This window comes from Ursus arctos, unplaced genomic scaffold (assembly GCF_023065955.2).
Source record: "Ursus arctos isolate Adak ecotype North America unplaced genomic scaffold, UrsArc2.0 scaffold_6, whole genome shotgun sequence".
Lineage (NCBI taxonomy): Eukaryota > Metazoa > Chordata > Mammalia > Carnivora > Ursidae > Ursus > Ursus arctos.
The window spans coordinates 24,145,514-24,390,661 of record NW_026623078.1 but is presented as its reverse complement, the minus strand read 5'-3'; the positions used below and the strand labels follow the sequence as shown (position 1 = coordinate 24,390,661).

General features: G+C 38.1%; 3 protein-coding genes, 2 long non-coding RNA genes and 1 other non-coding gene across 13 annotated transcripts; 4 read left to right on the top strand and 2 right to left on the bottom strand.

Annotated features, from left to right (window-relative positions):
* The first annotated feature begins 10,200 nt into the window (after positions 1–10,200).
* Positions 10,201–20,133, top strand: TCF24 (transcription factor 24). Of its 2 annotated transcripts, XM_026516391.4 has the most exons (3): positions 10,201–10,469; positions 11,059–11,471; positions 17,747–20,133. In XM_026516391.4, the coding sequence occupies exons 2-3, from the start codon at positions 11,082–11,084 to the stop codon at positions 17,858–17,860; spliced, it is 504 nt and encodes a 167-aa protein (XP_026372176.1). In that variant the 5' UTR covers positions 10,201–10,469; positions 11,059–11,081; the 3' UTR covers positions 17,861–20,133. The 2 variants fall into 2 exon arrangements, with proteins under 2 accessions (XP_026372176.1, XP_044246307.1); XM_044390372.2 differs by lacking the exon at positions 10,201–10,469 and having other exon boundaries at positions 10,960–11,471.
* Positions 20,134–39,132: 18,999 nt separating this feature from the next.
* Positions 39,133–44,328, top strand: LOC113268042 (uncharacterized). Its single transcript, XR_003321005.4, has 4 exons — positions 39,133–39,256; positions 41,507–41,619; positions 41,894–41,951; positions 42,135–44,328. It is a non-coding gene; the product is annotated as an uncharacterized LOC113268042 (long non-coding RNA).
* LOC113268177 (small nucleolar RNA SNORD87) lies at positions 41,724–41,812 on the top strand. The gene has a single exon (XR_003321040.1). It is a non-coding gene; the product is annotated as a small nucleolar RNA SNORD87 (small nucleolar RNA).
* Positions 44,294–74,149, bottom strand: MCMDC2 (minichromosome maintenance domain containing 2). The gene is made up of 14 exons (XM_026516392.4): positions 73,963–74,149; positions 73,738–73,868; positions 73,608–73,667; positions 71,563–71,758; positions 70,805–70,927; positions 70,581–70,685; positions 67,668–67,793; positions 65,861–66,098; positions 60,761–60,966; positions 58,938–59,104; positions 58,258–58,437; positions 54,476–54,618; positions 50,709–50,818; positions 44,294–44,652 (listed from the first exon to the last, which is right to left on the bottom strand). The coding sequence occupies exons 1-14, from the start codon at positions 74,054–74,056 to the stop codon at positions 44,486–44,488; spliced, it is 2,046 nt and encodes a 681-aa protein (XP_026372177.2). The 5' UTR covers positions 74,057–74,149; the 3' UTR covers positions 44,294–44,485.
* Positions 74,150–83,568: 9,419 nt separating this feature from the next.
* On the bottom strand, positions 83,569–214,122 carry SGK3 (serum/glucocorticoid regulated kinase family member 3). Of its 5 annotated transcripts, none has more exons than XM_048216451.2 (17): positions 213,813–214,119; positions 143,052–143,270; positions 137,086–137,169; positions 132,023–132,095; positions 125,423–125,498; positions 119,583–119,670; positions 114,357–114,406; positions 111,826–111,883; positions 105,349–105,432; positions 105,117–105,248; positions 101,390–101,502; positions 101,258–101,294; positions 100,557–100,643; positions 94,912–95,007; positions 92,731–92,886; positions 88,766–88,855; positions 83,569–85,423 (listed from the first exon to the last, which is right to left on the bottom strand). In XM_048216451.2, exons 2-17 carry the CDS (start codon positions 143,127–143,129, stop codon positions 85,253–85,255), a joined length of 1,473 nt encoding a protein of 490 aa, XP_048072408.1. In that variant the 5' UTR covers positions 143,130–143,270; positions 213,813–214,119; the 3' UTR covers positions 83,569–85,252. The 5 variants fall into 5 exon arrangements, with proteins under 5 accessions (XP_048072408.1, XP_026372178.1, XP_057164113.1 ...); XM_026516393.4 differs by lacking the exon at positions 213,813–214,119 and adding an exon at positions 159,887–159,992; XM_057308130.1 differs by lacking the exon at positions 137,086–137,169 and having other exon boundaries at positions 213,813–214,122.
* LOC125281713 (uncharacterized) lies at positions 213,760–239,853 on the top strand. 3 transcript variants are annotated; one of them, XR_008957902.1, is made up of 6 exons: positions 213,760–214,667; positions 215,889–216,042; positions 219,306–219,348; positions 223,936–223,990; positions 226,426–237,716; positions 238,268–239,853. It is a non-coding gene; the product is annotated as an uncharacterized LOC125281713 (long non-coding RNA). The 3 variants fall into 3 exon arrangements; XR_008957903.1 differs by having other exon boundaries at positions 213,794–214,667; positions 226,426–226,917; positions 238,268–239,624; XR_007188850.2 differs by lacking the exons at positions 226,426–237,716; positions 238,268–239,853 and adding an exon at positions 225,286–226,419 and having other exon boundaries at positions 214,303–214,667.
* Positions 239,854–245,148: the final 5,295 nt, after the last annotated feature.

Below are 245,148 nucleotides of genomic sequence, written 5' to 3'. Positions count from 1 at the left end.
TTAAAAGTGATATATGCACTCTTATGTTTATTGCAGGATTATCTACAATAGCCAAATTATCAAAGCAGCCCAAGTGTCCGTTGAAAGATGAATGGATAGATGTGGTGTATATATATACAATGGAATATTATTCAGCCACAAAAAAGAATGAAATCTTGCCATTTGCAACAACATTAATGGAGCTAGAGAGTATAATGCTAAGCAAAATAAGTCAGTCAGAGAAAGACAAATAAATACCGTAATTTAAGAAACAAAACAAACGAGCAAGGGGTGAAAAAAAGAGAGATAAAATAAAAAACAGACTTAACTATAGAGAAAAGACTAATGGTTACCAGAGGGGAGATGGGTAGAGGGATGGGTGAAATAAGTGAAGGGGATTAAAGAATGTACTTATCATGATGAGCACTGAGTAATGTATACAATTGTTGAATCATTACATTATACACCTAATGTACACCTAACATTAATCTAACATCGTATGCTAATTATTTGGAATTAAAATTTAAAAGTTAATAATTTTAATTAAAAAATTTTTAATGTTCTTCGCACAAATTTTTTAAAAGCCATATAGAATGTTACATAGTACAGAAGTATCATTTCATACCTTGCTGTAGTTGCTATTATAATAATCATTAATAATTTAAAATAGAAAGCACTCTAGGCTAGGAGGCAAAGAAGAGGAGGTAAGGGAAAAAAGAGAGGTAATTTTTACTATGCTAAACATTTCAGATATCTATAAACATCATTGCAATTAATCATTATAACCTATGGCAAAGATAATTATTACATCCATTTTGTAGATGAGAAAGCTGAGTTTTAGAAAGGTGAAATAACTTGTCTAAGGTCACAAAGATAGCAGTGATTAATCAAAATTATTTAACTTCATCAAACAGCTTTGGCTTCTAGTGACAACTCTAGCAACGACTGGCTGAATTATGCTTGATAGAAGGACAATGATGTCTCCTCTACTTAGAAATTCACTTCAGATTGGTGGGAATTTAGGGAAATCTGCAGATGTGTAAATATGTGATAATGTAAACAAATAAGTTTCGTAAATAAAAACTACAGAGAAAATGGGATAATATTAAGATAATTTTAAGTATTCTAATAGATTATATGATTTTACTATATTGAAAAATAAACTCTAAGGTCAATTAAAATAAAATTGAAATTGAAAGCTGATTAGCTGCAAGAGAAAATTATCTGAGTTTTCCTCAGGAGTACTTAGTTATTCTCCCTTGACCACTTGTAGATACCCTTCTCTCTCGCCTCCTACATGTTTGCCATTCCCATCCAAACACAATGACTCAGTTCTGAGCCTTTCTGGCATAACATCAGTGACATCTGTAGATACATGTATGTAGCACACACTCACTCCATCCTTCGGTATGTGACCAACAACTTAACACTATGGCTTTACTAAGGCTCTGTTATTACTGCTCAAAAGGAATGGACAGCATGAATTAAAGTCTAGAAGATATGTTATGTATTTTTAAAATCTACAATATACCTTTAGGTCTTTAGAAGAACTAAGATGAACCTTTTAAAGACATCCTGTACAACCAAATACATTATAAGTGAACAGGAATTCTTAGGAAGATAATAACTTTTGTACTTCCTGACCGTTTACATATTTTTGATAGCCTTGTAAATTTGGAGCTCTATATTGGAGATTATGACAAGATTTATAGGAATTATGACTTCAAACTTCAAGGATCTTATGATAAAAAATCTTGTCCTAAATATAGCCACATAGCTATATAACTCAAATTAGGAAACAAAATCAAACACTAACAAAATCCAAAATATATGCATATCTTTTAGCATATACTTCTGTAGTGCTTCTGTGGAAACACTGATTTATTCATTTAATAAATATTTATTAAGCACATTAGATGTACAGAGGACTATGCTAAACACTGGAATTAGAGGTAAATAAAACATTGCCCACTTAAAGGGAAATAACTGCTGGAAAGGGAGGAAGATTTCTCAATAGGGAAATGTGGTGGAATGTTAAGTGCCAAAATAAAGGTATGGACACCCTCCATAAACTATACATAATTAATAATCTACTCTCTGTAGGTTAAACCCTCTGAAAAACTAAAAAACTAAACTCAGAACAGCAGAATGCAAGGGCAGTTAATATTTATATTAATGTTGGTGTACCCATTTTGGCTATGAGAGTTGACCATAACCTTTCCTGGATAGGTTTTTACATATGCAAGTCTGTAATATTTGATCTAGAATATTAAGTTTTTAATTGGTTTTATTGTGGATCTATTTAACTTTAATTCCCTTTCATAAATTATAATTTTGGATAGTCTTATGCTGTCATAGGCCATGTTTACAATTTAGTTATTAGTTTCAAAGCAAAACATTTTAATTCTTTGTATACTACAAGTAACTTTGAAACAATGCATCACAGGTGGGTAAGCCAAAATTAGTCTGATACACAGAGATAGATTCCAGATGGAAATGCATCCACAGAAAGCTCCCAAGAAGATAACCCTAAAATTACTGAAGATATGGGGTAGGTTCTTTCAAATATTTGTGTGATTTCTCTTTTTTGGGAAGATGAAACACCCTGTCAACAACACAGAGGAAGAGAGGCCCTCCAACTGTCTCCTTGTTTTGGGGTCTCAATTCTTCTTGACCAAGCACCCCCCCCCCCGCCACCCAGAAAAAGTTCATTGTTGGTCTGCCCAATAATCACACAGTTGTGGTGGAATAATTAGTTCGAGAAGAGCTGGGAGTCACAGACTAGATATACCCACTGAGGTAGGGCAAGTGACTCAGGACAGTCCCAAAAGCTGCAGGTAAAGATGTCTGGATGAGTAGGGATCATATCAAAGGAGCCTGAGGCCTAGTTGATGATGGGTGGTCCACTAGTGAATAGATGACTATGCCACAGGTATCTAGTGGCAAAAAGGAGGGGCAACAGAGGTAGGCTACTTTCACTACTTCTCCAAACCAAAGGTTCTTAATCTGGTGTCCCTGAAGGAGAAGTTTCATTAGATTCTCAAAGGGGTTTATGATCTAAAACATTAGTTAAAGAGTCACTATTCTAAACCTTGAGTATATATATGCATAATGTAGCTCCATATGAATCAGCTTTAAGTTTCCTGATAAGGAGAAAATTGCTTTTTTAGTTTTAAATAATGGTATTGCTTCAATCATACCAGAAAATAAGTTCATTTATTCATAAAACTAACAGGTACCTGCTATATGCTGGGCAATACTAAATATAAAAACTCAAATGCGATAGTCCTGATCTCAAAGATCTTACAACAAGCTGGTTGGAGAGTCAAATGGGATACAATTACTGTGGAGTGTGATAAATGCTATGAGCATTATAAACCAGATCCTAATACAACCTATAAATTATTTGTTCAAGTTTTTCTCATTTATAATCAATATGATTGCTCTATTGATCTTTCCAATCATATCATAGTAGTCATTACAATATAACGATGGGGGCAACAGCATATTTCATTGAGAAAGTAATCAGAGCCAGTATACATCCTCTAGAATCGATTTCCTTTTTCCTGAACTGCCTGCTGAAGGCCAGATAGGTTTGTTGTGAGACCCTCTTTGCAGAGTCCAGTCAAGGGATGGTGACTTAGCATTCTCTAATGGAGCCCACCTAAAGAAGACCTATGAACAACACTGTTGCATGGTCCTATCCCTGTTCCCTCGAGAGTGGCTTAGGTTAGCTGAGATGGAGGCATTAGGGAGAAAGGGTCCTGTGAGTCTGGAAAATGCTTTATTCAGGGAGAGGAAAAGGACATGGAGTCCAAGCTCATCTTCACTCACCAAAAACAAACAAACAAACAAACAAACAAACAAACAAAAAACACAGAAGCTGCATGAGAGTTTGCTTCACTGCTTATGTCTGTTACCATTACCATCAAAACCTGAGCCACTCTGTCCATAGTACCCTGGTAGATTCTCGAAAGCCTTACATAATTAGCGTCAATTCCACAACAGTGTTCTTCAGTTTCATTTCTTTGACAAGCATCTTGAAAGGTCTTGCTAATATATCATCAAGGTGGAAAGGAAAATGATAAAGAATAGACATAGACTCAGAAAACAGTGTTGGTAAATTCTGTACATTGCCACACACACGTTAGATCAGTTGTGAACTGTGGCACATACTGCGTATTCTGTAGCCCCAAGCAAAGCTCTGATCACTAGGGCTGCACTGACAAAACAGCAAATAAATCATTCTATCCTCATTTGCCTAACTAGGAACACTAAATACAGAGCTAAATGTGTCTCTAACTAGTATGTACTGCGAAGACAGGATGCTCTAAAAGAAGCTGGCAGAAAAGAGAGGTTCCTGTGAGAAGGAAATAAAGAATGTCCTGCTTTTGTCACTGTCAGTGAAGTCAATTATCTTCAATCCCAAGTCTTCAATTTTATAATGTGAAAAAATATTACATAAATATTTGAAAAGTTTTTTATTTCTTCGGGTAACATTTTCCTGAAAACATGCCCAAATATCATTTTGGTATAAAAGATTTAAGTCTTACGAAATGAGAATATTAGTTCTACCGCTCTTTAATAAAAGGTGACCAGTATGGAATTTCATTAAGCTCTTGATATAGATTTTTAGGGTGTGCCTATCGTTAATATTTTACTAATTTAGCATAAAGCTAAGAGATAATGAGAATAAAGTAGAAGGTCACTAAAGTGTTAAAAAAAAACAAAAAACAACCCTCAGGGTGCCTGGGTGGTGCAGTTGGTTAAGCTTCTGACTCTTGATTTTGGCTCAGGTTTTGGTCTCAGGGTCATGATCTCAGGATTCAGAGTCTACTCAAGACTCTCCCTCTTCCTCTGCCCCTCCCACAGCATGTACACATGCGCATGCGCGCTCTCTCTCTCTCGAATAAGTAAATAAATCTTTAAAAAAAACCACCAAACAGAAAGAATAAATTCTAAAAATCTAACAAGTTGACTAAGGCAACGCCTTCCCTTAATTACCTTAAGGGGAGAATGAGCTAGCATCAGCAGACGGGTCCCCTATAGTATACATTTAATGCTCAGAAGTATAAGAGAGCTTAGAGTCTTCTTCCAAAATGATAAAAGTATGTGACTCATATTCCTTTAAGGCTCTACACATTAAGAGCTGTGCCCATATCCTATGTGAACACAGTGAAGCAACATCTGTCCAATGACAGGGGAATGTTTTTCACCTCCTTTATAAATGCGTGCAGTCTGTGCTCGTGTATATTTACACAAGCCTGCTTTCCCTACAGGGAGGAAAAAGTCAGACTCATTGACGTTGTTTTTGACCCTCCAACTGAACTTGATACTGTCGATGTACACTTTAATTAAAGATTAGTTCAAAACTATTTTTTATTTAAAGGCTGATTCTAAACAAATGCCTTCACTGTTCAATTAAAAATAATTTATGGTATTAAAAAGTGTACACATGATTGCTTCTTTCTGTGTTTGTCACAGTAAGTACTTCTGACAGATGTTTCCTCTCTTTTCAAACATGCAAGGAGGTGCTTGAGACTTAGTAATTTTAAAATAGACATTAAATGCATTTACATATTGTAAATAAGATCCACTGAGAATACTGTAGAGCACTGTACCCTGAAGAAAGCAAATTGTTACTTGATTATTTATCTTTCAAGACTAAGCCATGTCCATAGAGTCAATCCATCTCTTTTGTTACTGTAAAAATAACTCTGTAGCTGGGTTAGAATGCCCTTACTTTTAGATACTTTTAAGGAGCCCATAATTCACTGGGAAATGTTCACTGTACATTACTTAAAATATCTACATTAATAAAATATCTACTATCTTTAGTTAGAATATGGAAGTATTAGGTTTCTTTGAGTTAAAAAGTGACTTTAAAAACGGTAAAAATAACTTGCTTTCACTACTGCTAAGGTTATGTTTGAACAGTTGTAACAACAGATCTATGTGCCTCAAGAGTTTTTAAAATTAGGTAATATTTTTAGTTACAAAATTCTGGGATGATCTTATATAAATTCATCTACAAAGCTCTAAATGCCTTTAATTATGCTATGTTAAACCTAACCTCGGTCTAGTTCATTTTATATGCAAAATAAACTTCTATGTATCAGTATGTAGGTATAATATTAAGACTTTGATTTGTAGTCAAGGAACCCTTCTGAAATCAGGACACCCCTCCTTAAAAAAAAAAAAAGCAATCGTGGTAAACAACAAAAGTTTTTTTTGGAACAATCTAAGCTAGGTTTTGTGACTTCTAGTCTCGATTCTGTCAATGGCTTACTCTGTAAACAAGAGTTATGTAAGATCTAATTTTTAAGAATTACGTTATTTCCCATTTTCAAATGTCTACTTTGATACTGGAATATTCACTACCCAAATTTTTAGAAACAGCAAACCCTCTGAGATAAGAATATGATCAGACCTATTTTATAGATGGGGAAAATGAGCATTGGAGAGGCCCAGTCAGAGAGGGGCCCAAAGTCACACAACTGCCATGAGGCAGAGCTGGAACTTGAATTCGGGTCACTGACTCTAAAAGCCAAGCTCCCAACTACTCTGCAAGGGTTCTCAAAAATGCCCTCAAGTATAGGCACGTAAAACAAGTGAGGGAAGCAGGGAGAATGTGATTGAGGTGAACTGGAGAGCACATGTCCCCTAAAGGCACCTGCAGCGACTCTGCTCCAAGACAGTGTAGCCAGGCAGAACTCTCTCAAGTTCTTAAACCTGAGAAATCAGACTAGCTGACAAGCAAGATATCTAGATTAAGAAGTCAATGGATTTTAAAATATTAGCTCAATTTTTCTTGAAAAATATATATTAAAATGGATAAAAAGAAAAAGAATCTGGTAATCCTAGAAAAGATAAGGAACAACTGCAATTCTTGTGCACTGCTGCCGCTTGGGAATAGTCTGACATACTTTTATATAAAGTTAAACACGTACTTACCACATCTAACAGCCCCACTATTCGTCCAAGGTGTTTTTCCAAGTGAAATGAAAACCTATGTGCACACAAAAATCTGTACCTGAACGTTTATAGTGGATTATTCATATCACCAAAACCAAAACAACCCAAAGGTCGGACACTGGGGAATGGGTAAACAAACCGTGGTATATCCACGCAACAGAATACTACTCAGCATTAAAAAGGAATGAACTAGTGATGCACAAAACAGCATGCACAGATCTCAAAGCATTATGCTAAGCTAAAGAAGCCAACTCGAAAGGGTACACACTGTATGATTCTATGACATTCTGGCAAAGGTGAAACTATAGAGACAGAAAACAGATCAGTAGTTGCAAGGCATAGTAGTAGAATGCACAAAGTCACAAGGGAATGGAAGGGCGGGATGATGAAATGTTGCAGATCTTTATTATGGTAGTTTTTATCAAAGCTTGCTGAACTACATACTCAAAAGAATGAATTTTACTATGTACATTATACCTTAACTAAACAATAAGGGAAATAGTTGAAAGATGAAAAAAAGCACCAATTATATAAATTATATAAAACCTATGTTTTATTATGTTACACACACACATATAAAACAGCAATATAGTTTCTTCACTGGTATGTGTGATTATTTTACATTATAAAGATGGTAAGTTAAGGACAAATTGATATGTTTAGAGAAAGATATAATTTTAAGATCTACACCATACTCCACAAAATAAAATCTATAGCACTCTAAAGCCATCTACCTTCTGGAAAACTAGACAAGAACTCCAAAGAATATACTGTACTATGCAAATAGTGTTTCAATTGTTAATAGGGAGTCAGGTTAAAATATACCCCTTATTGCAATAATAGATACAAAAAAATGTTTTGCAAATTATGAAGAACTCTACAAATATTAAATAGAATAGGTACGGTAAAAAGCACAAGGAATTAGGGTCAGTCTGCCTGGCTTGAACCCTATCTCTGCCACTGACTAGCTATGTGACCTTGACAAGTTACTTAATCCCGCTGAGTCTTATTTTCCCAACCATAAAATGTAAAATCCTCAAAGGATTTCTGTAGACTAAATGAGAAAATAAAGTGCTTTTTTGTAAAGCACTTTGCACATATAATTAAATAAGGCACCTGTTACTAATGCATGTAATGTTGACAATTTGAAGATTTTCATCTTCTATTTTTAACTTAACGGCAAATAATGGCTTCTTGCCAGAAGAAGACTACTCTAGAATCATGAAAGGATTCAGAGAGGCTGCTTAGAGTGGCAGCAGGTAAGAGGAGGTGGCCTGCAGTGGTCAGTATCGTTTCATCGGTCTTTTCTTTTGAACCTAACTATCCGTCAACACAGCTTCCATTTTCCAGGCTCTGTTATCAGTGAAGAGCTTCCCTGGTGCCCCCACCTCCACCTCACCTCCTCCACTTAGGAGGAGACTTCAGCAGGCTAGGGTGAGGCACATGAGATGCCAAGGATGCAAAAGTTAGGGAGCCCTAGGCGATTGCCTCACCCTAGCCCAGCCCACCTTCCCTCCGAAATTATTTCCACACTTCTCCCAACGCATAGCTTTTCCACATTCTTCTCTACTCAGGGTGGCGGGAATCTTTCTTTCCACTTCCTTTAAAAAGATTCACACAGTTTGGTGACTAATCATCAGCCTCTACTACTGTTGTATCTTAGAGTCTATATGTTTGCTCCCATTTTGGATAACTTTCATCTTTAAAATATTCCTGTGTTTTTCTCTATTAATACAGGAATCTCTCTTTGAAGGAATCTGAAAGCTTGCTGACAAAAATGTGATATACCTGAACTTCTCCATAACAAAAGTAAAAGAAAATATGTTTGTTAAAAAGAAAAGAATAAATTCAGCCTTAAGTGATCTGAAATGTTTGGGTTTGTTTGTTTTTTTTGTTTTTTTTTTTACTTTTATACTACTAGGCAATACCATCTTTTGTAGTTTGTAGCTCTAGGATATCTCACTATATAGGAAAGACCTTTAAGTTGTTTGATTTGCTTCTTTATGGCATCTGAAACATTGCTTTTCAATTGCTTTATGCCTCATTACATACAATTTATTGAGAAAATAAAGATGTGCTTCCTCATTCATCAAAAGAAAATAATCCTTTTTTGAGCCAATGGTATTTTGGTCCATTCCTTTCTAAAGCGTAAATCTAATTACAGTTATTGAACGGGAACTGAAGATGATATTATCCTGATCCGAAGTGTGGAATGATATCTTAAAATGCAAGTGTCACCATTACTACGTACCACCTAATAGTTCCAATTTAAAAACCTATTGTAAAGAAATCACGTCGCATATACAAGAGCAATTTCATCAGATATTTTAAATTTGATATTGTCTTGACTCCAAAAATTTTTAATGTCCTGCTCTTCGAATTGGGGCATTATTTCAAGGACATACTAACTCCGTTCTAGAAATTATCGTGCGTCCACCGAAACGTCACCTCTGAAGTCCCCGGGTCCAGGACCCGCGGGAGCCACAGGGCCGGGGCCGTCCGTGGCCCAGCGCTTCCCGGGCCGGCTGTGAACAGGCGAAGCGGCGCCGAGCCAGCATTAGCTCTAAAAGAGCCTCGGAGAGAGCCCCTCACAGCACAGCTTGCAGGCCACGCTTCTCGTGGGCCCTCAAGTGCAGGACGACTCAGGCGAGTTCTCTGCAAGGTGGGGGTGGGGGGGTGGAGCCAGGACGAAATTTAGGTCCAAAAAATGAAACAAAGCGGGGCCCCGCGTGTGCGACGGAGGCGACTCGCAACGGTCCGCGCCCCCGGGGGAGAAGCGACCGCGATCCCAGGGCCGTTTACTCTGCTTTGGGGAACTTCAAATATCACCGTAGGCGCCCAGTCTCCGAGCGGCTATAAACTGGTCGTGGAATATCGAGGTGGCGGGACTACTGTTTCAATTAGGGCAGCGTGAAACATTTACCTTGGTGGTAGAATAATAGGTTAGCGCATCGCAGCCGCACACTCCACATTTCGTCAGAAAATTAAAAGTCACGCTCGGCAAAACGGCAGGGTTCCCGCCTCCGCCCCGCGCCTGCCTGGGAGGCGCCGGCGCTCAGCCCGGACCCGTGACAAAAGGCCGGCAGCGAGGCGAGGTAACTCGCGAGGCCGCTCTGCGGACCTTCAACATCGCGGACGCTCGACGTGCTGCGCCTGCAGTCGCGCCTTGGGGCGAACAGGGACGGGGGGCGGGGCCATGGCTACGCCCCGCCCCCTATGGCCCCGCCCCGCCGGACCTTTTGATTAATGACTCTCGGCCCCTGGCAGAGCCCCGCAGGTGGGCGCGGACCTAAGCGGGTCCTGTTGTCCCACCCCTACATCGAGTCTGGTCCACACACGCCTGACCACGGGGGCGCCCGCATAAAAGGCGCGCCCAGCAGGGCCTAGAAGCGGCTGTCGACTTCGGCTGGACGAGGATGGAGTGACCTCTGCGGCCCTGGCCACTCAGATCCAGCTCGACGTTCCTGGCCCGCTCGTGCAGCGGAGCGGAGCCCTGCACGGTCGCTTCAGGAAAGGTGAGGACCTCGGTCCGACCCCAGCCGCGTCGCTTGGTCCCCAGGTTCGTTAGGATAGCGGGTGCCTTAGTCCAAGGTGGAGGTCAGGGGTCCCTTCTCCTCCTGCAGAAATTAGAAGGAGCTCCCACCGTCATCCATCCCTGGCCTCGGGAACTAATGGTGCGAGGGCTGCCCGCGTGGGCACTGAGGACCCTGGCAAGGCCAGGGCTTCCCGCTGCGCCCCGCGAGAAAGACCTGCCCATCTCTCCTGCGGGGCTGGCTCACAACGTTCCAGAAGTGCAGACAAGTTCCGAACCGGAGCTGTGCTTCCGAGATCTTCTTTCCTCGGTAGAGTAGCCCTTTCACTTAATTTGTCAGTGAAAAGTAAAGCCGGCACCACGCCCCTCCTAAGCCCAGGAACTGTCAGGCCCCACAACTTTCCCAAGACGCCGGGAGGTAAACACGCCCCAGTCAAAACGACCTCATCTCTGAGAACGCCCCGAGCCACGTCGATGGCCCGGCCGGGTGTGCAGTTGAAGCTAGAGGCCTGCGCTTCCCCGGGTTAAGCCCGACCCGCGCCGGGCCTCACCGCGCCTTGGGTCCTTTGCAGGGCACGCAGCGCGGAAAGCCGCCATGGACCGCGACGGCCCCGCAGGCAGCCCCCTGATCGCTTGCAACGAGACCGCGCCCCCGGTTGCCGCCACCCGCGACTCGAGCCCGGGCAGGGCCGGGCCAGGACCGGCGGGCCCGGGCGGTAGCGCACGCCCGGGGGGCGGGAGGCCTGCTGCAGCAAACGCTGCGCGGGAGCGAAGCCGCGTGCAGACCCTGCGGCACGCCTTCCTGGAGCTGCAGCGCACGCTGCCGTCGGTGCCGCCGGACACCAAGCTGTCCAAGCTGGACGTGCTGCTGCTGGCCACGACCTACATTGCTCACCTCACCCGCAGCCTGCAGGACGACGCCGAGGCGCCGGCGGACGCCGGGCTGGGCGCCCTGCGCGGCGACGGCTACCTACACCCTGTCAAGGTAGGCAGGCAAGGCTCCCTGCGGAGCTGGGCCAGGAGCAGGGTACCTTAACCCTCCGGGTGGGCCACGGCCTGGGCAGATGCCCGAGCTCTCACTCCTACCTCGGGGTGAGGCCGGGAACAGATCCGGAGAGCGACCTTGGCCCGCAAGGGCACCGGTAGGTAGCGAGGTCCCCACTGCAAAAGGCTACTCCGTAACTGTTCACAGGTAGTGGATTTAAACCCGAAGTGGCTTGGATCGTACGGGTGTCCCACGCCATTTACAGGATGCAGCCTACATGATGCCTTTCCTAGATGAGAAGTTTCTTGGGAGTGCCTGGTGGGCTATTTGGCAAGTTCTAGTGATTTTTAGTACCAGATTTACATTTATGAGCCTTTGAGAGTTTTTAATTTACGTAATTACATTTCCATCGTGTTTTTTATCAGATGGTTGAAAAGTTTCACGATTTAAGGAGTGATGGAATTATCGCCCCTTAAATAATCCAGGAAACCATGTTGAAATTTTTTTGTACAACTGGTAAGTACAAAGTGAGGCCGTTCTGCCATCCTGCGGAGTAAATTTTCAGTCCGTCTTAATAAAGGTTAATTATCATGGATTGATCAGTTACCTAGAATGTTAGAAAAACTGTATTTATGTAATTTTCACAATAGATTGGGGTATGTTAATCAGGCTGATTCAACATTATATTAAAATTCTGTAATGTGCAAAATTAGCTGTTTGAATCCGTTTTGTATAATTTTTACATTACATAGAGGTAAAAGGGTCAGGGTTTTCATTTAGCATGGTGTATATGGTTATGATTTATTACCTATATTGCAGTGTTTAGACTCTGCATTGTCCTTTTCGCCTAGATTTGATTGTTTCAAAATCCAGCATTCATCTGGAAGATAATCCATGCATTATCTTCCCTATATTTTCTAAACCTAAATTTTCAAATTTTTGGTTCTACCATTCTGAAATATTTTGCCACACACAAATGCAAAATCAGGACTTAGCCTTAAGCATATCAGTATTCAATAAATTATTGAATAACCATCAGTGAAACGTAGTAAAGTACGCTCTCGAAGATTAACTGAAAATTCTGTGGTGAGTTTTAACCGTTTACTTTGCAAATATAATCAACATGATGGGAAGCTCAAACTACTTTGAATATAGAAATTTGGACTATCATTTGTTTATAATTATGATAGACCTCATTCTATTCACGTGCTATATAATATAATCTCCACTGAAAAGTCATTCATTATTAATTAGCGGTTTTGCACTACAGTCTGCATTAGATTGATATTCAAATATATCATTAATATTAGATTTCTTTTGGCATTTCCCATATACTCTAAAAAAGTTTAACATTAAGTAGACTTTAATACAGAAAGCATCTGTTAAAGCCTCTGTGGGAGATACAATTCAGATAAGAAATCAAATTGTTTTTACCTTTGTTTCTTATAGTACCTTTTTGAAAAAATACTGTTAATAATTTTCGTGTAACAATAAGCTTAACAGGAGGTTTTTGGTTTTTGTTTATTGTACTTAATTCAGGCACCAAATGTTTTTGTAGTCTTATAACTCTTTTAAGAAAAATTAAATCTCATTTGTCCTCAAATCAATTGTTTTGATTTTAAAAGACAATTCTAGGGATAATGAAACAAGGCCAAGGATTACCTCTTTAAAATGAAATTGATGATGGTTGAACAAGTGAGTAGTCTGTTTTAAAATCATTTACTGAGTGTCTACTATATGCAAAGCACTGTTAGGAGAGTGGATACAATTAAGAGTGACTCAGTCCCTGCCCTAAATGAATATATAATAGAGACAAGACAAAAATAAAATAACAATACTGTAAGGGATAATGTTCTGTGTGCCATAAGAGAGCTATAACCATGTGTTTTTGGAGGTTTGGAGGAAAGAGATTTCATACACGTTAATTGAAACCACCTGTAACACATTATTTTACGGATATTACCAAATGCTTAAATATTGAGTCTATCTTTGATTAATCTAATGCAAAAGAAATAAAAATATTCTGATTGTTTGTACTAATTTTTAGTTAACTAAGGGTGTTGTAACCCTTAGTTAAAAAGTGTTCCAAGGTGACTTTTTTTTCTGCCTTACAACATGGTATTACTATGTCTTAGATGATTAAAGATCTGTTGACAAATATTTCAAGGCCATGATTTTGAGTCATCGGTCCTTATTATCTGCATTGGGATTTAGCATTTGGGGGAATTTACATTAAGAGTATCTCAAATGAAACTGGAAGGTTTAAGTGACTGGGCTACTGGGGCATAGCCTAAAACAGCAGTTTTCATCCCTTTGGGATGTGAGCAATTCGATTAGCACCAGTGTACTAAAGGGCAGTGATCCTCCAAGAGAACAGGGATATATTTCAGATTCTTATATTGGGAGAAAAGCACAGATGACTTTATTAATTGCATTATCCCTGGAGAGTCACTGTTGATAATATACATATACAATAATTTTTAAAATAAACACAAAGTTTTGTTATTTGGGGGTCATTGAACTCCAGAATCCAAGAGTGCATTTTTAAGGTTTTCAGGTTCAGTTTGGTTAATCCTATGAGTTTGTTAGATTGTTCTAAGACTAATGAAACAACATGGTTTTAAATAAACTTTATTAGGTAAAATAGAGGTCAGGATTGTGTTAATCTACACAATGTTAAAACATTCCATTGAAAGGTGAAATGTAAAACTGTCAACTGGCTTTTTTGGCATGATACGGACATGAGCCTAACCAATATTTTATTTGCATGTTATTTCTGACTCTTAAAACTACATATGTACATTAAATTCAGTTGAGTAAAACCATTAGAAGCCTTTGGAAATCAAAGTACAAAGTTCTTAAAATAAAGTTTTATTATTAAGTTCATGAAAAATGAGGCAAAAATTCACATACACATTTTTTAAGTTTATTTTATTTTATTTTTTAGTAATCTCTACACCCACTGTGGGGCTCAAACTCATGACCCTGAGATCAGGAGCCACACACTTCTCCCACTGAGCCAGCTAGGCACCCCAAAAATTCACATATACATTTTTAAGTTTGCTTCATTAATTACTTATGTCCCGCCAAGGAACACATATCTTCATTTGCCTCTACATTTGGTTGCATGATTTAGAGTGATTCTCAATACAGCAGTACCCAGGTAGCACATATCAGAAATACCAGGAAGCATTCAGTGGTATGTTTATTTTATTTGCTTTTAAATATATTTAATTCATATGGAATATTCAAATTACATGCAAATTTTAAGCATGAGATTTTTATGCTCATGAATACGAGGCAAGGATTTAAAAGATTGAGAAACATGGGTTTATAATATGCCAAAATTGTACACTTAAAATTATTTTAGCCCTGCACTATTAACTACAAGTATTAGTCCACTTGGGCTGCAATAACAGAATGCCATAGACTGGAAAGCTTAAAAAACAGAAATTCAGGGGCGCCTGGGTGGCACAGCGGTTAAGCGTCTGCCTTCGGCTCAGGGCGTGATCCCAGCATTCTGGGATCAAGCCCCACATCAGGTTTCTCCACTAGGAGCCTGCTTCTTCCTCTCCCACTCCCCCTGCTTGTGTTCCCTCTCTTGCTGGCTGTCTCTCTCTGTCAAATAAATAAATAAAATCTTAAAAAAAAAACAGAAATTTATTCTCTCACAGTTCTGGAGTTGGAAAGTCTAGGATCCAGGTGCTGGCCAATTGAATTCCTGGTGAGAGTTCTCGCCCTATCTTGCAGTTGGCCAACTTCCCTCTTTCTCAGGAAAAAAGAAGCTGTCTCGTCTTAAAAGACCACTAATCTGGGCGCCTGGGTGGTTCATTTGAGTAAGTGTCTGCCTTCTGCTCGGGTCATGATCCCAGGGTCCTTGGATGGAGTCCCAGGTCCTTGGGCTTGATGCTCTGCTTCTCCCTCTGCCCCTCCCCCCCCCACTCATTCTCTCTCCCTCTCTCTCTCTTTCTCAATCTCTCTTAAATAAACAAAATCTTTAAAAAAGAAAAAAGACCACTAATCCATCATGAGGGACCCCATCCTTTTAGCCGCATTTAGCCTGAACTACCTCTACAAATACCATCACTTTGGGAGTTAGAGCATCAATATATGAATTTGGTGGGGCAGCACGATACAGACATTCAGTCCATAGCACTGTGGCACAAGGTTCTTCAGTATGATGCAGACTCAACCTGATCTAACAATGTCAGCTCCTGACATATCAGAAAGACCCCGGACCAGTTTCTAAAACCCCTCAGGTCATCAACCCATGGCAAAAACCCAAAGACAGGACCATTGATACACCCAGAATGTGTAAGAATGCACCTCTGTGATTTAAAAAAAAAAAACACACCAAAACCTGAAATGGATGTGAAAATAAGTAGCAGAGTGTCAGTGTTATTATTGCATCAAATGTAAAGTACAAGGTTATTTATAGGAAGATTATACAGGAGTAGATCATTTTAAATTCTAAGTAACGTAAATTTTCTATTCTATCTGTGTATGAGTATAGATTTCCAGCCAGAATAATCTGAATTTAGGACTCTAAAATGGACCTGAACTGTATGAGAGCAAATTCACTTATTAGATCTGGAGGCATAAAACTAGGACTTCTGTTGGTTGCTAAGAACAGAAGCTTCCCGGATGATATCAAGTGCCTACTTACTATCCCTTATAGTTACATTTTACATCTGGAATGCCAGGTTCGATGATAGTACTGCACTCAGAAGTACAATCTGACTCTACCTTATACTCAACTTCTGCAAAAAGAGGTCCATTCAGATTTAATTGGTCTGGTGTGTGACTTGGCCATCAGTATTTTTTAAAGCTCCTCATGTGATTTTAATAGGAAGCTTGGGTTAAGAATCTGAAGTTCCTATGGTCTTTACCTTGTTAATAATTGTATCTCTATTTGAGCACCGCAGATGATCCGTCAGGCATTTAAGAACCTTTCATGGTGCTATGTAACCAGCAGTGGGCCTGTAAATGTTCAGTGATAAAAAGAGCCTGCTTCTCACTGCAGCATGTACTCTCTGGAGAGTGTGGGATCCCATTGCTGACTCTGGGAGTTGCACTTTATTAGTCTAAAGACTTCTCTTTATATAAAAGTAGTATTTCCCTGACTAGTATTCCAAGGGCCCTAGAACTAACTGATTATCAGACACCCCCCCCAAAAAAAATTTCTGAAAGCACTTCTTATGTAATATGTTTCTTCATCATCATGTCTATTTGGAAATAAGTTATATTATTTTTGAGATGTTGTCCATTTTTAAGGTGAATTTAGAAAATTCACAACCAGAATACAAAAGTGATAATTACTGAAAGGTTAATGTTGTATGATGCCGCTACATCCAGACATTTATTTTGGATGTTTTATCTACATAACACCAAACATTATAACATTTACAACTTCGAGATACTGCTTTTAGATAGATTAAAAAAAATTTTTTTTTAAGATTTCATTTATCCATCTGACAAGAGTGGAGGAGGGTAGAGGAAGAGGGAGAAGCAGGCTCCTCAGAGAGCAGGGAGCCTGACAGGGGCTTAATCCTAGGATCCTGACCTGAACAGAAGGCAGACACTTAACCGACTGAGCCACCCAGGTGCCCCTAGATTTAAAAAAAAATTTAAGATTTTTTTTATTTATTTGAGAAAGAGAGAACACAGGGGGAGGAGCAGAGGGAGAGGGAAAAGCAGACTGTGCTGAGCACGGAGCCCAACGCAGGGCTCTTTCGCAGGACCCTGTGATCATGGCCTGAGGGGAAACCAAGAGTTGGACGCTTAACCAACTGAGCCACCAGGAGCGCCTAGATAAAATGTGTAAATAGTTGAATTAGTCACTTCTCATTGTAGTTCTGTGACAAGTGGGAACATATAATATTTACCATGTGTAACTTCTTAAAATATCTTTAAAGCAAGGGATCTTGTTTTAGGCTTAGTTTTGTTTTAGATTTAGTTTTAAATTAAAACACTGTTGATAGATATATTTTCCTTCACTTAACTTTATTCATTCTCCATGATTTCTTGAGGTTCTTGTCCACATGAACCCATATTATTTTATACAGTTATAATCAAAGTCTTGGTATATTTTTACTTTGATTGTTAGCATTAATAAACATTTTTTATATTGTTCCTTAGACTTCACAATTACAATTGTTACTAGCTTCATGATATTGCATTTGGTTTGAGGCATTTGGAATTTTTAATATTACTAATACAGACATATCTGTCACAGATACTAACTTCTGGATTCTTGTTTAAATATTCTTTTTCAGAAATGGCCCATGCGATCAAGATTATACATTGGTGCTACTGGTCAGTTTCTGAAGCATTCTGTGTCTGGAGAAAAAGCAAATCATGGCAGCGCTACAACAGACCCACAGCCTTAGGCTTTCCCCTGATGGGTACTGGTAGAAAGTGGTGTCCATTGTTTTTAAATAGTAGGAAATCATTCTATATTTATTACATCAGACATAAGAAACATCATTTCTGAAAGTTTACATATGAATCCACAGTGGGAAGTTCAGATTTATCTTTCTAATCTAAGTAAATGTGGAATGAAATAATCAGTCTTGTATAAAATTCACAGCTTATTTATCCGTTGTGAGAGATAGTCACTACTGTATAGTGCAAGAAAAACTATTGGAAAGAAGAAAGACACCAAAATCAAAGAATCGTGTATGTATCCAAAGAATGCACACATTTTCTGTAGGCTATTACACCCTGAAAAGCTGATATCTATCAATAGTCTTGATAGTTAAAAAAAAAAAAAAGACACCAATATTCCATTTTTGTGAACACCAATTTGTGCTTAAGTTGGTCTGAGAAGCCATTTCGGTCAGAAGGTGTGAGATCATTCGTTCAGTTTTAGCTAACGATGTGTGAAAAGATTGTTGAGGTAATACGAAGTTGCAGTAACTTCTAGAACGAGTTATCTTTCCCTCCTAGGAAACTTGTTTGGAGTATTAGAATAGTTTTCTGTATTGGACAGGGCTTGGCCACCTTCCTAGATGACTATGAAGTATCTTGTTATGTTTCCAAATTGTGGAAGGCGTTGTGAATCCTTGCAGCCCGGTGCGAACAGCCGATGAGTGTCACTGGGCAGCAGCGTTCCTCCCCCTCCTCTCTGGTCCCTCCATGTCCACTCCACCCTCTTCCGGGTCCCGGACTAGACGAGCAGGTGCTACGGCTGCCGCCTTACAGAGAGCCAGCCCCTCACAGTCAGGCTTTGTCTAGGCTCCTTCTCCCCCTTGTCAGTGGCTGTTCACAATCTACCTACTTGGCCATTATAAAATAGAAGAAAACCTGTCTGATTTGGGAATTCTGGCACTGATCTGCACTTGAGGGGGTCTGAGGGCACAGACTGACTACCCTGAGTTCAATCAGGCCAGAGCATATCCCCCGAATCTGCCCCAGTGTGAACGTACAATCGGGAAGGTCCTCTGCAGTGGGCCTTTCCCCCCACACTGCATCCCAGTGCCTAGGGAACAGCTGTTCTGCCTGATTTCGCCCGTTTCCGTTTTCACGGGAGCTTGGGGTCAGAGCCACGAAGCAGAAACGGCTGTCAGGGAACGCACTGAATCTCAGAACAGGTCTCTCGTCATGTCTTGAACTCCCTTTCTTCTCTTTCTCCCCAGTCTTTACTATTCCTCTTTCCAACTGTAAAGTTCATTTCTTTCTCAATAACCTGGAGTGTTAAAGAAGCTGAATTTGATCCAAGATTAGCAAATAGGAAAGTATATTAATGGATTTGGTTGAACCGATTAATATAGCTGTTGAACCATCCTTTTATTTTTCTACTCACTGCAGTTTTCTTCCAGCTTTTGGCAGTGAAATGAGGTAAAAGACCGTTTGAAGGCAAAAACCGTCATTCAGTTGATTCAGCTGAACATGACCATATTTTGTCTCATATCTGATAGCCTGTACTTTTCATTATCTTAATGTGAATACTCCTAGTAATGTGACCAAAGCATGTCTTTAAAAGAAAAGGCATATAATAAAAACTTTCTACATATTAATATGTAGCAAAAATGTTTGTATATTTAAATATTTGTGAATATATTTACCCATTCACATAACACTGAAAGGAATAAAATGTAATATGACATATGAATTCAGCCATTCACTATTATATGTTATTGCCATAAAAAGTGCTATGACTAATCTTTTATCTTAAGGCATGAAATCAGAGTTCTTTAAAGTTACCTGAAACTGAACCTAAAACTACATTTCATAGCAAGAGTTTCAGAAAGATGGTTTTCTTGCTAGTAATAATCTATTTGGCTGTAGTTGTTTAAAGCATTTAACTGGGGGAAAATTTTCAACTTTTGTTGAATTGCCAGACTTTCCTAAATCATCCTGTTAAATAATTAAGCTTTGCCTTTGGCCGTATTACTTTTTATGTCTTCTTGTCCATTTACAGAAAAGAAATGTTTTAATGCCAAAGAAGTATATTTCTGTCATAGGTTTTCATAACATTTCACTAAATTGCTAAATATGTTAAGAGCTTTTGGTAGATTGGAAAATCTCAAAGGAGAAATTGCATATTTTCACCCAAAGTTTCAAAGGAGTATGCTGTTTTAATTCATGGTGCACGGTGAGGATAAAGGTATTACTAAAATAAAGCATTGATGTGGAAAATTAATTTAGTCTGTTAAATTTGCATCTGTCTCTGGGGATATTTAACAAATAGTTCAGGTACTTAAGATACATTTGAAATCTTTCTAGAAGATAGATAACTATTTGGCATTAGTTTCTTCACCATGCTCCCCTTAATGGAGTATATATTAGGACTGGGGAGGGGACGTATATTTGGATCACAGTGCTATACAATCTATAATATAGCAAGGGAAATCCTAAATTTTTGTCATTCCGTTCAGCTCGCAGCAATATGACATACATTTAAATTCCTCTGTAATGAAAATTTTAGAAGATAGGGAAGTGCCTTTTTAGTAGTATAACCAGTTCCAACAGACTTTAAAAGTATTGTTTCCTTTTCTGATTATAAAAATACACTGCAGTTTATTGTATGTCAATTATGCATCAATAATTACATTAAAAGTTTATATATAACCTGTTTTACAAATTAAAACTTAATAATGAAAGGGATTACATAGCAAATAAAAATCCTGCAATGGAAGAGGGTGTTTGGGATATAGAGTAAGGGTGGGTAAATCTATTCACACATTACCTGGTAATAAAGACGGTTTTGCATTTTTATAAGCCTTATTTGGCCCAACTACTTCAATCTGCAGTTATAATATCCTCAACAATTGTTTTCTTATCTATTCATGGACTTTATTTAAACTTAGAAGAAACTGTGCAAAAAGAAAATAAATGCTAATTGACCTTACTGAAATACCCAGTCATTATTTTAGTTGAAATTGCTTATTAGGTTAAATTATTCAATAATTTCTCTTTCTGTCACAGGTCCTCATTTTATTCATGAAAGCAACTAACCAGTTATCAAGAAAAGAGAAAGTATTCAGACTCTAGTAAGATCTCTCTCTCTCTCTCTCTTTTAGTGGGGAGAGGTAGTTCTATATCTATTTCCAGCACATCATTTTTTCTTTTTATTTAAGCCTTGGGGTATCATAGTGCCATTCTGAGGAAATAAGCCAATACAGACAAAACATTTCTGCAGTGGCCTGTGTGATTCCTTTAAAAATCAACACATGAATTGTACTTGGCATAATTATAAGACAAGTTGCTTGTTGGGTCCACATAAAATTGTATTCTTAGCTGGCAGGGAGAAGAAATTATAAATCAAACAGGTTGCTTCTGATCCAAATTTATATATTAGATATCTTACCTTGAGAGGATGGCTTAATCCAAATGCTCTTTCCTAACCAGGTATAGGTTATTGCAGAGTGTATCAATCGTATATTTTACTTGAAAAGATATGAACTTGGGCTCTTCGAGCATTGGCAGATTCTGTTTTAATCTGGTAACAAATTCTTTTTTTAAAAAAAAAAAGGTTTATTTACTTATTTATTTGAGACAGAGAGAGAAAGCACAGGCAGGAGGGGCAGAGGGAGAGGTAGAGAGAGAAAATCCCAAGCAGACTCCCACTGAGCAGGGAGCCCGACATGGGGCTCAATACCAGGACCCTGAGATCATGACCTGAGCTGAAACCAAGAGTCAGATGCTTAACCCACTGCACCACCCAGGTGCCCCAAGTTTTTTTTTTTTTCTTTAAACATTGCTGGAGGATGTGAGGTCTACAGTTTCCCAAATAACTTACAACTAGTAGCGTACTGTTGCTGTCTTCATGGTACACTTTTGATTTTTAGTTTTGTTTTTGTTCTTACTGTAACTTTAAAAAATATCCAAAAGCTAAGATACCCAATTTTTAAAAGGAACATTAGGGAAATATAAAATTGTGTATCTCAAAGAAATTAACATGTACTTCTGTTACATACTGGTAGCAGGATAAGACTGTTTTACTGAAAAAAAAAATGCTCCTTAAATCCTATAGATTTGCTTCCTATAAACTTTGAGTACCGCACAGATGGTACTGCAGTTGGGAATGTGGGACATTAAGTATTCTTGCCTAACTACGTAAACCCGGGAAGGGCTTCCCTTCCTATGTTTATACAAGTCTTAGTTTCAACTCATAAGAGAAACCAGCTCAGTGAAATATACCTCAATCACTCAAACTCTTTCATTATAAATTGTACCATAGCATTCAGCTGTCAGAAGCTTTTAAATTATAAACTGAAGAATAATCTTAACTATTAGGCTTAAAGATTATGTCAATAGTCATTTCCTGTGCCTATGAATGTTACTGAGAAACTCATGCATTCTTGCCTTCTCAGAACCAAGAAGTATGTCCACAGGGAGCTCTGGAGGTGGACTTAAATCACTTGTGTCCACTTTGATGGTCAACGCGAGGTCTAAATAAGAATTGATTTTAAACATTCTTATTTTCCAGTAAGTTCTGAAATCACTCAGTTTAAAAATCTTAAACGTGTGCTATTAGAAAGCATCTCAGTACTTTATGTATATGTGTATATCATGTGAATCATTTTTTTAATTAAGTTGTATTTGAAAAAAAAAAAAAAAGGCCTGTGCAAGACTGTTTCTCTTTTGTGTGCAGCACATCCGTGCCTCTTGCTGATTGTAAGCCCCCATCCTAGAGTCCTCTTGAAACGTAGGCCATAAGGAAGTGGAAAAAGTGGTGTGCAATGGCAGAAAGAGGAGAGTCAAGAGAAGGAAGAAAGGTGGGAAGTGGGAAGCTATTTCCAAATCCTCCTTTCAGAAAGAGGAGGCCAGTTTCACCATGGAGTCGATCAGACTCTAAGAGTACGGTTCTGGAACACACCGGAGAGACTGCCTTCAAAGGACCCGACATCAGGACAAGACCAGAACAAGAAAAAAAGCTGCTGATGCTGGACTACACGTGACTGAGAGGTCCAGAGAGCGGCCACACGAAGTCTCAGGAAGGACTAGCCCCAGGGGGTTCTATTTCCCTCTCTGGCCAGACAGCCAATGCCAGAAGCTGGACAATGTCTAGAGTGATAGTGGTGGTGGGAATGGCTTGATTCAAAACAGAAATTTCTTGTCACTCCAACAGTAACTGCTCTTCTCCCCCTCCCCCAACCGAGGCAAGCCCCACCCAGACTTATGGCCACTCTAGGGACACCCTCATTACATTAGTGCTTCCTGCAAGTCAGACTTGAGGAAGTGAGGAATGGGGAGGCCAGAAGAGGTGAAAAAAGGAATCGATTCTAGATAAAAACCTAAATCCTACTTCTTAATAGGAAGTGAGTTGGGGGACACCTATGTAAGTAAATTTCCTTAGGGCGTGAAGTAGTTTGCTAACAAGAGGGGATCATATTTTATATATATATGATTTTATTTGAGAGCGAGCACGAGCAGGGTGGGGGGCAGAGGGAAAGGAAGAAGCAGACTCCCCGCTGAGCAGGGAGCTCCACTGACTCGATCCCAGGATTATGACCTGAGCCAAAGGCAGATGCTTAACCAACTGAGCAACCCAGGTGCCCTGGGGATCATATATTTTTAAATATGAAACTGATTAAATAGTGTGCAGGCTCCCCTACTCACTGAATTAGGGACCTCTGGTTAAGGGGAGACTCCTCCTAGAACGAAGTCATTATACGCTTGAAGTCACAAAACTGACTCAGAATCCTTAGTAAGATAATAGACCTAAACTTCAAACTTCATTAAAACAGAAAATAAAATCTGAAATTCCTAAAGTGGCCCTCTATGAAAAACAGCCAAGGTTGGAGGCCTCTAAATAGAGGATTTCTCCAAGGGGTAACAGAGGGGTGAGTTAGGCCAGAGGGCAGACAGGGAGAAAGGCAGACACAATTCTCCGATGTCATCCACTGTGGGCAGAGTGAGGAAATGTGGGGCAGCAAGGACATGGAGACAAGGGCTGGCCTTGCCACACTTTTCTAGGCAAAGCCTGGGAGGCTGGAGACTCCTGGCAAAGCCCTGGATTCCACCCAGAGCCACACCTATGCAGAAGGCGGTGAGAGGCGGTGGCTGAGTGAGGATCCGGACAGCTGGCATACTGCAGCCAGGTGCGGAAGGCAGGATGCCAGCAATCAGGGAAATGGCAGAATAGGGGGGCCTCAAAACAGAAGGTTGGAAGCAGGACTCAGGGCCCCAGCAGTAACACCAGCGTGACACCAGGGTAGCAGGCACACTATGGCAGTCAGGTCTAGACCCAGAGGACAGAAAGGCACGGGAGCCTGCAGTCTCTCCCTCCACCTCCTTCAGATACATAACTTCTCCTTGAAGCTAACCAGGGACTGAAGGGGAAGGGCAGGTAAGAAGTCCACAGAGAGGAGAAAACAGCCTCGATAGAGTCCGCTTTTATTTGCACATTTAACTGCCTGTTTGGCAGATGTTTTTTGTCTTCAAGGGTAGGTATTCCAGAACAAGATGAAGTTGGATACAGGACATAAAGCTACATTATTTCCTTCACATTCAAGTCATAGCGTGGACATTTTAACCCACTATACCATTTAGATTAACTATCAGCATTGATAATTTATAACATAATTGTTCAGTTGTGTGGTTTTTTGACCTTATAGTTTAGAACACACCTCAATGAGGGACTATGAGGACACTGAGGACATTCATAGACCTCTGCAAATGGATTAGGAAAATTCAGAGAGTGTGAGAAGCTTGCCCAGGGATGCCCAGCTAGTCAGTGGCAGAGCCAGGATTCAGACTCAAGCTCTGAGAGTCCGGTTCTTACCAGCTCTAGGCTGCCTGCCCTGTTACCTACCTGGATGCTTCAGGCATTCCAGTGTCCTATCCCCAGCCCTGCTGCAAAGCACCCTTCTTTGCTTCAGGGGTCTCACTGTAATAAGCATTTGGCTTAGTGTTTACCCTCAACAAATTTCCTTTGCCTTTTTCTCCTGTTCCCCTCAGCTCATAAAGTTGATGGGAATTGTAGCTGAGGAAATTCACGTAGACAGCAGAGAAGTCAGGAATGTCTTCTCTGGCTGATTAGCTCAATTAGATGGAGGGTTAAAAATGGCAAGGTGAAGCATGACACACATACAGAAAAACAGCAAAACCCAAAAAGCCATAAAGGAAAAAGATGGGTAATTTTGACTATATAAAAATAAACTCATAAAACGAAAGAAAAAATCATAAGACAAAAAGTAAACTGGGGCAGGGGTGGGGGCGTCAGGGGGACACGACATATAAGATAGTCACAGTAGTAACTTCCTTTATATAAAATCAGCTCGGGGCACCTGGGTGGCTCAGTTGGTTAAGCATCTGCCTTCAGCTCAGGTCATGACCCCAGGGTCCTGGGATTGAGACCTGCATTGGGTTCCCTGCTCAGCAGGGAGTCTGCTTCTCCCTCTACCCCTCCCCGCTGCTTGTGCTCTCTCTCATGCTTTCTCTCTCAAATTCTCAAATAAATAAATAAAATCCTTAGGAAAAAAAAGTTCTCATCACAAGAAAAAAAGTTTGTAACTATGGAGGTGATGGATGTTAACTGAATTTACTGTGATATTTTACAACATACACACACACACACACACACACACACACACATATATATATATCAAGCCATTATGTTGTACACCTTAAACAATGTTATATGTCAATTATGTCTCAATAAAACTGGGGGGAAACGGTTAACTGGACTCAGAAGATAAGTGATGATTAATTTTTCTGGCATACTGGAATTAATTTGTTTTAATCAGGCCCTAATGCTTGAGAATGTTTTTTTTCTTTTAAGATTTTACTTATTTATTTGAGAGAGAGCACGCGCGCGTGCACACACACACACACACACACACACACTAGTGGGGGTGGCAGAGAGAGAAGGAGAAGCAGGCTCCCCACTGAGCAGGGAGAATGATACAGGGGTCAATCCCAGAACCCCGGGATCATGACCTGAGCTGAAGGCAGATGTTTAACCAACTGAGCCACCCAGGTGCCCCAAGAATATGTTTTTGATGAAAATAAATCTGTAGTTTTTATCCTCATGCCTTTTTCCCCCTCTCCCAGATAATATTAAACAGAGCAATGGTGGGGGGGGGAATGGCACAAATTTAAAATACCCATTATTGGCGAGGATAAGGAAATGGGGACTGTCACACTGTTGGAGTGTAAGCCCTTTTAAATACAATTGGGCCATATATCTCAATATTTTAAGTGTATACACTCTGATTTAGTAATTGCACATTAAGGGCTTTACCTAAAGATACTTTTATATTCACAAATGTAAGAATAACTACTCCAAGTATTCATCTTTTACTTTGCAATTTGTAGATTTAACAATGCAGTGTTGCCTGCAGTTTTGGCCGTATGTATCCAAGAAACCTATCAGAAACGCAAACCTGAGGATGTAACACACCTGCTGAAATCCTTTGAAACATTCCCTATTATCTAAGGGTGGTATCTAACGCTCTAACTTCGCCTATGAAACCCCTACCTATATCTTGCCCTTACTCCACTTCCTATTTTACACTTTCCATTATAGAACACACACACACACACACACACACACACACACACACACACACACACTGCTATTTCATGCTTCGGTGCCTTTATTTATAAATCATCAGTTGGTCCACAAACATTTTTCATTATTTTTTATTGAAGTATAATAATATACAGTGTCAAGTTAGTTTCAGGTATACATTATAATCATTCAACAGTTTTAAACATTTCTCAGTGCTCATCATAACTGTACTCTTAATCCCCTTTATCTATTTCACCCATCCTCCACCCACCTCCCCTCTGGCAACCACCAGTTTGTTCTCTGAATTTAAGTCTGTTTTTGTTTATTTGTTTGTCTTGTTTGTTTGTTTGGTCATTTGTTTTGTTTCTTAAATGCCACATATGACTAAAGTCATACGGTACTTGTCATTCTGTCTGATTTATTTCACTTAGCATTATACCCTCTGGGGTTGCAAACGGCAAGATCTCATTCTTTTTTATGGATGAGTAATATTCCATTGTAAATATATACCATATCTTTATCCACGCACCGGGGGATGGACACTTGCATTGCTTCCATACTTTGGCTATTGTAAATAATGCTGAAATAAACATGGGGGTGCAGGTTTTTGGATTAGTGTTTTCATTTTCTTTGGATAAATACCCAGTAGTAGAATTAATGGATCATATGGTATTATTTTTAATTTTTTGAGGAAACTCCATATTGTTTTCCATAGTGGCTGCACCAGTTCGCATTCTCTCCAGCACCGCATGAGGGTTCCTTTTTCTCCATATCCCCGTGTTTTAGATTCTATCCATTCTGACCAGTGTAAGGTGATATCTCACTGTGGTTTTGATTTGCATTTCCCTGGTGATCAGTGATGTTGAGCATTTTTTCATGTGTCTACTGGCCATTTACATGTCTTCTTTGGAAAAATGTCTATTCAGGTCCTCTGCCCATTTTTTAAACTATACTATACTATATAACAATATAATACTATATTATTACTATGTGAATATTTTTTTTACACTACAGCACACACTGTTCATTGCTTACTATATCAGTTAGGAATTGCATTCAGTTGCTAATAAAAAAGACCCAACCCCAGGGGCTTAAATAAATTAAGACTTTATTCTCTCACTTAAAAGAAATCCACAGGTAGGCAGTCCAGGTTGGTAAGATGGCTTCGTAAAGTCATCAGGGTCCAAGGCTTCTACTTATTTCGCATTGGTCAGAACTGGGACACAAGTTCACCCCAGGTATAAGGAAGGTATATCAGTGTGGGTTTTGTTGAGGTATCTGCTCCAGCTAGTTTAAAAAGAAAGATGCGGGACACCAGGTGGCTCAGTCAGTTAAGCATCTGACTCTGATTTCAGCTCAGGTCATGATCTCAGGGTCTTGAGATCCAGCCTGTCATCAGGCTCCATGCTCAGCATGGAGCCCGCTTAAGATTCTCTCTCTCTCCCTCTCCCTCCTGCCCTTCCCCCTCATGCACACACATGCACTCTCTCTCTAAAAAATAAAAATAAATAATAAAAGAAAGAATGGGGTGCCTGGGTGGCTCCATCGGTTAAGCATCCAACTCTTGGTTTTGGCTCAGGTCATGATCTCAGAGTCTTGGGATCGAGCCCCACATCTGGCTCCACTCGGCACAGTCTGCTTGATATTCTCTCTCTCTCTCCCCCTTCTGCCCCTCCCCCTGCTCATGCTTACTCTCTTTCTCTCTCAAATAAATAAATAAATACAATCTAGGAAGGAAGGAAGGAAGGAAGGAAGGAAGGAAGGAAGGAAGGAAGGGGAGGAAAGAAAGAAAGAAAGAAAGAAAGAGAAAGAAAGAAAGAAAGAAAGAAAGAAAGAAAGAAAGAAAGAAAGAATGAATTATAGAGCATTAGTGACTTACAGAGTCACCGAGATGAAACAAACTCAGGCTTCACTTATAGGAACAATTTCCAAAATCATTCCACAGAACTGGGCTGCCAGAGCAGCTGATACTTCTGCAATGATCTGGACTCTGCCTGCCAAATGCGAAACTACCCCCACAGTGACTGACTCTAGAAGCACACTGCCTTTGCTGCATATATGTCAGCAAAATGGATGGCTTGTGGCCTGCTTTTCCCATCACATAACTTGATTTAGAACTCAGGTTTTGTACCAATGCATTTGATTGGCAGGACCCAATTCACATCCAGAATCCTAGCTGCAAGTGAGTCTTGGAACATGTAACACTTAGCTTTTCAGCCTCTCAAGTACAGAAACACAAATAGCTATTGAGTGAGCCAGTCTCCAGCATCTACCACAAGAGGCAGGGGAGACAGGCAAACAGACTGGCTTAGCCCTAAGACTAGGCACAAAACACAAATAAAATCAGGGTTTCATTAGCAGGGAAGAGGGCTGGGGTGGCTACACAGACAGCAACAAGAGTGTCTGCCATCAGTACCTGACCCAGTCTTAAGAGATAAGGGAAGACTTTCCTGAAAAGGCAAAGAGGAGGGGCGTCTGGGTGGCTCAGTCAGTTAAGTATCCAACTCCCGATCTCACTCAAGTTTTGATCTCAGGTTCATGAGTTCAAGCCCTGCTTTGGGCTCTACTTAAAAAAAAAAAAAAAAAAAGGAAGAAGAAGAAGGCAAAGAGGACAAGAAGAGTATTCCAGGCACAGGGAAAAGCAAGAATATGCTGCTTTGACAGAAAGCACATGGGGGTGGGAGGAGTGCCTGGGTGGCTCAGTCAGTTAAGCATCTACCTTCAGCTCAGGTCCTGATTCTAGAGTTCTGGGACGGAGTCCCAGGGCAGGCTCCCTGCTTAGCAGGGAGCCTGCTTCTCCCTCTACCTCCACACCCCTGCTTCATGCTCTCTCTCTCAAATAAATAAAATCTTAAGAGGAAGGAAGGAAGGAAGGAAGGAAGGAAGGAAGGAAGGAAGGAAGGAAGGAAGGGAGGGAGGGAGGGAGGGAAGCAGGGAGGGAGAGAGGGAGGAAGGGCCGGCATGGGGAAGGGGGATGAATACTTCACATATATTATCTCATTTCACCCCATAAAAATCATAAGAATGAGTACTATATCATCCCCAATTTGCAAATCAAGGAGGGCCTTAAAAGGTACATTAAAGAATTTGGATTTCAAGGTAGCCAGAAATTCTCCATAGGAATGCAGAGGTATTGGGTGTTAGGGAGCTGCTGGGAAACAGAGAGAAGAACACAGACTTACAAACAATATAACACCACGAATATAATGATAAAGATGGGGAAAAGTTATTTGCAATGCAGGTAACTGTTAATTGACAAAAGATTAGTATCCAGAATATATAAAGAAATCCCATAAATCAATTTTTAAAATTACAAATACTCCAATAAATAATTGGGTGAAGGCTAGGACTTACAGAAGTGAGAACCCAAATGATTAAAAAGCATACAAAAAAAATGAAGGAAAAAAGAAAATATATGTATAGTTATCTTTTCAACCTCATGCCAAATGCAAACTAAAATAACAATAAATACCATTCCACATTTATCAGCTTGGCAAAAATGTTTAAATTCTGAAACAAGTTTTGACAGGGATGTGATACTACCACTTGGTAAACAATTTGACTATATTAAGTATGAAGATGCATTCCTTCTTCAATCTTTCAACCCAGCGATTCAGCTTCTTGGAAATGGTGTTCTGTGAGAACCAACTGTTAATTATTCAAGTATTCAAGTATTATGTAAATCAGTTGTTAGCATCTTGAAATCAACCATGATGGGAAATCTGCAACCACTACAAATCAGGGCTGGGTGTTTTGCTTTGTTTTTAGATCCTGTTTGCCAGAATACCATGTACAGAGAGAAACTCTCATGCATATGCACAAAACAGTGTGGAAGAAACACTCAGAATCTATGCCATGTTTAAGTTTACGGGGTATTAATTTCAGGACATCATTTGCAGTAGATCATCACTACGGTATGAATAACAACATAATTTAACCTTAGTTTGATTTTTTCAATTACTTCCACATTCTCAACTCTCTATGTAATCATTCTTAAACAATTTCTTTAAACAGTAAGAAAAGTGTATCATTTCACAAAACAAGAACTGGAGGGCTCCCTGGCTGGTTAATTTGGTGACTATTCGATGTCTTTAAGTTGCTTGATTTCTTCTCCTTTCTACTTTGCCATTTCCAGCAAGTTCCCCTCATTTAACAAGATGGCTGCAACAATGCCAAGAATTCTTTCACAGATGATATCTAGGGGTAGAAGAGCTATTTCTTCCCATTTGTATCTTTTCATCAAAGAAGAAAACTTTCCCTGAAGTCTCCTAGCAGACTTCTCCTCAGGTCCCACAGGTCAGCTTGAATAATTTCAATAACATTCCATTACATTTAGAATTTGTCAAAGGATTTAAGTAGTTGTTTGCAAGGCTTACTCTTAACATAAAAGTTAAATTTTTCAACAGAAAATGAAAACCCTAGTGTCTCACAATGACAATTAAAGCCACTCATTATTTTAGATCCGGGCAGAAATCGTCAGTAATTTAGGTAATTTTCACCAAAATTATCTCAGTAAAGTTCATGTACTTCAAGGGTTTAAGAATCAACTTTCATTCACATCAGTGCCCTATTTTCTGACAATTTAATGTATTTTTCACAGATTTGGAACTTTAACCTTGACGAGAGGTATAAATGCTATGATTATCTTAATGTCAATATTATGTTTAAAAATAATCTTGCCTGAGGTAAAAGGATCTTATATATAAAAGTCATGCTTTTATGACTAGGGTCATTTACATTTCTCTTGCATTAAGTCTATTTTGACATGCTTACTATTGAGCAAGGGAGAGCACAAGCATGTGGTTATTATAGCCAACTTCCTTCCAGTTCCAACCTCATGTTCTGCTACAAACATCCAGGGGAACTAGGAGGTTCTCCAAATCATTCACTAATATGAAAAAGGACTGAAGGGCAAATGTATTAATTTACTAATGAGATTTACATGTGTAAAGTACAGCCTATAGATGCTGACAGCTTAAGAGAAAATAATATCCTATACGCCCTGAATCCACACATATGTCCATCTATAAAATGTAAACTTTCTAAGGTAATCCTGGCTATACTGTCAAATCAGTGGCTCTTTGTTAAAAAGTTACTTTTGATAAACTGCTATATCAGATTTAAACCATAAATCTTTTCCCTTGAAGTGGTTTTAGTTGTATCTGCAAACTGGCAACATTAATTCAGTTCAGCAACTTGGAGACCAGCAACCCCCAGGGATGCGCTCACTGCTGGAGAATACCAAACACTTTCCATAATGCAGGTCAAGGGTGAAGGAAGGAGTGATGATGAGCTGAAGGGACAAATTTTACAAATGTGTATTTTTGCAGTTGGAAGCAAAAATGTACTATTTTAATAATTATTTTTTAAGTTCAATTATAAAATTGCATACGCACAGTAAAATCCAAACAGTAGAGAATGGTATACAATAAAAAATTAGAATACCACTTTCCCCACAAACCCCAGTTTCACTCCCTAGAGGCATTGCATTGTAAACAGTTGCTTTTATATACCACATTTTGTTTATTCATTCATCCCTCGATGGATATTTGGTTGTTTCTACCTTTTGGCTCTCATAAATAATGCTGCTATGAACATTGGTGTACAAGTATTTGAGTATCTGTTTTCAATTTTGGGGGGTATATACCCTGAAGTGGAATTGCTGGATCACAGGGTAATTCTATGTTTAATTTTTTGAGAAACCACCATACTGTTTTTCCCAGTGGCTGCACTCTTTTACATCCTCACCAGCAATGCACCAGCAATGATATGAGGGTTCCAGTTTCTCCATACCCTTACCAATGTTTGTTTTGTTGTTGTTGTTGTTGTTGTTTTGATAATAGCCATCCTAACAGGTGTGAAGTGTATCTCACTGCAGCTTTGATTTGCATTTTCTGAATAGCTAGTTATATTGAGCATCTTTTTCATGTGGTTATTGGCCACTTGTGTATCTTCTTTGGAGAAATGTCTATTCATGTCCTTTGTCCATTTTTGCACAAAGTTGTTTGATTTTTTTCATTGCTGAGTTTAGGAGTTCTCCATATATTCTGGATGTGTATCCCTTATAGATTTATGCTTTGCAAACATTTTCCTATTCTATGGATTATCTTTTCACTCTCTTGACACTGTCTTTTAAAGCACAAAAGTTTTTTATTTTGGTGAAGTCCAACTTATCTATTTTTCCTTTTGTTGCTTGTGTTTTTGGTGTCATATCCAAGATATTATTCCCAAATCCAAACTGATGAAACTATTCCCCTGTTTTCTTCTAAGAGTTTTATAGTTTTAGCTCTTATATTTAGGACTTTGACTTATTTTGAGTTAATTTGAGAACTTCATTCTTTTGCATGTAGATACTGTTTCCTCAGTACCATTTGTTGAAAAGGTGGTCTTTTCCCCCATTGAATGGTCTTAGCATCCTTGTCAAAAATCAATTGACCATATATGCAAGTGGATAATTTTTAAGCATAATGGGAATTTATTCACATTATTTTGTGTGTGTGGAGTCCAACATGGGGCCTGAATTCAGGACCCTGAGATCAAGACCTAAGCTGAGATCAGAATTGGAGGCTTAACCGACTGCACCATCCAGGCACCCCAAGTTATTCACATTAATCAAGGTCATCTGGCAAGCCTAGTCTCTGCATTGACTTTTTTTTTTTAAGATTTTATTTATTTATTTGACACAGAGAGAGAGAGAGAGTACAAGCAAGGGGAGCAGTAGAGGGAGAGGGAGAAGTAGACTCCCCATTGAGTAAGGAGCCCAATGTGGGGCTCAATCCCAGGATCCTGGGATCATGACCGAGCTGAAGGCAGATGCTTAACCAACTGAGCCACCCAGGCACCCCTCTATATTGACTTTCTTAAGTCCCTTTGAAGGTGACAGACGTGAAAGGGAAAGGGGAATTCTAAATTCCAAAAATCCCTTTACTATAAAGAGCAAAGTTTAAAGGAGTAAACATTAAGTTTTGCCTAGGAAAAGGAATCTCAAGAAATGATTTAAACGATGTTTCCATTAGAGAGGAAGAAGATATACAAAGGCTTCAATAGAAAAAGAGAGAGAAGAAAAAGAAAGGTCAAAAGTCAGGTCTAAGTTCTTTACCTGCCCCCACCCTCAGCGCTGGAGATGGTAAAGTAGGAAAATATATGAGTGTTAGTTTAGAGGTGATGTCTGAGGTAGAAATGTAACTTTGGGCAATATCAGTACATGCTTTTAGAAAAAGAAGTGGGAATGCATACTAGGCAGCCAAAAATTAATAAATAAACAGTATAAAGAGACCGGAACATGTCTGTATGCTGCTGGAATGGTCCATTGGTAAAGGAGAGATAGATGCGGCAGAAGAGAGAGGATACTTAAAGGAGCATCCTTGAGCAGGAGAGAATCAAGAGCCTTTAACAGGAGGGACACATTGGGGAACAATAGGACAGATGGAGAAAGTGGGCACTAATGCAGAGGGTGCCCGTTGGATGATTTCCCAGCTGGTGGCTTCTCTTTGTTCAATGGAGAAGAATGTTCCAGTTATCAATTTACTGTCTTTCATCTCCAGATCTACCCCATATTACCTGCTCTGTGATAATGGACCTGGACCATATAAACATTTCTCTTTTGCCAAACACATAATGCTAAGGTACTGAAGGGAGATTGCAGGAGGAGCTTCTCTTCCTGTTTCTGGTTTTCTCCTCTCAACAGGTTCCTACAGTGCACCGTGGCCAGCACCACGTAGCACCTTCCTGTGGTAGCTCCCCCTAGCGATCCAGAGGGCACCTTACTTCTCTATCATTCACTTAGCCACAAAGTCTGGAGCAGCCTCCACTAACCTGGTCCTTGCTAGGTTCTGCCTCTGCTCAGACCGGGTGGCAGCTTCACTATGTTATTTCCAATTCTTTAAAATTTTCTTTTTCTCTTAACAGACAATCCCTTATTACAGTTAATTCTCTTTTTAAAAAACTTTTTATTTATTCATTTAAGTAACCTCTACACCTAACATGGGCTCAAACTCAGGACCATGAGATCAAGAGTCGCACACTCTTCTGACTGAGCCAGCCAGGCACTCCTATATTTAATTCTTCATATTAAATTTTCCTGTTTAAATTACTTTGTGGTTTCTCTTTATGGTCTCTTAAAGGGTTCTGACTTACCTGATAAGTTATAAGCTAAGAATGTGGGGGAGGGGAAAAGAGGAGATTTGGGGAGAAATGGCTGTAATAGTCTGGAAAAGAGGGCAAAAATAAATTTGCCAGACAAAAGTAGGATTTCCATTCCACTGTTTGGATGTATTGTAGTTCGTTTTACCAGTCTCTGTATATTTAGGTTGTTTAAAACACACACACACACACACACACACACACACACACACACACAACGTGGATGTGGATGAATACTCTTCTAATCTGTCTATCTATGCTTTTGGAGGAGACATCTTTTCCTTTCCTTTCTATTTATTTTTGACTGCTATGACTGCTGACTCCTTGAAAAGACCACCAAAATGACCTATTGGTACAACAAAGTCAAGTTCATTGCTTGTCACAAAACCTTGTAAGGAGGGAAGGATAAGGGAAGTAAGGGAGACTACTGCCTTGACAGGCTTGATAGCATCCTAGAAAGCAGAGGGCAATGGCAGGGTATTTATGAGGTTTTTGAGAGTCTGGATTAGGAAGGGTCTTTTTTTTTCTTTTTAAAGATTATTTGTTTGAGAGAGAGAGAGTGTAGGGGGAAGGGCAGAGGGAGGGAATCTCAAGCAGACTCTCTGCTGAGCACGGTGCCCAATGCAGGGACCCTGAGATCATGAGCTGAGCCAAAATCAAGAGTCAGATGCTCAACCAACTGAACCATCCAGGTGCCCCAGGATGAGTTATTCAATGTTGAGGGGGCTTACTGAGTTTGGGCAAAATTCATGACATAATCTGTATAGACATAGCTCTGAATCTTGGATAGAAACAGTCATTTAATGAGACTGGTGGAGTGATCTGTGTCCGGAAGAGGGCATATTTATTCTCATGAGGAATAACTGAGTTGGTCTATGGTTAGGGAGGGGAAAAAGGACTTTCTAGAAGTTTGAGTTAGGTAAAGTTTCTTAGACATAACAGCCAAAGCTAAATCCCTATTTAAAAAAAAATTAATAAGGGGCACCTGGGTGGCTCAGTCAGTTAAGCATCTGTCTTCAGCTCAGGTCATCATCTTGGGGTCCTGGGATTGAGCCCTGAGTCAGGCTTTCCACTCAGCAGGGAGTCTGCTTCTCCCTCTCACTCTCCCTCTGGGCTCTCTCTCTCTCTCTCAAATAAAATAAATAAAATCTTTTAAAAAAATTAATAAATTGTTTTTCATCAAAATGAAACTTCTGTTTGAATGACACTACTAAAAGAATGAAAACACAAGTTATAGACTGGGATAAAATACTTGTAAATGATATCAGAGAGCAAATAAGCATTTAAAAAGATGCTCAATATTCTTCAGGGAGAGGCAAATTAAAAGCACAATGAAATATCACGAGACACCTATTTGAGTGCCTAAAGCAAAAAGACTGACCATACCAAGTGTTGACAAGAATATGAAACAACTAGAACTCTCAAGCACTGCTGACGGGAATGAAAAATGGTACAACCACTCTGGAAAACAGTTTGGCTGTTTCTTACAACGTTAAACACACACCTACCACACAATGCACTATTCTACTCCTAGGTACTTATCAAGAGAAAAAAAAGCACATGTCCATACAAGACTTATATGAATATTCATAGCAGCTTTATTTCTAATAGCCAAACACTGAAATATCCAAATGTCCATTAATAGGTCTAGGATAAACAAATAGTGGTATATCCATGTATGGGAAAACTATTCAGCACTAAGAAGGAATTAACTCTTGTTAAATACAATGGCATGAATGAATTTCAAAACAATTACGCTGAATGAAAGAAGTCAACAAAAAAAGGGTACAAACTGGGGCGCCTGGGTGGCTTAGTTGGTTAAGCATCTGACTCTTGGTTTCAGCTCAGGTCATGGGATCAAGCACCCCTCCCCTTGGGCTCCATGCTTCACAGGGAGTCTGCCTGAAATTCTCTCTCTCCCTCTCCATCTGCCCTCTCCCCCCACTTGAGTGCAAGCTCTCTCTCTCTCTCTCAAATAAATAAATTAATTTTAAAAATTCTCTCCCATTCTGCCCCTCCCCCTCCTCTAAAAAAAAAGAGTACATACTATATGATTGCATTTAAGCAAATTATAGAAAAATGCAAACTAATCTATAGTGACAGAAAGTAAGTCAGCAGTTGCTTGGGGAAGGAGTTTGAAGATGGGATTTGGGGGGCCTGAAGGAGACATTACAAAGGAACATGAGGAAATGTTTGGGGGTGATGAATATGTTATCTTTCATGGGATATTTCACAGGTATATACATGTCAAAACTTATAATTTTTTCATTTTAAATATGTTTAATTCTTTGTCAATAAAGTTGTGTTAAAGAAAAGCTATTTTTGTTTTTGTGGCAACTTTTGAGGCAGAAGTTGAACTGAAAATTTGAACCCATCCTTCCTCAGAATTCCTGCACCCTCCATCATGACCCTATAATATTATCTTCCTTTGCGGAGTGATGAAAAGAGAGCTCTTGAGGCTTACAGAAATACCCCAAACCTTAAGGTTAAGATTACCTGCTGAGGCAAACACTGTTGATAGCCTTCTTAACAGCCATTCCCCCTTCTCTTTCTTTTCTGCCACAACCTACCTTCTTACATTACAAACTGATAATCTCTGGACATGTAACCCAACCATGGTCAATGGCACCTGAAGGGTATTCTGGGCAAGATTTTCCACCCAGATTAAAAGAGAAAAAATGTCCCTTCTTCCTGCCTTTGGATGTTGTTACAAGAAGATGTGATGTTTATAGCTGTGGGAACCTTTTTGCTACCATGAGGGAAAATCAATAGTCTCAGAGAAGACCACAAACTCTGACAATGTTGCACTGCTGAATTAACCAACCCTAGAGCCAGCTACCTCTGGACTTCCTGCAATGTGGAATAATACACTACCCATTTGTTAAAAGCCATGTAGTTGCACTTCTTGTTAATTGCTGTTGAAAACATAACATTTATTTAATGGATGACATTATTAAGCAATTAAAATAACGAACTTAAAATGATAATCTGAAAATGTTTTAGAACATTTTTTTAGTTTTAGAACACCTAAATTTAGAAGTTTTAAAACACCTAAATTTTAGTTATGGAATTTAACTGTATCCAGTCTGAAGAAAACATATTAAGTCATTAAGGCAGTGGCCCCTTTCATATTCTATCCTCCCAGGTCGAGTATCTCTTGGAAGCAATGCTGATAAAGCCTGGCCACGTGAGCACTGACAGGAGGATAGGAAAACTAGCAACTTGGGAGCTATCCTGTAAGGAACTGTTGTAGAAGTGTTCCTGCTGGTCTCCAGTTCCTTCCCATACGGCCCTAGGCACTGAGAATCTGCCTAAAATGTTGCCCTAGCACCTATAGTTTCAGCCTCCAAACGCACCCTCCTCTGTAACTTTCAGTAATGGTGGCTCCCACACCTGCCCATTCAGCTGTAGGCAAAGGCTTGGTGGAGGTAGCTGTCCAACTTGCAAAATTAGGTGGTAGAAGTAACATCCAGCCAGGAGTCTACGATGGCAGACTAAGGCCCAAAGCCACTACCTGACAGAAGAAACTGCCCAGGTGAGGCCCCAAAGAATTTTAAACCCCTATAAAACATTCAGCAAAAACGTTATATTGAAAGAAATCCTTTGTAGAATTGAGTATAACCACAAATTGTTTTGCAAGGTTTTGATTTTTATACCATATTTCTTTGAGGCAAATATATTTTGTACTGGATTTTGTATGAATTTCTTAGGCTTTCGGTTTTTAAAAAAAAGATGTTGTGTCTTTTACTAATTCAGTTGTTTAATTATATGCTTTCATGTGTATTCTTTCTGACACAAGATCATCAACCTGTCTCCTCCAGCACTAAGCCTAGTGCTTTGCAGCCACGACTTAATATAAAATGACTGAGAGAAACAAGGCGGGGGGGGGGGGGGGGGGGGAACACAACACAAAACACAAAAATCAAAGCAAATTAGAACATGTTCATAAACAAGGCGGGTGACTGCTTTACGAATGCTGTTTTTAAATCCTCTATAATTATTATCGATAAAAACAGCAGCAATACCTGTTGTTATAATATAAGAGAAATATAACCGCTTCCTTTTTTCTGGTAACTGGTTCTTCTATATGAGCGTTGAAAGGGTCGATTCCTGGCACCCTTACGCTAGATTGGGATGTCCAATACCACCAGTTTTTGACGCACTGAACTACGGAAAAGAGTAGAAGACTAAGCAAATATATTGTACTAGGAAGGGGAGACCCTTTCTTTCTGGAGATTTTCCGCTCTCTTCGGTCCGTTACAACTAGGAGATGAAACATTTGCAGACTCAGCGAGAGCTCTCTAGGTGAAGTCCTCATGAGTTCCGAAAGCCTCTACAGAGTTCCAAAAGTCCCCCCCAAGAACTTACGTTGTGGCACTCCACCGCAGGCCAAGACGCCACACCTCCCGGCTGCGCCACACGTTTGGCCACACACTGGGGCCGCAACCCCGAACACCCGCCCTAGCTCTCCGCCAGGGAGCCGCGGTCCAGCGAAAGCCCTGGACCCCGGCAGGGGCGGGGCCAAGGCCCGGAAGAGGCGGGGCCCGGAGCGCCAAACGCCTGGCGAAAGAAGTTGTGCTTCCTTTTCCGCGCGGCCACCGAAGGATGAGGGCTCGTGGCGTACCATCGGCCAAGCGGGCCGGGCGGCAGCGTCTGCGGGCCAGTCGCTGGGCTCTTCGAGGTGGGAGTCGTCTTAGTTCCTCCTGTTTCTGCCGGGAGCCTGATTCCTTGCCGGAACCCATACCCGCCTCGGGCCTTTTGCCCTTGGGTGCCCGCGCCCAGGGCCTCCGACCCTTGCCCGAGCGCAGCCGAGTGGTCCGCAGGGCCGCGAGGTCGGCCTGGGAGGCAGCCTTCCCCTTCCCCTCCCGCAGTTGATGCTCCCGGAGCTTACTTCCAGGTCATTGGCTCAGTCGCATGTTTTGAGTAACTAGCCGCGACTTTTAACCTGACCGTTTTAGTAGACCCTGGTTTCCACTGTTCTAAGCTCAAAAGGTAATAAAGGGCCTTCTCAGATTCAGGTGGTTCCGAGGCGGCCGGTATGGCGGACGCGTTTGGTGCTCCTTAGGCCCTTTTCCGGAGCCCTTTTGTATCCCCAGCAAAGCCTTGTGTGCGGCCTAGACGGTTTTAGGGTCCCCTAAATGGGCTGTGTATTTAACCCTAGTAAGGGAGCATTTTGTAAAAGGGGGAAGGGATTATCTTTAGGATGTTAAGACGGCCTTAACTGTACTTTGTGATTGGCTTTTAAAATTAACAGCAGTTTAGTAACGGTTCTGGTAGGGTTTTAGTAGAGTTAACGTCGCATTCGTGAGTCTTCCTTTGTCAATGTGCTGTAAAGACGTGGTATTGAAGTTGGAGAACAGTACGTACTGTGTAGATCCCCGTCCGCCCTCCCCCCAGGCCATAAATGCCTGCTCTACCCTTAGATGTTTGCGTTTATATAGAGATGGGTATTTCTGGACATAATATGGAAGAAACTGGTCAACAGCTGGGAGACTGGAAAAACATTGCCTGTTCAAAAACAAGTTATTAATGAATACTTCATCGATGAGACTTGGTATAATCTGTGGTTTTTTGTTCCCTCCCCCACATACGTTGCTGTCAACAAGGCAACTGTGCTGGCTAAAAGTAGTTTATATTTGGTATTAGTCATCTTTATTTTGAGGCCTAAGGGACTTGAATCCTATTTTTATTGGTAAATACTGGAATTTTAAAAAATTTTAAAGAATTTACCAACGAAATATTTGGTAAAATATTGATAATGTAGGTAATTCCTGAAACAATAAATACAGAGCCCACCAAACCATTTAAGAACTGATTTTACCACTACAGTGGTGTCTCATTTCTTCCCTGTCCCATTCTCCTGCCTTCCATCCTGAGGTGCCTATCGTCTGCACTTTTGTATCCCCTCTCTTAGCTTTTTGAGCTGAGTGGGGTGGATAGCAGTTTTATTCCAAATATGTGTCCCTGAATATTCTTGTAGGCTTTACACAAATGGGATTATGCATGTAATTGTCAGTAGTTTCCATGAATCTCAGTACACTGATATTTTCCAGTTGGAATTATTCATAACTAATAGTTTGTGTTCCTAATATTGATTATGTGAAATTATTTGCAGACTTGAAAATGATAAATTGTTTTGCAAGGTCCAACATTTGATGTGTCTTCATAAATCATTTCCAGTAGCTGTCTGGTTCAATTATTTATCCTCCTGGGGTGCTGTGGGGATATGTATGATCTGGGGCCTGGCCATTCCCCTTGCACTACCTACGTGTGCTTTCAGGCAACCTGGGACTTAATTCCACAAGACTGTCCAATAATGATGCCCACATAATGTATCTGCTCTAAAACTGTATTAGATTTGCTATTGTGATGCTGTAGTTGGAGGTCTGCACACTTGTTTTTACATATCTGACCTTTAACCTGATTCATATCTCATCCTTGTCAAGCTCTGAGACAGAAAAGCAATGGCTAGGTACTCATTAGGACCATCATGTCTTAAAATCGATACTGCCACAGTAAAGAACATCATATGTGTCCACTATTTTTCCTATTCATGCTAATAAACCCATTTTCAGCTTGGAAAGATGATTTAGGGAATTATTAAGGCTTAAAGAGTCAAAAGTACTAATATGCTCAAATCATTGTAAAGATTTTAAATTTTGGATTTACGTGTTTTGACTACCAAAAAAATAATTAAGCAGAAAGTACTTTGTTCATTAGAGAGGTCTTAAACAACAGGAAATTTTTCCAGTATATGGCCTCAGTGTTAGTAATTTTATTAAAAAGTTAGTTGGGAGTCAGAAGGGTTGCAAATACTATGTTTATGGTTCCTGATAAGAAGGAAAAAATCTTACTGGACCATTCCTGCAGATAAGATGCCAAACAAACAGATGCAAGTACAAATGAGAACTCAAAATATTTTAATTTCCAGGTGCATCAAAGCCTATGAGGTGAAGATGAATGAAAGGCATCCTGAGGTTTTCCAGAAACTGCTCACAGGATGGCTGTGATAAAATCACTAGGAGCACAACTGCATGTAATGAGGTACCAAAAGTTAATGTTAATTGTGTGCTTTTTTATGTATTTGTGGTACTGTTCATGAAGAGCGGTCCCAAAAATGTTTACTACGTTTTTGACATAGGTTAAAAACTGGCACAATGATGACTTAAATTACTTTTTGCCGTTTACCCAGCTGAGTGTTTCTTTGAAGAAATAATTTTAAGACTGAGATGCCAGTAACCTATACTGCTTATGTGAATTACTCAGGTATAATGCAGCTTTCTATTAAAATGGGTGAAACGTTCTTTTCCCCATATAGGTAGCTGCAGATGAATATTCAAGTCCAAAACTATCATGGTTGAAATTCATTACCTAAAGTAAGTAATTATGATTTGTCAAGTATCACAGCTATTGATAATTTAAAAGTATCTGAAACTCCAAAGGGCTAGGACCATTTTCTGTTAAAATTGCCTCTGTGTGTCAGGAGTATGATTTCTTTTTGATTTTTGATTATGGAATGATTTTCACTGTTGGTTTCTGATTTTTTTTTTTTCTTCTAGAGGCATGCAATTGGAAGGAAAAATGAATTGGTCAAGAAGATATGAATTGGAACAGATGATGAAAATTAGTATTTTATTTAACATAGATCACCCCACAATAAGTTTAATGCAGAAAAACACATGTTTGAGTACTTGTAATTGCTGGACAATAAAGTCTATTATCTTTAAAATATATCAAATGTTTAAACAGCTCCATTTTTATAATCACTAGTAGGACTTGTTTTTAACATACTTTATGGATAGTATGTTCTTGTCAATAACCAGCTCATTTGTGGACTGATTCCCTTTGAGAAGGCAGTCAGCTGGGGAGACATTCTAGTACCTCTAGTTCTCCTGCCCTTTCTTGCCTTAGGGGATTTCAGCAAACTAGATAACCATGGAGGTTTCCCCTTCAAGACCTGCTATTATACCTAAAAAAACAAGTATTTGGAATCTCCTAAACACCTTAATGAATTATGTCTTAGAAGTAAAGATTTCATATGTGACCTACAGAGTTTGTTTAAAATTTAAATCTCTTTTTTTTAAAGATTTTATTTATTTATTTGACAGAGACAGAGACAGCCAGCGAGAGAGGGAACACAAGCAGGGGGAGTGGGAGAGGAAGAAGCAGGCTCATAGCGGAGGAGCCTGATGTGGGGCTCGATCCCAGAACGCCGGGATCACGCCCTGAGCCGAAGGCAGACGCTTAACCGCTGTGCCACCCAGGCGCCCCTAAAATTTAAATCTCATTTTATTCTTTGTTTTTACCTTTGAATAGAAAAGTAATCCTGGGGCGCCTAGGTGGTGCAGTTAGTTGGGCATCTGACTCTTGTTTCCTTCTTGGGTTGTGAGATCAAGCCCAGCATCGGGCTCTGCACTGAGCGTGAAGTATGCTTAGGTTTCTCTCCTCTCCTTCTGTTCTCCCTCCCTCGCTTGCTCTCATGAATAAATCTTAAATAATAATTAAAAAAATTTAAAAAACATCAATTGCTCTGGAAAAAAAGTAATTCTGATCCTAGTACAAATAATGTTACATTAAGGAAAATAGTGACTGGACAGTCCTGTCTGTCCAGGACTTGAGGATTTACAAGAATTCTAAAACTAGGGGCCGCCTGGGAGGCTCAGTCTGTTAAGTGTCTGCCTTTGGCTCAGGTCATGATTTCAGGGTCCTAGAATTGAGTCCCACATTGGGTCTCCACTCAACAGGGAGTCTGCTTCTCCCTCTCCTTCTGTGCTCTCAAATAAAATCTTTAAAAAAAAAAAAAATCTAAAACTGAATTACTAACTGGATACTTAGGTAAATCTTGTTTTTCCCCTATTGAGGCCCACAGTATATAATTACCTGCCTTTATCCAGGTTATAATTTCAATATGGCAAGTCAAACAGTACAAAACCTGTATAGCAACAAAGACGACACAAAATAAGGTCTTAACTAGAATTACAGAACTGTAATATGTAAATTGTTTTTTAAAAACTAGCTTTGCTTTCTGAACACAAGTGTTGGACTAGTGAATATTCACTATTTTTTAATGATCTGTCAAAGGTCCATAGAGAGACCTGTCCATCTTCATGGTTAAGAAGGAAGCTCCATGAGGTACCAGTTTTTTTAAAGAATCAGCATGGTAGTATCTGGGTGAATGAGGTGGCAATTTTGTGATGACATTTTCCTTTTAGTGAGATTGAATGTAGAATTTCTCTTAAACCTTTGAAAAATGAAAAGGATTTGGGGATATTACAAGTTAAATATATTTTCTCAGGGTCTTACTTTCCCCACCCCAACCCACCCCCTACCCCACCTTTCAGAGTAGATCTTTTCCCTCCAAAAACAGACTGGGTTTGCAAATTGCTTTCTTTGCCTTTTGGTACCTTTGCTGTAACCAATTAGTTTTAAATCAATTCTTGATTCTTGATTTGGATTTAAATTAATTTTTTCATTTAACCTGGCTTAAAAAATGGGAAATCCAAGCTTTCCCTTATTCCATAATTAGAGCTTCCAAAATGATATAATGGATATAACAATATGTAATAAAGTATGAAATCTTAAATTTGAGGCTTCTGTTTATAGAAATTGCTGTTGTTTAATTCATTTGTCAGGTTCACAGGTGCAAGAAAAATGGTTTAAAATGATTTATTTGTAGGTAAATGTTTTCATTTAAAGTGTTGTGCCATCTTGTGACAAGTAGAGGGAACTACATAAAAGTGATCTTTTTTTTCACATTGCTTAGTTTGTAAATTTTTCATATTGAAACCGTATTTCATACATTTAAGATAGCTTTCTAATGTACTACTGTTCATAGTATTATCTGAAGCATTACTCTAAAAATCACACTTTTCCGCTGCTAAATATGAAGAAAACACTGTCCTCAGATTGGCTATTCATCGCTAGTGAAAATAGCTGTCCCAGGTCCATATGTGGCAATAAACTGTTGGAGCTGCTGTTGGCACTGAGTTAAATAGATATCCCTTTGCTCTAAATATTCTTCATCATACAATTCAAATGGAAATACTGCATTTGGAGCAACACAAAATACAGTGGCCCCTAAGTAAAGAAGGAAAAAAAAGTGTTAATGAGAATTCCTTAAAATGCTAAATATGAAATCACATTTTCAACAAAATAGTATGTTTTAAAATTAAGTTCTGACCTATTTAATAGACTATTTCAATAATCATTTAAAGCTGACCTGTTTTTGAGACTTATGAGACAGTTTCAGCACATGGACAAACAGCCCTAAGAAGAAATATATAGATTACATTTTAAAGTTTAGAAACTACAAAAATTTGTTTTCTGTTGACACAGTCATTACAGTTTTGAACCTGAATAGTGATGTGAAGAGGTAGAAGAAGTAGGGAGAGAAAGTATTAGAAGGTAGGGAAACACTTTGATAAAGGTTAAGTGGATGATTGAGGATAAAGACATTGTTTTTCAATTATTTAAAAGCACTGACATAAAGGCAGATATAAGCTTATGGAATAGAATATAAAGCCTGAAAATAACCCCTCAAATACATGGTTAAATGATTTTTTTTATAAGGGTGCCAAGACCAATGGGGAAACTACAGTTTCCAAAAAACTGGTACTGGAAAAACAATATCCATATAAAAAAGAATGAAGTGGGTCCCTTACCTTATACCAGACACCTAAGCATAAGTACTAAAACAAAAACAAAAAATTGGGGAAATGCTTCATGACACTGGATTTGGCAGTGATTTCTAGAATATAACATTACAAGCACAGGCAATAAGAAGAAACAGGTAAATTAGACAACTTCAAACTAAAAAACTTGTGCATCAAACATTAGAGTCAACAGAGTGAAAAGGCAACCCACGGGATGGGAGAAAGTATTTGGGAATCATATCTGATAGGGGGCCTCCAACTCAACAAGAAAACAACCCAATTCAAAAATGGGCAAAAGAAAAACAGACGTTCCTCCAAAGAAGATATACAAGTAGCCAACAGGCAACATGAAAAGATGGTCAACATCAGTAATCATTAGGAAAATGCTGAGATACTGCCTCACACCAATAAGGATGGCTCTTAACAAAAACAAAAAACAAATGTTGACAAGGTTGTGAAGAAAAGCAAATGTTGGCAAAGTCCTTGTGCACTGTTGGTGGGAATGTAAAATGATACAACCCCTATGGAAAACTGTATGGCATTTTATCCAAAAAATTACTATATGATCCAGTGATTTCATTTATGGGTTTATACCCAAAAGAATTGAAAGCAAGGTCTCAAAGAGATTTAAGTGTATACTCATGTTAATAGCCTTATTCATAATAGCCAAAGGTGGAAGCAATCTAAGGTCCGTTGGATGAATGGATAAAGAAAGGGGTGTGTGTGTGTGTGTTGTGCGCGTGTGTGTGCATGTACATACATACAATAGAGTATTCACTCTTGAACAAGAAAGAAATTCTGCATGCTACAACATGGATAAACCTTGACATTATACTAAGTGAAGTAAGCAGGACAAAATAGGACAAACAGAGGATTCCATTTATATAAGGTACATAGAGAAGTCAAATTTATAATAATAGAAAGAATGGTGTTTGCCAGGGCCCGGGGGAAGGGGAGATTGGGTAGTTACTGTTTAATGGGTACAGAGTTTCAGTTTGGGAAAATGAAAAGATTATAGAGATGGATGGTGGCAACAATGTGAATGTACTTAACACCACTGAATTATACATTTAAAAATGGTTAAGATAGTAAATGTTATATATATTTTACCACAATTTAAAAGAAAAAAAAAACTTCGGCTATTACTGTAGGAGTGAAGCTGTTTTCATTGTTGAGTCACTGAATGAGTACCTACACTATGACTGCCCAGGTGTACAGATGCTAGTCAAACAGACAGTGCCTCTCTTCCTAGAGCTGTCATCAGTAAACACTTACGTAGCCTCAGACTTCTGTGACTACTCCCTTTACTACTCCCTTTATCTTAGCTGAATCTTTGCTGTCCCTTGAGAACACTGCTTTCTTCCCTGTGGCTCTCTCAGGTGAAGCTGCTTTTTCTCAAAACACCTCATACCTTAGTATCACAAGACAGAGACAGTGCCTAACTTGCTGCCCCTTTGCAGCTACCAGACCATTCTCACCCCTGCCTTCCTCTGAATAAAACTCTTTCTTCTAATGCCCGGTGCCACCTGGGCTTACACTTTCCCTTCCATGGTAAAGTCATCACCCAGTTTTCAGCACATGGCTCACAATCTTCCTCTCTTCCCTAATATCTTGCCATTCAGCAACTTCCATGTGAATTACTCGTTTAACTCCAGACCCCCTGTCTTGACCTTTCCCCCTCTACTTCCACTATGCATAGGAAAGTCACAGGAAACTGGTATCACCAAAACTTACTTCAACACCATTAGTTCAAATGTCCCCCTTCCCTACACTACCTCTCGTACTTCCAGCTACCAGGTCTTTTATCTCCAAGGCCTCTAATCAGCTTCCTTCAATTCACTTCCCTCCTTTAACCTATTTAAGAATCTCTCCTAAGCCAGGCCCCCAACTCCCTTGCCCCTCTGCAACACTCTGTCACACTCGCCTATCAAAACCTCAACTCTGCATGAACCCAACCATTTGCTCTATGCCTGCACTCAGGCTGCTAAGCAGAAAATCACCTAATTGGCATTTCTTGGTTCACTTTAAATGAATCACAGAAACCTCAACTGGATGGGCACTTGCACTGCCAGACAACCCTGCTGGGTTTGTCTAGAACAACTGTTCTTCTGTCCACCACAATGAGATGATTATATTCCAATCTTCTCTCCTTAACTGTTTTGTTTTTAGCTGATGACCTTGTACAGAGTATGTGAACAAATCTACAGGCCTGATTCTGTATCCATTTGTCTTCTCTCCTATAAAATGAACTGATTTTTCTATTAGAGGCCAATACCTTCACATGTGCTCTAGATCCCATACTCTCTCACATTTTTAAGGATTTTACTACTTTGATCTTCCCCCGATTCTACAGCATCATTAGTTTACTCTCTATTGCACATCATAGATCTATTTATTCTTTAAAAAAAAAAAAAAATCCTGGGTTGCCTGGGTGGCTCAGTCGGTTAAGCATCTGCCTTCGACTCAGGTCATGATCCCAATATCCTGGGATCAGAGTCCTGCATCTGGCTCCCTGCTCAGCAGGTAGTCTGCTTCTCCCTCTCCCTCTGCTGCTGCTGCTGTCTCTCTGTCGAATAAATAAATAAAATCTTTAAAAAAAAATTGTTTCTTGGACCACACATTCTTCTCCAGCTAATACCCTATTTTTCTTCCTCATCTTTATAGTCAAACATCTCAAAGTTGTCGATGTGTGCTATTTCCATATCCTCACTTCTTATCCCACCCAAATCTCACTCCACTGGGGTGGCTCTGATCAACATATCCCCTAGATAGCCAAATCTAATCTTCTATAACTACACGTGAGTTTCCTTCTACATTTTAGCTGCTACTTCTCAGTCTCCTTTGTTAGTTCCTCCTCCTCAACCCCATTGGAATTCTTCAAGGGCAGTCCTTGGAGTTCTTAGTATAGTCTCTGTCTAGGTGATTTCAGGTGATTTCATCCATTCCATGGCTATGAGTACCATCTCCGTGCTGATGGTTCCCAAATTAAATTTCTGAATTAGAACTCTCATCTAAACTCCAGATTCTTGTATCTGTCTATTGGTATCTCTGAAGGATGCCTCAAACTTCTATCACTTGTTTTTCTCCCAACCCTTTTTCTCTTTTTTTCCTAGCCTTGGCAAAGAGCACTATGATCCACTCATTGCTCAAGGCAGAAGGTTCGGATTTTTCCTTAATTCTTCCCTCTGCCCTCTGTCCCAGCTTCTAAATCTAGTTCATGAGTACAACCTATTGGTTTTTGTATCTAAGAAAAATGTCCCTGAGTAGGGATCAATTTCCTGCTATGTTCTTCCCCCCTTTTTTGTTTTCAATGTCCTACTATGTTTAAAGTAACATTTAAGGAGGTCTTAACATTGTTTTTTGCTTAAGATTTAAAAATCCGGAGCCCCTGGGTGGCTCAGTTGCTCAAGCATCTGCCTTTGGCTCAGGTCATGATCTCAGGGGTCCTGGGGTCAAGCCCCAAGTCTCCCTCTCCCTCTGCCTGTTGCCCTCCCCCCTGCCCTGGTTTGTGCTTGCTCTCTCTCTCTCTCTCCTGCTCTCTGTCTCTCTCTCCCAAATAAATACACAAAATCAATATACCTAACAAATTCATTATGAAAACAAAAAGTAACTAAAGAAAAAAATTTTCACAGGTTTATTTTCCTCAGCAAATGCTTTCTTAAATGCTTCAAGAAAGTCTTGACAAAATGGTTACCAAGTGAAAATTGCCATATTCTAATACAGGAGTCCTTAATATTATTATACCATAGTTTTTAAGTTCAAAGACACACATTTTTGTCTTCTTATTGGAATTTAGTTGTGTCTTTTTTAGGATTTTTTATTTGAGAGAGAGAGCAGATGGAGAGGGGAGGAGCAGAGGGAGAAGGAGAAGCAGACTTCCCACTGAGTGGGGAACCTGATGCGGGGCTCTATCCCAGGACTCTAGGATCATGACCTGAGCCGAAGACAGCCGCTTAATCGACTGAGCCACCCAGGCACTCCTCTAGTTGTGTCTTAACAATTTTGATGGCATACCATAGTAAAATTGGCAGCAATTTTTTGTTACAGTACATTAAAAAAATGTGTTAGTTTTTATCAAGAATGCTTTTAAGTACAGAGTAAGAATATTGTAAAAGATAGGGACACCTGCCTGGCTCCGTCAGTAGAGCACGGACTCCTGATCTCGGGGTTGTAAGTTTGAGACCCAAGCTGGGTGTAGAAATTACTTATTAAAAAAAAAAAATTAAAAAAAAGAAAATAAATGATAAAGCAAATTAAAAATAAAAATATTTTTATATCATTCCTCTTATTTAGTATTGGTTGGTTAACCAATGTTTTTCTCTTTTAGTACATTAAATTAATTCAGGATAATTAACTTTTCCTGGGGACCATGAACCTATAAGACCTACTTCATAAAACTTATCATTCATTTCTCTAAGCAAAAAGGTGTAAAGCACATACACATAAAAAATTTTATAGAATTTAGAGATTCACAAGCCCCTAGAACTTTCTAAGTATTCATGAATCCCAGGTTAAGAATGCTCGACTTAGATAAGTATACAACAAAGTTCTAATGTTCTAATGAATCTTTGCAAAGTTATGAGCATATAAATTGAATTTAAGGCAAATTTAAGCACTGAACATATACACACAGGAAAGCCAGTGTTAACACATTCTTTAAGTCCCAAGGCTGGAACCAAAGTTTGGTTTCAAGGATGGTAATATTTTATCAAATTAATGTCTCATTCAATGCAATAAAGACCTTTGTGAGAATAACTCTCTTTACTCTTACCATAAGAGCTCTTTTATGTTTTTTATTAGCAAAACCATAAGCTCAAATTCATTTCAAATAATTAAATGCTATAGTCACAGGATTATTATAGCTAGCAATTCAGTAAGGTGGTGATGCCAGATGATCACATTTTCTTTGGCTATGTGCCTAACTCCATTGAGGGGGACTGCTTAACAATTGAACGTTGTACGTTATTTAAAAAGGAAGATGAATTTAAAATCACTTCATGTGTTGTATTAAGCACATGGTTTTTCAGAATTCTGTAAGTGTTGCAAAAGTTTAAATATCCAAGCAATCATGCACAACAAGGAACTTAATAGATGATACTACCTATAAACAATTAGTAAGTGTTCAAATTCAAACAGGCCTTACCTGATAAAAATTTATTATTCTTTAAAATAATATTCAAAATATATATAACATTTCATTTTAACAGACTAAGAATATTTAGGGGTGGCTCAGTTGTTAAGCATCTGCCTTGGGCTCAGGTCATGATCCCAGCATTCTGAGATCAAGCCCCGCATCGGGCTCCCTGCTCAGCAGGAAGCCTGCTTCTCCCTCTCCCACTCCCCCTGCTTGTGTTCCCTCTCTGGCTGCCTCTCTCTCTGTCAAATAAATAAATAACATCTTTAACAACAACAACAAAAAGAAACACTAAGAATATTTAAACATAATTATTCATAGTGACCATTAACAAATTAATAGATTACCATATTTCAGTGTGAGAGATGTTTCAAATAATAAGACTGCAATTAGTGCATCTTCTTTAAGCACTTTATTCCTTAAGTTCAGTCGAGCATGGGCTTCAGCTAGGGAAACTCTGAAAAAGAACACTGATGCTAATCAAAATATGTTGATATTATAAAGATAATATATACTTTGGCAGGAACAAACCAAGACATATGTGTACATAAGCCATACCTTAAAGACCAGCATATTTTTACTTTAAAAAATTTAGTTTCTTTTCCAAGCATGTTTTTCCTACCAAGTTCAACAGCCTATTCCAGAACAAGCAAATATCTTCACTTGTTATCAAAGGCTTGGTTTCCACCCCGGCTTATCTTTATTTTTATTATTCTACACCCTCTTCCCCAAGTTCTGTTCAGATAAATACACAGTTGGGAAAATTAACCTAACTAAATATCTCTTACAGATATCTTTGATGTTTTCTTCCAGTTCTTTATCTATTTAAAGTCCTCATAGAATCTTGAAATTTTAGTTTTGGAAGAGACCTTAAAGTTCAGACTCCCAACAGATAATTGCATTTTCTCTACAATATCCCAGGCCACTTATTTTCCAGTCTCCTTTGAACTTTTCTTAGGGCTCACTAGGAATCCAGTTTTTATTTTTTTATTTTAAACTAATCTTTGATTACCTAAAAAATCTCCCTCAAGCTCTCATTAGGCATAGGTAATGTGTTTGAATGATTGCTGAACTTGGAAATCAGAAAACCTGGGCTAAGTCTTTAGAATTTACTAGCTGTGTGACTTCCTATAGATCATATACTTCCTGGGATTTTTTTTATTTTTGAAGCAGGTATAAAATGGGGACAATAATAATTCAAGCGTCTGCCTTGGGCTCAGGTCACGATCCCAGCATGCTGGGATCTAGCCCAGCATCGGGCTCCGATTATGATTTCAAATAAAGCATTTGTAAGTTTTGGGACTCACCCACAAAGATTATATAAATTTAAGCTGAAATTGGTTTCACTGAAATTTCTACCCACTGGTCCCTGGTTCTGTTTTCTGCGATTATAAAAGAAGCCTGATACTTCTTAAATATGACAGCTCTTCAAATATTCAAAGACAACCTTCCTAGTTGCCCTATGTTTTCTTTTCTCTGAGATAAAATATTCCTAGCTCTTTTAATATGTCATAAGACATAATTTTCAGGCCCTTCACCATTCTGGCTACTTTCCTCATGATCAGATTTGGTTAATATTCCTTTTTAGTACAGTACGAAAGGGGTGATTTAACCAGCAATGTAGAGATAAGGCAGAACTAGCATCTTTTTACTCTAGATACTATATTCTACTAATACAACCTGAATTCACAGTATTATTAACAGCCATATTACACTGTTTACCCATATTAAACATAAAAAGAATGAAATCTCCAGTCTTTTCATATTAAGACATCAACCTTTTCTTATCCATTCATACTTAGTTAGACCAAGATCATCATTTGAGTCTATGGAGATCTCTCCAGAGATGTTTATTTTCAAATTTGACTATCATGTTTCTAATGCCCTCACCTAAACTTCCTTTAAAAATGTCGACCGCAACAGAATATGTAAAAAGCCTTTCAGGGAAAGAGAAGAGAGTATTATTCCGCTCTACTCTAGAAAAGCAAGGATGGTGTTATTAAGTACCTGTCTATAGAAGCAGGAGAAACATTTAAAATTTATGACTCTTCTGAGTTCATTTACTTTGCTATTTCATAAACTCCATCTCCACCTCTAGTGTTTATTTCTACAGTTGGAAGAAGTAGAGTTATCACATTAAATTTAATTCTGCTTTATTTTTGGATCAATATAGTCAAATGTAAACCGAGGCTATATGAGTTTAAATAAATATCTTTTTGCTACAGAGGGGAAAAAATGAGAAAATAGGATTTTCAAGGCTTTGAGTATTGATTTGAGAATTTTATTTTATTATTTTAAAAAAAAATTTTTTTTCAGTAGGCTCCATGCCCAGTGGGGCTTGAACTCATGATCCCAAGATCAAGAGTTGCATGGTTCACGAACTGAGCCAGCCAGGCATCCCTAATTTGAGTATTTTAAATATTCCTTTAGAAAATGGAAAACGTTACAAAATTCTGTTCACCATTTTAAAACATCACAGTTGATTTCTATCTTCTCTTATCTTCAGCAATTTTTTTAGCTCTATGAAGATAAATATACAGCTAAGAAAGTTAACCAAACATATTTATCTCTTGTAGACCTATATCTGACATTTCCTGCCAGTCCTTCACTTATTTTATATTGCAGTTATAACAAGATATTTATTTATTTAATAGATTATTTTACTCTTGGTCCTACTTCATGATTTGTTTGAAATTACACATTAATTTATATCAAATGAAGTAATGGTTTATCAATAGGGGACTGTTTAAATTGTGGTACAGCCACACTGGAATACAGTAAAACTATAATGCAGCTATTAAAACAGAAAAAGGTAACTCCTTCTGGTCTGATAGTATTATAATATAATATGTAAACCATGCATGATTCCATTTGGGCAAAAGGAAAATATCTATTCATATGAATATACAGATATTTATATTTAGATCTTTCTCAACTTGCAGTGGGTTTACATCCCAATAAACCCACTGTAAACTGAATATATCATAAGTCAAAAATGCACTTAATACGCCTAACATACCAAACATAGCTTACCCTAGTCTACCTTAAACATGCTGAAAATACTTATGTTAGCCTACAGTTGGGCAAAGTCATCTAAACAAAGCCAATTTTATAATGAAGTATTGACTATCTCACATAATTTATTGCATACTGCACTGAAAGTGAACCACAGAATGGCTGCATGGATATAGAGTGGTTGTCTGTGTACCAGTTGTCTACTCTTTTAATCTTGTGGCTGACTGGGAGCTACAGCCCCCTGCTGCGGCCCAGTAGGAGAGAGTATCCTACTGTATATGTTAGCCGGAAAAAAGACAGAAATTCAAAATTCAAAGTATGATTCCTACTAAATGGGTACATTTTCACACCATTATGAAGTTGAAAAATCGTAAGTAGAACCATCCTAAGTCGGGGACCGTCTATACATATACTATGCTTAAGTAACATATTCGTCTAAAAATATATAACATTCTCAAATAAAGTATGTATTTAACATACATCATATATTTAAATTACATATGTTGTACACACTAGTATTTGAATGGATAATTTTTGGAAGAATACACAAAAACTGTTAACAGTGATTATCCCTCTAGAGAGTGGGACAGCAATGGGTAGGTTAGCTGGACACCTCACTCATCATTTTGGACTTTTCTTTTACTGTGTCCATACTTTACTTTTACAATAAAAATTAGTTTTTTAAAATAACTTTTCAAGGAACAATAATAGATGAGTCTATTAAGGGATTTTAAAGTACAGGGAACAATGTACTTAAGAGTTTTTTCTAGGTTCAACTAAAAAATACTTGGAATGTAAAAAAGCCACATTTAAAAAAATAATCATTTGCATTTGAAGTCAGTGCACTTTACTTAGACGCATTTCATACAGAGGTTCCAATAAAAAAATAATTTCATGAAAACAAGTATTGGAGGTTCAAATGATGTAACAATATAACAAAAGGAATTGTATCACCTTAAAATCTTTTGGAATAAGGTAAATTATAAACCAACCAACTAGCAATCAAAGAAAGAAAGAAACAAGTGAAACATAAATAAGTTAATTAAACACATCATTTAAAAGTCAATACTGGCTTTAAAATTTTAGATTGAATACCTACAAGTATTTTAATGCAGATGATGACAGTTTTGATCCACTTACAGAATCTGTTCTGATTCTTCGACTAGCTAGATAATAGCCATGAATCATTCTTTCTGCCTCCAAACTGAATTCTACATTCAAATTCTTTGCAAAAGCCAGCAGCTAAATTAAAAGTGTGAAAAATTTAAGAAAGCCAAACTTTAAAAACCAGAAATTCAAACTTTATTATAAAATCTACATTACAAAAATCCAAAGTTCGCATATTTCATTTACATCACAGTTGATTAAATATCTAGGGCCATCCCAAAGTCACTGAGCACTTTAAATCATAGTCATATACTTGTAAATATTGTTAAAGTTTAGCCAGAATAATCTCTTCCTCCCTCTTAATGCAGAATGTTCTGTGCAATGTATTTATTTATTTATTATTTATTTATTTATTTAATTTGACAGAGACAGCCAGCAAGAGAGGGAACACAAGCAGGGGGAGTGGGAGAGGAAGAAGCAGGCTCCTAGAAGAGGAGCCTGATGTGGGGCTCGATCCCAGAACACTGGGATCATGCCCTGAGCTGAAGGCAGACCCTTAATGACTGAGCCACCCAGGCACCCCTGTACAATGTATTTAAATGAGTATCAAGTCTTTGCTTCCAGTGGAATAAAGGCTTACTAGGTCCTTTCGGTGGAAGCAGAGGCTATCCCCAGCAGCTTATTTCCCTTTGAATAGCTTTAATTCTTCGACAATTTACTTCCTTAAAACTTTCTCTCATGGGCCCTAGAGCTACCGGCCCCCCTTCCTTTCCTTCCTTTTAAAGAACACAGCTGAACACTAGCAATGTGGGAGGCACTGTGTTAACCAGTATGAAGGTGGGCCTTGGAGACTGAGTAAGACTTCTGGAGAGAGGAGCGCCTGGGTGGCTCAGTCGTTGGGCGTCTGCCTTCGGCTCAGGGTGTGATCCTGGTGTTATAGGATCTAGCCCCACATCGGGCTCCTCTGCTGGGAGCCTGCTTCTTCCTCTCCCACTCCCCCTGCTTGTGTTCCCTCTCTCGCTGGCTGTCTCTCTCTCTGTCAAAAAAAAAAAAAAAAAAAAGACTTCTGGAGAGAACAAGCCTTCAACACAATGATTAGCACCATCTTCTCTGAGCGTTGTGTTTTCATTGATTCCCCGCCCCTTAAATCCTTAATCTGTGACATCATTTCCAGACTTTTCACCATCCTGTTTGTTTTCTGCTTTTTCAACTCAGAATCAAAAGGAAAATTTAATCGTAATAAGGTTGATGTTAACTATAATATATTTTAGATACAACTTTTTAAAGGATCTGGATATGTCCTGTATTAGATATGTTCTGTCTTCTTTATGCTCCTTACACTCCACAGTTCCCTCTAGACCTTCAGAACTCGATAATAATATTATTAATAATATCAGTAGCTATCTCTATGTTTTACCCTATGGAGTCACAGTAATGTGCCACCTGTCTCCCCCTTCAGGAAAGGATTTGCTCCCAGCTCCTGGGAGTGCTGTCAGCATTGGCCTCCAGGTGTCACCTCTTTAGGCAATGCCTCAGGACAGCCCACACCTAATAACTGAGGTAGAAGTGGGGCAAGGGTTATAAAAAAAAGTCTGTCTATTTCTGTCCAAAGCAAAACAATTCTGGTGGGACTCTTTAACTCCAAAGCTCATTGTAGAGCTATCTTTGGGCCTGCCATACAGCTTGACTCCTTTCTCTGCCCAATCCTGCATCCTTCCCCCTCCCACAGGTATTAACAGAAGAGCTAGAAGAACACTCCTGAATAAACAATGCACACTAAACTCATCTTGGCCAGTCTCCTGAAGAGCCCAGGCTGTGACACACTCCATCCAATCGGTTTCGTGTAATGGACAGATCTATCTTCTGAAGAAATCACTTTCACTGTTTCACAAGCCTAATAAATAGAGTCCAACTGTTCTCTACAGTCTGATGAATCAACTAACATTTTTTTGCCTGGATTTCAAAGCTTGTTGTAAATTTGCCAAATCCTAATCCCTACGACTCTAATTTTTTCTCCAGTCAGCTAAGTCTTCTCATAGTTTTCCATGTATATTCATTTCTACTTTTGTCTTTGCTCCTACTTTCATTCCCATTTAGAATGTCCATCCTTCCTGTCATCTAAATCTTACCTTTACGTAAGGCTCAACTAAAGTCTCACTGCCTTGAAGTCTTCCCAACTCTTGCATTCTACTCGACATCTTCCTTCCTAAATTCCTAAAATACTTAGAGTTAGCACCACCCAGCTTAGCACTTTAATTGTTCCTTAATGGTTTCTTGTATCTTGTTTTTATCTCAATTAAATGATAAATTATTTAAAGAAGATTTTTCTGTGGAAATATAAAGGAGAAGAAGTAGGCTCATATATATAAAGTATTCAGTAAATAATTAATAAATCCCAAGGGCTTTTTTTTGTTTGTTTTTCAGAGAAAAACTGGGCAAAAATTTCTCTGGGTCATTAGTGTATATATTTAGTACCCTAATTCCTATAGTCTATATATTTAGTACCCTAATTCCTAAAGACTAACCACTTTTTTCTTATATATTAAAACAAACAGGAGTGTCTGGGTGGCTCAGTCAGTTAAGCATCTGACTCTTGATTTCAGCTCAGGTCATGATCTCAGAGTTGTCAGATCGAGTCCCATGTTGGGCTCTGTGTTGGTGATGGAGCCTGCTCAGGATTCTCTCTCTTGGGGCTTCTGGGTGACTCAGTTGGTTAAGCATCCACCTTTGGCTTAGGTCATGATCTCAGGGTCCTGGGATCAAGCCCCACATCAGGCTCTCTGCTCAGCGGGGAGCCTGCTTCTCCCTCTCCCTCTGCCTGCTGCTCCCCCTGCTTGTTTTCTCTCTTTCTCTCTGTCAAATAAATAAAATCTTTTTAAAAATCTTAAAAAAAAAAAAAAAAGGATTCCCTCTCCCTCTGCCCCACCACAAATATAAATAAATAAGTAAATAAATAAAGATACCTAATTTATCATAAATATTCTTTTTCTGTTCTAAGCTATATGAATAAACAATGCTCATAATTCAGTTTTAAGTCCACCTCACTTTTCCTTTTACCCATGCAATCTGCCTACAAGGAAGGCAGGTATGAAAAAACATTTTTAATGACTCACTGATTCCCATTCCCAGTATTCCCTGCCCTTTATCTATCCTGTCTAGGTACTTTAACTCTACTGCACATAGATTTCTAAATAGTTAATATTAAAAGGGTGTCACTTGTAAATACTTGTGTACCTTTAATAGCTATAAAAATCATTACTAATTTACATCATCTACTCTCAGGTTCTCTGAGCATGCTGCACATGTTTTCATGCCAGGACAATGAAATGGGTTAGTGAGTCATGACAGGTATTCTCTAAAGTCAGAACTCTGAAGGCAGTAAATCCCTTTGAATAGTCTGTAAAATGTAAATAACTGTATTTCCCTTTGAATAGTCTGTAAAATGTAAATAACTGTATACCTATACAGCTTCTCATCATAATTTTCCATAGAAATAGCCTACTGGTTTTCTTCTTCTTGAGATTTTTTTAAAGCTATTTGGACAGAGGTGCAAAGAATTAACTCAACATTTTAATATTTATGTCCTTATACAGTTTTTTATTTAATTATAATCCTAAATATTTTCTATACAATGTCTTTAAAATATTTAAAAAGCTGAAAGGGACTTGGAATAAAAGAAATCTAAATAAAGAAAACTGAGTGCTCAAGTGAGTTCTATTTCAGTTGAGAAACATTAGCACAAGTATGCTTGGTACTCATTTTCTCTATCTGTACCTTTTCAAAATCATCAGTTGTGAACTTCTTAGAAGCTACATAAAGCTGCCCTTCAGGATCAATGGCTTTCTTTAAAGTATGCTGCACAGTAGAAAGAAGTGGGTGGCAAGGAGATGATTCATTGCAGTTAATCAATAATCCAAATGCCTCTAGGAGATTAGCTGGAATCAAACTGCAATCCTACATTAAATGAAAATGTAAAAGACAAACATTAAACTCTGGCATTTCCGCAAACACTTTAGAAATAATTATAAATTAAGCATTGTTTGTGATTATTTAAATTGTTAACATATATTATTATATTTTATTCTATTAAATTATATAACTATTTTTATTTTTATTATTTTTTATTACTAATTATTATTTAAAGTGATTCCTGAGTAGCACGGGAACTTAATATGATCAATTTTTTGAATGTTCTTTATTATTTTCTTACACATTATTCATTAAAGCCTACTCTACTGCCTATTCAAATAATAATTTGTAGTAAACAGGCACCTGCTTTGCATGACTAAAAAAATGAAAATTTTCAAACAATTGCATCATTATTTAGTTCTAGGACCTGATTAAAGATAGCAGTGGGTTAATAACAAAACATTAAGAACAACAAAAACATTGAGATTAAAATCTGTGATTAAATTCCCTGAACATTCTAAAAATAAAATATACATATACTTTACCATCTGACCAATTAGAGTGTTGGTTTTCTGCATATTTTTCCTTGAAGATGAATCCATATCAACAAAAGACCAAAAACTGCACTGAACTGGAAAAGTCATTTGTTGATTAACATCGTCCCCAAACTTCTTTCCTGGGATGTATACTGTGATACTTCTGCTTTCCACAACTAAGTCAAAAGACATTACTCATTAATTATTTAGGTTCATTTTGGTCTATATATCTACAAATTAGTAATAAATATTATTATACAGAATTTTACTCTCTAAATGTTGGACAGTAAAGACACAAGTAAATTTGGTTGTTTTGCAAGATATAGCTAAATTAGAGGATCTGCCATAAAATGAATAAGACAAGAAAAATATTTGAATGTTTATGTGTCCCATGACTTAATGAGTACAACAGGCTAAAGCATGTAGCTGGAATTATGGTCAGTGTCTGGGTGGAATAGGCAGAGGGTTAAGAGACTAGTCATGTAGGTCATGCTTACAAGAGGGGCTGAAATTAAGCAATGTTCTTTTATGCGGAAAAAAAGAAAGCAGGACATGTATGTAAGAGTGAAAGAGGGTAAAACTGAGAGAAAATATAAACTACAATGACCAGGGGAAAATATATCTCAAATCTAACATGCTGAAAACCAAATTCATCATTATTCCTCTTCAAATGACTCTATGCGCATTACTCACAATTAGGGGTATCACCATCCAACTACTTAAAACCCAAATAAAAAATGTAGAAGCAACATAATCTCTTCTCTAACCTTTCTTTACCCCTTATAACCATTCAATCTATGGATTTAATCAGATTCCTAGGATTCTATCTTCCAAATATTTCTCAAATTAGTCTTCTCTTCATTCATAATAACAAGAGTCTTTTGTTTATATTTATCTTTCTCTTGGGTCATAAGGTAAATATACATTTTTAACTCTACAGAAACCGCTAGAGCAGTTTTCAAAATGGTTGTACATGTTATACTCTCATCAACAATACATAGGAATTCCAGTTTTTCTACATCCTTAGTAACATTTGTTGTCAATCTTTTTAATTTTTGCCATTCTAGTAGCCAGGGCCAGCTACTTAATATGTGGGCCCAGTGTAAACTAAAAATCTGGGTTCCTTAATCAAACAGAGGGAGAAGCAGGCTTCCCGCTGAGCAAGGAGCCAGATGCAGAACTTGATACCAGGACCCTGCCATCATGACCTGAGCCAAAAGCAGCCACTTAACTGACCAAGCCACCCAGGCGTCCCTGGATATACAGTTTCTATTAGGGATTATGAAAAGTTCTGGAAATGGAGATTGGTAATGATTACATAACATTGCAAATGTGCTTAGTGCCACTGAATTGTACACTTAAAAATGGTTAAAATCGTAAATTTTATGTTATGTGTATTTCACCATAGAGGGGAATTCCTTCAACTTGGAAAAGAACATCTACAAAAAAAACCTACAGCTAACATCATATTTAATGGTGACAAACTCAAAACTTTCTTGCTAAGATGAGGAACAAGACAAGGATGTCTCTTTTTACCACTGTTTTTCAGCATCAGAGTGGAAGTCCTAGCTAAAACAATAAGACAAGAAAAGAAATCTGGGCCAATACAAACTCACATGTTAGCACAACTGACAGCAAAAGCTAAAACAGTCCATTTGTATATTAAACTCCTCTCTTTTTATTAATAAAGGTAAAATGAGAAGTGTCACTTAATATAATTTCTCAATTCCTAAAATGTGTACAATACAATCTTAACTGTTAAGTGACTGCTTGACACTGATGAGACTATAAGTTAAACAGGTAAAAATTAATTAGAAAAAAATACTGTTTACCTGATTGAAGCTGTTCTAGTTTATCTTTTTTGTGTGAAGCCAAGTCTCCTATAAAGCAGATACCACCTTTAGCTAGCAAAGCACTGCCAGCTTGAATGCTAACTGCTCCAGTTCCATACTTATTCCTGGATAGAGTAGGAAAAATTTCAGTAGAGACCGGATGACGTATACCACGGGGCACAAGGTTTATGCTAAAATTCAAAAGCCTAGGAAAAAATAAATTACTCATTACTATTATTCAATGTTTGATTTTCAGAAGTGATAATGTATAACAGCTACACAATTAAATTTGAGTCAATGTTTAATGAACAATTTTTTTTTTAGATTTTACTTTTAAGTAATCTCTACACCTAACATGGGGCTCAGACTCACAACCCCGAGATCAAGAGGTGCATGCTCTACTAACTGAGCCAGCCAGGTACCCCTAATGAGCACCTTTTCTAGGGATAAAAACATGAGACATGGTCCTTAACTTGGAAAGCTCAGAGCCTAGAAAGAGAGACATAAACAAAAAATTAAACACAATGTGTTTTCATGAGAACATCCACAGCAGAGTATTATTTCTTCCTGGAAGGAAGTCAGAGAAAGCTACAGAGAGATGACATTTGAACTGGGCCTTCCTCTTTATGGATTGCTTTCTTTTGTTTATTCAGAATTTCCACATTTAGGCTTGCCAGTAGCCCATAATGACAATCCCTGTTGCCTATGTATCATGGTAACTCTTGATACATCTTTCTGTTTTCTGATCTCTTTGCCAATTACCTCAGCCTCTTCATTTTTCAAATTTAAATTCTAAGAAAGGATTATGATTGTCTTAGCTTTCAAAACCTTCCCACAGAAATCATAGCTTGAGGGTGCAATCAACTATGATGAGCTGACATAGACATGCAGTGTAAAAAAGGATGAAGCAGTATTCTTTAAATATGGATAGGTAGATGTTATAAAATTTCTAGTGTATATGTCACTCCAAGGAATTTGGATGTTAGTTTGAAGATATATAAAATGGGGGAATGAGATTTAGAAAGAAACTTTTGCAAGCCTATAAAGCAGTGGTTTTCAACCCTACCTCACATTAAAATCACCTAGGGAGATTTTCAAAATTCCAATGTCAAGCCCCACCCCAAACCATTCTAGGGGTGAGCCAAAGTCATAAATATTTTTTTTAAATAGTTTTTATTTTGTTATATTAGTCACCATACAGTACATCCCCAGTTTTTGATGCAATGTTCCATGATTCATTATTTGCATATAACACCCAGTGCACCATGCAATATGTGCCCTCCTTAATACCCATCACCGGCCTATCCCAATCCCCCACCCCCCTCCCCTCTGAAGCCCTCAGTTTGTTTCCCAGAGTCCACAGTCTCTCAAGGTTCATTCCCCCTTCTGTTTACCCCCCCTTCATTCTTCCCTTCCTTCTCCTACCGATCTTCTCAGCCATCAGAAAGAACGATTATACAACATTTGCAGCAACATGGACGGGACTGGAGGAGATTATGCTCAAGTAGAGAAAGACAAAGTCATAAATTTTTTTTTTTAAACTCTCCCAAGTGGGGCGCCTGGGTGACTCAGTTGGTTAAGCATCCGACTCTTGATCTTGGCTCGGGTCTTGATCTCAGGGTCATGGGTTCAAGCCCCGTGATGGGCTCCAGGCATGGAGCCTACTTAAAAAAGAAAAAAAAAAATTCTCCCAGGTAATTCTAATATGCAGGAAGGCCAAGAACCTAGTTATATAGAACAATGGGCCTACACTTGTCTGTCTACACACTGGAATCCAATGAGAAATTTTTAAAAATAGTGATACAAGGGGGCGCTTGGGTGGCTCAGTCACTTAAGCATCTGCCTTTGGCTCAGGTCATGATCCCGGGGTCCTGGGATTGAGCCCCACATAGGGCTCCCTGTTCAGCTGGGAACCTGCTTCTCCCTCTCCCTCTGTCACTCCCCCTGCTTGTGCTCTCTCTGTCAAATAAATAAATAAAATCTGAAAAAAAATAGTGATACAAGGTCACATAATGTAAGGTCAAAATACAAAAATCAATTATATTTCTATATATTCACAGCTAACATTTGAAAAATAAAATTAATAAAACATCATTTTTAATAATGTCAATATTTTCAAATACTTAGAAATCACTCTAGCAAAACATATGCATGACCCTTACAAAATATTGCTGAGAGAAATTAAGGAAGATTTAAATAAATGGAGATAAACACCATATTAATGGATCAAAAGACTCAATATTGTTAAGATATAAATTCTCCCTAAAATTGATTTATAATTTAAATGCAGTTCCAAGAAAAATCTTTAATGGCCTTTTCTGGGAGGGGGGTGAGAGACTGGTATTAACATATGGATTCTAGACTTTATAAGAAAATGCAGGATTCTAAACTTCATAAGAAAATGCAAAGGACCTAAAATACTGAAATCTTGAAAAAGAATAAAGTTGCACCACTTGATTCAAAACTTAACATAGAGTTACAATAATAAAAAATGTATGGGGCGCCTGGGTGGCACAGCAGTTAAGCGTCTGCCTTCGGCTCAGGGCGTGATCCTGGCGTTATGGGATCGAGCCCCACATCAGGCTCCTCTGCTATGAGCCTGCTTCTTCCTCTCCCACTCCCCCTGCTTGTGTTCCCTCTCTCGCTGGCTGTCTCTATCTCTGTTGAATAAATAAATAAAATCTTTAAAAAAAAATGTATGGTATTACATAATTATGGACAAATAGGTCAAAATAATAGAAAAGAGTTCAAACAGATTTATGCCCACTTCAATTTTATACCTAGTTTATACCCAGTTCAACTGATTTTCAACAATGGTGTCAAAATAATTCAATGAGGAAAGGAAAGTCTTTTCAACAAATGGCAAGGAAAAACTATAAATGCATATGAAAAAACATTAACCTTGACTCCTACCTCACACCATATACAAAAATTAACTTATGATGGATAACAGACCTAATATAAAAGCTAGAACTATAATGCTTCTAGGAGAAAATATAAAAGAATATCTTATGACCTTACTGTAGGCAAAGATTTCTTAAACAGAACGGAGAAAATACAAAACTTAAAAAAAAAAAAAGCAATAAATTTAATTTCATCAAAACAAAAAAGTCTGCTGATCAAAGACATTTTTAAGAAAAAAAGTACTAGCCTTAGACTGAAAGAAAAATTTCATGGTACATATATGTGAGAAACGACATATATCTAGAACAACCCCTCTTAAAAGTGGGCAAAGAACTTGAACTGACACTTCATAAAAGAAGATATATGAGCAGCCAATAAACACATATAAAAGAGCTCAGATCAGTAGTCATCAGGGAAATGCAAATTACAACCATAATGTGATACCATTTCACGTGCACCAGAACGGCTAAACTGAGAAAGACTGACAACATTAGATGTTGGTGATGATAGAAACAATTGGAATCTTATGCTGTTGGTAGGACTGTAAAAGGGTATAACCACTCTTGCAAAGTGTTTGGCAGTTTCTTATAAAGTTAAATATATATCTACCTAATGACATAGCAATTCTACTCCTAGGTATTTATCCAAGATAATGAAAACACAAGTCCACAAAAAGACCTGTATAGGACTGTTTACAGCAGCTTCATTTATAATAGTCAAAACATGCAAAACCCAATGTCCATCACTAGGAGAACGGATAAACAAATTTTGGTACATTCATATAATGGAATATTGCTCATCAATAAAAATAATGAACTACTGACATACACAACTGGGTCAATCTCCAAAACACGTAGGGTAAAAAAGACTAGGCCCAAAATTATATGCATTGTATGATTCTATTTTTATGAAGTTCAAGAACAGGAAAATTAACCTGCAGGGACGGAAATCACCTATGGAGATAGGAACTAAGTGAAGGAACTTTCTGAGGTGATGGAAATGTTCTATATCTTATTGTGGTGGTGGCTATCACAATGTATGCACTTGTCAAAACTTATTGCAGTATATACTTAAGATCTGATTATTTCACTATATATAAATTTTAACTAACAAAACAATCCTCCCAAATCTCTCATACCACTCCAAACACCACAGGAAAAGCCAGAGTTTAATGACAAACAGGAAAAGAGACAAAGGCCTTAATTTACAAGAGATACCACAAAACATTTGGAAATAAACAACTTAATAGAAAAGTGGACAATAGTCAAGAAGGTTCATAGAAAAATAATAAAAGTGTTTAACAAACTCTAAATGATGCTAAAACTTACTTCTAATTAAAGAAATGCAAATTAAAATAAAACCATTTTCCACCCATCAGATGGCTAAATTTAAAAGTCTGATAATACCCAGTGTTGGTAAGGCTGTGAGGAAACAAATACTCCCATGCTCACCAGTGGAATATTAAATTGGTGCAATCTGCAGCAGTTAGTACCACATTTACATTGCAATTTAATTTTAATTTAATTTTAGCAAAACATCGTCTGTCCAATTAAGTTAAATTTGCATTTTTAAAATTTTAAATTCACTCTATAAATTTGTTTTTGCTTTACATATGCATCCAAGGTATTAATATAAGAAGTTTATCCCTAGCTTTTGAACATTTAAGTAATTTTAAAAATGGTACTTGCTAGTGGGGAGCCCCAAAATGCTGAGTAGAAGCTTATTCCAAAGTTAGGGTGACAGCCCCAAAACAGTAATTTTGGCACTTTTCACAAACTTATTTGGATACAGTGCATCAGTATTATTTGAACGGAATCTTGGAGAAAAATAAGACAATGGCTTGTTGGCTCTTGGGGGGAAGATTATTTTATAATGAAAGCAAAGTACAAAAGCAGAGTACTGAACTAGGGAACAAGGGAAAAGGATGCCTGTGAAGGATGCATATATTTGTAAAGGTCTGAGTAGGGAAATTGGTTGAAATTTTGAGTGGTTAGATTCTCAAAATATTGAAAGCAAATATCCAATTTATCAATTCCTGTTTTCAAAGTTTTGAACTTCATTAATAAAAGTTTATTTAAATATTTATACTACCCAGATTAATTCTAAATATTTTTCTTGTAATAATGTTTATGGAAAGGATTTATGCAAATCTGTGACCAATTTATAATTTGAAAACATTCATATCACATATTTTACCTGTCTACAAGCAGAGTATCACTTGTTATAATTAAAATATCCAGGCAATCTTTCAGTTCCTTGTTACGGTCACTTGTCTGTACTAGACTCATCAGCAAACAGAGCTTGAGCAAATTGTAAGTCCCAGGAGGAACAATTTGTGATGCAAAGATATTGGCAAGGATTGCTGTAAATTTCCAGCATGAGCTGGAAGTCAAAGAGAGAAGATATCTGAAATTGTCGCTAATTCCTGAGGGAACTGAAAGTAAATATTAACACATATATTAAAAAGGGTTTTAAAACAAGAAAATTACATTATAGATCTCTAATTCCATTTATCTAAAATATTATCAAACTGTAGTTCTTCTAGTAATGCCATATTCAAATTCTTATAATATTAAACTATTTATATGATATGATATGATATGATATTGTATTATCTTGAATTATGATTAGAGGTCACTCTGGTCTCTCAATTTTATCCCAGGGAATATAATAAAAGGAAGCAGTTACCCCATGTGTCCACATAGACTGGCTGTGGGGGGCAAGCAAATCCCTCATTCTCTTCCTTTTAAGACCTATATGAAAAAAGCCAGATCAGGGAACTCCTGTATTGCAGTGTTTGCTTCTATATTTCTATGTTTAAAATAATACGACCTTTAGTGAGGGCTAAACAGCAGAATGGGAAATATTTGAATGATGCTGGTAAAGGGAAGATTTACTCTCTACTACTTTGAAAGCACTGTATTGTACTATACCGTAACACTCTAGATCTTCTCCACTCCCTCACTCTATTCAGCTCCTCAAAGAAATGAGTGATTTAATCCAACTGATCATTGGGAGGAATAGCTCTGCATGCATAACCCAGTCTCTTTCTCCTTTCTCTTGGGCTGCCATCATAGAGCAATGATTTCTTCTATTCATCCATGCCCATGGACCAAGGGAGAAGCATGAGAAAGCACACTTTTTCACCTACATATAAGTCATGTCCTGCTACCAAATCAATAAATCTGGAAACACTTCACAGCAAAAAATATTTAAAATATCATTAAAATATCTATTATTTTAAGAAGCTTTTCACTTCAAGACAAGCAGAGGTATCTAAAATCTACTTGCATTTAAATTCAGCTTGGGCCTCTATTATTGCAGATGGTTATCTAGTGATTCCAAAAAAAATCTAACTCTATTCAAGATTTTACTAATCCTTCCAACTTTAATTATTTGTGTGCCAAGTTAAGAGTAGGTCTGCTCTCTACTTTTACTTAATGCTTATTTATGTTTGAGTTGATAAAGGAAATTACCAGTAACAAAGGTATATTTTGGCCCCCATCTGCCTTTCTCTTTTGTCATTTCTTGATTGGTTCAGAACTCGGATGAGGGAAAGGAAGCTATTGTATTGGGTTCTTTTTCTCAGACCACAAGCTACTTAACATTGCTTTAGTTAGAAAACAAAAGGTTGGGTAGAAAAACCTTTTGATGAATCTCTAACTTTTGGCATCTGGACACAATTTTCTCATTGCTAATTATGAAAAAATCAAGATAAAGTTTAGGCAAAATAGAAGTCCTTCCTGTGGGCAAGGTTCTACATTACCACATTTTATTTCTTTCATAGCATTTATTATCTGAAATTGTCTTGTTGATTAGTTTACAGGTTCACTGACTACCATATAATTTAAAAGTAGGAACCTTGATTGTCCTGACTGTAACTATATACCTAGTGCTTAGAAGAGTGCCCAACAATACTTATTACCTGAGCAAATACTTATTTCCTGAAAACATGGACTTCAATTTAAATATTGTTAATATACAATACTAACAATTGCCTTACCTTTTGGATTGCAAGAAATGATACTGTTTGCCTCTATACAGACGGCAGTTTGTGAAGTTTTTACACAGGTTGGAATTCCAATAATTTTATACTCATTTCCTATATTCATTTTACTCACTGATTCATCTAAGATGAATTAACACAAAAGAAAATACGTATTCACTAAATGAAACTTGTACATGATCCTATAGTTCAAAGATTAGAACTAGTAACAATTTAGTAGTTGAGTTAGCTGCAAAGCATTTACTTTTGTTTAGTATAATACCTACATAGAGTAACACCAATAATGTAAATTGAGGCAATTTTATTTCTGATAAATTCTTATATTTATAGGCAACGATAAATTAATTTCAAGAAGCACGAGACACAGCAACAAGACAGTCTCCTCTAATACAATTAAAGGAAAAACAGGATCATTCTATTTAAGGTGAAACATCTTTGCATTAAATGATAAAAAATGTTAATAAAAATGACCTTATAAATAATAATTTGAGAAGAAAATAATTTTAAATGATATTATTCACTACCTACAATATAGGCAAGGTATTTTTACATATATCATCTAACTGAAAACTGTTCAATATTGTTATTCCTGCTTTGTACATGAAGAAACTGAGAGGTTAAGTAAATTGTACGAGACTAAACAGTACATAGCAGAACTGAAATTCACATCTAGATCTGGCTATCTCCAAAGTCTACCTTCTTGCACTATACTGGGTTTCCCTTCTCACATCTACAGATTGGGCAAAGCTTTTGCACAAATTCAAAACTGGTTAATTGATTGTTTTAAGTAGACTCCATGCCTAGGATGGAGCCCAATGCGGGTCTTGAGCCCATGACCCCAAGATCAAGACCTGAGCTGAAATCAAGAGTCAGATGCCTAACCAACTAAGCCACCCAGGCATCCCTCAAAATTTATTTTAAAAACATACACTAAAAATCTTGATCCTTCATTACACAGAAGTTGGTTGGTTATAAAGCTATGAAAGAAAGGCTTAAAAGGAGGAACAGGATTAGCATCTCCCCATGAAGAAGATCAAAATGTGATCTTCTCCATCATTTTTTTCTTCTCTCTCGCTCTTACTTCTCTCCCTTTTTTTTTTTTTAAGATTTTATTTATTTCTTTGTCAGAGAGAGAGCATGCAAAAGCAGGGAGAGCGACAGACAGAGGGAGAAGCAGGCTCCTCACTGAGCAAGGAGTCCGATGCAGAACTCCATCCCAGACCCTGGGATCATGACCTCAGCCGAAGGCAGATACTTAACCGGCTGAGCCACCCAGGTGTCCCTCCTTTTTTTTTTTAATTTTAATTTTATTTATTATTTTTTTATTTTTATTTTTATTTTTTTTGGCTCCACAGAGCATATTGGTGTACCCTGTAGACTGGAAGGGAAGAATCAGGCTTGAGAATTGAGAAAATAAAAAACTACAAACCAACCAATCAATCAAACAAACAATAACAACAAAAAACAACTAACTGAAGGATACAAAATGAATTATGAGGGTAAAATAAAAGCAAATAGTTTTTCAACTGTTCCATGGAACCATAGAGTTTGGTAGATGTATGTATCTTGAGGTCAAGGAAAGGTCAAGAAAAAGGTAAGGAGGCAGGGAAGCCTGGTTATCTCTTCTAATGTCAATCCCAAAAGGCCTGTTTTTTTATTAATTTAATCTTTAAAAATTCATTTAGGTTCTATGTACGAGTTTATTTGAAGAAAGGGTTTTCTACCAAACTATAAGTTGGATAGCCACTTATATTTCTATATTGTATGATATGTAGTATATAATAGAATTAAGTCTCTGAGGCTGGACGGCCTGAATTTGAATCATGGCTGTGCCACATACTGGCTATGTGACTTTGGACAAGTTATTTCTCTGTGCCTCAGTTTCCAAACTGTAAAACTGAGATAACAATAGAACTAAACTGATGGGGTTGCGACTAAATGAGTTAATATATGTAAGAGTGCCTGGCACACAGTAACTGCTATATAAAAATGACCTATTATCATCTGTGCTTACATGCCTGCCTCATCCTTGTCAGGCCATGGTGGAAACAGTTCTTGTTTAAATTTCTACTTCCTTAACTCTTGAGTTTCCTCTACATGGTTGACATCCAAGTTCTCTCTTTCCAAACAGTTTAAATCCTCCAATTTCAGCCCAAGAAAAGAGGCTGAGCCCCACCCTCATTTTTACAGTTCTGGCTTTTCAATGAAGACTCACCCTTCCCTGGGTGATTAATACCGATAATGATTTTCTCTGTGGAAGACTCTGTGTACTCCCAGGTCTTTACTCATGCAGTTCTCAACAGTTAATCGTATGTCACACCTCATTCATTTTTTAAACAAATATTTATTGAGGTTTTACTATGTGCAGTAAAAAAACCAAGTCCTTACCTTCATGAAGTTTACATTATAAAATAACCCCAGGGGTGCCCTAATGGTTCAGTCGGTTAGGTGGCTGACTCCTGGTTTCCACTCAGGTCATGACCTCCTGGTCAGGGAGACTGAGCTCCATATCAGTCTCCTCGCTCAGTGGGGAGTCAGCTTCCCCTCTGCCCCTGCTCGCAAACTCTCTCTCTCAAATAAATAAATAAATCTTTAAAAAATAAATTAACTAACCCCAATGTTTACATAAGACACAACCTAAAATGATGGGAGATCATTACCATAAAAAACTGTGTCCCTGAAACTCACCACAGTGCTTGGGACATAGCAGGTGCTAATATCTTTTTAAGTGAATAATGTGTGACTCAATGAATAACTGATACATTAGCTAAATATGACTCTTGAAAACACTCAAAACAAGACCTATGATTCTTAAATTACAGAAGTACCATTTATAATACATAGCTATAAACAAGTCAATTACATATTTTTTACAGTTATTTGCTTTAAGTTCACACAAAACTTACTTACCTCTTAGAAAAATTGTAAGAGATTGAAACCTAAATGGCTGGTTGTTAGAATATCCTTGAAAAGCATGAAATGCCTTTGCTGTGATTATTTCAACGATCTGTTTATCTTAAGGCAAATAGCAAAAATGAATTAGTTATTTGAAAATACGTTCAATTTAATTTCCACATTAAGATATCAAATAGTATTTTAAAATTTGTAATTCCAAAATATAAATGCATTTTTACCACCAAGTACTCTAAATTTTCTGTCTTCTTGAAGTGAAGATGAACACAGATCACACAAAAAGTCATTTCTTACTGTTGCAGATTCTGTAGCACCAGGCACATGCACTCTTATATACTGAAATCCTGAAAGAAAAACAGCAAGCTAAATTTGTTTTTGGATTTAGCTATCCATTTTCAATCCTTTAAAATTATTCTAGTTCAAAGTATAATTAATTCAGTTTTGCACGTGGTTTCAGAGCAGTTCAATTAACATTTATTGCATGGCTATTTCTTGCCAGGCACTATGCTAAGGCACTGGTGATATGGATACTTAAACACAGTTTCAAAAGGCAGCAATAAGAAACAGAGAATTTCAATATGTGGTATTCATTTAGAGTGTTCACAGAGAAGAGAGGAATGACATCCAACCCAATGAGAAGCAGGGATGAATGGAAAAGATGTCCTGAGAAGGACTGTACTGAAGTTAAGCTAAAGGTTTGAGAGAGTACATTACAGGGAGAGGAAACAGCATGAACAGTCATGAAACAATGTATGAGAACAAATACTTCAGCAATCCAAGAGCACTTGTTACATTGTGGGAGAGAGAAAGGAAAGAAAAGAATGCACCTCAGGATTATGCAAAGTAAACTTGTAAACATGAAACACCAAGTTTTATTCCATTCTTTCTACTCTATGAATGTTTCACAACTAATGGTAAACACGATTTAGGATTAAACAATAAATTGCTTGATGTTTTGATTTTACATTTTTATATCTACCTTTTGAAAGAGGGCATGCTTCATCTGAACAAAGAAATCTTGCGCCTTGTGTATACTTGGTTACAGTTGTCATTGCAATCACAATTCCTTGCATCATATAAAATCTTTGAGATGCATAATCAAGGGGAAACTCACAAAGATCAAGACTATAACTTCGCAGAGGAGGCAAATGTGTTAACTTCAGCACTATATTAATCTAATAAGAATGTAAAAATAGTATTAATAAAAATTGTAGATCCAATGGGACTTGCATTACACTATACTAAGTGTATTTGTGGAGTAAATCAAGTAAATAATTTGTTAGTGTTATCAGGAGTCAAAATTTAAGCATAAGAAAAAAGATTTAAATATAAAATTAAAGATGCAAACCCTTAAATCTCACATTTTAATTGAAAATATTGTTATGAACTCGTAATTTTTCCTTAAAACCACAATTTCCTGGCTATATCCACTGAAAAGACTTACAAAACAATGAGAATCCAATAGCAATGAACCCTTCCAGTGCCCAGATTGTGATCTCTTAAGTATAATTTCTCACCAAAAGGAAACAAGGCTGCTTAAGGGAAATGGCTGACGGCAGGTGTGGGGCAAAAAATATACCAGATGGACTTTGTCTACCTCTTTGTGCCAGAAACCAAGGGAGCTACAAAAAACTAAAACATGGGATGTGTCAAAAGGACATAAACACAAACTTTAAGGGACTCCCAATGGACAAAAGGTACAACAATATACATCAAAAAGAATGACAGATTCATTGAAATATATCGGATATGTTTTTAAATTCATGAGTTCCTCATAATAAAAAAAAAAAAAGGAAAAACAAAACCATAAAAATTATTGGTCATCATTGGAGGCTCCTAGATTTCAACTCATTATTCTCTGAAAATTAATGAATGGAAAAAACCCACCATTTATTCTGCCTTTCAGGTACAAATTGTATTTCAGGGTAACCAAATAGTTGATGACAGAAAATTTCTGTTATAGAATAATTTCAGCTAATAAATTCAGAAAGGTTGCTGAAATTAGAAAAATCACAATTTTACAACTTCTAATGAAATAATGGATTCTAGGTAATGGTCATCAGTGGCTGCAAAAACTATTAGTTGAAAGTTGATGGAGAGTGTATATTGAAGAGATCAGACTGACATTACCCGAACCCACTGATCAATGTGGCATCACTAAAGTGGAAAACTGTGTATTTCTCCTAATGTAGTGCAATATGAAATACATGACAATAAGTATGAAGTATTCTTGTCAAAATGAGTTGAATCTGAATTTAAGTAAGTTTTTAGAGCCAATTTCTATTTCCCAGAAATATGGGGTATGGAAGAATAAGTTAAATACCATAAGAACATAATCAGACAAATCTAGATTATGAAACGTCGTACAGGACAATTAACTAGTTTCTTCGAAAACTCAGTGGTATAAAAAGCAAGAGGAAGGAAATTGCTCTAGAATAAAAGAGGTTTAATGAGATACAATAACCAATTATAATGTATAGACCTTGTCTTGATCCTGATTTGGACAAATCAATTGTGAGACACTCTTGAGAGCCTAAATGGGTACATTTAAAAATGGACTGGATATTAGATGATACCAAAAATTGTTATTTTGTAATGGGTCATAATGGCATTGTGGTTATATAAGAGAAATATCCATAACTTTTAGAGGTTGATACTAAAGGATGTAGCGGTGATATTAGAATGTCTGGGATTTGCCTTAAAATATTTTGGTAAAAAATGGATCATGCAGGTATGGCAAATATTGTAAACTATTAAATCTGAATGATAGACATATGGAGGTTCACTGTATTATTCTCTTTATTTTGGGGTTGGTTTGGAATGTCTTATTATAAAAATGTTCAATGTTATAAGTGATAACACAGGAAGTAAAGATATGTATTTAAGGTATTCTATCAAACTGAAAAAAATGTAACATTGTATCTTTTTTAATCAACAAAAATATGAATATAAAAATATTTATTTACAAGTAATCTTCAAAGTTTTTCACCTTAGTTTTCTTTGTTAAATTTAACTAAAACTTACTTGAGTTTCAGTCTGTAATTGTCCAATTAATGACAGAGTCTTAACAGCAGTAAAACAGACCTGTGATTTCAAACAAACAAAGTTACCAAAAATTCCACATGGCATAAAATTATTTCTTTCTTTAACTTACTGATTGAAAAACTTGAGCAGCTTTTAAAGGCTCATGTAAAATGTGATTTCCAAGTTCAGCATCCAATTCAACAATATCAGAGGGATTTATTAAAATATTGAATCGATAGACAGCATAACTTTGTTTTGAATCTGTAAAAATACACAAATATAAAAATGAGGATAGTTACATGTAGGAATTTATTGTAAAGTTTCTAAAATATAAAGTCACCTTTGCTGAACATACCATTGTAGTACTTGCAATCATCTATAAACTTTTGGAGGCCTCCACTTCTGTCAAGATAGATAAGGGCTGCCTCTTTCATTTTTAGATTTGACATTTTCTCCTAGTTGATGATTCTTCTCTATTACTAACTGATTAAACCACAGTTATTGGTAAAGACTACAGTTGGTGAAATGCACAGAAAAGATGAGAATACCTAGAAATAAAATAAATTAGAATTTACACTTCACGGTCTCTCATAAAACCTTACAAACTGTTCAACTTAAAATTGAGAATGAAACGAAATGAGGTAAAATCTCCAACTTAAAAAAATTCCTACCCAAAAGGAAACAAAACTTTGTGTTTTTTGCCAAATAACATTTTTTATCAACAGTAGGTCATCAGATTTTCCACAAGACTGCAAATTTAGGAACAGGACCCTCAACTGTTTATGACAGAGTAAGTGTTCCCAAAAAATGTTTGTTGAAATAAATATTAGATGATGAGGTCCCCCTGCAGGGGTTGTTTAAAAAAATGGAAGTGGTAAAAGTTGTTTCAAAAAATCTAAGTAAAGTGTAGTTAACCTAAAAAATCCGAGAACTTAGTTCTAGACCCAGCATTTCCTAGTTGCTATGGGGCAATCACCTGACCTCTCTTGGTTCAGGATCTTCATCTGTAGAAAATGAAGGAGTTGTATTAGATGATAAGGCCTCTTTTGGCTTTAAATCTTCTCTTAGTGACCAACATGAAACATTAACCCTTGGTAATGAGAATGGATTATGTAAAATTCATTTAAAGACAGCAAACAGTAATTGGAAACAATATATACCAATAATTGTATTAGGTGTTAGGGATAAAATGATTAAGATTAGATCCTTTCTTCAAGGAGTTGCCAATTTAGAGAAGTCAGAAATAATGACCATCACATTCATTATCAAATATTTATTGGGCATTTACTACTTATTGGATACCAGACTGTCCTAGACACTGGGGAAACAAAGATGAGTAAAATACTACTGTTCACAAAGAATACAGTGAGGGATAAGAGATACGTAAAAAAATGTAAAATTTACTTGCTATTTATTAATGTACTAAGGCACACAAAAGGAACAAGATATATTAAATAGTTCACCAAATGACTTCATCCTTGTGTTGGGGTCATAATATTTTCTATTGTTTTAGGACATTTTGACTTAATACAATGGGTCATTGAGAAAAAGCAATGAATTCTGGTTCAAAGGTGGTATTTGATAAAGATTCAATAATTGGAGGAGATGTAAAGACAGGGGGATTTTTCCAAAGATAAGGGTAACCCCTTGTTACCCCCATTTTCAGACCTATACTATTGAATCCATGTCCTTACTACTCAGCATTTCAGCTACTTTCCAAATAAAAATAATTGAGACTGTCCTTTTTGCTATTATACAGGGGGGAAAGTTCAGAGTTTCTCAGTGGTCTTAGGTACAATGATCTTAAAGTGTATGTTGTGTTCGGGACATTACATCTGTGCTTCATTTGAGCGTAAGGTTTCCGGGGCTGAATGAAGTGTGGCTGTTGGTAATGAAATGGTTGGGTGAGTCCTAATCAGATTATTAAAGTGTTTGAAGTCCATGACGATTATATAGGCAAAGAGAAGCCATCAAAGTTTTTAACAGGGAAGAATATGGTCAGATTTTTATGTTGGTATTCAATGCCTGTTGCCAGTGTGAATGATGGGTTGGATAGGGAAAAAGTTAATAATCAGTTTCTAGCTACTGAAATAGTCCTAAAAGATGTATGGCCCAATCCAGGGCATTAGGAATGAAATGAAGTAGAGGAGATGGATTCTAGACTTTGAGAGATTTCATGCTGGACATGGTAGCCAGCCTGTGAGTGTTTTCAGGATGGGTGCGGGTGGATGATGCTGCTCTAATGGAAATATGGAACCCCGGAGAAGAGAAGGAAAATAGTGCAAAGTTCATTTGAATTACCATAACCCTGACAGGCTCTTGGGAGGACACCCAGATATGCATAAGCACTAGGGCCACGTAAATCACCGCCTGGAGTCCAGCAGCTTAAAAAAAAAAAGGCAGGAGATGAAGCTCCAGCGTCCCTGTGTAAAGCAGAGGTCTTGGGAGTAGATTCACTTCTGAAAGGGGAAAGTGGAGAAACGACATGGAAGCCTGTGGAAAAGCATTAAATAAGAGAACGGGGATAAAATTCTACAAGTGTTCCCGTACTCTAAAGAACTCAAGTGTTGGTCACTTGTGACAGGCGTGAGTCGCGTCTCCCCGCCCTGTCGCGTCAGCAAAAAACACCTCACAAACGAAGCGGATAAAAGCGAATCTGACCTCACACCCTGGGATCCAGGACTTCTCCCACCGCATCCGCAGCCTCTGCTACCAGGAGCGCCGACCCAATAGCGCATAACACTCAATCTTCACCCACCGAGCCCCGCCAGGCGAACGCTCCCTTGAGACGAACACCCAGCGAGACCCTAGGACGCCTGCGCGCACCTCGCGGACGTTGGTGGCGCGGGGGCTGCCGGGACCCAGCCCCCACCTCTCATCAGGGTGGGGACCCAGACCCTTCCTCCACCCTCTTTAATTAAAACACTGTTGCACCCCCGTAAGGCAAAGTTGAGGGAGAAAGACAGATACAAACCGTTGCTTTTTGTTGTTTTCACAGGCCAAGGGTGCCCATGGTTTTTTTTGTTTTGGTTTGGTTTTTTTGTTTTGGTTTTTAATTTACTGAAAACTCTCCTGCTGGGAATGAAAAATGGTGTAATCAATTTGGAAAACAATCTGGAACTACCTCAGAGGTGGAGTTATACTATATGATCCAACAAGTCCATGCCACACATTAGCTAATATACATAGATAATGAAAGGATTTAAAACATACGTTCACACGAAAACGTATACACGAATATTCATAGCCAAAAAGTGGAAACAGCTGATAAATGGAAAAATACAATGTGGTATGTCCCTACAATGGAATGTTAGTTGGCCTTAAAAAGGAATGGTGTACTAATACATGCTTCCACATGGATGAGCCTTGAAAACACTATACAGAGTGAAAGAAGCCAGACATAAAAGGCCAAATACTGTATGATTCCATTTATAGGAAATGCCTAGAATAGGAAAATCTGTACAGAAAGAAGGTAGATTAGTAGTTGCTTAGACTTGAGGGGAAATGGAGAATGACTGGTAATGGGTATAGGGTTTCTTTCTTTCTTTCTTTTTCTTTTTTTAGTTGTAGTAAAATATACACAACATAAAATAAAATGAAACTCTGTACCCATTAAACAATAACTCCCCTTACCCCCATCCCTGCGCCCTTCTATCAGACCCGACAACCACCATTCCACTTTCTGTCTCCATGAACTTAACTATGCTAGGAACCTCATGTAAGTGGAATCATACAATACTTACTTTTGACTGGCTTATTTCACTTAGCAAAATGTCTTCAAGGTTCATCCCTGTTGTAGCATGCCAGAATTTCCTTTCTTTTCAAGACTAAATAATCTTCCGTTGTATGTGTGGATATCTCATTTTGCTTATCCGTCCATGTAAGATTTCTTTTTGAGGTAATGAAAATGTTCTCAAATAGATTGTGGTGATAGTTGCACAACTCTGAATAAAAGTGAATTGGACACTTTATTTATTTATTTGTTTGTTTGTTTGTTTGTTTTTAGAGAAGAAGGGAAGGGGGAAGGGGCAGAGAGAGAATCTTAAGCAGGCTCCATGCCCAGCACAGAGCCTGATGCGGGACTCGATCTCACAACCCTGAGATCTCAACCTAACCTGAAATCAAGAGTCAGATACTTAACTGACTGAGCCACCCAGGCGCCCAATTGTACACTTTAAATGGATAAATTGTATGGTATTTGAGTTAAATCTCAATAAAACTGTTACCAGAAAATCAAATTCAAAATTTGTGCTGACTCCTCCCCCCTTATTATTAGTTGGTATAGTTATCAGTCCTACTGTATTGCATGGTTTGGGGAGGACCCAGGGGATGTAGGGTTAGACCACTTTCCATGGAAAAGTAATTGAAACCATTCTTTTTAACATTTACTAAGGTGACAAAACACCTCAGAGTTTGTTTCTCTTGGGGAATATAATCTTTGTTAGTGATGAGGTGATGAAAATGCTTTGCTGGAGTAGAAATCAACTTGTAACAGCAAAGGATGTTAAAACTGTCTTGTACAACATTTCTGTGGTTGTGAATACTATTTTAGATGGGAAGAACTAGGCTATGGTCTGGTGATGGGCCTTATATTTTAAAGTAGAATCAGTTGGGGCATCTGGGTAGCACAGTTGGTTAAGTGTCTGACTCAGTTTTGGCTCAGGTCATGATCTCAGGGTCATGAGATGGAGCTCCATGTCCGGCTTTGTGCTCAGCATGGAGTCTGCTTGAGATTCTCTCTCCCTCTGCCCCTCCTGCTTGTGCTTGCACGTGCTCTCTCTTGCAAATAAATAAATAAATAAATAAATAAATAAATAAATATAAAGTAGAATCAATTCACAAAACGGTACTCATATATTTTAAAGTCTTGATTAACCAGTTAACCATAACAATTCATTTCTATGACAAAGTAAAAATGGAGTTTTGTATCAATCAAGTCCAGTAAAACCTAATAGGTTTTTATGTATTTAATACAGTCTTTAAAATATGTTAGACATAAGAAGAGGTCCCTGCGTGGCTCAGTCGGTTAAGCATCTGACTCTTGATTTTGGCCGAAGGTCATGATCTCAGGATTGTGAGATTGAGCCCGCTTCAGGCTCTGTGCTGGGCATGGAGCCTGCTTAAGATTCTCTCTCTCCTTCTGCGCCTCCACCTACTACCCCATTCCTTCTCTAACAAAAAAAAAAAAAAAAGAAAAGAAAGAAAGAAAGAAAGAAAGAAAGAAAGAAAGAAAGAAAGAAAGAAAAAAGAAAAAAAAAAAGAAAAAAAACAAACCCACGTACACACATATTTATATTAGATAAAAGAATGGGATTTAAAACCTTAAGTATTCAGTGCATTACTGCACATTGCAAACTCTCTGAAAATGATAGTGATATCTAGAGTAAAAATTTCATTGCTTCTTATTGCTACATTGCTGTAAATACTGTGTTATTATAGAATATCACTGAACATCATAAATAAATTTTCAGTGGTAGGTTGAGAATTAAAAACTTCCTGATAGATTGAAAATTTTAAGTAGATATCCAATGTGTAAAACTGGTACATTAAGGAAAAAGCAACATTTATTTTTAGGTATATTCACATGGAATTTTGTTAGGCAGATTTATAAAAATGAATAATTTTTAACTGATGGGTCATCGTAACTTTTTAACTCAGAGATGGTGATGTAGACTGGACGGTTTTACCCAAATCAAAATCCCTTTCCCTTCCATTCTCATTACTTCTCCCATTTTTTTTGTCTTTCAACAACTACACAGGGCTTTCTGTCACAATTTTTCCCCCTAAGATTTAAAAAGTTTTAGAGCAGTTTTAGATTCACAACAAAATTGAGCAGAAGTAAAAGAGAGTTCCTAGGGACGCCTGGCTGATTCAGTGGTTGGAACAGGCAACTCTTGATCTCGGGGTTGTGGGTTCAAGCCCCATGTTGGGTGTAGAGATTACTTAAAAACAAAATATTTTTTATAAAAGGGGGGGCATGCCTGGGTGGCTCAGTTGGTTGAGCGTCTGACTCTTGGTTTCAGCTCAGGTCATGATCTCAGGCTCCTGGGATCGAGCCCCACATCAGGCTCTGTGCTCAGCACTGAGTCTGCTTGAGATTCTCTCTCCACCTCCCTCCACCTCTTCCCCTCCCCTGCTTGCTCTCTCTCTCAAATAAATAAAATCTTAAAAAAAAAGAAGGCAAGGAGAATTGTACCCCTTGCCTCCACCCACGCATGGCCTTTTCCATTGTCAACATCCCTCACTAAAGTGGTACATTTGTTGGGCCATTGTAATGGGTGTGTAGTGGTATCTCATTATTGTTTTAATTTGCATTTCCCTGATGACATATGATGTGGAGCATCTTTTCATATGCTTGTCATCTGTATATCTTCTTTGGTCAGACGTATGTTAAGGCTGTTGGCCCATTTTTAAAAAAATATATTTATTTGAGAGCAAGAGAGAGAGCATGCAAGAGGGGGGAGGGGCAGAGGGAGAGAGAGAAAGAATCCTCAAGCAGACTCCCTGCTGAGCATGGAGCCCCACACTGGGCTGGATCCCAGGACCCTGAGATCATGATCTGAGCTGAAATCAAAAGTCAGCTGCTTAACCCACTAACTTATTGTTGACTTTTAAGAGTTCTTTGTATATGTATGTATGTGTATATATATATATACACATATATAAATAATATTTTATTTTAATTAATTTAACAAATTAATTTATTTAAATTTATTTTAATTTTAATTTAATTTAATTTTTAATTTATTTAAATAAGAATATTTTATTTTTAAGTACTCTGCTTGAGCTCTGGGAGGTCAATTTCACAAAATTGTGTTGACCCCTATGCCTGGCTCCCCCTGGACTTTTTAAATCCTAATTGTCTCCACTTAGCCTCTGGCAATTTGTTAATGTAGTTCAGGTTTTCCAACTCCTGTATTGACTCCTGCAGTGGTTGAGTCTCCGCTCCAGTAAGTTGCAACTTTATATTCACCTGCCTCTCCAATGTTGGGGGTAGCAATTTGCCCCGTGTCCTCCCTTTTCTTCTGTATCCAAGAAGTGTGTTTGATGATTCAGTGTTCAGCTTTTTACTTGGCAACTTCTAAGCTCCTTAGAGGCCACACAGGAAAATGGAAGTCCCTGTCATGCATTCTTGTGCATGGCTCAGGTTGGGCTATTTGCACCTCTTCACCTTCAGTTTTTCTTTGGCTGCAAACTCCTGAATTCTTTCATATGTAATGTGGTAAAATGGCTCAAATACTTCAAGATGGTAGTATTATGGATTATCTAAAATTCATTTTTTGTTATATATAGCTTTGTCTTTCAATATTTTTCACTGAGGTATAATTTATATAGAGCAAAATGCACCGCTCATAAGTGTTAAAGTCATATGAATTCTGACAAATACAAAGCTTTTTTTTTTTTTTTATTAGAGAGAGCCCGCAAGTGGGTGGAGGGGCAGAGGGAGAGGTAGAGAATCTCAAGCAGACTCCCTGCTGAGTACAGAGCCTGAAGTGGGTTTGATCCCACAACCCTGAGATCACAACCTGAGCTGAAATCAAGTCAGACATTTAAACAACTGAGCCACCCAGATGCCCCCAAAGCTATGCTTTTGATATCTAATTGAGGCATATAGCTAGGGTTATCTTTCTAAAGTAAGTGTTAATGTTCAACATCAATGCATCATTAACAGAGTAGGCTATAATTTCTGTATTATTGTTACTATTATTGAGGCACAAGAGAAAAATTCAACAAAGCAAGGCTGTATTAACTACTATCTGGAAAGAACTGAAAAAGTCCAATATACTGAGATCAAATTAGATTCTTTGGTAAGTCTGTTTTATTGCATATAAGCCTTCTGGATTTCATGAGTTAACTAATAAAACATAAAAACACTTAAATATTGATAACTCATTCTAGACTTTCCCACAGAAACTCAACTAAAATTGAAGTGTGAATCTCTGCTCCTTAATAACATGAAATACTGAAAATATGTTAGAAGGAAAAGGATAAATCTATGAGATATAGTCCTGCAGAAGAGAACTTTCAGTAAAAACTTCCAGCTCACATTTGAACACAAGATTTGTAAAATCACCAAACATGTCTGGTTCTTCCAGTAAGAAGGGTTATGGAGAGTGATGTGATTTTTTTTGTTTTACGTTATTAAGATCCATACGGTGTTCATTTTCAGCACAACATGTAAAAATAACTTTTTGTTTGTAGAATCCTTTGGTTGGCTACTTCACTGCTATAAATATCACTCTTACACTTCTCTGTAGGCTTTTTCTGTGTAATACTGCTTTAAATTATTCTCTACTATCTTGACTTTGGGTAAATTATTAAAAAGATACACTTTAAAACACCTATACTTCTTGCTAACTTAATTACCTCTGTAAAAATGGGCATAATGTAAGGGAATAATAAAATAAGAAATATTTTTGCATAGGGGTCTTTTTAACTATTAAGGAATGTGTTTAAAGGATTACAAATGAATGATTATGCAATATTGGTAAGACACCAAAAATGCTAAAGATGTAAAAAGTCCCAATTGGAATGCTTTCAGGGAAGTTAGAGAGCAATTTCTCTTAATAGTAGGTGAGTAAAGAAGAACTAAAATGGCAGAGCGGAAACCCAATATTTTTACAGCAGTGAATCCTTTTGGCCATCTGAACAAAGCCATGTAGCACTCCTTGTCCCAAGTAGATTTCATTTATACGCAAAACTTGGCATATTATTTCAAGGTACTCAAGCCATCTGAAACTCGTCTATCTACTTTTAGGGTTTTATAATAAAAGAACAGTCACCTTGGGATATGGAATAACCTGTAAAAATCAACGAAAGTAAAAACGGACCCTAAAGGCAAGTGTCAGAAAATCCCACTTTGACCTAACTTTCAAACTACATAACCGAGGAATTAAGTTATGAATTTCAATATGCTTTATTGAAAACGTCATTCTAATATCAACAAAAATTTTCCTATAATACTCACTCCCACTTTTCATACAGTGTATGATGTACAAAAGAATGACTCATAAAACATCTATGTAAAGTTTTGTAATATTATGCCTGTGGATAATTACTAGTTACAGGTATGCTAAAAGACACTGGTAATGGTGTTTTTCTAGTGATCAAATTTTACAGTAATAAATATTTCAAATATTTAAACCACCCTTTAAATGTTCACCTTTGCTAAAATTATATCCAAACACTGTTTGTTGGCTCTCTCTGTAAATATCTTAAGTTCAAAAATTATTTTGGCATATAAAGATTTTGAACAGAGAACCCATTTCCAGTCTCTACATCATCTAGCACCTCTCCCCAGGTGTGCCAAAAACTTGTCAATTTCAGTGTGTACTATGATGTAACAATGGCTGGGAACCTCTTCACTGTACCATATGCAATAAAATAAGAGGTATGGATAACATGAAGAATGTTAGGGATTCTTCAATTAGACCTTTGAATTTATTTTGGCAATAGCCATGAAATGGTTCAACTACTCAAAGGGCACACATTTTTTTTCTAAGACTTAGCATGCTATGAGAGAAAAAATAAAACTTGAAACTTGGAAGACATTTATTCCCTGAATGTTAAATATGTCAGCGTATGATAATCTAGATAATCTAATTTTTTAAAAAGATTTTATTTATTTATTTATTTATTTATTTGACAGAGAGAGAGACAGCCAGCGAGAGAGGGAACACAAGCAGGGGGAGTGGGAGAAGAAGCAGGCTCCCAACAGAGCAGGGAGCCCAATGCGGGGCTCGATCCCAGGACTCTGGGATCACGCCCTGAGCCGAAGGCAGACGTTTAACGACTGAGCCACCCAGGCGCCCCTAGATAATCTAATTTTTATGTGTGTCCAAACAGGTAAAGTTTTATACTTTTACCCCTCACATATAAAATAATTCCCTTTTGTAATGACTTTTATAAACCATCACCAATTTAATTTAAAATAATGACAGGAATTAGATGCTCATTATTCTTTTTGCTAGTTTTATTTTACTGTAAGATTTGTATTTCTTATGATCCAATAAACATCAGCATAATATTTTAAATTTGTTCTCAAAAATAAACAATATTGCACTTCAATTTTTGGCAGTTTAATTAAGGAGTGGCTGAGTAAAAAAAAAATCATACAGGAAGCTACAGTTTTTATCTTGCTTTATAATAAGCAAAGAACTTTGTGTAAAAGCAGAACTTACAGTAGTGCCAAATAAACCAAATATTTACAGTGTTGCTATTAAAGTCTTACCTCTAAAGGAAGATTCAGTGTATTGGATGCAAATATTATTAATCTAACAAAAGCACACTCCCCTCCCCACATTTTGCTGAACATTTTTAAGCCAAAGGGTATTGGTGTGAAATGCTTTTGTGATTTCTTTCTCAAGAGAAAATACATGGAAAGAATGCTTGTTCCTGGAACATATAAACTTGGTCCCTAAACTTTCACAATGTTTCCTACATGACTTGAAAAATCTCTACTCTAAGAAGCAGAATTCCAAGATAAGCATTCTTTTTTAGTTTTTCTGTATTCTCTTTTATAATGACAAGTACGCAGTTAGTTTGTTTTTAGTATGATTTTAAGGTCAGTTTCCTGTACTTTTTCTAAGACAAAAAAGATACTGACATTGCATCTGCCTGGATTATTTTTAAGTTTTGCTACATTGTAGTGAAATATATATTTATACTGACCAAGAATTTGCTATTCTATTTTTTTAATTCCCAATTAGGTAAAAACTCTAGAAGGCTCAATATTTTTCACTCATTAACCAGTTAGAAAGACAGTCTTGAACAGCTGCCTGCAAAAGCAAATACTGAGATTTAGGCCTACTTAACAACATAAAGACCAGAAAGAACATAAATAGAATGTATTTGTAATATAAATACATGACACAGAGACATTCATTTTTGGCACCACCTAAAAAAAATCCAGTAGTATTTTATTACCCTTCAGATCTTTGGGAATATTTTAAACTTTCTAACTTAGTTGCTAAGCCTTTACTTTTCTTCCAGAGAAAAAATAATTCACAAATTTGAACTGGTATTTCAAAAGCAATGGATATCCTTTTGTTATTTCTTAATTTGATCTGCGGAATGAACACTTATTCAAAGTGTTAACTCACAGCCCATGTGTTTACTATGCTTTTACATTTTAATCCTACCAAGAACTGATTATGTCAAACAATGACTTATCATGGAAAGATGTGGTTTCTTCTTAAACAACCACATACCAATTGCATAGTTCTGATCTGAGAACAAAGGTCAAAGTAGAGAGTTACAAAGGCATTATGTATGTTAACCGAACTGAAATAGGCTGTCGAAAAATAGTCTGTCTTGGGTAGATGTTAGTGTAAACTCAGTGGGGATAAACAGTCATTAGCAAAAAGTTTTCTTTAAAAATAGGTTAATGCTGAGAACAATAGCTTTTAAAATTTGTTTAAAAATAAGCTTAATAAACAATAATACAAATTTTAATTCAAAACTTAGCTCTTTGAAATGCCCTATTTTCTTGCATACAGCAGAAAATACATTTTTCATAGTTTTTAACATTACATGTAAAAATGAGGCACTAGTTAAACATATTTGAATATATTCACACAAAAAGGAGTTTCAGTCTCATCTGTAGGCTTATATTTTGCTCAATGGGTTTCTGGATGGCAAACTGTTCACAAAAATAAATCTTCTGACGGAGGTGCGTAAGAGAAACCAACGAACGCATCATCTGCCTCCAGTACACTGGCGTTCACTATAGAATAGTCAGAAGACACGCACACAGAATATGGAACTGTTTCTTCTGTAAATGCGGCATCAAAGTTCCTGATATCATCTGGTCCTGCCTAAAACATCAAAAGTACATTATTATTCACCTTAGCTTGTTTTTCACCTAATTTAGTCTTTCATTAAAACCGCTTCATGAATTTATATATTTATTCCTGGCAAGTTTAGATGTCTTCCAACTTTACCATTTCTTTGAAACAATTTCTGCATTTCCTTTCCAGAGTTCACTCTTTAGGTGAGGTTATCTGTCCTTCTAGCAAAGTTCTTGTTGGAAGTGGGGGGAGACAAGGGTGAGGAAGGCTGGCATAACAGAGTTATGTTAATTTGAACCTCAGGCCTTACGACTGACCCCCTTTCTCTCTACCCAGCACCACGCCTAAGTTTAGAAGAGGAGTCCAGGTAGGTTTTCAGGATGGCACTTTTCACTTGAGCTTCCATAAAATGCTTGCCCATCCAGTTTCTGTACTCTGGGTAGGTGAAGCCTTTTGATGAGAGAATGAAGGGGCTGTAAATAAAACCGTGCTACAGAGGCCATTAAGCATTTGGCTGGGACACCGCGGCTGTAGAAGCCTAAAGAAGCTGGGAAGCTGGGAAGTAAAGCGGGGCAGCTGCTCGATGGCAGGGGTTCTTCATCTTCCTTTACAAATCTGACACAAGCTAACGGACTCTCCCCTCCCCATGTATTTGCAGATCAAAACTGAGAGACAAATTCAGGTGACTCACTCCTAGAACTCATCCCTGAGCCTCTAGGTTATCTCTGCTCTAAGGCGGAGGGAATCCTTAGCATGTCTAGGTCCCTGAGTGCAACCGAGGTGAAGAGACAAAGATCCAGGGCAGATATTCTAGGTCAAGGATACAGCTAGCCTGGTAGGTCTACAAACAGCAGGGCACAGACAAGAGAAACCCAGAATGCTAGATCCCTCAATACGAGAAATTCCTCCAGAGAGGAAGAAAAATGCTACAAGTTGTATTTATGTACATCTAAAAAACGTCAAATTCTTACATGTAACCCCAGAAGGATGAGCTCTGGAATAAGACTAAGGTTTGAATTCTGGCTATGAAATTTGCTAGCTCTAATTTTTTATATAAACTACCCTATCTCTGTTTGTTTCCACTTCTGAAAGTAAGAATACTACCACCTACCTATTAAGGTTGTTGTGAGGATCTGATGTGGTAATACATAAAATTCCCAGGACCTGACATGTAGAAGGTGCTCAGTAAATGATGGCAAATGTTCTTTTTCTTAACTTTGTAGATATTTTATGAATGCCCTTATGGCTTGTGCTAGTACTGACAGGGATAATACTGTATTGCTTACGTTAAGAATGAGGGAGGGCTCTGTTATTTAACCTTTCTGCGCCTAAGTTAACTCATCTGTATTATATGGAAAATAGCAGTACTATTTCATAGAATTGCTGTCAGGGCTAAATAAAAAGGATGCAAATACTGAGAATAGAGTATGAGAACATTTACGTTATCATACTCTAACTTTCTGATCTTTGTTAATCTGTTAAGTGGAAAATGGTAACCTGTTACAGTTTGTCAGTGAGTTTGGACACCTTTTCATATATTTAAAAGCCATCTGTATTTATTTTTCTGTAACTGCATATTTTGTGCCTTTTGTTTATGTTTTTACTGGTTATTGGTCTTTTTTCTCACTGACTTGTAAGAATGCTTTATGTGTTAAAGAAATCTTCCCCAGTTTGTTATTTGCAGTGTTTTTTCCTTCTTTCTTACTACGTAGACATTTCTAAATTTAATGTGTCCAAATTTACCAATGTCTTCTGTGGCTTCTCGATTGTGGATCTTGCTTTAAAAAATTTAATTAATTAGTCAAAAAAAAGCGGAGATCCAATGGAGGTACTGACTCTGAAGTCAACCTTATTTCCATTTCCAGTACTGCGTAGGAGTACCTAACTCTTTAATGTGCCTGATGACATATTTGTTTGAGGATAACTTAGTTCAGTAAGACTTTCAATATAAAAAGAAAAATAAAATAATTCTTAAAGGTCCTAGATTCTTACTGCAAACTCTAGAAATTGGGGACAGAAATTGTCCTTAATGGAGTCACTTCTGGATAAGCTATATAAAATAAGGCAATCTACAAATATTGTTATGTTAATAGGTGTACAATGTCACACCTATTAAATATTACTAGTCATAAGCTATGCACTGAAACAAACCTTTAACAAAATGAGTAGACTAGATAATACTTTCCTGAAGTGATTTCCTTATTCTGCACTAATTTACTAAAAAAGTATGTCATGAATTCCACAACACCAAAACACTTTAAATAAAAGAAAAAAAAATTCACCTATGATCCCACAACCCCAAATCAATCTTGGTTTATATTATATTCTCTTTTATGCTTTATATGTTATTTTTACTGCTATTATAATACGTCACAAAAATTGCCACATTTTTTATTTGATAGTACAAGGATTGTCATGTTTTTATTTAACATTGTAAGGATCTTCTAAGTGCCTGCTCATTTTTACATTTATTATTATTACCATTCACTTAATAAGAAAAGGCAATCGAGCATAAGAAAGCATAGACAGAACAGTTATTTTGAAATGAGGCACAGACTTGAATCCTTGCTCTGCAACTTTTTAATCCAGCAATGTGGCATCTCTGACTTTCCATTTCTTCATTTATAAAACATGTATGATAAGAAGGACAGTAATAGTAGTAACTTGGTAGCACGAGGAATAAATTACATATTATAATCCATAAAAGTATATGCCTATAGATAAAGCTATCAATAGTTAGTTACATCATTATTGGCCTACTGATAATTATTAAAAATGTCCCTATTGTTCTGTATTTATTTCCCCAAATTTTCAGCATTGCTAATACTGTAAACAGTTCTTCAATGAAGCTTTCCTCTTTAAAAAGAAAAATCTTTAGGTAAAATGTTTCCATTAGTTGGTTTAACAAGTCAAGCTAACATGAACATTTTATTTTCCAAAAAGGTATCTAACAATTTACATTACCATTAATAATGTTTGCCTGTGCCTGGTTTTGTATCAATCTAGAAAAAAATGTGCATTAATGTTACTTAAAATGTTTGTTGATTTATAGGCATGAGACACCTCAGCTACTTTAATTTGCATCTTTTTTTAATCTAATAAGCTCATCCCTTTCTTATACATGCTTCAAAGAAACACTTCATAATTACTATGTTAAGAGATACTTTAACCAATGTAATAGAACTATAATTTTACTGGTCATCTTGAAGTTATCAGTGTCCTAGACAACCCCAAGAGACGTATTTTTCAAATATTGGTACTGATTCAATTTCATTCACATTAGATTTCTGAGATCTCCTGCTAAAATTATGATGAGCTACAGTTCTACACTTCACTATTTTAGAAAATGAGATTTGGATATATACTTACCACATTAGGATTAAATGGGGGTGGAATCCTCTTTTGCACAAGATCAGTCCAGCTGAGTGATTCAAAAAAAGGATGATTCTGAATTTCAAGCTACAATGTTAAAGAAACACACACATTTTTTTACTAATGTTGAAAAATATAATCAAGCACTCACTGAAAAATTATATGAAGCCAAACCATTACCACACTTTGTCCCTCAATAATTCTTTTAGGTACATGTTTATGGTATTTATGTGACAAAACAGTGCAGTAGAGAGACTACCAGAGCAGACACGAAAGACAGTTACTCAGAATGACCAACTTAAGTTACATCATCTTCACAGTCATAGTTTCTTTGTAGGTAAAATGGAGTTAACATTTCTATCCTAGATACTTCACAGGCTATTTTAAGGACTAGTGGAAAATATGGAAATAAAAGAAGTATGAAAATAATAAGGCACAAGGCGCCTGGGTGGCACAGTCGGTTAAGCGTCCAACCCCTGGTTTTGGCTCAGGTTGTGACCTCAGGATTGTGGAATCAAGCCCTGTGTTGGGCTCTGGCATTCAGCATGGAGTCTGCTTAAGACTCTCTCTGCCCCTCCCCATCATGGTCTCTCTCAAATAAATAAATCTTAAAAAAGAAAAGAAAAGAAAAGAAAAGAAAAGAAAAGAAAAGAAAAGAAAAGAAAAAAGCTCTGCATAGGCACAGAGAATTGTAATTACTGTCTGAATGGGAGAGGTAAAATCAAACTAATGAGTTATTGCACCGAAAAAAATTCTATTCTGGATATTATCAAAAGCTGGCACATTACTGATTCCAGTTATTTTCCCTGCAAGGTGACAGAAGAGTGTATAAAGCAGGATCCAACCTAGTTTGGTGGGCTTAAAAAGACTTTTTGGAGATGAAGTGATGTTTGATCAGAAGTTTGAAAGATGAGTAAAAATTAGTCATCTAAAAAATGAGGGGCAGAACATTCCAGACAGAATACGAAGGTCCTGACATGGCGAAGAGGTTAGTTTGATCAAGAAAATGAGTCAAATTATTGTTGCAGTACAGGGAAGGATTGGGACTGTCACACAAGGTGAAGTCTAAGAGGTAAACGGGCCATGTCATATTGGGTCAACACTAAGAATTTTGGATTTTATTCTAGGATTATGAGACGTCATGAGGGAGTTTTAGGAATGTCACAAATATGGGGGATTTTTGGTTTGTTTTTTAAGACCACTCTGCCTGTAATAGGGAAATGGACTGGAAAGCCTTGAGCAGATTAAGGAAAAATAGCTATTGTTGTGGCCAAACACAAGCTGAAAATGGTAAGGGCGCCTGGCTGGCTCAGTGGGTGGAACGTGCAACTCTTGAACTTAGGCTTGTAGGTTTGGGCCGCAAGCTGGATGTCGAGATTCCCTAAAAACAAAACCTTAAAAAAAAAAAAAAAAAGTGGGGGGCGCCTGGGTGGCACAGCGGTTAAGCATCTGCCTTTGGCTCAGGGCGTGATCCCAGCGTTATGGGATCGAGCCCCACATCAGGCTCCTCCGCTATGAGCCTGCTTCTTCCTCTCCCACTCCCCCTGCTTGTGTTCCCTCTCTCACTGGCTGTCTCTATCTCTGTCAAATAAATAAATAAAATCTTTAAAAAAAAAAAGTGGAAGATGATAGAAAAAGAGTAGTCACACTGGGGGCTGAAAAGTGTGTGGGTGTGGGAAAGATTTAGGAGGCAAATACAACAGGATGTGGCTGTCTGTTGGATATGGAAGTAAGGAAGAAAGAGGAGTCAAGAATGACTCAGATTTCTGAACTGAGGCACACAAAAGAAAAATGGCAGAAGTTCAATTTTGAACATGCTATGTTTGAGGTTCCCTCCAGAAATCCAAAGGGTTGTGTTGATAGGCAGGTATCCTATGAGTCCCAAGTTCAGAAGAGAGGGCTGGACTGGAGTTATAAACATGTAAGATGAAGACATACAGATAACCAAAGCCACTGGGCTAACTGAGACTATCCAGGAAGACAGCACAGAAGAAGAAAAGAGGGTTTAGGACAACCACAAGGAACCACAACACTTAACCATCAGGTTGAAGAAAGGAGTTTACACAGGAAATCATGGAAGAGGACCTGGAAATACAGAAAGGAAAGCATGAGATGACTGTGGGACGTTGCGAAGCCTATGGAACAAGAGTGTTGGAAGTTTATTTTTATTTTTTTTAAAGATTTTATTTATTTGTCAGAGAGAGAGAGAGGATAAGCAGGGGGAGCGGCAGGCAGAGGGAGAGGCAGACTCCCTGCTGAGCAAGGAGCCCAATGCAGGACTCAATTCCAGGACCCTGGGATCATGACCTGAGCCGAACGCAGATGCTTAACTGACTGAGCCCCCCAGGTGCCCATGATTCGGCAATTTTTAGTAGCTGTTTTTGGTAAACTGAGAAAGGAGAAGAGACTGGGAAAGAAAAAATGAGTATAGAAACTTTTAACCAGTTTGGCTGTGAAGGGAAAAAGTATTACCTGGCAGGACAGCATGGTTGAGGGGTTTTAGTTTAAGAAGCAAGAGACTTGCTAATGTTTAATTATTGATTGGAAGGACCCCTAACAAAAGGAAGTAGTTATCTGTGCAGAAAAAAAGCACGTACATGGTTCCCTATGAGGAGTGAGGATCCAGTGCAGAGGTGGAAACTGGCCTTTTCCACTACATTAGGAAGAAGGAAACAACAGTGAGCGGGTGCATGTAGGTCTGCAAATCTGACAGCGAGGCTGAGGTTGTTCGGCTCTGCTGATTCTGTTTTCCCTATAAAATAGGAGGCGAGGCCATCTGGCTAAAAGTGAAGAAGAAGAAAAGGAGTCTGGAAGTTTGGAGAACGTCTGAAACGGTTAGTACAGAGAGGAGAAGCAGCTAGAGAAACACAGGAGCATCACCAGGCAGCCATGAAGCACAGAGATTAGTGACCACGACTTTGCAAGTGCTTCCAATGTGCCCAGTGCTGCAAACTTCTTCAGCATTATTCAGCAGCCCAGAAGACAACTGGACTCAGCCAGGGTTGGGATTTCTGCCAGTGAAATGCATAAAAGGACCAAGGAGCAAGAAGGTGTGAAGTATTAACAAGACCGAATGAAACAATGGACTATGGAATGAATCCAAGCCAGACGCAAAACAGCTGACAGAGCAACCTACTGAACTGGGGAGTGTGGGAGGGGAACAGCAGTGCAGACAAGTTTGTTATTCACAGCTCAAGTTCACTACTGATAAACAGCCCCCAAAAATTTGTGAGAAATTTAAATGAATTTAAAAGTTCATGTTCCTCAGTAGTTCATGAATTTACTGACATGCGAACGTAACACCAGTAGCTACACAAGCCATTTAATTACCCTGATTTTTTTTAAAGATTTTTTTATTTTTAAGTAATCGCTACACCCAACGTGGGGCTCAAACCTACAACCCCGAGATCAAGAGTTGCAGCTCCATTGACTGAGCCAGCCAGGCACCCCTAATTACCCTGATTTTTTAAAAAACCAAACAACCTGAAAATTCTATAATTACCTCAGGGAGGTGTCACCAAATTCTCAGAAGAAAAAAGTTATTAAATGTTAGTTCAAGGCAAAAGGCATTACCTCATGCAGACATGAGGCACTCAATAAATTCTTGTTAAGTAAAATGATTTAAAAGTTTAGGTAACCAAAAAAGGCATGCCACACATTTTTTTTAAAAAGAAGGGAGGAAAATTCTTATAAATGAAAATCAAATAAATAATAGGGTGTGAAAGCAGGATGTGAGGGACGGGTGAAGAGGACAGGGTCAAACTGTTACAAAGATCAAATGAAAAACCACCTATGCATAGTGCTTCAAACCCTATAAACACTCGGTGAGAACTGCTGGGACAAGCATGCTTCTTTTCCATGGTGCTATTTAAGAGCTATATTCGTCCCAGTAAATGCCACATAAAGTAAGGATTTATCTTCAAATCTTAAATTAAAGCGGGTACTGGGAAGGATGTACATACAAAGTCTTCTTTGGCACCAAGTCGATTTTGCCTGTCTTTTTCTAGGAGTTCTTCCAGAATGGACCAGGCTGTGAGGCTCACTCCTGGCCTCAAACTTAGGGGCTTGTGAAGAATATTGTCATACATTTCAGCAACATCTCGGCAATAAAAAGGAGGCTGGGGGTGGGGGTGAGAAAAAGGAAAATAAAGTTAGTGTTAATTAAGCTATGCCGAAATGGGGTTAAAAGAATTGCATTTGGCCTTGCTTTACGGGGATCAGTCTGGGTCGGGACAGTTCTAGAAATGCACAGGCCTTGTGGGCACGTGTACATCTGCAGTGTGGTCTCCAAGGGGAAGAGGGTTTAAAACTCAGCACCATGTGGATGGAGCCCAATATGCGTTCACCAAATGTTCAAGAACACCTTGCAGACAGGTGTAAACTGTAAAACTTGTAATAGTATCTGTTTTAGCAAAAACCGCCAAACCTCATTAGAAGCATAAGGAAAGAATTACTACACACAGAGATGCAACACAGATCAAATATTAAATAATTTCTTGAGATTTGGGAATAAATGAATTAAAACTGAGATTTCCAGTCGAGATGGAGACCTGAAGATTGTGCTCCTTAAGTACTTATGGTAATGACGGCGTTGTGGGTGGGCTCCGCAGAATTACAATCTTATTGCTGCTAAAGCCTAAAGACCTGTACAGCTTCAACATGAGGATTAGCCAGTTAATTGTCGACTTTTAAACTAAAAATAATTTTTAAAGTTAAGGCAGTTATATAGCTTGTCACTTTCTTTTTTACAGGAAAGAAAAACGTTTTTACTTTTTAAAATTGAACTTTATTTTTAAATAGTTAATGTGTCATTAGTGAAGTATATGCTTCAAATGTTCCCTTTTCAATCAACAGCATTTTATATACAATGACAGTATTTTCCACTTTCATAGACCTCCAAAGAAATTTAAAGAATTCAGAAGTATCAGGACAGCAGAGACCCAGCATTTAAAGAAAGGAAGGCATATCAGGTATTCCAAGTCACTAGCATAACCACAACACTAAATCTTTTAATAAGCAAGGGCAAAGAAGAGACAGTGTTGGTTGTCATAGGAATCTATGATTCAAAGTCAGCAACATAAGATAAATGCCCTAACATGCTCCTGTGTTGGATTTCACTGAGAGCTCCCCAGTTTTCGGCGGGGGGGAACCCCCACACAAAACAAAAAAAAAACAAGCCCCAGCTCAGGTCTCTGCTGATGGTAGTATTTAGCTTAGTGGGGCAGCAGCATGGGTGATAAGCACACAGTCCCCAGCATGGGGATGCTGGACACTCATGGGATCACAAAAGGACTCTAGAAACTACTCTAAACACCTCAGAGTGTAAAGAAAAATATGTACTGTTCCAATAAGAATATGTAAACTAACCAAAGTGCCTAAACTGCTTGCTTTTGGTTGGAATGATATGTATTTTTTAAGTTTATTTTTTTAGTAACTTTCTACCCAACTTTCTACTCAACGAACTCAAGACCCCGAGATCAAGAATCACATTCCCCTCCAACTGATCCAGCCAGGCACTCCTGGTTGGAATATTAATTAATGTAGTAAAACAACTTTACACACGTTAATCAGAAGCACTGGTTGGCCTTATGTGTCTTCAATTAATAAAAACTGGGGTAAATGATTTCATAGTGAACATCTTTTTCAATAAAATCAAGACATGTTTGCGGTAAAGGGAATAGAGGGGGTTCCCAACAGCAGAAAAGGAGAGCACCAGTGTATTAATCCTATAAAAATAAAATAGAAGGCAAAACCAAAAAGATATGATCTTCTAATAAATACAAAAATCTTTTTCTTCCATCTTTTTGAAACTGGGCAAAATGATGACAGGGTAAACTGTATGAAAGTGAGTAATATTAATGTTATAGCTAGTGTCTATTTCTAAAAAATGCAAGTGGGATGAGAATACCTGATTAGTATAAGTAGTGATTACTATGACACAGAAATAATTACGTTAAAAGACCAGTAACAAAGGAAAAGTTTTCCCTTTTGTATATATCTCCAATGTGATTATGGATTCATTTAACCAGGTTACTACTACTCAATCGGTGTTACCTAGGAGTCCTTGGGATTATTAAAAATGAGAGACAACTCAGAGTAATGAAAATATATTGGAATAATAACAAAAGAGCAGAAATACATACCAATCCGTACAGCATTTCATACAGAACAGCACCAAGGCACCACCAATCTACAGTATTGTCATAGGGCTGTTTTCGGATTACTTCAGGAGCAAGGTACTATGGAAAACATTAAATATTAGAGCAACTCATAAACAACACATGCTAAATTTAGGAATAATTAAGAAATTTAAACAAATTTAAGATGTTACTGTGATTTTTAGTTGGTAGGGTATGCTCATCCTACACCAGTGGTTCTCAGGCCTTCAGAATCATGTGGCACATTTTTCAAAATACACATATTCAAGCACTTCCCCCCACAAACTGTGATGCAATTAGGGCAAGCGGAAGAGGACAACAAATACCGAAATCTGTAATACTATTTAAACTAGGTATTGGGTTGGGGGAGCAGGGAGAGTTTTTCACAAGATTAATTTATTTTAGAAATTCCTCTGGTCATTACTCATAATTGTTTCTCTTGAAGAAAGAATTTTTAATGTGGCAATTATAATCCATTTTTCCCTTCAGTTAAAGATAAAAGAATGTGAACTGCATTGTTATTAGGAATTATAATAGTAACTACTATTAATTACTATAGTAATTACTGTAATTACTATATAATTCTCTAACATATTATTTAGAAAAGTTATGTAAGCTATTAGATAGCTATGCACATTTTACTTGTAAAACATTTAAACATCATAATTTCACACATATAAAATGGTGAATCTGAATTTAAGATTCTAATATATATATTTTCTCTTCCTATATGAAAAAAGGAAATAATTTCCTCTTAGGTTTTTTATTTTTTTTTAAAGATTTTATTTATTTATTCGACAGAGATAGAGACAGCCAGCGAGAGAGGGAACACAAGCAGGGGTAGTGGGAGAGGAAGAAGCAGGCTTATAGCGGAGGAGCCTGATGTGGGGCTCGATCCCATAACGCCCGGATCACGCCCTGAGCTGAAAGCAGACGCTTAACTGCTGTGCCACCCAGGCGCCCCTGTTTTTTTTTTTAATGTGATCCAAAGAAACAGCAAAATATATTAAAAGGGTTTAGTAATTTCTGATTACATTTAGATTTAGATGACCAAAACAAACCTTGTGTTTCCTCTCTAAAAACTAGAGGACTTAAAGATTTTGATAACTATACAATCAATATACATCCGAGATAGTCCAAGATGGCAGCGCAGGAATAGGAGACCTTGGTTTCTTCTGGCCCTAGAAATTCAGCTAGACAGCTATCAAATCACTCTGAACACCTGAGAACTCAACTGGAGATCTAAGAATAGCTGCAACTCTACATATAGAAAAGCGACCACTTTCTGCAAGGTAGAGGTGCGGAGAAGTGAATCCGAGGGGATATATGGGAAGATAAACCACAGGTGGAGGGAGCCTCCGTCAGCCAGCACCTGAAAGTGATATACCAGCTGAGCACAAAATCAGAACTTCTAGAAGTCTACTCCGGAGAAGGACGTCCCTGCCTGAAAGGTGCTCAGGTGGCAAAACGGGGCGGAATCCTAGGTGGTACAGCGTGGTCTGAGGATCCCCAGGGTTACAGGAAGACCGGGGGTGCCTGAGTGGGGCAGAGCTCCCAGGCATCGGAGTGGGAAGCCAGCAGCAGTCAGCGAGCCCAGGAATAGGCTCGCAGCTCAGGGTTGCCATATACCACAAACCCAGGCACAGATGGGGAAGCCCAGCAAAAGGTGGAATGTCTGCGAGACCCCCTCCCATTTCCCCTGGAGGAGCGGCACGGGTGCAAGTCCCAGCAGTTTGCAGAGTTTGGAGACTCAAAACCTAGCCGCATGCCTGAGATAGAAATGCTGGGTCACAGGCTGGGTGAGCAAGGAGTGCAGCCAGAGACCAGGGAGACAGGAGTAACTGACTGGTTTTCCCTGAAGGTGCACTGAGGAGCGGGGCCCCTAGCTTTTGGTTCCGGGGCGGAGACTGGGAGGCTGCCATTTTCATTCTCATCCTCTAAAGCGGCCTGGAAAGCCTTCAGGGAACAAAAGCTACTTGGAGCAATCTGGAGCAGATTACTTAGTTTGGGCCCCTGGCAAGCTAAGTGCAATTCTGCCCAAAGACACTTGAGAATCACTGCGACAGGCCCCTCCCCCAGATCGGCAAGAACATCCATCTAAGACCAAGTTTACCCATCACAGAACTGCAAAACTCCAGCGCTATGGGAAAAGAGTATATATAGAATTCATGTTTTTTTTTTAAAACCACAATTCTTTAGTCTTTCAATTTTAATTTTTTTCTCTTTCCGTTTTCAACCAATTTCTTATTTTATCAACTTTAAAAATCTTTTTTAATTTGCATTTTTATACTTACATTCTACCCTTTTTGTATTTAATTTTTTTGTATGTACACACACACACATAAATATATATATTGCTTTCTTTACAATTTTGTGATGCAGTTTCTTCTAACAGACCAAAATACACCCAGAATCTAGTATATTGCTCTGTTCTCTTCACTTTTCTGATCATATTCTCTTTCTTCTTCTTTTTTTTGTTAAAGTCTTCTTAAATTTTCATCTTTACAATTATATTCTACCCTTTCAATGTATTTAATTTTATTTTTGTGTGTGTATATATGTATATATATATAACTTTTTCTTTCTTTACAATTTTGGGATGTAGTTTCTTCTAACAAACAGACCAAAATATACTCAGGATCCAGTGTATTGCTCTGTTCTGTTCACTTGGCTGATTATTTTCTGTCTCTTTTTTTAAATTTAAATTTCTTTTTGGTTCAGTTTCAGGTCTCTTCTGATTTGTTTAGTGTATATTTCTCTGGGGTCGTTGTTGCCATTTTAGTATTTTGTTCTCTTGTTCATCTATTCTTCTCTGGACAGAGCGACAAGATGGAAAAACTCACCTCTACAAAGAGAACAAGAGGCAGTACTCACTGACTTAATCAGTATGGATATAAGTAAGATGTCGGAACTAGAGTTCAAAATAACGATTCTTAAGATACTAGCTGGGCTGGAAAAAGCTGGAAGACACTAGAGAATCCCATTCTGGAGAAATAAAAGAACTAAAATCTAATCAAGTGAACATAAAAAAGGCTATTAATGAGATGCAATAAAAAATGGAGGCTCTAAATAGGATAAATGAGGCAGAAGAGAAAATTAGTGATATAGAAGACAAAATGATGGAGAATAAAGAAGCTGAGAAAAAGAGAGATAAACTACTGGATCAGAAGGAGAGAATCCAAGACATAAGTAATACCATAAAGTGAAATAATATTAGAATAATTGGGATCGCAGAAGAAAAGGAAAGAGAGGGAGGGGGCAGAAAGTATATTGGAGCAAATTATAGCAGAGAACTTCCCTAATCTGGGGAAGGAAGCAGGCATTCAAGTCCATGAGGCACAGACAAGCCCCCTCAAAATCAATAAAAATAGGTGAATACATCGACATATAATAGTGAAACTTGCAAATGTCAGAGACAAAGAGAAAATCCTGAAAGCAGCTTGGGACAAGAGGTCCATAACCTACAAGGGTAGAAACATTAGACTGGCAGCAGACCTATCCACAGACACCTGGCAGGCCAGAAAGGACTGGCATGATATATTCATGGTACTAAATGAGAAAAATATGCAGCCAAGAATGCTTTATCTAGCAAGGCTGTCATTCAAAACAGGAGAGATAAAGAGCTTCCAGGACAAAAAGAAACCAGAATTTGTGATCACTAAACCAGCCCTGCAAGAAATATTAAAAGGGATCCTTTAAGCAGAGAGAGAGCCCAAAAGTAAAACAAACCAGAAAGGAACAGAGACAATATATAGAAACAGTGACTTTACAGGTAATACAATGGCACTAAATTCACATCTTTCAATAGTTACTCTGAATGACCAGAGGATCATAGTGGACGGGAGGGAAAAATAAAACAAGATGAAATCAGAGACGGAGACAAACCATAAGAAACTCTTAATCATAGGAAACAAACAGGGTTGCTGGAGGGGAGAGGGCTGAAGGGATGGGGTGGCGGACATTTAGGAGGGCATGTGATGTAATGAGCACCGGGTATTATATAAGACTGATGAATCACTGACCTCTACCTCTGAAACTAATAATTCATTATAGGTTAATTAATTGAATTTAAATAAAAACTAAAATTTTAAAATTTAAAAAATAAAATCAACTTAAAGGAGATATAATTTACATAAAAATGCATCCATATTCAAAAAACTCAATTTACATTCAGAAAAAAATGTTTCTTCATACACAAACCAAACCAGAATGGTTACAAATATATATAAAAGCTAGGGTTGATTAGAGAAGGGAAGGAGAAAAAAACATTTCAAAGTATTTTTACTTCATTTTTTTTTTTAGCTTTTCTGATCTTGATTAAAAGTCTCATGAGAGCCATTTTCTCACATATTTCATCATATTTGCAATTACTCTACAAAAAAGATGAAATACTACCTGGCTTCTAAGATCACTATAAATACATTAAAATTAGGATAGTTTAAAATAAACTAAACGTGTGTGTGTGTGTGTGTGTGTGTGTGTGTAGTAAGAATAACAAGGCTTTAAGATAATTGTAAGGATTATTATTATTGTCTCAAATGGAAGGATACATTTTCTGCTAGCTAACATGATGAGAGGATGAGATGCTCTGATTAATTCTGACTTGTGGTTTTCTTTTTTTTTAAAGATTTTATTTATTTATTTGATAGCGAGAGAGAGAGAGAGAGAGCACGCACAAGCAGGGGGAGAGGCAGACGGAGAGGGAGAAGCAGGCTCCCCGCTGAGTAGGTAGGCCAATTTGGGACTCGATCCCAGGACCCCAGGACCAGAACCTGAGCTGAAGGCATATGCTTAACCGACTGAAACACCTAAGCGCCCTGACTTGTGTTTTTTTTTTCCTCCATATCCACTGCTTTACTTTCTTCTGTTAAACACATGGTTAATTTTACTGTAAAATATTTTTATTATAAGAAAAAGAGAAAACAGAAACTAGTATAGCTGCCACTAATTATAGGCAATGTCAATATTTTGCCATATTTGCTTTAGCTTATTAAAAAAAAAGCTTTATTTAGATTTTCACATATGATGCAATTTACTCATTTTAAAGTGTGTAATTCAATGGCTATTGGTATATTTGGAGTGGTGTAAACATTACCACAATTTTAGCACATTTTTCATCGCTGATTAGTGATTTTTTTTAAAGCATCAAAAATCTAATCAAATGCTTTAAAAAGCCTAAGGTAAACTTTTAACATTAAAAACAAATAAGCAAATGGGGGGATGGGGTAATTGGGTGATGGGCATTAAAGAGGGCGCTTGATGTAATGAGTATTGGGTGTTACATACAACTGATGAATCACTAAATTCTACCCCTGAAACTAATAATACACTATATGTTAACTAACTTGAATTTAAATAAAATCTAAAAAAACAAAAATAAAAACAAATAAACATAATTTATATCTTTGTTGGGTTATCTGTGATAGCTTACAATCACAATTAAAAATACTATCAATAAACTTTAAATGTTTTGAAGGGATGATTACTAGATATATACAAGCGGCTAAAAGCTTTCTGAAATGAGAGTTTTATTCTACTTTTCTGATTTCAAATATTGTACGGGCACTTTGTGATTCATTTTTGCATTTTACACATGATTATATAAACAACAACTGAAACATATTTCTTACCTCTGGTGTCCCACAAAATGTTGTTGTTGTGTCAGATATAGCAATTCCTTCTTTACAAAGTCCAAAATCTGTTAAGACAACATGTCCCTGACAAACAGAGGGGCAGTAAGATAAAACAATGCATGGGCATAAACTGACAATTTTAAAAACCATTTCACTTTGAAATAATTATAGAGCCACAGGAAATTGCAAAAATAGTACACAGAGTTTCGTGTACCCCTCACCCAGCTTCTCCCAATGCTGATAGCTTATGTAACTGTAGTGAAATATCAAAATCAGGAAACGGACATTGGTAGAATACTGTTAACCAGACTGCCAGTTTTATTCAGTCTTCGTTATTATTATTATTACTTTTTGACACATATGCACTTGGGTGTGTGTGTACGTATGTGTGGTTCTATGCAATAGAGATGTGCGGATCTATGTAACTACCGCCTCAATCAAGACAGAAAACTATCCATCACCCCAAAGGAACTAAAGAACTCACTCATGCTACCCCTTTATCTTTGTACTCCCCTATGCCACTGTCCCTGTCACCTTGCAACCACTCATCTGTTTTCTATCTCTACAGTTCTGTCATTTGGAGAATGTTATGTAAATGGAATGAGGCCATGTGAGGAACCTTTGAGGTTGCCTTTTTTCCACCAAGCATAACAACAATAAAATTGAGAATTGGTAGATTTTTAGAAGATAATACTTACTACTGAATCCAAAAGAATATTTTCTGGTTTCAAGTCTCTATTAAATTAAAAGGAAAGAAAAGCAAAACTGAGTATTAACTGAAATAAAGTAATAAAACAAGACGTTTTTACAAGAAATACATTAAAATGTACCTGTATACTATTTTGATGGAGTGCAAGTAACCCAATGCACTGGCAATTTCAGCAGCATAAAACCTAGCTCTGTGTTCAGGAAAGGACCGTTCTCTCTGTAAGTGGAAAAACAGCTGTAAAATGAAAAAAGAAATGGGTATTAAGATCACGCACATAAAGTGAAATAAATATATCCTATAAATAAAAAAATAGGATTTCTGTTATTCTGAACATGAGATAAAAACTCACCAAAGCACAGAACTGTGACTCTCCCCTGTGTCCCCCTCCTCACAAGCATTCTCTCTTCACCCACACATCTTTCTTTACCCTTGCTAACTTTAACTTGCTCATCTGTCAGTCACTCCTCAGTCCTCAATGTGGCAGTGTCCTCACCATGCTGGAAAAGATTATCAACCCAGACCAATGATCTGGATATCTCCATGGAGTCAATAAGGTCTCTCACTAGGCTTTTTTTGACTGTGGTTTCATTTTGGGAAAAAAAAACAAAACACAACACTATTCAGAGATTGGAAACAAGTGGCTGGCAGACCAAATATAACCCACAGATATAATGTGTTTGAGCCAAATACTGTTTTTAGAAAAATCTAAATTAACTGGTAACATTTAAAAATGGAGAAATTTTTTTGGTAAGAATTCAGGTTTGGTTTCTTCCGGGGGGTGGGGGGGGGAAGCAGCTCTGCAACATTAAGCCTAAACGCCAGTGCGGTAGCAAATGGGTGGCGCTGAGCAGCAGCTGGACTCTCCAGTTCATTCCTTTTACTTCTGAAATCGTATTTTATTTCTTACTATCTGTCCTTTACTCATTAGGTTCCCTGCCTGGGCGAAGTTTGCTGTAGGTTCTTACTCTAAGTTCCCTGGTTCTAAAACTGGTCTTGCCTTAGGGCTCCTTGTTCCTTGGAGAGCTCCATATCCGCTCCTTTCTGGCCCCTGACACTGCAGGGATGGCAAAGTTTCTGTCCTCAGTTTCTCTGCTGTTATTCTTTCTCTGGATACCCTATCCACGTAACCTGATCCATCCAGATTTCAAACACCTCTATGTCGATGCCTTTCATGTGGACATACCCCACCTACACCTCTGCTTGGAGCTTCTCCTGCAAAGACTTGCTGCCTGCTGCTCTTTCTTGAATATTTCACAAGCCAACAAATTCAACTTGTCTAGAACAGAGCCCCCGTCTTCTTTTACAGATTTACTGCTACTGCTGCTGTAGTCTATCCTTTAATGACATCACTTTCTACCCAGCCCTCTGAGCCCTAACAAGGTACAGTGAGAAGAGTCAGGTTTTCAAGCTGATCAGAGTTGGATTTAAGTCCTAGTTCTTCTCTTTTTGTGTGCAATTCATTTAACTTCTCTGACTTAAAAAAATTGTCCCCCAATTTTTGTTAACCTCTTCTGAAAGGTTATGGTGAAGATCAGTTATAATAGATCCTGAGAGAGGAGGGACGTGGAGGCTGGCCTGGGATTCCTCTAGACTGCTCCTTTACCCTTAGCCTCTATATCTAACTATTGAATACATTCTTCTGTTTTTATCTTTTTTTTTTTTAAAGATTTTATTTATTTATTCGACAGAGATAGAGACAGCCAGCGAGACAGGGAACACAGTCAGGGGGAGTGGGAGAGGAAGAAGCAGGCTCATAGCGGAGGAGCCTGATGTGGGGCTCGATCCCATAATGCCGGGATCATGCCCTGAGCCGAAGGCAGACGCTTAACCTCTGTGCCACCCAGGCGCCCCCTTTATTGCTCTTCTAACTACCGCCCCATTCAACTCCTCCTCCACCAACCCCAACATTCTATTCTTTTTATTCCCCATTATCTTAGCCAAGTCTATCTTTTAGAATACAAATCTACATCTTTCCACCTTTGCCACTCAGTGTATGAGTGATAACTGTGTAAAAAGGGGTCAGAAGCAAGGTCCTAAAACAAGATGAAGAAACCATGGACAAAAGCAGGAAGCTTGCAACAGGATCTCATCTGCAGCTAATGCCTTGCAGGACATTTCAAAGTCACAAATTGGTACTCAGGTCCAGGTTAAATCCAAGACCTGACACTTACTAGAAAACATGGTGACATTGAGAAAGTTATTTAACTTCTCTGAGCCTTAGTTTCCTTATCTATAAAATAGGTATAAGAGTATTTATCTCAAAGAGTTATAATGATTAATTGAAATAATGCAGGTAAAATAATTACAAAGTGCCAGGCCCTCAATAAATTCTCATTATGTTAGCACTCATATACAGACAAAATAAAATGGAAACCTTCAAATCTTCAGCCTTCAAAGTTTTGCCTCTACACTGAGGAGGCACATGGCATTTTTGTTATAGATGTAGGGGGTTGGGCTTTTTTAAAAAGATTTTATTTATTTATTTGACAGAGAGAGAGACAGCCAGTGAGACAGGGAATACAAGCAGTGGGAGTAGGAGAGGAAGAAGTAGGCTCCCAGCAGAGGAGCCCGATGCAGGGCTTGATCCCAGGACCCTGGGATCAAACCCTGAGCCAAAGGCAGACTTCCAACGACTGAGCCACCCAGGCACCCCAGATGTAGGGGGTTGTATAATGATTACTTTAATGATCTTCCCCCAAAATGATCTAAGTGTGTCTGATCATCTTTCAGGTTTGCAGAGTAGACATTAGTCTTCCTTCTAATTCCTTTATTCTATAGTTAGGTATACCATATTAAGGCTGAAATAATTATCTTCCTCTCTTTCTGATCTGGGACTAGGGGATGAAAGATCCCTTTGTAAAGATAGGACACAATCTGTGAGAATAATTTTTAGAGACATTCACAGGTCAGAGACCAAGCAAATTAGAAAGATATAAGGATTGAGAAACAGAAGAACAAGGGGTAGTCTGCTGCCTAAATCCTGGAATCACATTCCCTGAGTTCAATTCCTACCTCTAATACTTACTAACCACATGCCTCGAGCAAGTTACCTAGCTTCTCTGTGCCTCAGTTTCTTTATCTTATATAAGGGGATTGTTGTGAAGATAAAATAGTACATATAAAGAGTCAGAGTGCTGGGCACATAAGTATACTTGATGCATGTTAGCTATTACTGTAATTATTATCACGACTGTAGCGTTTTCCAAAATGTATTTCAATATCCCTCTGATTCAGAGTTTTAGGGAATATTATTAACAGATTTGGTTCAAATAAAAAGGGACTGCATGCTAAGAAAATATTTTCAAAGAAATCTTGGCTTTGTTTAAGGCAGAACTCAAAATCTTTAACATGCTGAAACATATTGTGAATCACCAAGAAACATACTGTTAATTGCCAATGGGACAGAACATGAAACGCTTTCTAAACTGACTTCACCACAGAACTCTTTATTAGAGGATCACCTCGTCTGATTATAGTTTGCATGTTTTAGAAAATGACAGGCTAGAGTAATCTTTATATGCAGCTGTGAAGACAATAATTATCTAAATACAAATCATGTTTTATTCTAACGTTTCAGTATATTATTCTTGCTATAATACTATCCGTGAAGTCTGTAGCTTCACACCAAGCTTCCCTTATGAATCTTCCCACCTACACACCATAAGCTGCTTAAGAGCTTTGTTTACAATTCTCTACAGCTTGCTCTGTGCTTATTAGCCAGCATCTTGAATCTAATAGCTGTTAATGCTGGCCTATCCTTCCAAAAACCGGTAAGTAAAGAAAAACTGTGACTTTATTCTAATTTTTCTAAACATTATCAACATTAGAAAACTAATCATAAAACTCACCTCCCCTCCGTTAACAAAATCCAGAACAAAATAAAGCTTTTCAGTTGTTTGGAAAGAATAATGTAATCCAACCAAAAATGGATGTTTCACATTTTTCAAAAGCACATTACGTTCAGCCATGATATGTTTTTGCTGTAAAAAAAAGTAAAGGATCAACTTGTATTATATACCAGAAAACAATTCTGTTAATTGAGAAAATGGATTTAGGAGAAACAATGCTATTTTATTTTACCTCTTTTCTGTTGAGAACTATTTTTTTCTGTAACACTTTGACAGCATAAAATTTTCCATCCAGTTTCCGTTTTGCAAGAAGAACCTGTTGTAAAGATTGTGCTATTAGAAATTTCAATATTTTGATAGAAATAATTCACTCATCAATAAATTCATACTTAAATTATGTACAAAGGAAGTCTAAAAGGGACTTAGATGATGTTTTAGTTTTGAAAACTGAAAACTACTGAATTTGTTTTTATTCGACTTCTCCTTAGACATTTTAATAAAACAGTAACAAAAAAGGAATGTTAATCATTTGAATAGCCAGGTACCATTTCTTTGTCACTTAATGTGACGATGTTTGAGATTTTTACCAAATTTAAGTCCCGAAATCTACAGTGCTTGAGATCCTTAAGTATGAGGTGTGTGTGCTCGCACGCCAGCCCTGAGTCCGAGAAAGTGTCCTTAGAAAATACTGAGGCTATCAACTTTGTGGATAGATTAAAAAAACGGAGAACAAAATGGTTTCTATGTGATGAAATGCATTTTTGTTTTAACATTTAGGTTTCTCTTATAAGTTTTAAATTCAGAAGCATTCAGAGGAAGAAGCACCATGTGTAGCTGAGTTTCTACAATGGGCTGGGCTGTATGCACTTTCATGGATCTGAAGAAATTTAGACTCTCTTGCCCCAGAAAAAAAGTAGACATACTTAGGGTTTTGCAAATAACTTCAAGGGATTCAAGATGTCCAACAAGTGGTGTAACTATTAAATGATGCATTCCAAAGCGTTCTGAGATGAGCCGACACGGCAACTAGTGACACCGCGGGCCTTGTGTTCTAGTATATGCATCGTCTTCCTCGCTACAACTTAAAACCCCAGTCTAATCATGAGAAAAATATCAAATTCCAATCAAGGGACATCTTACAATATACCTAATTAGTACTTCTCAAAACCATCAAGGTCCTCAAAAACAAGGAAAGTCTGAGAAGCCGTCACAGCTAAGAGAAGCTTAAGGAGACAACACAACTAAATGTAATGTGGTCTTATGGATGAGATCCTAGAACAAAAAAAGGACATCGGGTAAAAAGTAAGGAAATCTGAATAAACAATGGACTTTGTATCAATGCTGGCTCATTAACTGGAACACGTGTACCAGGTAATGTAAGATATTAACCACAGGGACACTGGGTGTGGAGTGGAGGATAGTTTGGGAATTCTCTGAACTTCTTGTATTTTTCTCTTTACTCAATTTTTCTGTAAATCTAAACTGTTCTAAAAAAAGAAAGCCTATTAATTAGAAAAAAAAGTTTGTTTTTAATCAAGATGGAGTCAAAACATCTTCAGGGTAAAAATGTCCTGGGCTCAACTGTTGGCATTTTCCCCATTTTCCATTCTTTTGTTACAATATTTGACTCTATAGAACATCTTTCCTTCTTACATTTTTCCTTTTCTCAACACCTCCCACCTGCCTGGCCTTTCCTGCTCTAGTCTGATTGGTTCATCTTCCAAAACATTATGAGAAAATAATTCAAATGTGGCAATTAGGAAGTACCAGTTTCCTTAAAGTAAGCATTTTTCAATAGATTGGTAGATTTGGAGAACAGACCAGATGGTTAAGAAACAAACAGGCAAAAGGAAAATGGAATCAAGACCCCTCAATGGAGAAGAGTGTAGAATAAATGTTTTAGATTGCCATTATTTATTTTAGTCTATCATATTTTTTTTCTATTTTTCTTTCTTTTTTTTTTTTTTTTAAGATTTTTATTTATTTATTTGACAGAGGGAGACAGCCAGCGAGAGAGGGAACACAAGCAGGGGGAGTGGGAGAGGAAGAAGCAGGCTCCTAGCGGAGGAGCCTGATGTGGGGCTCGATCCCAGAGCACCGGGATCACGCCCTGAGCAGAAGGCAGATGCTTAACAACTGCGCCACCCAGGTGCCCCTTCTATTTTTCAAACACATTCTGGATTTGCATTTGTTTTACTTTTCCATCTTTTTTGGTGTATTCTGCTTTTGTTTTACTGTATTTTATTAGTTTCTAACCATTTTGCAAGATTTTTAATTTTTATTAAATATATATATAGAATAACTCACAAATCATTACAGCTCAGTAAATTACTACAAAATGAACACACATTAACTACTATCCAGGTCAAAAAATTAAACATTCGTGGATAGTTTTGGGTTCATTTCTGGGTTTTCTATTCTGTTCCATTGATCTACGTGTCTATTTTTGTATTTACCCAAAGAATACAAAAAAACTAATTCGAAGGGATACATGCACTCTGTAAGGCAGCATTATCTACAATAGTCAAATTATGGAAAACCCCCAAACTTCCATCGACAGATGAATGGAAAAAGAAGATGTGGTATTTATATATATTGGAATATTACTCAGCCATTACAAGAATGAAATCTTGCCATTTGCAATGACATGATGGAGTTAGTATTATGCCAAATGAAGTAAGTCAGTCAGAGAAAGACAAATACCATATTATCTCATTCATATGTGGAATTTAAGGAACAAAACAAAGATCATAGGGGAAAAAAAGAGAGAGGCAAACCAAGGAACAGACTCTTAACTACAGAGAACAAACTGATGGTTATCACAGGGGAGGTGGGTGGGGGGACAGGTTAATTGGGTGACAGGGTTTAAGGAGGGCACTTGTGTTGAGCACCAGGTGTTATATGTAAGTGTTGAATCACTAAATTGTACACCTGAAACTGATATTACACTGGATGTTAACTGGAAATTAAATAAAAATTTCAAAAAATAAAAAAAAATAAAAAAAATAAAACATTATCAGTAGCCTGAAGCCCCCTTGTATCCTATTTCAGAAACTACTTATCCCTGTCTTCCTCAACTATCTCAATTTGTAATAACACAGCTTTTGTCTTTTTTTAAATTTTATGTAATTAGAATCATATAAAGTTGTCTCTAACTTCTTTCACTCGTAATATGCATTCATGTTGTGCCCCATAGCATAACTTTTGTATTTTTATTGTTGTATAGAATAATGCATTATACAATTTAAAAAATTTAATTCCAGCATAGCTAAATACAATGTTCTATTAGTTTCAGGTGTATAATACAGTAATTCAACAATTCTGTACACTACTCAGTGCTCATTATGGTAAGTATACTTTTTTTTTTTTTTTAAATAATAAGTGCACTCTTAATCACCTTCACCTACTTCACCCATCCCCCCACCCACTTCCCCTCTGGTAACCATCAGTTTATGCTCTACAGTTAAGAGTCTGTTCCTTGGTTTCTCTTTTTTCCCTTTTTTCATTTGTTTTGTTTCTTAAATTCACACATGAATGAAATCATATGGTATTTATCTCTCTCTGACCAACTTATTCCACTTAGCATTATACTCTTTAGATTCACCCATTTTGTTGTACATGGCAAGATTTCACTCTTTTTTACAGCTCAGTAATATTCCACTGTATGTATACACTACATCATCTCTATCCATTCATCAGCTGATGGACACTTGGGTTGTTTTCATATCCTGGTTATTGTAAATAATGCTGTTATGAATAGAGGGGGACATATATCTTTTTGAATTAGTGTTTTCCTATTCTTTGGGTAAATACCTAATAGAATTACTGGATCATATGGTAGTTCTGTTTTTAGTTTTTTGAGGAAACTCCATAACGTTTTCCATAGTGGCTATACCAGTTTGCATTCCTACCAACTGTGCACAAGGGTTCCTCCTTCTCCAAATCCTTATGAACACTTTTTGATTTTAGCCATTCTGACAGGCAGGAGGTGATAGCGCACTGTGGTTTTGATTTGTATCTCCCTGATGATGATGTTGAGCATCTTTTCACGTGTCTGTTGGCCATGCGTATGTCCTCTTTGGAGAATAGTTTATTCATGTCTTCTGCCCCTCTTCTAATTGGATTACTTGGGTTTTCTGGTGTTGAGTTGTATAAGTTCTTTATCTATTTTGGATACTAACCCTGTATCAACTGTATCATTTGCAAATACCTTCTCCCATTCAGTAGGACTTTCTATTTTGATGTAGTCTCAATAGTTTATTTTTGGTTTTGTTTCCCTTGCCTCAGGAGACATATCTAGAAGAATGTCAGAGAAATTACTGCCTGTGTGCTCTCCTAGGATTTTTATGGTTTCAAGTCTCACATTTAGGTCTTAATCTATTTTGAGTTTATTTTTGTGTATGGTCTAAGAACATGGTCCAGTCTCATTCTTTTGCATGTAGCTATCCAGTTTTCCCAACGCCATTTGTTGAACAGACTTTGTCCCATTGCATATTCTTAACACTCCTTTGTTGAAGATTAATTGACCATATAATTGTGGGTTTATTTCTGGACTCTCTATTCTGTTCCATTGATTTATGTGTATTTTTGTGCCACTACCATCTTGACATCCGGATTGTGATACCTCCAGTTTTGTTTTACTTTTTCAAGATTACTTTGGCTATTATTCAGGGTCTTTTGTGGTTCCATATAAATTTTAGGATTATTCGATTAGTTCTGTGAAAAACTACATTACACAGTTTAATCCACTCTTTAATTAACAGACATTTAGATTGTTTATGAATAACATTTAGACTGCCATGAATATTCTAGCATATGCCTTGCTTAGTGCATATGTGCATGCATTTCTGTTGGATATATAGCTAGAAGTAGAACCGATGTGTCACACAGATAATGGCATATGTTTAGCTTCAATAATCAACACGAGTTTTCAACTGCATAAAAAATGAAATACACAGGAATAAATCTAATTAAAGATGTATAAAAACTCTATATAAAACACTATAAAACAGTATTGAGAAAAGTTAAAGATGAACTAAATTAAGAAATGGATATACCATGGTCATGGATTAGAAGACTCAATGTAAAAATAACAATTTTCCCCAAATTGACCTACATATTAAATGCAATCCCAATCAAAATTCAGCAGAACTTTGTGGAAATTGGCATGCTAATTCTAAAACTTAAAAAGATATGCAAAGGGCTAAGACTCTTGAAGAATAAGAAGGAAGGACCTGTTTTGCTGGCTATCAAGCTACACAGTCTAATAGACTAATGGAACAATATATAATATCTTCAAACAGAAATATTAAACCTAAAATCCAGAAGCAGATCCATGCAAATATGGACACTAGATAAATAATGAAGGTCACCCTGCAGATGAGTGGGGAAAGAACTGTCCTTTCAATAAATTGTGTGGGATCCGTTGGATATCAATAGGGGGGGAAAAGAACTGTGACCCTACAACTTCATGCTATATCCAAGAACCAATTCCTGATAGACTCTAGATCTAAATATGAAGTTTCCAGAAGACAATGCTTTTTGTTTTTAATGACAGACTATCTCTAACATCCCAACAGACTGTGAACACTCTGAGTGCAGTATCCCTTTCCAACTTTCTATTGCTGTACTAGCACAACGTCCATCATGTAGCGGGTGGTCAATATGTATGTGCTGAATTAACACACATGGATTTAATTGTATGGTTACAGTTTCTGGTATCCAGGGAACTCAGAAAACAAACTAGAGATACCCAAAGCTCAGCATGTAGGAAACTATAATTAAACACATGCATATTTATTTTCACTGCAGACTGAAGTGTAATGCAAAAAAGCACTTAAATATATCTAATGATTCTGGTAACTCCATCTATGATGCTTCTGGCCTTAAAGCGGATTCTCTTTCCTTAGTATGGCCACACTGTCAAGTTGTGTGATTCATCTGATGCTCACTGTATGAGGAACAGCAGGGTTTTCACACATCCCTTTTCTTCCCCAACTGTTACTTTTTCACAGTTGCTCATTTTTGTCTTTCCAGCTTCCGCTTAAACAGCACCTCTTTAAAGAAGCCATCCTTGACCAACCCATCTGAGTAGGAATTTTTCCCCGCTTGCCTATTGTCCTCTATCACTTCACTCTATTCTGTATTTACATCACAGTCCCCATTACTGCTTTTCATTATTTACTGACTGCATTTTTTTTTTAAGATTTTATTTATTTATTTGACAGAGAGAGACAGCCAGCGAGACAGTAAGCACAAGCAGGGGGCGTGGGAGAGGGAGAAGCAGGCTCCCGGGGAGAAGCCTGATGTGGGGCTCGATCCCAGAACGCCGGGATCACGCCCTGAGCCGAAGGCAGACGCTTAACGACTGCACCACCCAGGCGCCCCATGACTGCATGTTTTTAACTGGCTATTTCCTCTACTAGGCTGCAAGCATCACAAAGGTATCAACTATGTCAGTTTTGTTCAATACTCTCTAACTACCAGAACCCAGCATACTGCCTGGCACAAGAAGCGCTCAACAAATACTTGAACAACTGAATTTTATGTTAAAGCTTGAATAAACGCCTTAGCTCCCTAAGTATTTTGAAGGTAGAGAAAGCATTGTAACTCCATGTGCTGCATACCAACAAGTCCTGTGGCCCGGAACATATAAAGCATGCATCCCTTAAGTACTTATTTACTGAATGGCAGAATAAAACACTCTCACCTTGCCAAAGCTGCCTTTTCCAATAACTTTCAGGAAGTCAAAGTCTGTTGGTTTAGCACTGAAAAAATGAACAATAAGAATTAGCTTCCTAGAAATTGGGAAGATATTAACTTTTAAACATTTCTTAGCACCTCACTCTTTACTAAGAAAATGCTGGGCACAAAACATTTTAGCATGAAGACTCCAGCTTTCACACTGGTAGTAGTTCATCATGAATATAAAATAGGTAAAAATGAATAGTAGTAAATATTTACTTGCTGATAAGACATTTTACAACTTTACTGAAGCCTTGTTAAGTTCTGCTTAAGACGGATTTCAATAACAGTCTCTTTGGGAGAAAAGGATATATCTATATCTGTATATAGTTTTGAAGTCAATTTTATTTAATTTCCATAAACCTCACCAATGTTATTAATGAGGACACTGAGTAACTATATAAATTAGTAATATATTCCAAGGACTACCTCATCTGGCATTTCTTCGGACATGTAATATCACTTACTGTACATTACAGATAAAAGACCTCTCTGCTTATTCTCATAGATGGTAATGCAGAAAATCCAGTAGAGAAACCAGAAGGAATACTAATTTTGTCCTTTTATTTATATTAACCTGTTGGGTGAAAACAACACGGTTGTAGGTAGGCAAAAGCACATGGCAGCAGAAAATGGAACCTAAGCAGCCAGAAGAGCTTTTTCCCTTCAACAAGGTCTGAATCCTAAGTTGGACTAGGGAGAGGAGAATGACTCCATTTAGACTTAAAATCTCCTTTAGTTTTTTTTGAAGATCTTATTTATTTATCTATTTGAGAAAGAGCACGAGCAGGAGGGAGAGAGGGAGAGAGAGGGAGAAGCAGACTCCCCGCTGAGCGGGGAGCTCGATACGGGGCTTGATCCCAGAACCCTGAGAGCATGACCTAGGGGCAAAGACAGACGCTTAAATCTACTGAGCCATCTAGGTGCCCCTAGATTTTAAATTTCCTTTAATTCATTACTGAGATAAATGGTCAATTCAAACATGAGAGTAACACCAGGTCTAGGTTAAATAATAACAGTTAAAGATTAGGGAGATAAATACTTAACTAAATTCAGGTATCTTTCTTCTTCGAGACTCTGCTCTTTGGACTATTTTGTTCTTGAATGTTATGCTGATACACCGAAATAATCTCTTTTAAACAATCATAATAGCAAAAAATCATGCAAATTCCTCAAACATAGTAAATAGGCGGAGACAATACCCAAGTCCCCGCTGTTAACTGTTGGTGACAAATCCTAACCGAAAGTGAGTTTCTGTTTCTGTGCTGCCTGACCAACTCTGTGTTTGACAACAGAAAAGCATGCTCAAAACCAAACCTCCCCTTCCAGCTACCACTCCACTTCTTTGCTTTCCTTTGCAGTAAAACTCCTCAAGTAAGAGATCTAAGTTCTTTGTCTATTCCTGCTAGCCTCTCCTCTAGTTCTCTCTTGAACTCTTTCCTAGCAGGGTTTGTACCCAACACACCACTGAAATGGATCGCAAAGGTCACCGATGACTTATCAAGTCCGGTGGTCAATTCTCAACACCTACCTGCTTTACCAGCAACATTAATAGAGTGAATTACTACCCCCTTTGACACACTTTCTTCACCTGATTGTGTGTGACATCACATTCCCAGTTTTTCTACCTTACTGCAATGCTGAAGGACCCAGTCTTCGGGCCATTTCTTATCTGTCTTTACTCACAAAGTGGACCAAAAGGGTGAGGAAAACATAATGTCCTGAGATAAAAGAGACACTACTTCAGAATGAATCTAATGAATGTGAAGAATAATTACAAGTAAGGACAGCAACACTATACTCTTTCTCCAAACCACAGCAGATATCGCTCATCTGTCAGGCCACTCCTCCAACTGAGCCAAGAAGTGGCCCTGGAATCCTTTGTATTCAGGGGTCTAGGCATTCACTTCTAGTGAACTGCTGGAGTTGACGTTCAAGATGAAGCCTGTATTTGCCATTCCTGCTGTTTTTCAAGATGTTTTCCCTGTGCTCAAACTAAATATGGGACTATGGGAGGAACTGGTTAAAGCAAGTTTAACAGCCTTTAATATGCTAATGTCCTTCAGGACTCATCCGGAACAAGCTGGCTGACACCAGGGTTGCACCAATAACACTGAGCACCAGTGAGAGTATCCATTAGACCTGCATGGATACATTTGTCAGAGTACCTCCCAGGACTTAAGATCTGAGAAATACGGTCTACTGGTTTTGCACACACACAAACAACCCCCCCCCCAGAAAAATAACAACAGCAAAACAGCAGAACCCAATTATACTTTGTGGATTTAAAAACTCCTCAGAACTCTATTAAAGCAATGCAAAGCTAGAGCAGTAAAATAGGCAAGCATATGTTAGTATTATATTCACTTTAACTATGGTTATTATATTTTACAGGGTTCTAGTTAAACTGGTCCAAATTAAACTGGTATATATCTACACATTCACAAAAAAAGGTCTTCCTAGAATTCAGTTAGAGGATGTTTGAAACAGACTTACTGAGGATTTCCAGATGGTCCCAGGTTGATGTTCTGTGAGGTAGAGTGTAGCTATTGGGATGGGGAAAAAAAGCAGTAACACTCTTATTGGAGCTTCAAAGGTTATCAGTCAATGAATGTTTCTGAGAAATAAAATATACAAAACTCTACCATAGATCCTGGATGTATTGCCATGTTACATAAGAAGCCTGAAGTCCTAATTCTTAATAAATGCAGTAACTTATTTGGAAACACACAATCATATAAACATTTTTATGATAAAATATCAAGAGCAGTTGTAAGGAAAAAAATAATGCAGAAATAAAGCTCAAAGTTGTCAGATGAATGAAGTACACTGGGGAAAGCTCCTTGGACAAGTTGGGTGTAGAAACCCCAATTTATGAAGGGTCATTTCTACATTTAAAAAGCTGGTTATAAAATGGCTGTTTTTTCAAATTTTCGAATAATTGCTTATTAATTTTATGATATGGAAATGATAATATGATGATGATGACGACTGCTAATACTGGATTGAATTATAGGAGACAGACTTATTTCTAAATCAAATACATGTAGACAAGAGTGCTTTTCTTTCTAATTCCAGCACCGTAGTCAAATAAAAATTTTAGATAGCCTTTTCTCTTTACAATAATACAGTAAATTTGATCCCTAGTATTCATTTAGAAGCAAATCTTTACTTACCTACTATGCCATAAAGCAATTTAACTAAAAAAAGATTCTAGCTCACTAATAATTAGCTAGAAATTTAATTCCAAATCCCGTAAGATTAATCTAGTGATCTTGTTAACACTTTTAGCACTTTTTATAAAGCCAACTGTAAGTGAATTCTGCTTCACATTAAATCCCCTTTGAAATTCTTTATGCATACAGAGAATTAAGTTATAGATATCCCAAACATGTATACTTTTACCACAGCCCTATATAATTATCCTTCATATAAGTTATAGATATAAGCTTTAAAAATTTTTTCTCTTTAAATCAATCAGAACCAAAAAATTTTACCTAAGCAATTTCATATTAGAGACATATATCATGTAGATTTCCACTTAAATTCATTTGAAACTTATAGACAATCTCTAGAATGCAAACTACTTTTAAAAATAAAGGGCAAAATTTCCTAAGCATAACAACACATTTCTTATAAAAGAACAATATTGACACCAGCTTATTATAAAATGAAATTTCCTATCAATATCTGTACATGAAAAATCTTCATGTAATACATTTTCAGCCCTCAGAAGACAGAAATACAGAGAACCATACAATCTAGCACAAGACAAAAAAAAAAAAACAAAAAAACTATCTATCTATCTATATATATATAAAAAATCTGGTTCATGAAATAAGATTCATCTGTTGAGCCATAATTTTAACATGGAAGAATCTTTTCTATTTATATATGATAGTGTTCCAGATAATCTGATAACATAATACCAACTAAGTTAAATTTTGATACATTAATTCTTTTAATCAATGTGCAGAAAACTGATGGATCACTTTTTTCTTTTTTTTAAAGATTTATTTATTTCAGAGAGAGAGGGAGAGAGAGCTCATGGGTGAGCAGGGGGAGGGGCAGAGGGAGAGAATCTTCAAGCAGACTCCCCACTGAGCGTGGAGCCCCATGCAGGACAATCCCACAACCCAAGAGATCATGACCTGAGCCAAAACCAAGAGCCAGTCGCTCAACTGACTGCGCCAAGCAGGCCCCCCCAAAACTGGATCACTTTTCCATTCAATTAACTTTCCTTATATAGATGAGGGAAGAGGATTCAATAAGCATGGATTAAACAATAAGACAACCTGTGCCCTGAATCACACTACTATGTAGGAAGATTTCATTACATAGCAATGATTTTCCTAATAGAGCACATTTCTACAATGATAATGGAAAGTATTGGGAAATATAATCAGGTAACTTTTTACTCTACCTACTATTTTTAAAGATTATACTAAGCCAAGGATGAGATAGAATTTATTAACAGTGAACACTAACCAAAAGCAGAAGTTTCTTGACTTCTTTTGCCCTCTATTTTTCTCTCACTAAATAAGGGGAAAGATCCAGATGCCCTGAGAGATATTTTCTGGCTATTAATTTAGTTATCCACTTTGAAGTCCTTAATAAATAGCTACAGCAGGGTTCCTGGGCGGCTCAGTCGGTTAAGCATCCCACTCGTGATTTCGACTCAGGTCATGATCTCATGGGCTTGAGATTGAGCGGCTGGTTGGGCTCTGCGCTCAGCAGGGAGTCTGCTTGAGATTCTCTTTTCCTTTTCTGAAGAGATTCTTTTTATCCATATTTCAAAACTGCATGAGATCCTAGTCCAAGTTTCGGATTTTATGGATGAAAAAAGAGAAAGGAAATAAAATTCAGATCTGAGGCCAAAAGTGCCAGAGAACAGGAACCAGAACTCGGGAAGGTCTCTTTAGTCTGGTTCTTTCTTCAAAACCAGCTGTCTCCTATAGTAAGGCAAGACATTTTCCAAATGGCCTAAACCTATATACTCTCAACATGATTGCCAAGCAAAACATGGAAAATCAGAGTTGCATACATTTTATGCTTTAAAATATTTTTTAATAGCTTCATCTTTTTCAATTAAAAATATATACTCATAATTGGAAAATATGGAAGGTATCAGGAAGAAAATGCTTTCAAAAATCTATAACCTTATTAACAGATGATTTTGCAAATATCATAGTAATTTCATATAGTCTTTACATAACTTTAAAAAAACAGACTGGAATCATACTGTGAGAATACAAATATAAAATTTTATGGCCTGATTTCAGGTAACAGTATGTCAAAACTTAAAATATTATCTTAAAAAATGTTTTCAAAATGTACAATATATGGGGACAAACACTATTTGATTGATGAATATTTAAATTGATTCTAATTTTTCACATAAACTGTACTAAAATGAGTATCTTTTTTTTCTGTGTGAAGAATTATTTCATTTGCATCAACTCCTACTAAATAAGTTGAATATTTTCATGTTTGGTACACATTGCCAAATTGCTTTCCAAAAGAGTTGCATAAAATTATAACAATGCCAGGAAAGCCTGAGGGTGCCTACTGTGCTCTACCCTTATTGGTCCTGAAATATTTTATTTAACTTTACATTTTTGTTAATTTGGCAGAGAAAAAAAATCTCTATTGTACAAATTTCACTTGCTACTGGCGCTGAGGTTGAACATTCCCCCATGTATCTGTTTCCTAACAGTATTTCTTCATGTCCCTTTCTCTTAATCTACTTGGGTCTTAAATATCCTTCTTTCCAAAAATCCATTTGTATGACATTTTTACATAAATATTTCCCTTATGACTTATTTATCACAACTACTCTCCCAGTTTGTTTCTCTTTTGACAAGTTGCAGAGATATAAAATTAAAATATCCTTTTATGTTGTCCTAGGACCAACCATGTCACAAATGGAAAAGATAAAACAGTTCTCTTAACTGAAAACCCTCTTGTGGGATCAGAGATGGAGAATTACTACTTTACAGTAGTCACAAAAAAAGAATATGTCTATTTTCCAAATGAAGATTTTAGCTGTGCAACAGTAACATTCTGATTCATATTATCTTTTTTTTTTTTTAAAGATTTTTTATTTATTTATTTGACAGAGAGACAGCCAGCAAGAGAGAGAGACAGCCAGAGAGAGAGGGAACACAAGCAGGGGGAGTGGGAGAGGAAGAAGCAGGCTCCTAGTGGAGGAGCCCGATGTGGGGCTCGATCCCAGAGCACCGGGATCACGCCCTGAGCGGAAGGCAGATGCTTAACGACTGCGCCATCCAGGCGCCTGATTCATATTATCTTCTAATCATAAGAACAGAACCATGACAAAATAAGATAAAGACAAAAACGCGCTTCAACCCGACACCTCTGATTTTCACGTATACATTAAGCAAACATAGTTTTCATCACTTTTTAATTTTAAAGGTATTACCATATTTATATATACTTTTTCATTATAATTTTAATTGCTAAATAATAATTCTCTGGGTTAAGTTTTGTAATTTACCTTTCTCACATCACTTTCTAAAGTCAATGTTGAAAACATCTTTATAATAGGCCACAGCTTATTCCATTTATTTATTTGTTATCACAATTGATTTAAAAAAAATTAAGAATACCCTACCCTTGATTTGGAACACATACTGATTATGTGCATGTGCCTACGGGAAGAAAACTTAGTTGATGCCAACTGGCACGTGTGTATTGACTGTTCTGCATATAAAAACTTGGCAATGTAGAGGAAGAAGTATTCAATTAATATTCTGGTTGAAAGGCCTTTTCTGCTGGTGGAAATTCAAAACAACGGTTTAAGTATGTTAATGATTATGAAGATACATAATGATAAAAAGTTAAGATGTAAAGTGAAGAGAGAATACAAAATTGTATATACTGTATGATTAAAATTAGGTAACTAAAAATCCTTACATATTAGGAGAAGGTTAGAAAGAAAACCACTAAATATTAAAAATTACTGGTCTGGTTAGTGATAAGAAAGTAATACATCTATTTTTTATTTTTTTAAAGATTTTTTTTATTATTATTTATGTATTCGACAGAGATAGAGACAGCCAGCGAGAGAGGGAACACAAGCAGGGGGAGTGGGAGAGGAAGAAGCAGGCTCATGACGGAAGAGCCTGATGTGGGGCTCGATCCCAGAACTCCGGGATCACGCCCTGAGCCGAAGGCAGACGCTTAACCGCTGTGCCACCCAGGCGCCCCTATTTTTTCTTTTTTTTTAAAAAAATCATTTGTTTGTTTATTTATTTGACAGAAAGAGAGTGAGCACAAGAAGGGGGAGCGGCAGGCAGAGGGAGAGGGAGAAGCAGGCTTCCCATCGAGCAGGGAGCCCGACGCGGAGCTTGATCCCAGGACCCTGGGATCATGACTTGAGCAGAAGGCAGACACTTAACTGACTGAGTCACCCAGGCACCCTACATCTATTTTCAAACTTTCTACTAGCTAAACTTTCTACTACTCTTCTTACTAAACATGCATTACTTTTCTTTATCATAAAAGTCCTCATTTTATAAATTTTATGAGAAATACTAATCAGTAAGAGGTGTAAACATTTTTTATGTACTCTAGAGAGTAGAAAATTTACAATGGATGAAATTACATAATTTTAAGTAAATGTTGTCATAAAGTTGCCAGTAATTTCATCTTTGGGGAATGGTATTTTTTCTGTTAAAAAAACACAATCCCTCTTACTACCTTCTGAGTACTTCTTTCATCCTCATCTTCGGATGGATCTGACTGATGTTTTGGACTGTCCATTTGAAGGAATGCTCTGACATCTGGACTAAAAACAAAAATTAACTTCATTATGACTTTGAAAACATTTCTATAGCTCTTCTCCCTTTTAAAATGAAAATAACCATAGTAGTGTTTACAGTATGAAAGCCAATATAATCCATCAATATTATTATAAAAGGAACAAGCTGATTAATTTTTTTAAAAAATAGGGAATCCAACAGACAAATGGTCAAAGATATAAACAAGGCAGTTCATAAAGAAAAAAACCCAAATGGTAAGGAAGATGTCTAGCTTAACTAATAATCAAAGAAATACAAATTAAAACATTAATGAGATACCACTTTATGTCCATTAACTGGCAAAAATTAGAAAGACAGATAATATCAGAAGTTGGTAGGGATTTGGGAAAGAGTCACCCTCATGCATTGCTAGTAAGACTGTGAAATGAGGCAACTTTTCTGGAAAGGAATTTGGCAATACTTGGTGAAACTGTGTCTGCATTTTTCCTGGGCCCAGAAATTCCAGTTCTAGGAATAAACCACAAAAAAAAAAAAAAAAAAAAATCATGTGCAGGTTCAGTGAAAGACAGCTAGGATACTCATTTTAACTTTCTCTCTAATGGTGAGTCAGAAGCAAAATAGGCATCTACCACTGGAGAAATTAGTAAGCAAGCTACGGTCACTGCCCACAGAGAAGTCCACTCAAGCGTCAGAAACAAGGTAGCACAGTGTCATTTTGTATACATATTAAATATTCACAGACATGAAGCAATACCTGACAAACAAATTCCAAAGACATAACAAATATATGAAAGTGGGTATCAACAGGAGGGATGAAGAGATGGGTATGAAGATCAAACATGAAGAGAAAAAATGAGACTAAAATACAAGAGGGGCTTAATATACTAATGAACTGACAGGATTGCATTCATGACACCCCTGAGGGGATGACTTCATCTCTGCATCTGATGTACCTCTTCCTCCAATTGTCCTTAATGATTAAATAAAATATACATTCATTGTAGGAAATTCAGAAAGATGAAAAATAATTTTTAAAAACAGTAGGGCTGGTGAGAATGTATACAGCCAGTATGGGAAACAGTTTGGCAGTTCTTCAAGAAGTTAAACATAGAATTTCCATATGACTAAGCAATCCCATTCCTAGGTATGTACCCAAGAAAAATAAAAACCTATTCACACAAAAACTCACAAATGTTCACAGCAGCATTATTCACAATAGCCAAAAAGTAGAAACAATCAAATGTCTATCAGCTAATGGACAAACAATATGTAGCGTTTCTACACAAAGGAATATTTTCAGTTGTAAAAAGGAATGAAGTATTGACACAGGATACTCCATGGATGAACCTCAAAAACATTAGGCTGAAAAAAAAAAAAAAGACAAAAAAGGTCATATATTATATGATTCCATTTATATGAAATGTCCAGAACAGGCAAACCCATAGCGACAGAAAAGCAGATTAGTGGTTGCCAAGGGTTGGGGGAAAGGAGAAATTTCAAAAGTACAGTCAACCCTTGAAAAACATGGGGGTTAGGGACACCAACGCCCCATGCAGTTGAAAATCCATGTGTAACTTTTGATTTCCCCAAACTTTAACTACTAACAGCCCGCTGTTGACCCAAAGCTTTACCAGTAACATCAACGGCTCATTAACACTTACTTTGTGTTACGTGTATTACATACTGTATTCTTACAATAAAATAACCTAAAGAAAATGTTATTAAGAAAATCATAAGGAATAGAAAATACATTTACAGTATGTCCTGTATTTATCCAAAAATAATCCAGGCGTTAAGTGGGCTGCACAGTTCAAACCCATGTTGTTCAAGGGTCAACTGTAGTCTCTTTGGAGCGATGTTGTTAGATTAGCCTGAGGCAACAGAATTGGATAGTTGGATGGTTGTACAGCAATGTGATTATATTAACTAGCACTGTATTGTATACTTTAAAAATAGTTAAAATGGTGAATTTATGTGAATTTTATCTCAATAAAAAATTTTTTTAAGGTGAGGGTGAGGATCTTCAATCTTATCACACAGAGGCAACTATTACTAATCTTGGTGTTATTTTATTTATTTTAATTTAATTTCTGCACTGTTAAGACGATCCTGCATTTAAAATATTTTGATTTGTTCTTCACCTAAAAATTACATCATAAACATTTCCCCATGTTGTTAAAAACTCCTTGTAAAGAGTCACTTTTGATAGATGTGTGATCTTGTATAATAACGCACTAAATGTTACTCAATGATTCTTTAGGATATATATAGATGGCCTCCAACTTTTTACTATACAACTTCCACTGCTATAAATGACATTGCAATTGATAATCTTTGTGTATAACAGCAGAACTGCATTTAGGATTTTCACTACAGATTTTTAAAAGTAAACTTATTTGATCTGACTTATAAACCATTTTCAGGCTTTAAATACAGTTTGGTAAGCTGATTTCCAGAGACATTATACTAATTTATTCTGTCCCAGCAGTATATGAACATCCTGAAGACTCTCTCCAGCTCTGATTAGCATTAAATATTAGTTTATATTACCATCTCTAATAATTCAGTAAGTGAAAAATAGTAATTTAAAGAAAAGGCACTCAACTTTATTAGTAATTAGTGAAATACAAATTAAAACAATAGTAAGATACCACAACCGACTCACCTGAATGGCTAAAATTGAAGAGACTAACAATACTAAGTGTTGGTGAGGTGAGCAGTGTGATCTCAGACATGGATAGTGGAAGTATTATCTGGTAAAATCACTTTGGAAAACATTTTTAACATTATCCCCTAAGGTTAAACATATAATACCCTACAACCCAGAAGTTCTACTCCAAATATATCAGAAACGTTTGCACATGTGCATGAAAAGATATGTTAATGGCAACATTATTCATAACAAAATAAAAATAACTCAAATGTGCATCAGCAGTAAAATGGATAAACTGGAGTATATTCATACAATGGGATATTATACAGCTCTGGAAATCAACAAATTATAGTTATGTCCAACAACATAAATGATTCTCATATGGTTGAAAACAAGCCAGACAGAGAATGTATTATAAAATACAACAACGGCACCTTAGATCTATCCTGCTAAAAATCAGGAGAATCGTTACCTTTGGGAAGGAGGGAAGGAATAGATTGAGAGGAGGCATGTGAGGGGTTTCAGGTATGCTGGTAATGTTCTATTTCTTGGCAGGGGTGGCAACTCAGATGTGTTCACTTTCTCATAGTTCATTAAGCTGTATAATCATGATTTGTGCTCTTTTCTGTAAGTGTTATACTGCAATAAAGCTAAAATAAGGTATTTTTACTCTCATTTCCATTTCTTAAATAGATAAGGAAATATTCAGTTTCTCTGGTAATTAATCCACCACTTGTATCTCCTCTTTTATAAATCGTTAATATGCTTTGTCCATTTCTTCTTGTGTCTTATGTGCATACTATCTGTATGAGCTCTTTCTATATTAAGTATATTTTATCTATTGTCCTTTACTATAGGAAGCTTATTCTACATTTTTAGTTTTTAATTTCACTTGTGATTTCTGGGGTTCAAAAGTTTTTATTAAGTCAAATTTGTCATTGTTTTACTTTACAATACATCATGCACTGCCAATATGCTCGTAAAACACTTTTTTTAATCTAGAAATCAGAGATATAAATATTAACCTATCTTATTCCAGTTTTTTTTTTTTTTTTTTTAAAGATTTTATTTATTTATGTGACAGAGAGACAGCCAGCGAGAGAGGGATACACAGCAGGGGGAGTGGGAGAGGAAGAAGCAGGCTCATAGCGGAGGAGCCCGATGTGGGACTCGATCCCAGTACGCCGGGATCACGCCCTGAGCCGAAGGCAGACGCTTTAACGACTGCGCTACCCAGGCGCCCCTTTATTCCAGTTTTTAAATAATTTTAAAAATAAATTTTAATAAAATTGTTTTAAAAGCAAGTAAAGGTATTTTTTAAAAATATTTTATCTTAAGTAATCTCTACACCCAACATGGGGCTCGAACTCACAACCGCAAGATCAAGAGTCGCATGCTCCACTGACTGAGCCAGCCAGGCACACAATTAAGAAAAGGAATTTTTAAAGTGCATTTCCCTAACACAGGAGTTAAAATGTACACAGTAGGTGTTCAAGATACACTGGATGATTGGCTTCTCTTCCTGCTCTCTTAAATCTGTGCTATATTATAGTTTGATATATAAATTAAAAGCGTGAAAATTAACAAGGCTCTGTTAACACCAAGATGAGATCCAGAAAATACGAAATGTCACTTTTTATTAAAAAGAAAATGTCAGTGAAAAATTAAGTTTGAAAAAACTCTTAGCTATCTATTTTTGGAATTCTATAAATGTCCTCTACCTTGAATGGAATGGGGGCAGTTATAGGGTGTTTATGTACATAAAAATCCATTAGGTTGTATACTTAAGAACTGTGTATTTTATGGTATAATGCTAAAATGAAAATAATCAAATTGCTTTTAGTTGACTTTTAATACCAAATATAACCTCTTTGAAATGTTATACTTCCAGATCCAGAATGAATATTTAGAATTTAATATACAGTGGTAGACGTTCTCAGTAACACTTCAACATGCCAGGAGAAATAATCACCAGCAACAACATTTGTTCTATATTCATTCCATGTGAGGCCCTGTTAAAGAAGACAAATTCGACCTCTCGTTGCATGAACTATATTTCAAACAAGACACCGATCTGACAATCTGAAGTAATCTCAAGTGCACACAGCAAAAATTAACAGTTAGGGGGTGGATCTAAGCTGAAGACCCAGAAATGAAAACACATCTCAAACCACAGATCTACCTGTATGTTCCTAGGTATTTTCAATATGACCCACCCTTCTGGTTTATTAACATGATTAGTTAATATAGGCCAGGAAAGCCCCTTCATGTTAAGTGGCTGAAAGCAATGCTGTGTGGAGAAGGCCTGGAGACCCTGTCTGGGTCGACAGAATACCGCACCAAGTGGAACAGGGTAGTGGCGTGTGTGCATGACCCTTGCCATCTCCTTCAGCCTCATCTCCTTTCTGAAAACCTACTCTGTATTCTAGTCACCGTGACATGTAAACACTTAAGTGTTTTGAACATGTCAGGCTTTTTGTAGATTCTGTGACATGTACTGTCCCTTTTGTCTGGATGTCCTCCCTACCTTTTCTTGAATGGCTCCATATCCTTTAAATCCCAGGAAGCCTTGCCTGACTTCCTCCCAAAGAAAGCTGGCCACGTTTTTCTCTGTTATCTTCTAGCACCTCCATCATAAAACTTTAATTCCTTGTTTATATGTCTGTTTCTCCCACTAGACAGGGAGCCTGTGCCTCTGGAAGGTTCTCTTTACATTACCAATGCATACAGCAGGTACTTAATAAGTGCTTTTAAAAAAAGTTTTTATTTAAATTCCAGTTAGTTAACATATAGTGTAATATTAGATTCAGGTGTACAACATGGTGATTTAACAAATGTTTTTTTGAATATAATTAGAAAAATGTCTTAACTGTGTACTATGCAAAGTTCTTTCAAGTTTAATCTATAAAACTGATACAAGTACAAAAGGCAGAAAGAAAATATCTAGGACCTTGAGTCGATGAGGGAAAAGGAGATTAAGGACACCAGGGGAAAACTGTCTGAGGATTTTACAAACATATACAGCACAATATTCCACAGAATGTATAAAATCTAGATCAGTGGCTTATTTAGTATTTTTATATTTGGTTTCAGCACCTCTTCAAAACACAATGAAAATTACTTACTGGTTGTAAAGTTCTGGATACCTAACTAAGTTCTGAATGAATTCATTCAGTCCTGCTCTTCTTTGTTTAATAAAATCTGTTAAGAGAGACATAAACTATTAGGATTATTTATGTCAGACTATGTAATTATCATCAATCCAGTTTTATAAGAATAGACAACCAAAAGATAGTGAATTTTGATCAGTTATTTCTTAATTCATGTTTCTTGATAAACAATAAGAAACGCTTGGAAATATATATTTTTAAATCTACACATACAATGATTATAAAATTAAAATCAAGCAGAAAACGTATCTCCCAGAAGAAAACTCTCCAAAGAAATGCCCATTTTAGGTTCTAAACAGACTCACTATAAAACCTGGAGAAGGGCTTTCCTTTGTCCAACTCCTCAAGTACTACCAGGTAATGAATACAAATTAACACTATGACACTGGTGATGGAAATTGCACTCATTTTTAAAAAGTAACAAGAATTACTGGAAATCCTTGCAACTGGTTAATTGAGTATCACCAAAACCTGGCTGCTAAAAATTCCCCCTGCTAAACATCCCTTGAAAAATACGATGGAACAATTTCCTAAAGAACAACTGTCCAGCAGCTTCAAAATGTTTTGACTGATAATTAAGGATCATGCATCAGCAGGTTAGCAATACAGGTTAAGCACAAAAGTTTACTGGAATTAAAAAACTTTATTCAAGCATCTTATCTCTGCTACTTACTACTAGTTAACTGAACGTGAACCTCTCTAAGATTTAAATCCTTACTTGTAAAATGAGGGTAATAACATTTATACCTCATAATGCTGGTACAGGATTAAGTGAGACAATGCATGTAAGTTTACAGTAGAATGCCTGGTAGAGAAAAAGCATAATCTTTACTACTATTTTTGTTATTGTTGTTGTTATTTGTTGTTGTGGCTTTAAAATCTATCATCCTAAACCCTAATTCTTAAGAAAAGATACTCTAAAAATGGAAAAAAACAGGACATTTGAGAAAATGTCTCAATGAGTGAATGTCTCAATAAAAATCTATAAACAATATTCAACTCGAGTTTTGGTTTAGGTAAAATGATTTCTACTCAATAAAGGTTTTAATGTGCAATGTTTGTCACCAAAATCATGGGTTGTTTCTAGGCACATAGGTTTATTTCCATTTCTTAAATGTAAGGTATGGCTATAAAAGAACAAATATAAATTAGATCTGGTCTATCAGATCCAGATGCACTTAGTACTTTTTCCTGTTCAACTGTGAGTTTCTTGAAGAATTTCAGGAAGATACCTTATAAAACTCTTCCAAGGGCATTCCTTGTATTCATCACACCGTAAAAGCATAGGTGAGGTTTACATTAGAAACTACACTTGAAACATAGTTATTTTTCAGGAACTGAACTTAGTAACACAGGAGAGAAAACTAAAATGAATGACTACATGTGACATATTTAGAGAAAAGCTAATGATTACAGAGATGCAGTTCTAACCTGTTCTGTGGATGGATACTTACTAAAGGTACATTTTACATTGGGAGATCAATTTTGAGAGTAAGTTCCTTTCTTTAGTGAGCTACAGCCCATGCTGCAGAAGTGCTACTAGACCTTCCATTTCATTGCTGACTTTGAACAGTTTTTGAAAGCCCTATGGAAAGCCCAACATAAGAAGAGAAAGTCGGTAATGAGAAAAGAAGCCCTATAGTAGTCAGAGTTTAGAGGAAATTACAAGCTTAATTTTTAGATCAACATTAAGCATGCAAATGTCTTTAAAAATTCCAGGTAAGACTAAAATGGATACGAACCCATTATTGGGTAAGTCCCAAGAATTTATATAAAGTTGATAAACTATCTTTAAGCATTATACTTAGAGATAAATCTATCTATCTATCTATCTGGGCTTGTGCATGGAGGGTAGGGGAGGGTGGAAGGGGAAAAGGGAGAGAGAGAATCCCAAGCAGGTTCCCACAACCCTGATGATTATGACCTGAGGCGAAATCAAGAGTTAGACACTTAACCAACTGAGGCACCCAGGAGCTCCTGGAGAGATATATTTTAAAAAATCTCTCCAATTAAGAACTTATGTGAATTTATCTGTTGTAATTCAAAAGAAATTTCAATTAGAGACTGAAAAGAAATCAATGCTTAAACAATAAAATGAGAGCTTTAGTCTCCAGAGTGCATATGAAAATGACCTATACAGATTTCTCTGTCATTTAACTGCTTCAAGAAAAATCAACCAAGAGGACACAATTTCTAATGCTGTGGGACAGGGGAAAAAAAAATCACCAAACTCTGATGTAAGGCGGTCTTGGGTTTTAATCCTAATACTGCTACTGGTGGCCAGAGTGCCTAATTATATTCACCATCAAAGGATATTTGGAGCCTCTAGGGACCATAGAGATTTTTTTTTTTTTTAAGTACTAACCCACATCTTTCAGGTTAGGAAATAAGGTTAAGATTTTTGTAATGTTCCAAACAAGTGATTTTAAATTTTAAAATAATATGTACATAAAAAGATCGTGAATTTTGTTTTTAAAGGTACCATGCATAAATCAGACAACAGAGTAAAGTGAAAAGAGAAACAAACCTGGATGAATGTAATTCTGCTATATATTAGCTGTGTGATTGGTCTTTGCTACATCTCTATTTTCCTCATGCATGAAACAGAGGTAAAAGAGCTACTTTACAGTTAGGAGCTCAAATAATAGCACAGTTATTATCATTACTACTGCTACTATTATCACTTTATTATATTATTACTATAAATATTATATAATTAGATACTACTATTATAACAGTAGCAGCATTTTTAAAAACCGCATACTACAGGGAAGGAACACTGGAATCAGAGTCTAAGATGTAACTGAACCTCACTTCTGCCACTGCCTAGTTTTCTAACCACAGACTCCTCCCTTCTTTAATCGTCAAGTAGGGGACAGAATTAGATGATCCGTAAGCTCTCTTTCTAGCTATATATATAACATTTTGTGACACTCAAAACAGAAGTCCTCCAAAAAAGACGACGAAGAGAAAAAGAGTAAGACTGGCTAAAAAAATTAATGCACCTAATTCAGAATCCTCAACTATTTGAAAATTTAAGTTCTAAGAGAAGTGATTTTTAAAATCTTTAACCTAATATTTATTAAGTAGCCTTCCCAAAATAAGTGACTGGTTGAAAATAGCATGCATGCATTCATTTGTTCATTTGTTCACTAATCACCTGTTAGACACTCTGCCCTGTACAAGGCACTGGAAATACGAAAATGTTTAATTAAGACACGGTACCTATCCTCAAGAAGCTCAGATGCTAGTGGAAGACAAATGTAAACAAATCACGACACTTGGGCACACCAAAGGAACTAACAGAATTCACAAGCTGCTATGAGCAGAGATGAGGCTCCCCAACCCTGACCAAGCACTTAAGAAAAATTTCCTGAGGCATTGGTACCTACATCAAGTCTTATGAAGAACTAGATGGGTACAATGTCCTGACTTCAAAAGAACTCAAAGACTAGAATAATAATGGAGAGTTGTCTTTTTATTTTGTACAAACCTATTTCTCTTCAATCAGTAAGGGTTAAAAGTGAGAAATAAAAGTGGTTTCTACATAAGCTGTTGAAGAATTATGCCTTTAAAAAATATTTTACCATTAGCCCTTAACACAAGTGTAATGAAAGGAACTTAACTGATGTTAATTGATGTTTTTGTGAATGGATAAATAAAATACTGAGCAAACAGTTATATAGTCAACATTCATAGTCTGTCAATTTCATATGCCCTGTCTCTTATTGGACTCACACAGATTTTTTTACTTTGTACACTTATTTTTCAATAGGTAAGATGAAATAAACTTTTTTTTTTAACTTCAAAAAAACAGTTTATATACTGACCTCAGGATCCTATTAGCAAAAGGCTTGATATTAAACCATTCAGAATATAAAAAGTATAGCTATCTCTGTGCCCTCTACACAAAGATCCTTAAATTCAAAATGGAATTTTACCTTTGAAAAGTACAGGTAGAAATAACCTTTAAAACCTAAGTTCAGATATGTAAAACTTATCTTCGAGAGGTTGGCAACCACCAGAATCAAGAAGTGAAAACAAGAAAATGGAGAAATCCTCTTAAACTACGACATAAGAATGCAGAGATGTCTTTATCTCTTTGTCTTCTTCCCATGATGAGATGAAATGATTCTGTCATTAGGTTCAACTAAGGGCTCTCCAGAACTCTAGCCTGAGTTCAAGTCTCTATTATCAATAACACAGTTCGATTCCTCGCAGATGTCTTTCTGCCACTTCACAGTAATTCATTCTCTCATTCACCCACGCCTGACACCTCACTTATCTCTCATTCTCTTCTCTAGGTCTCCTTTACCTAAGCAATCACCAAGATTTCTTATAGATTTTTCCTTACAGATTTTTCCTGCATATTGCTCCATTTGTAGCCCTTTTCCACCCCAGTCCTTTTCTGATTCTCTAATGTGAGGTCTATCGGAATATTCCCTTACGCTGTGTTCTAGTCTCCATCCTGTCTCTTCTCTCTGCTGTGCCTACCGTGTATGGCACACTGTCGGTTTCACACAGTGTTTCATAGTCACTTTACCCACATAACTCTAGGACCCACATGTTGCCCATGGTGATGTTTTTCAACCTGTGCTCCACAGACACACTTCACTGCTATACCAACAAGCAGCTCCATTTTTATCTGCTCTACACATGATATTTTCTGCAGAAGATTTCATTGGGAAAAGAGCATTCTGCAGCTGAAAACAAAATGAGTACAAAGGCACTGGCCTGTAGAATCAATTCTGCAGAATGTCCAATCTGGCTTTGCTGTGGCAACTTAGTCTTCTCCTGCTTCTCTCTCTCTCTTTTTTATCTGCTTCTCTTTATTAATGAATTCACGTATTCAACTAATATTTACTGAAAACCCAAGATCTACCAGGCACTATACATCAATAAAAAAGACAAATACCAATGTTCATAAAATCTACAGCCAGATGAGACAGACTGCCAATGACAGTGAAGTATACTAAACTGTCTCAAGGGAAAAAAATTCTATACATAATAGGGGAAGTGAGAACCCTCTCCAATCCTGAGGTTCATAGAGTGTAACAGAATGAAGAGCCTCCAGTTGAGAGGCTATATGGGATGATCCAGCAGCCTCAAGGAAAAAACCTAAGTTTAATTAAAGCAAGAATGTAAAAGAAATATGAAAAAGATGGAGGATAAAGAGGACTTTGTTAATCATGAACAGAATTTCACAGGGCACAGTGAAAAGGTTTGAGGGAAAGAAATGATAGAAGGGTAAGTTGCAGAGAAGCTGTACAGTCAGGATAAGTGATGTGAGAACTTATCTCTTGAGTAGAGACCCAAGAGAGCAGACATGTAAGGCATCATAGGTTTAATGGGTTATAAGGCTACAGGAAATTAGTTACAGAGGTTGAGACCAAGGATGACAATAGACAGCACTTTAGCTCATCAGGATTCACCTGTGGCATAGACAGATGGCTTTTCTAATTTGCATAAGGAGATTATCTGGTGGATAAGGAGACTTCTGCCTCTCTGTATGCAGCCATTTGTGACCTGGACTGATATTATGGATTCAAGTGGAAAAAGTTCCAGGCTTGAGACTTCAGACATATAGCTTCACACTCCTGACAGCCTATGTGTCATGAGGCTCCCTAAGGCTGAACAATAGGACATTTTCTTAGTATCCCATTCAGAGTCTTGCAGGGTGCCGTGTATACAGTATATATTTCAGAAATATTCTGGATGTAACAAAAAATGTCCTTTGTGGTTAGGAAAGTACCCCAAATTATCCTTAATGACCGATAAATTTACCTGAAGCCAGACTTCTTGAATTTAACTTCCAAATCTGACACTTACTAGCTATGACCCTGGGTAAATTAATTAACCAAAATGTGCCTCAGTTTTTTTATCTATAAAACGGTGATGACAATAAGAATACCCGCCTCGGTGCGCCTGGGTGGCTTAGTCGTTAAGCATCTGCCTTCAGCTAAGATCATGATCCCAGGGTCCTGGGATCAAGCCCCACGTCAGGCTCCTCCTCGGCGGGAAGCCTGCTTCTCTCTCTCCCACTCCCCCTGCTTGTGTTCCCTCTCTCGCTGTCCCTCTCTGTCAAATAAATACATAAAATCTTAAAAAAAAAAAAAAATACCTGCCTCAAAAGGTTTTTGTGAGGACTGAATGAATTAAAACATGCGAAGCGTTTAAAACAATGCCTGAAGTGGGGGGGGGGGGGGGCGCCTGGGTGGCTCAGTCCGTTAAGCGTGGCTCAGGTCACAACTGCAGGGTCCTGGGATGGAGACCCGTAATGGGCTGTCTGCTCAGTGTGGAGTCTGCTTCTCCCTCTCCAGCTACCCCTGCCTGTGCTCGCTCGCTCTCTTTGTCAAATATGTAAATAAAATCTTTTAAAAAACCCAAAACAATGCGTGGTACACAGAGAGCCCCTTCCTGAGGCATTATGTTGGAAGAACATGAGATCAATTAGCTTTGTGAAGCCCTGTACTACTATACAGCACAATGAGTTCGTTAACTACTTCCTCAAACTTCAACTATCACTTATGGCTGGTCTATGAAGGTATTGCTTACCTGGATCAAAATTATCACCAAATATTCTCTTGGCAGGAATCTTCAGGGCCATAGCAGGAAACTGTTTCTTTAACTAGAATTTTAAAAAATAACATTATATGAACTTGATTTTCTAAATCTTCTAGTTATACACGTACCAAAACAAATTATAATATGATTTTCGAGAAAATCCATCATAAGGCATACTTTGAAGGATATCATGATCAAATATACAAAATTAAACTACACCAATAAAATAACATTTGTTTGATTAATCATCCTATTTTGTCCCAATAGAACACCTGGTATCTTTGTGACCCTGGATAAGTCACTTAACATATTTGTGCTTCAGTTTTCTTGTAAAATGGAGATGATTTTAGTGCTTAGACAAGAATCTGGAGTATAAGCTTTGAATACATGTTACTCACCATTTATTACCTCAAGAGAAGTTGTGATCTTTTTCTTTCTCTATGAACAGATTGATAATTGTTTTCTAAGAAAGCAGGTGAATTTTGTTTTCAAAATTCAAAATTCTCTGCTCTAGCCTACCCTTATTAATATTTTAATACATTTGTTTATCAGATTTGCTTATCCCTAGACAAACAACTTGGCCCTGAAGACATTACATTAAATTTGGGGCAGGCAGTAAAGTCATAAAAATCGGTTAATGCTTATTTTTATTATAAGCTTGATGTCAAAAAACCACACACACGCACACTATATCCACCTATCAAAATGTCAGGAAATACAAAGAATAGAAGAATGTATTAATCACTCTACACCACAAGTATGTGGTCAGCAAAATCCAGACTGAAAAATCTATAGACAAATGACCCTGCTTTTTCAACTAAAACTGTGAAGGCAAGAAAAGAGAGGTGAAGGGGGAGACTTCCTAATATAAAGACAGTTCACAGATTTATCAACCAGTCCTATAAACACTGACTGAATATTGGATATTAAAATGTTATTGTTAATTATTTTCAGATGTGAAACCAGTACTGTGTGCGTACGTGCATTTTTAATGAACTTCTATCTTTTTAGAGATGTATACTAAAATATTTACAGATGAAATGATACGAAGTCTAAAGTTTGCTTCAAAATTACAGTGGGCTGGCTAGGGAGAGAGACGGAACAAGAACGGCCATGTATCTGAAACTGTGGCAGCTGCCTGGTACATTATATTATTTTCTGTGTTGGTACTCTTCTCTCTACTTGTGTATGTGTCAACAACTACAATCAAAAAATTTTAAATGCAGACTACACTCATAAAAAATACATTTCTATGGACAAATGTTTACAGATTGGGTATTTTAGTTTTTTTCTTTTACTCTAAAAGGAACACAGGGAAAGAATTTGTGTTTTCAAACTTAGGGAAATCCAGGCCAGGTTTAACCTCACTTCTGTGGTTTCAAAGAACACAACTTATACTATTTCCCTGTTTTTTACTTTGCCCCTCACCACAGGAGGCAGAACTGGGAGTTAACAGAAAAAGAGGCAGACAGAGAAAATGGAGGAATAAGAAAAGATGAAAAAAGGAAGAGAAATACAGGAAAAATGAGGGAGAAGAATAATAAAAACTCAACTATATATTAAGGAAAAATTTCTGCAAAAAGCTTAAGATGGGTGTTTGACGGAAAAAGAGAATGAAAGTGACTTCAAGATACTCAAATTTTACTTTATAGACTTAAAGATACTCAAATATTAACACCCTAACCTAATTAATCTCTAGCTATTTATTTATTTATTTATTTATTTATTTATTTATTTGAGAGAGCATGTGCACGAGTGGACAGGGGAGGGAGGGAAAGGGATAGAGGGAGAAGGAGAAGCAGACTCCCTGCTCAGCAGGGAGCCCGATGTGGGGCTCAATCCCAGGACCCTGGGATCATGACCTGAGCTGAAGGCAGATGCTTAACCAACTGAGCCACCCAGGTGCCCCTAATCTCTAGCTATTTAAATCATGAAACCATCATGACATGAGGACGGCTCTTCACTCATGCAAGATTTCCACACTGCTGAGTTTTTAGGTGACATCCCCTACATTCCTCTTTCTTATAAACAGTTCTACAGAAGGCAACACTTTTAGGAGGTAAATCTGGCTCATATAATCTTTTAAGCAAAATACAGAAAGAAATCTCAGATTTTCAGTTATTAGTAGTTCACTGAGAAAAATTTGATCTTATTTCTCTAAGAAGTTCATATACTATCTGTATGTGCATATGTTTGTTACAGTACCATCATGATAGCTACAGTCAAATCTGTACAATCCTCAAAAAATGCTGATCATTTATATAACGGCATCCAAGAATCTCAAATAGAGCTGGCAATTCAACCTCACCCAGCCTCCAATATAAACTATTTTTTTTCAATATAAACTTTTTTTTTTAATCACTCAACATTATAGGGGTCCTGGGTGGCTCAGTCAGTTAAGCATCCCTCTTGATCAAGCTCAGGTCTTGATCTTGGGGTCATGAGTTTCAGCCTGCTCCACACTGGGTGTGGAGCCTACTTAAAAATAAATAAGTAAATAAATAAAATAAATAAAAATCATTCAACATTACAGAAGATATCCTCATGTACAAATTCTTTTTTTTTTAAGCATTCTTTTTTTTTTTTTTTTTAAGATTTTATTTATTTATTTGACAGAGATAGAGACAGCCAGCGAGAGAGGGAACACAAGCAGGGGGAGTGGGAGAGGAAGAAGCAGGCTCACAGCGGAAGAGCCTGATGTGGGGCTCGATCCCATAACGCCGGGATCACGCCCTGAGCTGAAGGCAGACGCTTAACCGCTGTGCCACCCAGGCGCCCCTCATGTACAAATTCTTTTTGGCTATTATTTTTCTCAAAAGTGTGATTTCACTTACAGTCAATAAAAGACTGTCTCAATACCATTTGATTAAGCAATTTAAATACATATATTACGTTCAGTTACATAAGCATAAAAAAATTTAAAAACAGAAGAAAACACAGTAAAAGTACTACAGTTATCTCTGAGTAGCAACATAGTAGGGGTGATTTTTAAGTTTAAATACTTTCTTCCTCCATATTCCAGATTTTCTAGGATATATATTAATGTTACATAGGAAATTACGCCATTTAAAATACTTAAGTACTATTTTAAAAGTTCAATTTTAACTAGCAAAGCATTTGAATATTATTTGAAGGAAAAACAGACACAATGAAATGCTAAATAGAGATGAATCAGAAGGGGTGCCTCAGTGGCTCAGTCAGTTAAGTGTCTGCCGTTGGCTCAGGTCATGATCCCAGGGTCCTGGGATCGAGCCCCAAGTCAGGCTCCCTGCTCGGCAGGGAGTCTGCTTCTCACTCTGCCCCTCACCAGCTAGTGCTCTCTCTCTCAAGTAAATAAATAAAATCTTAAAAAAAAAAAAATGAATCAGAAGCCTTACTTTCACGACTTAACAAAACATGGAATGTTGTACAGCTAGACATTGGATTCATTCTGGCCCACTTAGAAGTAATTTACCTCTTAACTGAGATTTGCTTAACTTCCTCCATATTTAAAGTATCTCACAAATGTAAGTCACAGACTTACATATCTGTTTAACCCTATTTTTAAAATCAAGAGACAGAGTTAAGAAAATTGAAGAAAATTACCTTCTTATTTTAAATATGAAACAATTTTTTCTTTTTTTTTTTTAATATTTTATTTATTTGACAGAGAGAGAGGGAACACAGGCAGGGGGAGTGGGAGAGGAAGAAGCAAGCTCCCAGCAGAGGAGCCTGACGTGGGGCTCGATCCCATAATGCCGGGATCACGCCCTGAGCCAAAGGCAGACACTTAACAACTGCACCACCCAGGCGCCCCTGAAACAATTTTTTTCTGAAGGATGCCTGGTAACCTACCATTTATTAAATAATGATGTAAGGAGATTCCTATTTATTATTAGGGCAGAAAAAATTTAAATTTCGGATTTGAAGCATAATTGCTTTTTTTCTTAACTGAAGCAAAGCTTAGAATCCAGAGCTGTTTTAATAATCCGAGGTCTATAATGATCAACACAGGTGGTGTTCTTTGACCTCCTAGGTATGTATGACTAATACCTACACAACAATGGACAATGATACACAAACAGCAGTCTCTGCATAGATCTGGCCTGATGTGTTACAACGACCATGGTGCTCTTGCTTCCTACTTTAGAGAGTATTTGTAATTGCAAACACTGGATTAAAGATAATATTTAATATCTGAATTCTGAATATATAAAAAATAGGTTTTACTAATTTAAACAAATAATGATGCCTTAAATATCACCCCCACTCGCCAGTAACTCTGAGAACTTACAAAAGTCCATATTCATTTTAGTTGTACTGGCTACTTAAAATCTGGAACCGAAGACTTATCTCTAGCTAAAAATGAAACTACAGAAGGAAGGTAAGCTCATGACAAAGTTTCAGACCTAAATCTAGTTGCTGGGCAATTTAACCAGAAATAACATGATGATTAACAACTATTAGAGAGGCAGTGGAAAGAATTTATTTCTAATATTCTGACATTAAATGTATTTTAAGCCGCGCCATCTAGCTTTTATAATATCTTCAAGAGTTTACTTGGAAATTCTCAACAATCCTCTCTCCACCCTTTTTTGTAGGATGCTTCTGAAGAATCTCTTACCCTTTTCTACTTGTCTATTTGAGTAGGAGTATTATTTAATCACTCAAAGAAATCTCTCTTGGGGTGCCTGGGTGGCTCAGTCGGTTAAGCGTCTGCCTTCAGCTCAGGTAACAGTCTCAGGGTCCTGGGATCAAGCCCCACATCAGGTTCCCTGCTCAGTGGGGAACCTGCTTCTCCTTTTCCCTCTGCCCCTCCCCCTGCTCGTGCATGTTCTCTATCTCAAATAAACAAATAAAATCTTAAAAAAACAAACCTCTCTTATTTGCAAGTTTTCTTAGGTATTATATTCTATTATATATATATTTAAGTTCTATTTAGGTAGTCTCTATGCTTAATATGGGGCTTGAACTCACAACCCTAAGATCAAGACTGTGCTCTTCCGTTTGGGCCAGCCAGGCATCCTCAGGTGTTTTGTGTTAAATAAAAATCCTGCAGACTGACATTTACTTACAGTATTGTAAAGCTTATCAAACTCTGCGTATCTCCTGAAGACAAACCACTCACTCCTGCCCATTGAGACCAGAACTTTATAAACCTGTGGAAATAAAAAATAGCATAACAAAACTTGACTGCAAAAAACATTCATTAGCTATTTAATAGGTGAATAACCTGTTTTTATACTCATGGAACTGATATTAGACATTCATGTTTATCCATGATTCTCTAAAATACACAAGTATACTGGCTAAAAGACTCACTTCGTCTTCTTGAAAGGAGATATTTTATTTTATTTATTTTTAGGAGATATTTTATTTTTAAAATGTTATGAAATATTTCTATAATTTTTGAGAGAATAACACAGTGAACACCTGTGAACTCATTCAAATGTTGTGAATTCTAACATTTTGCCATTCTTGTTTCAGACTTTTCCCCCCCAAGATTACAACATTATAGATTCAACTGATGCTATTTTCTACTCTTCTTCCCCAGCACTAACCATTATAAAGACTCAATTATTAGTTCTTCACCTTCCAGGTCATCTTGTACATAGTACTTCTCAAACTAGGAATTTATCCTCAGACTTCCTACTACCATCTTACAGGTGTTTAATAATTTTCATATATACATAACTTCATATAACCAGAGTCAACAACCCTATGAAGAACAACCACTACAATCCTTAGTATATGTATGAGGAAATGATGGCCCAAAAAGTTTAATAACTTGCCAAATTCACAGACTTATGAGACTAAAATTTAAATCTTCTAACCCTTCATGTACCAGAACCAGTATCAAATCATCAACAATTATAATACAGAATTAATTCTCATAATTCATCCCAACCCATACTCTCAGAGTATAATTCAACATAGTAATGTAGAGAGAATGGTTTGGGACCCCAAAGATCTGTGCCATTTCTTTTTTTCTTTTTTAAAGATTTATTTATTTATTTGAGAGGGAGAGAAGCACGAGGGGTGGGGAAGGGCAAAAGGAGATGGAGAATCTTAAGCAGACTCCACACTGAGTGAGAAGCCCGACACAGGGCTCAATCCCAGAACCCTGAGATCATGACCTGCGCTGAAACCAAGAGTCGGACGCTTAACCAACTGCGCCACCCAGGAGCCCCGTGTGTCATTTCTAAAGAGAAAAATAGCAAGAATCCAGGTGTTTGAGGAAAAGCTCACTATGTATGACTTGGATTATGAATTATAGAGATAGGAATTACTTTGGGGTTTACAATACAGTTGTCTGCAGTCTGGTTTATTTTAGAACATGGGCATACAAACTGTATAAACTATAAACTATCCTTTCTCATAAAAGATTGAAAGCTACATTCACAAGTTAATAGTTAGATAATACTGAGAAGAGCACCTCTCTGATACTGCATGTGATTAGAACATGAATTCGGGGGCATAGTGAGAAGGCTCCCAGAATGCAAAGTCACGTATCTCTGTGAGAGAGAGGATAAGGTCTCACCGGAAGGTGAAACAAAGTCCTTGGTATCAGTCATCTGAGTTAAGTGATGAATTACTCAGACTGAGAGAAAAAGAGTACCCAGGCACCCTACATGAGCGACATGGGGTGGTGGGGGGTAACATGGCTCTTCTGGTCTTAACCAAGCAGGCATCAAGTTGTCTTAGAGGAAGCTACTGGATATAAGATACCAGATTTGTTTGTAAGATTATACTGCTCACAAGGAGAGAACGTGGAAGTAGAGTATAAAGAACCTGGTCAAGGGGCCAGAGAAGCTACACCGTTTCCAAGACTAGATTACAGATTTAATTCATAGAGCATTCAGGATCAGATAGGACTGCTACCAAAGGATCAGAAACTTAGTTTTAGATGACTGCAAGCTTCTTGAATTAGTTATGCTGGCTTCCTAGTGTGGTAAGGTGGCTTCCCATGGTTACCCAAGGACAGCCAAGACTAGAACCCACAGTTAGGTTCCAGGCTGAAACAGCTCTGCTTCAGATAAAGCCCCATGAAGTTACCAGTCTGTGGTATGACTTATGAACAAGGGCCTTTTTTTTTTTTTAAATATTTTATTTATTTATTTGAGAGAAAGAGAAAGCCTGACTCAGGGCTCCATTCCAAGACCCGAGGATCATGACCTGAGCCACCGAGGCACCCTGAACAAGGGCCTATTAAGTAAGTTCTCATAAAACACCAATAGGTAACAACAAACTCTTCAAAAAAAAAAAAACAAAACAAAACACTTTCATTTGCAAAAGAAGCACAAGAATTCACAGAAAGCAGTACAATACTTATTACAATATAAAATTATTTGGTTTTTTTAAAAAAATATTTCCTTATTGCCTGTCTTGTCCCACCAGAACATAAGTTCCTTGAGAGCAAGGGCTGTATCATTCTTGCTACCTACCATATCCCCAGTGCCTAGAACAGCACCTCGCATGACAGAAACTCAATGACAATTTGTTGAATGGGTAAATGAAAGTATAATTTAGACTTGGTTTAAGTTAAGACATCCTAGAAGGCAATGCATTTCTGTTACAAGCTTCACAGTATAGAGCTATATAAAAGACATGAGAACTAGAGTATAAACATATTATCAAGTAGCAAATAACACAATATCTATTTTTGTTCCCAAGTATGGCACAGGCATCTGGGACCTGCTGAAGCTCGACACAGAGTCTGTGTTGGCTGAGGTAGGGTCTATCTGTGTTGACTAGAACTGAGGTTCTTGAGGACTGCCCTGTAGTGGTCAGCAACTAACATGTGAACTTAGTATCACTCAACATCAATTCAACAAATACTTCTTAAATATCCATCTCTATTCTGGGTACTATTGATAAAGCAACAGTGAGGAAAGTTCTTTTGATTTCAAAGGATCTTGCATTCTAGTCTAGTCATGAATAAACACAAAATGTGTCTGGTAGTGATAACTGCTATTAAAAAATTAAATAGGGTAGAGGAACCTGGGTGGCTCAGTTGGGTAAGCATCTGACTTTTGATCTCAGCTCAGGTCTTGATCTCAGGGTTGTGAGTTCAAGCCCTGCACTGGATTCCATGCTGGGTGTGGAGCCTACATTAAAAAAGGGGTGGTACGCCTGGGTGGCTCAGTTGGTTAAGCATCTGACTCTTGATTTCGGCTCAGGTCATGATCTCAGGGTTGTGAGACTGAGCCCCGTGCTGGGCTCTGCACTGGGTGTGGAGCCTGATTAAGATTCTTTCTCTCCCTCTTCCTCTGTCCCTCGCCACCCCCCTCCCAAAAAATTAAATAGGGTAAGCAGGACAGAGAGTGAAAGGAGTAGGGTGGGGTGTGAAGGTGCTATTTTCATAGGGTGGTCAGAAAAAGCCTCTCTACAAAAGCAACATTTGATAACATGAAGCAAGGAAATGAACAAAGTGATCTGGAGGAGGCCTTCGAGAACGCAGGGGACAGCTCTGGGAACAGGTGAGTAAGAGTGATGCTACAGGGGGCGCCTGGGCGGTCGGTCGTTAAGCGTCTGCCTTTGGCTCAGGGCGTGATCCCAGTGTTCTGGGATCGAGCCCCACATCAGGCTTCTCTGCTAGGAGCCTGCTTCTTCCCCTCCCACTCCCCCTGCTTGTGTTTCCTCTCTTGCTGGCTGTCTCTCTCTGTCAAATAAATAAATAAAATCTTAAAAAAAAAGAGTGATGCTACAGGCTTCCCTGAACCTTTTACAGAAGGCATGAAACTACCTCTACCACGAAAAGTAAATGGACACTGAAATAACCCATTGCCTATATTTGCTATATATGACCCTCCATCAAACTTGGCAGGAGGTTATGCCCTTGAAGGAAAGAATGTTCAAGGGTTAAAAAAAAAAATAGGAGAGGGAAGGAAAAAAACCTTCACACACTCCACTATTTTACTGAGGTACTGACCTCTTACTAACCATCCATGTGATGTTTCTAAGACTTGCTTATAAGATTGTGGAATAAATGAACAATGCTTAAGCTACTGCTATAACACTGAGCAGAGGCAAATGGCCAGACACACACTGCAGCCTCTCCTCTGGGCTTTGGTACAGAGTGTGGAGGTGCGTTTATTAAGAAAGGGAGAACCGAGGAGAGAAGGACAGAAGCTTTTTCCAGTTCCTTGTCTGGGACTTAGGGAGAAAAGTGTCGTTGGGGGCTCCAGCCCCCTGGATCTCTCTCTCTGACAAATAAATAAAATCTTAAAAACAAAACAAAAAAAACACGCCTGGGTGGCTCAGTTGGTTAAGCGTCTGCCTTTGGCTCAGGTCATGAGCCCAAGGTCCTAGGATCAAGTCCTGCATCAGGCTCCTTGCTCAGCATGGAGCCTGCTTTTTCCTCTGCCTGCCACTCCCCCTGCTTGTTCTCTCTCTCTCTGACAAATAAATAAATAAAATCTTAAAAAAAAAAAAAGAAGAGAAGAGAAGAAAAAAGAAAAGAAAGCATGACTGGAGTGGTCAGACCAAAGGGTTTAGTTTAACTCCCCACTTTTCCCATATGACATGAACTCTGAGTTGAAAGTCTTCTGTCATGGGATGCACCTGGCAGGAGCAAGGTGATCCCCAGGTCAGAGGCAGGGGTAGACCACTTGAGCCAAGAGCAGTGAAAGGAATGGCAGAGCCTCAGTGGGGTCTACAGCTATCAAGAGCCAAGGGGAAGCTGAGTCAGCAGTGAGTCATCACCAGTCTGGCTAAACCAACAAAGAATAGATCACAAATCAGTTGATCGACTGCAGATGCCAGCAATGGATGCCAACAAAATGTCCAGGGCTAGATCAGGTCAACCACAGCTGGCTGTTTGCCAGACCAGTCACTCTACACCCGGAACAGCAAAGATCTAGAGGGCTGACAAGAATGCAAGAACCTTCAGCAGGCTACCATGAGGTCAGTCACTGACTCAACAAATACCATGAAAGGGGACACCTCTCTACTCATAAACCATGATGTCAAGTTGGAGAAGTGTGTGTTCAAATAGGAGAAGGAGAGTAGAATGAAGACAGCCTGAGCATTTTAACTTAAAAGAACTGCTTAAATTTTTTTTAAAGATTTTATTTATTTATGTGACAGAGAGACAGCCAGCGAGAGAGGGAACACAAGCAGGGGGAGTGGGAGAGGAAGAAGCAGGCTCCCAGTGGAGGAGCCCAATGTGGGACTCGATCCCGGAACGCCGGGATCACGCCCTGAGCCGAAGGCAGACGCTTAATGACTGCACTACCCAGGCGCCCCAGAACTGCTTAAATTTTAGCTCAAACTAGGTGTTAAACAGAATTGAGTTAAATGAATTTCTTCATACTACTCAGCAGATGGGGGCTTACAAGGAAGAGCAGATCAGTGATAGACAAGATAAATGATATTGTTTTAGGGGGAGGAGGGCAGGAGATCTCTGAATATATACACAAACAGGATTACTGGAACTAAATACAGTATGTTTCATTACACTAATTAGAGAAATGGCTACTCTCACTGATACAATGATTCAGCAAGCATTCATTGTGCTTATTCTTTATAGTTCTATAGCAGATACTATGGTGATAAAAAAAAAATAAAATTAGAAATGGACTTTGCCTTTCAGGTAAAAAAGAGATAAAATACTGGGTTAAACATTTCAAACACTGAGCTAGAAAATGATTAATGTCATAAGAAAGATGCTGTGGAAATTGCTAGACAGGGGTTCTTAACATGGGACCATGACTTCTGGAGTCCATTAACCTCCTGACAACACATGCAAAATATGTGCATGTTTGTAGATCATCGTGTCTGCACATTATCTGGTGAGAGGATCTATCAGAGTTTCATAAGCTTCTCCCAGGGGATAGGTAAACAGGCAAAAATCTGAAAAGGAAACTGTAATTTGCTAGAGTACAAAGGGAAGACTGTGGAGGATATATCATTTGAAAGGTAAGATCTAGATATGTAGAAACATGGGGAGGACATTCCAGGTTAAGGAAGAACAAAAACAGAAGCAGAAATATTCTCTATATTCATTTTTTTCTCCATAGGCTTTATATTACATACTTACAGTAAACCTCTTCTTTTTCTCTCTGTGTTCATCAGAGCTGGGAATGCTTACACTTGGGCAGCTTTCCTTGTAGTCCATGTTATAATCCCTTTGAGTTTATTGCCTCAAAAGGACACCAAAAAATGAGTCCGAAGAAATGGTCAGCAAAGGACAAACACAGTTATAGCTAATCCAAAACATAAAACCTCTTGAGGTAATATTCAAATTCCATCATGCAACCTTAATCAACAGGGGAAAAACAAAAAAAACAAAAAAGCACGGATTAGCAAAATAATTTAAAAATAAAATGATTTGTCATTATTCACAGGACCCATTTTACACCTATTCTGGCAGGAATTTATATTTGATAGAAGTCACAGCCCAGGTTAGGGATATAGTTTCTCTTATGCCCCATCAACAGCTCAACCACAATCAAACATGTGCATTCCACCTGCCTTCTTTACTACTAAGAAATTCTAGGAGTTACAGTTCAGGTGGACTGAGGGCACCTTCCATCTAAAAAGGCTCTATTTTGTTAGATTTCAAGCAGGGTTTTTCAAAAGGTGTTTTCCATTTTTTTAAAGTTTATTTATTTAAGTAATCTCTACACCTAAGCTGGGGCTCAAACTCACGGCCCTGAGATTAAGAGTCACAGGCTTTTCCGACTGAGCAGGCCAGGCACCCCCAAGGTGTGTTTTTCAGACTTCTTGCATCAAGATGAGAAGGTGAAGCTTGCTTCAGATTAGGATCCTCTATAGTAACTATTTACTCCTGTTTTACATGTGAGGCAACTGAGACATTAAATAAATTGCCATCCAGGAAGTGAACCCAGGCTGTGTGGCTCCAGTCTTGACTCTTAACCACTGTGCTGTGCTGCATTTTAACAACTGTGGATAGTTCTTACGCATTATGCACTGGGCCCCCGGTCAGAGATATTACACTCTTCATATAGAACAATACAATTATGTTAATATTATCATTCCACCCGAGGACAAAGGGCTTGAGATGTCAAACTGATGCCACTTTTGCTACACACGGCAGCCCATACTCTCCACTGATACCAAATAATATCCTTTAAAGAGTTAGTTTGCCAGTTTTCCTGGTGACTAATTTTAGGAAATTACTCTGACAGATCCAATAATTGTAAATAAATTATATCGAAGTAATGATTTCAAATATCTATCTATAGGCATTGAATATTCAGGTATGGTGAGTTTTAACTGATTATAAGGGTGCTTCCTTTGAGATGATTCAAAACCCACTTTGCTGGATTTGATGCTGGAAATGCAGTTAAGAAGGAATTAGTTATCGGAAAACATAGACATGTAACTGGCCCCTTCCTAAGCTCAGAGTGCCCTATAAAAGCAGCTAGCTTCTTCAGCTCGCCCATTAGACCAGAGTGCCACCTGACCAAAGTCTTGCCCTGCAGTCCCAGAGCTCTATTGTTAATGAATAAGAGCAGGTGGAACGTTAGCTCTTCTGAGGCAGATTAACCTTGCCTAGGAGCCCCAGACCCATATCAGCCCATTCTCCATCCGTAGCAGAAGTGACAAGAGGGTGGAAGTTACAGTGCTATACTTTCCACACCGATCCCTTGAGAATGTGGGACTCAGGGGGTGGTGGGCCCTGCTGGTACCGCGTTATGTACAAGCTTGAATGTCTGTCTGTGCCTTACTGTGCACGGTCCACAGGAGCAGAACTAGAGGAGAGTATCATGTCTCAGGTCTTCCCTCTGGAAGGGACAATGAAGTATGACATTAAGTGGCATCGGGAATAGACGAGGGGGAAAGAGCTGGGAAGCAGGATAAGTTGTTTCATACAAGGTACCATGTATAGTAGGCAAATAAGTATAGAGCCCAGCACTTAGGGGGATGCCTATTCTCCTCACAACCTATTCCTATCACCCCTCATTGCACCCTAATGAGAGCTCCCACAAGAACCCAGGAAGAAGTTCAAAGCCAACTCTGGGAAGAGACTGCCTTTATACTGAAAAATTTGCAGAATCTCAGAAATTTTTACCAGCAGGAGTCTGGGGTGCATATATGGGAGTACATTCAAAGGATATTAGACCAAGGAGGACTAAATAGGAGATTACTGTGATCCTATACATGGCCGCAAGCGTATCCCAACAATCCTTCTCCAGACCTTCCCTGAGAGAGACCTGCAGCCATTCACAACGGTGACCGCCCACTGGGGAAAGAGAAATGTATAGTCCTTCCAAGGGTTACTAGATACTAGGTCTAAACTGACACTAATCCCTGAAGATCCAAAACATGGCCACCAGTCACAGCACCTATCTCATTCCAGAAAAGAGATGAGTGATGAAGTTAACCCTGGTATCTCATGGTGGGTATAATGGGACCACAGGCCCATCCTGTGGCTATTTCCCTAGTCCTAAAATTTTTGTGCAAATGGATATACTTAGTAACTGGCCAAGTCCTCACATTGGTTCCTGTCCTATGTCATAAAAGTCATATGGAAGAAAGGGCCATGAAGAAACCTTTGGAACTCTTCCCCTTTCCCCACTACGAAGGTAAATCGAAAGCTGTACCACATCCATGGGAGAAGAAATCAGTACTACTATCAAAAACACTGAAGGATACAGAGGCGTTGATTCCTATTATATCTCCTTTTAACTTGCCTGGTTACCTGGACCAAAGCCAGAAAGATCCTGGAACATAACAACAGATGGAGAGGCCAATCACGGCTGCACTTCTAAGTGTGGTATTTCTTGCTGGAGAAAATGAGCATAACCTCTGGTATCTGGCAGATAACTACTGACCTGGCAGATGCTTTCTTTTCTATCATCATCAGTAAGAACAATACGATGCAATTTGCCACCAAGTGCCAGAAACAGCAGTGCACCTTCAATGTTTTACCTGAGGGCTATTTCTGCACTGCCATAATACAGGCGGGCAGGACGTCGGTTATCTCAATACCCCACAGATCACCACACGGGACCATCACATGGACGGCATTATGTTCACTGGATCAGGTGAACAAGAAGTAGCAAGCACTCAGGATGCCTTCGTAAGACACATGTACAAACCAGAAGATGAAGGATAAAACGCATGGAAGTTAAGGATGTACCACACAGATGGTTTCTATGGTTCCAGAGGTCTGAGGCAGGATATTCCATCTAAAATAAAATTGCTACACTTGGCACTATGTTCACTAAGAAAGACGTAACACAACTGTGAGCTTCATATTTGGATATGCTGCTATGGCTTATATACTGGGTAACCCATGAGGCTGCCGGTTTTTACTGGGGCCTGATTCAAGAGAAGGTTCTTCAGCAATAAAAGCTGCCCTAACTCTTGGGGCTATGCCTTAGCACACCCACTAGTACTACAAATGACATGGCAGACGGGGATGGGGTAAGGAGCAAGCATCAGGAGAAGAATAAGAGTTATAGACTCCTTAGGGTACTGTCAGTAAGTTTTGTCCATTTGGTTCCTGGCTTGCTACTGAGCTCAGGTAAAGATTACATACCCGCCCATGGGAAACCAAGGGACTATGTAATAAGAACAGCCTGTTATGAACAGTATTATCTGACCGACTGATTCGTAAAACTGGACTATACAAAAGCATTCTACCTGGTATGTTAAAAGCAAGACTGGGCCTGAATAGGTCTGGAAGGCACAAGTAAACCTCAGGAATACCTGGTACTTGTAGAATCTTCCTCGTGACCTCTCTCACCACACGCTTGTGGAGAGGATCCTACGACCAGTTGGCAGAGGAGGGAAAAGACATGCTCATTTATCAATGGACATGCATGGTACTCTAGCCCCAACCAGAAATGAGACAATGTAGCTCTTTTCAGGGGTGGTCCTGACAGAGTGGTGAAGGGAACTCCTCCCATAGGGCACAATTCTGAGCAGTGTATATGGTGTCAGGAGAAATGAATGCCCAAGATATATATGTTGACTCATGGCCAACTCGCTGGCCATAAAATCTTTAAAAAAAAAATAAATAAAGTGGAGAGTATATTCTCTTATGTTGTACTTTCATCTTTTTTTTTTAAGATTTTATTTATTTATTCGACAGAGATAGAGACAGCCAGCGAGAGAGGGAACATAAGCAGGGGGAGTGGGAGAGGAAGAAGCAGGCTCATAGGGGAGGAGCCTGATGTGGGGCTCGATTCCATAACGCCAGGATCACGCCCTGAGCCGAAGGCAGATGCTTAACCGCTGTGCCACCCAGGCGCCCCTTTCATCTTCTTTTTAATAAAAATTTTTAAAAGTTTAAAAAGGAGGAGAGGTTTGCAGATGTATGTGGATGAACTTTTCAATACAGCACAGAATGTAAAAAATATCTGTGTTCTACATAAAAGCCCACTGTAGACAGGCTGTTAGTAATCAGGTGACCAATCAAGATGAATGGTCCTAGGGATGTCAGTCAGCCGTTTTCCCAATCACCTGTTGCTTGCTCAATGGACCTGTTGGTAATCAGGTGACCAAGCAAGATGACCGGTCCTACGGATCTCAGTCAGCCTTTTTCCCAATCACCCACTGCTTGCTCAATGGACCCATGACAAAGTAGACAAGGCAGTTTTTCTTTGTTCTAATTCCTTTGACAATCTATGGGTTACTTGTAAGGAGTGGAAGTTGGCTGTGAAAGTTAACATTATTTTAACTGGTTAGACGACTGAGTAGCAGAAAGTTGTTGAAGGTATTTACCAAACTCAGATCTAAGACTTCCGGAAATTCATGAGCATCCTGAGAGAATCAATCTATTAGACCTCAAAGAGAAGCTGGACTTACTTTCCACAGTGACCTGGCCTGAACTTCATGGGATTAGAAATTCTGAAGAAGTGCAGAAATAGCTGAGAAAATGAAATCACTCTTTCGGAAGCAATTTACTCATTTTGGTGCTATGAATCATTGCTTACACTTCTTTGCTTGCTTTTTTTTTTTAGCTTTTATTTATTCACTTGAGAGAGAGTGAAAGAGAACACAAGCAGGGGGAGAGGCAGAGGGAGAGGGAGAAGCAGACTCCCCACTGAGCCAGGAGCCAGACATGGTGCTCTATCCCAGGACCTGGAGATCATGACCTGAACGAAGGCTCAACCATCTGAGCCACCCAGGCCCCCTTTTTGCTTGCTTTTGATGCTTAAACATGGAAGGTTCCTGAATAATCAAATACCTGTCATATCAGTGTCGCTCACTGTCATATCAGTGTCACTCAGTTTCTGAAGTACTCATGTTCAATCTTCGGGCAATGTCTGTGTTTGTATGGCTCCCTGAGGGTACACTTCATTTTGTTGACATGGAGACCCATTATCAACAATATAAACCTAGTATCAGAACTGCAATGGTCCCTGACTCAATGCACCCTCAATTCTCAAAAAGACTGAACTGGCTAACAGTGATATTCTCCCTGATTTCATCAACAAGGACTGACTAACCCTGGGCTAAAAACTATGTTTTTATGTGATGAAATCTGGCTCAACTACCTTCTTGAGTCACATTTAATTTATTCATAAAATTGAGTAACTTTTGCCATTTGAACATAAAAATAATCATAAAAATTAAAGGCATATAGAAAAGCACATAGAAAAATATCCATCATCTTAGCACACAACAGACATGTACAGTCAATATTTTTTGCATGTATTTCATTCTTTTCTATGTATCTATAAACATATATAGGTGTGAGAATATGTCTGTATTATGAGTATGTGTGTGCTTCTGTGTTAAAATGATGGAACATATTGTTTTACAAACTTATACTTTAAACTTTATAATGTATTTTAATACCAATAACAACAGTGATAATTATTATTACTGTGTGCCAGGCACTGGGCTTATATTTAATCATCACAGTAACCCTAGGAGATACTACTGTCACTCTCCTTTTACATCTGAGCAAACAGACACCGAATCAGGCTAAGTAACTGCTTGAAGTCATTGAAGCAAGTAGTTGGTGGAATCAGAACTTGGAGTGATGTGGGATGCCTGAGTGTCTCAGTCTGCTAAGCGTCTGCCTTTGGCTCGGGTTGTGATCTCAGGGTCCTGGGTTTGAGCCCCACATTGGGCTCCCTGCTCAGCGGAGAGCCTGCTTCTCCCTCTCCCTCTGCTGCTCCCCCTGCTTGTGCGCTGTCTCTGTCAAATAAATAAATAAAATCTTAAAAAAAAAAAAAAAAAGAACTTGTAGTGCTGTCTCATTCCAGAACCTGTGATTTAACATGACACTATACCCCTTTCCTTCTAAAGACAACCTCAGGTTTGGTGGAGGAATGCTTTCACCAAGAAACAGTCTAGTCCTGCCAAACTGAAAGCTAAGCCTATCCCCTAGCCATGTGTGGTTTATGAGGCCATCCAATCTAGTAAGAGAGTGGTCACTGTCCCAGTGAAGTGACTGATCTGGATTTCCAGGAGGAAACTTGGATGTCATTATACAGTGTGGGGAGGACAATTACGCCTGAATTGAGGGATTCAGTGGGGCCCGTCTAACAGTACTGGTCAATGGGGAACTGGCAACTCAATGAAGATGGGACTACTACAGACTTGGATCCTGTGGGAATGAAGGTTTGGGGTCCTCCACCAGTAAACAACTTTGACAAGCTAAGGTGTTGGAAGAGAATAGGGGAACATAAAATAGGTACCAGTTATCAACCTGAGGCAAAAGACTAGCTACAGATGCCAAGACTATAGCAGTTTTGTTTTATTTTAGTTTTCTTCTCTGTTCCCTTCTGTGAACGCTGGCAGTGGTTCCAGGTGGGAGTATGAATGCACTGAATAGTGACTGTCAGTGACTGACTGTGTTTCCCCTGAGTTAGGAACATAAGTATTATGCCCAAAGCACAAGACGGAGTACTAAGGGACAGGAAGGGGAAGACTCTGCTGGATATCCTCTGTGTCTTTTCAGATTCATCTCCACCCTGCTCCACGCCCTGGGATGCTGACCTCTACAGTCTGCACCCTATAGGCTCCCTTGCCCTCTAGCTGCTGGTTGATTTCATCCCTCTGGCATGATGTGGGCTGGGAAAAAGGGGATCAGGACGTGTATTTGCTCATCTTGCTCCCTCCTGAGCAGGCTGCCGTTCGGTAGCTACTGTAAAAAAAAAACTCCTGAGAGGCGATCTTGTGTCCTGTGACTACAACTCTTATGGGGACAAAATGCTACAATTCTCCACCTCAGTCCTTGGACAAGATTAAATGATCTGAACCCTACTTTCCTAATCTGGAAAATGAGGCTGGCAACACCTATTTCATATAGTTGTTTTAAGCATTTGAGATAAGTAAAAGACCCAGCTCTGTATAAGTAGTCAATAAACTGGATCTAATACACAGCTATTTGTTTCAAATTACTTTTTATTCCTTAGTTCAACAAATACTTATTAAGCATTCATTATGCATTAAGCAATAGAAAGACAAAGATAAGAGAAAATCCTATCTGCAAAGAACTTATCTCATGGGGAAGAATGATATGCAATATAAAAATTTCAAGAGTTCACTAAGTGGGATGTTACATGTATGCATGGTACACCACGAGAGCACAGACAGGGGTCACAGATGAAGACTGTCATATATTCTCAGCCTAACTAAAAATAAAGCCAGGCAGATATGGGAGCAGAACTTTGAAAGCACACCCGTCTGCTTGAATTTTCTCTGGAAAAAGGGAGCTAAAATCATATGTTGGAAATGAAGATGCTGCCGTGGAGAAAAACAATGAGATTAAATCACTTGCTCCCCTCCCAATAATAATAATTATTATTATAATAAATTGAAGAAAGGAAGAAATCACTTGCCCAAGTTACTATCCAATTAATGGGTTAGTATTTTAAGTCCAAATTTGACTACCTCCAAAATCTATATGTACTTGTTTGCTATACCACACTGTCTCACTTTAAATAAGGTCTTCTTTCCTTCAAGCTAAATCAATCCAGTAACCTAACAATATTTAAGATTTAGTGGCTAAGCTTATTATAAGCCAGACTGTGGCTTCTCGCCAAAGCTTTACTGACAGGAAAACCAAGGAGAAACTGAAGCATAAAAGGAGAAGTAATCTGCCCCAGGTGATGGCATCAGGTTTTGAACCCAGGTGGTCTGACTTCAGAACTTGTACCCCTTATACCACACTGCCTCTACAACATATATATGCTCTAAAGAGTCCTCTGGAAATCAATGAAGGCTCATAAATTTATTCTTAAGTGGTCAGGAGTGAAACTATGAAAAAGCAACCCTGCTATTACTATATATTTAATGTTTATTTTGTGAAACTGAAGCAATTAAAATTCTGCAAAATCATCTTATGGCCAGGCAGGGAAATAAAACAGAGAGAAGAGGACTGATAAAAGAACCCCAGAATTAAAAACGAATAGAAAAAAAGCTATGTTGTTCATGTGGGAATAAAACTTGGAATTTTGGGGGAGGTTCATAGGTATATTAGGCTTTTCAAAAGAAGAACGGGGTGGGGAGCACCTGGCTGGCTCAGCCAGTGGAGCATCCGACTCTTGATTGTGGGGTCTTGAGTTCAAGTCCCACACTGGGTGTAGAGATTACTTAAAAAAAAATCTTAAAAAAAAAAAAAGAAGAAGAAGAATAGGAAAAGAATCTGCCTTCATTCTGCTGGAGAGTCACAATATAGTCTTGTAGATTGGTTCCCAGGGGCAGCTGGCTTGCCTGGGGGTGGGTCATGTGGCTCTAATGAGACTAAGTCCAGATACTAACCCAGAATGGAAGAACTAACCTTGATATTCATCCAGTGAATCAACTCAGACAAGTCCAACATGACAAAAAGAAGTGGGTCAGATGAGATCAGAACTTTCAGGGACCAGCCAGACTCTAGGAGGGACAGTGATTTGCAAAGGTAGACTAAGAGCTAGTAAATATTGTATTTATGTATAGTGGTTCTCATCAGGGGGACAGTGGGCAATGTCTGGGGATATTTCTGGTTGTCACAACTTGGGGGGTTGTTAAGCAGCTACATGTCAAGGATGATATTAAACATCCCACAATGCACAGGACAGCCCCTACAAGAGAAAGTTATCTAGCCCAAGATGTCAATACTGTTGAGGTTAAGAAACTCGTATTTACTGAGTACTAATGCTAGGCACTATTCGAAGCATGCCTTACATCTAACACATTACTTGTTCCTCATAGAGACTCTTCAGATATCTTTATCTGCATTTTACAGATGAATAAACCTAGGCTACAAGATCCACATCCTCATACAGCTTCGGGTGGGAGCACTGTATGGTGATCACAGCTTTGACCTGAGAGCCTGGTGTGCACACACTGTCTCTCGATTCCTTATAGTACTACTGCATGCATCCCCTTCTTCTAAATCACCTTTGGAGATACAGGTTGAAGAGGGCAGAACACCAAGCGTCCATTAGCTATCAGGTTATAGAAAGAAAGCCATGCACAGAAGAGCAGCTTTCTGATTCTGCCACCAGGAGGGGTCAGGTCTGTGTAGCAATGTACAAGGAGTGGCCCAGCTTCATAAAACATCATATGTCAACATGTTATCAAGAGTGTGGTATAGAATAGGCCCTGAGTATTGGCCTCATCACAAGGACAATCAAGGGCTAAATTATGAAATAAGGAGGACACAAGAAAGGATGCTATCACAGGATACGGTTTTTTTAAAAGGAGGGGAAAGTTAAAAAAATTAATAGATTTATTTTTTTTATATCAGGGGTGTAAAAATATGGATGAAATACCATGACAGAAAACTGTCCAAATTCATGTTATGTTAAAATTTTGTTGACAAATACTGCTTAAAATAGATAGGCATTGATTAAGGCTTTTTTAAAATTAAGCTTTTTATTTCAATTCCAGTAGAGTTAACATCAGTTAAAGCTTTTTTTAAAGCATTTTTCCCCATCATCATTGTGCCTATCTTTTTGTCCATTATATGCAATTATTGTCCTGGATCTTGTCCATCTTTGTTTCAGACAGCCAAAAAATGTTTTGTAAGAAAATCCAAAGATTCTCCAGCTTTTTACTTCTAAAATTTAAGCAGAGAAGTTCTTAACTCCATTTCTTTCACACATCATGGACACTGTTTGGTACTGACTAGCGGACCAGACCATACCCAAAATTACAAGACAGATACATTAGTAAATATCAGTATCCACTCTCAACTACTATGGCAGAGAGGGGTTCAGTGATTTACACCAAGACATAAAGGGAAATGAAGAATAATCCTGTTCCCAAAGACAGGAAGCAGACCTGGAAGAGCTACAGATTTTCTTCAGCAGGGGGACAGGACTGGGTGCTGGATGTTTGGAAACAAGGGTCCTAAAGGAGGGAACTGACAAAGGAAAAGACAAAAGAAAATCCCTGTACAGACCTGGGGCATGGCATTAGGGACTGGTTTGGAAAATGGGAACTGACCCAGAGAATACAAAAAGGAATGGGCATGGGGAAGGGGGCAGGAATTATTCCTGAGAACAGGCCAAGAGAGTTGGGTTTCATTTTAAACTACATTAAAAGCACCTTAAGAAATTCTTACTTCAAACTCACCAGCTACTTTACTGAAAGTCTGCTGTAATAGTATATAATCTTTATCTGTTTATTTCCGCCTTTCAGAATACTAGGTCCAAACACATCCAATAGAAACAAAGCACATCTTTGTCATATCTGTAAATTAAATTCACTGCAGAACAGATTAAAAATCTAACAGGATCTGAAAGTGGAAGATACATAGTAACCTTCTCCCCACACATATCACAGGATGAATCAGTTACAACTTTTCCTGTTTTCCTTCCTTACTAATATATCCTTCCTCTAATTCCCACCCCACCCCCTCTTTGATTTTTCCCTCATTTCTGTAATCACAAAGCAGTCCCAGTTTTTCCAAGGTTTATCTCATCTCTTATTTGAGGTACCTTTTATTTACCCTGATTCTTGATAAAGAAAAGCTATATATGCAAAAAAAAAAGTGATACAAAAATTAGAAATAAAATATGTGTAAGATCAAGAATTAGAAATAAAATATGTGTAAGATATTCAATATTGGGACACAATATAGAATAGTCTGCACCCAACAATTTGACAGGAGTATCCAAAAACCTTGACAAAAGTTACATGAGTCTGTTGATTCTCTGAAACTGGCTCCATTTATACATAGATTTAAGGAAAGGACTGAGTGAGGAGGTAGAAATAACAGCTGACAGTCTTCTTGTTTTCCAATAGTGGACTCAAAGCTGCCAGGATAAGGAAGAAGGTCCTGAACTGAGTCCAACTGACAACACGTCCCTCCACTGGTTCCAGAACTGAGAGGTAGGGATGTTCACTGCAGCTGCAATGCTCTCCTCTACTCTTCTCAGCCTCCTAACGTCACTGTCTTGGGTTTCCCATTACCAGAACACCTGCCCTACTCCTGGCTTCCCAAGCTTTGCCATTGGAAGGCACACTCCCAGTGTATGTTCCAGGAAGATGGGAACACAGAACACTTGGAACACAGAAAACTCTGAAGGATGATTCCTGGAGGACTGGGATCACTGGCAGAATGATGGGTGGATGGATGATTATAGGAAGCATGAAAAAAAGGAACGTGGAATTTTACACAATTAGCAGTGGTAAAATACTGCAGGTCCAAAGAAGTCTTGCTTGGCTCTCTGGCTGGGAAGACTGGGAGAAGTGAGGACGAACCAAAACAAAACAAAGTCAAAACAACCAGCTGCCAAAGAACCCCCCACAAAGACAACAATCACCATCTATTTCATAGTCTCTTTAGAGAACCTTCAATCTGCTATTTTTCCTTCTACTCTAACCCCCACAATCCATTATTCCTGCACTAACCAGGGTCATATTCTTCATCACTATAAATCTGATAATTTCACCCAATGCTTAAACTCTTTCCATTGCTTCCCACTGCCCTTAGAATAAAATCCAAACTCTGATTTATTGCTAAGAGCCTACAAGTACCCGCATGGCCTAACCTTTTCCTATCTCTCCAGCTGCAACCCACGAGTGCCTCCCACCACCCGACTCACTAGATTCCCGTGGGAACAGCCCCTTCCTACTTCTCTTACACGCTGAGCACTCTCCCATCTCATCTCTTATACCTGTGTTCCCTCTGCCTAGCATGCTCTCCCTTCAGCTCTTCACACTGAGGCCTTTGTTCAAATGCCACTTCCTGCAACAAGCCTTCAGGACCACCTAACTACAGTGCTCCTTCCCCAAAGTAATCTTCTGTCATCATCCTGGTTTTTTTCCATTTTAGCAATTATAATCACCTAAGATTACATCTTGTATATTGAGAACCTCCCTAACTACAGTGTAGAAATTGTGACTTACGTACTGCCATGTACTTAGTGGTACACATTTCACTTATTCTTTCAACTAACAGCTGGAGGGAGGCACGTAAAAATTCCCATTTGCCAAAGTGTGTGAGATCTTCAAAGTAATCAATGGCTCATTATTCCTTAATGTCTCCTGAGTCATCAATTTCTTCCTCTTTACTAGATCAATTCTGTTGTTAAACATACTAGTATGCTACAGTATCCCAACAAAATCCTGAAAAATACAGATTTATTTATTTAACAGATACTTACACAGTGTTTACCATGTGCTAGAGATGTGTAATTAGTCTGTACCCCATCTTTTATTATTTGTATGAATGATCCTATCTGATGTGCACCCGTAACTAAGGCTTTTGAAAACAAGGAGAACTCAGGGTAAACACAGATGCTTATAGAGTATGATAAAGGAAGCTTTACTCCAAAGTAAAGATTTCAAGATTCCTTTTCTGACAGTAAAACTTCACTGGTTAGCACATAAGAAATTCCCCCAAGGACAAAACTTACAACCAATTACATATTTAAATCATACTACATCATACTACAATTTAAATAATAAATTGTAGTATATTAGCTTTAAGTCCTGATCTTATATTAGCTATTTATTAGTAAAAATAATACGCAGATTTTTACCTTAAAGTTTTAACATTTTAAAAGATTAGAAGTTTTATACATATTTTCCCTACCAACACTTTCCTACCAATAGAAACTGCAGCTTCATCCTAGGAATGGTAAAATAAATTTAGTCAACACCTGTAAGTGCTCAAAATCAAGAATGAAGAGAGTAAGTTAGGCTAATGAGAGTCCTAGAATGGGAGAACCCCAGTCACGGTTTGGGAGGCAACAGGAGAGAAAATCAAATTTCAGAAATGTCCACAGATGTTCTAGGGACAAGTTTTAATCTATCAGAAAAAGTCACATGCAAAATAAAAGCATTTACTCAACTGGAGTATGTGCAAGGATATGTTGGTAATGAAATGAAACAAAATACATTGAACCAGATGCTGATCAAACAATAAAACCGGAAGGTTCTCACAAAAGATAAATTCAAGTATCTTCTATCTCTTTTCTCTGAAGAACTAAAAGCTTCTGGCATATATCTTCTTTTTTCTTCATCACTATAAATCTGATAATTTCACCCCATTGCTTAAACTCTTTCCATTGCTTCCCACTGCCCTTAGAATGCCCTTAAACTACATTCTGCAGACCTGAAAGAGGAAGAGAAAGTTCAGTCTTACCCAGCTCAGAAAACAAAGCAGACTGACAGTATTACCTGTGCATAGAAATGCAAAAACAAAATAAAGCTAGGAATAATTCCCCACAAAAACCAAAGCTGCAGGTGTTGCTCCATAAAATCTGTCTTGCCCTAATGATTTCCTGAGGGAGTTTGTGTATCTTTTTAAACTTCTGTGTATCCAATTATGTGGGTGTTGGGTATGTTGCTCTCCCTGCACCTCTTCCCTTCTACGAATCCAGATCTCAATCTCTTCATTTGGATCTTTTCATGTAGTACTAAATTTCCCCCTGCCTTCTTCCTTAATTGTCCATATTGTAGAAATGACTGTTGAAGCTCAATATTTAACGACTTAAAGACCTATAAAACAGAACTTTAAATTCACTTTTACTTAAAAAACAAAGAAGTGGGTATCTTATTTTTCCTTAAAAAAGTAACTGGAATTTTTATGTGTGTGATTCTTGTCCTCCAGGAGCTAATGTGTAGCGAAAAGAAAAGATAAATGCCCGAAGAATTACGATTAAAAATAGACTGTGATAAATTCTCTAAGAAAAGTATGAAAAGTTTCTAGAATTCAGAGGAAGAAAAAAAACACTACCAACTTAACTTATCTAGGTATTTGGGCTGGTGGTGACATGTGAGGGAGGATCTGAAAGCTGGGCACTCAAAACAAAAGGGCAGCAAAAGTCCTTGGTACAGAGAATAGCCATCAGTTTAATTTGTCTGAATTCCTGCCCACTTACAGAAAAGATCCACTCCATTTGATAAAAACAGAAAGAGAAACTGTCAAGAAGCAACGCTCACCTTTGGCGTTTACATGGCATTATTATTAAAGCCTTATTTTATTTTCATATTTGCAAGCATAAATTGGAAATCAGTTTTCTTACATATAGGAAGCAGAAGCTGGGAAAGTGCTTTTGAAATCATGTACAGAACTGAATGCCAGGCTTCACACTCTGGATTTCATTCTGCAGATGAGGATGTAAAGGCATTCGAAAAGGGAACTTGAAAGCTTGTAGGTGTAGAGAATGGAATGAAATGGAGGAGGGCTTAAAGAAATAGGGGTTTGGCAACAATAAGAATGGCAGGTTTGCAAAAAACTGACAGGAGAAATAAGTAATAGCTATTTGCATGTGGAGTGCAAGGCAGAAGGAGGCATTAACATTGCCTCAAGCTTTTATTCCTGGGTAACCAGAATAAATAACAAGAAATGGGGGGAGGGGACAGCAGGGCAAAATGACAGTGAATTGGTCTAAGTAATTACTAGCCCTAGCTGGAAAGATCTGCATCAGATGCACAAATCTGACACCTTCTGGTACCAAGCATTGTTTCCAGGCACTTAGGATACAGCAGTGAACACAACTGGCAAGCACCACAGCCCTCATGGAACTTACCCTCTAATGGCAGACAAGAGATAATGAACAAGTAAATAAAGAGATAAATATATATTATAGGAAGAGTGGGGTTGTATGGAATTTTAATTAGGAGGGTCTGACTGAGATAGTTACATCTAAACAAATACCTGGAGGTAAGGGAGTGAACCACGCAAGGAGCCAGGAAAGTGTCAGCAACTAACACACCAATATCTTCAAATAGTTTCACTCTGTGATGCTTTTGAAGTTAGCAGCAATTGCAGTGTATCTCTTTGGTGACCCAGTCCTACTTCCTTGGGCTAGTATTCAGTGTTCCACTTCCTGGTTCTATCCTACCAGATCAAGAAAACTTCACCAATACACAGTGATAAAAAACTGCCTAGTAGGTCAATTTGTTTACACTGGCTGTTTATGTTCCCTACATGGGAGAAAAGGACTACATTTTAAAACAACAAAACCAAAGCACTGTTAGAACATGTTTGTACAAAGCTTAAGACAATCATCTTGTTCTCAAAGCAATCATTGATGTAGCAACTTTTGAGACTTGTGATTTAAATCAAAGGTGCTGAAGAATGATTATGAATCATGCAATTAAGCTAGCAAGGAGGATGCTGCAGAGAGAAAAACCATTCACAGCACCATAACACTGTCAAAAATAAAAACAGTACAATTATCAAAATCAGAAATAATATCATTCTTTGATTTTATAACTTGTTGTTCAGCAGAGCGGAATTCTAGTCTAAACCATGCATTTTATTGGTTCTGGATCCTGGGGCCTCATCCTTATCTGTAAAGGGCAGCTACTATGATTTTTCAGATTCCTTTCAATTCCAAAATTCTATGTGGCTAGTTACGATTCCTATGATGTTTCATTTATTTACGTATTTGGAGACTCTGGTTTACCTCCTTTTGCAACAATAGCACAACTTGTAAGTTCTGTATAAAAGGGATAATGACCTTCTTTTAAACAAACCTAGGGGAGCCTGGGGTTTAAAATGAGGATACCCTCTCTGAAAGAGCTGCCTTTTTTCATCCCTCTTTTAGAACAGCCTTTAAGACTCTGAGGCCTCTGTATCATTTGAGAGTGGATTAGATTTGAAACCAGGTGAATGATCACATCTCTAGTAGGTGAGAAAAGTAATGAGACTTATCTGGTGGGATTCAGTCTCTGAAATTCCAATGGAATCCCCAAGCATTTCTAGCTAAACTCTGAGGAAAGGCTTTCCGGTGTTGACAGCTTTGAAGACTAATGCCCATCTAAATGCATAATAAAGAAAATAGCCAACGTTACTGCAGTGTATCTCTTTGGTGACTATTGTGGACTATGCGCCAGGCGGAATTAAGTACTGACTGCTTTAATCCTCATAACAATCCTGTAAGGATGGAACTATCATTACCCTTATTTTACATATGCAGAAACAAAGTCATAGAGAAATTAAGCGAATTGCCCAAGGTTTCACAATTAACAAGTAGATTCAAACCCAGGCACCCCAGCTTCAAAGACTCAGAGCTTAACCTCCACAATACATTGCCTATGCAAATCCTGGTGTCCTTGTTTAAATAACAGTCCCATTACCAGTCACACTCTTCTTGCAAACTGAATAACACGAAGTCAAAATAAAGCTACACTGCAAGTTTATTATCGAGTTTCTCCTCCAGTCCCGAACCACGAACTAGAAATGCATTTTAAAGAACATAAAATCTCAGTACCTGAGGTCTCTCGAGATTTAGGGAGGAGGTGTGTGGAGCAACGCAAATGTTTTCTGTCCCGGCGGTAATGCCGTGAACAAGTGCTGCAAAACTAGAGCCAGACCCCGTGTCTCCCTGCCTCTGGGGGTTCACGCCAGGAGGCCGCCCATCCGCACCACGCGCTCCTACTAAAGCACGGAAGTGGCCCAGGGGCCGGTCCAACCAAACCACACCTGGTTCCAACGCGCCCGCGAGGGTTCCTTCACCTGGCTCTCGCGGCGCCCAAACCCCTCCCCGTACTTACCTTCGGGAACCCTCGCCCGACGCATAGCGAGCGGGAAACGCCACCACAGCTGCGCCACACTCTACCGGCCTCGGTGCCGCGCCTCCCACCCTCAGCGGGGCCCACCACCACCACCCTCCTCTCCGTGGCCCGACCTCCTGACTCCGCCCCTCGCAGCAGGCCCCGCCCACACCAGTCAACGGAACCGCTCGGCCACCAGCCCCGCCCAAGGCTAGGGGCGGGGCTTATGCTCACTCAGCTCCGCCCCTCACTCGCTAAAAGGCCGTGGACCCGAGAGAAGCTGCCGGGTGGATGCAGTCGGGTGGCCCTAAATAAATAAAGCGGGGAGGGCGTGGGGGTGCTTGACTCCCGAGGGAGGAAGTGCGGGACGCAGGCAGAGAGAACGGGGAAAGAGAGACAGCCATGTGGCAAGATGAGGAAAGAGGCTTGGGAGGGGAAAGAGAAGGCGCTCTCCCCAGGTTCCACCTGAGGCATCTTAAAGCAACGGAGTTCACTTATTCAGCGCATTAGCTAATCTCATTCTCCTCGGGCAGGGTAGGACTCACGAATTCAGGGTTCCATGCATGAGAAGTCATACGACTAGGGTTTAGAGGGGCAAAGAAAGAAAGCAAATCCTTTACTGATCTCCACCACACATCCTCGTTTTTCAATTTAAAAATTCTGGAAAGGACTCTCAGTAGGAATCCCTTCAGACTTACTCATTCCTTCTCCTGTCAAATAGCTCAAGCACTTTGCAAGAGAGCAGACTCATTTCACCCAGGCCGAGTCTGGCATCAATGCCCAGTCTGGCATTAATTACTTCTGAGTGGTTTTTTCACTCAGAAGGAATTATTTTAACTATTAATTTATTTGATTTTTGAAGGTGAAAAACTATTTGAGGAATCAAGTCAAACACTAATTGAATTATGGTGGGGAAACACAAGGCTCAATTTGCTAACAAGCAGTATTTGCTGGAAGAATTTCAGAAAACAGTGCCAAGAGGCCAGCCTAGCTGTGTGGCCCTAAGGGAAGTCACAATATCTGAAGCCCCAGATCCGCTTATCTGTAAAATGAAGAGATTAGGCCAGGTGACCTCATGACCTCTAAATGCCCTTCCAAACTCCATTTCATTCTGCTAGGCTCAACAATTAAGGGCAAGGGACCATAGGGAAAGTGCTGTCCAGTTAGGAACCACACAGAGAAACTGGGAATTTTTAGAAAAAGCTTCAGGGATTTCTGGCATCACTTCATTCAAGCTCTCCTTTCTGACTTTTCTATTTGCACTTGTCCTAGCTCAAAACCTCTGACTCTTCCCTCTCAATCCTCACATTTGGTCACCAGGTCCTTGGCTTTTTCCATTACAGAGTCTCTTCAGTGAACCTTCTTATTTTCACTGCCATCTCTGTATAAAGCACAAAATCAAAGAACTCACCTATCTTTTCCACCTGATCTCTAACTACTCTGGACAGACTGTTTCCTCACTGTACAGTATCCACAACATACAGTCAACATTCCCGCCACTGAACGTTTATATCCACTGCTTCCCAGTTCAGAATACTTCTTAATCCTAGCTACCTGTTTTCATATTATGATAGCTCAGCTCAGGGACCTCTCTGTCCAATATAATGCTATAACACTTAGTATCTGTACCAATCAATGTGGCCCTTAGCAGGCCTACCTTGTTTTGTTTTTTCTGTTATTTATATTTATGTCCAAAGCTAAACTGTAAGCTCCTTACTGGGTAACCCTGGGCCCCAGTCAGTTAAGGAAGAAAAAGCTATTTCCAGTATCTCAAAAGCCTTAGAGAAATTACATATTCATCTATAATTAGGCTGTTCAAATTACCTATAACAGCAAAATTCTGTGTTTTTTTAATTAAAAAAAATTATATTTTTATTTTTTAAGTAATCTCTATACCTAATGGTGTGCTCAGACTCACAACTGCAAGATAAGAGTCACATGCTCCACTGATTGAGCCAGCCAGGAGTTCCAGGATTCTCTGCTTTTACCTGAAATTATATGACACTGAAATAACACCAATTACTTCATGTTAACCAGAGCTCTCATGGACAGTTAGATGCAACTGATTTTAAAAAGAGGGAAAACAGGAGTGCCTGGCTGGCTCCGTCAGTAGAGCACGTGACTCTTGATCTTGGTCGGGGTCTTGAGTTCAAGAGTTCAAGTCTCACGTTGGCTGTAGGGATTACTTAAAAAAAAGAAGAAGAAGAAGAAAACAAAAGGGAAAATAGGGGCACCTGGGTGGCTCAGTCGTTAAGCGTCTGCCTTCGGCTCAGGGCGTGATCCCAGAGTCCTGGGATCAAGCCCCACATCAGGCTCATCCTCTCCTGCTCCCCCTGCCTGTGTTCCCTCTCTCACTAGCTGTCTCTCTGTATCAAATAAATAAATAAAATCTTAAAAAAAAAAAGAAAAGGGAAAATAAATTACTATTAAATAAGACTTGTTTTGAAGACAAATCTATGAGATTCACATAGGTACATAAAAGTAAATAGTAGCCTACCCATTCTTTTGTCTCCCCATTGCCAAAACAAGTGACATACCCATAGTAAGTGCTTATGAATATATTCATTAGTCAAAGATATTTTCAGCTTTCCTTAAGCCCTCTCTCTCCTTTGATTTAATTAAAATACTGGTCTTTTCTTTTCATGCAAATAAGACTGTAAGAGTTTCCCTTCACTTTCAAATAAATTCTTAAGAATAAGATAAACACGAATCACACAGCACTTCTCCGAGTTGGACTAGAAAGGTTTTTACTGTCCAAGACATAAACCCTCAAATCACGGTAAATTGCCTATGTTAGAGGGCCCTACATACCACTAACACCTTTAGAAAGTAAATTTTCCTTAATTGCAGCCCAGATGACAAAAGTAGAAGCAGAACCAATTTGCAGAATGACTACCAAGTAAGAGTGAAAACTGATTTGCAATCTATCAATGGCCCCTTGTGTTTTGAAAATGTCATTGGCATGTTTAAAGGAGGCCCCAGAGCTCTGAAGTCTGGCCCAAACAATCTATAAACCACTACTCACAGCAAACCTTTATAATATTCTGGATGTTTAAAAAGCATTAAATAGGCAGATTAAACAACAGTCACACTTCATTTTACAGACTGGTTTTACCAGAGGCTACTGGTTATAGACTCTTGGAATGTTTCTCTTCCTCTTCTAAAAATGTGAAGTAACTATTAAGATTAGAGCCTTAGGGGAACTTCTGAATCTGGCCAAGATGTAGTAACAAGTACCATATTTACTCTCCCACCTGAACCAACAACAACAAAATGAGCCAGACAAAATATATAAAACAACAGTTTTCAAGATGGATATCAGGCAATGAAGGAGACTGCCTCAGAGATGGGAAATGAACAAGATTTGCCCCAGCTTATCACCTTCAGAGAACTTACGGGCCATGGCAGAATAAGAGGGAAAGGCAAGAGCTGTGAGACCAGGGAGAACAAGACAGCTAGAGTTCACAACTCAGATATGGAAACCAGGTAACAACACAGAGAATCCCAGAGATCTGCAGAGGGTCTTCCTTGAGAATTCAGCAGTGCTGATCAGTGTATGCCTGTACTCAAGTTCATGGAAAGAATAAGCCATCTCAAAGCATTAAAAGGAAAAGTACTGGGCACTCACAGAGGGCCAGGAATAGTGGCTATTCACACCAGGCCAACTAGAAACCTCCCAATTCAATGAGATAGAGTCCTTAGAAGGGTCTTGCCTTAGTATTGGAGAGTAATTAGCCCTAGACTAAATGCTGCTTGGGTGCTGCCAAAAAATAAAAAGATCCAAAAGGATCTAACTATCTTAAAGTTATTTAACTGCATCTCAAATTAAAATTCAGGCGTGTTTATAGAAATACAAAAATATTCAGCACCCAACAAGCTAAAATTCACAACATCTGCCATTCAATCAGATATAACAAGGCATGTAAAGAAACAAAAATATGACCCATAACGAGAAGGAAAACCAATCACTGAAACTAACAACTGACATAGACATTAGCATTAGCAGATAAGAACATTAAAACAGTTATTATAATGGTAATATATTCAAAAAATTAAGTAGAGACAAGGAAGGTATAAAAATTTTCTTAAATCCAATTTAGAGATGAAAACAATCTCTATGGTGAAAAATACACTGGATGGGATTAATGGAAGAATAGATAGTGCAGAAGAAAGGATTAGTGAACTTGAAGACACACGATATAAAATTTCCAAGATGAATTGTAGAGAGAAAATGGAATTAAAAAGAGAATCAATAAGCTATGGGAAACCTTTAAGCAGGTTAACATAGTTGTAGTTAGAGTCCATGAAGGAGAGGATAAAGGAGGGCTGGGGAAAGAAGATCAGAATAGACATTTGAAGAAATATGACTGACATTTCAAAATTTGATGAAAATTATAAACTCACAGGTCTCACAAGCTTGATGAATCCAAATGCCAGAAACACAAAGAAAACTACAACAAGATATTTCATAATACAATTACTAAAAACCAGTGATAAACCAAAAAATCTTAACAGCATCCAGTCAAAAAAAAGGACATGCTATATATGGAGAAACAAGAGTAAAGATGACAGATTTCTTGTCAGAAACAGTGCAAGAAAAAGACAGTGGAGCAACATCTTTAAAGTACTGAACAAAAAAGCTGTAAACCTAGAATTCTATACTCACCAAAAAATATCTTTAAAAACTCGAGACAATATAAAGATTTTTTTCAGATGCACAGAAACTGAAAGACCATAACAAAAAGACTTGCACTATAAGAAATGTTAAAGGGAGTCCATCAGACAGACAGAAAATGACTCCAGATTTCTAGAAATATACACTATGAATGAAGAACAATGGAAATAGTAACAAGAGACATGTTGGGTTTTTTTTACAACTTGAATCTTTGAAAAGATAATAACTGTTTAAAACAACAATAGTCATCATTCATTGTGGGTTTTATAGCTTATATATAAGCAAGTAAAATGTATGACAACAATAGCATTAAGATTGGGAGGAGAGACATGGAAGTATATTATTGAAAAGTATATTGTATAATTAAGTGTAAGCATTCTACAAGTGATACAGCATAATTCAACTGAAGATAGACTATGATAAAGTAGTATACTCAAACCCCAAAATAAGGTAGAAAAAGAGGAAAGACGACACAAAGAACAGATAAGACAAATAGAAAACAAGTAAGAAGAGGACAGATATAAACTTAACTCATATCAATAATAATATTAAAAGCAATGGTCAAAACAACACAATTAAAATCTGTCTTACTGGATAAATAAAACAAGACCCAACTATATTTCATCTACAAAAAACTATACTTCAAATATGCAGACAAAAATAGGTTAAAAGTAAAAGGATGGAAAAAGATATACCATGCTAACACTAGTCAAAAGAAAGCTGGAGCAGCTATAATAATATCACATAAAGTAGATTTCAGAGCGAATAATATTACCAGGGAAGAGAAGGTCATTTCATAATTATGAAAAGGCCAATTCATCTTGAGGACATAAAAGTTCTAACATTTATGGGGGCGCCTGGGTGGCTCAGTTGGTTAAGTGTCTGCCTTCAACTCAGGTCATGATCCCCAGGTCCTAGGATCAAGCCCCGCATGGAGCTCTCTGCTCAGTGGGGAGCCTGCTTCTCCCTCTCCTCTGCCCCTTCCCTTGCTTGTGTGTGTTCTCTCTCTCTCTCTATCAAATGAATAAATAAAATCTTTTTTCTTAAAAGTCCTAATCATTTATGTATCTAATAACAGAGCTTCAAAATAAATGAGAAAGAAAACTGAAACAACTTGAAGGAAAAATAAGCATATCCTATTTTTAGAGGTTTTAAAAACTCTCTCATAATAATAGCGCAAGTAGAAACAAAATCAGCAAGGGTATTGTCTTAATCAGTTTGGGTTGCCATAACAAAATACCACAGACTGTGCAGCTTATAAACAACTGAAGTTTAATTTTCATAGGTTCTGGAGACTGGAAGTCAGAGACCAGGGGGCCAGCATGGTTGAGTGAGGGCCCTCTTCCTGGTCTATGGCCAGCATCTTCTCTGTGTCCTCACCTGATAGAAGGGAATAAGAAGTTCTGTGGGATCTCTTTTGTAAGAGTACTAATCCTATTTATGAGGGCTCCACCTTCATGACCTAATTACCTCCCAAAGGCCCCACCTACTAATACTATCACCTTTGGAGGTGAAGATTTCCACATATTAATTTGAAGGTAGACACAAACATTCAGACCATAGTAGATATAAAAGACCTAAACAATACCATTAACCGTCTTAACCTAATTGACATTTATAGATCACTACAAGACACAAGAATGTAATTATTTTCAAGTATACACAAGATATTTACCAAGATAGACCATATACTGAGCCACAAGACAACTTTCAATAAACTTATAAGGATTTAAAGCATACAAAGTATGTTCTCTAACTACAATGAAATTAAATTAGAAATCAATAGCAGAATAACATCTGGAAAATCTCCAAATATTTGAAATCAATATATAATTCTAAGTAACCCATGGGTCAAAGAAGAAATCAAAAGGAAAATTAGAAAACATTTTGCACTGAAAGAAAATTAAAACATGACATATCAAAATTTGTGGATGGCACTAAAGCAGTACTTACGGGGTAATACCCATAACGAAAAAAGAAAGTTCTCAAATCAGTGACCTCAGTTTCTACCTTACTAAACAAAGGGAGCAAATTAAACCAAAGTATTATGCAAAGAAAGAAAGTAATAAAGATCAGAGTACAAACAATGAAAGAGAAAAGAGAAAAATCAATGAGACCAAGAGTTGATTAAAAAAAAAAAATCAAATTGCTAAACCAGACTACTCAGCATACACACAAAAAGACTGAGAAGGACACATGGGTGGCTCAGGCTTAACTGTAAGCCTCCAACTCTTGATTTCTGCTCAGGTCATGATTTCAGGGTCCTGGGATTGAGCCCCACCTCAGGCTCCGTGCTCAGCATGGAGTCTGCTTCCCCCTCTCCCTCTGCTCCTCCCCCACCCAGGCTCACTCACACACTCTCTCTCTCTCCCCCCTAAATAAATAAATAAATAAATAAAATAAAATCTTACAAAAATAATAAAAGGGGAGTGCTTGGGTGGCTCAGTCGGTGGAGCGTCTGCCTTTGGGTCAGGTCATGATCTTGGGGTTCTGGGATGGAGCCCCAACCTTGGGGGGGGTCCTTGCTCATCAGGGGGTCTGCTTCTCCCTCTCCCTTTGCCCCTCCCCCCTGCCCATGCTCACACTCTCACTCACTCTCTCTCAAATAAATAAATAAAATCTTTTAAAATAAAGGGGAGGGAGCGTGCCTGGGTGGCTTAGTCGGTTAAAGGTTCAACTCTTGATCTCAGGGTTGTAAGTTCAAGCCCTTCATTGGGCTCTACACTGGGGGCGGAGCCTACTTAAAAATAAATAAATAAATAAATAGCTGTTCTTCATTGAGGCCTTTCCTATATAAAATAGGCCTTCCTCTGTTATCTCTATAATAGTAGCTTGTTCATTTTCTTCATAGCACTGCAATCACAATTTGCTCTTTATTTCACTGTTTACTGTTCCCCCGTTTCTGCCCCATTAGAATTCAAGCTCCATGAAAGCAAAATAACATATCCATCTTGTTTACCATAGCATCTGCATGGCCTGGGGCATATAACAATAGGGTGCAAATCATTAAATGAATGGACGAATTTCTTCAGTCCCTTCAAGTCTGCCTCTACAGCCTGTCTGGCATTTGTCCTTTTCCTTCACTCTGACAATATAGGTCTGAGCCTTTCTGTTGTGCTAACCTTTTTAATGGTCTCCCAGACTCTTCTCTTTTCCTTTTCCTGTCCATATTGTAGAATGCTGTCTAAGACAATTCAATTCTAGTCACATCATCTTCTCTGTTCAAATCCTGTGATAATTTTAATGCAAACTTTATCAAAATTCTAACAGCCTTGTTTTGCAGAAATGATCCTCAAATTCATATAGAATTGCAAAGGGCCCTACAATATTGAGAAAGAGCAAGGTCTCATACTTTCTGATTTCAAAACTTACCACAAAGTTATAGTAATGAAATTAGTATAATACCTGCACAAGGATAGGCTTATAAACCACTGTGATAGAATTGAGTCCATAAATAAGCCCATATATCTATGGCCAACTAATTTTCAACAAGGGTGCTAAGGTCATTCAATGGGGAAAAGATAGTCTCTTCAAATAGTGGTTGGCCAACTGGGTATCCACATGTGAAAAAATGAAGTTGGATTCCTACCTCACACTCTATATAAAAACTAACTCAAGATTGATTAATGACCTAAATATAAGAGTTAAAACTATAAAAATCTTATATGAAAACATAGAGATGAATATTCATGACCCTGGATTTGACAATGATTTTAGATATGACACTATAAGTATGAGCAACAATAACAAAATGGATAAATTGTACTTCATAAAAAATTAAAATTAAAAACCTTTGTGAATCAAAGATTATTATCAAGAAAGTAAAAAGACAACCCATGGAGTGGGAGAAAATATTTGCAAATCATATATTTGAAAAGAGTCTAGCATCAAGAATATACAAAGAACTTGTACAATTCAACAAAAAGATAAATAACACAATTAAAAGGTGGGCAAAAGACCTGAATAGACATTTCTCCAAAGAAGATATATAAACAGCCAACAAGCATATGAAAAGATGTTCAACATCATTAGTCATCAGGAAAATGCAAATCAAAACCACAGAGATACCATGTCACACATACTAGGATGGTAGTAATAATAAAAGAGTGGAAACCAAGTATTGGTGAAGATGTGGAGAAACTGGAGCCTTGTATATTGTTGGTAGGAATGTAAAATGGCACAACTACTGTAGAAAAAGTTTGTCAGTTACTCAGAAAGCTAAACATAGAATTGCCATATGACCCGGCAATTCCACACCTAGATATATACCCCAAACAACTGAATACTTGTGCCTAAATAAATATTTACATGTACATGTTAATAGCTACCCTATTTACAATAGCCAAAAGATGGAAACAACCAAATGTCCATCAAGAGATGAATGGATAAACAAATTGTGTTATAAATATTCAACAGAATATTATTCAGCCATAAAAAGTAATGCAGCAGGCAGAGGAAGAAGCAGGCTCTCCACTGAGTAAGGAGCCTGACATGGGGCTCGATCCCAGGACCCTGGGATCATGACCTGAGCCGAAGACAGATGCTTAACCAACTGAAACACCCAGCTGCCCGAAAAGTAATGAAGTACTGATATATGTTACAATGTGGATGAACCTCAAAACATTATGCTAAGTGAAAGAAGTCAGACACAAGGGGGCACATCCTGAATAAATTCACTACTTGGAATAGTTAGATGCACAGAAACACTATGGCAGATTGGTAGTTGCCAAGAGCTGGGGCAGTGAGGGAATGGGAAATTACAGCTTAATGGACATTGGGTTTAATTTGGGGTGAAGAAAATGTTTGAAACTAGATAGAAGTAGTAGCTGCACAACATTGTAAATATACTAAATGTCACTGAGTTCTTCATTTTAAAATGGTTAATTTTATGTTGTGTGAATGCCACCTTAATTTTGTGGAAAACACCTTAACAATATCCCACTGATGGCTAATTAAGATCTTAGCAGCCTAGCCGCCTAGAGCCTTCATATCTGACCATTACATAACCCTACTTCCCCCGCATTCCCCCCATTTTCCGAGCAAAACAAGCCCTTTCCTTTACATGCAACACAGAACCTCATTTCTCTACATGCATAAGTCCTGTTCTTCTTTCAGGGAATTATTCAAATACAAGCTCCCTCAAGAGTTTTTTTCTCAATCTTTACTCTTTCCCGCAAGCTTCTATGAGCATTTTATCTGTACTTCTTGCTTTCTACCTCAGAGTTATTTGTTTGTTTGTCCTCTATTAGTCAATAATTGTCAGCAAGATACATACGTGATTCATCCTATTATTCCCAGGGTCCTTAGGATATTCTTACACAGAATATTGAAAGAAACAGATTAATAAAAAATAAATTTCTGCAGTAACTTTCAAGAGTGATTTGTAGTTTCTAGAATATAGATCCTTTACGTCTCTGGTTAAGTTAATTCCGAGATAACATATGATTTTTTGGTGCTATTGTAAATGGAATGGATTCCCTAATTTCTCTTTCTTCAGTCTCATTGTTTGTGTATAGAAATGCAACTGATTTCTGAGCATTGATTTTGTATCCCGCCACGTTACTGAATTGCTCTATAACTTCTAGTAGTTTGGGGGTGGAGTCTTTTGGGTTTTCCATATACAGTATCATGTCATCTGCGAAGAGAGACAGTTTGACTTCTTCTTTGCCGATTTCAATACCGTTTAGCCCTTTTTGTTGTCTGATTGCTGTTGCAAGGACTTCTAGTACTATGTTGAATAATAATGGCAAGAGTGGGCATCCTTGTCGTGTTCCTGATCTTAAGGGAAAGGCTTCCAGCTTTTCCCCATTGCAAATGATATTTGCTGTAGGCTTTTCATACAAGGTTTTTATGAAATTGAGGAATGTACCCTCTATCCCTACACTCTGAAGGGTTTTAATCAGGAAAGGATGCTGTATTTTGTCAAATGCTTTTTCTGCATCAGTTGAGAGGGTCATATCGTTCTTGACTCTTTTCTTGTTGATATGATCTGTCACACTGATCGATTTGCGAATGTTGAACCACCCTTGCATCCCAGGTATGAATCCCACTTGGTCATGATGGATAATCCTTTTAATGTACTGTTGGATCCTATTAGCTAGGATCTTGTTGAGAATCTTGGCTTCCATATTCATCAGGGATATCGGTCTGTAATTTTCCTTTTTGATGGGGTCTTTGTCTGGTTTAGGGATCAAGGTAATACCGGCCTCATAGAATGAGTTTAGTAGTTTTCCTTCTGTTTCTATTTTTTGAAACAGCTTCAGAAGAATAGGTATTATTTCTTCTTTGAATGTTTGCTAGAATTCCCCAGGGAATCCGTCAGGCCCTGGACTGTTGTTCTTTAGGAGGTTTTTTAAAGATATTGAAGAAGACACAAAAAGATGGAAAAGTATTCCATGCTCATGGATCGGAAGAATTAACATAGTTAAAATGTCTATGCTACCCGGAGCAATCTACACTTTCAATGCCATCCCAATCAAAATACCAATGACATTTTTCAAAGAAATGGAACAAACAGCCCTTAAATTTGTGTGGAACCAGAAAAGGCCCCAAATCGCCAAGGAATTGTTGAAAAGGAAAAACAAAGCTGGCGCATCATGTTGCCGGATTTCAAGCTATACTACAAAGCTGTGATCACAAAGACAGCATGGTACTGGCACAAAAACAGACACATAGACCAATGGAACAGAACAGAGAACCCAGAAATGGACCCTCGGCTCTTTGGGCAACTAATCTTTGACAAAGCAGGAAAAAAATCCAGTGGAAAAAAGACAGTCTCTTCAATAAATGGTGCTGGGAAAATAGGACAGCTACATGCAAAAGAATGAAATTTGACCACTCTCTCACACCATACACAAAGATAAACTCCAAATGGATGAAAGACCTTGATGTGAGACAGGAATTCATCAAAATTCTAGAGGAGAACATAGGCAGCAACCTCTACGACATCGGCCACAGCAACTTTTTTCATGACACATCTCCAAAGGCAAGAGAAACAAAAGAAAAAATGAACTTGTGGGACTTCATCAAGATAAAAAGCTTCTGCACAGCCAAGGAAACAGTCAAAAAAACTAAGAGGCAGCCCACGGAATGGGAGAAGATATTTGCAAATGACACTACAGATAAAAGATTAGTATCCAAGATCTACAAAGAACTTGTCAAACTCAATACATGTGAAACAAATAAATCAAAAAATGGGCAGACGATATGAACAGACACTTTTCCAATGAAGACATACAAATGGCTAACAGACACATGAAAAAATGTTCAAAATCATTAGCCATCAGAGAAATTCAAATCAAAACCACATTGAGATACCACCTTATGCCAGTTAGAATGGCAAAAATGGACAAGGCAAGAAACAACAAATGTTGGAGAGGATGTGGAGAAAGGGGATCCTCCTACATTGTTGGTGGGAATGCAAGTTGGTACAGCCACTCTGGAAAACAGTGTGGAGGTCCCTTAAAAAGTTAAAAATTGAGCTACCCTATGATCCAGCCATTGCAGGACTAGGTATTTACCCCAAAGATACAGACGTAGTAAAGAGAAGGGCCATATACACCCCAATGTTCATAGCAGCATTGTCCACAATAGCTAAATTGTGGAAGGAGCCGAGATGCCCTTCAACAGATAACTGGATTAAGATGTGGTACATATATACAATGGAATACTAGCCATCAGAAAGAATGATTTCTCACATTTGCTGCAACATGGACAGGACTGGAGGAGATAATGCTAAGCGAAATAAGCCAAGCAGAGAAAGACAATTATCATATGGTTTCACTCACTTATGGAACATAAGAAGTAGGAAAATTGATAGGAGAAGAAAGGGAAGAAGAAAGGGGGGGTAAACAGAAGGGGGAATGAACCATGAAAGACTATGGACTCTGGGAAACAAACTGAGGGCTTGAGAGGGGAAGGGGGTGGGGGAATGGGATACGCTGGTGATGGGTATTAAGGAGGGCACGTATTGCATGGTGCACTGGGTGTTATACACAAGTAATGAATCATGGAACTTTACATCAAAAACTAGGGATGTACTGTATGGTGACTAACATAATATAATAAAAAAATTATTATAAATAAATAAATTTCTGCACATGAATCCTCTTGGCTTCCATTATAAAATTGGAGACATGTTTTTCTGAGGATATATTTGACTGTAGCATATTTAAAACCCTTTGAAAATCACATAAGTAGGTAATATTACAGTTTCCTGATAAAATAGTTATAGGTATATTTCTGAACACTAATAGGAAGTAACTAGAACTATTTGTGTCCCTGACAATAATTGCTAATGTTCTTTTTTTTAAAAGATGTATTTATTTATTTGAGGGGGGAGACAGGTAGGGGGAGAGGTAGAGAGGGTCTTAAGCCGACTCGCATGGAACTCAGAACTGGATGCAGGGCTCAATCTCACCACCCTGAGATCACAACCTAAGGTAAAACCAAGAGTCAGATGCTTAACCAACTGTGCCGCCCAGGCGCCCCATAATTGCTAATGTTCTTAATAGTATGAGTCAAAATAACAATAGCTAACAGTCATATAGCACATTTACATATACTGATCCTCACGATAAGCTTATGAGCTACGCACAACTATCATCCCCATTTTACAGGTGAAGAAACACCTACAAAGCCAAATCACTTGGCTCAATGTCACCTGCTATTAACTGGCAGAGTTGGATTGAAATCTGGCTACTTTGGTTCCAGACTACATGCTCTCTCAACCACTATGCTACATCACCTCTCTATAATGACAACTTAACCATGTACAATAAAGTGACTTTGAAAAGAAACTCATTGCTAATATTCTAGAGCAGATTAATATGAAACTTCCACTGTTTTCTCAGACTCTATGCCTGGAATCTGAGATGGCCGATAACTTTTGATTCCATTGTACTGAAGAAAGTATATTGACTAAGAAACAAAGTTGATCAGGAACACAACATAACGCACGATTAAAGATGTAGACAAATGAACTATAATAAAAGAATACAGTAAAAGTTTAAGTACCGATGCGACTGTATATTTACTGAAATACAAAGGAGCCTGAAAATTTCATAAAGAAAGACTGATTAAATATAAGTTTCTGATAAAAACAATTCTTTAACTGTTATTTTCTGTATCTCAAATTCCATATAATTCTTATATATAACAGTGCTTATATATCTTTTGTTAAATCAATGTTGGTTTACATAAATATTAATGTTATAGTGAAGGGGACCTAACTATAAAAGAGAACTAGTGACCTAAGATATAATTACATTGAAGCCCTATATAGCAGTGGGCCAGAGAAAATAAAACTTGATAAATAATAATTAGAGGTTATTCATCTTAGAGAGGAAATAAAATCTTTGAATTTGACATCCAATTGAATCCTTTTCTCAACTCTCAAAAGTCAGATCTTTTCTATTAATCTTGTATGCAGAAAATCATCTATTAATGATGTGCTGAGTAATTTTATTTGACACTGGAATTTGGAATAGGCCTTTGGGTTTAAATTTGTCTCAAATGATTTATATGATCTGGTCAGTAATTTTTAATCCATGATTAATTACACATATTTCTTTTAAAAGACTAATTCAGATTCCATTAATGGAGATGGAGATTACAAGAACTTCTTTATGCATTTTTTATATGCTAAGGGGGAAAATTATTTTCCACTGTATTTTTATGATTCAAAAGACTATGTTGTAAATAGGTGATTTTTTTTTCCAGTTTGGATCCCAGAGCTTAGCATTAACAGCTTCTTTCATATGAACTTATTTTTTTAAGTTTTTTTTTATTAGTTTCAAAGGTAGGATTTAGTGTTTTATCAGTTGCATATAACACCCAGTACTCACTATATCAAGTGCCCTCATTAATGCCCATCACCCAATTACCCCATCCCCCCACCCACCTCTCCTCCAGCAACCCTCGGTTTGTTTCCTAGAGTTCAGCGTCTCTTATGGTTTGCCTCTCTCTCTCAATTTTCGTCTTATTTTATTTTTCCTTCCCTTCCTCTATGTTCATTTGTTTTGTTTCTTAAATTCCACATATGAGTGAAATCATATGATATTTGTATTTCTCTGACTGAATTATTTCACTTAGCATAATACCCATAATATCCCATTATTGCTAATGGCAAGATTTCATTCTTTTTGATGGCTGAGTAATATTGTATATATATACCACATCTTCTTTATCCATTCATCTGTTAATGGACATCTGGGCTCTTTCCATATTTTGGCTATTATGGACACTGCTGGTATAAACATTGGGGTGCAGATGCCCCTTCAAATCACTATGTTTGTATCCTTTGGGTAAGTACTGGTAGTGCAATTGCTGGGTCATAGGGTAGCTCTATTTTTAACTTTTTGAGGAACCTCCATACTGTTTTCCAGAGTGGCTGTACCAGTTTTCATTTCTACCAACAGCACGAGAGCACATTTTAAATGAAGTGAAATGAGCACCACCAGCACCTAGATAGTGGTCTCTAGATATTTTCTGCTAAAATGAAGCAGGGCTTCTTGTAGGATTGGGTGATTGCAGATCTGGGGCAGAAAATATACAAAATGAACCTGAAATGTCTTAACTTCCTTACTTTCTAGTATGATATAAATGAGTACTAGAGTCATGCCAAAGGCCTTAGGACCTACGCAGAGTTAACCAAAGATGGAAAAATCAAACATAAAAAAGAACAATGACTATGGTGAACTGAAACACAATGAATGTTAAATACAAAAGTTTACAAAGACACTAAAAAACACAAAACAGGGGCACCTGGGTGGCTCAGTCGGTTAAGCAGCCTACTCTTGGTTTCACTCAGGTCATTATCTCAGGATCCTGGGGTAGAGCCCTGTATCAGGTTCCGTGCTCAGTGGGGAGTCTGTTTGAGGAATCTCCCTCCCTCTCCTTTTGCCCCTCTCCCCACTCACGCACTCTCTCAAATAAGTAAATAAATAAATCGTTAAAAAGTACAAAACAAATCTGGATTATCTATGAGTAATACCAAGGAATTAAATCTTTTTTTTTTTAAACTGGTAAATAAATGGTAAGAATCAAGCCTTTATACTGCCTTTCCAATACAAATTACACCCTGAGGTAACCAAATAGTCCACGAGGGGATGTTGCTTTTTATAGAAGAATGAATAAGAAGAATGGAATTAGAATGTGACCATTTTGCAACCTCTAAGGAATTAATGCATCTAGGCAATGATCATCAATGACTGCTCACCTTAAAAAAGGATAGCCAACCAGACATTTTGTCTCCCGAAAGAAAAAACACACCACCACTTAAAAGTGTTCTTGCCAAAAAAATTTGAACCCAAATCTCATAGTTTCTGTTCTAACTTCCAATGTATAGGAAAAACAGGGGTCAGAGATACATGATAAATGACATTTCAGGGATGCAATCAGCAAAATTTAGTGGTAAACTCTACAGGACAAATGACCTTGTTTCTTCATTATGTAAGTTGTAAGGTTAAAAAGAAAGGCAGGAAACACTTCAATTAGAAGACTTAAAAGATATATCAACTACCAAGTGTAATATATGAATATTATTTGGATCTTGATTGGACAAAACAAACTGAAAAAATTATAAGGCAACTGGTGAAATTCAAATATGATGACTGGATATCTAATGACATTAAGAAATCATTGTGGGTTTTTAAAGATATGATGTTATGTTTCTATATTTTAGAGAGTCTATATTTTAGAGGTAATACTGAAATATTTAAGGGGGTGCTTGTATGGCTCAGTCGGTTGAGCATCTGACTCTTGATTTCGGCTCAGGTCATGATCTCAGGGTGCTGGGATAGAGCCTGGCGTTGGGCTCTGCTCTTAGCGTGGATTCGGCTTGAGATTCTTTCTCTCCCTCTGCCCCTACCCCTTCTTGTGCGTACACTCTTTCTCAAAATAATAAATGAAATCTTTTAAAAATATACTGAAATATTTGAGGATGAAATGACCTGATGTCTCAGATTTGCCTCAAAATTGTGGAGACAGGGGAAGAGGGTGTGATTAGCTAATAAGATTTAGCTATAAGTAGATAATTGTTGAAACTGGCTAACATGTTTATGAAGGCTAATTATACTATTCAGACTATTTCTGTAGATGTCTGAAATTTTCTATAAGAAAAAGGTATCTTTCCTTAAATCAGTGTTTGCTTCAGAGGTCTGGTGAGGTGAGAGAGTGTTGTTTCTCATTATAAGCATTTTGGTGCTATTTGTTTTTTTATTTTTAGGTACATGCATATATTTCATTTCTAAGGAAACAGTCCTATTAATAAGAAATACACGTATGTTAAAAATTTAATCAGTCTCTGATGATTTAGTTCTAAAATGAATGGTGTACACCAGCAGTTTTCAAAGTATAGTCCATAGACCCGTGGAAGGCCCTATGACCCTTTCAGGGGATCTGTGAGGTCAAACTATTTTCATAATAACACTAAGATGTTATTTGCCTTTTTCACTGATTTGCACTGATGGTACATAAGTAATAGTACCTAGAACTGCTGGTGCCCTGGCATGAAACCAGGCAGGCTCATGGCTGTCCTACTCATAGTTTTCTTCACCATTACTCACTTGCAGTTTAAAAAGAGAGAAAAGCTAAGTTCACTTGAGGATATCCTTAAAAAAGCAGTAAAAATTTTATTAAATCTTGACCTTTGAGTCCATTTGTTTTTAATATACTGTGTGACAAAATGGTGAGTATGCATAAAAAGCACTTCTGCTGTATTACCAAAGTCTAATGAGTGTCTGGAGGGAAAGTCCTCCCTTGTGTGATTGTTAAAAGCTGAACTAGCTGCTTTATATAGAACACGATTTTTACTGAAAAGGATGACTGACAAATGACAATATTTGCCAAACTTGGGTATTTGGCAGACATTTTCTTGAAAGCGAACAAAGTAAGCCTGTCACACTGAGGAAAATAACTCAGTGTATTTGTTGGCAATGATAAAATTCAACCTTTAAAGTGAAATTAAGAGTTTTGGAAAATTTGTTTTTTTCCCCCATAAGCTCGCCTGCTTCCTTCCACTGAAAGATTTTTCTGATGCATTCAGTCAGGAATATTAATAAATATGATTTTAAAAAATATTATTAAATGAGGGGCGTCTGTGTGGCTCAGTCGTTAAGCGTCTGCCTTCAGCTCAGGTCATGATCCCAGGGTCCTGGGATTGAGCCCTGCATCTGGCTCCCCGCTTGGCAGGAAGCCTGCTTCTCTCTCTCCCACTCCCTTAGTTTGTGTTCCCTCTCTTGCTGTCTCTCTGTCAAATAAATAAATAAATAAACTCTTTAAAAAATATATTGTTAAATGAAATGTGTCAACATTTGGAAAATCTGCATAAATTAGTGAATCAATACTTTCCAAAAGACTAATGTATGAAGTTACAAAATCATGCATGCACCAAAGGTCCATTCAAAATGTAAGATGACCATAGTGGGTTGAATGGTGGCCCCCCCAAATGGATCACAAGATAAGATCATTTGTGTATTTTCCAGGTGAGCCTTAAATTCAATGACAAGTGTTCTTATAAGAGACATAAGAGTAGAAGATGCAGAGACACCCGGAGGAGAAGGTCACATGAATATGAAGGCAGACAACCACCAGAAGCTACAGGAGGTAAGGAGCAAAATGTCCCCCGGAGTCTTTGGAGAGAATGTGGCCCTGATGACTCCATGGTGATTTCAGACTTCTAGCCTCCAGAACTGTGAGAGAATAAATTTCTGTTGTTTTAAGCCACGTAGCTTGTGTTTAAAAAACAGCCACTTGCCAAGTCTTGGTATAGTATCAAAGAAGAATCTTCACAGTTTTCTAGAAATGCTATTAAAATATCCCGCTTTTCCCCACTCCATATCTTTGTGAGGCCTGTTTTTTTTTTTTTTTTTTGCATACTTCAATCAAAACGACATATTGTAACTGTTTGAATGCAGATGCAGGTATAAGGATCCAGTTGTCTCTTAGTAAGCCAGATATAATTAAAGAGATTTGAAATATGTAAAACAGTATTAATCTCACTGATTTTTTTTTAGTTTTGGGAAACACTTATCATAAAAACGTTTTATGTTAACATGCAATAGCTAAATATTTTTAATTTAAATATTTTTAAAAATTTCTCAGTTTTAACTTCTTACATAGTAAATAATGATAATCCACTTAAAAACAAACTCTTTGGGGTCCTCAATAATTTTTAAGAGTGTAAGTGGTTCTGAGACCAAAAAGTTTGAGAACGACTATTATACACAATTTGTAAAAAAGGACAGACAAGTAGGGGCCTGAGCAATCAAAGGTATCATGTACATAAGATTTCAGTTATTTTTAACTGTGCATTGGATTTTCAGGGGTAGGAAGGCAGAGACAGACCTTCCAGGCAAAAGAACCCCATGAACATATAATGCACTTTAGAAGCAGGTCTACACATGATAATGTCAGAAGACTGGGCCATTAATAAATACATAAATGGGGCACTTGGATGGCTCAGTCAGTTAAATGTCCTACTCTTGATTTCGGCTCAGGCCATGTTGTCAGATCAGGCCCCCAGTTGGGCTCCGTGCTCTGCATGGAGCTTGCTTCAGATTTTCTCTCTGTGGCTCCTGGGGCAACTGGGTGGCTCAGTCGGTTAAGCATCTGCCTTCAGCTCAGGTCATGATCCCAGGTTCCTGGGATTGAGCCTCGAGTTGGGCTCCCTGCTCAGTAGGAAGTCTGGTTCTCCCTCTCCCTCCGGTACTCCCTCATGCTCATGCTCACTCTCTCTCTTTCTCAAATAAATAAATAAATAAAATCTTAAAAAAAAAAGATTCTCTCTCTCCCTCTGCCCCTCCCCCACCTGCTCACATGCATGAGCACTCTCTTGCTCTCTCTCTCAAAAAAAAAAAACCACTGCTGCTAAAAATAAATAAATAAATATATACATAAACATAATTTGCATATCCAGATTATTATTATCTTTTAAAACACTACATATATGACTCAATTTCAGGAATCTTTGTTAGTTTTTGGTAACCCGTAACTCAAAAAGATTTTTGGTTTTGTAAAGGTGGGTAACATACTATTCTTATTCTCTTGTTCCTCCAGATAGATGGCTTGAGTCCCTTTAAATAGCAAACTAGCCAACTACAACCTTCCTCTGAGTCTGTATAGTCTCTCTACCTGGAACACTCATACCTCTACTTGTCCCTTGTATCAGTCAACAAGGGTTGCCATACTAAAGTGACATAGATTGGATAGCTTAAACAATAGAAATGTATTTTTTCATAATTCTAGAAGCTAGAAGTCCAAGATCAAGGTGTCCATAGAGTTGGTTTCTTCTGAGGCCTCTCTCACTGCTTGTAGATGGCCATCTTCTCCCTGCGTCTTCATTTGGTCCTCCCTCTTTGTGTCTATGTCCTCTCTTCTTATAAGGACACTAGTCATGTCAGGTTAGGGCCCACCCGAATGATCTTACTTAACCTTAACAATCTCTTTAAAGACTCTATCTTCAAATACAGTCACATTCTGAGGTACTGGGGGAGTCAGGATTTCAACATATGAATTTGGAGGGAGACACAATTCAGTCCATAAGACTTAGCTAACCACTACTTGCCTTTTGGGGATCAGCCTGAATGTACTTCCTCAGGGAAGCATTCCTTCACCCCGGATTTAGGTTAGGGCCCTTGTTACACTCACGTAGTATCCAATACTTGTCCTATATACCATTTATCACACAAATGTAATTAAACTCTTGGTGTGATTATTTTATGACTGTCTTTCCTTAAGCACCATGAGGGCAGAGACTGTGCCTGTCACATTCACCACTGGGTTGGCAGGGTTTAGGATAACACCTGACATACTAGGGCCACTCGATGAGTGAGTGAGGGAATGCTGTGTGGTGTCACAACATTAGAGTTTTTTTTTTAATTTAAATTCAATTAGCCAACATATAATACATCATTAGTTTCAGATGTAGTGTTCAATAATTCATCAGTTGCGTATAACACCCAGTGCTCATCACATCATGCGCCTTACTTAATGCCTATCACCCAGTTGCCCTATCCCCCACCCACCTCCCCTTCCACGACCCTCAGCTTGTTTCCCGGAGTCAAGAGTCTCTCATGGTTTGTCTCCCTCTCTGATTTCTTCCCATTCAGTTTTCCCTCCTTTCCCCTATGATCCTCTGCACTATTCCACATATGAGTGAAATATTCCACATATGAGTGAAACCATGTAATAATTGTCTTTCTCACGTTAGAAAGTTTTGGTGAAAACTTCAGGTCTATGAGCCTGCCTGGGAAGCATTCAGAGTACTGAGGCAGCCACCATCCACAAGAGATGTACCAGCGAATCAGTACCTTGGTGGTGGTAAAGTCTCACTGGCTTTTAATCCCTCTGGGGCAATAGGTTAAGGGGATAGAGATTTAACTCTAGTCCTGGCTCAATCATTAACTAGAAACATAAAAATGGGGCAATGTTCCTTAACTTTACGTTCTCTCTCCTCATCTGTAAATGCAGAAATTACCCAAAGTCAAAGCTGGTCACAATTTAAACAAAACCCTCCTGATCCGTGAATATCCAAAATATACAGTCCAACTCTTTCCCTTGCTATTGGGGCCCCTGTCTGCCCTTGATGGGAGGGTCAACCACATCTTTAACAACCAATTCTGCTAAAGCTCTGGGAGTCCCACCTCCGGGTTTCCGAAGACTCCTCCCCCACCACAACAGCATGTTGCTAATCAAACAAATCTTCAAACAGTCACTACCACTTCCCCAAAACTCAGGACTCAGAGGGCAACTGGAGTTGAGGAGTTCATAAGGGCATTTAAAATCTAGGGCCAATATTAAAAATCTTGCAACCTGGTTAGGAATTAAGAAGTGTCATCTGTGACTTCTGGGGGGAAGTGCATTTGAATTCAAAAAACCAAAATACAAACGAATGGCTAGAATATTTCTGGGGTATGGAGAGGGTAGGATCATATTCGTTTATTTTAAAGCTGGGAAAGTATGTAATGTGGGGAAAAGAAAAGTGTCCTCAATTTACAGTGTCTTTAGTTGTTCTTTCCTACACATTGCCTAACCATATATCTTGACTACCCATGTGACTTTGGACAAGATTCTACCTTGGTTACTGTCCCCTCACCTGGGGATAAAAATACCGCAAGAGATAAGTGTGAGTGTCAGGTGAAATCACATGTAGAAATGTACTCAATGCAGAGATAAAGAGTGAAGTGTTCCACAGGACCTACAGAGTCCTGGCTTCTGCCTCTTAGGAACTGCATAACCTTGAGCAAGTGTTAACTTCTTTGTGCCTCGGTTTCCTCATCTGTAAAATGGAGATAATAGTATCTATCTCTTGTGGTTATTATGATAATTAAATGTGATAATGTTCCTAAGCGTTATTTGTTCTAGCACTTTGTAATTCTTAGAGCTTTTCCACTTAACATAATCACATTTGACTCTCTCAGGAACTTTTGATTTCCCCACTCTCCTTAAACTCCCCACCTCCTTTCTTCTTTCTCTTCCTTAGCAGTGCCCCAGTCTCACTGAAGACATAGAGGCCACCAGACTTTATCTCCCTTGACATCCCCCACATGCCCAAACCCTGTGGTATAAGAACCTGGGCTCCCTTCCCTTTTAGTGACTTCCTCTTCTCTCTCAGGAAAAAACGACTTGTGTTTCTCTAAAAACCAAATGCTGCATACTTTCTCTGCCTGAAATGTTCTGTCCCGTTTTTTTGTTTGACTAACTCCTACTCTTTCTCTGGATTCATCTTCTCTCTTTCTGACCACCTTCTGCAAACTGGGGAATATTTCCTTTTGTGTTCGCACAGCCCCTTAATTTATATCCTAAATAATCATAGTATATAATAATTCTCTCTTTGCACATCTACTTTTTACAACCTCAGAACCTAGCACCGGACCTAGCATGTAGGATAGCCAAATGCTCCTGTTTGCCTGGGGCTGTCCTGAAAGTCCTGAGTCCAAGCAAACCCTGCAGTACTGGGTAGTTGGTCACTCTATTACAAACTCACGTATTGAATGAACAGAGTCCACACTTGCTGTCTTCTCTTCTCCTCTACTCTTCACTCTTCAACCCAATGTCATTAGCTTCCACCCCTCACCTCCCCAAACTGCTTTGACACATAGCAGAGTGCTTGCCTCATGGCCAAATCTACTGGACTCTTTATAGTCCCTCTTAGACTGACCTTTCAATAAGTGATATTTAGTAACCAAAGATTTTTCCTGTGGTGTACCTGCTTTTTCTTTTAGTGAAGCAAGCCAGTATTAAAATATCCACATTTATTAGGTGCATGAGTATCTGTGGATTCAAGGTACCATTCCATGTGTTGTTTACATAGTGCTAAATGTCACGCCATACTCATGATTTCATTAAAATAATCACAAGATGCGATCAATGACTACTATGTTTTCTGAATAAGAAGTTTCCAGAAGTCATGACTCACGGAATTAAAAAATATTTGAAGCAACAAGAAAAGTAGTTCCCCTTTTTCATGAAAACCAAATAAGAAAACAGAATGGTATTCTCTTAGGAAGAGTCATAATAAATAACTTTTCTTTTTCTTTAAAGCTTTGAAAGTAGATGTATTAAAAATTACCTATAAAAATGAGTAAGTGAATAAGTACTTAAATTTATTGTACGTTTATTTTAAATCAAAGAACAGGTTTTTAAAAATAGCTTAATAGTGGAGGCTTTCTCTTCCCTGTTATTAAGACTAACTATGAACCAATCCTTATCAACGCAAATTGCCCAGGGATGATCTGTTCGTCTATCTCTCTCTGTTACCGAACTCTAAGCTCTTTGAGAGCAGGTTTGGATCTAGTTTCTTATTGCAGTTCCAGCACTTACACAAATAGGTGTCTGGCCCAGGCAGAAACAAAAATAAATATCTCAAGTACAGAAGAAGGGAGGAAATCTCAAAAGTGGGCAAATTTTAGATAGTTGTAAAACAAGGGTTTTTGGAAGAGAGGGCATTATATTAGCAATGGACATAACTTCCAGATATATACAAGGGAAAGCACTGGCAATAAACACTAGATGTAAAGTTGACAATTACTGCAGCCATTATTGACTCATTTTATCATGAATTTGTAGAAATTCAAATATCACAGTGAAAAATTAATTCAGCATCTTACAGTCCATCTTACTTCCAGATGGTAGAAGATGTACTGATTAAAGCAGGCTGAATGAAGATAAAATTCCTTTTTTGTCCAAAAATCAAGATATCTGAAGGCAATTTTTTCACTGACCATATTCAGAGACTCACATATACAAAATTATTTCCAGGCAGCAGTGGCTTATATTCAATTATTCAATTGGCATGTACTGAGACAGTCATCCTGGTTCATACATACTTAATAAAAGTTAGCCGTTATTATTATTAGGATTATATTCTGATTTCTGAAATTGACTATATCTTTATCTCATATAATATCCTATATCCATGTACAAACATACCCAAATAATCTAGAATTCCTCACTTCCTGACTTTTCTGAATAAATCAACTATCTTTAAATAATTTGAACTATTTTTCCCAGAAAAATTGCTAAAGTTGATACCAAATTATCAAACCACTGATTTGCAATAAATTCTCTCAATCTCAAATTCTCCTTAAATTCAAAGAAAAGCAAATTGTGTTTTTCATGAAATTCAGAAATTAAGCAATTTGTTCAGCAATTCCACTTTTGCTTGCGTGCAACAAGGGACATGTATAAGAAATAAATGTTTGTACTAGCCAAAAAACTAGCAATGATCCAAATGTCCACCAAGAGAAGAACAGCTACTAAATTGTGGGACAGTCATACAATGGAATGTTAACAGAAATGAAAATGAATGAACCACATCTGTACACATTAATACGGATGAATGTCACCAACATTACCAGTAAAAGTATCAGGAGAAATTATTCCATTGATATAAGTTTCAAAAGCAAAAAATTCAGCAATGTACTGTTTAGAGATAAATACAATGGTTGAAAAAAATTGTTTTACAATAAGTCAAGAGAATAATAAATACAAACTTTTGCCATAGTTAATTGGCGGATGGAGGGAGGTGAACTGAATTGGGAAAAGGCACATAGGGAATCTAATGTATTATTAGTATTCTATTTCTTAAACTGAGTGGTAGCTACAAGAGTGTTTGTTTTAGTGTTATTCTTTATATTTTGCACATCTGCTGTGAATATTCTCTTATATGTATTTAATAATATGTTTAAAAAAGAGTGAATAGCTTACAAAAAATATTTTAAGCAATTCAAATCTAGGTCCACTATATCTCTGGAATGTTAAAACTTCTACTTTTTAAATAAAAATGTGTAAGTGGAGATTTTTAGTTTGATAAAAATATAACTGTAAAGATACATAATATTCACCTTCAAAATTTAGAATTAAATCTTCCAAATATAAGAAACAGCTTATTAATAAAATGATAATTTTTCTATCAGATGAAACAAATCAAATTTTGCCCATTTTGTTAGATGTTGACCAAAGGTAGTTAATTTCCGAAACTATGTTATTGAATAATTTTCTGAATAATACAAAATGGATCCATCCCTTACTCTATATTTTATCATTCTCTCATATAAGCATTCATACAGCTAGAATATCTAGTTAGAGTTTCACTGGAAATAATTTAATAGCAAAATCAGAAATCCCTGATGGCCAACCCTGACATAATGGGTTTTAAATTGATGAGTCCATCATGTTTGCAAAGGTAACCCAGACAAATTGATGACAATAGCATGTAGGCAATTTTCAAAATTAAAATTGATGAGCCTGCTCCTTCTACTTGTCAGTGTAGAGAGTTTATTGATCTCGAAATCAGCAGTGTTAGAGGGAAATGCGAGTCAGAGCAGAGCTGAACTGGTCCTGGGGGTCCCTGGTGCTGGTGAGGTCCAGGAGGATCGTGATACTGGTGATACAAGGAACAGCCTGGACAAAACATCTCCCACAGGCAGGATGAGCCCAGCATATTTATAGCACATTAACATAAAAAGGAAGAATCTATCAAGGCTTGACAAATTCATAAATTCCCCTGGGTAATATCCAAAGCCTGAGTAGCTCAGCAAAGAAGTTATTTCAAAAATTTGGAGTTCCCTCCAGCAACGCGCACCGTTGTTCTCACAGGTTGCTAATTCAGCACAGACAGGATTAACTCTTTAGAAAGCTCTGAGCATAAATAGATTGCATGGTGCACTGGGTGTTATATGCAAATAATGAATCATGGAACACTACATCAAAAACTAAGGATGTACTGTATGGTGACTAACATAACATAATAAAATATTATTTAAAAAATAAATAAAAATAAAATGGATAATAAAAAAAAATAGATACTGCCTTAAAGGCAGTATTTTTTTGAATTTACTGAAACTATCTCCAAATTAAAACTTCTAAGAATTAGACAAAAGGATCTGAATTATATAACTCCCTACTGGTAGTTTTGATTCAGCAGAACATCCTGAGTAAGTAGGAGGAAAGTAGGAGGAAAAGGCCCTGAGCTAGATGCTTTACATACCTCAATAGAAGGAACTAACTATTAATGGAGCCAAGCCCTGTGCTGAGGACTTCACATGCATTCTCTCATGTAATCCCCATAAGGACACCTTCTTGTTTTGTTTTTTTAAGATTTTATTTATTTATTTGAGAGAGAGAGAGAGAGAGAGAGAGCGCGCGCGCACAGGAGCATGGGGGGGCGGGCAGAGGGAGAAGTGGGCTCTCTACTGGGCAGGGAGCCCAACTCCGGGCTCAATCCCTGGACCCTGGGCTCAAGACCTGAGCAGACGCTTAACCGACCGAGCCACCCAGGCGCCCGCTAAGGACACCTTCTTAACTCCATTCTACAGAAGCGGAAAATGCAACTTTAAGTAACTTGCTCAGCAGTGCTGGAATTCAAACCAATGCCTGTCCAACACTAACGCTCATGCTCTACCTACCATGCTATGCTGTAAAGCGCATTGCAGTAATTATTGATAAAGACTTAGTAAATCAAACAAATTAAAAAAAACTAAATTGCCAAGTGGCTAAAAGTTTAAAAGATAAGAGGCATTTTAGCTTTATACTAAAATGGCACGCATGTTGAAGATTTTTAAAATAAGGCGTAATACCATTCTTCCACGAAACGGCACCATCTCAGTCTCCTCCAGCTCACGTACTCCTCTAGACCTGGCCTCTCTAAAACAGGCACTCAGTACTATTTACTCAAAAAACTATATGGCGCTTTAAACCACTTAAAGATAGTCTTTTATTTGTAAGCAATTGCTCTGTAAGAAATTTTACTGAAGTTATGGAGACAGAAAAACCATGGTGAGATGCTCAAAAGGGAAAAGAACATTAAAATGAGGTTAGGGAATAAAACAGTCTATTTTAAAAGTAAACTTCACACCTCCATATCATGAGAACTAACAACTTTCACAAAGCCACACTCAGCATGCTTCATATTATGAATTGTCTCCCGATGTCATACTCTGGATATTTGAATTGACCATGACAAGACAACAAACACAGGGCTGCCAAAATCTAAAGTTAAAAGGAAGAACATCTATGCTTTTGAAATGAGAAACCGCGAAAGGTAATTTAAAATCTACATAGCATTCTTTCTATGCTCTCTGGAAAACAGCATGTTATTTAATATTTACACAAGGATTCATCTACATAAATACATTAACATTAATTAGATCTCAATATACCTGTGTAGGAGAAATATTAGCATATTCCCTCTATTTTTAATGACATATATGGAGAAACTTGTGAATTAAAAAGCTCAGGAAAAGATTTCTCATTTTAAAATGTTGGTATAAAGGTGTTTCACCCCTTTCTCTCAGAAGTCACCTCAAACAACAGGAAAAACACAAAAGACAACAAACTCCATACTATATGAAGACAGCCTATGGAGGAACGGGAAATGGGCAGAGTGGTAGAAGGTGAAGCTTGAGGGTCTGCAGAGGGGACACCAGGCAGGAGGGAGCTGACCTAACCCGCAGATTCCATGAAAAGGCTCAGGATCTGGTGCAGCAGGAAAGAGATGAGAGGCTTCTTATCTGAAAAACCTGAATGGTCCTTGAGAAAGCAGCTGCTGACAATGAAATCTGTGAGGGTCCCCATCAAAAAAGCTGACTCATCTTTAACAAGTTCCCCTCAGATACATAGAACTTTTATTTTGTTTTCAATGAATTTTTAGTGTTTTACTCTTAAATGATCATCAGGGACTTAAGAAAAACTTCTGATATAAAGGACCAAAGTAAAAAAGAAAAAAAAAAAAAACCATGAAACAAATTAGAACAAATAAAAACGAGAAACAGAAATACTAGGAATAGACAAAAGGTTTTTAACCTACACACACACAAAAAATACCTTCATAGAGATAAAAGATATTATATGCATGGAACAAGAACTAAATTTTTTCCAATAAAATAATTTTTAAAATGCACAGTCAGATAATAAGAAAGAGCTCTTTGAAAGTAACAATGATGCTAAAACAAAAATTTCAATAAAAAGGTTGGAAGATAAGGTTGAGGGACTCTTGCAGAAAGTAGAACAAAAATAGCTAGAGATGGACAACAGGAAAAACAGGTAAGAGAATTAGAGGACCAGTCCAAAGGATCGAACACAGAACCAATCGAAGATATACAAAGAGAAAACAGTGAGGATGAAATTATCAAAGAATTCTTCCAAAACATGAACAACATAAATTCTACATTGAGAATGTGCACTGAGTATCTAGCACAATGGCTGAAGAGAGGACCTCCCGAGGCAGATCACTGTAATATTTTAGAATAGAAAATATAAAAAGAAGATCTTAAGAGCTCCAGACAGGAATGAAGAGGTCACATACAAAAGTTCAGGAATAAGAATGACATGGCTTCTTAACTGCAACAGTGGAAACTAGAAGACAATAGAGAAATGCTTTTAAAAGTCTGAGGGGAAAACAGTTTTCAATCAGAGTTCTACAGGCAGCCAATTTATCCCTCAAATGTGAAGGTACAATAGCTCGCTAAGCTATCAGACTCTGTGCTCTACCAAAATAAGAGAATAAGCCACAAAAGAGGCAGCAAGGGATCCAGCCCAGGTTAAGAGGCAAAGAGAATTCACAGAATGACAATCCTGCAGCAACCCAGACTGGAACTGGAGAACAGAGGAATCCTGGAGAAGTTTTCCAGAGGAGGAGATGGAACTGGGAGATTCCAATCTGCTTGACTAAATGAACTGTAACGGCAATTTTATGGAAAGGCCATTAAAGGATTTAGGAAGGATTAGAGGCAAGCTCAAAGAAAATCAACACTTACAATGAACAAAACACCCTAGATACCATATGAATTGGAGAGGGTGGAATATTTAGCACCCAAGTGAGAAGTCCTTGTCCTAAAGTAACAGATATTCTAATTGGGGAGCTAATCCATAGATATAATGTGAACCACTGTTCTTCAAAAAAAAAAATTTTTTTTTTACCAAGAACTATATAATAAGAAATATTTCTTTTTTTTTTAAAGATTTACTGTATTTATTTGTTTTAGAGAGAGAGAGTTTGAGAGAGAGAGAGCAGGGGAAGAGGCAGAGGCGGAGGATCTCAAGCAGACTCAGCACTAAGCACAGAGCCCAACGCAGGGCTGCATCTCAAGACCCTCCAGATCAGGACCCGAGCTGAAATCAAGAGTCAGATGCTTAATCATTTGAGCCACCCAGGTGCCCCAAGAAATATTTCTTACGTGACAGGCCAGCGCGCGCAAACACACACATATCTGCAACAAAAGTACCATAGAACAATATCACAGGTTTCCCCTGCTTTTTGAAAGTTTGTATTACACACGTTGCTTTTAGGAAAAACCTACTTCAGTACCTGTTTCCGCTAACTGAAAGAAATCTGAAGAGGATTTCCGCTTTTACCAAAAAGGTGAAACGCAAAAACAGCATTCAGCATTTGTTTTGCAGTGAGCGTTTATGGAGAACGTACACACCCCAAGCAGCCAGAGTGGCACCACCCAGTTCCCCGCCCGGAACTACACTCAGCGTCTCAGCATCAAGCCGCACCAGCTTTGAACTGTGTCTGTGAGCACCTGTGCTTCACCTACGATTCATTCTGGGCCTCCACTAGCAAGATGTGTCCTACGGTATCAGAAAAGCCCAACAGTGGGGCGCCTGGGTGGCACAGCAGTTGAGCGTCTGCCTTCGGCTCAGGGCGTGATCCCGGCGTTATGGGATCTAGCTCTCTCGTTGGCTGTCTCTCTGTCGAATAAATAAATAAAATCTTTAAAAAAAAGAAAAGAAAAGAAAAGCCCAAGAGGTTACTTTTTGGATCCAGGAACATTCAAAATTGTTTCCATACAAATTAATGGTAATTGCTTCTTGGCTTTACACCGTTCGGGTTTACAAAAGGATTCATAGGAACCTACTTTTGGATAGTGGGGGAAATTTGTACTCATTTTGATACACAACATATTTTGATATTTTCTATCATGGTCTGTTTTATTCCAGGTTTTTATAATTTAAAAAAAAATTTTTTAGAGAGAGAGCGCACGTCTGCACGTGCACATGCAGGGAGGGGGGAGAGGCAAAAGAGGAGGGAGGGGGAGAATCCTAAGGAGGCTCTGCTCTCAGCGCTGGCCTGACACAGGACTCAATCTCACAACCCCGAGATCATGACACTGAGATCATGATCTGAACAGAAATCAAGAGTTGGGCGCTTAACTGACTGAGCCACCCAGGCGCCGCATTAATCTAGGTTTTTAAATGTTGATCACAATCCACTAAATTGACTTCACAAGTCACTAATGGGTTGCAACCCACATTTTTAAAAAACACTGCAAAAGACTATGGTATGTTTTACTGAAAAGAAAAAAGAAAACACTTCTGGAGATTTGGAGGCGGCAAGAAGGAAAGGGAAAAAATCAGAAACTTGATAGAAAAAGAATTTGAACTGAGTTTTCAAGAAAGGATCATAATCTGACAGGCAGTGAAAGGGAAGGCAGCTATTTCAAATGAAGAGAATGTAAGTAAAGGCTCAAAAGCAGGAAAACACAGGGTGTCCTAAAGGTATGGCAGGGCAAAGGGTAGGTCTGGATAAAGAGACGACTAGAAAATAGAGAGAGGTAGGTTGAAGACTAACTGTGAAAGCCTTGACAACTCTGCTTAGGAGTCTAATTAATTCTGATAGCAATGGAGATCCAAGGAGTAGATCCAAGGAAATGTTCCAAGGTGGATGGGGGTGTTAGCAAACTACAGTGATGCCTATACCATCTCAGTGTGACTTATTAATTTTCTATGCATAAATTACATAAATTAAAAGCAACATAATATGTGAATAGAAGCTGAGCAGTGAAACAACAGAAGCTTATTTTATTCATTCTGATTTTTCTTCTTAAAACTTCCATGAAAGAAAAGAATGAATTTATTTGAATAATTTAGACCCTGAAGAAAAGAGGAAGTAAGTCTCAGATAGGACAAAGAGATATCCCTTTCTTTTCTTTCATGATCTACTCCAGTAATTCAGATGGCTCCTTGGGCCTGAGATCTAGCCTTCAGAAACTTCTCTCATTTTCTTGAGCATACCAGCCTCTCTTCCCACTAAACCTCTGCACCTGCTGTTCCTTCAACCTGTGCCACCAAGCTAGATTTTTCCCCCCAGAATTTAATAGATGTTTATTTGTGTAACAGGAACATCCAGGTATATAAATAAGGTAAATATTTCCCAATGTACATTATATGATGTTCTGGAACTGCACTGAAAAAGAATCTACATGTATTGTTCAACACAGATCAGATAGCGCACAGAGAAATGTCAGCTGTGGCTAAAACACGTGGACTCCGTGAACCCTCATGTCAGCTAAAGGGCACAGCAGCAGCGCATGGACACCGAGCTAGATGTCACGGAGCCTAAGAAGCCTTCTCTGATCCCCTCACTGGGTTAGGTGCTCCTGCTGTGAGCTTGGGTTGGAGCACTTCTCCTGGGCTAGCACTTTTTACCCTGAATGATGATTATTGGCCTTCACAATTGGACTGGAGTCTCCATGAGGGCAAAGGTTATGTTGAGTTTGATTATCACCAAAGCCCCATCCTCTGCTCCAGTGCCTAGCCCAGACTGAGCAATATTTAATGAACACAAAATTTTTGTTTAGTGTACCAACATATAATTTTAAAGTCTCCACTGATGCTAAAGCCTAGATTTGAAAAGCCAAAATCTGGTTCAAGTAAGAACAACCAATCCGTACTTCCTGCCTATGAAGTAAGTGCATCTAACTGTACAGAATGATTCTGTAGAAGCTGCTACCCAAAATCAGGTTGAATAGGTAAGACAGGGTGAGGAGCTTGGGCTTGAACTAATAAAGAGCTATTGTAGGTTAAGGAAGATAGGCATGCAATTAAAATAGGGCTTTAAGAAGATTAGTCTCTTCTGGTATGCAGGATAGAATGGGGGGAATTTTTCCTCCATTTTTTTAGCCTGTTTTTTAAAGTGTGAGCAGATGGCCGGTCTAACATGAGCAATTAACCACAGAGGCCCAGTCTGCATAGACTGGGTTTAGTATTCATCAACTCAACAAACATTTTTTGAGGTTCCACTATGTTCTATGAGCTGTACTACATTAAATCAAATAACTTCATATTCTATAACCTGACCTTTAATGAAATGGATACGAATTGTTGAGAGCTGAGCCAAATTAATGTTGGCATTCTGGTGTAGTAAGGGGAGCCTATGATGCTTAAGTATAATTGGGAAAGTGTCTACATAAAATGACTGAGCTTAATATTATTTTCATAGAACCAAGTCATATTACTTATTCTTTTCTTACACTATTAGTGCTCCTGTATTGATAAATAATTTTAATAACAACTGTGGCTTCACCTCTGGAAAAAAGCACTCTGTTAAAGATGTCCCAGGGAGCTCAAGACTTCCTGATGGGCTACAAGAGATAATTCCAATACAACAAACAGTGTGTTAAGATAAAAGTATCCAGAGGTTGCAGTGGACATACAGAGGAGAGGCAAGTGGTTCTGTTTTGGAAGACAGTACAGGGAAGAAAATGAAAGTTAGGGAAGATGTCCTAAAGAAGGCGGCTCTTGAGCTGAGAACTGATAATTGGACAAGTTAGTGAAGAGCAGAGGACCAGTATTCCAAGCACACATAGTATGTGTGGAAGTAGTTACTATTAGAGCTGAGAGCATGAGCCTGGAAGAGCTAGTAAATAAGTAGAGATCAGAAGATCACAATGATAAGCCATGCTAAGGACCTTGGACTTGATAATAGGAAATGAAGAAGGTGTTTGTATGTAGGAATTACAATGGTCATATCTTGACTATATGGAGAATGAAGATGGGGAAAGATCAAGATGGGGTCAGAGAAATCCAGAGAAAGAGGCAAGAGATGATGCAGGCCTCAAGGGGCTATAGTTGACATAGAACTGACAAGACAAACTTGAGAACTTTATAGGAGGTAAAATCAGGAGGACTTTGTAAAAAACAGGATGTAGGCAATAAGGGAGACAAAGAAGTCTAGAATGCATGTGGATACCATAAATTGAATAGGGATAATAAAAGGAAGACAAAACTAGTGGAAAGTGGGGGTGAGGCATCAGGAGGAGGGTAGAGAAGACGTATTTAGTTTTATACCTGTTGAGTTTGAACTACCTGTAGGGTAGCACTATGGGAAGCTAGTTATCTGGTAGTAGGCAATTGGACATACCAGTTTGAATGGCAAAGGATAAAGGTCAGTGTAGGAGCCATGATTTGGGAGTCATAGGCAAAAGATGCATGTAAACCAGTGGAGTAGCTCTAACCACTCATAGAGTGCTTGTGTAGTCCAAAAAGGGCAACGGGCTGGACACAACAGGGGGAATAGGCTTATCATCTCTCAGCTTAGGTCAGGAATAATCTCTGAAGAATCATTTCATTGCCATTCTCCAGATCTCTCTCTCTCTCTTTCCTAAAGCTTCTTAGGACTTATGAAGAAAAAAATTGTGGTATATGTCTTCCTTTGAAGTAATTAACAAAAGAGAAACAAAATTAAATGGATAAAATTTTATCCATTAAGAACACAGTAGTCCCCCTTATCCATTGTTTTGCTTTCCATGGGTTTCGTTACCCATTGTAAATTGCAGTTTGAAGCAGATGATCCTTAAATGTATCATCAGGTCAATAGCAGCCTAATGCTACTTCACAAAGCCTATGTCATTCACCTCACCTCATCACATAGGCATTTGATCATCTCACATCATTACAAGAAGAATGTCAAATACAGTACAATAATATGTTTTCAGAGAGAGAGAGACCACATTCACAGCACTTTTATTACAGTATATTGTTGTAATTGTTCTATTTTAGTATTAATTATTGTTGTTAATCTCTTACTCTGTCTGATTTATAAATTAAGCTTCATCATATATATGTATGCATAGGAAAAAACATAATATATATAGGATTTAGTACTATCCTGGGTTTCAGGGACCCACTGAGGGTCTTAGAATTTATGACCTACAGATACAGGAGGATTAGTATATTATTAATTACTAACATTTATTGAGCACCCACTATATCACAAGCACTGTGTTAAGTGTTTTACAAGTATTATTTATTTTAAACTTAATAACAACCCTACGAGATATGTCCTATTACTATGTGAAAAACTCATAAGTGGTGGCTGAACCACTATTTGAACTACACTTTGGGTAAGTAAGTCCAGAACGCCCATTCTTATTTTTTTTTAAGATTTATTTATTTACTTATTTGAGAAAGGGAGGTGGGGAGAGGGAGAGAGAATCTCAAGCAGACTCTGCGCTGAGTGTGAGGAGCCCAGTGTGGGGCTCAATCTCACGACCCTGAGATCATGATCTGAGACAAAACTGAGAGTCAGATGCTTAACTAACTGAGCCAGGCACCCCCAGAATGCCCATTCTTAATCACATTTAAGTATAATTTCTCAAAGGAGCTTAAAAAAATGAGTCACCCAAGGCAACCTGCTACTTCTATGCATAACATGCCTGGCATTGACATTCATTCCATTTGTGACCATCTTGTATACATTTTAAAGAAGTATTCTGTTTTTACATATGACTATATAAAACTTTGAATAAAGGTTCTATTAAATGCCACAGTCCAAAGATTCATTCTGCTTTAATTATGAAAGAGAAACATTAAAATTGAAATCTGAGTGGTAAACTTCAACGACAGACATTAAACTGAAGGAAAATAACTTTTTAAGCCCAAAATGTTAAGTCTATGGCTAACTACCTTAGATAGAATGAGAAAATACTCCTTGCTTTCTACCTGTATAAAGTCTGAAAGTCCTCTAAGATAGGGCTAGATCTTGTGGGTCCTAGAAAGACTTAAGAGCAAATGCTGACCAACAAATTAATATAGTCCTCAACACAGTCATTTACCCAGAACCTTCTCCAAGTGACCCAAATTTTATATTTTAATGATTAGAAAGCCCATGAGAAGAGACTTCCATTAAATATATACAGGCTCCTTTTCACTGAGGATTTGATGAATCTGTCATTTTAAGACAGCTGTGTCTGATAAATGCTTCTACTACCGTACATACTTGCACAATAAACCATAATGACTCATAACCACCATCTATTACCTTAGTGTTTCGCAACTTGTTTTCCACTTTTCCCTCCTTTTAAAACTAAACTTAAAGCAATGTACACAGAATTATAATAAATGAACTTTAATAGTAAGAGTTTAAGATTAAAAAAAGAAAAAACCTATAGTACATCTGAACGGCTTGCCTCCTGGTTTTTCCACTAAAGATTACAGAGATATTTAAAGTGTACTGTATTCTCTTAATGGAGGTGGAAAAAATTGTTTTGGTTCTCATAATTCTAACAATCCTTAAACAAGGATGTTGTATATTGGTTTGATAGGATTTCAAACCTACTTGTTTATGACAAAAACGAAACCGTTCTTAAGAGTAAAGTTATTTTGATGTAGGAGTGAAGTAAGTTGTGTCAGGATTTCATCATCTCATCCATTATCGTTGATAAGCACACCATAGCTCAGCTGCCGAGGGCCTTGCTTGGGGCTTATCAATAAAACATATGAAGCAGGAACTAAGGCAAGGGGACATTTAGAGTATAAACATGGAGAGTCTGGGAGGACTACCTGGGAGTATTCACTCTGGTAAGGCTACCCGTTGTTGATCTAAATAGCTCTCCCAAGATCTGGTGAGCTGGAGGGTCCTGGTGCAGGAAAGGCAACTCTTTTACCGACAGTGCTGAAAACTGCAGTGGCCCTAGGAAGAACATCTTTCCCACCAACATCAGTGCCATTGTTCCTTACCAACATGCTCCAGCAACAAAGGACATTTTACTTTTGCTCTGGCTGCTTAACATCAGCTCTCAGTTGGCTGAGCTCTGTCTCCTGAGTACTGACTATATAAAGGTTTTCCCTAACTAAATTTGGACTTTATTTCTTTCATCTCCCCTTGCCTGGAGCAATAATGTGATTTCTGATCTATTATTGTTTTGGAGTTTGTTATTTCTTTATTGGCTTATTAAGAGACATTATCCTGTATGCTAGTGGCTTATGAAATGCCTACAGTGAGCCTGCATTAAATAAATTGTTGGTGTTGACCTTATTTTTTTTAAGATTTTGTTTATTTATTTGATGGAGAGAGAGACAGCCAACAAGAGAGGGAACACAAGCAGGGGGAGTGGGAGACGAAGAAGCAGGCTCCCAACAGAGCAGGGAGCCCAATGTGGGGCTTGATCCCAGGACTCTGGGATCATGCCCTGAGCTGAAGGCAGATGCTTAATGACCGAGCCACCCAGGCACCCCAGGTGTTGACCTTAAAAATAAAACATCCAGTTATTTTACCAGCAAAAGATGGGTTTATTCAGGAATAAAACAGAATTACAATACCGGACAAGCAAGCTGCAGCAAAACCTTAGGCAAGTCCAGAGAACAAAGGAGTAGTAGGTTCTTTTACAGAGAACGGGGTAAGTTGGGAAGGCGGTTATAAACAAAAAATCCACTGGAGTACACCAGGAGCTGGAAGTATAGTGGATTTTTACTGGCTGGGCTGTTGGGTGTGAGTGAGATAAGGTAAGCTTTTCTTCCTTCTGCTGAGATAGTAAAGTAGTATCCACCCGCAAGGTCGATCTCTTTCTGTTGGGTGTGTAGTTGACTACGAGTGGTAGGGTGTGGGAGCTTTGCGTGCCGAACCACCATTTTAGTGAGGTTTCCCATTACTGATTTTCACACTGGGGAAGACAAACTCAGTCTCAGAGCAAAATTTCCCTCCTAAAACCAAACCATATACTATGGTGATACTGGGATTTATATTAAGAAATACATACATTTGGTCTTTGTCAAGTTTCTGGTAGAGCTCCTAAAATCTTTCTGAGTGATAAAGAAATAAAGGTGAAACAGGTGTCTCTTGTCATTCATATAACAAGCCTGTTTCAATCACACCTGAGTTTATGTTAATGAGGTGACTTTTGGAAAACGCCAAGGTAAAACAAGGATAGGGACTGGTTACCAGGGGAGCCAATCTGATTAGATCAGAGGGTTGGAACTTTCAGTCCCACATACCCACCCACCCCTCAACTCTGGGGAAGGGAATGGGGCTGGAGTTTGAATAAATTCTATACAGATTTAATAGAACCACCAATGGCCAATAACTTCATCAACCATGCCTACATAATGAAGCCTCCATAGAAAACCAAAAGGACAGGATTCAGAGAGTTTCCCAATTGGTGCACAAGGAGGTGTGGGGAGAGTGGTGCACCCCTGACTGAGGGCATGGAAGCTCTTCCCATATACCTTGCTCTACGCATCTCTTCCACCTGGCTGTTCCTGAGTTATATGCCTTTATAATAAACTAGCAATCTAGTAAGTAAACCTTTTTTCTGAATTCTGTGAGCCACCCTGGGAAATTAATCAAACATGAGGAGGGAGTCATGGTAAATTATTTTATAGCTTGCTGGTCAAAAGAACAGGTAACAACCTGGCCTTGCACTGTTGGCTGAAGGGGTGCGGGGAAACAGTTCTATAGAACCAAGCTCTGAATCTGAGGGATCTCCAGATAGGCAGTGTAAGGATTGAGTTAAATTGTAGGACACTCAGCTGGTGTCTCAGAATTGCTTGGTGTGTTGAAAAACTACCACACATTTATGACCAGAGTACAGAATTGTTCAGAGTATTGTGTGTGAAGGAGAACAAGAGTTTTTTCCTTTACAACTACATGGATTTGATCCCGTACAGGCACTGGCTTCCTTCTAAAATAAAAACGACCGACCATGCCGATTCATTACCTAACAGCCACACCATACACCAACATTCCAAAATGGTAAAAATGCTTCTACAATTTACATCACTAATTTTTTCCTAGAAATCACACAGATCAGAAAATATAACAAAAAGTAGCAATCGTTTCTCCAACAGCTTTGCTTGATCTGAGCCACACTTCCAACCTACTTTTCATTTTTCACTTTCCTACACTGCATTTCACCCGTACATTTTAGAACTTTTGCAAATTAAGTTAGAAGTACTTGTTCACCTCAATTCATCTCTCGTGAATGGCTGTGTGGAACTCTAAATTTAAGTACAACTGAATTACTGTTCTCTGATTAGTGTAGAATAATTCTTGGATTCATGGCAAAGCCAGGCTAAATGACACTGTAAAGAAACCCTTTGTTTTCAAATAAATCAGTGGTTGGCTTTAGATAATGCTATAAAGAATCTTATTCATGGAGTGTACCCTAGCTAAAATTGTAAAAGTTGTGAAAAACAACAAAACTTCCACCTCTATTAAAATAATAATCTTTATTTAAAGCTTTTTTTTTCTATATGGATTTAGTAGAACCATAGAATTTTAGAGGTAGAAGGAAATTTCAGTAATTTATAATCAAAGAAAATCAAGTGACTTGCTAAGGACCCCTTAATAAGTTAGTGGCAGATCTAACACTATAACTGGGGCTTTCTAAATTCCCTAGACAAGGCTATTAAGTATTATAGAATATTATGGATAGGTTATTATCAGCCAATATTTATCACATTCCTACTTTGTGCCCTTTACTATGCGAAACATTTTTACATCCATCATCACTTTTCTAAGTTAGCTCATAAGATTTTTAAAACACTTAATAAAACAATCACATTCACCCCTTTGGACGTTTCGTGTTGCCAGCAGAGAATACTGCCACATGATCTAAATGGAAAGAGGAAATTCGATTACTGCAATAACTACACTGCTTAAGAGGATGTGCTCCAACGACACACTTCACTCTCAGAAATTCCCCCCCCCCCCCAGAGGTAGATAAAGATTTAGAAAACCTACGAACCCATTTCTGTGCACTGGCTTCTTTGCCAAGGACCTCTAAAAACTTCTGCAGCTGCCTCCTCCTCCATCATCCACGTCTATACTTTTTCCATATCACATTCTTTTTGATTCTTCTGTAGCGACTTTGTTCTCCAATCTATGCTTTCTCCTAAACTGCTGCTGCCTCTAATAATCCAAAAATCTGGGTAATCTAGAAATGTCCAATTTTTCCTCTATATTCTGATCCACACCCTTTAAAAAAATTTATTTATTTGAGAGAGAGAACGTGAATGAGCGGGAAGGGGAACAGAGGGACAGGGAGAAGCAGGCTCCCCATTGAGCAAGGAGCCTGATGTGGGGCTCAGTCCCAAGGAGCCTGGTGTGGGGCTTGATCCCAGGACCCTGAGATCATAACCTGAGCCCAAGGCAGCTGCTTAACTGACTGAGCCACCCAGGCGCCCCTGACCCACACCCTGCATCTACCTAGGCCAAATGGCCTTCCAAAACGGTCACCGTTAGATGACAGGATTCATTAAATCAGAGATCATTCTAACTACAGTTAACACACACACACACACACTAAAATGTGGCTATTTGCTTTTTTATAATCTCAAAACAACAGTCTATTTTAAAAATGCAATATAATGTCCATATATGCTACAAAGTAAAATTATATTGTCTTCACAAACACATGGCACTAAAATGTCCAAGTATTTTTAGCTGAGGAAAAGAATTTACTGGTATTCATACATCGATAAATTTTAAATTGCCTATTAACGGAATTTCACATGGCCTTTTTACCACTGCAAATTTTGAAATGTGTATTTCATAGAATTCATGTAGGTCTAGATCAAATAATGTTACCATTGAAAATGAAAAATAAGGGGCGCCTGGATGGCTCAGTCAGTTAAGTGGCTGCCTTTGGCTGGGGGTCCTGAGATCAAGCCCCAAGTTCTGAGATCTGCTTCTCCCTCTGCCCCACCCTCTATTTGTGCTTTCTCTCAAATAAAATAAAATCTTTAAAAAGAGAGAGAGAGAGAAAATGAAAAATAAGCAAATTCGACTATTCACCAGTTCTGGTTAGAGTGAAGATGTGGTGCTATTTGTTACATTTTGTGGAGCTGTCACCTCTACCACATGTTAGCAAGTAAACTCTTAATTCCTAGCGGGTAAGTTGATCAAATAAGAGTGTTGATTCATTTGAGATGAGATGAGCATCAATACTATTTGAAAAAAATATTTTAGTGCACTTTATTAGCAAATCCTGTCACACAGACACAAAAGAATCATGGACCTGAGAAAATACCACTGAACTTAAGTTACATTTAAATTTTAATATTAAAAAGTAATGAAAGTAAATGACTTTTAATTTTTTTTTAAAGATTTTATTTATTTATTTGACAGAGATAGAGACAGCCAGCGAGAGAGGGAACACAAGCAGGGGGAGTGGGAGAGGAAGAAGCAGGCTCATAGTGGAGGAGCCTGATGTGGGGCTCGATCCCATAACCCCGGGATCACGCCCTGAGCCGAAGGCAGACGCTTACCCGCTGTGCCACCCAGGCGCCCCATGACTTTTAATTTTAATTTTGTTTAAATAACCCACTCAACATTATAAGTTCACATTTGAGTCTTTTATCTTGATAATAAGTTTTTATATTTATACTAATATGAAACATTAAAATAATGCCTTAAAAGTATTAAGGGGAATATCTAAGCAGAAGATCAATAAGGAAGGAGAAGACATGAACGACGCTATAAAACAAGGAGACCTAATAGACAGCTATAGAACATTCCTACCAACAGGAGCAAAATACACAATCTTCTCACATACACATGAAATATTCTCTAGGAAAGCCATAAGAAGGCCTCATTAAATTTAAAGAGACAGAAATCATACAAAGTATGTTCTCAGAAAACAATGGATTTAAATTAGAAAGCAATAACAAGAGGAAATTCAGCAAATTCACAAATATGTGGAAATTAAACAACACATTCTTACGTAACCAAGCGGTCAAAGAAGAAATCACAAGGGAAAAAAAAAGAAAAAAGAAAAAAAAAAAGAAATCACAAGGGAAATCAGGAAATACTTTCAGATAAATGAAAATGAAAACACAACAAACCAAGCCTTCTAGAACTCAATATAGTGTTTGGAGGGAACTGTGTAACTGTGAACACCTACATTAAAAAAGAAGATCTAAAAATCAACAGCTTAAATTTCCACCTTAAGAGACTAGAAAAAGATGATCAATGTAAACCCAAAGCAAGCAAAAGGAAGGAAGTATAATGATTAGAGTAGAAATCAATGAAATAGAGAATTGCAAAACAATAGAGAAAACCAAAAGTTGGTTCTTTGAAAAAAAATTAACAAGGTTGGCAACCTTAGCCATACTGATCAAGAAGAGAGAAGACTAGGGACGCCTGGGTGGCTCGGTCAGTGAAGCGCCTGCCTTCAGCTCTGGTCATGATCCCAGGGTCCTGGGATCGAGTCCTGCATCAGGCTCCTTGCTCAGCGTGGAGCCTGCTTCTCCTCCTGCCCCTCCCCCTCTCTTGCTCTCTCTCTCTCTCTCTCTCTCAAATAAATAAATAAAATCTTTAAAAAAAAAAAAGAAGAGAGAAGACTAATTATTAAAATAAGGAATGAATGGGAACATCACTATCAAGCTCACAGAAGTAAAAATTTGTTGTACACCAACAAATTAGATGACCTAGATGAAATGGACAAATTTGTAGAAGAAAAGAACTACCGAAACAAACTAAAGAAATAGAAACTATCTAAAGAGATATGTAACAAGTAAAGAGACTGTATTAGTAATCAAAACAAAACTTCCCACAAATAAAAGCCAAGGTCTAGCTTAAAGAAAAATTAATATTAATCTTTCATAAACTCTCACCCCCCTAAAGAAAAAGAAGAGGAAGGAACTCATTCAAGGAAGCCAGTATTACTCTGATAACAAAACCAAATAAAGATATCACAAGAAAATTACAGATGAATATAGGTGCAAAAATCCTCAACAAAATACCAGCAAACCAAATCCAGCAACATATACAGTGTTATATGCCGTGACCAAATGTGATTTATTCCAGGAATGTAAAGCTGGGTTAACATCTGAATACCAATCAAATGTAATATACTGTATTAACAAAATAAAGGACAGAAACTACACAGTCATCTCAATAGAGGCAGAAAAGTCACTTGAAAAATCTAACATGCTAATGCTAAAATCACAGCAAACTAAGAAGAGAATTTCCTCAAGCTAATAAAGGGCATCTATAAAAAACCCACAGCTAACATCACATGTAATGATGAAAGACTAAATGCTCTTCCCCTGTTATCAGGAATAAGACAAGGATGTCAGCTCTCTTCACTTCCATTCAACATTGTACTGGAGGTTCTAGCCAGAGCAATTAGGCAAGAAAAAATTATAAAAGGCATTTGGATTGATAAGGAAGAAGTAAAACTATCTCTATGTGCAGATAATATAATCTTGTATATAGAAAATCCTAATGAATCCACCAAAAAACTATTCAAACTAATATATAAATTCAGCAAGATTACAAATACAAGGTCAATATTTAAAAATCAATTGCACTGGGTTCCTGGGTGGTTCAGTCAGTTAAGCGTCTGCCTTCGCTCAGGTCATGATCCCAGGGTCCTGGGATCGAGTCCCACACTGGGCTCCTTGCTTAGCAGGGAGACTGCTTGTCCCTCTCTCTCTGCTGCTCCCCCTGTTTGTGCTCTCTCTCACTCTCTCTCTCTGACAAATGAATAAATAAAATATTTTTTAAAAATAAAAATAAATTGTACTAATACATTATGTCAATTATACCTCAATAAAAAAATCAGTTGTATTTCTATACAATAGCAATGAGGAAACACAAAATGAATTAAGAAAACAATTCCATTTATAACAGTATCAAAAAGAATAAAATATTTAGGAATAAATTTTAACAAAAGCAGCACAAGACATACACTGAGAACTACAAACATTATTGAAAAACTATAAAAGATCTTAACGAATGGAAAAACAACCCATGTTCATGGAACTGAGCACAAAATATCATTAAGATGGCAATAGTCTCCAAATTGATCTACAGATTCAATGCAATCCCTATCAAAATCCCGTTGTCATTTTTTTATAAATTGGCAAGCAGATTCTAAAATTCATATGGAAATTCAATAGCCCCAAAATAGTGCAATCTTGAAAAAGAACAAAGTTGGAGGACTCATACTTCCTGATTTTAGAACTTACTACAAAGCCACACTGAGCTAATTAAGACAGTGGGCACTGGTATTAGAATAAAAATGAGAGTACAGAAATATATGTTTACATTTATGGTCAATTGATTTTTTACATGGATGCCAAGTTAATTCAATGGAAAAAGAATATAAAAATTAAAAAAATATTTAAAGTATTAAGTGTAACAGATTCCAGAGTATGTTGTGGGTGGGCTTATTCTATCCTGTTCATTCACTATCTGTGACCTTCTGCTTCTTTTTAAACTTTCTAATCACTTGAATTGCCTCAATATCTTTCTTACTGTCTTTGCCCAGAACATAAATACATTAGATAATGGAATAATATCAATTGAGACATAAAATGTTCTTTCATTCTTACTTGGTTAAACACGAGCTCATCCCGGTAACTGCCAAGATACATGGTATACCTACATTAGCTAACATCCAACAAAGATCAGCATAATGATTGACCGGACCTGCTGATGGATCTATCTCCAGATTTACATAAGTGCTGCGGATTATCACCTTTAAGCGATTTTAGGAATAGCATGACAACAGCATTTGTTACAATTGGCAAAATTCACTGGGCACTGGTTGCTAATAGTAGGTGTTTAATACCTCTGCAGATACCAACATAAGACACTCAAAACCTGTATGTTCAGAGTTTAACCCATTCAGTAATTAAATTTAGAATTTTAGGCCCTTTTCTATTAAGCAAGAAATATATGATATTTAAAACATTTTCAGGGGCGCCTGGGTGGCACAGCGGTTAAGCGTCTGCCTTCGGCTCAGGGCGTGATCCTGGTGTTGTGGGATCGAGCCCCACATCAGGCTTCTCCGCTATGAGCCTGCTTCTTCCTCTCCCACTCCCCCTGCTTGTGTTCCCTCTCTCGCTGGCTGTCTCTATCTCTGTCAAATAAATAAATAAAATCTTTAAAAAAATAAAAAATAAAAAAAATTAAAACATTTTCAGTCAGCTTTCTTCTTGAAGTCTAGCACCAGTTACTAAATCAAAATAATGTAATCTCACAAAAATGAAGTAAAACTGAAAAGCCAGTCTTCTTTTTTTTTTTTTTTTTTTTGAAGATTTCATTTATTTGACAGAGAGAGAGAGAGGGACCAAGTGAGCACAAGCAGGGGGAGCAGCAGAGGGAGAGGGAGAAGCAGGCTCCCCGTGGAGCAAGGAGCCTGATGTGGGGCTTGATCCCCGGACCCTGGGATCATGACCTGAGCCAAAGGCAGACGCTTAACCAACTGAGCCACCCAGGTGCCCCTGAAAAACCAGTCTTCAAGCTCATTTAATCACTACCTCACAGCAGATGGTAATCTGAGTTATCTGTGAATCGATTCTGCCTGTTCTTTCAGATGAGGGGTTTAAGCCAATTCAGCCTTTACCCCCTCCTCAAAGGCACAGGAGACCTCCTAGTAAATCCAGGTAGAAGGGTTCAGATCAACTCTGCCCTGTGTTGCTTACATATAGCTCCCTTCAAAACCTCACTGAGCCCCAATTTGCTCATCTGTAAAATAAAACCACTCACCTACTCCCCAGAGTTATTCTGAATATTTAATAAAAAAACGTTTTGGGGCGCCTGGGTGGCTCAGTTGGTTAAGCGTCAGACTCTTGATTTCAGCTGAGGTCATGATCTCAGGTCCTGGGACAGGGTCATGCGTTGTCCAGCTCCCTGCTCAGCACAAAGTCTGCCTGTCTCCCTCTCCCTCTGCCCCTCCCCCTGCTGTGCGCAGTCACTCTCTCTCTCAAATAAATAAATAAATCTTTAAAAAAAATAATAATGTCTTAAAGCACCTAGTACATGGTAGATACTCAACAAATATTAATTCCTTTCTCTTTGCTCTCCACAAAGTAAAATACAGGTCACAAATGACAAAAACTACAAAAGTCCAGATGAAAGAAACTATTTGGCTTAGTGTGTACTAAAAAGGGCATAATTATGTAAATATTAAAGGAAACCAACCTTTATTTTCTACAAGTATGAAACTCATATACTCTTAAGTAGGTAAATTATAATGATGATGATAAGATACAAGATACCATGGGGGAAAAAATCTACTAACTTTGCAGTAATTATGTTGTTATTGCCTGGCAGTTTTATTAGGAAACAATTGAATATCCAGTTGGCAGAATGTTGCAGAAAATTTCAGTTAAATGATTCATCAAATAAGCCAACAAGAACTTAAGGCTTGGCTGTATTTGCAGGATCAAAATTTCCTAAGAGAAGGCTTCATACTGAATCTTAAGACGCCACACTTGACAAAGCAGAAGGGAACAGGTCAAGATGCCCACGAAATGGTCCTTTGAGACTAGACTACACCAGGATTCTTTTAAAAAGATTTAAAACAACTACTTTTGAGAGAGAGAGAGAGAGAGAGACAAATCAAGAAACGGACGCTTAATTATAGAGATGGTTACCAGAGGGAAGGTGGGTGGGGGGAATGGGTTAAATAGGTGATGGGAACTAAAGAGTACAAGTGTCATCATGAGCACTGAGTAATGTATAAAATTGTTGAATCATTATATTTTACACCTGAAACTAATAAAACACTGTATGCTAACTGGGATTAAAATAAAACTTTAAAAAAATAAATAAAATATATAAAATAAAATAAATTTCCTAAAGAAAAAATAAAACAATTTTCCTAAAGACATATGGAAAAAGGAAAACAGAAAAGGATAGATTTATTTTCTATAAGTCAGGAAACCAATGGACATGATTTTAAAAATGATTTTTACAATGGGTTACATATTGACATGGTTCAAACCAAGAGAATATAAAAAAGACATAGTGAAAGGTCTGCTTTCCCACCCGTGTCCCTACCCACCCAGCTCTCACCACCCAATCCCAAATAGATAAACACTGTTAATTTCTTAGTAGCCTTCCAGAGTCTCTCTATGCCTAGACAAGCAAGGCAAAAAATACATCCTTTTTCTTCATTTTTTTCCACATAAAAGTATCAATTTATCAATACCATTCTGCACTCCAAAGGCAAATTTTTAATCCTAAATGTCCAATGAAAGCAACAAATAAATTCAACAGGACAGGGACTTCTGTTCGCACACGTGTGGACTTTTAAAATGCGAAACATAAATGACGTTACTGTCAGTGGGAATCAGAATAAAGGAAATCCAAAGGAAGGGGAAAAAATTCAAGGAGAAAAGGGAGCATAGTCTTATAAATCTCTTAAAAAATGTTCTCCGCTAAGACATGCAAGTGTGTTATCTTTCATTAATTAAAAAGAAATCACTGCCTTACAGACAAAAAAAAATTAACCAAACATTCATGAGAAGAGAGAGTAGGGGTAATAGGAGATCAATCAGAAAAGAGAGCTACTTATGTCAGAATGGATTAAATCCCAACTATGTACACAAAGAACTACAAAAACAAGAACAATTTTTTAAAAATTATAGCAAAGTCTTAACTTCTGGATGTTTACTGACCCAGTTCAAATAAACGAATGATATAGAACTTGGATGTTTAAGCCAGCATCAATTTTAGCATCATGTTGTTTGAAAGCCGAATAAAAATGTCTTTTCAAAATCTTTTTCATTAGGGGCACCTGGGTGGCTCAGTCGTTAAACGTCTGCCTTCGGCTCAGGGCGTGATCCCAGGGTTCTGGGATCGAGCCCCACATCAGGCTCCTCCGCTAAGAGCCTGCTTCTTCCTCTCCCACTCCCCCTGCTTGTGTTCCCTCTCTCGCTGGCTGTCTCTGTAAATAAATAAATAAAATCTTAAAAAAATTTTTTTTATTAATATTTATGAAAAAAATAGGCCTTTCTTCTCAGTGTAGCTTAAGCAGCTATTGTTTTGGTGTGGAGCTCCTCAAAACATCTGGCCAAAGCACCTTTACAGGAGAGCTGATGAAGTCGGCTACCTGGGCCTGACTTGGGAGAGTCTCCGGTATTGCAACCAGTATTGCTTCTTCTCTGACTCCTAAGGATGAAAGGCCGATCTATGCTTCTCACCAAAGCATATCTCTGCTGATGAAAATCTGGAAGGAAAGGGTTTGGAATCTTGACATACCACTTCTCAAAGATTGCTAACCTTTTATCTAAAATAGCCTTCTAAGTCTTCAACTTACTTAAAACCAAAGAGATTGTTTTAAACCAGATATCCAGAACTAGATGTATTTTCTGAAGGTAAGAGTTGTCTTATCTAAAACAGTCTATTCAATCCATAATATAGCTAACATTTTCAAAGGGGAAAAAGTAGCACAAAACAATGCTAAATTGCAAAGACATGAACTCCCCCCCTCAATTATAAACAGTTTTAAATTTTATTATACATGCCAATGCTTAAGGAAAACCAGCTTATTTACAGAAGAGGAGGTGGGTGGAGACCTCTGTGGAAATTTTGAAAGGAATTACTGGGTATTCTCAAGGGCTTTGAAGGTTGAAACCACTAGTTCTTTATAATGTCTACCTTCCCTCCCAAACTAAAAGCTTTCTTTTCCCTTATTAAAGGCTTGTTCTTAACTGTATCACCATGATTAGTATCTTTTTTGCTCAAGACCAAAATGAAGAGAGTGGGATGGAGAAAGAACAGAAACTTCCTGAAAGCAAAAGCTGGAAGAAAAGGAAAAAAGAAAAAGGTCAAAAGGTACTAAACTTCCAGAAAGGGGGAAAGGCGGCAAGAAGACCTAGGAAGAACGTGTGGGTGATAGCTGTGCCCATGCTCAGTGGGTGGAGAGATGTTAGCCTGGACAGATGCCGTCTGGGAAGACTGGTGGAGTTAGTATGCAACAAGGGAGTTGTATGCATGAAATTATACTAAGACAAGTGTTACTAACTCTGAGACAGCCTATAACAGAATAGGATCACAAGGAACTTCAAGGTCATCTATTCCTACCATTGGTGGGAGCTTTGTTAAACCAAGCACTCCAAACCATCATTAGGAGACTGTTTCAAAACATCTGAAGTTCAGCTATTCTCATTTTTAACTGAATTTAACACTTTTCCTTGGTTCAAGTCCATTACTTCTGCTGCTCCTGTAGTGATCACAATTACATATGGCTATTCCATCATCTCTCTTCTTAAACATCTTGTATTTTAGATGTGCTGAAAATACAAGTATTAACTGACCTCCGTTAGAAAGATTTATGCTGATTTGGATGGATTTATCAATCCACCCATGTACCCTCACCTCACCCCCTTGATGAGCAGTGGGATAAATTTCCATGAGTGTTATCCAGGTTTAGGGTATGGCAGGTGGCCAGGAAACTGCAAAATACCTGGTTCAAACATGCATGGAATCTATGACGTTGGTTGGCTACATAAACATGATTCTCTAATCAAAAAAGCAAGCCTGTATAAGAGAAATTTTTTAAATGGCATTGAAAATATGGATACACACAGAAGTTTAGAAAGATGTACTTTAAAATACTAATAGCAATTATTAATGGATGGTGGGTTTATTGGTAATTCTTAGTTTCTCTTTTTCTTTAAATTTTTCTTGAAAAATTGTATTACTTTGGTGATTTAAATATATTTTAAAAGATACAAAAGAGGGAACATATAAGTAATGGAGCTAGAAAATGAGTAAGTTATTAGCTATGCAATGGAACATTATGTAGCTGTCAAAATTTATGTAGATCTATAGATGTATAGATGATAAAGTGTTAAATAAGAAACAAAAGAGTATAATGGGTAGAATGATTCCCATTAACAAAATTTAATTTAAAAATTAAAATTTATGGGGCGCCTGGGTGGCGCGGTCGTTAAGCGTCTGCCTTCGGCTCAGGGCGTGATCCTGGAGTTCTGGGATCAAGCCCCACATCAGGCTTCTCCACTGGGAGCCTGCTTCTTCCTCTCCCACTCCCCCTGCTTGTGTTCCCTCTCTCGCTGACTGTCTCTCTGTCAAATAAATAAATAAAATCTTTAAAAAAAAATTAAAATTTTTGTAGATCTATAGATGTATAGATGATAAAGTGTTAAATAAGAAACAAAAGAGTATAATGGGTAGAATGATTCCCATTAAAAAAAAAAAAAACTCAATATACATGGGACACCTGGGTGGCTCAGTTGGTTAAGTGTCTTCCTTCAGCTCAGGTCATGATCCCAGGGTCCAGGGATGGAGTCTTGCATCTGGCTCCTTGCTCAGCGGGGAGCCTGCTTTTCCCTCTGCCTGCCACTCCCCCTGCCTGTGCTCTCTCTCTGACAAATAAATAAACAAAATATTTAAAAACAAAACCTCCATGTACATTTATAGATATACAAATTTACATAAATGTGGGGAAAAGTCTACCAGGATATAAAACTGAGAATGGGTAAGATTAGAGTGGAGAGGACTCATTTTTTACTTAACATCCTTCTCAGTTGCTTGAATTTAAAGGCATGCATACCTTTGTAATTAAAATGTTTAGAAAATATGAGACAATAATAAAATTAAAATGAGGGAAAGAGATGATGTATAGTGTTTTCTTGGGAAACTAAGGATATGATTCTTATACTCCTTCTTAGCTAGTCATATATGTAACATACATGTGCATTAGATTATGTAGGCTATACACTTGGTCCTACACATATGTTTGTCCGCATATATGGACTCTGAGCTGGAAACCAGATCATTTTAAGTTAACTTTAATCCATTTTTATTTAAAAAGCAGGGAGGTAAATAACTAGAGTAATAAAGGTCCTTCTCATTTTTGAACTTGAGCAAATAATTAGTCAAGTCCTACTGATGACTCTAGTCACTAGCCCCACTGTACTTGAGGACATTTCATCCAGCTGTCTGTGGAATGGCTAGTCCATCACCGAGTCCAGTTTTGTGTATGAATGATTATATATGAAGTCTATTTTACCTATAGAAAAAAAAGTTTGGTATAGACCGGCATAGTAAATATATCAGAAACCTGAATGGAAGCAATTAACCTGAATCATATTCATTACTATATGCAATGCAAATACAATGTCATTTATTTAAAATCACAAAAGAGTAAAAGGAATAACATTATCTCAACACTATAGACAGTCTTCAAAAAATGTATGCCTTTAAAAAGGTACAAAATCCAGGCCTTAACGCAACCAAAAGCCTGTCAAATCATTCCTATTCTCAAGTTAAAAGCCACAAAACCAGCCCTCTACATTTGAATTATCTGCAGACAAACTCATATGGTGCCCGAAGCAACAGCTACCTATAACGATCCTTCCCCACTTGGTGGTACAAAGGAGCTCTGCCTGCCAATATCACACACTAGTAGCTGTTTTTAATCCTTGCGGCACATTCTTTGATCCCATGTAGGTCTTCCCTATATTTATGGCCCCATTGGGAGAGGCCAGTACTCTGCACAAATCCACCATGAGAGCTCACTAAATATCTCTTACTTCACTCACACATCTCCTGTCTTCCCTCTTACATATTATCAATCTCTTACCCTTACAACAATTCCCTTCACCCTCCCTTCACTCACCTCCATTTCCCCCCAACCCCCTCACCCCCCCCACCCCCCCACCCCCCCCTAGGAAAGCAGATTTTGGTTTTGAATAATAAAAGAAATAGCGGCTACTAGGAGATGGACCAAGACAGGTATTCAGGACCTGTGGGAAATAGGAGAGGTCCTGGGAAACTGGACAAAAGCAAGGATATTGTACACTGCCCTAATTCCCTTTGAAACCCCCCTGGCTCAGCTTCAGACAGGTAATAAAATTTTACTTATCGATGCTCTGACTCAGCCTTCAACATTTGATTTCCACGTTGTCTTTCTCAGCAATGACAATTCAAAGTACTGAGTTAAAATTACTTTGACATGAACTACAAGATGTGGAATCAGCACGTCTTAGATTTACTTTTCTCCATGAAATAGAAAAAAAAAAAAGTGAAATGAGAACAAAGATGCCACCATAAGGAATGGAATAGGTAAAGGAAAACAGAAGCATTGAGTCCCTTAAAATAATGTGGGAGCTGTTTCTGTCAGGAATAACATGTTACATAATTTGAGTTTCATGAATCAGCAGTTTAGTCAGTAATTTACATGCATTAAAAAGAGAGAGAAAATATGAGGATCAGAAAAGGTAAAGTGGTTTCTGAAACAAGACAGGTTTCAAAAGTATTTTATTCCACCCCCACACAGAAGAATGTTGACAGGCAGATGACTCAGTCTGGCTTCATTAAGGGCTTCTTACCACCTAATATCCCTCATGGGAGAGGCCACCCCATCTCTCTTTTTTTCCATGACATGCTGCTCAATTCCTCCCTGCAGGTAATAGCCATAGTTTCCTCTCTAATTGAAGGTTAACTCTCTGCAGGTCACATACTTTAGGAAACAGAGATTATACTGGAAGGACATAAATAGTTGAGGGGTTTTTTGGTCTTTTTTTTTTTTCTTAAAGACCTTTTAGGGCCTCCTGGCTGGCTCAGTCAGAAAGTGTGCGACTCTTGAACTTGGGGTTGTGAGTTCCAGCACCCTGTTGGGTGTAGAGATTGCTTAAATAAATAAAACTTTTTAAAAAGAGACCCTTTATACTAAAGTACTTACAACATTTCAAAAAACACAGTAGTAGTGTCAGGTGCTTAAAAAAAATGACAATACCTATGATCATTGTGTTTGAACCTGATCATAAATCTAAGTAGCTTAATTGAGTTCACTGACACTGAAAACCTACAGTGATTTGTAGTCCTTAAAAATGACCTTCAATGAGCAGGGAGAGAGAAGGAAGCTGTCGACTCAAAGAATGAAACCATACCTCCAATCTAAACTATCTTCAAATCACAGGAAAAAAGAAAGATGTCTGAGAAGAGAACTAAATAACCAACCTACTGCTTTTTCAAAAACCAGAGTTGACAAATCCTAAGAAATGAGTCCACGGGCATCCTCATCTCTTTAGTGGAAAAGATGTTTGTTGTATCAGATACTGTTCGAAGTAACTGAGAGACATTGGTATAGGCCCGGAAATCTCTTAGGCATAAGTCAATTACAGTATTTGAGAAGCATAATGTTTGGAAAGAGCAAGAAATCTGAAGTCATTTGGAATCATTCATTCCACAATGTTAATTACAGGCTGGCGTATGCCAGGCACTGTTCACATACCTGCTCTCTATTCAAGCTCTCTCTCCCACCAGCTGTACAATCCTGGCTAAAACATTTTACATTTCTATGCCTCAGTTTCCTCATCTGTAAAAACAGGAATAAAAAATGGCTGCCAACTTCACAAATTTATCTGGAAGCACTCTGTAAACCATGAAAGCGTTAGTAGTCATTTCACTGAACTGAGTTCATGAATGCCACTGTCTGTTGTACCATAAATTGTATCAGAGGAAAAGTGAGCTTTCCTGCTTCCAGGAGACACCTCATAATCCTATTAAATAAGGCTCAGAGTCTCATTTAATCATCTCTCTGGAAATTTAAATGGGAGATAGAGAAATCTAGAAAGAGAAAGCTAGTATGACATGCAGATTTTGAAATCAAATTGATAATCACCATAATGACAAAAACCATGATTCACCATTTTGGGTCTCTACCAATCTTACCATCAGGCCAAGGACTCATTTGAAGAGGGTACTTTATTCTAGAAAAATATTCTCTCTATATGTCTGCAAATCACAAAATGGACACCTACCAGGTTGATCTATCAACTCAATGTTACCAATAGCAAAGGGCAGTAAAATTACGAAGCATTATTTGTTACGTTGACGTGTACAAGCAAAAGCAGTCTATTTTATAGTACGTTTCACTAAACTATGGTTTCATCAACTGTCAGATAGGAACAAAGCTCCTTTTAAAACCAAAATTAGGCTCCATGTAGGGGCAGTTGGAAAAGGGGGAAGTTCTGGTCTCTCTGGAGTTAGCTAATGATGGGCACTATGGTGGATGAGAAAGACTGTCTTACAGTCGGATGATGCTAGGGATCTGGCGGAGATCTGCAAGGAAGAGGTCTCATTCCCATAGCTCCAGACTCCCTTCCCCCAGGGAGTGAAGGGGTGGCGGCTTGTCTTACAGGAGTGGTAGCCAAGTGCGCCAGAAGGCACACCCAGTCCCTAAAATATGCCTGAAACTTCCTCTAATGTTTCTAAGCTCTCGCAATGACATTTGGGGAACTTAAGTACACACAACCTCTTCACTGCTGGTACCGCTATAATTTAATATTTTGTGTTAACAATTTGAGTTAATATTTATAAAACACTAAAAAGGAGCCCAGGCACGTGGTAAGAACCATTTAAGTGTTTATTAAGTAAATAAGTCACTTCCCAGATAGGTTGGGTAAATCCTCAACGTAGAGACAAAGTAGAGCGTCAAAACACAACAGTCTAATGGTTTTAAATAAAGATTTGGGAACTATAGTGCTCTATGTGTATTCCTTCATCTCAAGTGTACCTGCATCTCAAGTATATAGTCTCTTGCGCAGGGCCAAAATTCTACTCATGGTTCAGAAATTACTGTGCAAAATTAAATGATGAAAGAGTTTAAGTCTCAAGAGATGAGTTCTTTCTCTTTTCTATCTTCCCAACTAACCACCACTAAAAAGGACAAATCTAAAAATCTCAGAGCACTCTAGATGGTACATATCAACACTAAAGCTGTGGGAATCAATAGAGCCAAATTCACTTTAAAGGAGACGGAAAAGGTTTAAATCACAGAGAACTTAAGGGTAGTAACGCATTAATCTCAGATTTCAGTCCGCTGACAACAGGTTAAAGATTCATTCCCGTGCCCTCCACTCCCGGGGCCTCCTCCGTCCCCGATCGCCGCAGGTGACTCGCACCCTCCTTCGACCTCAGGTGGGGGTGCCCCCCCCCCCCCCCCGCAGTTCCCGGCTCCCCTAAGCTGGGAGGCTGCGCACCGGGTTAACAATGTCCGTCCACCGACACGGCTCGAGCGTTTAGGAATCAAAAGGCAGACTCTGAATTCACCTCGAGGAAACAGACCACAAACTCTTAGAGTCGGGGGCTGGCCGGGGGTATTGCTTCTCCCCTTCCGCCAACTCGGAGGTTTTCGGGCTGGGGGGTCAGGGGAGCTGCCCAAAGACCCAGGAAAGTCACGTTTGCTCCGAGAAGAGGCAGCAGTCGAGGCCCGGGCACCGCTCGCCCCGCCCCGTCTCACCCGCCCGGGGGGCTCCGAGTGCGGCCCGGACGCGCGCGGACCCTGCGGCCGGCCCACCCGCCTTGGGTCCCAGAGGCCCCGCACCTACCCCGCTCCACGGTGCTGCCTCCTGGCGCGGCGGGCGCGGAGCCGAGCGCACTCGCGTTTCCTCCTTCCCCGCAGGGCCGCCGGGCGCCGCCGTTTCCTCCCTGACGCGTCACGGCGGCCGGCGGCTCCTCCCGCAGTGTGCCGGGCGGCCCGGTAGAGCCGGGCGGCCGGCAGCGCGGCGGGAGGGCGCCCGCGCCGAAGCTGGGGGCTGCCGGCGCCCGGCTGGAGCCGCAGGCTGGGCGGCCTCTGCTCAGCCCCGCCGCGGCTCGACCCCCGGCGAAAGCCCGGCCACAGCGCGCGGTCTGCCTCCGGCTTCGCCGTGTGCGCAAAGTTCAGGGGACACCGGTGGATCCTGTGTGGAGGCTGGGGCTCCTCGGTGTTTCGTGCTGCTCGGCTGACAGTGACTGCTGCCCTGGGGCCGGAGAGCCGCGTGGGCCAACGCGCCCGGCCGCCGGCTGGAGACGACCCTGGCGTCCGCCGCGAGCAGGACCGCTGGACAGCCGGAGCAGTAAGAGTCAGCCCGGGAACGGCCTGGTGGGCCTGCGGCTGCGTGTAAATTGGAGACTCAGGGAAGTGAAATAAGTACCCAGAAAATTTAGGGGAACAACTATGTTTCATTTAGTGTTATTTGAAGTTTTCTACCTTTTTTCATCAGCAACGTTTTGGCTTTTGTGTTTATAGATAGGTCAGAAATTGGTGGATCCTGGGTACAGAGAAATTTCCTTTCCACACATTTTCCAAGTCCACTTTTTTTTTTGCATTCCCATTAATCTCCAAGTCAGCTGAGGTCACACTTCACAGTTTCTTACTACTCTTTCTTATTCTTTACATATGGAAGTTGCATTTTAGTTGCATTTTATTTGTCTCCTTTTTTCCAGATAAAGAGAGGTAAAGAAGGTGAGTGGAAAACTAAGAATGACATGATTCAGTGGACGTGGAAGAAAGTGGTTAGGATTTGGAAGAAGAGTGGGATTGTCGTTTGCCCCACAACACTACTGTAGTTTAAGTTTTATCAGATATCACTTGAAGATAGACTCAAACAACTATATAAAGATTACCATGTCTATATCATGTTTTAGATTTTGAGGCGATGGTCTATACTTCAGATCATACGATTCCAGAGAATATGCCATAAATCTATGAACAAATAATCTTCCAAAGGTATAATCAGAGAAGCCAGCATTTATGTGTGGCTTCCCTAAATTCAGTGGATATTTCCTTATGTTTTAAAATAATATTAAAAAATTTAACCCACAGGTAAAGGTGAGAATATTCATTTGTAATGTCAATTAACACAGTATGGCCTTCTCCTTCTTAAAGAAAAGGAATTGTGAATCCAACATTTTTTTACTTCAAAACATAATAATCCTGCGGAACTTTCTGAACAATGATTTTCAGTGGCATACAGAAGTAGATGTAAAATACAGGAGATACAAATCAACACACTGCCATGGTCCTTTGCATGTTTTCATTGTGATCCACACAATGAGGCACAGAGAAGCTACAGAATTTCCTCCCTTGTAACAAAATCAACAAATGATCAGTGTATCTCTTAATTAAAACCATATTCAGCATGCTGAAAAATTTTTCAGACAAAAGAAAATTTTGTGTCAATAAACTCCAAATATAATGACATCATTCTCACTTTAGAGATACATACCAGGCTACGACATTTCAACTTTTCTTTTTTTTTTTTTTTTAATATTTTATTTATTTATTTATTTGACAGAGAGAGACAGCCAGCGAGAGAGGGAACACAAGCAGGGGGAGTGGGAGAGGAAGAAGCAGGCTCCCAGCGGAGGAGCCTGATGTGGGGCTTGATCCCAGAATGCCAGGATCACACCCTGAGCCCAAGGCGGACACCTAACGACTGAGCCACCCAGGTGCCCAACATTTCAGCTTTTCCTTTCCTTCCCTTCCTTCCTTCCTTCCTCCCTTCCTTCCTTCCTTCCTTCCTTCCTTCCTTCTTAAAAAAAAAAAAAAAAAAAAAAAAAAAAAACAACCATCTGGGAGCCATTACATTTCCAGAATAAATGTCTTCCTGCTGTGAAGAACACACACATACATGCATACATACCACCTCCCACAAAATTTTAAGACAAGAAGGGGGATGAGCCACATTCAACTGATAAGATGTTGGGTATTTTGCATTTATAATCTGAGAGCTGCAATTCACTAGCTTGATTTCTCAGAATACCAGAGGTTGTAAATATATTCACAAACTTCACATTAAAGGGCTTTTTCACTTAAAATTAATTTTAAAGGCACACTTTAAGGCTGATCACTTTGATTAATCATATTCATCTATAGATACAGATCATATCTCCATGTTCCATTATGTTTCCAATTTCTTTAAGTTTATACTGTAAAAGAAAAGTTGTTGAATGTTCAGCTAAATGTCTAGCTGATATTTATGCTTTTATAAAAGGTTTCATATATATAAAATTTTAAAACGGAAAAAAGTTTTTTGTTTAGACTGTGGGTTCCAATATTTTGTTTGGAAATATGACTCTATTCATGCAGATAGGGCAAATATTCTGTTCATCTGCTTTATCTGTAATGTACAGATTATAAGCATAGGCTTTGGAATTGGACAGACTCAGGTTTAAGTTCTGGCTCTGCCACTTTCTATTTTTGGCAAATTATTTTACCTCTCTGAGCTTTGGTTTCATCAGTAACATAGTATAATAGTACTTTTCTCTCCTCAGTGAAACAGAGATAATAATAGTGTTTATCTTATGAAATTGCTAGGAGGATCAAATGAACTTGGTAGAATGCCTAGGAACATAGTATCGGTTGATTGCTCTTGTCATCATTGTGATTAGCTCTAACACAGATATAAAAATGCCAATATTTTAGATTCCTTTTGTACTAGTCTAAAGAATGGTCAAATTTTAGAGTTTGGGGGGAATTTTTTAAAGAGAAATCCTAAAAGTAATAAGAAAAAATCATAAAAGAAATACTAAGATATAGTTATGTTCAGAACTTTAGAAAATTGGACTGGCGATACTATAAACTATTGACCCAAATATTAAAAATAAAGACAAACAACTACCTAACAAGAGAATACAGTATTTTTTTTTTTTTTGGTAATATATCCAATGAGATGAGTGCTTGGTTTTCACCTATTCTTCAACATGGAAAACCTTTTCCCTAAACTCGTGCCTGATAAGGAACGATCACAACTTTTTATATCCTAATAAAATCCTCTATTATTTGTAGTTCTTTCATTATAACTTTGGAAGAGTTGAGGAGCATAACAATATAAGAAATATCACTTCCCATAGGGAGAAAATGTTATAAAATGACAGCAATGGGACCTGAATGGCTTCTATTCATAAGTCAGTTGGTAACGGAAGTGAGAGCCAGCATTCACTCGAATATTTGTTTTATAGCAGATAAATCGACAAGACTAGAGAAGAATAGTGCTACCAACCACATGATTACAAAAGGAAAGATGTTTTTGATTCATATTATTTGTACTGCTTTCATAGCGCCTTTTCCTTCGTTCTAGTACAAACCCATCTCCTTAAGTGGGTCAGACACTATGAGTTGTTGCTATAGTTTCCAGCTATGTTTATCCTTCGGTATACCAATCGCAGCATCCCACAACTTCAGAAAAAGAAAACCATTTTCCTTGGGAGTATAGTTTAAGGATAATCCAAGCCATGAATTGGCTCAGGAAAGAGTTAACCCATAAAGCCTGCCGTAAAATAGGTAAGAATATGAGAATTAAAGTGACTAATTTATTGCATTTTATGAGCAAAACAATTTAGTACAATACAAAGCCACCCAAGGGATAGTTAGAAAAACTCAGATACTCATGGGAATTGATGAATATTGACACTGGTTTATACCACCTTGGCACAGAGCCCAATTCTTTCCTTCATTTAGAAAATGGTTCAGAGTGTACTCATGTTGTGTGTTGGGGGTGGGAATGGCCCAAAGCTCAACATTTTTGTTGGACCAAATTAGCCATGTTCAAACTCAGAACTGAAGTGCCTGAAGTTCAAGTGTGTTTTGTAACAAAGTGAAAACCATTTTAAAGCAAGACTATGTTAGGGTCAAATATAAGGTCCTTTAGATCACAGGACTTTTTCACTTTCTCTGTTAGACTCCTGAGAAAAATCAAGGGGTCGTGTTAAGAAATCAGAACACTTACATTGCTGGCACAGCTTTTCGATAAGAAGTTGCTAGAAATTACTTTAAATCTTGCTAAGACCATTAATTATCTGAAGTAAAACTATTATCCTTCCCTACTAAGGAAATTAAGGAAACCTCATTGTCTTCCAATCTAGTTATTATGAGTATCAAGAACAAAATACAAATTGCCCTTTTTTCTTTTCTTTTTTTTTTTTTTTAAAGATTTTATTTATTTATTCAACAGAGAGAGACAGCCAGTGAGAGAGGGAACACAAGCAGGGGGAGTGGGAGAGGAAGAAGCAGGCTCATAGCAGAGGAGCCTGATGTGGGGCTCGATCCCATAAAGCCAGGATCACGCCCTGAGCCGAAGGCAGACGCTTAACCGCTGTGCCACCCAGGCGCCCCTGCCCTTTTTTCTTTCTCTCTCTCTCTCTCTCTCTTTTTTTTTTTTTTTTACTGTCTCTTGTTTGGATAGTCTGTTACATACATAAATTACATCTGTTAATAGTTGATAATAACTTATTTACATAAGTCGTGTCAGCAGTTACTATGTTCCTCAGAGAATCATATTAGGTCTTTGAGCTCAAACCTACTAGGTGGACTTTGAAGATAACAATTATTTTAGTTGCTTATCAGTAGGAAATAATAGCTTTTCTTAAACACTATTCATTTGGTGACTCAGTTACTGTTAATTATGTACAATGAATGATTGAACCCATTTCAAATGCAAAGGCTTAGTACTCTCTGGCTTAAAAAAGTATGTTGCTGTTATTTCTGCAACTAATTCTCTAAGGCATTTGTGTCTGTCTCAACCAGATGGGTCAAAGACTTAAATAGACCTTAAGAGATTATAACTTTTCATATACTGGAAGACCCTTAAATTCTCTAGGTTTTCTAGAATAAACAACCTCAGTTCTTTTAACTTTTTCTCACACCTCTTTTTGTTTGTTTGTTGTATGACTCTCATATGAATTCTTTCCAAATTCTCCACATTCTTCTTTAGATGAGATGCCCAGTATGAGACATGGAACTGTATAAAAGATCAGGTAAGTCCTTAATACAGTGAGAACATTCTGTCACAGCTCTTCAATTCACACCCCTATATTGCAACTTAGAATTACATTTAAAATTACACTTCATCATTATCAGATTTTAAAATCTAAACTCGAAATTCTTGTTTAGCCTACTTATGTTTTCTTGCATTATATTTAAGAGGTTGTTTTTATTATCCCTCTACCTATTTTATCAAAACTGTACTTTTCCTGAGTGATTTTACATTTCATCATATTTGTCAAGTCAAAAAAAAAAAAACAAGGTGGAAGGTGTACATCCTGAGTGTAGTCAAGACAAGCCAATACGGTTCAGAAAGAAAATACTCCAATGTCTATTTGTTTTGTCTACAAAGAAAGAAGTTAGGGGTACCTGGGTGCATCAGTCGGTTAGGTTTCCATCTTCAGCTCAGGTCATGATCCCAGAAAGGCTTTATACTATTAATAAAATGCCATTAAATTATTTAAAGTATAGTGATTATGTCATGTTTTTAAATTTGAAGCTTCCTTTTTACAACGTGTTCAATATATTAGTATAGGGAGTCACAAATACGTAATCTATACATGTGTGCATTCTGGTTTGGTGTCATCTGAGAATTATGCCTTTTGTTGCTTTCTTCTCCATTCAGTAACGATTTGTTGAGTACCTAGTGTATGCCAGCTACTATGCTAGGCTCAGAGAGGTAGAAATTAAAAACATTATCCCCACCCACCAAGAGTAGTTTAAATCACTTATGAAGAAGGTAATAAAGAACTGTTCCTACAATCTTCACAGAATCACCTGTTTCTCAGCACCTTCCCCTACTCCCACTCCCAGCCCTTGGCATAGATAACGATTTGCTGTACAGGGGGATTTGAATTTGAAACTGGTCATTTGAAGACCCACTTAGTTTTTATGTAGTTTAAATAAACCTTTTATGACTTATTTTCTCTTCTAGATATCTGCAGGGTGCTTTTGATGCAATCATATGTAAATATAAATATCATTGATTCAACAAACATTTTCTCTTCAAAGCACCGTGTTAAGACAGAGGGAAGGTTCAAGGTACAAACATGCATTGTGCTTTCAAGGGGATTTTATATCCTTGACAGAGAATGAGAAAAACTCACTGATTTTTTCCTTATGTGATGTGGAGTGCATTCATTATTGAATGTATTCCTCAGTACATTGCCTTTTCTACCTATCTCACCACTTTTGCCTGGTGTGTTTCTCCAAGCCTGATACCATGTCGTTTGAAAGTTTTACAAGCATGCTATTTGGCTTCAACCACCTCTTTAAAATTTTATCTCATTACTTGTAATTTCAACTCATGACTGGGATAAATTACTTTTAATTGCTAGTTATTTGCATTAGAGAACAATCATGAAAAACAGGTAGAAGAAAAAGCTGCTAAGATCATAGAAATTAAACTCCTACAATGGAATCCCATAACATTTCCCTAAAAAAAAAAAAAGAAAAAAAGTGGGGCTGTGAGGTATTCAAGGCAAGAAACTGAATCACATAACTACCTGGGGTCTCATTTACTTTTAAACTCTGCAAATAAGCAAAATCAAAGTTCACAGCCTTTGGAAGAAACTATATCTGTTTGACTTTTTAAAAGCAAATGGTATGGGGCGCCTGGGTGGCTCAGCCAGTGAGCGTCTGCCTTCGGCTCAGATCGTGATCCTTGGGTCCTGGGATGGAGCCCCACATAGGGCTCCCTGCTCAGCAGGTAGTCTTCTTCTCCCTCTGCCCCTACCCCCTGCTCATTCTCTCCCTCTCTCTTCCTGTCAAATAAATTAATTAATTAGAAAAAAAAAACCAACCAAGTGGTATTAACAATTTGGGGCATAGTATGAAGTCAGACTTAGTTACAAAAGGCTGTGATCATATAAAATTCATTTTGGAAAATATAAGCAGCACATTAAGGCAATAAAGAGACAATATCTTTATTTGAATTTTAACTGATACATATATACTCCTTGGGCTAATACACTGCCCCCCCCAAAATCCAGTTTTCACTATAATAATCATTTTCATAGAAAATAGAAGGAGGGGCACCTGGGTGGCTCAGTTGGTTAAACATCTGACTCTTGATCTCAGTTCAGGCCATAATCTCAGGGTCATGGGATGGAGCCCCATTTTGGGCTCCAGGCTTAGTACGGAGTCTGCTTGAGATTCTCACCCTCTTCCCCCTCCCCCCCTCAAATAAATAAATAAATAAAATCTTTAAAAATTTTTTTTAATTTTAAAAAAAGAAAATAGAGGGGCGCCTGGGTGGCACAGTCGTTAAGCCTCTGCCTTAGGCTCAGGGCGTGATCCCGGCGTTCTGGGATCGAGCCCCACGTCAGGCTCCTCCGCTGGGAGCCTGCTTCTTCCTTTCCCACTCCCCCTGCTTGTGTTCCCTCTCTCACTGGCTGTGTCTCTCTCAGTCAAATGAATAAATAAAATCTTTAAAAATAAATAAATAAAAAGAAAATAGAAAATGTCATTTGAACAAGTTTCAGTATAGTGTAGTGATTAAGCACATGGCTTTAGAGGAAATTAGCTCTGGGTTTGAATTTCACTGCTACTTACCAGCTCTGGACCCAAGCACATTTATTAACTCCTCAGCCTCAGTTTTCTTATTTGTAAAAGTAGTTCCTACTTCATAAGGTTGTTGTGAAGAATAAGTAAGATAAATTCATAGTAATGTACCTACTAATTACGGTAGGCCTCTGAAAGATATCCACATCCTAGTTCCTGGAACCTGTAAATACATTAAATTACACGGCAAAGAATTAAGTTTGCGAGGACAATATGGATAGACTTTGAGGCCATTGTGTTAAGTGAATTAAGTCAGACAAGAAATGGCAAATACTACATAATCTTACTTATTATGGAATCTAAACCAAAACAAAAATGAGCTCAGATAACAGAGAACGGATTGGTGGCTGCCAGAAGCAGTGGTGAGGGCAGGTAGGTAAAATGAGTGAAGGTGGTCAAAAGGTACAAGCTTCCAGTTATAAAATGAGTAAGTCTTGGGATGTAATGTACGGTAGGTGACTATAGTTAATAATGCTGTATTGTATATTTGAATGTTGCTAAGAGAGTAGATCTTAAATTTTCTATAACAAGAAAAACGTTATAACTATGTGTGGTGATGGATGTCGACTGGACTTGTGATCAGTTAGCAATATATACAGATATTGAATCATTATGCTGTACACCTGAAACTAACATGTCATATGTTAATTGTACCTCAATTTTTTAAAATTAATTTTAAAAAAGAAGGTTGCAGATGGAATTAGGTTTGCTAATCAGCTGACCTTAAGATAGGAAGAATATCCTGGATTTTCTGAGTGGGTCCAATGAGATCACAAGGGTTCCTTAAAAGTGAAGAGGAAGAAGGCAAAAGAAGGGTTAGAGAAAAAGATTTCACTATGGAAGGATGGTTAGAGAGATACAAGATCGCTGGCTTTGAAGGTGGAGAAAGGGGCCTCAAGCTACGGAATGTGAGTGGCCTCTAGAAGCTGGAAAAGGCAAAAAAAAGGGATTCACTCCTAGAGCCTCCCAAAAAAGTGCAGCCCTGCTGACACACTAATTTTAGCTCAGTGACACCAATGTCAGACTTCAAACCTAGAGAGCTATAAGATCATACATTTGTGTTGTTTTAAGTCTCTAAGTATGTGGTAATCTGTTACAGCAGCATATAAGAAGCAAGTTAGATATATAGACACATCAGGAACTCTACAAGTTACAGTGTGAGAACAAGTGTGTCATATAGAGAACTGTTCCCCCCAGTTTTGGAAAACATACCAACGCACAAACTTTTTCATTTTTGTTTTCTTTATATAACTAATTGCAAGAGTTCGATTTACCATGCCATAGGATTATTCTCCAAGCAATAGAAATGCCGTTGGCCTCCAACTTAACCCATTATGGTTCCTTGATGATGGCAGATGACAATTATAGAATATAAATGTTACCTAAGTACTATCTGTCTTCTTATATTTTATTTATTATTTTTAAAGTTTAATTTAATTTTATTTTTTCACTAAATTCTATCCCCAACATGGGGCTCAAACTCACGACCCCAAGATCAAGTGTCACATGCTCTACCAACTGAGCCAGCCAGGTACCCCTCGTTTCTTAAATTTTTATTTGTATCTAGACACCTGAGAGTATCATACAAATTAGTCATGAATTGACCATGCTGGAGACTTACAGGAGTAGCCCTGTCACCTCTTGAGAGGTGAGCTCAGACGTTGTCAAAGGAGGCAGGCCGTACTCACCGAGTCCTTCCTGCCTCTTCTTGGCTCTATCAGAAGCACATTGTGTACATTATTGCCTTTATTTATTTTTTTAAGATTCATTTATTTATTTTAGAGATAGCGCAAGAGTGCTTGTGTGTGCACATGGTGGGGGGAGGGGTAGATGGAGAGGAAGAGAGTGAATCTCAAGCAGATTCCCGGCTGAGTGCAGAGCCCAACACAGGACTCGATTTCACGACCCTGAAATCATGACCTGAGCCAGATTCAAGATTGACCAACTGAGCCACCCAGGTGCTCCCATTATTTCTTTTAATCCACATAACCATACCGTCTTTATCCCCCTTTTCACAGATAAAGGAACAGAAATTCAAAGAGGTGAAATAACCCTACCCAGGGCACACAGCAGGTAAGTGGCAGAGCTGAGTCCATTTGAATTGAAGCCCATGGTCTTTCTAGAGCACCACGGAGTCAACGGGTGGTGCTGGATGAAAGGCAGCAAGGACCAGGTGTAGAAGAGTTTACAAACTGAATGCCTGAAGCACCTGGAGGCACCTGAGATAGTAAGTGTCGGAAGAGGTGAACATGAGATGATAAATGGTAACTGACCATCAGTCTTCGTGAGTGGCAAGAGGTGCCTCCCTCTCAAAGGGACAGCTGACGGCTACCACCAGCTGATTGTTGCTATGTGAGCACATAGGCCCAATGTTGCCAGATCTATTCATTTTTCTTTTTTTTTAAAAAAGATTTTATTTATTTAATTATTTAAGAGAGAGACAGAGGGAGCATGAGCAGGGGGTGCAGCAGAGGGAGAGGGAGAAGCAGGCTCTCTGCTGAGCAGGAAGCCCGATGCAGGGCTTGATCCTAGAACCCTGGGATCATGACCTGAGCTGAAGGCAGACGTTTAACTGACTGAGCCACCCAGGTGCCCCTATTAATTTTTCAATAAAAGCTAGCAATATACATTTTAATGTGAAATGGTGTAATTTCAAAATGCTAGGAATGAATTAGGATTTTGTTAACACACTGTGCAGGCCAAATGAGCCACATCTATCAAGCAAATTTGCCCCATGGGCTACCAATTTGAGACCACTAGTACTGATCTCTGGGACTCAGGGAGTGGTCTGTAGTCTTGCTAAAAGACATGTGGAAAGGTTTGAATTAGATTTTGATTGAGCTCATTGAGTGAAAAGATACCCTAATCTAAGAACAAGGGAGGCTTATTCCAGGGCATTGAGGCACATTGGAGAAGGGAATATTACTCAACTGTTCCACAGAATCTTCTTAAAGACACCAATAATTACAGCAACTGTAAACACATCAACCGCCTGGGTTTGCTAATTCATAAGTATTTTTGGGTGAATCATCATTGATATGCGTGCTCATTAGAAGCCAGATTATTTTGTTTTAATAGAAAACAGCTTAATAACATGAATCCAATTTTATATATATACAAAAAGGCTGACATATAATATCTGTAGGGTAGGAAGAAATGGCCTAAGAGTTCGAAAATATTTATTTATTCAAAATAGTACAATATCACAAAAGCAAACTACACTTAAAACTTACTGATACATATTTTAAGCAGAAAGCTCTGGTTTGAGAAATACAGAAATAGTTACAGGAAACACCGAGGGATGAGCTGATGTAGGAGAATGCAAATTGTACGATACATATCATTTCACCATTGTGGTTTTTCTGCAGCCGAGCTCTGCAGCCGTGATAAAGCCATGGAGGAGACAGACAGCCGGAATGAACCTGGGTTGGGAAGGTTCAAGAAAAGGACAATGGAGCAAAGGAAGAGAGGCCAAGTGGGGGCCAAGCCATTTACACTTGCTAAGGAAAGGAGGAGGTCACAGGCAGGAAGAGCATGGGGGACATGGCCAGGTAGAGAGCGAGGTTAACAAAAACTTACTACACATTCTTACACTATTAATAATATTTACATTTTAAAGTACACTGTCATTTTCAAAGCATTTTTTAAAATTGACTTTATTTTTTAGAGCAGTTTAAGGTTCACAGCAACATTGAGCAGAACGTAGAGAGTTCTCAGATAACCCCTGCCCCCCACCAGAGTGGTACTTTCCTTGTAATGGATGAACCTACACTGACACATCATTGTCATTCAAAGTCTGTAGTTTACATTAGGGCTCACTCTTGTTGTTACATATTCTATGGGCTGGGCAAATGTCTAATAACATGTTTTCACCATTAGAGTACCATGCAGAATAGTTTCACTGCTCTGACATCCTCTAAGCTCTGCCAATTCATCCCTCCCTTCCTCCCAACCCCTGGCAATCACTGATCTTTTTTCTATCTCCATAGATTTGCCCTTTCCAGATTGTCATACAGTTGGAATCAAAGAAATTAACCTTTTTAGATTGGCTTCTTTTAATTAGTGATATGCATTAAAGCCCCCCCAATCTTTTTATGGCTTAATAGCTCATTCCTTTTTAGCATTAAACAATTTTCTATTGTCTGGATATACCAGAGTTTATCCATTCACCTCCTGAAGGACATCTTGGTTGCTTCCAAGTTTGGGCACTTATGAATAAAGCTGTTATAAACTCCATGTTCAGATTTTTGTGTGGATAATTCATTTTAACCTTCATAGTCGGAATATAGAACAAATGTTCTAAATCGAATCCTAAGAAGTCAAATATAGCACACGAAATCAAAGCGTTTATCAATACGATTGGTAGTTTATCCTTTGAATATCCTTTGAAACAAGACAATATGTTACTATGTTAGGAATAAAAAAAACTCTAAATTGATGATTTCAACAAATGTTTTGAGGAATTGACTCTCTACTTTGTCATTTCCCCCATCTTCTCTCTGCTCCAGCCCTTGCCAACTCTGAACCCAGTTAGCACGATACACTGGATCAATGCGTGCTGAAGCCAGGTTGTTTGTGTTGTTTCTGTTTGAATAAGGAGGCTCAGACACTTATGAGCAGTATGATTTGAAGCAAGTTACTCAACATCTTTGGGCCTCATCTTCCTCATCTGTAAAGCAGGGATTTTTGACAGTGTCTGCCTCATGGATCAAATGAGTTTATATTCATAAACCCTTAGAATAAATTACCTGGCATATAGGTGTTTGTCAAATAAAATGAATACTATGTATGTAGACCTCTTGTATGAATGCTGGTCTCCCAGGGCCTGTATACAATTCTGAATTGTGCTATTGAGTCAAACTGTCAGGTGTGCAATTTGATTTTATCCCACTTACAAGCCAATAAGTTAGCCTTTACTGTTTCACAGATACTGAAAGAAGACATGAGACATCTGAGTCTCAGAGAAAAAAAGTTGTTTTACCCACAGCACAGCATAAAAGGTATGACTTGTTCATATCAATTCCTCTTGCCCCCCAAGTTCCCCAGGTGTGATACCAAGGCACCCAGATAGATGTTACACATGCAGTGAGTTTGTGTTCAGTGGGGGAAAAGTGAGCTTGGGGAACCCATTGTTTTTCTAGCAAGCAAAAAGCTAAGTCAGCTTCTTTGTCCCAGAGGGAGATGTTACTTTATCTCTCAAGATTGTTGCTGTAGGGGCACCTTGGCTATCTCAGTCAGTAAGTCATGCTACTCTTGATCTTGGGGTAGTAAGTTTAAGCCCCAAAGTAAAGATTACCTAAAAAAAAAAAAATAAAAGATTTCTTGCTGCAAACACAACCATGAAAACTGGCTTGGGTAGAGTGAAGTGGTAGAAGTCCTCTAAAATGGCCCATGATGGTTCTTGCCTCCTGGTATTCACCGCCTGTTGACTGTGGGCTAGATTTATTGACTCATTTCTAACTAATTTAATATAGCACAAGTGACAGGATGTTGCTTCTGAGATTAGGTTATAAAAAGACTGTGGCTTCTGTCTTCTCTCACTCACTCTGAGGGCAGACAGTTATCATGTTGTAAGCTGCCTTACAGAGAGACCTGCACAGCAAGGAAGGGATGTCTTTGGCCAACAGTGAGTAAGAACCTGAGGCCTGCCAACAGCTTGAGTGACCTTGGAAGCAGACTCTCCCTTATTCAAGACTGGGGATGACTGTACCCTGGCCAAACTTGACTGTAGTCTTATCAGAGACACCAAGGCCAAGGGCACCCAGCTAAGCTATGCCCAGATTCCTACTCAACAGAACCTGTCCAAAAAAAAAAAAGTGTTTGTTCTTTGAAGCCTCTGTGTTTTGGAGTAATTTGTTATGCAGTAATAGATATGTAATAGAAGCTGTCCGGGCCTTTCACTCTTGCATACTGGCCAAGACGTGAAGAGGAGTGAGAGACCCACAGATAACCATTTCCAAACAACAGGGTAAAAGCTACGAACCAGGGGTAGACGATGCCATCTTCCCAGAAGATGGCTGCCATGCTTAATGTCTAGTACGTAGGGAGAGGCAGATACTGACACTGGAAGCTAGAATTTGGAAGGAAGCCCTTAGCTGGGACTAGCCTTACCAATCTCAGAGCCAGTTTTTGAAGAATTTTGCTTGCTTGAGGACATAGTGCAGGATAGAAAAAAAAAAAGGCTTCTGCTGTGTGCATGCAGTGGGAAACTAGGTAGGGCGTGTCAAATACTGAAATGCCTACTCTGCATTCAGTGAACCAAATTATCTAGTTGTGTATTACTCTCTGTACTCATTTGGCTTCTGTTCGTCTGAGCCCTTTGTAAACTTTGTTTAAATATTTTCCCTGGTCTTGCCTGTACCTAAGGGAATTGGGAGTCAAACGCTTGAGCCACAATATTAAAGGGGAAACAGTGCCCCCTGGAGACCAGAGTGGCAATGCCCAGAGACCGCAAGAGGTAGAAGCTAGGCTATGTGAGGCAAATGGCAAGGTTTTTTGTAAATGTCAAGAATATATTTAATTAAATTAAAAATCTCTGATTTAAAGCTTGTAAGAAATTGGTATGAAAGAAATTGGTAACTAGGTGTGGTGATGGATGTTAACTAGATTTATTGTGGTGATCATTTCACAGTATATATAAATACTGAATCATTATGTTGTAAACATGAAACTATCTCAAAAAACCTGTGCATTCAAAATGTTTAAAAGAAATTTGTATGGAAGATAAAGAGATTTTTTTCCCCAAAGAGAGTCAATTTTATTCTCTCTATATAATGGAGGGCCCAGTACTGTTGTTAGGAACATGGGCTTTGGAATAGACAGGACTTCCTTTTATTAACTGTGTGCCCTTGGCCAAGTTGATAAATCTGAGCCTATTTCTTCATCTGTAAAACAAAGATAATATCTCACTGGATTATAGTGATTATTAAATGAGATTATGTAAATAGTGTCCTTAGCAATTGGTAAACATTCAGTTTTTGAAAGCTGTTATTATTATTAACTACTACTACTGTATGAATAAGATAAGAGTATTCCCTCTACTTAATATTCTCCATGCTGGTAATGGAATTTTCAGATAAGAAGAATTTACAGAAGGCATAAATTAGAATAGAGGAAGGAAGAATCAATGGGCAATAAAACCCAAGAATATTTGTAAAGGTGTGGGGAAAAAAATAATCTTTTAAAGCTTTCTATCCAATGTATAGAGAGAGTTGTATAAATATATAATTAACATCACCAGTCTATTGGCTAAGTGGTCAAAGGAGATAAAAAAGAGGTTTAACAAGTGTGTTACCTAACAACCTACTTATTGGTTAGGAGATGCAAAGTAAAACAACTTTCAGGTCTTATATACTTTTTTTTTTTTTTAAAGATTTTATTTATTTATTTAACAGAGATAGAGCCAGCGAGAGAGGGAACACAGCAGGGGGAGTGGGAGAGGAAGAAGCAGGCTCATAGCAGAGGAGCCTGATGTGAGGCTCGATCCCATAACGCCGGGATCACGCCCTGAGCCTAAGGCAGACGCTTAACCGCTGTGCCACCCAGGCGCCCCAGGTCTTATATACTTTTTAAAGTCAAATGTAAATGAAAGATAAAAAGAATGGGTACTAGAGAAGACATAGGAAGAAGGCCTTGACCATGGATCACAACACATCTGACTTTGGCTCGTATCAGCTATGAGTGCAGATGTTACCCTCTTTCTCTGTGCCTAAGTTTCCTTATCTGTCCATATGATACAGCAATAGCATATTATAGATTCACTGTGAGTATTAAATGAGAAAAGACATGGAAAGCCCAGAGCATAACACTGGCTCTCACCAACTGGTCTCATCATCCTCCTCATCATTATCTTCATCATTGTTACTTGATTTGCAGATGTTATTACAGGCAGAATTGGAAAGGGAGCCAGCCCTTCAGGAGATTACTCAGAGTAATATGTAGTAAGAGCCATAAAGTTCCATATACTCTTTAAATCTGTTTTTCCCATATGTGGGAAGAAATTTAAAGGGAAAAAATTACCTGATTAGAGATGTTTATAGCAATGCTAATTATGAGCATCAGAACTTGGGAACAACCTAATGCCCAGAAATGGGGGAGAGTTCAGTTAACAAAGTATAGTAATACACGATACTAAGTACAAAAGGAATATACAAAAATCATAGTTTCACTATGTATCAGGAAGAACCAGTTCAAAGATAAAATGGAAAAATGACACATTCATAATAATCACAACTAAAAAAACCCTAGAAATAAAATTAATAAAAATGTTCAAAACCCATTAAAAACTATATTTTACTGAAGGACATATAAAGTCTCTGTAAATGGAGAGTCATATATGGATAAGAAGCCTCAATATTTTTTTTAAAGCCAATTCTGCCCATATTGATCTGTAAATAAAATGTAATTTTTATCAAAATCCCAGTGGAATTTTTTAAATTTAACAGTTGATTCTCTAGTTTATCTAGAAGAGAAAATGTTTCAAAATAGCCAAGAAGGTTTTGAAAAACAACTGTAACAAAATAAGACTTGGCTTACAAGACACTACAAGAACTATGAAACTATATAGTGAATAGGGTAGTATGGTACTCATCAGAAAAGGATGACAAGGTCAGTGGAATGGAACAGAGTTCAGAAAATAACCCGGGTTCATACTTATAGGATTTCACACATGCTCGAGGTGGCATTTCCTTTTCTTAAAATATATTTTTTAAAGCTTTATTTATTTATTTGAGAAAGAGAGAGAGAGTGTGTGCGCGCGCATGCACGGGCACTCAAGCCAGGGGAGAGGGCAGAGGGCAGGTGAGAATCTCAAGCGGACTCCCCACTGATCTTGGACCTCCCAGGGCAGGGCTCCATCTCAAGACCCCGAAACCATGACCTGCACTGAAATCAAGAGTTGACGCTTAACCAACTGAGCCACCTAGCTGCCCCATTAATATTTTATTTTACTTACTTTTTAAAAAAACATTTTATTTATTTATTTGAGAGACAGAGAGCACGAGTGGGGGGGGGAGGGCAGAGGGAAAGGGAGAACAGACTCCTCGCTGAGCAGAGAGCCCAACATGAGGCCTGATCCCAGGACCCTGAGATCATGACCGAAGCTGAAGTCAGACACTTAACTGCCTGAACCACCCAGGTGCCCCAGTATTTTATTTTTGAGTAATCTCTACACCCAACATGGGGCTTGAACTCATAAGCCCGAGATCAAGAGCTGTATGCTCTACTCACTGAGCCAGCCAGGAGCCCCTCAAGATGGCATTTCAAATCAGTGGGGGAAGACTAGATAATTCAGTATAAACAGCATAAGGACAATTGGCTTAATTACCCATAAATCATAGGTGATTTAAAAATCTAAATGTAAAAAATCAAAACAAGAAAACTATTTGTAAAAAAAATATACTGAAAAATAGCTTTACAAACTTTGGGTAGGAAAGAACTCCCTTAGCCTGACACAAAACCTGGAAGCCCGGATGTACTGATCAGATTACGTGAAGATTAAACACGTTTGTAAAGAGCCGTGCCTCTCCTTAGGTTCATCCTTCTCTCCTTGGAGTCCCCAGGAGAGCAATAGCATGGGCTGAGAGATGGGAGCTGGGAGGCAAGGAGAGGGAGTCCAGGAAGGGCAGCCAGGAGTCTTTTGCTGTGCCTTGCTTTGATCCTGAGCACTCCTCCCTGCTCAGATAAGCACAGTGGATTTCCTACTTCGGATTTGAGAGCTTTTTGAAATGCATTCCTAGTTCCTAGTATTTTTAATTTTAAATGAATTTAAATGAAATAAAAACTCACTTGGAGCGCCTGGGTGGCTCAGTCAGTTACATGGACAGATTCCTGATTTCAGCTCTGGTGACCATCTCAGGGCCCTGGGATCAAGCCCCGCGTTGGGCTCCGCACTCAGCAGCAAGTCTGCTTGAGGATTCTCTCTCTCCCTCTGCCCCTCCGCCTGCTCTCTCTCTCTCTCTCTCTCAGTCTCTCTCTAAAATAAATAAATATTAAAAAAACCCCTCACTTTTGTCTTCCCCCAAACAGCACCATAACTTTCATAAAGCAAAAGAGACTGTAAAGTTAAAAGATGAGTGACACAGAGAAAACATTTGCAAATTGGGGAAAACAAAGAGTTGCTCTTCATTATATATAAAATGTTCTTTTAAAATAAGAAAAATTTTAGAAAATAAAAAATAAAACAGACTAAGGATATAAATAGGTAACTCAGTAAGAAGGCATACAAGTTGCCAGTTAACAAATAAGCATGTGTTCAACCTCACTGCTAATCAGAGAAATGCAAATTAAAGCAAGATGGCTTTTTTACCTATCGGCAGCAGTATACCAAGTGGGGCTGGGTGGTGTGAGCAGTCAGCAGGAAGCAGGGCAAGCAATAAGGAGATGCACCGTCTGTAGAGAATTTTCAAAATAATAGTAAAACATATATCATTATGCTAATTCTAAAATATGTCATTGGTAAAGTATTCTTCCCTACAGGGGCAGGCTGCTGTCACTGCCCCAAACTCACCAGGCCCCTATTAGAATAGCAAAAATGTAAAAGATTGCTAGCAACCTATGTTAGTATATGCCCGCACACTTGGTAGGAGCATACAGCTTTTTCGGATGGCAAATTGGAAGGACTTGATCAATATTTTAAATGTGTGTTTCCTTTGACCCTGTAATTCCACTTTTTGAAATCTAGAGTACTGACATATCCCTATTGTGTCTAAAGATATATGTATAAACAAAGATATATGTACAATAAACTTTGCAAAGGGGACAATTTGGGACACAACCTAAATATTAACCAGGGGGAATGGTAGGGGGAATGGTAAATAAATTATCATACACAGCAGAATTCTCTGGAATGCTTGGGAGATGGGACTAGATAACTCCTCAGATCTCTTTCAGTCTTCCAATTTTATGACCTTTGATTTTAGACTTTTGAGGACAGTTCCAAAAAAGGGGCTTCAAAAATAATTAAAGCAATGACATCATTAATGGAATAACCATGCACTTTCTTAAGATAATCATTTAGAAGAGGAAATTAATATTTTAAAACATCTTGGGGCACCTGGGTGGCTCAGTGAGTTAAGTGCCCAACTCTTGATATCTGCTCAGGTCATGATTTTGAGGTTGTGGGATAGAGCCCCATATCGGGCTCCATGCTGGGCATGGAGTCTGCTTACGATTCTCTCTCTGCCCCTCCCCACTCCTCTCTCCCTTTCTTAAAAAAAAAAAAAAAGTCTTGCTTTGAAATAATTTTATATTTAGAGGAGTTGTAAAGATAGTACAGAGTTCCCATATACCCTTTATCCAGTTTTCCCTATGCCAACATTTTATATAGCCATGGTATTGTCAATGATATTCATGCATTATAACCTGTTGAAACAACAAAGCCAAAAGAACTAGTGATCCAGTTCTATTTACTGCAGGTAATAAGACTCTGCTCCATTGGCAACAGAGGCTAATTATAGCAAAGATATCAAAGTCATCCTTCTCGGAGAGACCAACATTGAGGTGAAGGAAACATGCATTGTTTGGCCACTGGTTTTTCTGTTCATCCTTGAAGTGGAACCAAACTTGGCTTTTTACCAATACCAGTTCAACTGTTTTTAATTTTCTAATTTCTCAAGTGAAAAGGGCTGAAGTTAGCAAACCGAAGCATTATCTTAATTGCTTTTGAAAACATTTGAGAAACTGCTATTTTCAAATTCTGTTAATTTAATAACAGTAGACAAATCACAGTGAGTAAGCAGGTCAAGAACCTGAGAAGACTGAATGATAAAATTAAAACATTAAGCACAAGCACTCTTATTTAACAGCTTGCATATGCGTGCCAAGTGTGGTGTTTATGGCTCACCAACTGTGTTGTATGCCAGACACTTCAAAGAACATTCCAGAGAGATGGTCTGACTTACTGGAAGTTTAAAGGCTCAAACCCCGTATTTTATCCTGTATTTTAAAAAACAGTTTTTATTATAAACTATTTAGACATTTTATAGGATTAACTAATCCAGTTTCTACAAGTCAATAATATAAACTTTAAAAAGGAAAAAAAGAAGAAGAAAGGAGGAAAAAAAAGAAAAAGCAGTGCTGTGAATTAAGAGACTTAAAAGATCAAACAACCAAATGCATCGTGCATATCTTATTTAGATTCTGACTTGAACAAACCAACTATTAAAAAGACATTTTTGAGACATTAAAGAAATTTGGTTATGGAATTGGCATTAGATGTTAGCAATAAATTGCTAATTTTGTGACTATGGCTTTGTGCTATATAAGAAAATGTTCATATTTTGGAGGTGGGTCCTTAATATGAAGGGACAAAATTATATATTTGGGATTTGCTTTTAAATAATTCAGCAAAGGAAGAAAAAAAGTGACGAAGTAAATGTCAGCAAACTTGACAATCATTGAGTAAGTCATTCCCAAGGTAATGGGAATTAATTGTACTTTTTAAATGAAGGTTAAATTTTTCAAAATAAAAAGTTCTCACAAAATACCCACAAAATTCAAACTGGGGGTGGAGTTGTGGTTATAACTCTATACTTTCCAGACCTATAAAGAATCTGTGATGGTCATCACAAGCTGTACAAACGATCCTTTACAGCTGAAGTTAGAGTCTGTTTCATTTGCTGTTGTGGTTTTAGTAAACTCTTTGACAAGAGGGAGACTTACTCTGAGCTCACCAAAAAGCCCCATTTGCCAAAATCGCCATGAATGGTATCTCTGCTTCTACTCCTGATCTTCTCAAGTCATTCTCCACCTTCTAGCTAGAGTTGTATTTAAAACCATAAATCTGGTCACTTCCTTCTGTGCTTAACACCCTTCAACGGATTCCAGTTTCTGGAATAAAATCAAGAGCTCTAACAAGGCTCATACAGCTCTATGGGAGCTCCCCGTGTCTCTCCTGCCACCTCTCGGCTGCTCGCTGTGATCCGTCCCTGCTGGCTTCTTTCAGCCCTTCAGCCGCCAAGCTCTGTTCTGGCCATGACCTTCTCAGAGCTGGTCACTCCCCTTGGAACGTCCTTCCGCAAAACATCTTCACGGGACACGCCCCCACCCACTATTTTCTTCCTTATAGAAACAGTTCTTTTCTCTTTTAGCAATTTTCTCAATTATTTCGTGTCTGTTTCCCACTCTTCAAGTGTATTCTGTTTATCATAATATAGCTAACAATATCCAGCTTTTAGTAAATCACCTAAGAAACATTTCATCCCCAGCTTCCAGTCCCATAAATATCATTGAAATATTGAAATTTAGTTTTGAAATATTGGAGAGGGCATTGGTGAATATTATCCCCCAAATTGGCTTAAGATTCAGAAGAATGACAGTTGACGGATGGCGGGGGAGGGAGTGGGGTAGGATGGTGCAACGCGTTGGGGGGGGCATTTGAGAGGAGAAATACCAGGGTGTAGCAAATGATGATTAGGCTGCAGAGCAAAAGCTTACAAAAGGGAGATGTCAAGGCCACTGTGATTCTCAGTGCGTGTGGATTCATAAACTTCCATTTCCCTGTGATGCCTTTTCTGTTCAATCAGTGCCCTGATTTCCAGCCTAGTTCTCTGCTGTGCAATGAAACACTAACAGGAGGGATTAAGGGTGGGATGCGGAAAACTGACCAGAATTTCTTGCTTTTACGCCAGGGAGCAAAAGATGGCAGAATACATGCAAAAATGTACAGATCCATGATCACAGGGAGATTTTAGCAAAGTTCTTTAAAAGTCGAGAGCTCAAGTATACAAAATTTGAACAAGACAGTTAACAAATTTGAGCCAGTGGATTTACATATGTACACTGTCTTAAAACTTTAATACTACATAGTGCTTATAGTGTGCCAGGCACTGTTGCAAGTGGTTTATAACTATTGGCTCATTTAAAGAGCACATATTCTTTCTCAGGTTATATGGAAAGTTGTAAAAGTGACCATGTACTGGGTCACGAAGCAAGTCTCACCAAATAATGAAAATTTAGTATCTACAGATCTAGTCATATGTAGTAAAGGGACAAGAACATGTCACACGGCAGGTTCCCTAAAAAAAGGCTAGGAGAGGCGAGGAGGGAGAGAAGGGGAGGCTGAAGCAGGGAAGTATTAGGTCTACCTAATATGTTTTATTTGAGACGAAGGCAGGAAGGAAAGAAGGAGGGAGGGAAGGAAGGAAGGAACGAAAGAAGAAAGGAATGAAGGGGGAGGAAGGGAAATTTCTCTCAAATGGTCCAAAAAAAGTAATCTGCATATGTAATGTAGAGAGCTAAGGATGAGCAAGTGTGTAAAATATATTGACATTTGGGAAACTGCAAAAGGTGTGTGGGAACTCTGTAATATTTTTTCTACTTTTCCAGAAGTCCGAAATTATGTTACAGTTTCAAAGAAGTTATAGTAATTACCCAGTCTCAATGTAGGGGTAAATAAATATCACAGTATCTTTTTTACCTTTTAAGTATTTAGTAAGTGAGAAAAAGCAGACAATTTAAATCAGGCATAGCAAGTGGCCTGTAAGATGAACCCCTGGTGTGGCAAGAGATGAGGCTGTGGTTCACCCACAGACGACTGCCTTTGAGTAAACTGAAACAAGGAGCTCTCAGGGGGCTCTGCGAGCAGAGGGGGCCGAGGCCTTGGTTCCCATTCTCCCCTGCAGCCGCTGGCCCTGTGCAGGGAACGACATTAACAACTCTTCAGCCCTGACAGCACACCTTATCTACCCACATTTGGCAGTTTTTCTCCATAACAGGATAAATAATCAACATTAAGACACACCTAAAATTGTTTACCCGTTAGTCCACTTCGGTGCATGTATGCCAATGTTGTTAAGTCACTATTTATAGGACGCTCACTGTAAACAAAGCGCTGCATGGGGTATAGCAGAAAAGTATAAAAATAAATACAAGATGGGGCCAAATGCTCATTCCAAACCTACAATCCGACAAAGGAAAGGCATGAGTGCCTATGTGTGCCAGAGGTCATACTTTCATTTTTGCTGCCTCATTTCATTTCCATACCAATTCTGTGAAATAGATTTTCATTATTACTATTTTATACATGAGGAAGCCCAGAGAAGTTTGTGGGTTTTTTTTTTTAAGATTTTATTTATTTATTTGAGATAGAAAGAGAGAGCACATGCGCAGGGGGAGGGGCAGAGGGAGAAGCAGACTCCCCACAGAGCAGGGAGCCTGATGTGGGGCTCGATCCCAGGACCCCAGGATCATGACCTGAGCCAAAGGCAGACGCTTAACCGACTGAGCCACTGAGGCACCCCAACCCAGAGAAGTTATTAAGTAGCCCAAAATGATACAAGCACTAAGTGACAAAGCTTAGGCCTGTCCAATTCCAAAGTCCATGCTCTTTCCACATCACCATGCTTATAAAAGTCACAGAAACATAAATACTGTAAAATTTCACTTACTCAACACTCTTAGGGATGAGTCATGCTGGACAGATGAGTAAGTAAAAGGCCATTCTCTAGGCAACATTATTCAAAACCTTCTAAGGTTAGGGAAGAGAACACTCCTCTGGAGAAGAGGATTTTCTTTCTTTTTTTTAAAGATTTTAGTTATTTGAGAGAGAGAGACAGCGAGAGAGAGCACAAGCGGGGAGGAGAGGGAGAAGCAGGCTCCCCACTGAGCAGGGAGCACTACTTGGGGCTCAATCCCCAGACCCTGAGATTATGACCTGAGCCGCAGGCAGACGGTTAAACAACTGAGCCACCCAGGCGCCCTGAGGATTTTCTTCCCTGCGTTTCTCTTCCCTCTTAGGCTTCTGGCATTTGAAGCCCAGGACACCTGGTGTCTGACATGTTCTCCCTGAAAGCTCCAGAAGGTGCCCAAAGATTCTTTTTTCCTTTTTGTTCCCTCAAAATACAAATGAGACAGACTGGTAGTTCAGAAATAATTTTAGTACATACAAAGGGAGAAGAAAACAAGAAATATTTACAGAAAATACAGCAGTGTAAAAACAGTTGGATTTCCAAAGCGGTTTTCTGATACCACATTGGGTTAGGCACCCACTCAGTCCTGAATGTTAGAACACTGCCCTTTGGTCCCAAAGGGTGGTATGACTCTGCAAGCCTGTTTCTCATCTCATTCCTCAGTATTTGGCTATCTCCGGGTCAGGCAGCTTTCGGTATTTATCTTGTCCTTAGTCGTAGAAATGGGTCTAATAATTTATTCTATTCCTTGCATATATAACCAGCCCGAATTTTAGGTTCCTCATCTTTATGAAAAGGGAATAAAAGTACTAATTCAGAGAGATCAGATGGAGAGATCATGCAGGCACAATGTACATAGTAAGCACTCATAAGTAATTTTTCTTCTCTTCCTCCTCTCTGCACATGTCCACCATCATCATCATCATCCCAACAATGATCGTAGCTAGTGGTTGAGCATTTATGTGCCAGGCACTGTTCCAAGCCCTTTACATGCATCAGTTAGTTGAATCCTCACCACAATCTTATGAGGGAGGTACAATGACCACCTTCATTTAATGAAGACACTGATGCACCAAGAAGACAGACAAGCTGCTCACATTCAAAAGCTGGGACTCGGTCTACCAGTTGAGCTCCAGAATCAGCACTTCTAACCACCGCGCTACACATATAAGGGACTCTCCTGTGTTGAATGTTAGCCATCTAGACCTTCACAGATCCTCCCCCTCACTTTGCCTGAAGTTGACACCAGAGCAAGAAGAGAGAATTGAGGGACCATAAAAAAGAGCCTACGAGTGTATCCAATTATATATATAATTTGTGATTAAAGGTGCAGCTACTTTATAATCTTCAGTACTGTTTGAATTCTTAAAGCAGAAGGCAGGCGTTTAAAACTTCCAAAATCAACTTAAAAAACCTGTGTAAATGTAGATTCATTTTGGGCAAAAAAATGAGCAAGCACAACTAACTTTGGAAAGGAAGTGATTTCACATAGGAGGAAGTTTTTGCTTCATTTTAATGTCAGTTAAACTACATTAAAACAATAGCTTATCATGGGGGGCACCTGGCTGGCTCAGTCCGTAGAGTGGGAGGCTCTTGCTCTTGGGGTTTTAAGTTTGAGCTCCATGTCGTGTAGAGATTACTTAAAAAACGGGGCTAGTCTTATTTGAGGTGCCTGGCTGGCTCACTTGGTAGAGCATGCGACTCTTGAACTCAGATCATGAGTTCAAGCCCTACATTAGATGTGGAGCCTACTTTAAAAAAAAAATTGGGTTGTAAAACAATAGCTTATCAGTAAATAGTGAATATTTTCCCATATCATTAGGGCAGTGATTAAGAACAAGGGTTAAGAGCAGACATGGGTTGAGTTCCACCAACACTACTTCACTAGCTGTTTGAAGTTCTGTGTTTTCCCTTCTATGAATGGGAATAATGATACCTATCATCTAGGGATACTGTTAGACTTAACACAATACAATTAAGGCGACTGGTACAGTGCCAGATTCATCACAAGCACTCAATAAGGTATTTTTCTTTTGTATAACATCACTGTAATGGCTGGAGTATCCCATCTCATGGCTGTGCCAGGATCCATTTAACCAGTCCTGCATTGTTAAAATCTGGAACATATTCAATACTATCAATAATATGAACAATAGTAAAATTTTCCCATTCATTTTTGGTTATTTCTTTAGGGTTAAATCCTATAAGTGATTTGGTAAATCAAAGAATATCAACATTGTACACTTGTGACACACATTTTCAATTTTTTTTTAAAGATTTTATTTATTTGACAGAGAGAGTGAGAGAGCACAAGTAGGGGGAGCAGTAGAAGGAGAGGGAGAAGCAGGCTCCCCGCGAGCAGGGAGCCCGACGCGGGACTTGATGTGGGGCTTGATCCCAGCACCCTGGGATCGTGACCTGAGCCGAAGGCAGACGTTTAACCACCTGAGCCACCCAGGCACCCCCACACATTATCAAATTATCATTCAGTATATAGTTTTACCAAGTTAACCTTCTACACATTGAAGGAATTTGGTCAACTCTTGCCAACAATAGACATTTTGAAGAAATATGCTAATTTTATGGGTCCTCCAAAATCTCATGTTATTTAATTTATTAGATGTTTCAATTTCTTCTTTTGTTGCATTAGAAAGGTCTGAGACTCCATAAATTAATTACAGTATGAGACTGGCAGGAAAATAGAAAAATAATCGGGATAAGTAAACATTTTAATGTAGCATATTACAGATAGGGCATTTCAAGCCATTTATGAGGGGATGAGTTTTTCCAGTGGTTTTCAAAGTACACCTTGTCGGGAGGTGGGAATAGGGGAATGCGCTGCTGGCAAGTTGCAATAACTCTCATTCATTCCCATTTCAACCATATTGGTCTATCTTTTACATACTGAACTTATTGGTAAGTTGATCTGAAGCGTTCTGGACCTGAAAACAAACAAAACCAAAAACATACTTACTGCAAGGTTTTGGGACAACTGGTATTTTGCAATATAAAATAAAGAGAAAATAAAATAAGTCGAATCTCTCCCTCACATCTTGTACAAAAATACATGTCAGCTAGATGAAAACATTAAATAGAAAAAGCCTCCACAAACTACGAGAAGATATGGGCAAGCATTAACTCCTTTTTAAACACACTGATAAAAGTAGAGACCATGATGAGAGGCACTATTTCTCTGTGTTGGTTCTTCCTAAAATATATGCCTCTGACCAAATTCAAGATGTTTTTGTGGCTGAGGGGGTGTGGAAATGCTACCCATCAATAATAATGCCAAGGGTGGCTTAGGGTATTAACATCCCCATTATCTCTATCAGCACCCCCAGATCACCCCAAAATATACACGGTAAATAAAATAATGTGCAAAATGAAAGATGTAATAGATCCTAGTGTGTTATGCTGCAAGCAGACTCTTGCCACTAAGCCCTTCTCTCCCCAGACATTCTGGAAGCATCACTGCTTGTCCTCTGGAATCACAGTGTCATCAGCATAGAGAGGCTCTGAGAAGTCCTTAGTGGAAAAAGAAGAAAACCAACTTCAATTACTTATTACTTCAAAATTACTTGACTATAGAACCCTCCCTTCAACATGGTACCTATTAATATCCATAGAATTTGTGGAGCACACTTAGCAATGTCAGGCTGAAAATTAATGTTTGAATGGGAACATGCTCGGCAAGAGGTGTTATTGTGAAAGACATATGTCCATTTATTGCTGTTTGACCAATGCCCAAACTGAGGCACTCTCCAATGTTGTGATCTGCTGACACCTAGTGCTGATGCTTTAATTTAGTACACCCACACATAATTTCCAATAGTTTCCTGCCCACCAAAATAAAAACCTTGCGGACTGCATTTATATTCTTGTACATAATTATAATGCATTTTTATCTTGGACTATTATGAAAGATTTATGTAAATGATCCAAAGGGCTAAGAAAGTATGCTGCCTTGTACTTTTGCTCTATTCTCACCTATTAAAATGTCTTATGAGACTATATGTATAAAAAACGTGTCAAGTAATGCTTCTTCTGACTCTTTATGTCATACCCATGGAAGGAATTGAATTAGACTGTGTTTAGGGAACAGAGCTAGAAGGTTCAGATAGAGACATCAGGGCATTCTACAAAAAGTCGAGATTGTAACTGGAATGAAGATAAAGTGTTTATTTCGTAAACTCTTGAACCTATTTTCTTTTGCCCCAAAAGTACCCTTTGGGTATTAAATAAAGGGAAAGAAAATGATAAAAGAAGGAAAAGTAATATAACTGCAGTGATAAGCATTCTCCTGCTCCAAGGACAGTGGTTATTTGGTGCAGCCATTTAAAATTAATGTTAATTTGAATTGTGAACTGTTGGGCTTATGAGCATTAAGATGCAACTTCTGATCTATATTAAATGTGTCTCTGTATGTTTACTTTAATAATGTCAATGTAATACCTGTTTGCACAAACACACTGTATTAATAACTTCCAGGTTTTCTGCTGATAGTTCAAGATCAGATCACATATGTCAATAAAAATTCTAGTGCTACAAAATCCTGGAATGCCAGTTTAAATTATCACCTGGTAACTGTAAAGCAGTCACATATTATAAGATAGGGTTAGTATTTTTGAGTGTCTGACAGCTTTCTTTTAAAGTAAGTTCTATGCCCAACGTGGGGCTTGAACTTAAGACCCTAAGATCAAGAGTTGTATGCTCTACCCACTGAGCCAGCCAGGCACCTCATCCCTTTTTAAGTATGACATCTTAATTAAATAGTATCTAATCTGATTATTGCTGGAAACCACAAAACAATTCCTGTGTATTTACTAGTTCACTTATGGCTACTAAGTTGTTCCGAATGAGTGTGTGTGTACGTTTGTGTGTGCACACGTGCGTGCTTTGTGCAATTTCTGTTTCTAACTGGAATGTGGCACTGGCAGTTAAAGTGTTGGCTCTTTTGAGTTTGGCATGTCTAGGCTACTGTGTGACATGTGATGAACCAACTCTATCAAAATAAAATCTTTATACATTTTGTCATGATGTCCTTTGGTTTTCACCTGACACAAAATCCTAAAATGAACTCAGGCATTCAAAACTTCATGTTTTAAGGTGCTCATCTGAGAAATCATAAATATTGTTTTAGATTAGTATCAAACTGACAACACAGAATTTAAAAAAAATCGTTTAGAGAATTTGTGGATTTTCAATGAAGGTGTATGCTTGGATGTCAGGCTGAGAAACACTGCCATGGATGATAGCCATTCATTCATTGAGCAATATTTATTGAGGCTACTGTGTGCCTGGCACAGGGAATCTAACAATCAACAAACTGCCTGCCCTTATGAACAGCCTTACAGTCTAATGGGGAAGGAGGACAATAGACAAGTAATTATATAATTTCAGATAGTGATTAGTGCTGTAAAGAAAGTAAGCAGGATAAGGACATGGAGGGTGAAAAGGACAGAGGTGCTATTTTAGAGAGGTTGGCAGGAGTGGCACCTTGCTGGAGCTGACATTTGAGCAGACACCTAAATGATTATCTGGGAAAAGTTTTCCAATCAGAAGGGCACGTGCAAAGGCCTTGAAACAGGAATGTACTTGGACTGTTTGAGGACCAACAAGGAGGTCAGTGTGGCAGAAGCATGAGCCAAGGCAATAATGTCTGAAGTAGCCAAGGGCCAGATCACACAGGGTCCTGTAATGTAGTAAAGACTGTGCTGGTTCTTAGGGGAAAAAAATGGGATTGCAGAAGGCATGCTTTAGGTAGACTAGAGATGGAACTCCTGTTTCTGGAACTCAACTCTTTTTTTTCTTTTACCTTTAAAAAAAAAAAGATTTATTTATTTGAGAGAGAGAGAGGGGGAACACAAGCAGGAAGGGCAGAGGGAGAGCAAGAGAGAATCTCAAGCAGACTCTGTGCTGAGCACAGAGCCTGATGTGGGGCTCGATCCCAGGACCCTGAGATCATAACCTAAGCCAAAACTAAGAGTTGGACACTTAACTGACTGCACCATCCAGGTGCCCCTTTTTTCCTTTTAAAATCAACTTTATTGAGATATAATTTACACACACAAATGCACCCTTTTGAAGAGTTCAGTTGGATGAGTTTTGGCAAATGTATATATTCATGTCCTCATCACCATAATCAAAATAAAGAATATTTCCATCATCCTAAAAAGTTCCTTTGTTCCCTTTGCAGTCAGTCCCCATCCCTTGACCCCCACCATAGCCAGGAACTCACTGGAATTTGGGGAATCACTATTTTTAATGTAGACTTAGTAGCTGTAAGGACCTAGATTTGTGCTGCCAATAGAGAGCCATAGCCACATGTGGCTACTTAAATTTGATTACAATTAAATGAAGTTAACAAATCAGTTCCTAACTTGCACTGCCCACATTTCAAGTACCTAATAGCCACATGTGGCTAGTGGCTGCCATACTAGACAGGACAGGCATAGGACTTTCCATCACTGCAGATGGTTCTATTGGGCAATGCAGAGATGTTACTTAGGTAGAATTTGACCTTCACCACATGAAGGTAGGCTAAGCAGCCTACCTTAACCGACCGAGCCACCCAAGCACCTCTCTCTGCAACTCTTGCTCACGAAGTCCTCCTTCTGCCCTATAACATACCTTCTCTGTGAGCCTTTTAAGAATCGCTCCTCTCTGTCCCCAGTTACTGTCTGATACAGAAAATGCAAATGCTTTCTGGAGCCAGGCAGGTAACATGTCTCAAGGGGACCTGGTATATGATGTTAAAGTGCTGGCCAGTGCACAAAGATGTTCACAGTAAAAAAAAAAAAAAAAAAAAAAGTTAAACTGCTTCTGGCCAAACAAAAACACATGTAAGCCGAGTTTGGCCACTGGCCACCAGTTTGCACTCATTTCTTGGCTAATTCTCTCTCAAATCACAAAGCAGCTGTAATGTGGTGGAAAGAGTGAGTGAACATGGAAGAAAACCATGATTTGAAGGCCAGGTCTGCTACTTGCTAGCTGGGTGGTAGTAATGATGAGAATGTTAACCTTCCAGAGTTAAATCTTCTCATCTGTATAATAAAAACAATACTACCTATGTCACAGGATTTTTTTTCCTTAAAGATTTTATTTATCCTTTTGACACACACAGAGAGAGAAACAAAGAGAGAGAGAGAGCATGAGCAGGGGGGAGGGGCAGAGGGAGAGGGAGAAGCAGTCTTCCCACTGAGCAGGGAGCCCTGATGCTGGACTCCAACCGAGGACCCTGGGATCATGACCTGAGCCAAGGCAGACGCTTAACTGGGAGCCACCCAGGCGCCGCTCAGGGATTGTTTTAAAGATTAAGATAATATTCTTAAAAACACCCACCATACAATAAGCCCTCAATAAATTTTTTCATAGCATCTGTGATATTTATTTTCTTGTATTGTTTTGATCAGTTGTCTGCTTTATTCTACTTGTATTTATGAACAATTTGGTCGAGCCTATTTCTTCTGTTAGACTGAGTTCCTTTGGGTAAGGAATGGCCTTCTGCGTCCCTTTAAGTTCCTACAATACCTATTTCAGTAATTAAGTCCCTCGCATGTCCACCCCGAGTTTCAACAAAACTTGTGACTCAAAGTCTAATTGGGGGAGGAATCTGGAGGAACACAGTCAACTCCTAGTACAGATGGATATTTCATATAAGAAAGTATGTGCCTGGGGTGCCTGCATGGTTCAGTTGGTTAAGTGTCTGCCTTTGGCTCAGGTCACGATCCAGGGTTCCTGGGATTGAGCCACGAGTTGAGCTCCCTGCTCAGCAGGGAGCCTGCTTCTCCCTCTCCCTCTGCCCCTCCCCTCGGCTTGTGCTTG

Excerpts from the sequence above, each read along its gene's own strand:
- TCF24 (XM_026516391.4), top strand. The coding sequence starts at position 11,082 with ATGGACCGCGACGGCCCCGCAGGCAGCCCCCTGATCGCTTGCAACGAG. Across the intron at positions 11,472-17,746 it reads GCTACCTACACCCTGTCAAG|AAATGGCCCATGCGATCAAG; the intron begins GTAGGCAGGCAA and ends ATTCTTTTTCAG.
- MCMDC2 (XM_026516392.4), bottom strand. The coding sequence starts at position 74,056 with ATGTCAAATCTAAAAATGAAAGAGGCAGCCCTTATCTATCTTGACAGA. Across the intron at positions 58,438-58,937 it reads ACACTCTAATTGGTCAGATG|GATTGCAGTTTGATTCCAGC; the intron begins GTAAAGTATATG and ends CATTTAATGTAG. Across the intron at positions 44,653-50,708 it reads ATCTCTCACACTGAAATATG|GGGCCACTGTATTTTGTGTT; the intron begins GTAATCTATTAA and ends TTCTTTACTTAG.
- SGK3 (XM_048216451.2), bottom strand. The coding sequence starts at position 143,129 with ATGGACTACAAGGAAAGCTGCCCAAGTGTAAGCATTCCCAGCTCTGAT. Across the intron at positions 125,499-132,022 it reads TGGTGATAATTTTGATCCAG|ATTTTATTAAACAAAGAAGA; the intron begins GTAAGCAATACC and ends CTCTCTTAACAG. Across the intron at positions 105,433-111,825 it reads GAAAAGGCAGCTTTGGCAAG|GTTCTTCTTGCAAAACGGAA; the intron begins GTGAGAGTGTTT and ends TCTTTACAACAG.